The 252986-nt window shown below is 38.3% G+C and overlaps 10 protein-coding genes across 20 annotated transcripts; 5 read left to right on the forward strand and 5 right to left on the reverse strand.

Annotated features, from left to right (window-relative positions):
* Positions 1-9663: 9663 nt before the first annotated feature.
* LOC119648018 (WD repeat domain phosphoinositide-interacting protein 2) lies at positions 9664-25377 on the reverse strand. 6 transcript variants are annotated; one of them, XR_005249003.1, is made up of 7 exons: positions 23936-24019; positions 18606-18777; positions 17775-18358; positions 17566-17718; positions 17380-17507; positions 17194-17312; positions 9664-10051 (listed from the first exon to the last, which is right to left on the reverse strand). XR_005249003.1 is itself a non-coding variant. In XM_038049423.1 (7 exons), the coding sequence occupies exons 1-6, from the start codon at positions 23971-23973 to the stop codon at positions 10914-10916; spliced, it is 1143 nt and encodes a 380-aa protein (XP_037905351.1). In that variant the 5' UTR covers positions 23974-24019; the 3' UTR covers positions 10150-10797; positions 10893-10913. The 6 variants fall into 6 exon arrangements, 4 of the variants coding, with proteins under 4 accessions (XP_037905352.1, XP_037905355.1, XP_037905351.1 ...); XR_005249002.1 differs by lacking the exons at positions 9664-10051; positions 17194-17312 and adding exons at positions 10150-10797; positions 10850-10981 and having other exon boundaries at positions 23936-24020; XM_038049423.1 differs by lacking the exons at positions 9664-10051; positions 17194-17312 and adding exons at positions 10150-10797; positions 10893-10981.
* A 3420-nt stretch (positions 25378-28797) lies between these two features.
* Positions 28798-43680, forward strand: LOC119648389 (mediator of RNA polymerase II transcription subunit 24). Its single transcript, XM_038050126.1, has 12 exons — positions 28798-29071; positions 36479-36565; positions 36636-36793; positions 36861-36976; positions 37069-37783; positions 37882-38248; positions 38308-38477; positions 41856-42045; positions 42105-42449; positions 42507-42619; positions 42689-43222; positions 43467-43680. The coding sequence occupies exons 1-12, from the start codon at positions 28949-28951 to the stop codon at positions 43564-43566; spliced, it is 3018 nt and encodes a 1005-aa protein (XP_037906054.1). The 5' UTR covers positions 28798-28948; the 3' UTR covers positions 43567-43680.
* Positions 31192-33850, reverse strand: LOC119648390 (protein tumorous imaginal discs, mitochondrial). Its single transcript, XM_038050128.1, has 2 exons — positions 33146-33850; positions 31192-32330 (listed from the first exon to the last, which is right to left on the reverse strand). The coding sequence occupies exons 1-2, from the start codon at positions 33687-33689 to the stop codon at positions 31468-31470; spliced, it is 1407 nt and encodes a 468-aa protein (XP_037906056.1). The 5' UTR covers positions 33690-33850; the 3' UTR covers positions 31192-31467.
* A 3960-nt stretch (positions 43681-47640) lies between the features above and the next one.
* On the reverse strand, positions 47641-54248 carry LOC119649529 (NEDD8-conjugating enzyme Ubc12). The gene is made up of 3 exons (XM_038051715.1): positions 53980-54248; positions 48666-48967; positions 47641-48524 (listed from the first exon to the last, which is right to left on the reverse strand). The coding sequence occupies exons 1-3, from the start codon at positions 54083-54085 to the stop codon at positions 48384-48386; spliced, it is 549 nt and encodes a 182-aa protein (XP_037907643.1). The 5' UTR covers positions 54086-54248; the 3' UTR covers positions 47641-48383.
* A 487-nt stretch (positions 54249-54735) lies between these two features.
* On the forward strand, positions 54736-65155 carry LOC119649601 (ATP-dependent DNA helicase Q4). The gene is made up of 9 exons (XM_038051815.1): positions 54736-55012; positions 59570-62421; positions 62485-62572; positions 62797-63215; positions 63335-63616; positions 63682-63857; positions 63921-64078; positions 64652-64810; positions 64867-65155. The coding sequence occupies exons 1-9, from the start codon at positions 54911-54913 to the stop codon at positions 65098-65100; spliced, it is 4470 nt and encodes a 1489-aa protein (XP_037907743.1). The 5' UTR covers positions 54736-54910; the 3' UTR covers positions 65101-65155.
* Positions 65156-72102: 6947 nt separating this feature from the next.
* LOC119648090 (zinc transporter 1) lies at positions 72103-125427 on the forward strand. 3 transcript variants are annotated; one of them, XM_038049584.1, is made up of 12 exons: positions 72103-72867; positions 105724-105825; positions 112087-112273; positions 115826-115950; positions 116016-116113; positions 116177-116280; positions 116632-116751; positions 116809-116955; positions 117042-117154; positions 122727-122961; positions 123031-123115; positions 123486-125427. In XM_038049584.1, exons 3-12 carry the CDS (start codon positions 112097-112099, stop codon positions 123560-123562), a joined length of 1281 nt encoding a protein of 426 aa, XP_037905512.1. In that variant the 5' UTR covers positions 72103-72867; positions 105724-105825; positions 112087-112096; the 3' UTR covers positions 123563-125427. The 3 variants fall into 3 exon arrangements, with proteins under 3 accessions (XP_037905512.1, XP_037905511.1, XP_037905510.1); XM_038049583.1 differs by lacking the exon at positions 105724-105825 and having other exon boundaries at positions 72104-72867; XM_038049582.1 differs by lacking the exons at positions 72103-72867; positions 105724-105825 and adding an exon at positions 111601-111739.
* A 5413-nt stretch (positions 125428-130840) lies between these two features.
* LOC119647457 (phosphatidylinositol N-acetylglucosaminyltransferase subunit C) lies at positions 130841-131960 on the reverse strand. The gene is made up of 2 exons (XM_038048388.1): positions 131805-131960; positions 130841-131742 (listed from the first exon to the last, which is right to left on the reverse strand). Exon 2 carries the CDS (start codon positions 131736-131738, stop codon positions 130899-130901), a length of 840 nt encoding a protein of 279 aa, XP_037904316.1. The 5' UTR covers positions 131739-131742; positions 131805-131960; the 3' UTR covers positions 130841-130898.
* On the forward strand, positions 131959-137568 carry LOC119647456 (DNA-directed RNA polymerase III subunit RPC5). Its single transcript, XM_038048387.1, has 6 exons — positions 131959-132117; positions 132173-132388; positions 136214-136814; positions 136878-136948; positions 137006-137146; positions 137212-137568. Exons 1-6 carry the CDS (start codon positions 132085-132087, stop codon positions 137509-137511), a joined length of 1362 nt encoding a protein of 453 aa, XP_037904315.1. The 5' UTR covers positions 131959-132084; the 3' UTR covers positions 137512-137568.
* On the reverse strand, positions 137566-143255 carry LOC119647458 (cancer-related nucleoside-triphosphatase). Its single transcript, XM_038048390.1, has 3 exons — positions 143080-143255; positions 142855-143020; positions 137566-137969 (listed from the first exon to the last, which is right to left on the reverse strand). The coding sequence occupies exons 1-3, from the start codon at positions 143108-143110 to the stop codon at positions 137585-137587; spliced, it is 582 nt and encodes a 193-aa protein (XP_037904318.1). The 5' UTR covers positions 143111-143255; the 3' UTR covers positions 137566-137584.
* A 157-nt stretch (positions 143256-143412) lies between these two features.
* LOC119647454 (calcium-binding mitochondrial carrier protein SCaMC-2) lies at positions 143413-218338 on the forward strand. 4 transcript variants are annotated; one of them, XM_038048386.1, is made up of 9 exons: positions 143413-143687; positions 150638-151127; positions 158161-158333; positions 172594-172720; positions 172780-172867; positions 172930-173041; positions 215522-215680; positions 216019-216586; positions 216703-218338. In XM_038048386.1, the coding sequence occupies exons 1-9, from the start codon at positions 143628-143630 to the stop codon at positions 216894-216896; spliced, it is 1971 nt and encodes a 656-aa protein (XP_037904314.1). In that variant the 5' UTR covers positions 143413-143627; the 3' UTR covers positions 216897-218338. The 4 variants fall into 4 exon arrangements, with proteins under 4 accessions (XP_037904314.1, XP_037904311.1, XP_037904313.1 ...); XM_038048383.1 differs by lacking the exons at positions 143413-143687; positions 150638-151127 and adding an exon at positions 173201-173218 and having other exon boundaries at positions 157260-158333; XM_038048385.1 differs by lacking the exons at positions 143413-143687; positions 150638-151127; positions 158161-158333; ... (1 more) ...; positions 172780-172867; positions 172930-173041 and adding an exon at positions 206021-206866.
* The last annotated feature ends 34648 nt before the right edge of the window (positions 218339-252986 follow it).

A 252986-nucleotide genomic window follows, 5' to 3' on the forward strand; every position in this document is an offset into this window, starting at 1 on the left:
GTCCAAATATTCGCGAAGTGACTTTCGACGGTCAGTATTTCATCAGTCCGCCGTCAGTCTGAATGACAAAATTATGGCAAACTGATGATTTTTATGGCAATGATTGATGAAGTGATGAAAAATTAAATTTGTAAATAAAAACTATCAAACTGGCTGGACTGATGATAAGTTAAATGTAGTGCAGTTGTCATTGTGTTGCTAATCGAAATATTCCGGACGATTCGTATCTTTAAATACATGCAATAAACGTGGTTTTTTGTCGTCTTGTTTATACTAAACACGTCAGCCCTTTTTTGATGGATTGGCTTATGACAGACTCATGAAATACTGATCACGTAAGGTCAGCTTATATGGTCGAACTTCATCCTGCATCAAAATCGCCTCCCTCTGTTCATAAATCAGCAGACATTCAATAGACAACGTTTAGTGCAGTGCAATTAATTTATCTTCTGTCACACGATTGTTATCACGACTAGCAAAGAACTAGTCCCTAAGATCCTTTGTATTGTGCCGAATTTTTATTGTGAATGCGATTAAAAAATAAAATAATAAGAGTGTCCAGCTCAGTGGTTAGAGGACTAGGCTGCCGTAGCAGACGGTCACGGTTCAAATCTCACTAATGACGGAGAGATTTGCATCGTGATTGGATGTCAGATACCAGTCAACAGAACTGTGAATCAGTACCTGAGTCAAATCACATGCTGACCTATTTTGCTTTTGAAAGAAATATTTGTAAAAAATAAGATTTAAAATGGGTGTTATGCAGTCGAAAATATATGATGTCTATGGATATTTCTAATTTTCAACAAGAATATATATATATAAAACTTTATGTTGATTTGCATAATTTTATACTGGTACTTTTAGCAGAAACACTTGGCTTACACCAATGTTAAGCTATTAAATAAATAAAATCAGCGAAACAGGATAACAATATGAAGTAACGTTGCACATTATAATCATATATGGTACATGTGCATACATAATACCGAGCTTATGCGTGAATAGTATTTAGAGGTTGATAAGAAAACAAATAACTGAGTAAAAAAAACTACTCAGTATAGGAAACTGCCTTGTACACCGAAGCCAAGCATCCATTTCGACAAAATGACTCCGAAGTTTTTGATGCATCACCCACCACCGTCATCATCACCTAAAAGTAAAAGAATTTATTAGGTTGAAATTGTAAGTAAAACCAACAAATATATTTCAATTATTTGCCGTGATTAATCTTGAACATACCTAGAGGATTTAACGGATATGATGAATACTTTTAGGAATCTGTGTAACTCAAAGTAGAAACGCAAACAAGAAACCAGTAGCTAAAAGAAATTAAAGTGATGAATTTGTTTTCACCACTTTGTTCTGATTATGTATATATAAATAATAAATTACGGTTAAGAACCGATAACGTGGCAATATGTTTTGTACAATCGAAAAAGTGAAACTGAAGCCTACCGGTTTAATATTATGGATAATAGTTGAAAGTTCTTGCATACCAAGAAAGTTGTGTCGATTTGTTGATAAAGAAAGAAAATCTTATGCTTTTGTAATCTTATAAACGTGAATTTGAAATACCACCACTAATAAAAATTGGAATTTTACCTAACTACATACAAAGTATATCGTTTTTAAGTTGCGAATATTGTGCATTTTTAAATTTAAATAAAATTATATTGAATATGAATGGTTTAAGATGTCTCATTTAGTTGTAAAGACAAATTTTTTGGCACAATAAATTCAGGGATGGCTTTCTGTAAATACAGTAGAATCGCAATGATTGGCATGGTCAAGTTAACGTCCGGTTAGCTCAGTGGTTAGAGCACTAGGCTGTCGTTCGGAAGGTGCCGGTTCAAATGTCACTGGTGACAGTAGAATTTGTATCGTGACTCCACGGATACCAGTCGACCCAGCTGTGAATGAATTTCTGAGTCAAATTAGGGTTATAATCTCAGTATTGTTATCCTGTAGTGCACCGTTACGGTCTTGAATGAAGTGCTCCAAAACACTTCAAGGCACCAATCGAAATGGATTGTTGCGCCATCGATGATTATTATTAAGAGACTAATAATTTGGTATGAATTATCGGGAGCATATGTCAGTTTGCCAGTGGCCATAGAGTTTATGATTTATGGTTTTTGTTTGGAGGCATGATAATATGTCACTACGATAACCAAAATGGGACTGCATTGCAGAAAAGGAGGAAAATTTAACATCAGATTTCAATGATAATCAGCGGTGGTGCAAAGTTCATATTGGGTGGCCGAAGTCAACCTAGAGGGGAGAGCTATCCCAAAAACTTGAAAAGTTGGCGAAATTGACCCTGAGATTTCACCCACGCTTGCACACTTCAATCCTTCACATCAATTATACAAAGTGTTACGTGTCCTTAAACCGTCCGCGTGGGTGCGCACCGGAACCTGAAAAACCAACAAAGGAATATCGCACAAACCTATCGGAAGAAAACAGGCGAGCTAAAATTGGAAACTGGAGGATTAGGCCATAAAAATCGAGGATACCCTTGTATATAGGATCCGAAGTGCACCCAAGATATCTTTTCTGGCTATTCTCTCAATGTGCTCGCTTTTCATCAGTTTTATTATTTTTTTTTAATACGATTTATCGAATGACAGATTGATGAAATCTCTCATTAAATTTGAAGAAATTACAAAAGATTACGGGAGCCTAATTGCAATGACAGTGGATTAATCAAATTAGCTCGTTTGAAAATAATAATAATCGTTGGTGCAACAACCAATTGGAGCAGAGCCTTGAAGTGTGTTAGAGCACTTCATTTTAAACTGGAACCGGACACTGCAGTACACTATAGGAGGCAATGTGGTCAGAATTCCGCTCGCCCGAGATTATTACCCTGATATGACTCAGTTACAGCTGAGTCGACTGGTATCCGACGTCGAATCACGATACAAATCTCAGTGCACTTTAGCGTTCATATACATAACTTCTTAAAAAAGTTAATTTCTAAAAATTGTCGTTGGCGACGGGTTGGCTGTCCATCTTCTGCTAGTGAAGACTCCTTTCACAGATACCAAAAGAATTGCCTTGATTTGGGAACCAATTTTAAACAGATATCACTTTATTTCCTTCATTTTCAGATTTTGAAGACCGGCTCGAATAAACTTTCTTGCCCAGAATTTCTCAATTATTGATTAATTATTAAAAATCCGCAAAATTACACAAATTTCCAAGAAAATATAACTATCTTAACTTTAGTTAGAAGCAATTTTCAGACAAGAAACACTTTCTTTACTTTAATTTCCGATTTCCCAAAAACTTCCAAATCACAAATGCCATCTTACACCGGCAACGAACCTTATCAAAATCTTTTTTCCTCCACTTCTCAATGAGCTGCAAACCAAGAACACTAGCATCAGCAGCGCTTTCAATAAACCGGCTCTACCCACACCACAAAGATCCCCACAGCATCACCTGTCCTCAGCATCATTTGCATGTTCATTTCGCTTTAACCAGAAACAAACGCTAGAGACAACAATAAAATCATTTTAGAAATATTTGAAAATTTGTTTGTTGTTATTATAAATATTTGAATAAATTTTATACTTTCGAGAAGTTCAAAAGGTAAGAGTGTTCTTGTGAAAGAAAATTAAAAAGTTCACTTATGAATTAATATTTTCAAATAAGTGAATGTCGGGATGGGATTGAAAGCAGGGTAATGAAGATGCTAAGGCTCTGTAGGAAGTATCTGATACTCTTTCTTTTCTTTGTACAGTACGAATTAACGAGGTTTTTAAGTTGGAAATATGAATTATAAGACGTTTTGAGTAACCTCCCGCATAAAAATGATACAAACTATGGAGGGGTCTGATTGCTTTGTTTTTATACCACTTTTTGGGATTTTTTCTGGGGACCTGTATATTTTTTCTAATTTTACTGTAACAGGAGAAATATTTCAACTTTTGCATCTTCAGTTTTATTTGATTTCGAAAGTTGTCTAGTCTGTTATAAGTAGCTTAAGGCATCATTTCAATTTGTTCTGCTGAATGAGAGCTCTCAGATCCTTATCACCAGCACGCATGCGTTGCGTAGTTACTTAAGTGGCAAATACTGGATATAGTCATTCCTTACGTTAATAATTAAGTTTATTTACAACCACTATGAAACAGTGGTAGTCAGTTAACATTATCCTCGCCCGGGAATCGACCCAGGTACTTATTCAAAGCTAAGTTAACTGATATTCGACATCCAGCCTTCCGTTGCATTTGTTAGAATAAAAGGTGTTTATTATTTGTGTTGTATTAAATCGCTCAGTCTGGATAGGCCACTGCCACCAGTAATAGTGGCTTTTTCATGGGTATCGGTCGTCAAAAATTCAGTTTTATTCAGATTCAATCTGAGACCGTATTGCATGAGGCTATCATTCCCTTTTTGGTCACGTTGCTGGAGATCATCTTAGACGCTAGGAAAACATCATCTGTATAAAGTAGTGTATAGTGTGCTGGACGTTGAATGTCCCATGTGGTACAGTGCTCATAACAAGAACAAATAGGAGCGGTGAGAAGGCATTTCCTTGATGAACATCACTGAAGACACCAAGCGATTTTAATATACCCGCCACACTTCCAAATTTACTTTTCGGATTGCGGCAGAGCAATTGTACCCAGCGCACAAGTTCCTCTGGTACTAGGTGTATCGTAGAGCACATCAGATGAATTCGTGTGGTACACGGTCACGGTTTCTCCGAATAGTCGAGTAATCCCACAACGTGTATTGCGTCAGTAATTCCGCAGTTTTTGACGAATCCGGCTTGATTCACGGCTATTTGAATGATTTCGCGAATACGTTTGCCAATAATGCAACCGGATCGGATGATAACATTCTGCTGAACTGCCTTTCTCTTTCCATATTCGAACTTTCTTGCCAATCAGAGGGTGTTCTAACTTCACCAATAACCCAATTGAAGAATTCACTGAGCCCCAGTGTTGGATCCCAGCTCCCAGAGCTGAGATGTGATGTGGTCAGGTCCTGTGGCTTTCCCCAATTTCATCTGTTTTATTGCTTCCTCCATTTCAGTGACGCTGACATGTGGAATTGCCCCAAACGTCGGCAATACTTGTGGATATGGAAAATGAACAAATTCTTCAGTTGAAGTCTGCTCGAAGTATTCTCGCCATCTAACCGTCGCGGCTTGTCGGTCTGTAAGGAAAGTACCATTCTTTTCATTAACGTAACATAAGTGTTCGACATCCTGTGCGCGTAGTTGTCGGCTTTTGACAAGTCGATACAGACCTCTCTCGCCATCCCGAGTGTCCAATTTTTCGTAAAGATTTTTGTAATGCACTGTTCGGGTGCTCGCTTTCTTTTCTTCCTGTTTCTTTTCACGAACCTTTATTCTAAAGCTAAGTATCTCGGTTGGTGCCTCGCTTACCTGGCTTAGTGACTCCGAGGGTTCCGTGAGTCGCTTTGTGAATCGTGTCTTTAACTTGGTTCCACAATTCTTCGACATTTGTAATGTTTGGTAATCGGGTGAGATCATTTTGTTCTTTCTTCTCACGAAATCGCCACCATTTAATGCGCGGCAGGTCAGTGCGTTCCACACGTTGTTTTATCGGTGACTTGATTCGCAAGACTGTAATCAACGGTCGATGTTGAGCTGCGATGCTCTCATTGGGAACGGTGCCTTATGAGAATATAGTCGATTTGCGTTTTATTGTTTCCGCTATAAAATGTTATTTCGTGAAAAACAAGTTTAAAGGCAATTTTTGCTTACCGCCTAACTCGCTTTTCATCAACGCAATTAGCATAACACTTCAGTACTGACTTTCAATAAACACGGACAGGATTCAGACTTTCTGTAACCCGCAGAAGGAATTGTATATGGTACTGATTAGCTGTAAATATTTAAAATTTGTTAAATCTTCAAAAAAATTTAAACTCATTTTCTCGAAATCACGTTTTCATCATGTTATAGAAAAAAAAAAAAAAATTCAACCGAATCACCTGAAATTTGAATATTTTTCACAACATGAATGGCTGTGTTGTCCGGAACTAGAACCATTTTTTTATTCCAATAATTTCATATTTTTTGTATTAAATAACTGTTAAAAAACCCTGATTTTTAGAAATTCTTTTTCAAAATCAGGCCAGTTTGTCAATTTTTCTTTTTCTAGTCCCGAACATAACTGCACTCATATTAAATTATAATTTTTTCAGTTTTTATTTTTCAGATAAATAATAATAATATTTTTATCGGTCCGAATGACTTCGTTGAAAGAACAAGAATTGAAGCCAAGGCTGTTCATGTGTTTCTTGAAGAAACCTAAGGTTTATGGACTAGGTATAGCAGATTAATGGTCAGTTAAGATTTTATGGCTAAAAATCACATTCTACTTTTTAAATGAGTTTTTCTCGAAACTGCATATCGAAAATCTGCTATCACCATAGCCCAAAATCTATCCAACGAAATTCTTTGAAATTTTCACGACTTATTCAGAATTATTCATAACATACGGTCCCCAAACTAGGATAATTACGATTCATTCAGTAGTTTTGTTTTATTCATTAAACCAAAATTCACAAAAAAAAAGTTTAACACGACAACAAAAATTTAGCTTTTGATATTTGTTAATAATCCTAGTTTACGGACTGTAATTAAGTCCGCACGTTAAAATGCCGTTTACTTTTTTCTTTAAAATAATCGCAGCGCCCTCTATCGTGGCAGCAGAAAAACACTTTTTTGGAAACGGGTGTATAAATTGCTCTGTATTTCAATAATGAACTATGCTATCCGGCTGGAAAAATGATTACGCATGCTCTGGATATTAGTAAATATATGGTAAACAATTCATATTAGTATCTTTATCCTGTTCTTCACAAAAAATTTCTAAACAAGTCGGGAAACCGGAAGCTTGACGCTTCAGGTATAAAAGGTTTCGTGTTTCCCTAAGTGAGGAGTATAACGTAGTTCTCCATTGGCTTATAGCATTGACCCGAGATATTGAAATCGCTCAGTTCTGGGCAGGTTACTGCCATTGCCAGAACTGAGCGATTTAAATATATCGAAGGGGCAGGTTACTGCCATTGCCAGAACTCAGCGATATAAATATGTCGAGTCAATGCTATCTGCCAATGGAGAACTGCGTAATGAAATTGTTTCACACATTAATGCAACCTGGATGAAGTGGCATTCCCCAACTGGTGTTCTTTGTTATCGACGTATCAGAGCTTGTCCCAAATCTAAAATTTACTGCAATGTCGTCCGTCTGCCGCTCTCTATAGTTCTGAGTGTTGGCCGACTATAAACGACAATGAACGGCGCCTTGCGGTAATGGGGACGAAGATGTTGCATTGCACTGGTGGCATGACACGTTTTGATTACGTCTGAAATGAGAATATCCGCGATCGATATGGGTTTGCATCGATCGTGGAAAAACTGCAAGAGAGGCGTTTTCGATGGTGTGGTCACGTAATTAACGAAAATTCAACAATCAGTATTGGTCAGAACATCGAAAGCAATGGCAAGCAACCAAAAAGCCGGCCAAAAAAAATGGTGGCTTGATACGCTGGATGGGGATTTAAAGGTCTCGCGATTACATCCTGATGAGGCATTTGATAAAATAAAATGACGAAACCGATCACCACGAGCCGACCCCGCTTGTGAACTGAAGGCCGAAGAAAAAGATGTGAGGAGCGACGAGTGCACGACAGCTCCGTGTAATATAGCTAAAAATTCCATTGCCCTCTATTTTCTAGAAAGCGATTTAAATAAATCTTTTGATGGAAAGCCCTGTGTTGATAATGGTCAACCTCATACGCTTCACGCTCTCAGTTTAATATTATTAGCAACAATTTAACCAACATCAAATATAAAAAAGGGCTAGGGAGAATTAGATTCTTCTTGAATGTAATTTTAATATTTCACTCGAATTTCAATTATTCTCGTTAATTATGACGTCAGCATCTTATTTGTATGGCTTAGGGTGTTGTTAATTAGCACGAAATTGATAAGTTTGAACTTCTATAACTTTGACACTAATAGTTGGATTTTCATGGAACTTGGCATGTGTATGCACGAGACTGTCCTCTATGTCGGTGGTATACCTAGGATGAACTTAAGGGGAGCTTTTTAGTCAATTTCTAAAAGTGGATAGTATACTATTAGTAAATTTATTTGAGCAGATACCGGAATGGGACATCTCTCGAAGATTAGATTTCACATAAGTGTTTTACACAAAAAAGGGCTGCAGATAAATAGATTTTTCATAAATGCGACTTTAATATTCTACGCGAATGTCAATTATTCCGGGTAATTATGACGTCAGCATCTGATTTGCATGGCTTTGGCAGCGGTAAATTCGCCCGAAATTGCTAAGTTTGACCTGCTATAACTTTGGCATTAATTGCCAGATTTCCACGAAATTTACCACGTATATACGAAATATTGTCCTCTATGCTGGTACAAAATTCGGAAGTCCTAGGATGAATTTAAGGGGGGTTTTTCAGTAAATTTCTAAAAAGTAGTAATATACTATTAGTAAGTTTATTTGAGCAGATACCGGGATGGGACATATTTTAAGGCCTAGATTTCATCTAGGCGCACCACCCTGATTTTTTTTCGGATTTGAAAGTTAGGTAGTTTCCGAAAATGAGTTCTGTCTCACTTCAAGTGCGTACATTTTGACTCCTTACTCACGCACTTTGCAATTAATGCCAAAACTAATGTCAGTTTCGGAAAGTACCAATCGAGACCTTTCATTTGACATCCTACACCTATATTCGGTGGAAAAAATTTTTGAATCCCCCCTTTGCATGTATGGGGAGCCGCCCTTTAAACTCCATCTAAATTTATGCCACTCACTGTATGCGTGGGATTTCATAGTTCCCATCTGTCCACCAAATTTCGTTCGGATCGGTTTAGCCGTTTTGGAGAAAAATGCGTGTGACAGACAGCAAGACAGACATTGAATCGATTTTAATAAGGTTTTGTTTTACACAAAACCTTAAAAAAAGCGGGAAAAAACGGCCGTCATGCGGGATGACCCCCTTAAACAGGTCAGCACCAAAGACAATAAGGACCCGAATTGAGAGGTCTTTTAGTGATAAACTCCAAATTCTCAAATAAAAGTTTTCATTGGCATTCTCAGTGCAGAGCACGTCCTTTTTAAGGTTTTATATAAAAGCAAAACTTTATTAGAATTTTACTGTTTGTGTTTACTGTCTGCCATATGAACTTTTCTCGAAAACAATTGGGATGAAAGTTGGGGGCTCATGACTATAAAATGTGACGCATGCAGTTAAAGGTATTTTAGATCACATTAGAAAATCAGAAGGAATGCTTTTCTCTACTCGTTTCAGGATTTTAAAAATTAAAAAAAATTTATTTTTTTAAATAAGTTTTATTAAGATAATAGTTAATATATACTATACAAAGAATATATCATCAAGAAAGATCTACGAGTTCGAAATGTTGATAAATGTGAAATAACAAAAATAGTTATGTCATTCATTTACAATTTAATCACCATCACAATTTAAAAGTATTGCGAAAAAATTCTAAAATTTCCTCTCCTTTACGACGTCCATTACTCCAAAAATAATTTCATGTTTTTGATCAGATATGAAACTATACCAATAATATTGTAGGTATATCTAAACTTCAATAAAAATAGAATTCTGCCTCTTTTCTGATTAGGTAGGTGAGAATATGTTTGCATTTTATATTCTTAATTTAGACCAAAAGTCGATTGATGTCTATGAGTGTCTTTTCAGTGAAATGTACTGGATATCGTAAATTTATTATTGAATTGTTTTTCGATACTTTTAGCTTATAATGAACAATTAAATATTTTTTACTATTTTTTATGAAATTTGTTTGCGTGTTAGAAAATCTGATGATATTGTTTTGGAAATTGAAATAGAAAACAAACGAATATGTAGACACTATTTATTATGCAACAGACTCTATCGTTGCTCTATGATGAATATTATGGACTATCGTCGCCTTTCAGTACCGGCCCATCATTTTGACCAGAAGAAGGAGGTGACGGCGTCTTTGGACCACCACTATGTGGATCTACAGAGAAATAGATTATAAAATATTGAATATCAATTACAATGCAAGCTTCAAATATGACGCACATATTCAAAAAGCACTTAAATAAATTGTACATATTCCGTTTTAATAACTTTATTGGACGATCGAAATTTTGTACTATAAATTAGATTGAGCCAATTATCATCAATTTTAACAACGTCTCAATCAAGAAAACATCAGTCTCAAAAGCGAAATATGTTCAAAAGCGTATAAAAAACTTATCATATAATTACATCTAAACTTGTTTTTCAGGTTTCTCTTATGGCAAACAATTTGTTTTCTTGTATCAGAGCCTCGAGATTCAGATGAAATACCTCACCTAAACCCCCACAAGTCATACAACAGTATCTTAAAAATATAATGCACAATCGAGAATAAAAAAAATGTCATTCAAGCGAACTTAAACATAAAAAGCTAATTAATACACATTTAGGTTTCAGTCTGTTTTGCTGCAAAAGGAAAAGGTCAAAGAGATTGTGATGGCGGTGACAGGTGAATACAGAAACTCGTCAGAATCGATGAAAACTCCTTCTACATAGCTTATGGTATCGTGGCATGATTGTAACAAACCGCAATGATCCCATTGCAGATTTATGTTACCAATGTATTTGACTCGGAAAATGATCGTTGAAGCTCTTCGCTACGCCAATTTCGGCGTCTTCAACAGATTTTTTAGTTCTGTCGATTTTGACGGAGCTGTTTCAGTGTACTTCTCTTACAAACATCTAAAAATATGTGATTATAGAAAACATGTGGCGAATTTAGTTATATACGAACGACAAAAGCTAATATGTTTAGATATTTATATGATGGTGTTTACTTTAGCAAACTGATGCAATCACTAGATTACTATCCACGAATCTGTTAAAGAAGTTCCTTCAAAAATTACTTCTTCTGTGTATATTCCAGCTGAAAATGTTGAATAAATTTTCAATTGAACAGTATGCCAAATTTTAAATTGACATAGAAACAATTGAATTGAACGATACATCTGACACACAATAGGAAATTATTAGACTGAAAGAAAGTGGAATTATGGAAAGCATTAGGTTTGCTTCTTACACATTGGGAGAATCGTGAAAAATAATCTGACTACACTTTCATAGTTTCTACTTCGATGCTAAATGTTACTTGAAAATAGGGCAATTTCAATAGACTGCTACGAAGAACATATGCCCACTACTTTGACGTCAAAATTTTTAATTTGAGGAGAATCGTACCCTGCTGGATAATGATCAAGATAATTCACAAAAACACGACACTGGTGATATAATATATGCTTCGCATCTCGCCTCCATGGTTGACAAACATTAGAATGCACTCAGATGTAGGGACATAAATACTTTTCCTATGGTCCTTCACCACTACATCATCTTCCTATTCGGCAGAATTTTGATATGGTTATGGTATATTCTGCCTTACCATATAACAAGCATAAATTTCACTTCTCAAACTCTCCTAAAATATTCATTTCTTTGTGGAGCATAGAACCCCTTCTTTATAAGTCAATATGGATGTTAGTAAATAAAAACCAATAGAAGACTATTCCGTTATTGACTAAAATTTATTTTTTTAACTCTCTTCTCTGTTACTGTAATTTTTTTTTAATGCGATCGTACTTGTTTCGTTATCATCATACTTATACTGTAGCGTGCAAAAAAATCCAATCCAATCCAAAGAGGGGATTAAAATCTATAACTATTTCTCAATGTAATAAATTAGTTCTTGGCAAATAAGGAAATACATTCTATGAAAAACATGTCGGCCAAAGTGTTTTATTTTATTCTATCATTTTCAACTTTTGAACCAACTGAAATGTAGCATTTTAGTTCCCCAGTCCAGGTGAAAATTTCAAATTTAATGGAGTTGCCTTCCGTTTCCGAAGTTGTGGAAGTATTTTTAAGAGAATCACGACAATCATTAGGTAGATTAATAGATGCTACGTTAGGATTTTCGCAATTCAGCTGGCACTCAATATGTTAAATATGCGAAGCTCGAAAAATTGCCCACAAGATAGCTTCATAAATTAAGGTTGTCCATACGCTAATCGTTAGGGTCTTTAAAGAATATGAAAGAATTAATTCCTTGTAAAGGACACCAGGAACTTCTGAAGAAACAATTCCAGAAAAACTGTAACAGGCGTTTAGATTATCGCTCAATATTCAATTCAAACAAGGATACAATACGCAAAATGGTTTCTGACAAAAATTGCACTAACAGATTATCGAAAAAATGGATAGCAAGGAGATTTCTGTTGCGTGTCTGGTTTTCGTATATGAATGTGCATCATGGAAGCAGACGGATCCGTTGAAAGTGCTTCGGTCGGGCGAAATTTAAGTTCATTTATTTATTTGCTTCTGATAACATCAAATATGTCCGCTTACCCTTGTGCTATTTTAATCATATTCTCAACCACGGTAGTGCTAACGTAATGATTTGAAGCCAACCTTTTTTCTCAATCGAATTGATAATTATCCTTTCTCTACTTATTTTTTTGATGCGAGAAGCGATACCGTGACTAATATTACTTCTATACCTAGGAATTAAATACAGGAAGATTGTACATTCCAATACGAACCAAGTGATTTGCACTTTAAAATAACCCAGGATATCGCACGACTAAAATTAAACCGAACATCTATGGGAGAAAATGTGGTCAATATTGTAAAAAAAATCAGAAGATCTGGCTACCGAGTTGCTAACGTCGATTCATATAAAATGAGGACAAGCGACTTGTATGGCGCTTTACAGTCCAATAAATCCACATGAAATACAGAATATTGACCTGATATTGTTAATAATAGTTGGATTTCCTTCAAATTTGTGTATTATAACTTATAACACCGCTAAATTTTGTACTTGTAGAATAAAGTTAAGGGGGGTTTCCGAGTAAATTTCTAAAATACATTAATATGCTATTTTTAACTTTATTTGAGCAGATATCGGAATGGGGTGTATTTTGTGCCCTAGACTCCGAATCGGTACACCATTGTCAACTTTTCAATTTTTTTTCGTGGATTTTATCTGAGAATGAGTCCTGTTGCACTTTTCGGGACACACATTTTGAGCTCTCACTCTCCTATGTTTCACGCACTATCAGAAATAAAACCATTTTCAGGAAGCACTGATCGAGCTCTTTCATTCAAAACTCCCCAAATTTTACATCCTCCTTTCGCATGTATGCAGAGCTCCCCTTAAACGGAATGCAAAATGATGACGCTATTTGGATGTAAAGGGATCCGCAGTTTACATGTTCTCACCAAACTTCGTGAGAATAGGTTTATCCATTTCTGAGTAAATCGACTGCGACACATAGATGGACAGACAGATATTGAAACGATTCTAGTAAGGTTTTGTTTCACACAAAATCCTAACATAAAAGGCCTCGGTACGTTTCTCTTATCACCATCAATGGCACAACAACTTATGTCCGGGATGTCTCTACCGCAATCGCATGTTGCAGATGCTTCCTGTTCGCATCAAAGTCGTGCAGTTTGTTACTCCCAAAAAAGCGACGTACCGAAGTCAGGGCCTACCTCCTGTCTGCTGCCATCAATATTTCTTGTTTCCTCATCAATTAGGGCCAAATGATCCCCTAAATTCAAGAAGTAATTTTTAAATGGTGCAAGCAGAAATTGACCGGGCCAATCGTTCATTAACCCTCAAATACTTGCCCATATTGCATATTATTGAATGCAGGTAGGCAATTGATGAATCTGCGCTGCTGAGCCGACGTGGATTTGAAAGTTCAGAGGAATCAGGATTAGCGGGACAGCTGATAAGCTGACTGAAATAGATCGTTGGTATCTTTAAAAGTGAGTGGAGCTCAATTATCTCGACTGGAGGAAGAATATTTTGTTTGAGATTGAGAGTTTTGTATTTGGTTCAGTGGGAGAATATTTTGGGAAGAAAAGAATTGTGCTTCGATGGTGGAGCAGAAGAAGTGATTTGTTGGAGACGGACGTGTAAACTATTCCGAGTGCTTCTCTTCATCGCAGAATATTTTTTCGCTTTCGAGGACACTTCTAGTCCAAGGCTTGTGTTAGTCTTTAAACATGATAGATTTTCAGCCCAATAGTCAGCAGTGTCCCATGTGCCGGAAAAATTGGATAGTCTAAAATTCAACATACTTTCCAAAAACTGGACAAAATTGATATGGTTGTGAAATGTTTATATCATATCCACACAGAGAAGCTGACTGAAAGTTTAAACAATTTTGAAACTGGGGAATTTGTTATGAATTCTTAATTTTTTTTCTTTAAATTCCTAACAAAAGTAAATAGTACCTATCTTTGTGTTTATTTAGAAGATGAGAAAACAGAGGTGTAAAATGAATTCATCGGACATCAAAGAGAACACTGGATGTGGTTACCGAATGTCATTTTATTTTACTAAATTTCATTTTGATTTCTTTTTTATTCTTTTTAGTTTCATTGTATTGTTAGTTGATTATTAAATTTATTGTCTCCTACATTATTTTTACCTATATGATTTCATTTATTCTATATCCACAATACATTCCAGCCAGGAGAAACATCGGTTGAGGATGTGATCCATCGTGGATCTTCCTTTTCGATCGCGGCACTCGGGAACTCAGGACCGGAGTTTTACGGCGCCACAAGCGCGGTCGAACCGTTATATTTTTATCTTCATACACGCGTGTTTCAGTTTCAGCTCGCGTATTGGCCATTCGTTAGGCTCCCGAGAATCCCCGTATTTGTAAATTTTCAGGATCTGGTGCGCACCCACGCATCGGAAAGGACACGTGGATTTTTGTAAAATGACACTTGAAAGATCGAAGTGCTAGAAGGAAGCTCCCACATTCCCGAGCCTGGCTAGCACAACACTTCGATGGACCTTCACGGTCAATTTCACCATCTTTTTAGGTTTTTGGGATAGCTTCCCTCTTGGTCGTCTCTCGCCACTCAACATGGTCTTTTGACTATCGCAATCTCATAATTGATCATTACTCTTTTATGTTCCGAAGTAAGCATGAGTTAGACAGTAGGTGTACGGTTGTGTTTCCGTTGTTTTCGAATAGATGCCTTCAATGGCACTATTTCTGCTGCATTATAAAGTTACTGATTGAAACTGTCAGCTTATGAGCCAAATTTTCTCATTAGCGAGAGGTTTGAATTACCTTCTTTAATAGAAAAAATCATTACAGAAAGAACATACAGTAAATGGTTCCAATAATTTTGATATCGAAAACCGACAAAGGGATGAAAGAAAATGCAAAGAGGCAGAGTAGATATTTCAAAACGCCCCAGAGCCACTGGACTGATTCGGAATTAAAAGATTGGATAACATACGAGTTGAAGTCGAAAAATATTGAACAAAGTTTTTTTGTTTCTGAAAAGTTACTACAAGGCCAAAGACAAAAGAGATTTCGGCATCGCATTGTGACTGGGGATGAAAATCATGACGATCTCCTGATTATGCTTCCGCGTCGACGACGAAGTTAGGCTCAGTACAGCACCAGGCACTCTGGAGTAATGAAAATTGGCGCAGACACCAAAATTATATAACAGCAAAGCGAATATTTAGTTACAAAACTTGATAACAGGACTCGAGTGCCAGGAAGCAGTTCCTACCGAAGTAATTCTCTAACGAACCTTTCTAGAAAATTCAGCGAGATATTAAAGGAGTGGAGATCCGCCTTATGTGAAGGTTATGCAAGAAATCTCAAAACCTCAGAAGGTATGGGAAGCGATGGATAACTAGCGATGGAAAAGGAGAGGCTTTAAAAAAGCTAGACTACCTGAAATTCACCACAGCTCCACAGTGCAAATAGCGGTGTTAAATCAAATTAATTTAAGTTTACATTATCATTGAAAAGGACGCAAACACATTTGGTCCCAGTTTCAAAAAAATTTGCAACGACTAGCACGGTGATGAATGTAAGCTAGGAATAGAACGGAAGAATGCTGCGTTCTCAAAGAACGCGGGCACTCGCAAAGACCTCCGCTTACAAAAACTTTTTCGCTTGAAACTCCTCACCATAGAGTCAAAAATCTTACTGTACCAAACAAGCAGTAGCTAGCAAGAAAAATTGTGAACTCTTAAGAGGAATCTTCCGAACAATTTTTGACCTCCTAAATGTGGATGGATGATTCCATAGCCTATATAACGATGCAATTTATGAGCGATATCATGATAAAATCCGACTCAATAAGTTGTGGTGCGCGGGTCACTTAATCCTTATGGGTGAAGACTATCCAACCCGGAAAGTATATAAGGGCAATATCCATGGAAGAAAGAGAAGACGTTGCAGACGCTGCCTCAAATGACGATAGCTTAGATAAGGACATCTTTTAGGGATTTCGAATTGGTCAACACAAAAACGGGATGTCTGGGGTTTCTTACTAAGGCATGGCTAGACCGGATACCGGTTGTTACCTCGTTGATAATGATTTAGTTCAAAAGTTTCTGTTAGAAACAATTAATCAGATTCGCACTGATCATTTTCAGTATCCTCTTTCTGTTTGCTTACCGCGATAAATAGTCGGGGCTTCAGACTTTTACTTGTATGGTATTAAGTGTGATGATAACGAAACTGAAGCCAGCATTGGAAATGAAATGGAGAAAAATAACAAGAACAAAAAAGAGGCTCTGAGTATGTTGAGTGAATAAGGGACATACAAATTGCATAAACAATAAGATCCTATGTCACACCTTGCAAACTCAGTCACAAAGCATCATGTTAAAAGTCTGACTGCGAAGTTAAGACAGATAGTTAACAACATCGCAGAATACTTTTTCAGTAACTGTTAGGGAAGCAAATAACATAATTGGGTTCCATTAATTCCCCATTAATTGTAAGAAATACCGCTAAAGATAACCTAGTCATGAACTGATATGGGGGACTTGCGACGCAACCCTAGTATCAAGTAAAGTAACAAACAAACATTATATCTGCATCCTAAGCACAAATACCAACACCGACAACCAAATAATATTAATCCCGTACAAGAGATTAATATTCTGAAAGAAATACTTTCGCTTCAAATCATAATGAGTAGCACTGAACTGAAATTAAGCGGAACACTTCCATATTTTTCTTTGTGTATTACAAATATTGTAGATATGCATGTGTAGGAAGATAAAATATTTTACCCTACCGATGTATGGTTTTGTTCCAATAGAAACAGGATGATGACAACAAAGAGTGTAATGGTCATCGTCAAAAAATGCTTGAAGCGCTCACAAAGTTTTCTTTCTTACAATACTTAGGAAAAATCTGCACAAAAAACGATTACAGATTTTAATACAAAACAAATTTACAAATATCCACAAGGAATACTCACCGCGAACTGAAATTGGTAATGATTCGGCAGTTCGCAGATTATGCTTCTTTACTAGTTGGCATTCACCACCTTCGACTGGTGCTATTGAGTAAACATATAGGTGTCCATCCATTGATGCAATTAAAAGTCTGAAATGAAGTATACTTTAGATCTATGGTCAAATGTTTCTTGATCGTGGCACATTACCTTAATGATTTTTGAATGGTTGTTATTGCACAAATTCGCTTAACATTTGCCTCGGGAAGAACCACCGAAGCAAAAGCACGCCCTTGAGTGAAAACGTCTGTTACTTGTGTTGGCAAATAGCTTCTGGCAGTTTGCGAAATTAAACTAAAGTACCTATTTAAGCAAGCAAATTATTGTTCGCACCTAACAGAGAAAAACGATACACTTACCCACTCCAATCGTCCGGAGATTTGCTAGTCTCTGGTTCCATACTGGCTTTATCTAGCTTAAATATGTGAACCGTTTCAGTATTTGAACTGCAAACTAAATAATCTGAGCATGTACTAAATGACAGTGATGCGATCTTAACGCAACGCTTCATGCCTCGCCTAAATTCATATAATTTCTTTCCGTCTATCGTTGAAAATACACGAATCACTGTTCCCTTCTCACTAGCCGTAGCTATTTGTGTTCCAGACGAATTGAATGCAATCGCATATAGTGATGAATTGTGTGCTTCAATCATCGTTTTCGCTTGCAAGTTGATTGCATCAAAAATTTGTACTTCTCCAGATGCCACACTTCCAGGATACGCTAAATAACAATGATCGGATGAAGAAGACAGAGCGCAAAGACCAGAGGGGTTTGTTGGGGTATCACGAATTGTGTGTACAACTTTCATATCTTGAATATTATGAATGTAAAGGCTCTCTTCTAAACATACTACTAGGCGATCACGATTCAATTTGATCGCTAATATTGTATTTGAGTACGAGTAATTGCATATCTCACTTTGTCGTTTGAAATGGCACACCTGAAAGCAAAGATAATGACTAGTTATAATTGAAACTTTAATTGAAAATTTCAGTCGTACTGTTTATTAAATTTATTGAACAGTAACATTTAGGCTCAATTCAGAACCTTTTTCGAATGAGATCATTCACTTTGAATAGAATTCAGATTAAGCTAAAACGAAATATTCAATAAATCAAATAAACAGAATTTTCAGTCGAACATTAAACAAGGCACTGTGAAACCTTATAAAATGATCAAATTATTACCTTCAGTTTTCGCGGAGATGTCGCCGTAACAACTGCTACTAATGAGCTTTCAAATAATCTTTCTATCAATTTAATTGGTTCGCCATCATTTGTGTAAATCCTTTCGAGACTAGTATCAATATTTCCTAAGCTATATAAACTATATCCGGTTGTCAATCCAACGGCAAGTGATCTGAAATGGAAAACCAATTGTGAAATAATTGCTAAAAGCGTTTAAAAATGCACAAAAAATTATGAAAAAAGACACTAGACTCATCAACCAAAAACCATAAAAAAATAATCTTTAAAAAAATGCACCTAGAAGAATCATTGTTTTTTTTTGAGAATTTCCTGACGTTTTTATCAATTCCCTCCCTTCACTTCCTTTTTTAAAAGTGCTAGATTTCCAGAAATGCAAGGCCTAGACATTGCAAAAGTTATACTAAACTAAACCCGTGGTTTTCGTAATTATAGCAGAAATCCGAGGCTTGTACATTTTTAGTGTCACAATAACTTTACTATAGGAAAGTATTTTTTATTCCATTATTTGACTTTTACGAACAGGAGGATTTTATGAATATGAAGCTATGATAAAAATGCCGGCTAATGTCCCTTTGATTCCTTATTACAGTATCAGAAAGCTTTCTATCAAATGGATAGTTAAGTCCTTGAGGGTTTTACGTGAGCACCTGTCTGGAAGAATTAATCCCATGGTCTTCTTAGGACACGGATTGATTTTGTGACCACAATCAAAGCCCCGCTGAGACAAGCAACAACGGTACCAGTCTATACCAAGTGCATGGCTTAGCATTCATACTGGTGGATGCAAACCTACATAAATCTCTACCGAACTAAGGAGTACGGCACCCGTGTTGAAACGCAACACCACGCCGAGGCCCGAACGTCTCTTCTCGCTTGAGCATAACCACAACCCCCATGAAACTGCCACAAGGGGGCCTACCGGAAATAACCGACTCACATACAACGGGAATTCACCCGAAGTATGAGAGTCCAGGAGCTATCCCGGTTCCCATGGTACCAGTATACCCCTGGTAAGGTTTCGTGACCAATTTGCCACTTCAGATGAGTCCCCCTGCAGACTCGGGTCTGATCGCCCTGATTAGGCCTTTGGAGCATTCGCCTACTGCATCACGGCCGGCAAGACAAAGTGAGTACAGCGCCTCCCGATGCCATCACTATGGAGGTTCTCTTCGGCCACTTGGTTTTGGTTTGGTCGACACGGTTGCCGCCCCATCTTCCTCACCGCCACCTCTGAGCACCCCTATCAAATGGATTCGTTTCTTCTCAGCACGTCACAAATGATGCTGATCAGTAATACCAGTTGTTGATGGAAAATGAATATAGCTGGGTCAAACCGCCGTTAATTTTATCTGAAAAAAATGTTGAAATAACTTTTATTTCACACAAAACCTTGAAAAGAATAACCACCATATAGTTGCCAAGGTCTCGCTGCCTCGCTTTGCCCAGGACGAAGATGAGACGGTATCTGGAACTTCGTCTTTTTTTTTTAACGAAACCACAATTTATGTTCTCTCAACTTATCACACAATCAGGAGAACAATGTCTTGATAACCCAACTGAAACTGCTCATACAGTGTGTTTTGTTAAATATGATGCTAAACCATGCGTAGATTTCTCCATAATTCACATAGGTTATGCTCGCTCTGCATTTTTTATCCTTTCAAACGCCTATAAATTGCAACGTAAAGATTTTTATACACGTATTACCGCGCTTATATGAAGGTTTCTTTTTACTTGGATTCCCTTTACTCTCAGAATTGGCGATAATAAGCCAACGCAAACAGCTGATAATAATAACATACCAGAGGATTCATACTCAAAATTTCACCTATGTACCCGTTTCAAATATATAAGAGGTCTTTTCCTATGAAAATCTTCTAACCCTGCTGGACAGTATATCTTAACAGGCAGATGGACCCGACTTGCGAATCTGTACACTTCATAAGCCGTCAACATCTAACAGTATCTACATGTGGTTTAGTGCCTATGATGTGTACGGATAATCTTCCACAATACATTCGCAAGTTCGATCCATTAAGTGTGGGTACTACTTATAAGATGTACTGTGCCCTGAAAATGAGAAAAACAGGTAGTTTACTTGATATTTTCTTAACCAGTTTAACAGAAGAAACGATTTACAACTACCTGCTTTGCATTCGCTGTTTAGTTGATTTATTGTTAGAGCTGGCCGCTCACTCCCAATTGCGAAACGGTCAATTTGAAAGTCCACTATTCGTACGCTACAGTATCTGCAAGCAAAGCGTCCAGGCGGTATGGCCATAGTGTCATCATAGAACCATAAGAGTCAATTATGGCTTCATGTGTAAACGACCGGTCCCGTGAATTTTCATTGTGAGCAATTGTATTGAGTTTTTATTTCAATTTTATGATATAGGATTTTATTGCCCTTAGTAATTATCAGTTTTGTTTTATACAAATTTAGGACTTTAAATGATTTACCCTTTGGTATTTGTTTTGCGGATATTTTTTTCAGGTAGGTAGCCATCTCTACAGTAATCTCCAACCTGGAGGGTCAGTTGTATAAGCCTAGGCTGGCCACTTATTATTGCTTCGTTAATGGTGGCGAATGAATTATGCATGATCGCGAATATGGAGTTTTTTTTAATGTTTATATGCTTTTTGTCTTTTCACAATGAACTTGTAAATTCTTTTTCTTTGAGGCAAGTTTTGCACTTGGACAATTAGTCCATTGTAAATGTGAAAATTTGATATTTCCATCAGAATGTTTGCAGCTATTTCACGATTCGATCATTCGATTTAGAGCCAACACACAGGTCTGAAATCACACCGAATACACGTTTTGCATCTAAATGATATATTTCTGGTGTAGTATTTTCTAACTGTTACCGCTTTTCAGCACTTATACTTTAGATATAGATATTGTTATATCTTCTGATTAGCGCATTCTATATATCCGTTTTGATATCTAAGGTTAGAAGATGAAGTGATGAAAACTCGTCATATATTTGACTGCCATGGGTTTGTCTAGAAAATTGGAAGTCTCAAAGGTGAGATCTCTAATTCGACTAAGATTATGGATCATTCGAAAAAGCAAAATATTGAAGGAGGTTAATACATCACTGCTTCTGAAGATGGGAGATAGCAATAGCCATGGAGAATTAAAATTGTATATACCAACAGAGGAAAAGCACAACTTTGTAAAAGGCAAAATTTACAGCTATCTCGAAACAATATGCGACTCGATACATTCTAACGACATGAAAATTGTTTCAGGTGACTGCGAAGAATTAACCTGCAGAAGGAAATGGCACTCATGGTTTAACAAATAATTAAAGACACTGGTTAGTCAAGTTTACATACAGTAGGAATTTGATAGTCGCATGAACACGATTCCCACATCTAAAAATACGTAAATCTTCCTCAAATGGAATACAAATAAATCGACAATGTTCTCATTGAAACACATTCAACATGGTGAGATCATTATCTCGTCGGAGAGATATATGGATGCCGAATCAGATCACCATGGCAGCCACAGACACCCCACACCCACAATAAATATGCCATGGTGAATTTAATTTCAGCGAAGTTACCAGAACAGCAAACAGGAATAGTAGTAATACAAACGTTTTTAATGACATCTGTACACATGATTTTGTCCAAAATACGAAAAATTATTTGAAAGAGCTGGAGTTTTACACCAAAACATGATTGACGAAATGGAATCCAACTAGTCAATGACCGACCAGATAATCTCAGAGTTAGACATCTCGCCTAAATGGATCGGTCTCATTAGATTGAACATGAAAATAAAAGTTCAAGGAGCGAAGCTGGAGGGCAGATTCTGAGCTTGACCAAGGCTTCTTCAAAAATTGTTCGCTCTCAGCGCGGAAAATGCTGGCTATTTAAGAGGCACCCTACTCAGAAACACTTCAGATATTAACCTAAACAAACAATATAAACGTTTTGGCATGGTTCAAATTTTACAATACGGAGAGAATAGGCAAAATACTACATGGATAAAACTACAAACAAGCAAATTGCATTGTCTATCTAAGATCACTGTTAACAACGATCACAATTATCAAATGAAGGCAATTTGGTAGATCATGCTTGCGATAAAGCCTATTGCCGTGTTTTATTTATAAGTTAATTGAGAAAAGATATACAGGAAAACGAAATCGGTGATATAAAAACATTAATTCTGCCTGTTCTGTGTTACGGCAGCGAAGTTTGAGCTAGAGGACAAATTCGAGGTAGATCAAGGCATTGAGACGAATATTGGGTCCAAAGAGAGTGGATAGCAGATGGCGATTAAGATACGAAACGTTGTATAACATATACGGTGAGCTCCACCTTAATATTCATCCAGAAGCTATCATCATCATTATCTACGGCACAATAACCGATATCCTAGACCGGATATCGGTCCGGATATCATCATCATCATCAACGGCACAACACCGGTATCCGGTCTAGGCCTGCCTTAATAAGGCACTCCAGACACCCCGGTTTTGCGTCGAGGTCCGCCAATTCGATATCCCTAAAAGCTGTCGTCATCGCTCCATCTCAGGCAGGGTCTGCCAGAAGCTATGAGCAAGCTAAATGAAACTATTTACGATTTCATAGACAATTTTAATAACCCAATATCATAAAGATTGGTATTTGTTTTTGGTGCAAAAATAGGGATTATATAATTTCAATATAAAAGTAAAACTAAATATAATTTTCCATTTTATAAGTGAATAAAAAACCACCGGACCTACTGCATTTATTTTTGATTTTATCACAACGTTTCAGTCCAAACCCTAGTTTGTCCTTTCCAATTATATTTTAAGCCATATTGTTAGGATAAAATAAAAAATTTTCAGTAGACCTCAATTCGTATCAAAAATTTTACATGAAGCCTCTTATAAAATCATGGTTTATTTCCCGCTATTTGCGCTATACTATCAAAACGTAAATCTCCACCGAACAAGTCTTTATAGAAAGTTTCAATTTTGTCTACTCTCTACTCTACTATCTCTTAAATTATGGATTTTATATTAGTTAATAAAAGAGTGCTGCTTCAAAAACTGTTGTTTTTGAATATGCCATTATCATAAAAATAGGTATGGATGCCGTTTAACTAAATTATTGTAAGGCGTTCACATTTTAAATGAATATATCCTGCTAACTGCTAGTGTCTTGCACATGTGTGAGAATCATTCAAATCGGAGGATTGACTTTCGTCAACAGTTACCAAATTTCAAAATAAAAATCCCAGAAAAATTAAACCTGCCTCGACATAGTACACGGAAGAAAACTGACGGACAATACAAACTCACTGAGAGTTGCCACATTTCAGGTCGTTCTTGCGTCCCATGCGAAGTCGAAAGAACCCGTTTTCGCTAGGTTTGGCCGCTTTGTAGTGACAGTGGACAGCCGGCCTAAAAAGAAACCCATGATATGCCTTTTGGGAAAAACCAAATTAGCAGATGGCAATACATGCATTGCTTTCCAGATTTATACGATTTTGCTCCTCAGCACAACTCAGGACTATGCGGAAAGGTTTAGGATAGCTGAGAAATATTTACTATGATATTCAACGTTTAATATATTAATCGAAGTAAATATTTGCATATAAAAATAAGGTATGGCAAATACCTCGGTTAATGATTGAATTCCTTAACTTGATTTTGAATAGCAAATAAAGCATAAAGCGTATATCAGGAAATTACGAAACTAATCGAATGAAACAGTATAGGCTCCTTCTGTGCATCTTACACTATTGGTTCAGATTCCTAATTCACTTTATTTACTTGATGGCATCGAACTTAGAAGGAAAATCCTTCTTTGGGGGAGATTTAACCTATGAAATCAAATGTGTCCACTGGCTGCGTTAGACAACAAATAAACCAGAAAAGGTTTAACGTAACTGTTTGAAGCAAAAACCACACTGGGGTGGCCGGCACCGTATTAATCGTGTGCACCGTTAATTTGAACGTTACCCGTAAATTTTAGACCGAATTCCACTTTTTCCACAAATCGATTGCAAATTAATGCGCAAATAAAATAGCAATGTGCGTTCAATATCAGAACCTTTAAATCAAAATATACTCACGTGAAGTTTTGATTAAAATTAATAACGATTTTATCTGAATCGTCGGCTTCCGCCCGCCCCAGCAGACTCATCTTGCTTTGTTTTCACTTGCACTACTTCTATATGGAAAGCGTTCTTCAATGTTGTTTCCTTGAACCTAACTTGCTCACATGCATTCGCCAAGCCACTGAGCAAAACAGCAAAAATCAGCGAGGGGATTGCACGTCGTCGACCCGCAGGCTCCTACTCAAATTACACGCGAAATCTTTATTGTTTTCCAGACTGATAGCAGGAATGCGGAAAGCCAACAAACACCGAACTTAAACGCCAAAAATATGTAAGCAGACGGCGTTTCAATTCTTTTCTTTCGATCCCGTCCCTGACGTCGTGTTGACAGTTTATCAGTTCAACCAATAAACGTCAAAACAAACTTGACTTGCGTCCAGAGAGGTTCTCTTTTTGTCTTCACTTTTTCAAAGCCGAGAAGCAGGTGATTTGCGTTATCCCAGCAATAAGCAGAAACACACGGTTGGTTAGCGCTTCAATATCAGTACCGCGAAGCAAATATTATAAATTAAGAAACTTGTGCACGGAGAACTCACGAAACTGCGACTATTCGAACGCTGTGTCCATGCAAAACAAAGCGTAGGCAGAGACCAGAGACAGACCTGGTAGTGGTCAGCACACACTCACCGCGTGCCTGTTTAGTCGCTAGTCAAAAGGCATTGACTCTTCTGAAATAATGGGATTGACGAGAACATTGAAAATTACCAGTATTTTATGAACAATAAAATTCTAAAATTTCCACGGTTATCATTATTAGAATTTTAACGTTTGCAAGAGAATGTAAATATAATTTAATTGAAGAATTGTCTCAGAAAATTAATTAATAATAATTAATTGCACATACGAATGGGACTATACACAATATAAGCATATTGACCATGACTATATTAGAGATTGAAAAAAATCTTGGCGACCATAGAAGATAGGTCATGCTGTTTGATATATTTTCTTAGATAAGGTAGGAGAAAAGTCTTATGCACTAACAACTAGACCATCTTAGCGGCGTTAGTATCGGACTCAAACTATGATTAACAACTAACATATCTTCTCTCCATGAACGGTCTTAGACGGCATCAATCAGTCTGATAGTGTAAACACAATGGCTGATGGACTTGATGAAAATTATCTAAATTCTCAAATAAACTAACTGATAGTAGGTTGGGCTGATGGAAAGGTGACATTTTGGAAACGTTTACACATTAGAAGGAAACTGCTCTCATTTCAACTCTCGTCTGGATTTTTGCCCTATCTTTACACGTTTACCTTCTAGTTCCGTCTTTTTTGTATTAATCTATGTTCTGCATATAGTGAGATTGGGTTCCAATTTTTCTAGAATTTCAGTATTATGGGTTGCTATTTGCAGCAGGCTGACTCGTCTTCTTTTCTCTTTTTATTGATAATTTTACGCAGTTATAAAAGGGGCTATTTTCTCTTGAAATTCTTCTCTGTTGTTACTTTATCAACTAACAATTCATTGGTGTGTAATTTGCTGTATATTTTGTATTTTGCTATTAATTAGGAATTTCTGTTTTCTATTGTATCTCTCCTTGCACTGACCACTGATGATAGAGTTCGTCGGTCGTTTTACTTCTTTGCAGGTATGTTTGTAGGAAACCTTATTAGGCTGAAACCTGCCTGATCTCTCTTGGTGATACACCAACCAAGAAAACGCATTAAATGTCGTTAAAGACAAAAACGACCGTGTTGAGGGTCTCGGAGAAATGATACTGTGTTCACCTCAGTCGGCGCGGCAGCACGGACCACGGTCCTGTCGAGAAATGAGCAAGAGTTCTTCAAATCAGTCCGAGCAAAACAAATACCTGCCTGTACGCAAAATAATGGCACCCTCACTGGGAAGACGGAGAAACCCTCAACAACTCTTCAAAAAAGGCGCATTAACATTAATAACACGATAGAAATGGCTATAAACTTCTCTATTTTGGTAATGGAAGGAATGCCATTAAAGCAATGGAACGATTTGATGACCGACTCATAAAGCACTATTATATCAGCCAACTGCACTATTCACTTCTTTACCATATATGCATCAAAAACAGGTCGTTTCGATGCCGAGAAAGATGTCTTCTGGTAACTTCTCGATGTAAAGACCTGTAACATGCCTGCTAATGACTATATTGTCATAGCAGTCAACTTTATTGGTCTCGTCAATTTTGAGGACACTTATGACATACATGGTTCATCAGGCGGGGGGAAAGTGGGAACAGTAAAACACAAATCGACCATATCCTCATAAGATGCCAACATTTTACCACCGTCACTGACCACAGAGCCGTTCCCTATGAGCGCATCTCGCGAATTAAATGATGGCGATTTCGTGAGATTTCGAATGTCCAAGAATTGTCGAACCAAGTTAAAGACAATCCATAAAGCCGTCTATGAAACTCTCGGGGTTACCAATCCTGGTAAGCGGTTCATCAGCCGAGCTCCCAACATTTTCGATATATTATTATCTGATAATACATTATTACTGTTTTGCAAGATTCGGAACATATGAATTTCGTTTTAAGTATCTCATTTGGCTAATCCTGACCTTGGCCCTTTGTGTTGGCTGATTTGATTTGTTTCGGTTTGTCTAAAATTTAAAACTGATTTTTCATTTGCTTCCACATACTAATGTGCGGAAAATTTTGCTTTTGAGGAGAAACGTTTATGCTATTTCATTATACGGTCTACGGTCTTGTAAAATGTTTGCCAACCAATTAGTAAATATCAAACAACAACAAACATTCATCGGGAGATTCCTACAGATCAAAATCTAAGAACTTAATGATGTTGCTAGTTAAGTTGCATGGCCTGTTGCAAATGAACTTGGTGGGCAACCAAGTTGCTTTGTGTGCAAGGAGTTTTATGGATTAACCTTTTTACTATTTATGAAACGAGGTGTTGGAAACGCCATTTTAAAGTATGTTGGGCAGCGTGTAGAAAGAAAACTGATAAGAATTCACATTCAGGTCTAAACCCTAATTTACATTTATGCTGCCAAAAATCTGGCTGGTGGAGAGAGTGAATCTTTGAATAACTTGGCCACAGCTAGATACTAGCCAGCTACCACACTCTCCCTTGCCTCCCAAAAAAATCAAATCAGAAGGGGTACGCATGATTTCAAATTGTTTTGCCCTTGAGCTTGAGCGAGATATAACGAAAATCCGATCAGTTGTGTTTGACATACCGCCCGGACCTGCCAATGGGTTGGTGAGATCGGAAAGTTTTTGTCTATTTATAAATAAATACGTGCAACTACTTTTTGCTATATGTGGGAGCACGGCAGTAGTACCGCAATAGCAAAAGCTCAGCGATCTCTCTCTTACCAATACGATTTGAGGAAGATTATGCCTTGTCCTTGTTTAGCGTCTTTGATATGTACAGAAAAGCTTCTGCAACACATTTGCAAGTCAGGGCATTTTAGTGTGGGTACTGCCTATTAGATATACTGTGAACTTGGCAGCCCAAAGGCATGAATGTGAATACATCGCTGTAAATATACGACAGTAATGAATATTATTGCAAACATAAATGCTTACTTTTCAACAGTTTTTGCAAAATTCTCAAAAATTTGTTCCTGCAGTATTTATGCTGAACACTTTATTCGTTTCGACTTCTATTTTTCAAGTTAAGTCGGTATCGCGCACACCAATCAAGCAGCTGAACCATTGGCAGATCGACTTTAATAAGAATATCGACTTTCCGTTAACAAGAATATTCTCATTCAATAGTTTATCGTACTTACGTACGTACGTACTTAATATGTGATGTACCTGACGATGGAGACCAGAATCGGAAATTTTTTTCTGCTTTTATATGTTCTTAAAACAGCTTTCGGAATTTGCAGTATCATTTTTTTTACCCAAAGCTAATTTATTTATATTGAACCTTACTGTTATATTAACTAAAAGAACGAATCGCGTTTAAATGGTAACAAAAAAAAGTCCCCACTCTATTGTGAATTGTTATGTTTCCCATCTGTTCTTAAAAGTTCGATTACTATAAACGCTTCACGGGTACTAAAAGTAAGAAGAAGAAATGAATTGTTTTCAAAAAGATTCGGATTGACAGTGATCCTTGTTATTTAGATTTTGTCTTTGCGGTGGAAACATGGTTTATAGGAAATAAGTGAAGCAAACGTGGTAGTTGACGTGAATAAAGTATTCGGTTAAGTTGATTTGGTTATAAAATGAAAGATATAGCAATGGATACCCAAAAAACGACGAGTCGAACAAGCTTGCTGAATCTTATGTTATTGAAAGCCTGGCGTGAACGCTGGACAGATTCGCAATGGGGAATCAATATAAAAACAGTAAGATTAGCTTTAAAATTAGTGCAGTAAATTAGTAATAGAGAGTATAGTAATAAAGAAATTAATTGCATTTTGAAGGAGAAAGTTTTAAGGAAACAGTGCATTTACAGTTTTGCAAAATGTTGATTGCCGGGAGCTGTCAAAACAGTTTAGCTGGAAGTTATAATTGGAAATTTGGTTTCACAGTGGCTTAAGTTAACTTCATTCATTATCCAGCACTCATACTTTAGGACGTAGAATGGGAATTCGCATTTATGCATTGCCCGCATTTTATTTTATAAATTGTGTTGAGTGAGGTTTTGGGGGATTTTCCAGCAGTCCGCATATTTCCGCGGTATTTATGGGTCTTAAGTATATCTAAATGTATCTAAATGAGATCCTAGATTGCTAAACATGAATTGAGGGTTAAGAAGAACCATATCACCGGCCGAGTATGGTTCTTTGGTTGTAAACAGTCGTGGTTCATTTCATCCTAAAGTAGAGTTTTATTGTGAGGTAACTGGGCGCTTAATGGGAAATACAATCGGAACGCCTTCTATCATATCCGAAGAACATCATCTGCAGGTACTACTGGGGCTCTGTAGTTCTGCTTTTGATGTATTCATATTAAATCTGTCGGATTATACAGTGCTGTCAGATTCCGTGAGTCTGGATGCCGGAGAACGAAGGCCTACAGCTTTAGTGACATCCTACACGCAAGCCAAACTTGAAGAGGAATTTTGCTCTGGACTTTCCAGCCAGAGCAACATGGAAGACCTAAAGTGCTTTTTTATTTGGATCAGCAAAGTTTCTGAGGGTTTGGTCGATCGGACTTTACAGGGTCAGAATGTGAATTCTTATCATTCCGTTGTGTGCCAATGGAATGATAATTTTTCTAGAAAGATATTTGTCCTCAAACACTTTCGTGGCATCCTCCAATGGTGTCGAACACTTCATTTACATGCTTGACTTCATGAGCAAAAACAGGATAAGGAGAATTCAAAGAAACGCTTTATCATTGAGACTTTGGAAATTCACTTAGTTATGTCTAGGGCTAATTTTCTGTTTGGTTTTCGTTTGCCAATTCCACATGAGGTGGTGGTTTGGTTGAAGCTGAAATGGCAAGCAACATATTTAAATTTGAGATTAGGTAAAGGTTAATTTTCTCCATCGTCACTCTGAGTCTTTCGAGTTGATGTCGAGGTAGACGTTATTGGCTCGGCCAAATGTTTATCATCTGCTTTTAATTTTTTTTTCATAGCAGAGCTATGATCTGTTCGATAAATTCGGTATTGTTCATAGAATCTTTCAATACCTTACTATATATTTGTAGTAATTTGAAGCTCGAAAACGAAACATCAGTACAAAACATCGACATCAATCAAACCGTTATTTCCCGAGATCTATGGATGAACCTCGGTCGGATTATTATTGCAATATTTTTGGAACAACAGAAAATATTCAGCAATATCTCTCAAAAAGCAGAGAACGAGCTCATAAACGGCAATAACGGCGATGGTCGACCGTCAGGTTTTCGGTATTTTGTGCACCTATGGGTGCTAATCAATCGTTGTTATGCAACCTTTTCCATTTGGCCGATTTTATCAAAATGATCACAAAGCAGAATCGATTTCTAGACATGAGATAATAAAGAAATTTGAAAGGAGCAGAAAAAGTTACCAAAACGCAAGATTCCGTAGCCTACACAATGACGAAATCTATGAGCAATACCATGACCGTCCGGTTGTGGATAAAATCCGGTTCAATAGGTTACGGTGGGCGGGTCACTTAATCCAAATGGATGAGGATGATCCCACCCGGAAAGTCTATAAGGGCAATATCTATGGTAGAACAAGAAGACGAGGCAGACCCTGCCTAAGATGGAGCGATGGCGTAGGTCAGGACGCCAGACAGCTTTTAGGGATATCGAATTGGTGGACCTCGGCGGCAAAACCGGAATGTCTGGCGTTCCTTATTAAGGCAGGCCTAGACCGGATACCAGTTGTTGTGCCGTTGATGATGATGATGAAAATGCATGACTATTAGACCTAAGGGTGTATTCGAAAGTTCTCAATTTCACTTTGTGGAATGCCTAATTGAGCCAGCTAAAAAATGTTCAAATAAAATCTCCCAAAACAGTATTAGCTTAAAATCATGATGTATTCGTTATTAACACATAATGGAAAAAAACATTGTCCATTTATGCCAACATTAGGAATAATTTCAAGAATGGTATTTCTATAAATAAAGATTGATTGCTTGTTTTAAATTAAACACAATCGAACTCAACTTTCTATAACTTACATACGTAAGTACAATACACATACACTTCAAGACTTTGTTCATCCCAATTCAATCAAGACATATTCTATATAAAGTGCACACTTAACAACAAATTAAATAGTTACTACATAGTCTTAGACTTTACACGAAAGCATTTTAATTTGCGAACGTTGAAAAGGTTCTGGGTTGGAGCCCTTTTGAATGGTGCGTGATGCTGGTGATTGCGGTCTATTTAAACGATGCAAGGTGGCCAATTCATCTTTAATTTTAGACCTCCGAAGCCGAGCCTTTTGATCAGGTTGATCTGCTTCTATTTCAGCGAAAGCGGTCATTAGTGCCCTCTGCTTCGTGGTGAGTGTTTTTGGGATTTTCACGCGCACAGTTAGAACGTGGTCGCCAACACCTGAATGGGTTCTCACACCTTTACCAACTAACCGAACCCTCGTTCCACTCTCCGTTCCTGGTTCTAAGAAGATTTCATGATCATCGAATATACCTTTCACCTTAGCAACTCCACCAAGGACAGCTTGTGATAATGATATTGACAAATTACTAAATACGTCATTATCTACTCGATCGAACTGATCACTCTTTGCAACCTGAACACGAATAGCAATCTGCTGATTTTTTCCTGGATGCGGTACTTTAATAACATCTCCCGAATTCACACCAGGTGGTATGCTCACATCGATAAGCTTATTAACAAGCACGATTCCACGGCCACCACATTCGGCACAAGTGTGCTGCGCAAGATAATGGCTACCGGGATATGCTTTGCACGGTGCTCGATGCGTATTTGTTGTAGACTGAATATCCGTTCCATTGCATGTTTGGTTCGTTTCTGAATTCTTTCTCATTGAAGATTTGACGATTCCTGCACATTCTGGACAACGTTGAATTACCTTTACATTTAATTCTTTTGTCATGCCGCGAATGGATTGCAGAAATGTTAGTCGCACTGTTGTTTCTCCTGGCACTTTTATTGAGTGCGGTGGATCTATAAATAAAAAACTATGGTCAATATGGTATGGTATTAGGTTATTTTTTTCCGAAATAGTTTATAATTTCTTCTTTAGTGCGAGGTCGATGATAGAAGACCTCGCACTGAATACCAACCAAAGTTGCCTAAAAACAATATATGTAATGATATAAAAATAACTATTTTTTCTCCAGAGACGATATTTTCTCTATTAACTTACATCTAGAAATTTGTAAATAAACACCTAGTTTTTTTGTGTATTTATGAAAGTCGAAGGCAGGCGAAGCATATAATCTTTAACACGATGCTGAATTCGTGCCAGTTTAATGATATGAGTTTCCGCAGTTTATTCCGTTTTCTTATTTTATTCGAAGAAACGAATATAGGGAACGCAAAATATAGTATATTTCTATAACCACGCAATCCTGTCAATTTCAATTTAATTTCTTTCATTTTTTGCTCATTGAATATATTCTATTATGGTTCGATTTGGTTGAATTGAACATTCGAATATCCCTAGAAAAATAATGGCATAAATTCCTCATTTTGCGACTACTTTCAATACAAGAGCCGGCTAAAGGTGTTTCTAGTTGGTTTTGAATTTGTAGGATATATATTTTTCAGAATCAACGAAACTTGTAAGATAAAATTTTTTCAATAAGAAATTAGTAACTTATTGACAATTGCTAAATGTTCAGAACTTTAGGTGAATAATGGTTATCGAAAACTAATAATGTCTATCATTCTCAGAAAAAGTTTGAAAACAATGAAGGACAAAAAAATAAAATTACGCAAACCCCTCAACAAATGCATTTTAATTTAATTTATTTTACCAATATCTATGCCCCGTTTGAATCCAACTTCGTCGAACACTTTGCGTAAGCTTTGCTCGCCGTAATCCCTGCGTGCAGCTTCCGTGATTTTTTTCTTATCATGCTTTACAACACCATATAAGTCATATTCAAGACGCTTATTATCATCACTCAATATTCTGTAAGCTTCAGCAATTTCTTGAAATGGTTTACCACTTTCTGGAGATGTAAATACACTAGATGCATCAGGATGATGTTTTCTAGCCAACACATAGTACGCCTTCTTAATGTCTCGAAGGGTGGCATCTTTCTTCAATCCCAATATGCTATAATAACTTTTTCGTTCGGCAGCTCCAGTTGAAAGACTTTCACTATTCAAATTCATTTGTTCCAATAGACTTTGTTTCGTGCAAACTGGTTTTAGAGTTTCTCTTTTCGGGTATTTGACCACAGTATTCAATTTAAACTGATGCATTGTATTCATTAATCTGAATGAGCCCAAAATATGAGACGAGCCCTGAAGAAGCCTTTTCGTCACATTAAAATAAATTTGGAATGCGCACATGATTGCTGTTTGGTCAAATTGAGCCTAGACTATTAACGGAACTAGAGGTGAAGTGTAATATAGAATTTAGAGTTGAATAAAAATAATTTATTTTTAACTAAGACTTTTCCTATTCAAGAAAATATTCCAAATTATGATTAAAATTGCTATGTTTACTACATAACAACTGATCAATATTTGTTTTATTTTGTCTGCCATTAAGTAAGGTAATGTTTAAATTTCCCTTTTAATTTCAAAATTTACTAAGATTTTGAACCAGCCCCACTTTAATGTCGAGATTTCCTTTTTAAAAAAGTAAGAAAGAATCTTAGGAAAATTATGTTGTAGAGGTTCGGGTATCATGTCGCGAGCAATCATTTTTTAAATCAGTTTCACTTATGAATGGATACACTGATTTGTTCTTCACTACTTCGCCAATAAAAAACTACTATCTATACCTTGACCCTCTGTGATATCACCTCTCCCTAGGTTTATTTTTGTTTATATACTTAAAAAGAATTAATGGTCTTACTATAAAATATGCCTTTTGGAAGTGTAGATTAATAGCATCGACATATTGTCCCCATTTTATCTATATTTATTTCTATTATACTCAATACAAAGAATTCTACACCCGATTGAAAACGATAAAGTGAATTTCACTAATGTCGGAATGACCGAGGCGATCCAAACAATGATCGGACCACCGTAGATGCAAATGAACGACACATAATTGTTACTTAACTTCATAAGTAAAGCTAACCATTCTGATTAAAAAAAAGTTCATGCAGAGATAAATCGCTTGACATATTAGTAAATAAAAAGGATAAGAACGTATAGTCCCCATTTCAGAAGCAGATTATTTTTAATGTTTTGTGTAAAACAAAACCTTATTAAAATCGATTTACTGTCTGTCTGTCCGTCACACGCATTTTTCTCAGAAACGATTATAGCGATTTACACCAGATTTGGTAGAAGTACAGGCATACAATGTGACATTCTACGTCGAATTTAAGGGAGGTAACCATACATGCAAACTGGGGTGTACATTTTTTTAATGAATGGTCTCAGTTAGTACCCTCCGAAACCGGTCTTAGTTTTGTCATTTGTTGGAAAGGTAGGCAGTCCGGGGGATCGAACGTGATCATTTATTTCACGGACCCATTCTCAGAAACTACCTAACTCAGAAATCTCAAATCAATAGACTGCCAATATGTGCCTAGGCTCCGAAATATCCTCCATACCGATCTCTATCCAGATAAAGTTAATAATAGTATATTACTATAATTTACTGTAAAACTCCCCTTAAGATCATCCTAGAATCATAATATTGCAGTAATATAAGCAATAACAGAGCTGGATCCCATCAAGTTTGGTGGGAATCGCACTATTACGGAGTTATAATAGGTCAAAGTTGTCGTTTCTATGCAAATTCAAGACTTTGAATGTCAGTGCTACGCGATAGTGGATATAGTCACTCATATATGCTTACATAACGTGGTTCTAATGGGGCAACTGTCAACTAAAATGTTTCTAGAAAAGAAAAACATGAAACCTTTCCTATCTGAAGCGTCCAGCTTAAACTTAAAAATTATTTTCTGAAATGTGCTGCAAAAATTTTTTCATCTAAATGAAATTTTGGAGCAATACTGTTTTGACGTTTTGGTGTCAACGAGTGGACTTACCATTCCATGGCATAATGATGAGGCTGAGTGATCGCTACTTCTCAGTGAATCCTCAAATGTTAAGGGTTAACACGACTGTAAACGTATAAAATAGGGCGATTTTTCGCGGTTTTTTGGTTGGAAGGGAAGGTTGAAAGGATGTGGATGTTAAAGCAAACCAAAATCTGCATTAAAAAATAGTACAAAATGGTTTCGCTGGAAACATTCTCCCCAAGAAAAAGCTGCATTTGCAAAAAAAATCTTACATGAGAGACAAACATATTCCGTAAAAATTTCTGTTATTTTTTACGATATTTTGCGAGCAGGCCCATACATGATTCTAGTAAGCAGAATTGCGATCAATTGTTTGGATCACTGTTTATACTAATTTGCAGACTTTTTTCTCCCCTAAACTAGATATCATGAATTTCGCTCTTTTCTAAAAAATACTAATATGAAGAGAATAATTGGTTTTTAAAGTTTTTTGTAAGATTCCTCCTTTCCAACCTTTTCCACCGTTTTTGTGGAAAACAAAAAAGTTTATTGTCTATCTCTGTGCCTCTATGTCTGTATATGAAATGCACTTTACTTGGAAAGGTACATATACATACATTTGTTGTGTTTGTTTGTTCGAAACCAATACGAACTTTTGTCTGTCTGATGCTTGAAATTGACGCAGACCTTCATCTATCTGTGGCTGCTACAGAAGATAACATCCTATCCTATATCATTCTAATTTCATCAAATATTTTTTCCTGAAATTGAGTACCTTGTCATTCAGTCATGCCACGTTTAAGTCATGTTAGAATTTTTAAATGTGTACTATTTGCTACCGTGCTTGCGTTCGCTGTAGGACCTCGATCTATGAGATACTAGTACTTTACTTTCCCATAACTGAATTCTCTATAAATGAAGAAAAGGAGGATCAGTAGATTAGCTGTCTTGTGGATATAAAATCATAACAGTGTCTTTGATTAGAGCCATCGAAAAAGCGCTCAGTACAAATCTCCAACAAGAAGGGACTGAAGTATGAACGTTAAAAAAACATTTCGATCATCTTTTCCAAGCTTGGTTTTCAATAGTTTACAGCTTATACCTGCAGCAATATAGCTAACTTATTCCGTTTTATTATTGTCCTTGTTGCAGGTTCTACCTCGAGGAGTTAGTGGTGATGTGTATAATCTTGCTGATTGCATCCTTCAACAGGCACTCATTGGATCTTGTGCTAATCCGGTAAAGAATATTTAAAAAAATCAACTTTTAACTTTCAACATTGACTAATATTTATTTTTTAAACTTTCAGCTTGTTCTATCATATCTCCGGCATTCGCTATGTGCCCATCTAATATCCCACGCAGCTGTGTTGAAACGGATTTCAAAATACGAATCCTACGAAAAAGTGTATTGTGTTACAGCCCTTCTTGATTTCCTCGATGCAATTATGGATGGCGTGACTTGCCGGTATGATTGAATGTTAAATTCTGTTTTTGTAAATATTTAAAGAGAAATTTCAATAACTAATTTTCAGTGGGAAACCAGAAGAGAGTGTTCTACCGAACGCTATTGTTTCACTAGTTTACTGGTTGATTAATATTTTCTCCACGACACTTCAGAAATATGAAATTAATGGGCAATTGAATACAGGTGAGTAATTTTCTTGGTGGCATTAATTGCATAACTAGTTTCGCAATATGCCTTATAAATTAAAATTATTTATGCTCTTTCTATGAATGCAGAACAACAACACATGCTTGACAAAATGGCGGAAGTCGTTGAGAAAATCGCGAAAAATGATTTTCTCCTCGGAATTTTGTATATTGGAAAACAGGAAGATCCTGAATTATGTAAACAGATAACTACGAAATATTGTGAAGTTAAGAATACTTTGGCCAATACAAATTACGTGCCAAAGAGCAGCACTATCTGTGACTTACTGCAATATTTGGCCTATATCAACATTGATCAGCTAGAAATGGTGGAGCTGGACTCAAATAACGTAGAAACTACCACATTCTGCATACAACCTTTATTGGCTGTTGAAGTAATACTAAACCCAATAAATGAAACACAAAACTATGTGTCGGAATTGTTGACAGTTCAAAGGCTGAAACACTATTCCAATGTGAGGCTTTATTTTGAAATAATGCGAGCCGGGTTGCTATCCTTGACTGATGTGATCGAAATTACTTATGATACTATGTGGGTGACATTCACATTTATCAAAGTCCCGCATATTTTCAAGCAAATACATGCGATGACGCAAGGAGAGAAGGATCTCTCCCACGAAATTCCAGATGTTATATCAGCCCTTGAGATGCTTTTGGAAGATTCATCGATTTTGGACTTTGTTGATGCTAAATGTGCATGCAATACTGTTGAGTATATGTTGAATGATTGGGCTAAACAAAATATAGTAGATGAGAAACATGTGAAGAAATACGCAGCTGTAAGGTCAGTATATAAATATACAATTGTTTCTGGCATAATACTTCCATACATAATTTTTATATTGACCCATAAATTAAATTCAAATATTTTACACTTCACAGAGAACCCATATCGCAACTATTGCAAAAACAGGAAGCAGTTAATCAATTCTCAATTATAAATTTCGTTATAAGAGCCGAAGTTCCGATGTCAGGAATACTGAAGACTTTGAGCTCTGAATATAGTAAAGTACAAGATCACCTCATCAAAATGTTATGCCAAGTTTTAGTTGGAAATAGCTTCGATTTGATTTTATCCGTTGCTGCAGTAGAAGGAAAGTTGGGAACATTCGTATCTCAATTAATACAATGTAACGAAAAATCACAACAAGTTCCAGGGGAAGTAGGATTGCCTGCAATGAGTCGTCAAATCTTGTTTGATGTCTCATTCCTCATGTTAGTGTATATTGTTCAGACATATGGCTCAGAGGTAAGGTTATATTTCTATGTTGATAATATGTCTTACTAATCAACCAAATGGGGGCGTAGGTTGTGCTTTCAGAAAACGGCGATACTTTCATCGAAAAATGGATTCGCGATTGCATGTTCCAGAAGAATAAGAGAAAATCTCCAAAGAGTATAGTCCAGTCGTGCGATGAAAGTATTGTGGATGAACTGCTCATGACTTTGAGTAAACCGGATGGACAAATGAAATCTAGGTGAGTACTTCTTTATGGTGTGCAATAGGAAAGTAAGGATATTTTGAGACGTAAAAGTTGAATGAACATTAAAACCTTTTTACTTTGAAAGTGCACCGAAGAAGGTCACAACTGGAGCTCGCAATGCGCATATATTAAAAATAAATTCAATCAATTAATACAAAATTGTTAGTTTGCCACCACCTATTGCTAGGCGACTAAGAAATGGATACTTTAAACGCATAATAATGTCGAAAGCTACCAGTTAAATCCGAGTTGCTCATTGTAATATGAGACCTTTTATTAGTCCATTATTCCGCTAAATAATAATAATGATCGTTGGGGCCATACTCCAATCTGGATCCAGGCACTGTTGGAGCCCAAAAAACAAACGGTTCAACAATAACTCCAATCTGTATCTTGTTTGAAAATCCTTGAGCGAGGGCAACACCTATTATATTTAAATATTCATTTTTGAGACCCAATCACTCTTCTATGCAAAGACGTGATTTGCTATTTCAGTAGAATAATCAGCTGCCAAGAGCAATGTTTGTTGTCCTCGACTTGTGTAGTAGGTTTGTCATTTTTCGCCATGAGAAATATTTCTTTGCCAGTGTTTACTTTCTAGAAATTAATCTAACTATACTTAAATACTTGTATGTGAATCCTCTTTTTATGTCAGAATGACCACTTCGGGTTTACCTCCAGATCTATGAAAATTCCGTGCTCAATCCGATTTAAATGATCGTCAGCCTTTCGATCTCGTTGCCTCAGGTTTGAATCTCGCTTGGTCTCGTTGTCGTAAGTTTGTCAGTTGTACCGCATTAAGTGTGATGATAATGAGTTTCATTGAAAATCAAACAGGAAAAAATGCCAATAAACAAAGAAACTGTGTGGATGGTTTATACTTTAAAAGAAGTAAAGAGGTGGCATACAAATACGAATTTGTTTGCTATTGTGTAAATGCAGACTGGTCTATTTAGTTCAAAATTTCGTTGTTTAGCACTGTGTCGTCTGTCGAATTACCTTTTCATCTTCATTTGACATTCGGAAAATTTGCTTCGTTTCATTCGGGATGCCATGTTCTTTCGACCAACCCATTTGACCCGCAATTGGGTTACGATAAAAAAATTGCAGAGCTCAGTGAATTCCATAGGGCTAAATTGTGTACGAGTTCACTAACGAGTGTCTTGGGTGGATTGTATTAATGGAGCAGTTTGCAAAAACAAGTCGTCGTGTCTTTCACTGTGCATCAACTATTTTGCGTTGCAAAACAAGAAATTATTGATAAATAGAGAATTTCACATTTAAAGAATATCGAACCTAACGGAAACCTTGACAGCTAACTAGTTCTAAGGTTATGCATAAGGCGCTTAAGCTAATAAAATTTCATAACAGACCATGTCAATCATGTGTCGTACTTGAAGGAAAGATTAAAGAATCATCATTTCTAAAACCTCCAACCTTTAAAATCAGTTGCAGTGGTCAAAGGGGGAGGATTGCGGTGTAGAATGGGAATGGAGTGGAATTAGGAGTGGCGTTGGTGGTTATGTCTGGGTGGAGAGGCGTATCGAGCATTGGAATGGTGACCTGATTACTCTTCATCACATCACACGTAGGGATTTAGCCACGTATCCATGCATTGACTGCTTAATGCAACGTCGGTGATGGTACCAAAATAAGGAATGAAATACATATGGAACGAATATAACTATGAGTCCTTTGTCCTGTTTAGCTCAATTTTGACCCATGATTAATATGTTGTCTATTATGGTAAAATTTTAATCGATCTGCAATTAATTATATATATACAAATTCTTGTACGAAATGATTGTTGTTTCGTTAAATTGTCTAGTTCTTATTGAAAATACCCGAATACCCGAATTTGTTTGAGTTTCTGCTTAAAATCGGAAATAATACGTTAAAATAAATAACAAGAATGTAATTTCTTTTATGTTCAGCATCAAGTATTCATTTGACACTAGGTTAGTATTAAGTCCTATCGAAGAGGATAAACCCACATGCTTTTTTACGGCCACGACTGGTGGCGACCATTATGTTTGCTAGTTGCAAGATCTCAGCTTTGACGAGGTGTTGAATTCCTCCACTTTCTGCTGCCTCCATTGTGATTGCGATTGGACGACGCGGCAGGCGAACCGGCTGGGCTTTATTTTAGAATGTCACCTTCGCCATGATTTTCAAAAATATCATTTCATCCATTGTATTTCGGAACGAATTGGCGAACAATGGCGCCAGGGACCTTGCACTGTATCGCGATAAGTGGATCCGGATGTAGGATCTCAACTCTCGAGTAAAAATTCGGGCAGAGCTAGCCCAAGTTTTTGCCTGAAATATGGAGGGATTTACGTTCAATATAAATCGCACTCGCATAGTGTTTTGCGAATTATATACAGAATCGTTTTATACAGCAAACTGCTTCGGCCGTGCTGCTCCCAAGGCAACGTCCGTATTCGGACCTGAGTGCCTTAATGACCGCATGCCTGTTGATGAGAATATCACTGTTCTGCCCTTTATAGTTCCTTTCGGAGTTGAAGGAGGCATATCTATATATGACATAAATTTCCGCCTAAAATATACTAATGTGCTCAAGTACGTTTTCCTTCGACCAATGATCTTAGCGCCCGCTGCCTCTCCTATGAGCGATGCATCAGTGTAAGAAGTAATCAGTTGCTGGTTTAAGCCGTAGGTGCCGCGCCTTTTCTGTTCGTTCAGTTTGTCTAACTCGTTTCAAATCGAGAACCTACAATTTCATCCACGATTACTAACAAAAACCTGCGTTTAGCGCGCTTAAGTGAAGTTTTGTAATTGTAAATAAAAAATACAAACCGTTTCCGTTTACTGTATTAACTATCTTTTATTTTTTGCAAATATGAATATTTCGGCGATTACTTGTTGCTTTCCTCAGTGCTTGGGTTCAAACCCATTAAATATTTGCCAAAAATAAAAGATTGTTAATAAAGTAAGCGGAAATGATTTGGATTTTGGATATTGTTTAGAATTTCGTCCAATTCATCGCCTGGAGTTTGATGGCAATCGATTCGTCAATCGTTGGAATTGTTGGAATCGATCTGCACTGGTTCGGCACGGGATTCTACTTAGCTCTGTTGTGTCTTCGCTGAGTTTTTTAATTTTTCTGTTCCGATTGTTAAATCCGAACTATTCCTTGTATAAGACCTTCTGTTACTTCCTCAAAAACGACCAGTTCTATTTGTTATCTCTCTTGAGAACCGCCAAACAATATTCGTTTTTGAATCATAACATTACCTTTCGACATTTTCTTTCCAAAAATTTTGTAAGGGAAATTCGAAATCGTCACATCTAGAAAAAATAGATCCGTTCTTTGCAATCATTTGTGAATTGAAAATTCTTTTTTTGCAGCTCACTCACGTGGCAAGCCATTTGCATGAACTTGCCAGGCGTGCTATACCAAGTGCTTATAGCATGGGAGAACGATACAATCTCAGCAACGGATGTTAAAATAATTCTTGAAAACATCAAACGGCGACCATTCTCTTTCTCTGTGTGTGCAGCTTCATATCTCTGTGCGTATATGCAAACAGTACGGGAGGTAATATTTGAAACACAATTCACCTATTATTTCTTTTTCTAAATTGAACTTGATTTCAGGATGAACTACTAAAACCGTTGAATATGATTCAACAGTTCTTAACTACATTGAATCCTGATGAAATGACACCTCAAGAGCATGTAAAAGAGCGATATGTACTCTCAATTCAAATTATCAGAAAAATGCAGCAAAACGCAGGCAAATCACAGATTCGCAATGCACATAATTTAGTATCACATTCACCACTCGAGGATCAGTTTCGAGAAGTTTGGAAAAAAGTGACGGAATGTGGTTTTCTGCCAATTAAAGGTGCACAGGTTCTGTATAGTCTGTTACAAGGATGTGGTTCGGTATGGCTGGTCCAGAAACTCGTTGATGAAGTTTTGAAGCCGAAATATACAAAGGTTGTACAAATTCTTCTGGATGATTATCTTTGATTTTAACCAAAATATATTTTAAAGGATATGGAGAAAGCAATGGATATTATTTTCGGTGTGATGCATTTAGACATCGAGAAAAATACAATTGCCTTGTTGGATTTTGTTTTGCCGATGTTGCTTTTCAATAAACAGCAGTAAGTATTCTATATTCTTAAAATTTTAGTTTTATCCATCTGATGTCGTATTAACCATTTTCCTTTCAGGAAAAAACACATTACTGACCCTCAATCGCTAATACTAGCTCGATTATGTGTCTATTGTGTGATTGCCTGCATAGATAGTCCAGGTTGCACTACAAAAAAGCGACATCGCTCAGATAATGATATGGAAGATGTTGATATGTGCAACCTTTCGAAAATTCGTAAATTAAATGGAGACAATGATACCTGCATAACTGATTGCGTTCCGGATGAAGTAATGAACGAGGAGCCATCCATATCAATAGCACAGCCATCGCTCTCGTTAGGTGAATCGACTACCTCAAACAAAGAACCAGCAATAACTATACGAGAGCCTCTTCAATCAAGTCTGAAAAACACCTTTAAAACGTTCTCCCACTTCGTTACCACAGATGAGTTGTCGCCGCGGGTCTATTTCATATTTCAATTCATATCTCTGCTTGTGCAAAATGGAAAAGACAGGATAACCCCCATTTTGCAATTGATACCAAATACACTAATGCAAAATTTACTGAAAGTGATGATGACTGACGATATTACCATAGGGTTAATTTGCAGGTAAGGGTAATTAAATGCATTGAATCATTCACATATAAAGGCGTCATTTCTGTGAAATATTATTTCATTGTTTTTGATGAAAACGATTTTGTTTTGAAAATATCTTTAGAATGAGACGAAACTTAGTAATTAGAACAGTAATACAGGGAATTAGTTTAAATGAAGAAAATGTATTGTGAAGTTTCTTACAAAATTAGTATTTGAAATTATTTATTATTAACTTAGATCAAATTTTCCATTTCAGAGTTTATGATCTGCATACATCAAGCGGCAGACAGGCAGCAATCACAGATCTATGTTTGTTACGAAATATTCGATTAAGAAAAAGAAGCGTTAAATTATAATTGAAGCAATTAAATGTTTTCAAAAGCACAATATTGCTATAGTTTAATTATGTACTAATCTATTATGTATAGAACTTATGCTCATTTAATAAATATTATTTAGTAAAATGTAAATGTCTTTTTCAAATCTTTTGGGACAGTGAATTTTATATTTACTCATAAATGCGAGTTTAATCTTTTTCCACAAAGCTCATTTTATAGAGGTATGGTCTTTTGGCAATTATCTTCTAACTGAAACTTGTTACCTGCAAATAATTAAATACAGCCATGTACAAAATTCGTAGTATGCCATTAATAATGCACCACCTGTAAAATGCCTTAATGAAATGTTTAATTACTGACATCCAGGCTTAAAATTTCTGCATGTGGCACAAAACGTGAAGAAGAATTACAAACTTCTCAGACGACTCTGCGGTTGATCCCCATATTCCATTCACCGCTTGGTGGAGCATAGCGCATCAACCACACCTACGTGCCATCCTTACCAATTCTCCAGAATGCGCTTCAATTCCTTTCAAGACTTCCAGAGACGATCCCATTCATCCTCTATTGTGTTGCACCTAGTGAAGCGACCAACTTGTCGGCAATCTTGGCAGAGTGGTTTCCACTGCATGGCGTAGCCAGTAATGAGATTTTGCCCCTCCTTAATATGTGACCTAACGATTGCCACTTTCGCCTTCTGATTACAGCGCCCAAGGGTAATTGGTCTGTGTGCCGACCATGTTGTTTGTTCGAAATAGTACCAGGTCAGCGTACTCCGATGGTACGCCTTCAAGAGACAGTGGGAATTGGTTTCCATGTGCTACCCTCATATAGCAACACAGAAAGGACACTAGCACAGAACAGTCTCACCTGATCTTGGTGTTGAAAAGGTATTTCCAGATTATAGACAGTTCCATGTCATCCTCGGCAGAAATCCCGTTTCCTAAATATACAAATTAACCGACATCTTCAATACTTTGTTCATTAATACAGATAGGAAATCCGCGATGACCCATGGGACTGAGAACATTGGTCTTGTTGTTTATCTTCAATCCTGCCTGGCATGTGGCGTGAGATAGCAAACAGATGTCATCAGCATAATCAAGATATCATGGCCCTTTGAACTTCTTCACGTCCTCCGAACAAAGATGCATCAGAAACATCGATAACTAGAATAAATAATACCAGTTGTAAGATGCAACCCTGGCAGACTCCGCTCCAGACCTCAAAATCCTTTAAGATTTTACCTCGATGTAGCCAGCACGTGACATATTCCGAAATGCACCTCCTACGTAAATCACGTTAGCTGTATAGAACCTGCAGGTGCAGCGATGAATAACTGTGGGAAGATCGTCAAGCGGCTTTACTCCGTTTGAATGCAATGCGGGGATGTTTCAATTCTGTTTGGAGGGAGTTCGCGCACCTTACGGTAACTAGTCCTTTCATCCACAAGAGCCGGAAATTCATCAGATGTGATACGGTTAAGAATCGTGGTAAAGTGTTCTTTGCACCTCTTCAGCTACTCTAAATCGTCGATGAGGACTCAACCGCTGACGTCCCTTGTAGGGCCATCGAAAGATTTACAACCACATGAAAATTCTTTCATGATGCGGTATACACTTCTGAACACTTAATGTTGGTGAGCCGAACCTCCAACTGGGCGAGAAGTCGCCCACTTTCGAGGCCAATGTCAACACCTCTCTTGTTAAGCACATCTAGGAGAACAACTCCTAAATCTAGTGCTGATCGCGAAATGGTCAATCGGATTGTTCGTATGGTGTTAGTTGAAACCCAACTGACCTTATGGCAGGTTCTGTGATCGAATAATGTACCACCAATGACGAGGTGGAAAAAGTTGCTGTAATCCATAAACCTCCCCCTATTATCATTACGGTCGCCGAAGTCATGCTTTCCCATCACATGTGCGAGCAAGGTGTTGTCAGATCACACCTTGGCATAGAGATCACCCATCATGATTACAACGTCACTTTTTGGAAGCCTCTCCTGAACTGCATGCTTCTTCTCTATACCGAAAGTCTCTGTTGGTGCATCGCACTGTACAATTGTAATGCTCCCTAACCTAGACCGGAATCTTCAGTTAGAATTCTGTCTCCACAGGGCGCGTTGCGGTAGCCGTCGGAAATAATTCGACAATGGATTCGCGTCTACTACCGCTCGACCAAAGTATATCTAATAGGTAGTATCCACATTCAAAAGTCTCGAATCTGCGAATGTATCGGTGATTCTTATCCGTCCGCATCATAGGTACTAAGCTACAGATAAATACTGCTAGTTGTTAGGGCATATGATGTGTACGTATAAGCTTCCCGAATACATTCACAAGACCGAGACCATTAAGTGTGAATACTGCCCATTAGATTTACTGTGCACAAGGCTTTCTAGTGTACAAAAGCAGAATGCTGCACGACGGAGAGGAGTACTCTCCAGAGTTCCAGCATCTTACTTTGCTTAGGTCCAGAATGTGCAGCTTATATTATATATTGGAATTCTCGCTTGAGTTGAAAAAAGAAAGCATTCTTAAGACCCTCGCCACCGTTGTTGAGGAACAGGAGTACATTCCAGAAACCAATCATATTCTTTTTTTTGTATGGAATATGAAGGATCCTACTTGATGTTGGACCGGACCTGTCCCGGACGAAACCGTTAGTCATCTTTTTTCTATTTTTTGAATACTTGGGAGCTGAAAGTAATCGCTCTCCACCGGGCCCGGTCCAACATTAAGTACATGTGGACTTAGGATCCCTCATATCCCAAACAAAAAGTTTAGCTCTAACCTGACTTAGGCTTAAAGTCCTGACTGATTTAAGTTGGATATAATTCACACCTTGTCGTGTTTACAAGTATACAGTCGGGGAACCGCGAGTTGGACATTTCAGGTGTCACCGGTTTTGTGTATGTGTTTTATAAAAACATTTGAGTAGACATTTGTCCCAATAAAACTTAGTACGCAATATATTGCGTGCTGCAACATTTCGTGACTCTAGGACGATCCTAAGGGGGGTTTGCAGTCAATTATTAAAAATTATAGCAATATACTATTATTAACTTTGTTTGAGCAGATATTGGTATGCGGGGTATTTCGAAGCCTAGGCATCATATAGTGCGTATTGATTCTTTTCAGATTTTTCGATTGAATAGTTTCTGAGAATGGGTCCGTGAATAAAATGATCCCTTTCGACCCCCTGCACTCCCCACATTTCCAATAAATGTCAAAACTAGACTTCGGAAAGCACTCACCGAGACCTTTCATTTTTTTCTTCATTTTTTGCTGAAAAAAATGTACACCCTCGTTTTGCACCTATGGCGACTCCCTCCTTAAATTCGACGTAGAAAGATGTGACTCTGCATGTGTGAGCGTTCGCGGTTCTCACCACCACACATCTTTATCTCATTCAGTCGCCTCTTACGAGAGACTCCCCAACTCACAGGGCGGACATTGAGGCATCAATGACCAAAATATTGTCATTTTCATTGACCGGTTGAAATCGCTTGTTGTAAAGACTATTTAGTAAACAATGGATGCAAGTCCACCGATGTTCCTGTTCATCGAACTGCCTCTACATCCCTAAAATATTTGTCGACGAAGAAGAAATACCTATTAAACTTAGAAGTTATTGCCCTGAATTTGTTGTGCTCAAAACAATGAAGTGCTGACAGTAAACAACGATGCAACCAGGAGCTTAACTTCAATGAATGAATATGAAAGTTCAGTGTTCGATTCTATGGCTGAAAGGAAAACTATAGAAGGGAACCGCGACTTGTTAGTTAGTTAGCTGTCCTTTTGGCCGTATCAAACTAATGACGAGTTTCTCACTAATTTAATGCGTTAAACATAACTAGATGGAATTTTTTAATCAAAGGCGAAAATACTTCCAAAGTGTCTTCAAGAAGGCAGTCGCAGACTCGAAGATGCAAGAGAAGTAAACCACGTGCCAAAGCTCCGAAATAATTAACAAAAGAGTAAGCTTAGCGGACTTTCCGCATGAATTCAATTTTAACAGGATTTCATAAGAACTCGTACCAAACTTCTCAATATCACGTCACACCTCGACCAAGCAAATATGTAAACGATTTGTTTAAATGGATTAAACACTGTTTTATTTATGTAAGATCAGTACTGACATTATTTTATACTTAAATACATACAAAGTATCATGTGTGTTTACATTGAACATTATTTATTTCCTTAATCTTTACAAAGTGGGTTTCGGGGAAAGGACTGCGAAAACGATTCTATTTAGTAAATTAAATAAAAAAAGAAACATTGGACAAGAGAAGTTCTTATTACATTTTTCATATCACCTTAATGACTTTTTTTTAGAAAAAGTACATTTCCACGATAAAATAAACCCTTTTCGTGATCATCTCACATGACTCATGGAAACGATCTGATAGGGACATTTTTGGATCGAAATTCTCACTTTTAAACGTTATGTACAATTTCGCACTAGTGATACATATTAAGCTCAAGAAAAAATTACCTTTAATTACTTGAAATATTACTTATATTTATAATATGCTTCCTTCAATTAGTTTCATCCATTTATTTTATGCAACCTGAAGCTTCTTTCAAATTCTAACCGTTCGTTTTTCTTCGTGGATTATTTCAATTTTAAACTCTGTTTATCTCAAATATAATTTTAACTTTTTCAAAATTTCTAAAACTGAATTTGTTTTATTATCGACTTGTTTCGCTTGCAATTGTTGAGAAAAGAAAATTTTCAGTTATATATTAAATTAATGTAGATACGCCCACCCAACGTCAAAATGATAAGGTAGACGCAATACCTAAGAGTTAATTTTGATTTTATATATCACTTGAGGCAACGTTCAAAAAATGTCGAGCCAATATAATTGCCACGCATCGCTTTAGCCACATTGTGTTCAAATAATCGTCGATTTGACTGTAAGACATCTGCTGCTTCTTTGTTGAGTGGATCTTCAGGGTTGGGTTCCTGCAGACAAAACATTAATATTAGATTGGTTCCCATTTGATTGTAAAGCAATTGTGCATAAAACACAGGCACGGGCTATGTGTTGCAACCTGTTAATACCAAATTAACTCCCACATTGGAAAAACGGACATTGGTACTCACCAGAAACAGATATTGCAATCCATACACAATTGAATTTATTGTCAAAACTGGTTTCCAATCTTCTCGTAAGATGTTAAGACACACGTTGCCTTCGAGATCAATGTTGGGGTGATATACTTGAGTTTCGCATTTGACTTTTGGTGGTTCATGCGGGTAGTTTGGACCTACGCGGAAATTAAATACGAATCTGCCACCTTTGTAGAATCCCTCGTCGGGACAAATGATCAATTTGAAATTGAGTAAATCATCTGGATCGGGAAAATCAGTCGTACATGTTTTTGGTAAATTTAATTCATTTATGTCTGAAAGTGGAAAAAAGGGTAATCATATTAAAATAAATTGTAGAAAGTTTCTCTTTTGTTTACATAATTCAGACAAGAAAATTTCCCTATAGTTTGCAGTAGGAAATGACTTTATATCGGTAAACAAAGAAATATTTAGAAATTTTCGACAACAAATGGTTTGTCGAGATTCACTGGAGCTTCTTTGGGATGCACATGACACTCTTGGAAAAGCGCGTGCGTGGTTTTCATGCCGAAAGCAGGCAGGCGCGACCATGAACCCGCGAAGGGCTTTCACTCAATCAGCCTCACCTTTTTAGACCCTATAGCGCGTCCTGGACGATTAAAGAGAAAACACTTTTCTACAAGTCTCAGCACACCTACCTCAATGGCAAATCTCGAGAGACCGCTCTTTATGAGGTAGCTCGGTTGAGGAGTCACTAAAATCCAAGTAATATGCTGTAGCTGCCTTCCTAAGTATGGAAGGAGCATTCACCAATGTTCTCAGTGAACATAGTCCAGCTAGCGATTGTCAGAAGCAGAGTTTACTAGCTTACAACTTAGCAGCCGTTCACTTCTTGCGCCAAGCCAAGGAGTGTTTTGCCCACTTATAACAAAATCCTGTCATAAGAGTTTTTGTGCCAGACGTATGGAAATGAATGAATATTATTGTTATAGGAGACTATGGCGCAAAACTGGGCATTCCCTACAATTGTTTTTATTTATTTCGATTTTACGGCGAGGAGGGAAAACTCTCAGACACTTCGTATGCGATTGCCCAGTGCTAAGGACACTTGCTAAACGATTCTCTGAGGAGCTAAAAGTTGCAGGGTGGGAGAGTTTTTGTATTTCGTGAATGCTACGGACTAAATGGTCTGGAATCTGCCCCCTTGACTTTACCACAGTAGTTATGGGCTTAAATAGTTTTTGGCACACCAAGTGCTAATAGGGCTCTTCGAAGCGACTACTGAAACCTACCTACCTACCCAGAAAACAGTGGCAGATTCTGTGTTCGAACAGGGTGAAAGTTGCAAAACTTCACAAAGCCACCACCGTTTTTGTAACAGTCACCAAGACCATACTTCTATCACAAGTCTGAGTACCCATCAATGGACCACTAGGTTCTGACTGCTCAGAAACTTTCCATCTCTCCCACCTCATACACATATCCATCACGGTCACATGTTATCTTTGGGAAGCCTTTCCTAAACTAAGTGAAATTGCTTATAGGTCCTCCATTATATCATAAATCTACCTTGGTGCTAACGAGTGCATGATTATGATGCTACTTAACCTGGGCCGGAAACTTGTAGTCAAGAATATGCCAGCAAACGGGTCTCAAGTCAAGGGAGCGCGCTTTGCGAGAGTCATCAGCAGCAATCCGGCAGCGAATTTGCATCTGTTACTGCCAGGCTTTCCGGAGTATAAAAGCTCAGTGCTGCAAGAGAGAGAGGGTACTTCCCAACTCAACTCACCTCGCGTAGGTCTAGAATTTCTAGCAAACCAATAAAGGATATTCTTCGAAATTATTACAGAAAAGCCAAAATATATAGACATTTCATTATGATAAAAAATCATTCAAAATGACTGTCCTCCTCATCAATATAAGCTTGATGTCTCTGAGGCCAAGCGTCGATAGTTTCATGGACAGTACGGAACGATATTTCTCGCACTGCTTTCACTACACTCGCCTTCAAACCACTCAAAGTGGCATGTCGAAGTCCGCAAGCAACCTCCTCAAGCTTGTTCCACAGTTAATAGTCCAGTTGGTTTAAATCGGAACTACCGGAGGATCATTCAATTGCGGAGATGAAATCGGGAACATGCTTTGTCACCCACTGTTGGATTCGCAGTTCGAATAAGGTATCGTTTAGGGGTTTAATAAGCTCCAATATGATTTGATATGGTGTTTACGCCAGCTTCACAGAAGTGAAGATCGGTAACCCCATGGTAAGAAACTCCCCGCCAAATTATTATTATTTTGATGTGGTGACCAATTTGCTTTGTTTGCTAACCTTTTTCCTCGATTGTGAAGATTTTCTCGTTGGTAAAAAGAATATCGCGATGTTTCCGCGGAAGCATTTGGGCAGTGCAGCACATCGAATTAATTGCCAACCTAAAAATCTTCGCGTAAAATACGACTGATACTGGGCGTAGACGCCCCTATTTCGGCTGCTAGTCGCTTCTGGTGACATAAAAGATTGCAACGAATATATTCACGAACAGTAAGGGCGCCCCTCTCGCGGCCTGTCTTCTACGTCATTTGTTTATTTGTGTTTCGCTAATGTATGGAGCACGAATCGTTCGGTCACCGGTAATTTCTTTAACAATTTACAGATATTTTTCGGGCACGGACAACAGATGTGCAGTGCATTAATTGCAATTCTTTTACACGATTTCCGAACACGATTTCCGCGGAACCTGAAGCTCGGCTGGCAGTGGGATATGTGTAGATAATCTCATTTCACAATGTTACCATTACCTTTCATTTCTCTCGACATGAAAAGACTGACAGAACTTACAGCTATACTACGTAGTTTGGACAACGTGATCAGGGTGTTTGCCTGGACCAACTTATGCAGGGGGGAAGCATTCTGGAGGAACTAACAGCTATTACCAGAACGACAAATCATCTTGTCACCTATATATTATGCCTGTCCTGTCCCCGATATATTATTCCTTCTTGTTATTGGTCATTTTTTCAATACTGCCCTGCCCAGAAGGGAACGAATCCTTAAATTCCTCGATAGTAGATGAGATTTACTTGCTCTTTAATCGAGTTATGGATCTTGAGCTAATGATTCTGTGTTGGAGAAGGCAGCAGGCAAAATCTTCGCAATATTTCTATTATATTAATGGGCGAACCATCCATCAATTTGTTTATCCTGTTTTTTGCTGCTGGTTTGGCTGTTTAGTCCAAAATATGGGAATACGGATATCACAACAGCAAAACATAATCTTAAAGTTGTTTTAACAATAACGTTCTTTTTGTGCTGGCTTTATTGGGGCAACAATGGAAGGTGGCTGATAGACGTGTTGATTAGCAGGTGGAAGTGGCAGAGAATATATCAAATTTTAAGAAGGGGCAGCACCTCATTGCCGTATATGTCATGCAATGGAATCCACTATCCCAGAGTAGACAACTACTGAGCCACCCTGGGGATTTACCGATCACTTTGTAGGATCTTATTTTCTCCTTAGGAGCTTCCAGCAATGGCTTTGGAAACTTCTTCCTGCCTCTCATCTTGACGAAGAAATTGTGTCGATGTTCAACAAGCAGAATTCCGGTGCATCCACAATTGTTCGGTAATCAAGGCTTCTCGTGCATCGTTATCCAGATTGGACTCCGATATTGGTCAGTTGATAAAGTAGAAATATTAGATTTGTATCCGATTACATAGAAAGTGTGATTCGGATGGCTAAGTGGTTGATAGCGCTGGGCTATCACAATGGAAGGCCACGATTCAAATCTCACTGGCTGCAGAGGGATCTTTTTCGTGCCTGCTTATTGGATACCAGTCGACTCCGATGGGAATGAGTATCTAAGTCAAATAAAGCTCATAATCTCGGGCGAGCGCAACGTTGATCACATTATCACCTGGGGTAGTTAGAGCCTTGAATGAAATGCATTATTAGATTGGAAGGGATTTTTCAACTCTTGGCCGCTCTTAGGAAAAAAACAGTCATCTAACCCATTTGATTTGATCAAGCTCTTATAACGGACAGCATCGTAGTGTGTATGTTTCGGGATCTGCCATATGAAGCGGGCGATTCCATAGACTGTGCATTTCCAGTTGGGATTCTACCTGGAATCAAACTTAAAATTATATCTGAATGTGATGGAGATGCAGTTAATAATTGCAATTCTCTTATGAAGAAACATTTTCCAGGGAGATTTATCAGCACTGTGTTACACCTATTTGAATCGACTGTACACAAGAGAATTAACATCATTACTTATATATCCTGCCGATATAAATACAGTTTCATAAAAACGCCCAGAAAAGCAAAATCTAATATCCTGCTGTACCGTTAATACCTTTTCTACTCGCTATCAATGGACACATTACTCTCCCTTAAGGACACGAGCAATATCACAGACAAAATTGCTAATCAATGTTACTTCTCAACTCGTCTGAAAATAGCTTCATATCGCGGAAGAAGCCAATTATATGGCACGACCATTCCACAAAGGCTAAATTAGTGGTATCCCCGCCACTAACTTTTGCACTTTCCTTATATCCGTTTTATGCTTTAAAGGACATTCATCGCAGGTTGTCGTTGCACATTATGTTGCGAACCCGAATTAACTCAAAATGTGGTGATAAGTTTCTCTTATTTCAGCCAAATAAATCACAGAGACGCATTTTCCTTTTCTGTTGTCATAAATAGACAATTGTCATACAACAGAAATGTCAATTGTAGGAGCCAAGGATAATGTATACAAGGCCACGAATATGCCAATCTCGTAAACAAAATTAAATCAATATCTGAAAAGTAAAAGGCATAGGCGAGTAATACAGGAGCCAAAGGATATAATCTGCATAGTTGCGAAAGTAGCTGTGCTTTCCGCAAACAGGGGCTCAGAGGAAAAGTCCGGCTACATCCGTCCAACAGTAACTTTCCCCAGTTATTGTAACCTGAAATTTCACCAAAATTTAATGGAAATGGGGCCTACACCGATTTCTGAAAACAAATGCGAATTTCTAGACACATCGACAAACCCATGTGTTCACTCGCGCCAAGTCACGTCTACAACGTTTCTTTCACCAAATTTTCCGAAGAGTTATTTTTGATAAAGCGCAGCTGATCAAAAAAATGCAGACACAGTAGAATTTTATGATCCATGGCAGCCTCTTTTTTGCAGAAGGCATTCCCGTACAATGTCAACTTCATTACTCACTCCTCCACTTCACCAAATTTACATAAGATTTCGACAGAATTGTGCGGAGCCTCGAAGCAAAAACTTTCTAACATGTTTGTTTACAGTAGAAATCAAAGCAATTGGAGTAATCGTGTTGGGGAAAAATTACCTCTCTGTATTCTGAGCTGGGCTGCAGAGGCCTTTTTCTGTGGACCTGATTTAGAATTTGTATCGCCGTCCTTTTTCTGCTGCTTTAACGAAAACAGTTTTATCATTTTTGCTGGAAATCACTTTAACCAGAACACGAAAACTAGTAGTTTCTCTAATTCGATTCCAATCGTTGAGGATTTTGCGTGAAACACAAAGGAGTTCACGACTCTAGAAAATGTTCCGTGCCTCTTTTGACTGCTGCCTGACTACACAGCTAGATTTTTGACAGTTCGATATTTTGCGTAAAAAGCATTGCGTTCAGTGGACGAAGTACGGACATGATTGAATTGAAGTTCAAGTTTGGCGGCAGATATACGATTTATGTATCTCTCCTATTGGAAACTAGAGAAGATGGTATCTTAAGCAAATGCTTTACATTTCTTACTTTGGTTAGGTAGTGCATTCAGAATTGTTAACTCAGGAGAAATCTATTTGATTTCATGGAAAGATCAGTATTTGCGCACCGTGTTCGCTGTACGCAAGTTCACACTGCTCGCTTCATTTATTTACCTTTAATAAGTAAAAAATGAACTTGTCTATATTAAACTTAGTTTTTATGAAATGGATAACGATCTCTATCAAAAGCTAGTGAACTATAGGAATTTGGAGCGAGCGCAGAAATTCCCCTTGACGTTACCCCCTTCTCCCGTAACAATGCGATATTCTTAAATAAAATTCTTACATGGTAATGATGCTGATGGGACGTCGTTTTGACAAGTAAACAAAGTGAACCCGTAAATTCGAGCGCCAAATAATCAGGTCTTTCTTCATTTTGCAAGAAATTTCAACTACGCGTATTGTTTGTATGCATTCGATTTTACTCTAAGTTAAAATTACAAGATCTTTTAACTACAGCTTAGTATATAGGTGTTTTTTAAAGTATAATCAAAATGGATGATCCTGAAATGCGACGTAAATATAAAAAGTGCAAGTATGTGGTGAAAATGTGGGAAAAAGATTTTCAGAGGAAACACGGGACAATACCATCAAAAGTAAGTGGCTGGTAATGTTAAGCAATTCAGTTTTTAGTAATACAGAAAGTTAAGAAAAGGCTTTTTTATACAGCGTGGTAATAAGTCTTCTACAGGCGGCATAATGCATAACTTGCAAGATGCACATTTCGACCTATGAAAAATTGAACTTTCTAATTGCAGATCGTCAGCTTAAATTATACTTTACTTTGCAGATAGTCTACCCTTGCATTTTTAGCATAAAGTAAACGTTTTTTACATCTAAGCAAATAGAAAATGCGAATGTTATCTTCATAAAATTGTTCGAAGTTTGTTTCCTTCATTTTTCCATTAAACTTCTTTCGGCTTATTCAAAACGAAAACATGTTCCCTATTTTCCCCTAATTCCCTATAATTTGGGGTGTAAAGTGGCTTGACAATAACCGCCCATAAAATCTGGTGTTAAAGCTCGTCGTTCTCGTTCAATATTCAGTCTCAGTGGGTTTTTCAATTGCAGAAATTGCATGAGCATCCTGAAAGGTAGTTCATGGATAGCAAACACTATTGATTGAAGCGAATGAAAATTTGACCGGGACTCAGTGCTGTCTTTTTGTTACCAAAGGTATCACATTTTCTTGAAGATCATTAGTTCCTCATTACTTTTACCTCATGGCAATTATAGGAGTAAATAGATCCGTATCTATTGATATGTTGCACATTAGTTTATGACACAGCGCTACCACTTTGGGCATAAAATAAACGTTTGAATTCCCAATAGACAACGACATCGAATACACAAATACAAATCCTGTTTAGAACGACAATAGTGTCTGATGTGGTCGCACTTCAGTTTCATTAATGTTGTGCAAGGGATGCGCTCATAGCAGCGAGGCAAACACAAGTCAAAGACATCTATGGGGATTGGTATTCGAACCCAGTGCCAGAGTATATCTCATAGGCAGTACCCACACTAAAATGCCCCGACTTGCAAATGTGTTGCAGAAGCTTATCTGTACACATCAGAGACGCTAAACAAGGACAAGGCATAGTCTTTGTCAAATCGTATTGGTAAGAGAGAGAGAGATCGGTGAGCTTTTGCTATTCTAGTACTACTACTATGCTCACATATAGCAAAAATTAGTTTCCCGTATTCACTTATGCATAGGCAAAAACTTGCCGACCTCACCAATACATTGGGCGGTATGTCAAGCACAGCTTATCGAATTTTTGTTATATCTCGCTCATGCTCAAGGGTAAAACAATTTGAAATCGTGGAGACCAGTTCTGATTTCATTTCTGTGGGTGGCAAGGGGGAGTCTGGAGGCTGTCTAGTATCTACCTGTTCCCAGTGCAACGATATTGAAAGACTTACGCTCTATCCTCTCTGTAGGGTTGTGCCATTGCTACGCCATCTGAAATCACTTCGCCCCACCATCGGTCAGAATGACTATGTTACGCTTTGAGATCAGATCATGCCCCAGCTATCGACAGCATTGGTCTTTTCTTTGCTTCCCTTGCGCTGAAATAAATAATAATAATAATGTCCATTATTAGTGAAAACGTCAATACGCACCTCGAGTTGGACTCCGTAGTTGTAGGACAGGCAACTAGAAATCAAAGAATTCTCTTTTGTTGCTATATCGATTATGACAAGGCTTCTGACAACGTCCCACAAACTTGTCTAATCGATGTTCTACATAATTAATAACATCATCCATCCCCCTTTGTGACATCAGGGGCAGGGGTGTGGTTGACATGTGGCACCAACACGCTTATTTTTACAACAAAAAGCGGTCGAGTCTTTTGGATGCGGCAAATTACGCGCTGATTTCACATAACCTGAAAGATCAATCTTTTAATTTTCTGAGTGGGGTGAAGTCAGACCAAGAAAGCATCATGGATGGAGATCGAAAGCAATACACGGCAGTCATTTTTCGATCCGCATTGGTCGAACAGATGACTGTGTGTTGAAGATGGCGCGCCGTCCTAAATCGTCGCCACCCTAGCTTATAAAAAGCTCTTAATGAAAGAGCGGGTGGAGAACGACCAGCGCATAATGTGTGGTTCTACGTTAGAGACGCTAGACCGTCCCATTTCTGGCTGTACTGTTATGGCAGCGGTGCAATACACGAACGGCACAACGTTGTAGGTAAAGTGATCAACCAATGAAGTTTATTGCTTATGACCTAAATCGCCCAACAGCTAGGCCTTGTTGTCTTCGCGTCTCGAATAAACATATATTTCCTGTTCACTTTTTAGTGAAACGTATCTCTTGTTGTTTTATTTTGTGAGGATGTACTCATGTTGAACTTACATCAACAGGCGATATGGATATTGATGCAACCAGAATTCAAGCCGCCAGTGCAAGATCGGGAGATTGATCCTCAAACTACTCGGCCATTGCATTGAATTTCTCATAACATGAGTGCCATGACATCAGTTGCGAAATTCCGGGTGGGGTTAGGTTCAAGTACAAGCCCTAGAAAAGTTTGCCATAGAACAGAGTAGGATGAGTGTAAGCTTCTCGGAATTCATTTGGAGGAACTGAAGCCCATAGCTAGTAATCAACAGTGACGACGCGTTGGCATTGTTGATATTATGCCCTCCATAACCCGATTTATGGTAAACAGTAGAACTACGTAGAACAGGTAGTGAGCGAAATTCAGCGTCCAAGAATTTTGCAATATTTAACAAGACGGCAGACTTCTTACTAGCAGTGATACTGTAAACGGGAGGGAAGCATCGAGAAAAATTTGCGATATATCTGGTGAAGTTTCGATAGTCGACAAGTATCAGAAAATTTACTGATAAGATATCGATCTGTGAAGTGCGATAATAACGCTTTACAATTGCTAATCGAAACTGAGTCGACAGAAGATGTACAACAGCAGCAGCGTGGAAGCATTAAGTCTTCCGGATCGCGGTAACAACGAGACCATCAAACAGCAGATGTTTATGAACAAGACTATTACAGATTATCCACATCAGCTCTTGGAAGGGAAACAGGGTCAACGTCCAGCAATTTGCGCTTTTTCCTTATGAACAGACTCCATCCATATGTATTTTTTTCAACATGGTCGTCACGAACGATGAGTAATAAATCCTTGACAGTATGAGACGAAGGAATTTGTTTCTATTTCGAGAAGCCTTCTCTAAATCAGCGAATACGGTGGTTGGGGGACGATATGCATCTAATTTTTGGCTGAAAGGTCACCAAGGACGAGTATTCTTTTTCAAAGGAATTGAGTTGTTTTGGCACTAGCCGAGACTTCACAATTTTCAGGCCCAAAATATCCTTTAAAATGGTATTGACAAATCCTTTTGGTCTCTAACAGTTATTCGACATTTGTCAAGCACAAGCTCTTCGATTTTCTTAATGTGTTGTTCAACGTTCTTCGTCTTCAACACCTTCACGATGTTCTTTGAACTGTTTACGCCACGTATAAACATTTTTTTGCAACAAAGCATGACCCTCGAAGTCTTTCGGTCTGAGCGTTTCTGAATCCGAATTTTCATTCCACAGACACAATTTATACATTGCAAAAATTGCCGAATGCACTTTTAGCGTCTTACAAAAGCAAGCGCAAAACGAAAAGTAATGCATACTTTGACATGAAACCGTTATAGTCCCAATGCTGTCATTTAAAAACGGGTTTTTGATGTGTGGGTTACCAGCACGAGACAGAAGGCGTCCGTTATCGAAAAAAAATTTTCAGCACTTTCTAACATATCGATGGTTTGACGGTAGTCTGATGAATGTTGCTCATCAGGTGACACTCGTAAACAATTAATTTAAGGTAGTTCTATATTAACAAGTAGCAAAAGTCTAAATCAGCGGATCGTGCAGACCATTGCAGTTCTCCCTTCAAGAAGATGAGCGATGGGCAATGTTTTCATGAAACAATTAAAACTTACACTTCTTATCCTGTACTTTCCGCCGTTGTGCTAGGATCATCCACTTTCCACATCCATCTCGTTGAGTTTAGGCAGGGAAAATTCTGAATAATCTGGATATAACGGTCAAGATTCACGTAAACGTTTTCTTTAAAAGACCATGGACAATTTATCCCAGCTCGCTATAGCGCATACCAACCAGCAAGATCTTATGAATGTATGGGTCGGTCGTATTTATACGGATGAAACTTAAGTTTACCAAAAACAGCTGCAAGGACAACAAATGTCTTACTATGCTATTCGCATGGATCTGACTATTCATTAAAGCCATGTTTCTGCAATGGCCGGCCAAGAATACAAACATGGGACGTAATATTGAGATTGGTACGAAATGAACGACTAAGTGAACAAGTGCTCTTGTTTCTTCCACTCCATACACCGCACTCTCGACTCTGTCAACCTCCATCACCAACTCTCGGAGCACTTTCACTTTACAGCGCGAAATTGAAATCAACAAATTCCTCTACTCCACTCTGTATATATATTACGGCCATCAGAAATAGCAAAATGGAAAAAACACACCGGCTCTTTCAAAATAAACTACAAATACTTTTAAGTGCTATAATCATATATTCCGCCGTGAAATTTGGATAGGACGATGGAATGAAATTTTAAAGTAACTCCCGTTCTTTTTCTATTTTCCAGTATGACATACATGATGCGCCGCGGAAAATTCGTGATGCCTACAAGTTATATTTTCAACTAAAAAAGACTTTGTTCGAAGAAACGGCAAGCGACATATTTTCAGAAGATGGTTTCGATCCTTCGTTAGAGATTTCTCAAGATACGTCCAACGCTTCACAACATTTGCCAGAACTCCCTGATATGACACAGCCTCTTAATGTATGGGGTGATGAAGTTAGCAATAAAACTGTAAAGACGGAAGAGCGAAGAAAGGTCTCTCCACCTACGCTGTCTCTTAAAACTAATTTAAGTGCCAAACTTTTTTCAACTGGCTCGTTTTCAAAAAGGAACCCACGGAAGTCTTTATCAAGAACCACGTCACTTCCTGGAAAAACAATTAGTAATCTATCATTTAGTAGTGATGCTGGAAAGACCGTTCTACCTGATTTGGAAACAATATTGAATGAAAAATCTGCACAAAAAGCAACTGATCCGATCTCTACCCCAAAGTCAATTAAAGATAAAACTATTACCAACAACTTGGACAGGGGATGGCTGAATCGGCATCTATCTGATTCTAGTTTATGCGGTTTCAATACAGTGGAGACTCCTACCACCAGTGCTTCGAAGTTTGGGCTTTCAAATATAAGTGCGGAGTTATTTAGACATGCGAGCAGTCCGGCCCCAGTATCGGATTTATCACCTGTAAATGAAGTAAAAACAGTTTCACTCTGCAATCTTTCCAGCAACACCCAATCCCCAAATTCAGTGACCGAAAGCAAACCATCTTCCGTAGTTACATCTCCAAATGGAGTCTTGACGAGTACTGAGAACCTGAAGGTACCTCCACCAGACAATAACAATGACTCAGATTCAGTTATAGAGAATAGTGAGGATGAATCTCCAAAACGAAGATTTGAAATAATTAGACCAGCTTTGAAACGTCGCAAAGTCGAAATTGAAAATGAGGATTCTTGCACTCCAATAGTGAAATCAGTGCCAACGAAAGTAGCAACTGTAGAAGAAGACGCAAGACCCGAGGATTCACCTGAAAGTCCCCCAAAAATAAAACAAAAAAGGAAGACAGTTCGAAAAGCTAAAACAAACAAAGAAGTTTCAGATGACACCGAAGACGAAACTTATGAGTTGAAACCCAAAGCAAAGAAGAAAGCTAGTCAAAAAGCCAACGCTCGAAAGTCTAAAAAAACAGTGAAGACTGACAGTAAACCGAAGACTGCAAAAACGGGGAATTTGCGCAAAACCCCAAAACGAGTCGCGAAGAGTATGACTATTTTACCCGAAGAACCATCTGAGGATATTGCTCCGGACTGTATTGCTTTCGCTGTGGATACCAAGCAATTAACCTGTTTGCCAAGTGTGAATATAAAAGAATTGGATGAAGCAGAGCAAGTTGTGAAACGATATATAAGTGATATTAAAGAACCTAGCGACTCGAAGATGGCCATAAAAAAGGACCTCAATCCCCAACTGCGAGAAATATCCGCCCGAGATAATCTTGCTGCCAAAGTGGCATCCGGTCGAGCAAACGAGAATTTTGTCCGGATTAATCTGAAAAAGAAAGTTTACGCTCGTGGAAAGAAACATATGACTTATAGCAAGTACAAGAAAAATATTTGGAAGCAAAAGAAAGCTGCAGCTCTTTGTGGTCCTGAAATGGATATGCGAGGATGTGATGGTGGAATATTATCGTGTTTCAAATGTGGATTACCGGGACATTTTGCACAGAGGTGTCCCAATAAAGGAGACAATTTATTGTCATTGGAATCTGTTGAGGTAGACGAAAGCCCGTTTCCTACTTTGGACGAAGCGGAAGAAATGGCTAAAGAAAAAGCATTGGCCGTCCATAGTAAGAATATTGAAAACTTGCCACCTAGTTCAAATAAAATGATCTACAGATTCTCATCTGAAAAAGAAAATATAAATAAGGAAGTTAGTGACACCGAAACTGTAGATAATGACATGGATGATGAGGTCATGGAACCTGAAGTGCCTAATCCACCTGAAAATCATCAAGTGCCAACATATATTGGACATAAAATTCCTCAAGAATTTCTGGAAAAGGCAGGACTTCTGGAAAATTCTAATAGCAACTTCGAAAAAGGGCCATTGTATCAGTTGAAACCAAATGGTGAAGTAATTGAACCTACTAAAGAAGTCTATGATGTTCTGAAAATGTTCGGTCATAAGAGCTTCAGGAAAGGGCAAGAGAAGGCCATAATGAGGATACTGTCAGGGGTATCGACCTTAGTTACGTTAAGTACCGGAAGTGGAAAATCGCTCTGTTATCAATTACCCGCGTATCTTTACAGTAAAAAACGAAAGTGTATCACATTAGTTGTATCGCCTCTTGTGTCGCTTATGGAAGATCAAGTACATGGGGTTCCTGCGTTTTTAAATGCACAATGTCTACACACAAATCAAACTCCCACTCAACGACAAAATGTGTTAGAAATGATCCATCGAAATGAAGTTGACGTTCTGCTTGTTTCCCCTGAAGCAATTGTTGCTGGTGAAAGATCTACTGGCTTTGGGTCGATTCTACGCAGCTTACCGCCTGTTGCATTCGCTTGCATCGATGAAGTCCATTGTGTCTCGCAGTGGAGTCATAACTTTCGCCCAAGTTATTTAATGATTTGTAAGGTATTGAAAACGAAGCTTGGTGTGCGTACAATCTTAGGGCTAACTGCTACTGCCACATTTCAAACAAGGGAGAGCATCATTCAACATTTAAACATACCAGATGGAGTGGATGGAATCATTACTGATATACCGCTTCCTGACAATCTATTCCTTTCTGCTTCAAAGGACGAGCAGCGAGACTATGCCCTAGTTGAATTATTAAGAAGTCCTAGGTAGGTTGAAAATTGAATGTACGCAAAAGACCAAGTAGCAAAATGATAATGAGTAAATTACAGGTTCGCAGAGTTGCAGTCGATCATTGTTTACTGTACGAGGAGAGAGGAATGCGAGCGAGTGGCTGGATTCATTCGAACGTGTTTTCAGGTAGTTTGTCTTTCTTAATTAAGGATTGGATGTTTAGTGAACTAATTTCAAAGTTCGAGGATGAGTCAAAGAAGATTATTTCTTTACTAAGGATCTTTCTTTACGAAGTACGGTATATGCTAATAAACGTAATAAAACCTTTGGCCAAAAAGGAAATATTCACACCAAAATATTACGTTGCTTCATGCTTGCATTATAAATGGATTGATTTCTTTCCAATGTAGGACACTAGATCAACCAATTCCAATACCGGTAAAAGAAAACGCATAAATTGGTGTGCCGAACCCTATCATGCTGGAATGGCGGCCTCTCGTAGGCGAACTATTCAAAAGGCGTTCATGCAAAATGACTTAAGGATAGTAGTAGCAACTGTTGCATTTGGTATGGGTATAAATAAAGCCGACATACGCGCTGTGATCCATTACAATATGCCAAAAACGTTTGAAAGTTACGTCCAAGAAGTAGGAAGAGCTGGTCGTGATGGCTTGCCTTCACATTGTCATTTGTTCCTCGATTCGAAAGGTTCCGACCAAAATGAACTCAGACGCCATATTTACGCGAATTCCATTGACCGACATGTGATACGGAAATTGTTACAGAAGGTGTTCGTGTCATGCTCGTGTAGCAAAAACATCGAAAAGAAGTAAGTGGAGCAAATTCCTTTTGACGGTCATTTTATGCTTAAGATTTGTTTTGCAGCATGCGTATGTTGTGGTGGTTTTATTGGATTTGGATCCTTATTTAGATTTCATTCATTTTCAGAGAGTTCGTTGATGAATATGCCAAAGAAATTGAAGCTGTTCAAATGATTGACTGGGATGATGATTTTTCTCGGGCAACGAAAACAGTAAGACAGCGTATATGCCCGGGTCACGAAATTGGTATTCCTGTTGAGAAAACTGTTGAATTGCTAGATATTCCCCAAGAAAATATAAGCACTCTGCTCTGCTATCTCGAATTAGACGGGCGTTGGTCCTTAAGAACTTTGAGCAACGCTTACATCATGTGCAAAATTATTTCCTATGGAGGACCAACACAAATAAAGTAAGTTTCCAATAGACAGGTGAACATTAATTATTGTTCTAATTACTATTGTTTAAAAATTATAGAAAGGCAGCAAAAGAATGTCCTCCCTTAGCCATGGCTATTGCTCTTGAAATCAAGAAAGGAAAGTTTGATGAAACAGCAAACATATTTGAATTTTCCGTAATAGAAATTGCGTCAGCAATTGGCTGGAATAGTGGAGTAGTGAAGTATCAACTGAAGAACTTAGAATGGACGACAGGTAATAAATGTACACCTACTTTGAAAGAAGGACATATATTCATAAATACACTAATGTTTACAGTGAATGACCTACCCAAACGATCAACGCTGACTGTTAACTTCTATGAAGTTGGATTTAGAATTCAATCTCCCGGCGACTTTACCGATGATGAATTAGATGAAGCTTTAGATGTTCTCTATAATAGATCTGTACATCAAGAAAAAACCCAACTAGCACAGGTAAATTTACTACAAGTTTTTTTTGCTTAAGGGGATGTGAGGAAAAAGACATATTTTGATGAAATTTTGCACATATATTATCAAGATGTTAAAGGATTTATGAAATTTTTCAGGCTGCTTTTGGTTCGCTACCGATTTTTTGATAAAATCTCAAAAATTGACGGCGTGGGTGATTTCGGGTCACTGTAGCGCCTAAGAAAAAACAAAAAATGGGGTTTTAATTTGCATGACATTCTCTATAGAATGAACTTCAAGTTCTTTTCTGGTTGCTGTAATGCTACGCCTGGTCTGTTTGCCATAATGAAAAATGCGGGTTTAGTGGCTTGAATTCTGTTTTCTTCTTAGCAGTTTTTCAGGATAAACCACTTTTGGAAATATTTCTAAATAGTTTTTATATAAAAATGTTTTTGATTATGAATCTAGTGATATTTTAGAGTATTTTAAGCCAATATAAAAAGTGGAGAAATTTACAAACACACAACCCCTTGAGATGGAGTGTAGTTCTTAATGTTCCCTCACATTTGCAATATACTCGTATAGCGATCATTGATATTGTTTATTGCATCTTTGCAGCTACAACATGTTTTCGAAGGCTTATCCTCTGTTGCATACAATAGTTATGCGCAATGCGCACAAAGCGGATGGTCTGGTGAGCCTTCTGAACGATTGAAGAATATAATTAGAGATTATTTCAAACAAGACATTGCATTATCTGTTAAACCAGCAGAGAAGGTAAGCGAATACGATTATTCATATATTGAATTTTTCATGCAATGCTCCTTTCACAGATCGATACCTCCCATGATGACTTAATAATTCATAATGTCCGCGATATGATTAATATGTATCCCGAAAATAATTTTACTGGACGGTCATTGGCAAGAATATTTCATGGAATACAAAGTCCCAATTATCCAGCACTTATGTGGAGCAGATGTAAATATTGGCGAGCCCATTTCAAAATCGACTTTAATCATATTGTAAGTTTGGCTAATGCAGTTATAGTTCAAATGCGGAGGTAGTGTAAGAAAAGAACTGACAATTGTATGAATGTATTTATAATATATGAAGAATGTATGAGTCAATCCCGGATTTTCTTTTGATATGTCCCTGCCTTCTCTTTTTTCTGTTAGTGGGTCATTATTTTCCTTTTGATTTTTCGTGACACCGCACGATTCCTTTAGTTGCCGTAAAAGTGAATTTTAATGTGTTATATTATCAGAAATGAAAGCAACAGAACGACCCGAGATGTATAAATTACCTTCATCCAGATCGAGCAAGCGGCGCGAGATCTTGGGCTGTACATCAATGAAGACAAGACAAAGTATATGGTGGCAACTTCAACAACGAAAATCAACCAACCAACAACATAAAACCGTACTGGTCAAACGGGAAGATTAAAGATAGGATAGGAGGATACAACTTTGAGACCGCTAATAATTTTTCCTATCTAGGGTCGAAGATCACAACCGATAACAGCTACGACGATGAAATCCGCGCCCGGTTGTTGGCGGCCAAGAGAGCCTATTTCAGCTCACAAAAACTGTTCCGTTCGAAACGTCTCACCATAGGGTCAAAGCTCTTACTGTACAAGACTATGATCTTGCCAGTCCTCATGTATTCCTCGGAAACTTGGGTTCTTAGCAAGAAAAATTGCGAACTCTTGGCGGCGTTCGAGAGAAGAATCCTCTGAAGAATTTTTGGCCCCCTACATGAGGATGGACGATTCCGTAGCCTACACAATGACGAAATCTATGAGCGATACCATGACCGTCCGGTTGTGGATAAAATCCGGCTCAATAGGTTACGGTGGGCGGGTCACTTAATCCGTATGGATGAGGATGATCCCACCCGGAAAGCCTATAAGGGCAATATCTATGGTAGAAAAAGAAGACGAGGCAGACCCTGCCTAAGATGGAACGATGGCGTAGGTCAGGACGCCAGACAGCTTTTAGGGATATCGAATTGGCGGACCTCGGCGCAAAACCGGGATGTCTGGAATTCCTTATTAAGGCAGGCCTAGACCGGATACCGGTTGTTGCGCCGTTGATGATGATGATGATGAAAGCAACATCACCCGTTAATGCGTGTCTTGTTCACTGCATCCTCTCCGTTTCAAAATGAGGTGGAAATCTTTAATGCTATCCGTCGGTTGGTGATTGATTTATCTAGTAACTCTTACTCAACAAACTCAAAGCTAAACTACATTTTGTTCGGTGAACTGATCGAAAGATGTATAAAGAACAAAGAGTCAATATTAAATTTTGGTCTAAAATTGGTGAAAATACTACGAGACTTTTAAATTACTGAAAAAAAAGTTATGTCTTTAGTTGTTTATGTAAAACTCAAATGCTTGAATAAATTCGACGATCCAAGGAAAATAAGAAAAATGCGCTTGACTAGAGAAACCAGAACGTCCATCTCATCTGATTATCCAAGGAAACGTCGATAAATTACGTAATTTCGTGAAAGTTTCCAAAACATCTTCAGTGGAATTCATGAAAACGAAGCCTAACAATAATTCGTCACATTTTAACTGGAAAACTTTCTCTAAAGAAATTGAATCTAAAGTTTGTTTCACATCAACTGGCTGATGACCAAAGATTATACTGAATGGACATTGCAAAGACATCCGTTAAACACATTCGAAATGACGAAAACTTCTTGCAAAATATTGTAACTAGTGATGGAAGATCGTGTTTTCAATACGAACCAAAAACAAAGCGTGAGAGTTCTCAATAGAAGAATTCATTCCAAAAGAGACAACCGTTAATCCTGTACATTGTCTTCAAATATTGTAGGGTCTGCACCCTTTCCCTCCAAAATGTTTGGAAGATACGTGATTGGGGGTAGCACAGGGCTTCATCTTCGACCCATTTCTGTTTTTATTTTTAATGTTTTGTGTGAAACAAAACCTTGTTATTCAAATCAATTTACTGTCTGTTTGCCCGTCTGCCTTTTTTTCACATCCATTTTCTCAGAAACGGTTGCATGTATTGATACGAAATTGAAATTGGAAAGGTGGGAATTGTGAATCCCCTTGCATGTAGTGTAGTAACATTGTTCTACGTTGAGTTTAATGGGGGTTGTGTACATGCCAAGGGAGGGGAGCTGTAATTTTTTTTCATTGAATACAATCGAGATATCAAATGAACCGTCTCAATTAGTACTTTCCAATGCTAGTATCATTTAGTGCAAGAAGGGTAGGCCGGGACTGGTAATTGATAATTTGTTTCACGGGCCCGATCTCAGAAATTGCTCATCTGAAAAGTCTGAAAAAAAATCAAAAAGCTGCTATATGTTGTCTAGGCTTTAAAATATCCGCCATATCCATATTTCTTATTAAGTTAATGAGGCAGCAAAAAGGGAAATGTTACTCGATAAAGAACACTGGAGTGGTTACTATCAATGAAAAAGGAGAAAGATTTATTCGACACTAAATTATCTTCCGTTGATGATACCCTTCATTTTCTCAAGGTTTCTTTATCGGGTAAAGTTCCTCTACTTGCGACTTCATAAAACGTAAGAATATATAGATAAGCATACAAACCAGCGAAATTCCGGAAAGAGGGCGGAAAAAGAATCGAGGAAAAAGCGAATTGCCAAAACACGGCCTCTTCAGCCTCACGGGAAATGATAAGGCAATTCCTCCACTAACGGTGATTTTGTGCAAATAATGTAGCAAGATGAGATCCATGAGGTGCTGACCAAACGGATCGAGCTGCATCGAAAAGGTGAAGATGATCTTATCATGAAAAAATTGTAGTCAACCGCCATAACAATTGCTTCGCCCAAGAAAAAAAAAGAAGTGAACCTCGATTATATGCTTTGTTCAGCAAGTCGGACGAAGGAGCCCTTTCCTAAATGTTACGAGCCTACGGTACATCCAAGCGTTGCACGTCGGAATAGTGCTATGCTCTCTGTAAGGACTACGGTGTGCAGAAGACTTCAGCACTTTTCTGATATGGATCGATGCAAAATTTTCGAAAACGGGAAAAATTTACTGCAAAGAGGGAAAAGTAATTCTGCAAGCGAATATCGAACTACTCATGAATTGATGGAGTACATAATACGAGAAAGAAGAGCTGACTTCCTGTTATTTGGCGAGCAGCGTAGAGGCCCACTATAATGGTATGGGATATTTAACACTGCTACTAAATGGGTTTGACCTCCTCAACTGACCATGGTGAAGCCAAATACGGAAGAAAGACTCCTAGTTTACGGTAATCTTAACGTCGAGCCGACATGGTTCAACTAAACTCTCGTGACATATCAGTTTCAGAAATGGCCGCAAGAACGGGACTCATTGCTCTCAATATGTATATCATGCCGACAATCTGATGCATTGGTTGAAACAACATTAACCTTAATGTAACAATAGCTTCGAACAGAATTCCAGCTCTAGTAGGACAAGAGTGCGGATACTGGACGGTTGCTGCACAACTGATCACCAGGACATTTTTTTAGCTGACGAATGGCTCTTCTTAATTTCCTGAATCTCGGTGTATATTTACTAGACGGAACATAGACGCAAGACGCGATCGCAGATAGAAGAGCCGTTCCTTTGGATTGTATAGCGCGGGAGAAGCGAAGACGAGGTAACCTTTCGATCTACGTCGTGCAAGCCCTATCAAAGCCGATGTTATCTACGAAAAGGATCTTACTGGAGACTTCCTATTCTTCGCTGTAAACGAACTAAAGGGAATGATGTTGATTATGAAAAATAAAACTTCCGCGACCGCATGATATTCCCAGCTAAGTGTTGAAGATTGTGTTTGACACAAGCCGGATGCAGCACGATCAACTGATGTTTGGTAGCGGGTGTTTTCTCTTCCACTGGTCAAATAGAACCCTGCATTTTCAGCATTATATCCTCTCAGTATGTTGAGCACAGTGGGAAGCTGCACAAGAAGCTCATCGAGCAAACGCTGGCTGATACGATGCGCGCTGCGGGTTGCGTGTCGCCGAAACAACATGGACTTAGAGGGGGAATCCACAAGTAATGCGACTAAGGAAGTAATCCAAGCGGTCAGACTAGCTGAGGCATACAGCCTTCACTACCAACGGTAGTTCTCCTCGTAACGGTAAATTTAATGATCATCCCCACTTCTGCAATGATTGAGCACAGGATTTGTCCTATACTGAAATTTCTTATGATCATGGTAGTGGGAAAAACTTGCCTACAGCTAGTTGGGTCTTACATAACAGTGCGAGATGGACGATGTCGATATATTTTTAAATTAATAAATAAAAAAATATAATTCATCTTTTACTATTCAGATTTATTTCCACACTTGGCATCATGTAAAAATATTTTTTCAATTAATGGTGAAGGATGAGTACATGCCGACCAGTAATCAGTGAGATTCAGATCATTTTCCATTTTATTCAGAAGATTGGATGATCGTGCTGTGAAATTGAAGCGCTACCAATCTAGTTTTCAGACATTGCATGTAAGAAGTTGGCTTACTGCTGCTATTATGTCCTAATGTTAACTACGCTCTCCAGTGCATTGAAATAAATTCTGCTTCATAGCTACAACGTTAATGTGTCGTAGTTTTGGAAGCAACCGGCAAACCAAGTTTTCTCGCATTATTCCAAATGAATACGCAAAACAAACAACAAAAAACCGCATATTTATATAATTAGCCCAAATGCCTTCTTATCTCCATTAAAAAATTGGCTAAACTAAAACTAAGACCAAGAAATTGGCTAAATCAAGGCTAAGAAATTAGCCATGAACTGCAAGGGCTATAAGGGCTTCGCTTGGAAATATTATATCAAAACTAAAAATTATGAAAATAAATGAATAAAATGAGCTAAGAAACTTGATAAAAAATTAGTTTAGAGGCAAATCATCAGACACTGCCTCACCTCTGCCCTGGAAATAGCGTGACCGGAAGTGGCAACAGATGCAAATCACTCCTTTTTATATAATAGCAAACACGAGTTATCCAATTTAAAACCACCAATACTTTAAGCTAAACCTATCTCAAATAAAAATTTGGTTTCACGTATTTTTTAAATCCAGCTCTAACATTTCATAGTCAATTTTAACTCCATTTCTTTTCCAATTAAAAAAAAAAAAATAGTTGTATAATTTCTTATCCCTAATTTAGCCATTTTTTTCAATTTTTAGAAAATGTTAGCTAATTTTTAATCAATTTCTTGGCGATTTTTTCCATAATTATTTGAGATACAAGGTAAAGTTATGACCATTGTAATAATTATTTTCTGTTTAGTCGTTTGTATGGTTTGGGGTATCTCCACAATCTTAGTTTTTAATGAGGTTGTAGTTCACCTTTATGATTATCACATTTTATGCTAAATGTGGTCTCTCGGGAACAATAATAGTTGGTCAAATGTAAGACATATACCGATGTTTCGGGAACAATTTATTCAGTCAAAAACGTTATCGGTATATGCGAACTCATTTAAAAATCACTAGCGAATAGGAAATAAAGTCGTCTGATTATTTATATTCAATTTCAACTCGGATGATCTGTTCTCGTCTAGTATGTACGTCGAAATTATCCGCCTCTATGATATAAAGGTTTAGCTTCTGTGTTATTCTTCCGATGGCGACTTTTTTGGTATTCATTTCCCGTTCACTATTGAAAAGGGGGCTCCCATAAAGATTTCTATTTTAAAGGTAGCCCCAAAATTTAGACCGCCTGAAATGTTGCATATTATTCTGAAAGCTCGTTAAGCCCGTGTGCGTCCCAAATCAACGTCGGTTCAGTCTCTGAAACCCCTAGGTTTCATCTGGGGGCGGAGTGATGTGGCGCAGCAGGGTTAACAGCATTCGAAATTTATTTAGAATGTCGTAAATTCGACTGTCAGATGCAACCACCGGTGTTCTCCGGGGCGGAGTAGGCTTGGAAATGAAATGTGAAAAATAATTAAAGTTTAAAAAGTGGAGTTGACAATGAATTTTGAGTCAAGCTAGACGAATTATTGAAAAATTGTAAAATTTTTCGACTGAGAGAGTCTCGCTAATTATTCCTTAACTTTGAGAAAATCTTGCTAATTATTTCTTAACTTTATATTCAATAAAATTATTTAAGCTGTGATTTCTAAGTTTATTTTAAAATGTCAAGGCTCCGAATCGAAAGCAGTTGCTAGCGATATCCACATCCAATATCCTGAAGAATCTAAAACAATCAAGTCGTATCAAGACCAAAGGTTCTCAGTTGCTAGTAAAGTGTTGCGTCAACTTCGATATCGTTGCGTCTATAGCATCGAATAATCCACTTTATTGGGTTGGTTCAGGTGGCAATGCTATTTCAAACCATATAATGTCTTTCGCTGTATAGTATGCAGATTCCAGTTAATGTGTCAGTTTATATACTTTTTCCTTTGTGATTATATCGGCAGACATCTCTAGTGAACGAAATCTATGCGTTCTTTTTTCGTATTGATCTTTTTTCTTACCACAAAATAGAACAGAGTATTTTTGTTGTATCGAACATATGTGTTACTTCTGAACTGCATTTTAGAAAAGATGCAAAAGGATGAAAAAAACAAAAAATAAATTAAATAAGTTAACATGAAAAAATACATGTTTTGCTCATTTTAAATTATACTTAAAGTCATGAAAATCAGTTTCGCTATTTTGATCGACATGCTCTTTACTTTTTCGAGCACTCAATATAGAAACAAATTGTTTGCCATTTTGAGTAGCATTGTTCTGCGAATTTTCTGTATTATAATTCAAAGTTAGTAGACAGTTAGATATTCGGCGAAATTACAATTTATTATCGATAATAATCCTTTTATGAACTTTAGTGTCTATTACCCGCAAATATGTTTTTAATCTGTTTTTATTCTACAATGAGAAGAATATTTAAGTCTCACTATGAGGTGTAATATGAAAAATGTATAAGATTATGTGGGCATCGTTTATTTTCAAATACACAAATTTCCCAACCAAAGCCTTAACAGTAGCCACTGTAACTAAGCTTTATCAGAAGATGTGCCAAGTGCTACCAAGCTTCAAAATGTCACACGGCCCACTACCGACTGCATTCGCTCATATGTCAGCGACTGTGTACGAGAAACGTCATTCATCAAAAGACGGTCGGGAGTCGTGGAATTGTTCTCTGGTAGTCGAGTGCGTTTTTCCCCAGTTACTTGCATTAGAAAAGCAGTGATTTCCTGCAAAATTCACTTCCGGTTGAAAGATCTAAAAGGGATTCCGAATGCTCGACTGAAGTACTGAAGGCATGCTATTTTACAAGCACTTTTTCGGGGCTCAAATTACGAAGGTAATAAACGATTAATTACGTGCGATACGTGTAGATATCCTCAAGATTTGTGCCAAGTAAGTTCCCTCGATGCGGCTGGCCGTCGCAATTCTTTTGAATCGCGTTCTTGGCAGAATCGGTGACTACGAGCACGTCTAGAATTTGCACTCAGAACCACTACGGCAGCAGCTTCTACGAGTTTTCGCTTACATCATAAAGATTTTCCGATAAATTCGCGTACAGAGTGTTTTGAAAAGCAAATTACTTGACGGTGTGGAGGTGGTGAATGTGCTGATTGGCGAGTAAAAGTGATGCGCCGGAAAGTTAGTTGTTCGTTTCATGATTCAATGAAAGTTGGTTCCGAACAAAGTGTTGGTCGAAAAGTGATAACTTGATTGCGCCACGCCGAGTTTAGAAATTCCTGACGAAATAGTATAAACAAAACAGCCCTCGAGCAGGAAGTGATCATAAGTGGGTCGAATAGTGCACTTCTGCGGATAACGCGAACAACTGGAGTAATTTCTTCTCATCAACAGACGAAAGGTACGTCATTAAGATCTTTTTCTAGTCTACTTGGTGAAAATCGCCGTTGTACGACTATATGGATCCATTGATATCCGCGATTTGTAATTTTTTTCAATTATTGGATGAATTCCGGGAATATAAATGACTACACACCGGTTGACTGGGTCTGAGAATGATTCTCAGAAACTGTTGGAATTTTCTTTGTGTTGATAAATATACAATAATTGACCTCTGAATTGTTTTATTCTTGCTTGAATTACTTTACTCTTTGTAAGATCATTTTTCGATAGTGAGGTGAGATTTGCAATTGGTAGGTAGCCTGCCGTTCAAATTTCGCGTTCCGGAATATTCGCTTGAACTTATGAAAATGCGGAATGTGGGGGAATATTGCTGTTTATTAGTGATTAGTCAGATAACATTCATTTAATACAAATCTAGGAAAAACCTGGGAAGCGGATATTTTAAATCAGAGTCTTAGCCCAAATGAGTGTTTAAGGTCGGAAGTTTATGGACATGGGCAATGGTTTTAGTGGATACAAGTTCTTGCAAATATTACAATTGAAATAATTCTCATTTAGACGTGTGCTCCAAAAAGACAAATCGCCTAGGAAAACTTATCCGTGCCAAATTTTTGATGTTGGGTTTTAGCCATGAGAAGTCACCTTGTTGGAATTTTGAAAACCTAGCAGCGGTTAAAGGAATAGTAGCTTACTCCAAAATACAATTTTATTTTATTATGTATATATATTTCGAGAGCAAATTACTCCCTTCATCGATACAACGCTTTGTACTAGCTACTGGTCTATCAATTTTAGATTCAACTACAAATAGAAGACAATATCTAACCTCTCGGTTAAAGGAAGTTTCAATCAAGTTCTTTCACCTGGTTCGAAACTTCCAGCGAATCCTCTGTTTTCATTAGGCGTCTACAGTACTCCTGTCCATCTGCTCTATATGGCGCTTCGCTGAAACGCTTATGGCTTGAGCTTATGAATTTTGGTTTGTTATAAATGCCTGTTGGTTTTATCGACCAAAATGCTTCAATGGGTCGTAAATTTGCCCGATGACTCCAAAGATTGGAAGACATAGATAACACAGGATTAGCCGAAGCAAAATGTTCCAGATTGTTAGCTTTTTTCCTTGTAGCCAACTTAAAGAAGAGGATGATACGGCCCTGCATTTTATATTTATCTGCCTAGTCTTCTCAGATTTTAGACGAAGATACCTCGGCCTGAGTGCTTGGAGTTGCCGAAGGTGAGACGCCACTGTTGAGACTGCCTTTTGGTTGTAAAGGGTAACCCAAATTGTGTCTTCATTGGCAACGGAGTCGACAAAGTCATCGCATTCGAGTTTGTTGTGCTTCAAAAACTCTTTGGGCATCTTCACCCGATTGAATTAGCTAGTTTTGCCAGCTGGGACCCGTCTCGTAGACACTTCGATACCCGAGAATTTCTGTAATTGTTTTCTGGGCCGAAATTTTTGCGAAAGATGCTCCTGAGACAAGAATTTTCAACATACTAACCTTGAATTGTTCTCTCTTGACGGGAAAGAGCCAAAGTACGCGGTTTATTATCCATCTCGACATGCTCAAATCAAATAAAGTTAATTGAAATAAATTACTATATTCATTAAATTAACTGCAAAGCATCTTTTACTTTCATTCTAGAATCAATAATATCGGGTAATCTAGTAAGAGTTCCCGGAAATTTTTTTAAGGGAGTCATCCCGTGTGTCGGATCCGCGGAATCGATTTTTTTTTTGCATCAAATTGTATCTGGATATAGTGTAGCAAAGTGACTTTTTGATATTCGGAGTTGTTCGGAAATTATAGTATTAAATACGTAATAAGTCACATACCAGATTTATGTCGACCGCGGTAATAAAGCGCGTATTTATCAGTCCGAATGACTTCACTAAAAGGACAAAAATTGAAACCAAGGCTGTACATGTGTTTCTTGAAGAAACCTATGGTTTGTGGACTAGGTATAACAGATTAATGATCAGTTAAGATTTTATGGCTAAAAATCACATTCTACTTTTTAAACGCGTTTTTCTCGAAACAGCATATTGAAAATCGGCTGCCACCATAGCTCAAAATCTATCCAACGAAATTCTTTGAAATTTTCACGACTTACTCAGAATATATTTCTCTAGTCCGCAAACTAGGATAATTCCGATTCATTCAGTATTTTTTTTTATTCATTAAGAAAATTCATAAAAAAAAGTTTAAAACGCCGCCTAAAATTTAGCTTTTTATATTTGTTAATAATCCTAGTTTGCGGACTGTAGTCAAGTCTGCACGTTAAAATGCCGTTTACTTTTTTCGTTAAAATGATCACAGCGCCCTCTAGCGTGGCAACAGAAAAATACCTGTTTTTGGAGATGGGTGTACAAATTTCTCTGTATTTCAATAATGAATTATGCTATCGGGCTGGAAAAATTACTACGAATGCTCAAGATATCAACAAATATATGGTGAAATTCGTATTTGTATCTTTGTCCAGTTCTTCACAAAAAAAATCCAAAAAAGCGCAAAAAACGTCCTTCACACGGGATGACCCCCATAAAAGAAAAACATCTAGGAATCAATTTAATAGTAAAACTTAAATAAAAATAAACGTTCTATTTTAGAGGTTATTGGCTTAGTGATTAGGGCGCTAGGCTGTCATAGTTCGCACTGGTGGCAGTGGTATTTGCATCTTACTTGCATCTCAGATACCATTCGACTCAAATTAGGGTAGTAATCACGGGCGCTTCATTATCAGTTGAATTATCATCGACGTTTTCCCGATGTAGCCCTTCAAGAGCTTTAATGGTCCGAATGGTCTTGGCCAAGGCGTTATTTTTGCGATGAACACACAGTAAATATTTTAAAAAAACATGGAATACACCTAAATGCATTGAAAATTGTTCAACTGTACATAATTGTACATACCAGTACATTTTAGTGCATAAAATGCTTGGAAATAGATGCAACGGCACCAGACTTTGATACAACTTCCTTTTTGAACTCTCCTTTGGCACCGATGTTTCACTTTTGGCAATTCCTAATTTTTATACATGATGATTTTTGTTACCGATCATCGACTTTTGGGTTACGCTAACTCAATCGTACAGACTGTTGAGGATTAATATTTGAAAATAATTTTCTTTAAATGTTGTCCATCAGTTGCTCTTACATGATCCATTCTGCGAGTCTAGTTTTCCAGCACTCTCTCAGGCATATCGGCCGATATTCCATTAATAATGCGTGTTATGTTTGTTTCCAATCGTCCTCATTAATCGACTATGGTTTATCAATATAATCAATATGTTAATGCGATTTGTGCATGAAAATTGTAAAATAAGTCAAACAGTTCAGTTTCCGGTTGCATTCTTAACTTCTGGATCGATTTTGGTTGCGCATTAGCCCAGATACGATAATTTTCCTTGTTAAGGGGGTCATCCCGTGTGAAGGCCGTTTTTTTGCCTTTTTTTGAAAAATTATTTTGAAGGACTGGATAAAGATAGAAACGTGATTTTTTCACCATATGTTTACTAATATCTCTAGTATATGTGATAAATTTTTCAGCTTGATTTCTTAGCTAATTTTTGAAATAGGTGTTAATTTATGCACCCATCTGCAAAAAAAGGTGTTTTTCTGCTGCCACGCTGGAGGGCGCTGTGTTCATCTGAGGGAAAAAAACTAAACGGTATTTTAATGTGGACAATATTCCACGGTCCGTAAACTAGGATAATTAGAAAATATTAAAAGGTAAATTTTTTGTGGGCTTTTAAACTTAATTTTTTGGATTTTGGTGTTTTTTTACGGCTTTTTTTATGAATAAAAAAAAAAACTACCCATCCGATTGCAATTATCCTAGTTTGCGGACCGTAGAAATATGTATTCAAGAAGTCGTGAAAATTTGAAAGAATTTGGTTGGATAGATTTTGAGCTATGGTTGCAGCCGATTTTCAAAATGCAGTTTCGAGTAAAACGCATTTGAAAATTTAAATGTGATTATCAACAGTAAAATTTTAGCTCACTATTAATCTGGTATACCTGTTCCATAGAGAGGACCCTCCGTTTCTTCAGAAAAGTCTTGCAAGGCCGATTGTTGCTCTCTGGTTTCAATTCTGGCTCTTTTAGTGAGGTCAGTCGATCGTCGTTCGGACCGCCGAATTCGCGCTTCATTACGGCGGTCGACATAAACCTGACATATGTAACCAACTTGACATCCCATTGTCACTAGAATTTTGAAAATGCCATTGAATCCTTCATTGAAAATAATTACAGCCAGAAAAGTGGCTATTTCTACGACCTTGGTCCCAGAATGAAGGTGTTTAGGACCGAAAGTTCAGATTAATGCATTTAACGACTCATTGTTATTCTGGGTCTCTGCTCCTAAGCATCTGTTCAAGAGATCATCTCGTGACAAATCTCCGTAGATTGCTTTGATGGCTGTTTGAACTTCTTCAGTCAAAGGTGCCTTCTCGTGGTGAAAACTATCCAGTTTTCCTTTAGCTTCCGCTTTGCGCCATTTACACCAACTGTCGTCGCCTGCTGGACAATTTTGATGTTGAGGATTTTGGTCTGTAAAACATTTATGGAAGAAAGTTTCCCAAATTTCTTGCTTCATTCCTTCTATCGAATTTACGTGTCGACGAATAGCCAACCCAGGAAATGTAGTGAGGTCCTTATCAGTAAGTTTTCCAGCCCCTTTTCCACCAATGCCTTTATGATTCTTCTTTGCATTTCTAAGCCACGTTCCCATTCTTTTCTCGACATGTCCTACGTATTCCTTTTTTACTACTACGTATATTTTATTATTTGCAGATATTTGCAGAAATACCGGAGAAAACTCCAGCAAAATCCAATATACAATGTACAAAACTTGTCGCAATTGGAACATCCATGTTCATGCTTGCTAAAAGTTTCTTTGCTGGTGTTGATGCGAAGTCCGTTTTCTTCTCTGATAACTATCTTCTCAATACTCGTTTTTTAGTGCGAGCATGACGTTGAACGGTAAAACGATCTCCCTTCGTACGATCCATTTAAAAAAATCACTGAACACACAAACAGCACAATACTTACAACAAAATATAACTGAGTATAGCTGAAAGGCGTTCAGTGCTCACTCTAGACTGGATTATCCTTTCTATTCCAAACAGCAAATAAGTTTAGACAATTGATTGGTTTTCCATCTTTTTCTATTTATACCTGTGTTCGAATTTATAAGGCTCAGGTAAAAAACTAACAGGTAAAAAAAGATTCGATGCTCTTTCTCATCGAGTACTCTAGCCGCGGCTGCAAACTCCTTACCTGTTTAACCCTGTTATTTTTGAAGGACTCGAATTATCGGAAAATCCCTTTGCCCACATATTCTCCACTATATATAGATTCAATTCATGCAAAAAAAAAAAAAAAATCGATTTCACCAACCCGACACACGGGATGACCCCCTTAAGCTATCCGTTCAGCCACAATGGACTTGATCTTTGAAGACAATTTTTCGATAAAAAGTACAATATAACAGTTCATTGTGACATTTTCCCTAACTGGTGTCTTTTTTTCTTGTTTTACGTTATGGTGATAGTTATATCCTTGTTCATTGTTAGTCCGATCTTTTTCTTTCGTGCAAAGTTTTACCAGAGATACCTCTGGTCTCAGTTTTTAATATACGTCCACCTAATTTTTTCGAAATTTTTTAATTAATTTTGATTTTTTGAGGAATTTATTTATTTTACTAGTGAATTAGGAAGATTTAATTTATTATTGTTGAAGATACTCCATATTGATTTGCAGAGACAAGGCCTTTTTTAAAAATGACCTTCACAATATTATACGTCCACTATTGTTTTTCGTGTTTAAGGGGCAGGGTCAAATTTGACAGCTCCCTGTAACGAAATTAATGCGAATTCAGAACTCGATATGCTGTCTGAGACTGTAAGACAAACGAATTGTTAAAGCAAGTTTATTAAGAGAATGTTAAAAGCACCTGCATTAACTAATGAAAACAAAGCCTACAGATTAGAATTGCGCATAACAGTTTACATGCAAATTTGCTCAGTGTAATTAATTTCAATCTTGAGGGTTACTAGGGTTTGTATTTTTTATTGTTTAGATCATTTAGGTAGGTGATAACAAATAGATTCTGGAAGGGAAAAATGGATTTAAAAATTTGTTGCCGTGAATTGCGGAAGGAATCTAGAATATTTGGTGTCTCCCTTATGATTTGGTCTGTTGTTAGTGTGCATGTTAAAGTTCGCTAGCCCGAAGAAATGTATCAAACGGTTCCAGATTAGTTCTCTGATGACAGAGAGGTGTTTAGTTGGTAGTCCGCCAGCATGCTGCTGCGGGAGTCCAACACTCTCTGCGTAAACACATTCACCTACCCTACTCCCAAAAAAAGTTCGATTGGCTTTCTTCCGGCTCGAATAGACAAGTACGCATACTAGGACCTTTTCAATGCTTGCCAATGCTGCCACTTTTAGGGGAACAGAATGATTTATAATTTGTCTTTGAGCACAATAATGACACCATCTATTTACCAAATGCTACTAACCATTAGTTTCAAGTTGTTCAGTTTTCTCTACTAAATTGACCAGTGTAGTTTTCTGAACTAAATCTCATTGAGAAAAATTCGACAATCCTTGTTAAACGTATCGTGCTTTTTCCAATCTGTAGTGGTATTTATATAGTAGCACTTTGTTCCCAAAATTATTGCTCAATCTGAAGATATCATTTCTATGCTTGACTTTTTTCATTCTGATAATTTTTCTCATTACGCTCCTACAGATTATTCCTGGTATTCTTTGTATGTAGTATTTTTTAAATTCACTACTTGTCGAAGTTTCGCATGATAATTTTGTAGGTTTGTAGCTCACTTTCTCTTGGTGTTATAATGTTTTGGTATAGTTGGAAGTCATCTGCTCATTCTGGAACTTTTCGACCGCAAATCTGATAACGAAGGTAAGGCTTCCTATTGACCCATACGTCCAAGGTGCCAATATATTTTCCGATTGAAACGTGGTATATCTACAGATTGAACCTCTTCCTTGTGAGTTTGTGAGGAACACCGCTCCATGGGTACATACGATGCGAACATTGACGAAGTCTATCACAATTGTCAGTGGTTAGGTCGTGAAGACTGTTGGAAATCGGTTCCACGCTCCAACGGTTCCTTTCCGAGCTTAGCGGTAAAAACATTTTCAGGTCATTTGGGGGAAGCGAATTAAACACAATTTAAGGCGACTGTATAATTCGACTTTTGCTGAATCGTCTCTGTTTTCCCTCGGTACATATGTTATATATATTTAACAACCGAACGTCGCCGCTACTGTAAATCCAACTTCTACGAACATCTCTCATTTGCTTTTATCAGGGGTTACCAACATGGAGATAAGGGCATAATTTGAAAGATGCTGAATCAACATGCATGACTCATGAGACACATACTATAGCCTTTGATCACCAGCGGTTGGAATTGTGCCGTTTTTATCTTTGAAGGAATATCGAACAGGTTTCCCAGTTGTCATGCACCACACGGTTGCTTATTGGAGTAACAATCGAGGTAGAAAATGTTAATTTCTTTAATAATATTGAAAGTTGATCAGTCATTTCGATGAAATCCTCAAGTAGCAACGCTGTTTTATCTCTATCAGGGTTGCTATAAAGATTAACTTTGCTTCATCTATTTTTTGTGATATAGAGTACTTTCAAAGTAATCATTGATATACAAAAATATTGCAAATGCCGAAGTTGCAAATGTGTTGACGCTCCATAAGCTTACTACTCTAATTATTTTACATTGTTCAATAAAGGAAAGCGTTTGATCACATTGTGAACATTGACCAGAGAAATCTACATTTATGGAAGTCTTTTCAGATTTTATTTTGGCAAATACGCAAGTGATTGAAGTATTATACAGAAAACGAAGGAGAGAAAAGGAGAAGGATTTATAGTCAATTTTTAGAGAGAATTATTGCTTCGTATTCTAGCAATATATTGGAAACATTCATTTTTCGCATTTAAAGCTAATTAAGTTAAGGAGTATGTAGAGTGGAAGCAAAGCGACCTTATTTTCATTAAATTTATTTATTCACAACATTTGACATCCCTGCTTCCATGTTTTTGCCACTTCTTCTGATACCTGTGTTTCTCACAAACTCGACCGTTCCCTAAATAAAATAAGTAACGATATTTCGTGGAATTACTCTTTTTCCCGAACAGGAAGTTTACCAATTCAATACTAATGCCAGTTATGCCCCGAATATTTCAGTAATCTTTGTGATACTATAGTTTTCTCGCAGAAGTATTGAATAGCCACTTTAGCTGCTGTACAAATATTCTAATTGTGTAAGAGAAAGAATTTTAGGTGCATTTATAACTATTAAGAATAGTTGTCAATCTGCTGGATGGAGTCGTAACCAGTTGAAAAGGACACTGATACTAGTAGGTGAGGTTTTGGTTTAGGAAAGGTTCTTTTCCTCGGGAATCTTATCAGAACCCCTTGAATATCAGGTACAATTTTTTCATTCTTTGAATTGGATTGTGCCGTTTTTCTTTTGTCCAGTCACAAGCATTTCCATAAAACAAACAAAATAAGAGACCCGATGCTCTTTCTATGCAGTTTACTTTATGTTGGTTACAATTGTTTTTCTGGTTGCTGCTATAACTTTCAACATCCTTGTTGAGTTTCGTCTAAATGTCAATGAATTGGACGATTAGTTTTGCGATGAATAGATGGTGTATTTCATTGCTTGGCTTTGATGATGTGATAGCTGAATTGGTTGAGCACCAGACTTTTAATTTCGCCCTTCGGATTCGAATCCTATTTGGTTATAGACGATTGTGTTTGACTTTCACCTATTGCAATACTGCAGGCTTACCACTTGTAAAATGTTAAGTATGATGATAATGAAACCGATACACAGCTCATTGAATAAAAAATGTTTAAAGAATGAAATTTAAAATTATGCGAAGAAAGAGTTTGTGCCGACGCCCTGCACAAAGATATGAATATATGATATGACACAATATATTGCTTGTTTTCTCAATCGATGAAATCCACGTTTTCCTGTGAAACTTTTTGTGAGGAAACAGGTAGACTTATTGAGTCCAAGTCAGGTCAGGTTATTCCTTTGTTAAACCAATACTAATTACGAGCATAAGCTTGAAACCATCGAGATTGAAGAATAATTGCAACCTTAAAATTGTCTTTTTCTTAACTTGAGGCCAATATATTTATTAATTCGTTGCCTAAGCCTAGTTGTAATAGACAAAATTCGATTTTCGTGAATAAGCCCTGTTTCCACCTCCATTGGGGATAGTTTTTTTCAGAATTTCGTCTTCAAATGTACCATTAACGTTATATACATAATATTTAATATTGATGGTCCTACTTTCCACGAGGTAGTGTACAAAAACCGTACCCATCGCAAAATGGGAAAGTTGAAGTCCTTTAAGAATTTTGACGCTGTCAAGTGAAAAACGAATTATTGCTTTTTAGTTCGTTGTGAAGCAACGTGGTGCCAGCTACGGACAATGCTTCTTTATGCACAAATGTTCATTTAGAATTGCGAATACACCGCTTTCAGATAACTTCAAGTTGTGAGCACTCATGAAATTATAATTTATGATCGAACAAAACCATTTTATCAACTTTTTTATATGTTCTTCGTCAATAACTGCCGAATTTGGGTGATCAGAGAGCTCAGCATCGGCGGTGCTTATTATGCGGCCGCGTTCAAAATCAGTGAACCGTTTCTCTACCGTTTGTCTAAGTGGAATAGAGTGCAAATAATACTTGTTAAGCATTGCTATGCTTACGTAGTATTTTTTTCATTAAAAAACTATGTTTTATAAACCATTCTTTGGAAAATCAAGCAGTAGCAGTAAAAAAATTGGGATTTATAGATTAAACGTTAGATTGTCATGAAATTTAGATACGTATCGGTTGAAGGTAGTACTTTCTAAATTCATGGATTTGTGGAATCCCATTATATTAAATTAACCACCGATCATCGGGTGAAACCATATTTATTCGAAATGATTGTAACTTAATATCTCGAACGTAGAGTATACTGCTCGCTATTCGGCTCACTGTCATTTATCTCTTCTGGTAAAAGTTACGTCATCTCGCGATGAAATGCCAAAGTTGCCTGGACAGGGGTGCCACAGATTTGTCAATAGCACCGCCTGTGTATAATTCTATGAACTTAATGGTCACCTATAAGGTCTTCGTTTTATTGTTGAGTAACGTTTTGTCTGGCGATCATATAGATTTCAGTAGACCATGTCTTTTTTACTCTGAGTCGCCTATTGTGCGAACAACTTTAGCTTGCTGCATTCTGTCCAATTTTTAAAATTTGTTTGTATTACAATTTTGCTAATTCATATTAATTAACTAATTGCAATACAAGAACATTCTTAATAGATAAGACTCAAATATTCAGCACCAATATTTTTTTATTTTGTCTACAATCCTATTAAGTGCTGATAATAGCTTGTTATGAAAGGTCGATCAATTTCACAGTCCATTGGCATCCATGTCATAAATAAAAAATCTTACCAATATTGACGCGGTATTGTGGGGACGTGCTGTGATAAAGATTTTGATAATTTATGCGTGCCCCTATATATTACGTTTTCTTTCTTAGCTTTTATCAAACGAAAATTCTTTCACACGTTACTTCCCATTGTATCTGATTAATCTGAAAACGTCGAAATTCAGTTTATGGTTATTACTAAGACAAATTGTTATCTGTTGCTTGGGGGGAATTTTAACATTGTAAGTACAGTGTGCAAATCGTTTGCGGTTTCTTTTGTACTATTTTTATTTTTTGGTTGATGAAGCATTTAATTTTTGTAGTAGGCATTACACATTTTCTTGTGATGAAACAGTAAACTCTGTTTGGATATAGATGCATACTTTCCATTTATTCATTCTTGTTTTCCATTTTTATATATTTCCCAAGTACAGCGATTTGAGCAAGCTACAATTCTCTTTTGTCTTTTCTTACACCCAATAAAATTGATTGGGTGGTCGGCTACATTGTTCACTTGTGGGGCATTGTGCGAAAACTACTTTTTTTAAACATAAAATATTTTTTGTTAACAATAAATATCGATATTCTGGGTACTACTTTCATCTTTCTTTCACATTTTCTGACGACTGTCATTGAAGGATATCTATTTGTACGTTTAGAGATTATCTATCTTTTTCAAATAAGGGGGATAATCTAAAAGAGAAAACGACTTACTATAACCAAATGGTGCAAGTAGTATCTGAAATATTACTGTTTAAAAAAAAATAAAAATAAAAAAAATCTTTCATATTGTTCAAGGTCTACAAAATAACTTAATTCCATTTCGGACTGAGTGTGGATCAGGTTGTGGTTTACTAGAGGGAAAGGGATGAAAATTTCTCAAGTGAGAGTTATTATTTTGGAGCTAACTAGCTCCTAGCTAACATAACAGTGCGGCCGCTCAGTTTGATTAGGCTTGACCTTTACGATTTTTACCCTGAGTTAGAATCCCGAGCCGTCAAAGATTTTTGTGTTCTAAATATTTTACAAATTTTACGTCCACTTGCAAAATGGTGTGGTTCACCAAGATGATGTGCTTAACCACCTGTGAAGTGCAGGGAAATTTTGCGTATTGCAGATTTGATGACTTGGTCGATTAGAACTTCAGTTGATCTTAAAAAAGTTTTCAGCTGGGTATTCTTCCTACTGAAAAGGATGTCCAAACCATATTTTTACAGTTTTCACTTCAGTGGAAGGGAGATTTGATTAAACTCAGTGCAATTCTATTCTGGGCTGTTGATCTGAAATCTTACTGTAGTAAGCTTGTTGAATAGACATTGAAAAACCGCTAACGTTGGTCGATCAAACTGTTGACAGTTAGGTTTGGCGGCTTCGAGAATATATTTTGTGTCTTTCATTGGGGATGGCAAGCTTAGTATCCGTTGGTTTTCTGTAAATCTCTGGTTCTAATATTTTCTGTTTCCTCCTAGCTATCCTCCCTTTTTCGTCTCATGCCCAACAAAGCTCCTTTCAGTTGATTATAACATTCATTTCTAAAGGAGAAAAAGTTTTTTCTATGCTGATTCTGACCAGTCTCATTTATTGCTTTAGCTTACGTTTTTATTGAGTTTGTTACTGATGTAGCGAATGTTCTATTGGAGCGAGCACTTCTTTGACTGGTTCACGTTTTTTTGCTAATATTCCAATATGTTAGCAGGAAGTTCTTACATAAAACCATCTTTCAAGTTGGTAAGTATCACTTGAGTTGAATGAAAACAAGTCGGTAACCGGAAACTCAGCTTCAAGTATAAAAGATTATGTGTTTTTTTCGTGAAAAAATATTTGGGTGTACGATGGTTCCGTTTATGTACATATAACTCGGAGCATATATACCTTGAATATACCCAATACTCAATTCGATAATATATTATTATTAAAATGTTAATGTTAAAAAATGTTAAAATTTTAATGTTTGAGTAAATATCATAACGAGAGTATTTCAGAGCCTAGACATCATCTGCATGCACCAACATTATTTTCTTCAGTTTCTTAGGTTTGGTAGTTTCTTTTTGAGACCCCCACACTCCTATCTTTTGCAACCGACGTGAAAACAAATATTTGCTGCACTAGTGAAGATCTTTTATTTAATACTCCACATGACTATACTCAGTAAAAAAACTGTTGCATTCCTCTTTTAAGTTCAATGTACAACAGTGTAATTCAATGAATGGGTGGGGGTTCACAGTTAGAAATTTTCTACCGAATTTTGTGTCCATAGGTGTAACCGTTTCAGAGAAAAGTGCGTATGATAGTAAATCGATTTTAATAAGGTTTTGTTTTCAACTAAACATTAAAAATGTGCGGTTCTATCCATAATAATAATAATCGTTGGCGTAACAATCCATATTGGATCAGAGCCTTGAAGTGTGTTAGAACACTTCATTCAAGACGTACACTACTGTACACTGTAGGAGGCAATGTGGTCAGCATTGCGTTTGCCCGGGATTATTACCCTGATTTGACTCAGGTACTCATTCAAAGTTGAATCGACTAGTATCCGACATCCAATCACGATAGCAAATTCCTCTGCCACCAGTAAGATTTGAACGGCGGTCCAGCGGCCCAGCGTTCTAACCACTTGAACCATCTGGACGACACGGTTCCATCCATGTTAGAGGAAGTCCATCCGACCCTGCCTGTCCTGAGTCCACCATCCACTTGATAACCGGGAATGGGGAGAAATATTCATTCATCTTTTTCGTTCCAAAGGAGCTTTTTTTGGATAAGCACTCAACTTTGAAAAAAAACAGCCAATTTGTAGCTTTCATTCAGGACAGAGTTAACGCATTAGATGCTGCCTCATTTAGTCCAGAACGGAACGTAATGGAAAACGGTTGCCAGGGCTGAGTGAGGCCCCGTCTGTTAACTTGTCCCTGCCGTTGACAAAATCGCACGTCAACTCTTTTTTGGCTGGCACATGTATTTGACAGGATTATTCAACTCGGGTATTTCCTCGAAAGCTGGAAGACCTCAGATATAACTATTCTCAAACCTAGTAAAAACACGCGACCTCATACAGATCCATTTGCCTGTTTGTGTCAAAATTGTTTGAGATGTCTCCCCTGACAGGAATTTTATCCCATTTAGCTAACAAAAAAGTGATTTGTGAATTTATATATACATATATATAGAAAACCTTCATCTGCAGTATGCGGGATGCCCATGAGCCACCATGAGTCATAGCCCTAGTTCTATAATGCTCTTCAGTTTCAGGTCGATATTATTCCGATACTGAGCCTGCATTTTTCACAATATCTAAGTGGACTTCCGTAAAACCTCATTAAAACTCATAATATTTTACCGATATTGCTTTTGCTAAAGTACTGGAAAAAGGGAGTAAGCAGCTGCCGAAATATGTATTTATATAAATGTGAAATTAATAGATGGAATAACAATTTTGTACGAGGAAAACCTTTTTTGTTTCCGAAAATACTCTCTCCATTTTTTCTTTTGTTTTTGAAACAACAGAAATTCAAGTCATTAGGTTAACTCGATGAAATGGTTGATTTTCCGCAGTGATGGCAAACACCACCTAAACCGTCCTTTTTTTCCGATTTACTAACACATGCTGAAAACTTCTGATAAGCAAGTTCTAGTATGTCATTTAGCAGTTATCATATGACCATATATTAAAGGCGCTAGATAAACCTACCCTGCTGTAATAAATTAATATTATGATATTTGTCGCTTTGTTTCCAACTTCTGACTGCTTATCATGCGAACTTCGCTTGCGAACGACTTAATCGGTTACACAAGTATGCAGTGAACGACTTTTTGCAATACGGTTAAAGCGGCTTCCCTTGCAAAGGCAAAAGGTGAGTGTTAATTTTTATCTTCCTTCGAGTGCCGCATTATTTATCCCAATACTATTTTCTGAAATTGGTTTTTATTTTGGTATCATTATCATATATGGGAGTGTAAATCCCAGATCTTTGGCTTCAAATAGAATTACACCTGTTTCTTCGGGAAAGTATTTTAGCCGGGCATGACGAGATTCGACGTTATCGATTTGCCTCTGCAAATTCTGCTGTAATTTCATACGGTTGACTCTGGGACCAAAATTATGTAGAAAACATAACGAGCCCCTTTCTGTTTAATGCTGGTATGTCGTTATTGTAGGGCGAAAAATCTAGGTTGCTCAATCAGACAAATTATTTCGAGCTTATTTTCTGATCAAGTAGGAAAGTACTTTGACGTGAGAAAGCGAAACAACCATAGGTATTTTAACAGATCGGTGAAACGTGTATGATTTGAACAAGGCGAGAAACCCTTTTGGACTTAAGATACCTGTAAAGTTGTCGCTCATTTGTCTTAAGGGGGTCATCCCGTGTGAAGGCCGTTTTTTTTGCCTTTTTTTGAAAAATTATTTTGGCGGACTGGATAAAGGTAGAAACGTACGTACGTCACCATATGTTTATTGATATCTCTAGTATATGTGATAAATTTTTCAGCTTGATATCGTAGCTAGTTTTTGGAATACGTGTCAATTTATACACCCATCTCCAAAAAAAGGTGTTTTTCTGCTGCCACGCTGGAGGGCGCTGTGTTTATCTGAAGAAAAAAAACTAAACGGCGTTTTAATGTGGACAATATTCTACGGTCCGCAAACTAGGGTAATTAGAAAATATTAAAAGGTAAATTTTTAGTGGGCTTTTAAACTTAATTTTTTGGATTTTGGTGTTTTTTTACGACTTTTTTTATGAATAAAAAAAAAACGACCCGTCCGATTGCAATTATCCTAGTTTGCGGACCGTAGAAATATGTATTAAAGAAGTCGTGAAAATTTGAAAGAATTTGGTTGGATAGATTTTGAGCTATGGTGGCAGCCGATTTTCAAGATGCAGTTTCGAGAAAAACGCATTTGAAAATTTAAATGTGATTATCAAGAGTAAAATTTTAACTCAGCATTAATCTGCTATATCTGGTCCACAGAGAGTACCCTCCGTTTCTTCAAATAAGTCTTGTAAGGCCGATTGTTGCTCTCTGGTTTGAATTCTGGCTCTTTTAGAGAGGTCAGTCGATCGTCGTTCGCACCGCCAAATTCGCGCTTTTTTACGGCGGTCGACATAAACTTGACATATATGACCAACTTGACATCCCATTGTCACTAGGATTTTGAGAATGCCATGGAGTCCTTCATTGAAAATAATTACAGCCAGAAAAGTGACTATTTCTACATCCTTGGCCCCAGAATGAGGGCGTTTAGGAGCGAAAGTCCAGATCAATGCGTTTAACGACTCATTGTTCCCATTCTTTTCTCGACATGTCCTACCCATTCCTTTTTTACTACTACGTATATTTTATTATTTGCAGAAATTTGCAGAATTACCGGAGAAAACTCCAGCAAAATTCAATATACAATATACAAAACTTGTCGCAATTCGAACATCCATGTTCATGCTTGCTAAAAGTTACTTTGCTAATGTTGATGCGAAGTCCTTTTTCTTCTCTGATAAGTATCGATTCCCATGAAATACTCGTTTTTTAGTGCGAGCATGACGTTGAACGTTAAAGCGATCTCCCTTCACACGATCCCTTTAAAAAAATCACTGAACACACAAACAGCACAATACTTACAACAAAATATAACTGAGTCTAGCTTGAAAGCCTTTCAGTGCTCACTCTAGACTGGATTATCCTTTTTATTCCACACAGCAAATAAGTTTAGACAATTGATTGGTTTTCCATCTTTTCATATTCATACCTGTGTTCGAATTTATAAGGCTCAGGTAAAAAACTAACCGGTAAAAAAAGATTCGATGCTCTATCTCATCGAGTACTCTAGCCGCGGCTGGAAACTCCTTACCTGTTTAACCCTGTAATTTCTGAAGGACTCAGAATATCGGAAAATCCCTTTGCCCACATATTCTCCACTATATATAGATACAATTCATGCAAAAAAAAAATCGATTTCTCCAACCCGACACACGGGATGACCCCCTTAAGATGGTTAAATTTGCTGTCAAAACTTGACTGGCAGCTTGTTAACTATGCAGACTTAAGAGGTTTTCAATAACGTCCATAGATATCCCTGCTTTGTTTTGAAATTATTGTTCTGACTGTTATGATGCAGTTATACCAATTTGGTGTTCTGTAAGCCCTTCGAACACTGCCATCAGTGGGACATCAGTGTACATCTACCGACTCTTTTCTTAGAGCAATATGTTTCACCGGTTGTTGCGCCGTTGATGATGATGATGAATATGTTTCAAATGATTGCTCACTGAAGTTGATAGTTTTCAGTATATACTTTGGGAAAAGCCTAAAATACCACAGCGGAATGAAGTTCATTACACGGACTTGTATAAGGCAATATACAACAAGTCCGATGTGCACAACGGCACACAAAAAAGTTCGGAAAATTGAACTTTTGCAATGCGTGACAAAGTCTTATCATTCATAAAAAGAATGCACATACCTCCGGCTTAAATTCAATTTTTATGAATGGAAGCGGCGGGACTAATGCAAGTTACATTAATAATTAGTACTTGGAACGCAAATAGTGCCTTCTGGAGCTATCAAAACAAATTTATTCAAAATAATTACATTCAAAAGTAGCAATCGAAAATGAAAAGCGCCGCCAAATTTCAAATGGCGTAATCTGTCATCACAACGAACCTTACCGACGTGGAGCGAACTTTGCCGACCTGAAATCTTCATTGTATATTGAAACTGCGTGTGGTCCACAGCTTCTCCCGTCGTAATTGTGTTTCCCGCTAAAGTTTAGAAATCTTGAGAGAAGAGGCGACGTGATTATTAAACATGGATTTAGGTAATGGTCCCTCGAAACTAATAGGACCCAGAAGAGGGACGAAGACGGCTACGGTTTCGTACTAGGGCAGAGGCAACTCATCAGACGCTGCCTCATCTCTGCCTTGTGACCAGCGTGACCGAAGAGACCCAAAAGGGCAGCATCTAATGAATTGCCTATGCCCTGGTACAAAACCGTAGCCGTCTTCGTCCCTCTTTTGATTTTTGAACTTTGGATGTTAAAGGAGTCCGTGGACCATAAAGAGTAGGAGTAAGTTGGTCTCCAGTTGGTCCGGTTCGACATCCCCAATCCCTAAACAAAAATTGTGCAGCTCCGGCAAGGCTTTGGTCCGAATTGTGGGCGGATTTACGTTGGATATAATTTGCAACCTCTTCGTGTTTTGCGAATTATAAAAGGGAGCGTATAATACCTGCGACCTGCTTCGGTCACGCTAATCCCAGGGCAGAGATGATGCAGCGTCTGATGAGTTGCTTCTGCCCTGATGCGAAACCTTTGTCCCTCTTTTGATTTTTGAGCTTTGGGTATTAAACCCAAAAAGAGGATCATCAAGAGTGGGCTCTCCATTTGGTCCGGTCCGACATCAAGGACTTAGGACTCCTCAATCCCTAAACAATAATTAATAAGACTTGCCGAGATAATTAGCAGGAAATTAGATTGAAAGTTTAAAAGTAATTAGTTCTTAAAAAAATGGTACAGACATGAATGACGTAAAAGATTGTGCGGTAATCGAGATAATTGGGAGGAGTGCTTTGCTTGACTTGAATTATTGTATACAATTTTTTTTAAATAGACTCAATTCTTACACGGGAATCGGGGAATACTGAGGCCAAGTTTGGCATCCCAGTAAAACTAGTTCCTCTGACAAAAGCAAGCATGGCCGACACTCTGATCTATTTCCATCAAATAACGTCGTCAAGTATGATGTCCAGTTAGTTTCTGCGCTCTTTAAATTTGGGTCTAAAGTCCGCCCGAGTAAATCGGGTTTAACAGGCAGACATGAATCGATTTTAATAATGTTTTGTTTCACATAAACTTTAAAAAAAAAAGTCAAGTCGGCTCAGTAAGAGCACCTTGAGCTTATCGCTGGCATAGCATGAGGTGTGATGCCAATGGAACTGAAGCACATTCGTTCTGAAAATAAAAATGCTGGAAGAAATAACAAAGATGTGAAGAGGAGGCGATAAAATTACCGCGTTCAACGAATGGACGATTCAAGTATACTCAAAAAGGTTTTTAAGGGATGAATCGACGGCTCCAGTCCGGCCAGAAAGTCGAGAAAAGATGGACGACTCAGTGGGCGCAGACAGCGCTTCATTATTACATACAGTGACCTGACAGACGTGGTCATTGAGCCAATACAATTGAAGACAATGCCTTCGAGAAGCGAAATCGGTTGTAACGCTTTGAACTAGAAAAACTTATCATAAATATATTAGAATTTCCAAATCTTATAACTAGGAATTCACTAAAGATTCACATATTTTCGTCTTTGTTCAAATTATCACAGATACTACATTTTATCTCTCTAATTGCATTCAAATTTATATTTGGTTAAAAATTGTGTAAAATATTTTTAGCCTTATTATATATCTGCATTGTGTAACAATTGTTTACCTATTTGATATCTTCGCTTTGATCTATGATTTCCCATTGCTAATTTGCATGGATATATGAGAATATGACATTCGAAGCGAAAAGGAAATTTTATTAGCTCTCACATGTTACACATTCCACAGTATTGACGTATTCCGCAAAAAATACAATTTATTCGAACATAAAACGTAAATAGCTGGTGAAAGGTTACTCGTGATTTATACTAAATATTTTACAAAATTTTCTGTCCTTTAGACGTAATGCTAGTCGTTGCAATTTTTCATTGGAAGATTTGTTTTGTCTTATGATATTATTGATTGTATAAAATATGAACCAAACTTATGTTAGATATTGGTCCGCTTGGTGTAGTTATGCCAGTAAATCAGCGCAAACGAAGAACTTCTTGACGTGAACTATCAGGCCAAGCCTTGTTGGGATGCAGTGGCCATTCTTAAAATTCGGTATAGTCGTTTTTCAATAAAAGATCACGTTGAGATTCAGACTTGATTCTTAAGTTTTTAACTGAAACTTTGCGCAAATAAATATTTCCAGAACTTATTCAAGAAAACTGTTCAATATAAGATTATCGAGCATCGTATGTATATTTTCCCTCAGGTCAGCAATCTTCATTGTTGAATTTAAGCCGATTTCGAACATTTACTAAAAATCAACGATTCAACCTATTGGTATGCAGCTACAATATATTTATGGAATTATATAAATCACGTACAATCCACTATCAGTTGGGAATTGATTGGCTTTTGCATTTTTTATATTGATATTAAATTGAAGAGCTACTTATAATTGATTGATTTAAGTGGTCTCAATTTGAATGCCGTTACTGAATGTAAAACCATTTTTTCTGTTATGCAGTGATGTAAATTTTTTTAGATGATTGAAAATGAGATATAATCCGTGAAGTATGGGTAATATAATACAACCATAAATTGCCGCTCATGTAAGTTAACTAGTTGCTGGATGGCGCATTCTCTTTATAAAATCTTGAAACAGCATTAAAGAACTATCGGTATATAATATATTCACCATCTCAAGACTTCATTGTAAGTCAGATTATGGAAGGCATTGCAACTAGATAACCTATATCTGTAAAATTCGAATCATGGTTAAAATCTTCCATTTCAAAGACTCCTTATCAAATCCATGTGAGCAATGGCGCTACAAAAAATGGTGAATGGGTAGGTGACATCAAGATACATTTTGCATTTAAGTCTAACTCATCTCAGCCTGCTTTATGAGAAATATGAACAGATGCTATCTTGTTGACAGAACGCTACTGATAATGGGTAATTTGTAACTAATTTCAACGATAGTATTTTACTATCAGTATTTTTTGTGGCAGGTAGTGAGTATCTAACCCCATTATCGTGCAGAAGCAAGTAATTAATATATGTATATGTCTAGATATTTTAGAATGAGATTAAGGGAGATATAACTAGGATTTTTTTAACAGATAATATTTGTGGTCCCGTGTGGATTGAGTTTATCTTGATGACTAAAGCGCGTTTAGATTTGTTCACGTTATTCAAGGTTTTTGTTAATAGGTCATTTCGAACCTGAAAAGTACCCGATTTGCAATAAAAAACAAGAAGTAATGGGTACGATTGCTAATAATGGTTGAATAATGGTGAAAGCTAAAGCGTGATTGTGTTAGTCAAGCTTAGTCACTCTTTTTGACAACTGTTAGTTGTTTGCTTTATGTAGTTTAAGTGTTCACATTTCGTAGTGTATTTTGCACTTTTGTTATCCAACATACTGGCCAATTTCGATAAAAAAAATGTATTCCATTGCATGCGGTTTTTTTCAGTAAACTCAGCCTCATCCAGTTACTTAAATATATATAATATAAATATAGTGTGCATATCGTGCATGTAATTTGTTGTTGTGGTAATTGTTCAGCCCATTACATCCTCTCGATCTATTTTGTCCCGCTTCGTTCTTTTGTAGAAAGGTCCAAGGTGAAAATTAGATGGGATTCTTATTATTCTTTTTTTTTTTCATTTAAATTTCTATTTCGGGCTCCCGAGAAAACTCCCTCAAGCCAGGCCTGTTTGTATTACTTGTCAACAATATCTCCGTTTCAACGTTATCTCGTTTTTGCCAGCCAGGTTTTTAGGTCTTGGTGGCATTCCTTTGCCAGATTGGGATTGGTTTGGAATGATATGTTGATTATTAATGCCGCCTAGCCGTCAGAAAAAATATAGATTTTCTTATGTGCTGGCACCGTAAATTATCCTTGACACACAGGCTTATCATTTACATGTCTGCCTGAAAAACCATGGTTTGGTATAGATACATTTGTATACATACAACGGTATGGGAACCAAATGTATAGTTGCGGTGTATCTAGTGATGGAGTGCTTGTACTACCTTTTGGGAACCCTTACCCCTGAAGGGAAAAGTGGTCCACGAATTACTATGTCTTCAAATTTCAATTAAAGAAAACACTATTGAAATGTAGAAACACGTCTTTTGTTCATTTTATATATTTATGTGGTTCCTCAGATGACTATTATTCCAATGATTCTAATTCTGCCGAATTATTGTCGGCTCAATTTTGAAATAAAAGCAGTATTTGACTGAGTTAACATTACTACCCAGATCTAAATTTGCTTTCGGCTGCTGACACTATTAATCCAAAGGTGTTATCAAAAGCACTTGTTATATGCATCAAGACTTTCCGTTTCTTTTTTGTTTATTGATACTGATATATAAATAGAATTTCTTCTCCAAGAGCATGGATTAGAACTGGGGATCTTAGCGTTATTGCGATGGAGTCATGCATTCTAGTTTCTACTTTGTCTATGTTATTTCGCGCGTTTTCGAAAACCTTTAGCATTAATACCCTCATCAGGCAGCGTGCCTATATTGTATTATAAAAGCTAATCTTGATCTATCTATAGTCTATCTATCTATAGTCGTGGACCGAAATCGGAAGATCAATTGATTATACAAATTTACAGATTGCTTGCCATTCTACTCTGCTATCTTCTGGAGGGATTCTTCACGACTCCTTTTTCAAATGGTCTTCGGAGTGACTTACTATTACATTACATATTATTAATTACATTGACATTAAGTAACAAAATTCTGGGTGTGACTCATTCATTGTCGTGTATCTGTACACTGGTTATCGGTTCTAGCAGAGCAGACCAATGATAGATCATGATTAACGAAGATGAAAACAATGCGGTGACCTTCAAAAATGATTACTTCCCCATATCAGTTAGATTTATTATCCCTTTGCTGCGTTCGACCTATTTGTAAAACATCTATGGGTTGGTAGAAGAGGAAACTTTTCAGATTATTGCCGTTTTTGGAGAAATATATTATTGAACATTGAACATCTTAGTTTTTGCACTTTCCACTTTTTTCCTTTCTTTCATCCTAGTCTGCGTAAATACCCTGTTCTTCTTGTAGAAGTCTGTGATGCCCTTTGGTCGAAATATCAATCTCGGTTGAAATTCCGGTATTGATGAAGATTGAGATAACTTTATAGCCTACGTTCAACTACGAAAATGAGCAGTTGTTTATGTAATATTTGATGAGCTTCGAAGCCTCGGGTTGGTAGGTAGGTAGAAGTTGTTTTAAAGAAAAAAGAGAAAAATTTGGTGATCTCTAAATCTTAGAGGAAGTTCTCTGTTGAGTTGCTAAAGAACGTTTTACCTAGTGTTCGTTGTTTGGCTCTCACTAGAGCCAGGCAATCGTGACGAATGTAATGTTGCTTCCGTCTTCCTCAAAATTCGAAATCTGTTTTTTGTCCGGAATTACCCGTGGGGGAGCCAAATCTTTCTCGGTTTAGCATCGCAGCCGACTTAAGGTTGATTTCAATCGCAGCCAGATGATCGGTAGTGAGGCATCTATGTCGAGTATACCTACAAGTCCTTTGTATTCACCGGTTCCAGTTTGAGTGCCGTTGGAACTTAGGTCAGCACGTTGCTAAACATATAAGCCCTTCTTGGTAAGGATACACGCTCTTGGCCTCTCCAAGTCAACATATTTTGGCAACAGAATATGTTTGATATTTATCCAGGAATCTTTTTATTGTAATTTCTCTTCTAATTTAAAACTCCTGTTTTAAGGCGATGTTGATATCTCTCTCCATGAGGAAAATTAACACGATAGCTATTGTGCACTTTGTGACTGGTATGGATTAATCTGCACTAACTTCAATGTTGCTTGCTTATGTGATGACGAGCGCCCCTTATAAAGCATCGATTTGTATTTCCCCTAATATCTCGTTAATGGTGTCGAGTGGATGCAGGTCACCGGTTGGTTTCGAAGATCAGAACACGTTGACTGTAGCCTTCCTAATCCCAAATATATAATAGCTTTTAGTTGATTTTTCCAGTGCATCGAGGCACTCTCCCTTAGTTATCGACTTACATTTTTATGTTCTCCGAGACGTTCGTGATTTTAACGATACATGAGATAAAACAATCTCAAAAGGAGTAATGCTCGCATGTTACAATAAAAGAACTAAGAACGGAGGAAGAAAAAAGCGCGGGACTCTGCTGGTCTGACGCAGTTTGGTGCTAGTGAAATTATCATCTAACAGTGCTACCTGACGTCCTAACGTCCTTTTCTATGTTGGTTTTGTCGCTTGATTTGCGACTCATTCTTCGATAATGCATTCGGTATTGCCTCTTCTCCATCTAAGGTCTTTTGTTCGTTTTTGAGATTTTAAAATAGATTTCATGCCTGATCCTATGAGTATTCCAAGTATAAAGGTCCACTCTAGCTAGCGCTGCCACCAAGATAAAGATCTTATTTGAAACAGAATGTGTGAGAATTAGTCTGTTAAATCGCTATGCCATATACCAAGCCGCAACTTAATATTAAATGCCGGAACGTCCATGTGTAGTACAATAGTTCGTGTTTCCAGCGAATAAAGAAGAATCTCTCGATGTAGAATGAAAAAATGAAAATGAAAAGAAATCCCCCACAACACTAGGTCAAGGTCAAAATTTACGAGAAGGCTTATAGCTTGGATATCTGACCGGAAGTTTGTGGTTTCTACAAATATGACCATAAAAAGTTTACATCGGTAGTACTGTGGGCCATTGACGTTAGGTTAAGAAACTTGCATTCTTAAATCTGATGAAAAGGCAAACAGATAAAAAAGTATGTTCATGTTCACAAGAGATTAATTTATGCATATCGAAAGCGATTGTTGAACCCTTTGAATATAAGCATCCTTCGGTTATATTTATTCACATTCACTTCTGTATATTTATATGCATACTCCCGTAGAAAGAAAGTAAATCAAACACTTTCATTTTAGCGTCAGATATGCAGGTTCACTGAACATCTTGAATGACATCTTAGTATTCCTACATTGCAAAGTAAAACGTAATAATTATCTATCTTATTATCTCATCCACCGTATCTAAAATATTTACTTGACTTATTTGTTATAAATTAATTTAAGAACTTCCAAACAAATTGTTAATGACCGAGTGTCAAGCATGGATCAGGGACTTGAAACTTGTAAGAGCACTTCAAAAATATTAGACGATGACGGCTTCTTATCAGAGCAGAGGCAAATCGTCAGACGTTGCCTTCCCTCTGCCCTGGGAGCAGCGTGACCGAAGCGACTTGTAGATGTTAAGTGCTCTTTTATATAATTCGGAGACCACAACACGCCGTAAAGGCGTCATAGCCTAATATTTTGGATGCTAAGTCCTAAACGAAAAGTCCGTGGACCAAAAAAAGAGGGAGTAAGTTGCTCCCCATTTGGTCCCCTTAGGACCCCTCAATTCTTAAAAAAATATAGCGCACTTCATTCAAGACCGTAACCATACACTACACGCTAGGCAGCTTCGATTTCAGTTAAGACTTTTATCTTGGTGGCCAGGTTAACTAGGGTAGATTTCTTTGCCGGGATATTCGTGAATTCGACTTTAAGGATTATGAAATGGCTAATGGGCTTTAGATGAAAAGTTCATGCCTCATGCCAAGATTAGTGATGCCTGAGAGAATCCAAGTTCAAGCTAATTCCATATGACGGGAAAACTGGTGCTCGCAAATCAATAAGAACAAGTTTGTCTAATGATTCCTCTTTCACAACCCGGTGATATTGGATGGTGTGAAAGACGGAAGAACTTCCAAAGGACAGTAGAACAGAAAAGTATCTGTAGAGATCGGAAAACGCGTATTTGATATTATAATTTGAAATTAGAATTGGAAAGGTTTCCCGCTCCTCGAAACATCGTCAATAGAACAAAGGAGTTGAAAATTAATATTGTAACGGTCACGTCTGCCACTATGTAGACAAGCTGTGCTGAGAGTAGTGAAGATCAACCTGTCCCCTTCAAGTGTTACCATCAGGACGAAAGGAGTCTACATCGCATTAATATAGGAGCCGTGGAGGTCTAAGATAAGCAGTACAAAATACTCTACAAACTAAACGGTATTGACCAAGAGTTTGCGTTCGTACCAGAAAAAGCTGTAATGGTCATATGCTCTGAGGTCCAGAAAAAGCTTACATGTTTTTTATGCCTTGATTCAGTTAAACTGGGGTCGGTGAGGGTAAAGGACTTACTGCAGTATCTTGGGTTCATTGTAATACCGAAAAAACCAAACTTAATAAGCTGTGATGCACAAGCAAAGCACACACTTTGAGGCGGCTCGGAAATTAATGATCGAGATGGAAGATGTTATGCGAAAGCTGGGATTCAGCAAAAATGATACTATCAGGTTCTTAACAGAACGATATGCTGCAAAGTTATAGCACTGTATTCCTTAACGACAGACAGTTTAAAAATGAGCCGTGGGTTTGAAGCTGGAGTTTCCTAAGATGCACTTAACATAGTTGAAATGTACAATTTTCAAGAGTATGCCAGCATTTTCTAGATGGAGATATTACTAGCTTTTTGGCATATGATGTGTGGTGCGACTTTCAAAGAAAATATATCTATATTGACTAGCAACCAAGCTGCCATCAAAACTTAAAAGTCAATGGTGACATTTTCCAAGCTGATGAGTTAGGTATGCACAAACTGAAGGGAACGGCCAATGATCCGATCAGAAAGGCCCCTGTTGCCGGGAGATACAGTCGACTACAACCACTCTCGTACTCGGAGCCCTGCGGCAAAGAGTGAAGAAGATTTCTACGATCAAACCCGGACAGCGTGTTGGTTAACGGGGTCGAGAGCCAGCCTCTCATTTTCGCTACTTTTCGATTGTATTCCTGCCTTCATGGATGTCTGTATTCATCTTGTGTTAGTCTCGTTGTTGGCACCTTTTCACTTGCATAGTGTTTTAACTGTAATGAAGCACAGTCTGACTGAGTGGATGCCCTGTACTCCACTAAGGGATGAACAAGTAACACTAAACCCGGGAGCTTTTAAGCCAGAAATGCAGGATGACAGCCGTCTACATGGGGCATCGGCTTATCGGAGCCACCCTACATGATCAGTTTCCCACCAGTCTGGCAACAGTCTCAGCCGGCCATTAGTCAATCTCACCACACCAGACTAACAAATTTGACTTGCAAATTCGGATAATTTCGGTCAGTCTGGTTCTTCAGTCCAGTTCAGTTACTCTATGGAACGATACCGCCAGACTCACCTAGTGGTTCAAATAATTCCAGGTCTAGATTGAAAATTGACTTAAATAACATCTATTTTTTTTTGTCCGGGTAGCTGAGTGGTTAGAGCACTAGGCTACCGTACGGAAGGTCGCGGTTCAAATCTCACTGGTGACAGTGGAATTTGTATCGTGATTTGACGTCGGATATCAGTCGACTCAGCTGTGAATGAGTACCTGAGTCAAATCAGGGTAATAATCTCGGGCGAGCGCAATGCTGACCACATTGCCTCCTACAGTCTACTGTAGTGTGCCGTTACGGTCTTGAATGAAGTGCTCTAACACACTTCAAGGCCTAGATCCAATATGGATTGTTGCGCCAACGATTATTATAACATCTATTTTGGGCGTCTAACTGCATCAACGTTCCAGAAAATGAATAATTGAATCCTCTCCTTTCTATTTTTTGTATTGAAACTCAGGAAAACTTTATCTAACTCAATATTTTATTTTCAGATAAATTTTCCCACCAGCTAGCAAGTCACAATGAATGCGCAATTAGCATATAGATAGATTGATTGCTATTTCCATATTCAAGTAGTGACAATATAATTGAGTTCATATTTGAAATTTACTATATGGTTTCGTAGCAGACAAACTAATAAAGCAGACATTTATTAGTCAACTTTTAATTGGTTTTGGGGACTCGTACAACTCCTCTTAATATGATACATAACACTTGAATAGTAATGAAACAAATTGTTTCAATTGCAGCTTGAAAATTTGATCGTCTAGTTGTACATTATAAATAGCGCATTGCCTTAAGAAATTATGAATTGAATTTTCAAGGGTGCAGGGATGGTTGACGAAGTTATGAATTGAAAAGTAAAGTAAGTGGATTTCAAAGAAATTATAAGTTTTGATGCTTATAAATTCCTAATTAAGTTGCTTACTCTCCCTTTTCTTAGTTTGTCAATTTTTCGAAAATATTTTATTATATAAAAAAAGTTTTTCAATTCTTCTTCTCTTTGAGAATAGCTAAAAGCGGGCGGTCCTGAATGGTGATACTTCGGAAGTGTTTATAGTGCAGTATCGCTCTTGGTTGACAGTAGTCAACTCGGATTGATCTGTTGATCATCCCCTAGAACTCTCGATTTGATGTATATCATTCACTGGCCAACTATTCTGTATGTCCACGGTATGCTTGAACGTGGCTAATTGAACAATTGCACAATAAAGATAACAACTGTATTAACAATATAGTTTACCAGTATCGTTTTCTATCAAAGCAGCGCTCGCTAGGAAACGCCAGCGGTACTTTCATATTTCAAAAAGTCTTCATACAGTTCAAAACGAAGTTTCCTGTCATGAATGTAGATTATACATTTTTCATGTTCAAGATTAATGTTGTGTATACTTCTGCGAAATGAGACATGCTAAAAACGATCACCACATAATGGTGGTGTGACGTGAAAATAGCGATTATTTTGACCCTGTTCAATATGTTAAATTACTTATACCATTTCATAAAAATAGTTTGCAATTTTGATTTATATTCTTCTTTAACATTTGTAAACAGTTGGTAATATTTGAACCCATTTTGTATCTGAAAGTTTTTTCAAGGATTCAAAACAAGCAGAAACTGGAATTTTTGGTGCTACTTCAAGGGATCAAAACATTGTTTTGGTGGATTTATAGTTTCTTTTGGTCACAGGATGAAACACTAAACTTGGGAAACACCTGTTGAACCAGCACCAAAGAAATTTGCAGGCGAAAAAGCATGGAGTATGAAGACAAGTTTTCGCATCGCCTCCAGGTTGAGAGTTGGGTAAGGTTGGTAACCTACCCGGAAAAAACTACCTGATACGAAACAGCGGAAAAAGCCTCGAACCGGACTGACAGCACCCGGAAAAAGGAAGGAAAAAAACAAACGATTTAAGTATTTTTTCATGAAACGTGCGGATCGAAGGCTGGTCAACAGACAATTGTGCCAATATAAAGCTGACGTCACCGTATTGGAAGAGAAATGTTGGGCAGGTACTAATTTCTTGGAGAAGAGCAAGCTTACCATATATTATACCGGCCGTTCAGTATACCAAGTGCTTGGAGTTCTCAGCCAAGAAATGGGATCTGCTGTTATCGTCTGTGAAAACATATGCGAACGGTTATGCACTCTGCATTTGCGAGGGACATTTCGAAGCATCAGTCTCAACGTCCATGCGTCTACAGAAGAGACTGCAGAGTCGGAGAATGATACCTTTTACGAGACAACGGGGCGAACCCTCGAAGGCTGTCCCCAATGTCTCAAGTAGGGACGAAGCTCATATCTAAGCGACACATCGGCCCACATAGCTTGCATAACGTCACACGAAATCGCCCAAGCCGAAAAAAAAGTCAGAACATATAATGCGATGATGGTTGTAAGCTAGCAACGGGACTCAACAGATAAAAAAAGAAGATTGTGAAGGTCTGTGAATTCAACCTCACCAAGTGCACAAGTTTTATCAACAAGTTAGCAGAATATCAGGATGTTCACCCTGTTGACCGTACAGGCACTAAGCATGGAAGAATCCCTCAGCTTAACAATCATAAGTCCTCAGCAAGCAATGGAATTATAGCCGAAATGATTAAATATGGAGGCGAACAACTGGCTCATACATAAAAAAACAGATAACACTTAGTGCAACAAATATATAGGTATCATGTTGCTGAATACCATCTACAAGATGTTCTCTGTTCCCTTGCTTGGCCACAGAGAAAACGCAGATCCGATTACTTAATGGAATTTAAGTACTTTTGTCAAAAAATCCTTCCTGCATTGATTTAGAAAGGTAGAGGGTGGGAAACTATTATAGATAATGTTGAAGCTCTCTTCCTTTTTCCAAAATGAGTTTGTTTTATTCAGAACCACTCGACCTGAAAGATATCGGGATCTCTTGTTTGTTTGTCTTTCAAAGAAAATAGCTTTTGCGAGAAAAAGTTGCGATTTTAGAAAATAAATAGAAACCCTTTCCTTCAAGTATTTGGTAGCAGCAGTAATAATGAAAATAAACTAATAAATTCCTATCTATTACGGTTGTTTATAAGGATCCGTAATCAACTTTAAAAAATTTTGTTGAAAAGATAATTGAGCACTCTCTTCCAGATGACTGATTCTACCAGTGCAAGATCTCAGCTATAAATATCGTATAAATCCATAGAATTGTATAGTAAATTTAGGGTGTCCTTGTGAAAACATGTTGATTCAAAAGTTCAAATAAACTACTGTACATTGTACGAGTTTTACTTTGAATATACTACATCTGAGGTAATTGAAAATTTACAAAAGTTTAGACGATATAAAACGAGTTTAATCTCTCGCTTATGATTGGGAGAGGAAAAAGAAGATGATCACTAAAATTGTGAAGGAAGGCGGGATATCCCTGCTGTACCAACAAATACTAGCTAAAGTAAGCCTGTAATGACTTGGAAATCATACCAAATGCCATATTGGCAAAAATCAGACTTTGCGTTTTCAGTAATGGTTTAGTTCAATTCAGCTGGGTACACAGTTCAGATACCCTCTAAGTATGTTCTTCATTCATTTTAAGAACGCTCTTAATAACATCACTCACTAACAATCCCGTGCTGCCCCGCGATCGAATCTCAGAGGAATCTATTCAGATATATAACCCAAAAGCGTTACATTCTATCATCGATAGTATTCCTTTGCATTATTTGGTAACGTTCTTCGTGACTGGAGTCTGGGTCTATTTGAATCCATCGGGAGTGGGTCTTGCAATTTTTCTTCACTCTGCTGATAACGTCTATTTACTTTTTCACCAAGTCATGAACCAGCCAAACGGTAAATGCACCCTTCCTATCCACAAACATGGGCGAAGCATTAGAGGGGTCAATCAAATCTTACGGGTGCCACATTTTCTTTCTCTACCAAAGATATTGCCTGTATAGATTTGCCGGGCTGGATCATCCTGACGGAGTAAGTGACTCATCGACCACAACCTATTGAGATCGTCGTGATATTGCTCATAAATTTCGTGGTTATGCAGGCTAGGTAAGGATAGGAATATCGAATTGATGAACCCCGGCGCAAAACTGGGATGCTTGTAGTTCCTTATTAATACAGGTCTAGACCGGGCATTGGTCGTTACACCGTTGATGAATTACATATGTTTGTTTTCCATTTAATACGCAAGTAGCCTCCTCAAATTTTCATTGCATAGTATTCTCTCCTAAGAAAGAATTGAACCACGATTTCTAATTTTATCATACTTTCACTTTCATTTCAAATGCTTGTAGGTAAGTAACAGCCAAATAATAGGCTAGTGATTAAATAACTTGTGCCCACAGTATTGCCAACTTCTTCTACTTATCTGGGCCCCACATTACCTTACGCATATTGCTTATTAATCTGGATAACTGTTACCTACCTTTTGACGAGTAGAATTCACTTTATTTAATCTGGCATTGCCATGATAATAAATTTGGCAATCAAGAAGAAATGGTTTGGTCTGGCCGTTTCTCATACAGTACAATCAAAGATCGAATTACTTCTATCTTACAACCACAGTCTACATAATACGTAATCCGCTTTCATCTAAATTATATTTAATTCTGAATAATGAATAATAAAATACAATACTTATGATATGGGTATATTGTTGTAATTGTGGTCGAATTTTTAAAATTTTCTTAGCCATTTAGAAAATGGTGTCTGTTTGATTTGAATCTCTGTCTGATAATTGTTTCTGGCATTAAATTTACAATTTGATCAACACTATGTGTTGTGATATATTGCAATAATTTGTCCACTTTGATTTTGATATTTCATGCCTGATAAATTGAACCTAGAAATTATTACTTGAGCCAAATGAAGTGACGACATACGAATAAGAAAACCAATGACAAACGCGCTATTCGATTACAAAACAACTTGACGATATGGTTACGATTTCGTAGGTACAAATACGTGTATCGACTAACGATGTAAGCGAACTTCTCCAATTAGTATAGTATCTGCATATCTGATGAAAAGCGATAAAGTACTTATCGAATGTTCATAAGGTTCGTAAGTACATATGTATCCCTGATCTATTCGGATAGTTTTTGTAACGTTTTATATCTAATCGCAGCCTTCAATTGATCCACTGTGCGTAAATGTATTTTCATTGGAATGCGACAGATATAATTTTCAAACAGAAGTCGCTGATGCGATTATAACAACGTTGCTAGCAATGAGAAGTTGTAATTCAATATGTTCATGAATAGAATATGTTAAACACGTGCTTTGCAATTTTGCATGCTTTATTGCTATTTAATCTAGCCAATTGAAAAATTCCTGGTTTTTGTTAGATGAGCTGACTGCATTCGATGTTAATTTTATAGATAGAATGCAATCAAGCTTATTCGGACCCTTAAACTCACTCGGAATTAATTGCACTCTAATGTTTGTGTATTGCGCATAATTGTGATATGTCGTGCAGTATATGGGGTGCTTTTAGATATTATCATAGTACAAAGAACTGGTGCGGAGTGAGCAAGTTGCGCACGCAAATGCGAATCGCGGTAGCCATGGGTATGGTAGGTATCAGTGGCCGCTCCGAGGAGCCCAATTAGCGCTTTGGTGCTCCGTTTTGATGCCACAAACTCCTAAGACCGTGACTATTGTTATGGGAGCAGGGAAGCAGAGTACAGCCGGCTCGGATCTTCATAGCCAGCCCGTAGCATTCACGAAGGAAAGCAGCTCTCCGACCCTGCAGCTAGAAATCTCTCTGAGGTCCCCAAAGAATGGTTTACCCAGTGTCCGCAGCCTGATTCCAGCCAGAACTGGGCAATCGCAGAGAAAGTGCATGAGGGTTTCCCTTCCTTCTCAGCAGCTTCGGCAATGCGAGTTGTAAAGCATGCCGAGCCTAGCGGCATGGTCCCCTTTGGGCCAGTGCCCCGTGTAGATCGCCGTAATCTTGAATGCATTTGCACGAGTCTGGCACAGGAGCTCTCGTGATCGGGCTATGTTGTAAGCGGGCCAAATTCTCCTTGAATTGGCAGAGCTTATAAGCCTTCGCCATCTCAGGCCCGGTAGCCATGACATGGAAAAAAAATTTTTGACAGCGAAAATTGTTTTTCCATGTCAGTGTACAAATAAAGGAGGAGTGGACATTCTCGAAGTGGGAATAGTTAGTTAAGATTTTAAAAAGGTTTTTTTTTTTCAAAATGTAATATTTGTCGGTTTGTTCAACATATTGTTCTTATTGTCGTTTCTACAACATTTATCGTTTTGATTAACATTTATGTACTAAGATACTTTGGTCGGATGAATAATTATTTGAACTAAGAAACAAGTTTAAAAATGAGTAATTAAAAATAACCTAACCAACAGAACTTTACTAAACTAGGCTGAGTGCGGAAACATGGGGACGGATAGATGATTGATGGACACAAGAAGCTGATAGTTCTATTGATGACTGCGATCGGGGGAAGAGTACGAAAAATACAAGGTAGTGTGCGGAATTCCACTTTGGCGGCGATAATTACATTCAACAAAGTCCAGAACCGCCTTAAATACTCTAATTGCTTGAACTAAAATTAAAAAACCCAAAATCGTTCCCTCCTTTACTAAATTGTTTATTCTTGGCAAATTATTTAGTAAAGGAGCAAACAGTTTTGGGTTTTTTGTTTTTAGTTATAGAATTTTACTAGAACGCTCTGAACTTTCCTACCGAAGTAATCCTTCCCCCAAAAGTTCCTTAATTGTTAGAAGGTTAAGTAGATCAGTCGCTCAGTAGAAAATGTAAGTCTACTCTGAACTCATATCGTGAGCATTACAATTTTTTGTTACGACAAAAAAACCGTAGAAACGTCGAAAAATGACTTTTATACGTTTAAGCATTGACTCATATAATTTCATGATTTTTTCTTGTCTTGCTCCATTATACCACACTTTCAAAATAGTTTCATACAGATTTTTTAAAGTTACAGGCTCTTTTTCTAGACTTTTGTGCCTATAACGTGCAAAAAATTCTCAATTTGATTGAGATCTGGGCTAATCTCGGGCCAATGAAGAGACTTTGTAATTTTGAGCCGAGAGGATAGGAATTGAAACATTCTTTTAAATTAAAGGAACTAAATTTGAAAGCTTTGTGAGAAGTTTTTCTAACCCTGGCTCGATGGCAATGGACAGAATCGTCCTGAAATATGTTATCTTCCTAGTCTCGCAGAACCTCCTCTGTTGTAGACTCAGACAAATCTGCATTAATGATATCAGGGTATTTTATGGCATTCACGGAATACCTCAAGAAAGTTATCGACCCAACTTCCGTCGGTTTGATGCATCCCATATGTGATTATAATCACATATGGCGAATATTTAATAGCGCAGAGTGGCCTACCAGCACTGTATCATTCGCCATCTTTCCGTCTTACCCGCATGCCATCCGGGCTAAAAAAGTTATATGAGAAGATGACTCTTTTCCTATCATATACTGTCCAATTAGCGTGCTACTAACACCATGATAGTTAACTAGACGTTATGTAAAACAAAACCTTATTAAAATCGGTTTACTGTATGTCTGCCTATATGTCCATCTGCCAGTCTATTTGTCACACGCACCTTTCTTAGCAACGGTTATACCGATTGACCCCAAATTTGGTCAGAAGGTGGGAAGTGTGAACGCCCACGCATGCAGTGAGTTACGCCGTTCTATGTGCAACATGTAAAAGAGAGGTGTATTATTTTTTTTCCTCCAAATATAGTCATGTGTACAAATAAAGTTAATAGTATATATTTTTGTATCGTGTTTGACGTCGGATACCAGTCGACTCAGTTGTGATTGATTACCTGAGTCAAATCAGATTATCTATCTGGGGCGAGCGCAATGCTGACCACATTGCCTCCTGCAGGGTATTCTAATCATGAATGAAGTGCTTTAATACATTTCAAGGCCCTGATCCAATTGGATTGTTGCGCTAACGATTATTATTATTATTATCCTGCAGTCTCTGCAAAGCTGCTACTTCCACAGATCCGTAAATCTTGGGAATCAGATATTTCTGAGTGAATGATAGAAAAAGAATGAGAAGAAAAAGAAGACCCTCCTTATGTGCGATAATTGGAGGGAAATTTGTACAGAACGACATACACACATACTTTCACACAAGAAATGTCTTTTTAAGGTTTTGTGTAAACACAAAACCTTATTAAAATCGGTTTACTGTCTGTCTGTCTGTCTGTCCATCACACGCATTTTTCTCGGAGACGGTTATAGCGATTGACACCAAATTTGGTAGAAAGGTGGGAACTGTGAACGCTACGCATATAGTGAGTTACATCCTTTTACGATGAATAAAAGGGGGGGTCCCCATACATGCAAAAGGGGGGTGTAAATTTTTTTTTCATTAAATATAGTCATGTGGGGTATCAAATTAAAGGTCTCGGTTAGTACTTTTCAAAGCCTTGACTTTTGTTGAAAAGGTGGGGAGTGCGGGGGGTTGAAAGTGGTCATTTTTTCAACGAACCCATTCTCAGGAACTACCAAACCGAAAAATTTGAAAAAAATCAGGGAGCTGCCAGTATATGGTGCCTAGGCTCCGAAATACCCTCCATACCGATAGCTGTTGAAATAAAGTTCATAATAGTACATTACTATAATTTTCAGTAATTGACAGGAAAACCCCCTTAGGTTCACCCTACAATCACAGAATTTTGCAGCAATGTAGGCTACAGTATAGAGCATGATCCTGCCAAATTTGGTGAAAATCACACTATTACTAACAAAGTTATACTACACTAATGATCAAAAAAAAAGTGGCCACCTACCTGGTGTCGAAAGAGTGTCAAATATTACCGCCGCATGTAATATTTCGGGGTTTTTCGTAATTTTGCAATGAAGCAGGTATAAAAAGGGACATCAGAACATCAAAGGACATCAGTTCCTAACAAACAGACGAAGTGCAAGGATACAAAATTTAGAAATAGTGAAAAATCATTCAAAGGTGGAAATAGTGCTTGAAATACATTTTTAATAATTTGTCGAATTAAAATGTCTCCAAAACAGCGGTAAGTAATTATTATCATTAACTTAGTAGAAAAGGATAGTAAGAAAAAACTCATCAAAAATTAGGCTTGCCTCAAGGACTTTTCACAAGGATAATCCTGGTAGAGTCCTGGAAGCAAGCGGAGAAATCAGTTTGAAGATTAAAAATTCATATATTTGAATTATTTTCAAAAAATCATTTTGTTTGAAAAGAAACTCAAGAAAAGTGTATGCATTTTTTCTACAGGCAATTAACGGAGGAAGAAAAAGGACGCATCGTAGGACTAAGCGAGTCTGGCAAATCACAACGCGAAATCGTGAGAATTTTTAAAAAATCGGATGTCGAAGTTTCGAGAAGCGGCGTGCAGCAAGTTTTGCGACGTAAACAAGCAAGCGGCAGTGTAGCACGTAAGAAAGGCTCCGGAAGACCACGAAAAATGAATAGCAGAGACACGAGAGCGTTGGAACAACACGCGCTGAGGAATCGGAAATCGTCGATCGCACAAATATCTAAAGATTTTGTGGCAGCCAGCGGAAACTTAGTAAGTCGCCACACGATTTCACGCCGTTTGAAAGATGTTGGCATTCGCAGTCGGCGCTGTCGAAAAGTTCCGGCTCTTAAACCGAGGCACAAAGCTGCAAGATTGGTTTGGGCCAAAGACCATCGAAACACCGACTGGACTAAAATCATTTGGTCGGACGAATCAAGATTTTGCCTTCGATCGGACAGGCCGCAACGCTGTCTTCGTAGGTCAGGCGAGGAATACAGTGAGGATTGCATCCAGGAAACGCAGAAAGGCAACCCTGGAATAATGGTATGGGGCTGTTTTTCCTCAAAAACAGTAGGTGTACTGCACCGGGTACCAGTGAATACAAAAATCAACTCAGCTGAATATAAAAATATTTTAGAAACATCACTGGTACCAAGTCTAGCGAGGTTCAGAACACCTCGCCTATTAACTATCCAACAAGATAATGCACCATGCCATAAGACAAGGCTCATATCCGATTGGTTGGCCCAAAAACATATAAGGACTCTTGATTGGCCTGCTCAAAGCCCTGATTTAAATCCCATCGAAAATATATGGGACCATATTGATCGTGAGATTCACGACAAGACAATTAACAACTTAAACGAGCTATGGGAAGCTGTTTTGGGTGCCTGGAATAGAATCTCCGAGGAGTATTTAGAAGTACTAATTAATTCTATGCCAAACAGAATTGATAATGTTATTAAAAATAAAGGAGGACATACCTCTTATTAATAATAAAAAAATTGTTTTTTATTTATAAATAGCCTTTACACTTTCTACCATAGTATTTGTAAAACAGATATTTGAAATTGTTATCAATTGGGGAGAAACTAGGGTTCAAGTTTGGATTTTCGGAAAAAGTTTGGGTGGCCACTTTTTTTTATCATTAGTGTAGGTCAAAACTGTCGCTCCTCTGCAAATTCAAGACTATGAATGTCAATACCACTTGAAAGTGGCTATTTTCACATAATATATGCATATTTTACGTGCTACATGCTAATGGGACAAATCGACACCCAAATCTTTTTATAAAAGAAATACACAAAACCTTTCATACCTGAAGCGTCTAGCTTCCGGTTTCCCGACTTGTTATTATCTGAAATTACTTTTTGAAAAATATACCGAAGAAGGGTCATCAAAATCATGATTGTTCTTCTTACCGTATTTCTTTTACCTTTTGCAATTTTTTCAAGGGGTTAAATTCGCTAATAAAGATCCGATAAAGATTCTGATAAAACGAATGAATTTTAGCAAAAAAAGCTATGCTCGTAAAGACTATTCGACCTCGTAGCAATCTCTGATTTTTACTCCATATCATCATCCTCATACTTCGCCGATATATATGTATGTGCCTTACACATAGCATACCTTGTTCTTACCAAATTCGTGAATCTCGTCCGATAACAAAGTTATATATACTATACTTTCTGTAAGCCTTGTATTGTCACTTAGGTCGGTGCAAATGGAATTTAGTAGGTGCAATCAATGAGATAGGCCTCTTCAGGATTATACTGAAAATTATAAATATTGTGGTATTTAGCTAGTCCGATTTTGTAGCGCTTATCGAATAGGTAATTATTGATTACCTTGGGGCTTAGAGGGTCAAATTATTTTGGGTTGCAATTTCACAAAATTCAGATTCCACCACCACGTTGCAGATCAAGCGCTGACTCAAAAAGAGTTAATTTTTTATCTCGTGTCTTACTTCATTGAAAAGACAAACAAAAGATGTGCTTATCTGCAACTCGAAACTTCATATCTAGAAGAGCTGTAAAGGTAAACTCAGTTCTCGTTGAAAGTGTGTATACGCTAATGTAAACCTGCCATACGTATTAAACCATGCACATGGAAATTTGAAGATTAATTACTTCATAAAAAGGGGTAAGCGCTTTCACATACACCCACACAGTCCTCATAATATCTAGCCAAAAGAAACGGACCCTCTCCCCCAAAAAAGTGCAGCTTCAATATCTAAGTGTCCTTGAACGAAGCGCATCTCTGCACAAAGGCAATTAAGAGGCTAGTTAACTCACATAAAATATATCCATCAAATTTTATTAATAGCTACTCCAAACGTAGCGGAGGAGGATGTTTTCAATAAATTGAAAGATAGAATTTATTCATTGCATTGGGAATATGAATGAGCGAAATTTGTTTGAAAGTATGAATGAATTTTTCGGTTTTCCTCGGACACAATGAAATTCTTATAATTAGACTACATATGTGTTCAGGGTGTTATTTCTCGGTCTCGAAGTCTTTCTTTTGTTGACAGTAAAGTATTTTCCTTTTTTATTGGATAAATTATCGACTGTCTGATTACTACACGCTCCCTAACATGACCCACTGTTAATCTTTTTCTGCATAGATTTTAAAACTCAGCTTAGTAGATACAATTTTTACGCTTCTTTTAAAAATGAGCAACTCATTGATATCGGCAACATATAAACTTGAAACAATTTGTCCCTTATCAAGTCTTAATTTGAAAGGGGTTCGCAGTCATATTTCTATTGATGTTATGGAAACATAGAAATGGAAGTTGTTAGGTTATTTCAACAATTGTGTTTGTTAGGCGGAGTCACAGAAATTATTTCCGTAAACTGTATTTTTGGTTCTCGCTTTTTTTCTCGAAAGTTTCGAAAATTTATTGTAATTGAATTTATTTGTGAAAAGGATGTCATCTCTAAAGTGTCAATGATTTTTATTTTATATGGAACTATAAATAAAAGTTAATAATCTCCCCTTCGACTTTTTTACGAATTTTCTCGTCATCATTGTGCTAATTTGTAAAGGAATAAAGTGCAGTTCCGAAGATAATTGATTGGCTACAATTAAAATTCGAATATGATGTAAGTGGCTATTGACATTGTAACGATCTTAACGAGCACATTTCTTCCAAAGTCGGTTAGTGGGTCATCTAGTACTTCGTATTGTTTGAATTCATATTCATTGTCATTTCTACTCTGTTGGAAAGTCAACATTAGTATTTATTGAATACATATGGTAGTTGATAATATTGATTACACAAAGCAACGTAAATATCCAGAATTGATTGTTTATTACGATAGGAATCTATGTAAGAAGAAAGCTTAGCCAATTGATTCGATACTACAACGAATTATATCCTTATGACCTTAGTAAATGTATTTCAATGGTGGTATCAAGTAAACTTATGGTTTTTATATTCTATTTTCAGATTCGAGAAAATGGGGAAATATACAGGGAAAAAATGCCGACTGCTATCGATGATGTGGTTAACCATTTTCTTCTTCTTTGTGGAGATAGTTGTTGGATATGTTACAAATTCAATGGCATTAGTAGCTGATAGTTTTCACATGTTAGGGGATATAGCTGCATTAATTATATCATTTTTATCTATTAAGGTAAGTTTAAATGTCATATTTTTTTTTAAACAAATTTCTGATTTTTAAATTTACTTTGTTGGCGATAAAGTTTGGTTGACTCTGCGGTTTTATTAAGTTTCGTTTTATTAAGTTTGATTATTCAAATCCATTATAATGAAATATAAGACTTAGAGTGGTATCCATGACGTGGTAATTTGTGCTTTTGAATTGTTCACAAGTACTATGATGAGGATTTCACTTGAAGGTTTAATCGGCGTAATAGTTGGGTAGATTGAGCATCAGCCTCTCAGTTTTGTTGTCGCTGGTTGACAATGCTACCTGTCATTATGAAAAGCTCATTCTCAGTTTTTGAAAGCAGAATTAGCCAATGCTACTGACATTCCAATTGCTGGCTCCGGTCTGGGCTAAGTCATCTGAGATTTCATTTCCCAGATACCTAGAATAGTTGAATTTAGATATACGAGTAGTTTAATCGGTTTCTACATTCTGAACGAAATTCTAAGTGATCAATGGTTTGCCCAACGCCCACAGCTTGACTAACGCTGCAGACTGCTCGTCGATCGCCCACGGTGCTGCCCTTAGGATCGCATGAACTTCAGCCTGAAATTCCATTGCATATAGTCGCACGGGAAAATTTCACTTCTCGTTTTTATTCGAGAAGTACACCTGTACTCCAGAACGCTGTTCAGTATTTAAGCCATCAGTATAGAAGACCTCAGTATATTCCGCCATAAATTCTTCTGGGTTGTTCCAGTTTTCTATATATTTCATACTTTCTACCAAACGAATAGGTAAAGATTCGAGTATCAGAAGCCATAGCGAAAACTGAAATAACTTCTTCCAATGTTCTGTGCCCCTTACTTCCATTATTTCCCCATAAATCTAAACAAATTAGTCTACCTATGAACTGTTCTCATTGCAGTGCTCTGTATAAATTATTCCTAGAGCTACAAATTGACTAATGCATTTAAAGCTGCGCCGTATGTCGCGTTCACGGCACTCAGATATATATTGTTTGTAGTGAGGCCAGCTTAGAGTCAGGCCTTTGGTTTCACCTTAACTAGAAGTCGAATTCGTTTTCCTAGGATTGCGCCTGTGTATTGCAGGCGACGCATCTGATAGTGGAACTTCGTCTAGCAGCCGCCAATCTCTAATCAATTCGTAACAACCTGGAAATACAGATTTTTTGTTCAATTACCTCACTTTTTCCTGGCCACATGAAAGTAAGACGCACTTACGTTCACGATCATCAGACCAGCTGAAGTGATTAAATCCAATAACTCCTCTCTAGGAGTGCAATTACTACTGTTCCAACAAGTATGCTGGCCGTTCGCATCAGAACCTTTTAAGAATTCAAGGCCACTTAATTCTGCATACAGAATTGGCTTGGTATGGCTGCCCCTAACAATTGATATCAGGACGCAGGCTCTCGGTCTCGTGGATCTCATTTCGAAGAAGATCCTTGCCCTCTATATTGATCCAATGCCACAAATTTTATTAAAACGTACCCATGGCTCTTTTTCCAGAAATATATAAGGGTAATCCTGCAACTTAGCCAGCTTTGCTGCCAGTATATAGTAAATTGGCCAATCTTTATGTTTGTAGGCATACGTGTAGGCTAATATGAAATACAACGCTAATTGAAGAGAGTGCTGCGTCTAGTGTGAATCTCATCGGGGTTACCACCTGTCACCGCTTTCTTGCGTCCGATTTCTCTGAATATTGCCACATTTGGTAGTGCAGCAACGCCCATGTTCTCATTCCCAAGAAGCTACTTCGCCTACTTTCATAGTACCGCCCGCTGCCGTCGGTTAGGTTTCTTCCTAGGTTCACGGTGTCCGGGCTGCATGGATCCGTTTCCACTTACCGGTATTAGGCCAGTTGAGTTCACATCACCAGCTTCACTTCCGTTTTTCCTCGTAGTGGCTTAAGAGAAGGTTCAGAAATGGGAAGGATTCTCTCATTATTGCTGTACTCTCCTTTCTAGTTGACCGCGCCGTAGAAACTGGGAGCAGGCTTCCACTGAAGTGGAGAGTATCTCTTCCACAGTTTTCTCCGTGGGAAAACATTAATCTGGAGAGGAAAATTCGTGCCTCGGCCACTACTTGATTGCTCAAAGTCGCGGGTGGATTCGCAGTCTGTGGTTCTTTACCACTTGCAGAGTTACAATCCGTTGTTTCCATCTTCATGTGTTGTGGACACCCTTAGTATAGTAATACACTACTATAGGTTCCCCCATGTTCGAGGGGAGCTGATGATAAGGTACTCAAGCAGTCTCATTGAAAATAAAGGATTGAATAGGAAAAAAAACAAACAAAAAATGGCGGATTTTCATTTCAATCTTTTGTGAAAGCTAGTCATCATTTCAACTCAGATACAGTGAATCCCGATAATTCCTACATTGATCATTCGTATTTTCGGTCAATTCGTTTTCTTTAGTTTTTTCTCCCAATAATTGGTAATTTCGATATTTCGAACCAAATCGCCAGTCCCTTAATCATACGAGTTGTCGGGATTCTATTGTATAAGATTAAGGGACCTACTAATCGATAGAATCACTTTTTTCGACAATTTATCGGCAGATGTGTGATATTGGCCTTGAGTAGTTTTAAACAAATTAGCAAAGGCCGGTTCAGTGCTGAATGACCTTCAGTTGAATGCCTCCGTCAACAGAGACATCGCTACCCAGCCGTGCAAACAACGTATTCAATATTTTATCTATGAATGCAGATAAAAGGAATGCGATAAGATTCTTTCATTATCTTATCCATTTGGATAGGAGTCTGAGGAAAATGAGAGCATGTAGTTCTGAGAACTTGACTTTGAACTTTCGGCTTTCAATTCTTTTCTTTAAATTATCCTGAAACTACCGCTTTTGATGACATTATTGCTCAGTCATACTATACAGGGTGTCCCATTTATGATGGTACAAATTTTAATGGTGGGTAGTGCCACTTGTTTGAGGGATATCTGTCCATGGAATGGGCCCTCTATCTTTTACGGTTACAGAGGTATATCGTTTTTCGTTACTAGTGTCAAAAAGCTGGACCTTCCCAAAAAAATCACAATTTTACACTACGTCAATCATTTAATCCAAGATTTCATCATTTTCCAAAACTACATAAAATCTCTTATAAATGGATATTTTTCAATTACAAAGGTCATCATCACTTCGAAGACATAACTGTTTAAGAAATTTCAAAATCGATTTTTTTCCTTAATTTTCAATACACATTGCAGTTGTTAAAAATTTCTTCATTATGTTAGCTTTCAAATGGCATGTAAAGATGATGGGCTTAATTATTGAAAATTTGGGAACATTAAGCATTAAATGGGAGAAAACCTGGTCTTGATATGGAGCAAATTCACTTAAGTATATCAATGGAGTATAACTTTAATATTTTCGATTTTTTAATAATGACTGTACTTTGCCTTGTATACCAGTTCCATTTGGTTAGGTGATATTGTTAATCCCCTCTTTAGATGCTTTTTATACCGATTTTTTTTTCCCTTGATTTGAGGAATTATGTATGAATAATATTTAAACTATATATCGAATTTTCATTCCAGATGTCACCAAAGAAATGGTCAAAGAATACATTTGGCTGGGCGAGAGCCGAAGTGCTTGGGGCACTTGTTAATGCTGTGTTTCTAGTAGCTTTATGCTTTAGTATTACGATAGAAGCTTGTAAAAGGTAACCTTTTAACGAACATTTAATATATAATATAACAATTTCATTCTTCTGCATAAACCCCATAGGTTTATTGAAGAAGAAAGCATACACGAACCAAAACTGCTGCTCATCGTCGGTTCGATCGGTCTTCTAGTCAATGTTATTGGGTTATTGCTACTTTATGGTAAATCAATTTTTATTCAACGATTAATGAAAAAAAATGTAATTGTGTATATTCCCCATATAGAGCACGGCGGTCATTACGGTCATTCACACGGAATGAGAAAGCTATCACAGTTACCAAATACAGACGATAACGAAAATAATTCGTTTATGTTCCGAAATGATGAAGTAAGGAAAAGCATTGATGAATATTTAAGTTGAATAGCCTGAAATTGACAATTAGTACCTCGTAATTGAGTGATACCAATTAGGAATTGTCTGATAACAAAATGTATATTCCAGCGTTCCTACTCATCAAGATAATTAGAAAAATAAAACGGTGTGCCGTTTCCTCCGCTAGTAAAATGTTCATTTTTCCGCAAATAACGATGCGAACAACTAATTTGCTTCATCTTTGCTTGGCTCAGCGAATAGATATTTTGCTAACGAAGGACACTACGCCACTATTTTATTTTTCTGGCCGTCGTTCAATCTAACATAAAATTTAAATGTTTTCACTTTAATCTTTTCAATTCTTAGCCCCCATTGAAAAAGGCACATGGACACAGTCATGACTCCTCGCAAATGAATATGCGAGGAGCGTTCCTACATGTTTTAAGTGATGCCCTGGGAAGTGTGATTGTCATAATAAGTGCATTGGTAATTTGTTTTTGTTCGAGTATAAGATAAAATTATTAATAGCTGCTTCCACTCTAGATTGTCTGGAAAACTGAATGGAAATATCGTTTTTATATGGATCCTGCTTTGTCGATAGTCCTTGTGGCTTTAATATTACATTCAGTCTGGCCTCTGTTGAGAGAATCGGCACTTATCCTACTTCAAACAGTTCCAACACATATACAGGTATGTAAATCAAATAAACGAGATAGAAGGATTAAATATCAAATTGAGCTGCTGTGGAAATGAACATATCAATTTGTTTTATGAAGGTTGACGCTATTCAACGGAGATTACTGGAGAAAGTTGATGGCGTTTTAGCTGTTCATGAATTTCATGTTTGGCAACTGGCTGGTGATAGGATAATTGCGTCTGCACACATTAGGTATGTGGATATAGTTTAATATAAAAATATATCTATATCATAAGAATTACGGAATAACTCAAACAGAATCAAATTTTGGATATTTAAAGATTATACAATAGTCATAGTTTCAATTAACTCTAAATTTCCCTGAACTATGGCCAGATAAAGTTGAAGAATACCAATTGCAGATCTTTCTTTGTATATTTCGTGGTATATAAGCTTTGCTCATGACAGTTCCCGACCGATAAATTACTATTTCTCCTCATGGACGACAGGGCCAGAGAGCTAAGTTGAGTCAGTCGTTCTAAATATTAATCCCCAGCGCATTGCTTGAATTTTTTTGATGAAAGAAAAATATTGCGCACGTGTCGTGTATGCTATGGAAAATATACACAAGAAAACATTTAGCTTTCATCGATACACGCGCCGCTTAGCCACCTCGTACCTAACCCGCGCATTTGCAAGACATTCCGTCTTTCCTACAAACTCGAGTTGCTTTTCCTTCAAAATGAATAAAAGGTAGAAATCAACATCTGGCTACCACTTTCAGTCATGCTGCTGCCAGGGCGGAAGTGAGGCGTCGTTGGATGAGTTGCCTCTACCTTAGACGAAACTCTCAATATACTTTACTTAGAAAAGAAGGCATGCAAGGAGCATTAGAAATTGTGGTGGGCAGTTTTCTACAATCGTTGTCGTCCTTCATCAAGTTGATGCCAACCTAGGGCTCGCTGTTTCCTTAAAAATAAAAATAAATATAGGATATTCCTAATTTCTAATTCTTTCCTTATTTTCATCAATTTTACTTTCTGCGCTGGCAATTGGGAATTTGTATTGGGAATTTACTTTTTACTTTTTGATAGAATCGATAGGATATGGCTGGCTTTGAGGGTCGCAAAACCTATTGTAGAATAGTTATCGCTCCGATGCTTGTAGTTCTTCTAAATAAAAATAAAACTAGGTAGCTTTCTCCTACTACAGGTAGCTTAAGTACTGAGGAAGAGAGTAAGTAGCTCCGAAATACGTATTTACTAACTATTAAAATATATTGTAGTAGGAGAAAGCTATCTAGTTTTATTTTTATCTATTGTAGAATTTCGGTAGCTTTCTTTCGACGGTCTGAAAATTTATTCAGCTCTAATATTCACAATTAGCATATCTACTAATTCTCTTTATTTACTTATCCTATAATGTGGAAGTAATACCCCTCCCCTCATTGACTGAATTGACTCAATTTTACACCAAACCAAAAACTGTTCTTAAATTTGTATAGTCATTGTTCGAGCACATGCTAAGCTATACAACACTATTTAGCTAGCTCTTAATAATAATCGTTGGCACAACAATCCATATTGGATCAGGGCCTTGAAGTGTGTTAGAGCACTTCATTCAAGACCGTAACGCTACATTACAGTAGACTGTAGGAGACAATGTGGTCAGCATTGCGCTCGCCCGAGATTATTACCCTGATTTGACTCAGGTACTCATTCACAGCTGAGTCGACTGGTATCCGACGTCAAATCACGATACACCAGCGCCACCAGCGAGATTTGAACCGCGACCTTGCGTACGACAGCCTTGTGCTCTAACCACTCAGCTATCCGGACTAGCTCTTAGCATTGCAATAAAAATCGATGTTGTTTCTGGTGCCAACGGAAGTTAATTAACCCGACACAGTAAACAATTATTCCGGATTTGCCAAAAATCTGTAATGGAAATTATTAATAATTTAAATCCGATTAAATTTGCATGCCCAAAACGGGAGCTTAAAAAAGATTACGCCAGCTGACGCACGCGGTCTCACGCATTACGTATATTTGAGTGGTTGTTCGTTTTTGGTAGGCTAAGAGGGGCTCTCGCTTTACGGTTTCTTACCAGGGCAAAGGCAAATCGTCAGACGCTGCTTCACCTCTGTCCTGGGAGCAGCGTGAAAGTAGCGGCCCGCAAATGTTGAGTGCTCCTTTATATAATTCGTAGAACACGACATGACTATGAATTATATTGAGCGCAAATCCGCCTTATTGACCAGAGCTTGGCCAGAGCTGAAAATATATATATATATATATATATAAATATAATATAGGGTGCGGCAACATAACTTCCTTTTTTAAAATGCGCGCCACTCAGTTGATGTCATAGCGGAGCGCTAGTGGTCTCGTTCAAGAGGGGATAGTGTAAAGTTTTGTCCCGACACGGTTCAGTTGCCATCATGCGTTGGAATAGTGAGGAGCGTGCCTTTGCCGTTGAGGTTTACTTTTCAAGCGGATGTTCGGTTATTGCAACTCAGCGTGCATTTCGGAATCGCCCCGTTGGCTCCCGTCCCAGACCGCAAATCAATTGTTACATGGGTCACTACATTCAGACAAACTGCAAATGCGACAAAAGGAAGAACTGGAGTCCCTCGGCCCGTTAGATCACCTGAGAACATTGAAGCAGTGAGAGCGTCAATGTTGCGATCGCCACGGCGTTCTGCGGGGAAACACGCATCTGCCCTTGGACTATCCGATCGTTCTGTGAGAAGAATTCTTCGTGATGATCTTCATTTTCATCCCTATAAGATGGCGATAGTGCAGGAACTTTCAGAATGTGACTTCAATTCTCGGATGAACGCGTGTGAGCTTCTTCTTGATGTCGTTCCCGAGGGTGCTATTGTTTTTTTTAGCGATGAAGCCCATTTTCATTTGTGTGGGTCGGTTAACAAACAAAACATGCGCTACTGGGCTGACATCAACCCTCGAGAATTGCATCAAAAGCCTTTGCATTCACCCAAAGTCACAGTGTGGTGTGCAATTTCCTCAGCTGGAATTATTGGTCCCTGGTTTTTTGATGAAAATGAGGTTACAGTGACAGTGAATTCGGACCGGTATGTAAATATGCTACAGATTTTTTTTTCCCACGGCTAGAAAATTTGGATTTGGGGGATACTTGGTTCCAACAAGACGGTGCAACAGCACACACTTCAAGAGCATCGATGGCTGTTTTGAGGGAACACTTTCCAGAGCGCCTTATCTCAATTAGAGGCGATTTGGAATGGCCGGCACACTCTCCCGATCTGTTCCCTTGTGATTTTTTTCTATGGGGTTTTTTGAAATCCCGTGTTTATGTGAATCATCCAAGAACCCTACAAGATTTGAAGACCAACATCCAAGAAGAGATTGCCAACATAACACCTGCTATGCTAGCAAGAGTCATGACAAACGCCAGAAATCGGTTTACGCAATGTATGGAGAATGGGGGACGTCACCTAACAGATTTGATCTTCAAAACAATGTAAATAAAAACTTTAGAATGTACCTACATTATAAAAAATAAATAAATATTTTCCGATGCATACAATAGTTTTTATTGAGTTTTGAAAAAAGGAAGTTATGCTGCCGCATCCTGTATATACATGCTAGGTACTAGCAGGCACGTGGTCTCCGAAACAATTGTATGCGGGGGAAAAAGTAAAAATATTTACAGGATGAGGAGAAACACCTAGTTCTTTTCTTAACTTGCATATTTAATGTTCTCTTAATTTAAGTACTTTTTAAGGTTTTGTCTAAAACAAAATATTAACATCGATCCATTCAGAGTGAAATTATGCGGTGTTTCCAACGATTAATTAATTGAAATAATAAAAACTTGTTGTTTCTTTTTCGTTGGTGTGGGTATTTATTCTTGCAAATACCGATATTATAATATAAACTTGTTTGCACTGATGAAGGGAACAAGTGGTTCCCGAAATATCGGTATTTGCAAGAATAAATACCCACACCAACGAAAAAGAAACAACAAGTTTTTATTATTTCAATCGATCCATTGTCTGCCGCACGCACTTTTTCCAAAACGGCTACACCGATTTGAACGAAATTTGGTGGACAAATAAAATTTATGTCAACTTTAAAGAGGTGATCCCCATATTTGCAAAGGGTGGATGTAATTTTTTTCACCGAATATAGTCATGTTGGGTATCAATCTCGAGCAGTACTTTCCGAAACTGATATTAGTTTTGACGTGAATTGTAAAATGTACCAGGAGCCAGGAGTCAAAATGGGAACACTTAAAGTGAGACAGGACTCATTTTCGGAAATTACCCAACTCAAAATCCTGAAACAAAATCAGGGCGATGCGCTTTTATAAAATCTAATCCTCAAAATTATGTGCAAAACAAAACCTTATTAAAATCGGGTTACTGTCAGTTTGTCTCTCCGTCCCTCTGTCTGTTTGTCTGTCTTATCTTTTATCTCAGAAATGATTACTCCTATTGATACGAAATTTGTAGAGAGTAACATAATTCCACATTGATTTTAAGGGAGGGTCTCCATAGATGTAAAGAGATGTAAATTGTTTTTCACCAATTGTAGTTGTGCGAGGTATCAAGGTCTCTAGGCCTCAAAATACTCACTATACCAAATTTCGTGCATTTTAAGACTTTAAAAGTCGTTATCATGGTGAAGTGAACGGTCTGACAAACTTAATGCATAAACGTTACAAGTTAGGTACAAATGGGACGAATGGCCGCTCAAATGTGCTTATGTAAGCAATACACAAAACCTTTCATATCTGAAGCGTTCAGCTTCCGATTTCCCGACTTCCCTGTTCACACTTTTTCACATTTGCTAATAATTTTGAACTCATAGTGTGAAGCATATCAGTTTGACTATTATGAATACAGTATTTTCCAGATCAAATTATTTGTATAAATAACTTTTTAAAAAATAGAGGGCAATGGGAGTTTTTTCTATGTCCACACGGAGCTGTCCATGCACTCGTCATTCCTCATATAGGGGAACAGAGAACTTTTTATACCTGAAACGTCTAGCTTCCAGTTTCTCGACTCAAATTGCCTTCAAAATCGATTGTGCTATGTCGGCGAATTATTTTCGTGAATTTAGATTCAAATTAATTAAAAAAAATATTTCTGGATATTTGAAATTCGAGAAATTTTATATGTTAATGTGTTTATTATTATGTACGATTCCCTCCCTCTGTCTCGAAGAATGTTTAAAAGCATAGCTCTAGGTGAGAACTACCACCCTACCTCACTTCTCTTGTTCTGAAATCCTCGAGAGATACGTCAACGATTATTTGACAAAGCACTTCGATCACCTCATAGTGAAAGAGTAACATTGTTAAACATCGATCTACTGCTTATAATTTTCTCGACTTTCCAAACTACTATTTCTCTAAAGACTTGATTTCGTCAGTGACAATTTACTCTGCTCTTGAAGTTGTGAGTACCTTACGGATAGCTCTGCCTCCGCGGGTATTATCTTGCTCATTGCTTTCACTCGTACGGACATTGAAGTTCTGTTCACGGAGCTCGACAGCTACTTTCACCCTCCGATCTGGAAATTATGGCCTACCACTTGATTGCTATGGCTCTAATTAGTTTAAAGCGTAAAGTAAGTTTCTTACTTGCTCGTGTCTCTGAAGGCAATATGTAATTACAATCTCACCTTTCTCTGTATTGTTCGTTAAATTAAATAAATTTTTAACACTTGAAAAGCGGGATTGGTTCTTTCTATATTTAAAAAAATCAAATTTTGGTTCGGTTTGAGAAACCTTCTTTACCACCTTCAAATTGACATAATTATTCACCTTTCAACAGATGTAGAAATTTATCAGAATATATGAAAATCGCGGAAAAAGTGAAGGAATTCTTCCATAATGAAGGTATTCATTCCACAACAATTCAGCCAGAATTTGTTGAGTTGGAAGGAATGAACATGTCTGACGGTATATCAAGTTTGAATGCTAGCGGCTCACAAGATTGTTGTGCACTGGATTGCCCAACCACCGACGAGGGATGCGTGAAAGCCACATGTTGTCAGAATAATAATAAGGTAGTTTGTTGTTTGGATTGTTGAAAAGTGTGGATATTGAATTGTTTGTTTGGAACTAATTTATTTTAGACTCAAATGCAATCACCCTCATCATCTCCATATTTATGTCGCCAAAGAAATCCAAACGGCCGGAATGGTGATGATCTTGAATCAGGTAAATACATCATAACGATTTTTTGTACTAATATAAAATGGACACAAGACTCATAATAGCCTGGGGAACTTTTATATTTGATTTTTTAATTGAATGTTGAAATTGTTTAAATTAGAATCATTGGTGTAGATGTCGTGGAATGTTGTTGAGTAGCGTATTTTTCTGCCATGCAAGGTCTTAGACGCCTTCAAGGTAATGTTCAACTATTCTTCATGACATCCTCAACAATGCCAGTAGAATTGATTGCATACTTTTGGTTTCTGTATGTTTGCTTTCAAAACTTGAATATAGCATTTAAAACCCATTAACAGAAAAACTTTCACAACTTGAATGGCACTAAGAATCTATTCAAAATTATTTTATTTTACAGGTTCCCTGTTAGAAACTACAGTAACATCTGTAGATCCTAAAACACAGACTGATGACAAAGTCAAAGTTTCTGTTTGACAAACAAATTGTAAAAATAGTGTAAACAATTTAAATAGGCAACAGTCGCATCAACAAAATCAACAACAACCCCAAGATGGAAGCTGTGAAAATCGCCGAGCCCTGGGCGTATTACATAACGTTATGAAAGTAAATTCGAAACTTGACAATTTAGTATCAAATGAAATGTTCAGTAAGTCGAGTATAAAGCATGTAAAGAATAATTCGAAGGACTTATCCTTCAATAGTTTTTATTGTCAATGCAAACATCATACTACAAAATAAGACGGAAGGGCAAATCACAATTTTTATACATTTTTTTGAGAGTCTATGTGGACTTAACGTTTTTACGTAAAGATAAACAATAACCGTTAAAATCAGCAAAAGGCATGAAAAATCGTTCAGTTAGATTTAGAGTCGTTTACATCGTTCAGCACATGAAATATCCCAGCAACTAAAATTTTTTCTACCGTTACATAATGCACACTAACACTAATCGCGGAAATCATATAGCTAAGGAAATTTTAAGAAAATATGGCGTAGAGTAAATGTGTCTTATTGAAGTTGTCACATACAAGAAAGTTTCGACATGCATGCATGAAGGAATCACTCATTTATCACTAGTAGAATTGCTTATGGTTACGAAGCCTCCGTTGAATCACTATGTCCAACAAATAAGGTCATTTGATAAATCCAAATCGATGTTTGTGGGATTTCATAAAAAATGTCACATATGCCTTCCATTCGTAATCATCTTATTTACCTAGTCATGTGAAGAGTGATCGAGTTCTGAAGGTAGGAAAGAGTTTTATTAACCATTAAGCGAGGCAATTTTCTGACTACAACAAGTCGACTTTTGTAACGAGCGCAGAACTGAACAAAACTGTGCCGTAAATTTTAGAAACAAAAACAGACTTACTGGGTGAGGTTATAAAATATGTATATATATCAACGCTCACTCTTTTCATTAATCTTCATGTAAAATAGCATTTATACATATATATCCTGAACTTCTATGACGAACAGCAGTTTGATGTTTGCATTTTAGCCCGGTTAGCTCTTCTGAAGAACTAAGAAAATATTAGCTAGAAATGCAATCCGTTTTACGACGCTGTGGCGAACAGTACTAATACACAATCATTACTAAATTTTGGAAATACATAAGCAAAATTAAAAGTTTCAGTCAAACTGAATAATCATGGCACCTTATCCAACGAGTTCCCGAAGAAAACGTACTTAGAAAAATCAGTTGCATTCAAATAAACTGAAAGTGTTTCGCTGAGCATCCAGTATTTATTGCGGAAAGAAAAACTGCCTAAAATTTTTAAAGGAAATGATTTTGCATTCGTAGAATTTTATAGATATATTGGAAAATAATCGATAACCAATAGTATTCGACATTTTATTGGACACCGACTTGTCTTCATAAATATGCTGAGTTAACTTGAAAATGGGCAAACATGCGTGTGACATGTTTTATAAATCGACTATTATGTAATATACATGCGTTGCAAGCGTATACTTCCTAAAAGTATTGATCCAAATGTAACGTTAATTTTATAATTGTAGAACATATTGAAATGCTTTATGGATGTGTGATCTTGTTAATATATGTAAATGATTGGAGGTATATATGTATATGAATAAATATCAGCACATCTTGTATACTAGTTAATTTGAGAGTAAAATAATAGAAGTTAGACATGCGACTATTAAGTTTTATTGTTTTTATTCTTATTAGAGACTATTGTATTTAAGTACATACAAAGCAAGAAAGTATATGAAAAACGTTTTTAGTAAGATTTATTGCGAACCGCATTTTATACAGATAAATTATGTATTGTATTTTATTAAATACGTATTCAGTAAATAAGCTAAATTATGGAGATGATTTGTTTTAATTTTTGCTAAGCTCCCATATGATCCTATATATGGTTGCCATGGACACTTTGGGGTATACCATTTAAATTACGCCCACACGTCACGATTCATTCACTGCCAGTCATCTTCTGCCCTTTGTCTGCTTTCCTAGAATTATCAGCTATACGCTCACGTAGTTTTTTGTTCCTAATTGTTTCACGCCAGAGTCACTTGTAGGGTTTACGGTAAGTTGGGATAAGTGGAATGATCCTCCGACTATTATCAACTAACAGGGGAAAACTATTCAACAAACCGAAAAAATTTTATTTTATTTTATCCTTTTCTTTTTTTTCAGCCTATGTCCCGTTCAGAAACGGGGTCAGCTCGTTCATTATTGACATATGCTAGCACCTAAATGCAGCCTGAACTAAGCACATACCCACAAGCGTATTGCTTGATTTTTTATTAGCCGATTTCGGAAGGTTGGTCACTTATTTGGTGTTTCATCTGTATACCCAAAAGGGTCAACCCGAGGCGGGCGAAAATAATTTTCTGAATCGAAGTAGGTGCGTTGCTAGCAGCATCAGCGCAGAACTAATATGCATGGTTTATCAACGTGTACACATATCTATTGTATTCTTGTGTACGGTTTATTTATTGTTATTACCCATGCAAGCAATCGATTGAGAACTGCACCTCGACTCGATGCTCAAAATATCGAGGTGAGACAGTAAACATCCAAAGGGCCCTAAAGAATAAACCGGTCGATCACGCATTTGGAACGAACATTTCGTAATCCGAATGCCACAATCAAAGGACGGAATATTCATGACATATTATTTCAGGTAAGGACCTGATACTTATTTTTTGCTGCTAATGTAATGAGGCGCGCCCTGCAGGATGCTAACCCCGTTTCAGCATCTCTTGTCCTGGATAATAACAATGCCAGTACCATTCTGTAACTAATTAAAATTCATGTTCATCTGGTCGTAACGGGGCTGTGAACTGTCTCATATTCTCTCTCTACTCTAATCTCATACGAGGACATTTATGGATGTTCAACAGAAATGCATTTTCGTTCAAAAATTTTTTTTATAAGTCGTACCAGCATATTCTACACTAATTTTTTTTCTCTAGCCTTTGTCCCGTTCACAAGTGGGATTGGCTCGTCGTGATCGGTTATGCCATTTTGTTTTATCAGAGGCCTGATCTGGATGCAGTCGCGAGGTTTTCAAATTTCCATCGAACGTATCAAGTCAACGTTGTTTAGGCCTGCCTTTGGTCGCTTACCATCTTTCGATGTTCAGGCCAATCTTGGCAAGTGAATTCTCGTTAGCGCGAATTACACGACACAAAGCCACATGTCCAAAGTATACAATGTAGATACCAATCTGTTCAATGTATACAATGTTGTTATTGTTATGAAAAGAACACAATAGTCTACCGCATACCATTCGTATTCCATTCCCATTGGAGTATGGAATGTGGAATATGAATCCGTAATTGCAATTGCATAATAGAAATGCACAATAGCCTAACGCGACAATGCCATCAACTCAGCAGTTTAGGCAATAAGAGCAATTCTAATGAAGTAAGAATTTAACTTAGTAATCATATGCGGTCAAATGACCGTTTTTGAAATTTCATTGAAAATGCTCGTACACAATCGTATCAATACACAATACACAATCGTATCAACATATAGCTTATTGACTTTTCCTATAATATACACACAACCCATTTTTTAATATTTACAAATTTTTCTATTATTTACTTTCCGCAGAAAATTTACAACATGTCTCGTCTACCACGAACGGTCATTGGACCGTTTGAAAAATTTATCTTATTTACGACTATGTTCTTCGAAAAGTGCACTCCTAAAATTGTTTTACGAGTATACATTGTAATTGCGATCTACAGTCTAAACGAAGGCTCGATTAAAACATGTATAGTGTCCTTTGTACGATAGTATGGTCTTTCGATCCGAACAGAAAGCATTAAAATTTCACAGTGTATGATATAAACTATTACGTGGTTTAAATGATAGTCTCGACAAAGGCAACAGAACCAACAATATTTTGTGGTATGGTTTGAATTAGGAGGTTGTTTGTTAGCCGAAGTCTTAAAATGAAAGATTGCCTTGGAAGATATTTTTGTAGAGGATAAAACAGAAGATAAAACACTGAAGAAGGGAGCAGTTGGTCCCCGAAATACGAATTTGTTTAAATTAGATACTTTTAGCCAATAAAACGGAAACATATCTTCCAAGGCAATTTTTCATTTTGTGGTATGATTTACAATTTTTTTTTTATTTCTTGTTTCAATGTTTGCTGTTCCGTTTGGTTTACATTTTTATATTTTAGTTGTTTTTTATCATTTGCATATTCATCCCCAAAAACGTCAAGAGATTCTAGGAATATCAATATTTTACAGAAAATAAATAATATCGACGAGGTAATTGTTTAGGATATGGAGGATCCTAAGCCCACATCAACATGCTGTTGGACCGCACCAAATGGAGAGCAACTTACTTCCATGTTTGTTGGTCCACGGATCCCCCGTTTGGGGCATAGCACCCAAGCATTCAAAAAAACAAAAAGGAATAACGGTTTCGCCCAGGGCAGAGGTAACTCTTCAGATGCTGCCTCACCTCTGCTCTGGGGGCAGCGTGACCGAAGGTGACTTATCTGTTAGCGATACCGACGAAGAGAATATTTTGAATACCCGAACAGGTAGTAAGTTCCGAAAGTGTTAATAAGAACAAGAGTGGAACTGTTTGGCAAAAAATAAAAGAAGGTTCTAATTACGGAAGAGTACCGATTTATAATATTTTCAAGGAAATATCAGGACCGACAGGATACGCTAAACGAAATATTTTAAAGAGCACAGTTGAGTCATCACTACTGATAATAACATGATTGAACGTGTAAAAAATATACGGAATTAGAGGCATTTCGAGTGTTGAAAACGAAATGGAGTGTATCTGCTGCAAAATTATATGCATTTATTGGACTACTATATGCGTATGAGGCTAAAAATATGAATGTATCATATTTATGGAACACGAAATGGAGTCCGTCGTTTTTTTCGACAACTATGAGCTGAAATGACTTCGCAAAAATCATGAGATTTATTCGGTTTGGCAACAAAAATCGACAAACCCAACGCTAACGAAACGATAAGTTTGGATCTCTGCAGTTTGGTACAAATTTCTCGAAAACTCTCAAAAGTGATATAAACTAGGAGCATATCTTACTATAGATGAACAATTGTTTCCTGCAGCACGTCGTAGATCTACTCAATACATGTTCAACAAACCGGACAAATTTTGAATAACATTCTGGTTAGCTTCCGATATAAGTAGCAAATATATAGTAAACGGTTTGCCATATTTTGGAAAAAATGAAGGGAGAGAATCATCGATTCCACTTGGAGAGTTTTGAAATTAGCAGAACTATATACGGCCATAGGAGAAATATAACAGCTAACATATTTTTACAAGGGCATCATTAGCGAAATAAAAGAGAGCTACCAAAATTAGCAAGATAGGCAAAGGATAGTATGACACGCTTCTCAACAAAATTATACAAATCGAATGATTTTATTCTTTCAATTTATAGAGCTAAACCAAATAAAAAAGGATTGATACTTAGTTCAACACATTTACCCGTTGAAATTGAAAAAATTGTTCCCCGTATACTAGAGACAATCATGTAGATTTTATAATAGCACAAAATTCTATGTAGATGTAACCGATCAAATGGTAAGAAAATATAGTGTAAAATCGAAACTTCAAAGATGACATTTTTAAAATTAATTAGTGAATATGTACTGATGAAGGGGGTAAGTTGCTCCCGAAAAATATATTTACATTTAACACTAAAAATTGTAGCTTGGAGGAAGCTACCTCTTGTTTATCAATTTATAGGTATTTTCCAATATCTTAGATTTAGCCGGGGGATCCAAGCATTTAGGATTTTATATGAAGAAGGATGGATGAAGAAATATAGATGCAAGAATTTTTATTTCAATTGGTAGAAGCGCTTACGACAAAATATAAGAAGGAGAGACATAATAAACATTGCTACAAATGCTTCTAGACGGAAATCTTGTCAAATAAGATATTAAACTGCTCATAGGAGGATTAGATACATATGAAATGTCGGTATGTTTTGTATTGAATCAGAGCGCCATTAAATAAATTGTTATTTTTCCACCTGGGCCACTGCGTTTCACTGCAGCTTCTCCACAGCTGCTCTAACTGCTCAATCATGAAGCAACGTTTCTTTGTCTCACCAGACCAGAACCATAACTCTCCTCGCTACTCTGGGAACTACTCTCTATAGTTGTCCTAGCTGGTCGCTCTTAGTACTTGCACGGTCTCCACCATGGATAAGAGGTCCACAGTTTCTTAATATCTTTCCTTGTGGCGTTGAGGTTACCACAACACAGCATATAAGCAAATTACCTTTTCGTCAGCTCGTTACAGGACAAAGCGAACAAAATGATGCATATGCTGCGAATCTGCAGAGGCAGCTGAGTTTCTGGGACCCGCTCGAGGAAAGATAACGGAGGATCAAAATGTAAATGAAAGGTAAGAAAGGTGGCCAGTAGTCGCCATGATACGCATATGCATATGCAAACGGTTTGGAGTAGTATGATATTATATTCACCATGATAACGCTAGCTTTCCCATTGCTGCACTTACTTAAGGGGGGATATGGCATTAAGAGGCTTCCAGAATCGACTCTTTTTATTGCATAGGTCGTTAGCCTAGTTATCCCAGAATAAGTTGCTCAAAGCGAAATTCGTGGCCCTTTAGATTTCAGACGTAGAAGGGAGCGATTGTCGCGTTCAAGCTCAGCGGCTACCGCCCAGGAAGTTGTCGTTTTCTGCCCTTACGAAATCTGGTAGCGTTATGTAGATAGTGTATGTATTTAGGAGTACTTGGCGTCAGTCCTTTGTACGAAGAGTGAAAAATATATTCATATCCTGAAAGCAATTTTTCAAACAATTTTTTTTGGGAACGCGTTTTTCACATTCCAGCAAAACATTGTGGTGTAAAATAGTTATCGTTCCGATGCTTGTAGTTCTTCTAAATAAAACTAGGTAGCTTGCTCCTAGTAGGACCAAGCTACATAGTTTTATTGTGGTGTAACTCTTTCATTTTTAGCTTAAACTTTTTGAAAAAAGTTTCAAAGTTGTTCGGGTTGTGACTAATACAATGTCCAAATACAATTTGGTTGAATTCCAATTAATTCTTAAAGGAAAATCACGGAGGTAAATTGGCATCCATTGGTCCAATCTCTATAATCTCCTGACTGTAAAACTTGATATGTTCCATTGCCATTGGTTATAATTAGGAAACTAAATTTAAGTGAGAAATTCATGATTCCAACACACTTTCTTGGTTTTCTATTAAAAGAATCAAATGATGAATATTTCTTTATGATTATATTATTTCTCATAAACCTACATATTGACTATATAATAGTGTTCAATTTATTAAATCACAGTTAGTTTCTTTAACGATTGCTTCGTCCCAGGGCCCATTAATATTATTTTTGTGTTTCTGCTTCACTACAAAAATATATGGGCACACTAGATTCACGAAAATCAAAATAACGACATAAGTTGTTACGACAGGGATTGAAATATGATAGAGACAAAAAGAGCAAATACTCACTAGCGGAATAATCATAATTGGGTTCCAAAACTTATTAGTAAATATCGGAAACAAGACAAAAAATCCTGCAGACACGACCAATAACACAAAAGCATGATATGACGAAGCCAATCTGGATGCTAAACAAACTGAACCAAATATTGCAGCATTCAAGGAAATTGCTTTTGAGACGATAGCGGCTTTCAATCCGTAGTCAAAGTAGATTAGATGCAGAAACATCACAAAGAATGTCATTGAGAAAATCGTGTCAGTGCTAATTGCATCGGTGAGCGTATGTAGAAGCGGAGAAAGCATATATCCAAACACTAAAACAGTCAGCAAAGTCTTTGAGTCTTCAAGGAGCACATTGAGACGGAAGTTGCGCCCAGTATAGAGAAAGTATCCGATAAGAACGGTGAGACTTGTGGCCAGAAGGAACTTAGTGGGTGTCACGTTTTCCGTGTACATGTAGTAGAAGACAATAAGAAAGGCGCAAATGCAAGATATTTGATTCGTTAATCTAGTTGCTCCCCGGACAGCTTCCTTGAATGTGAAGATTTTCACATTTTTATTTTTCTGCAAGTCCTTTAGGAAGAGGGAGGGGTCCGTGTAGTTGTCACCAAAGTCATGCTGTTCGTATAAATTCTTTCTCCACTGCCTTTCATGTGTCATTTTGCTGGAACAATTAAGAAGGTTTCATCAATGAAATATATTGATTACCTACAAATGAGCACTTACTGTGTTCAATACATGGGAAATAATCCCCGGAACGAAAACTTCCTCACCAGCCTCCAACATAAACAGAATTGGATCAGCTGATTGTCAAAAGGTCGTTGTCTGTTTTGATTCCGCTGTTCGTTGGTCACATGCGAACAGCTGACAAGCGGCGAATGAACTGGAGAAACGTCAAAGTTGAAAGTGACATTAGACATGTAAGCACGATCCGTCTCGGCGTAAAGTGGTAAGTGTTCAAATCTCGAGCACGAGTTTAATCTAGTGCTATATCAACGGTCGAATAATGGAGGACGAAGAGGATTGTGTCGTCGAAGAGGTAAAATTATCAAATTCTAAACACTGTGGGATACTCATTACATTATTCAATGCAGATTCCAGTGTTCCTGGCAAAAGGGTTGCAGGACAACGTGTGCATTTTTCAGTACCCTAGCAAGACAAACCAAACGAATTTCGATACGGCCCGGGTATTGAATTGTTGTGTGAAACCGATGAACCAGGAAGTGAAAATAGATTTCGCCTTGGACACAGATTCGAAATTCTATGACAGCTTCAAAGGAGAGCAGCTTGCAATGGCAGCAGATGGAAAGGTTGGTGTACTCGTTTTCACTTTTTCGTATCTTTTTAGCTTCTGTAAGTTACAATTTTAATATATTTTTTACTTAACTTTTCCGAAATTAAGTTGAAAGGCGTTATAAATCCGTTGTTCACTAGGAATGCTCCCCGGGACTTGACAAAAAGCCCATGTTCTCCGACTCTTCCGTACCAATATTTCTAAGATTAAGGTACTTGTTAGGAAAACGGGCTTTATTGCATGGAATATCCAGCATAATGTTCGTTTTCTTAATGTGTAATCTATCCATTGAAGCTTGTAAGATCGAATCAATATGTGCAATTTTCTTTAATGAGCAAGCATACATGGAAAATTTATGATGGGGAGAAGACTCTGTAATAAAAGAGCGTCTCGCATCAGCGATTTGTGCTTGTAAGTTTTTTTTAGCTTAGTTAGATACAGGGGCACCCTAATATAACATTAGAGCAGAAGAATACAATTTTGGTGTTGAGATAAATGGATTACATGGAGAAGAATTGATGTCTATTGAAATCTTTCCTATTAAAAAGTATATCACCACAAGGTAAAGCTAGCTTAGATTAGCTAAGTTTCCTTTCTTTCGACACCGGTTCCCTTAGTTTATGTTAGATGTCGCAATACAAGCATTCCCTGTGCCAATTTTTCTGGAAACATCAGTTCCCCTAGAGCTTCTTCGGGTTTTCCATGATTTCGGGTCACTGAGCCACCCAAGAAAAAAAAAATCGGGGTTTCAATCAGCATAAAATCCTGTTTAGAATGAACCACAATCAAAAAATTTTTGGTTTTTTTGCCGCTAACAAAACGATGCTGTGTAACATATCCATATAAAGCAGACGTTTTGAAGAGAAAGGCGCGATGTAAAAAGTAAAAGACTCGAAATGCGGCTTGGACCCGTCGCGGTATATACACTGGCTACTCATTTTTAGAATCGAATATGACTTTCATATTCTTACCATATATTTTCAGATGTATTTTCAACCAAAAGGAATCTTCTTTTTTTTCTCCAGCCTTTGTCCCGTTCACCAGCGGGGTCGGCTCGTCGTGATCGATTTCGCCATTTGCCTCTATCAAATGCCTGATCTGGATGCAACCGCCAGGCTGGTAAATCTCTATCCAGCGTATCAAGCCACCGTTGTTTCGGCCGGCCTTTTGGTCGTTGATCATCAACGCCGATGTTCAGACCAATCTTGGCGAGAGAATTCTCGTTGGCGCGAATTACGTGGCCATGCCATCGAAGACGCCTCTCTTGCAGTTTTTTTCACGATCGGTGTAACCCCATATCGATCGCGGATATCCTCATCTCGGATGTGATCAAAATGTGCCACACCACTGGTCTAACTTAACATCTTCGTCTCCATTACAGCAAGACGCGGTTGATTGTCTTTAATAGTCGGCCAACACTCAGAACCATAGAGAACGACATTGTGGTAAATTTTAGATTTTAGACGTTCGTTGGTACGTCGATCACAAAGAACACTAGTTGTGGAACGCCACTTCATCGGTGCGTTAGTGCGTGAAGCAATTTCATATTATTTTTATTTAAATCGTTCAGTTCTGGACAGGTCATTGCCGCTGACAGTGATTGTGCCTGTTTCGGGGGGAATCGGTCGTTAAAAATTCAGTTTTATTCAGATTCAATCTGAGACCTTGTTTCATGAGGCGATCATTCCGTTTTTGAACAAGTTGCTCGAGATCATTTTTGCTATTAGACGTAGGAATACATCATCTGCATAAAGCAGTGTATAGGGCACTGGACGTTGGATATTCCTTGTGACAGTATCCATAACAAGCACAAAGAGGAGTGGTGAGAAGGTGCTTCCTTGATGAACACCAACAGAGATACGAAGCAATCTTGATACACCCGCCACACTTCTTTACTTTTCGTATCGTGGTAGAGCAATTGAACTCAGCGCACAAGTTCTTCTGGCACTAAGTTTTGTCATAGTGAATATCAGATGAGTTGGTGTGGCACAGGATCAAACGCTTTCTCCAGATCTAGAAATGCAATGTACAGAGGGCGATGCTTCTCCCGGTGTTTCGGTACTTCTCCGGCTTGATTTACGGTTATTTCAATGACGTTGCGAATACCGTTGTCAAGAATGCGTTCAAAAATCTTCATGGTATGGGAAAGCAACCGGATTGGACGGTAATTTGAAAATTCTGCTGGACTTCCTTTCTTTTTCCATATTGGAACTGTGGTACTTTCTTGCCAGTCAGATGGCGTTCTACCTTCCTGAATAACTCGATTAAAGAATTCACTCAGCCACAGTGGTGGGTGCCAGCTCTTCACTTTCCAGAGCGCAGATGCGATGTCGTCGATTTCATTCCTCCTAGACTTCAGTTGCACTGATAGGCGGAACTGCTCTTAATGCCGGCAATGATTTTGGAAGTGGAGGATGAGCAAATTCTTCAGTTGAAATCTGCTCAAAATATTCTCGTCATCTATCCATCGCGGCTTGACGGTTGGTAAGCAAAGTACCGTTCTTGTTATCAACGCAACAGAAGTGTTCGATATCCTGTGTGCGTTCGTTTTGGCTCTTGGATACAGATCGCTCTCGTTATCCCGAGTGTTCAGTTTACCGTAAAGATTTTTCTCATGGTCCGCTCGGGTGACAGCGACCGCTTTCTTTGCTTACCGGTTGGCATTCTTATAAATTTGAAAAATTTGCGAGCGTTTTATCATCGAGAAACTTGTGATAGAGGCGTTTCTTTTCACGGACCTTCATTTCAACATCGTCATTCCAAAGCCAAGTATCCCGGTTAGTGTACCTGGCTTGGTGACCTCGAGGGTTGCAGAGTCCGCTTTGTGGATTGTGTCTTTCATTTGATTCCACGACTCTTCCGCATTCGTACTGGTTGGTAATCGCGTGAATTCATTTCTTCTTTTTTCTCACGAAATCGCCACCATTTAATGCGCGGCGGGCCAGTGCATTCCTCACGCTGTTTTATCGGTGGCTTAATTCGCAGGACGGCAGGCCGATGTTGATTCGCGATGGTCTCATTGGGAAGGCTTTGCAATCAGTGACGATGGTAAAATGTTGGCGTCTTGTGAGAATACATTTTTTTCGAGCATCGTTTTCACTGTGTGAATCTTTAGCTCGGGGTGCGGAAGTACTTTTCTTGCCAGGCAAACCGTCCCAGCAACAGTTTCTGTCTTTTCCTTGCGAACACCTGAATGTCGGCTCCTATCATGATTTTCACGACGTGATGCAAGTTATTCAATCATTTTCGTTGTCTGTCTGTTCTCTTTGAAAGTTGACCGGATTGATCTTTATACCTACCTCTTCATCTGTTACGGTATGCAGGGAACTCTCCTGAACTTAATGCCTATAGTATAGGCTTAGATTTCAAAATTCATAAATTTTTCTTGAATGGTTTAATCTCTTCTTCTCCATAAGGAAGAACCACCATTGCTGATTGCTAAGTCGCTTTAGTAGACAATTTGAATCAGAAAATTGAAAAAAACACCACTGGTATTTCTCCGCGACAATGCACCGGCACATTCATTGCCAGTGACCAAATTTGAAAACATTCCTCTGAAAAAGGAAATTCACATGGAATGCTTAGATTATCGTCAAAACAGAGTCCTATTCCAAACTACGACAAATACTTTTTTTTTCAAACGGCATCGAAATGCTTGGAAACTGTTTGGTTGCTTTACGTAGAAATTATACCAAAAAAATCGTTCTTAAGATAAAAATTACTTTTTTCCTTATCAGATCCGGGGCTTTTTATTAATTCCAAGAGCATTCGGATTTGGAAAAGCTTTATTCAATTGGAAAATATTGTAATTAACTTAACACAGTCTTAATTTCTTTCCCAGGGGACAAGCAAAGCAGACCGACCAAGCTTCCGAAGTGGTATTATGGATAAATTGTCTTACGTTAGTTCGAAATCCTTGGACGACGTGAACAAGTATGTAGTGGGCATTCTGCAGGATGGCGAAGTTCACATGACTACTCTGAAATCAGTGCTACAACTGCGACCGAATTTTTCATACTTTGACAAAGAGGACAAACGCACCAAGGCAGAACAAAAAGCTGCTAATGATGAAATGGACGACGAAGAAGTTCAGCAAGTGACAGTGAAATTCTCACGCAACGATAACGATCGAGTGAAGAAGGCTCGCGAGAAGACGTATGACTATTTCATAAAAAAATCAGCCGAAGAGCCTTGGTGCGAAACACTTTGGTGTTCGAAAGACTCCACTACAGCTGAACTCGAGAAACAAAAACTATTCGCATCACGCACTGAATCAACAGGTCATGCGCTGGGACTCAACTCTGAACAATATCTGGATAAATTACTTTCACATGAAAGATCGGAGGCAGATATTGAAAGTATATTGCCCAGTAAAGTAATCAGTAAATCTAAACTTAAGACCCTGGCGTTAACGGATCAGATCCAGACTATACTCAAAGACAGTGAGTTCTTATTTTATCCTATTTTCCCCCAATCTTTGAGTAAATTTAAAATTTTATTTGCAGCAAAAATGATCACATTTGCTGGTTTGATGTCTATTTTGGAATCGTGCGATAAAAACATTACGGCTGAAAAGGTAGACATCTTTAAATTAAATTATTTTGCTGGTACATTATTTACTCAATTATTTCAGGTACTTCGTACCTTACCACTAGTTGGTGTTCTACTCCACGGCAATTGGGTAGCACAATCAGAGGTGTTATATCCTCCAAAAAGCGTATCTAACACGAATGGCGTGCCTGATGAGCTGATGGTTCGCGCTAGGGATTACATAGTAAGCTCATCATTAAATTGCAATTAGTGTCATTTTCTAATATTGTCTGACTTTTTCCATTGTAGTTATACAAATTCAGTAAACAGGACTATTTGAATCGTCGGAAAGTCATAATTTCGACGCAATTGCCATATGAAGAGGTCTCAGAAATACTTCAGTCTGTAGCTCGTCTCAATGTGGAGAAAAAGTGGGAGTTGCTCCTACCACCTGACCACACGTTTGAAGCACGGTACCCGGATTTGGTACAGCGACAGGAGATGATGTGGCGAGCGAGAGAGAACGCCTTTAATGAAATGGATTACGAGAAATCACCGAAGCGAGTGCGGAAGCGATCTCTACGTGAGCCGAAAATTGAAAAACCGTAGAATTGTTTTTATGTTTTTGATAGACGCTACGACAAAAATAAATCGAAATTTTTTTATTAAAATATGTCTTTATTCATTTCTTATTATTTGGTTTCGGGGAGACCATATTCTTAACTGCTCGCAAGATCGTGTCGTAAATATTCGTTCTGTTCTGTTTGGTGACGATAAATGTTTTTGTTCCCTTTATCGATTTTAATTTCTCCACTACTGGAAATTGGCCGCGGCTAGGTATGGTTGCCACTAAATACGATTCATTGTTTTTGTCCTCTTGTTTTTTTATAAAATCCTTTATGGCACTTTCAAAATTATTGCTGAGAAGTTCCATCTTACCGATTTCATCAATGATTAAGGTGCTGGACGATTTAGTGAAAATAGGCAGTGCCAACGTTTCAAAGTTACTAATGAACACTGAATATCTCCCCACCTTCGGCATTTTTGATGTATCTGGACCAAGACCGCTGTAAAGGAAGGAAAAGTAGTTATTTTTTGAACTACCAAGTGAGAAACGTACAACGTTTTCAATATTGACTTTTAATGGAGGTCAACAACAATTGACTTACAAAAGGAAGGAATCATGTATTGATCAATTTTCACTTTTTTTGTATAGGCTATTTCTTGTTGAGTGGCATAGCCCCACATTTGTAAAAGTGTCGTCATGTTAAAGTACAATAGTTCAGTCTGAATGCGAGTTTCCGACTCTCTAAAGCTTTAAAAATGAAATTGGATTTGTATAAACGAGTTTTTATTAAATTTCGCATTAAAAAATCTCGTCCGACATTCGTTAAAAGCGTCATTATTGGATTCGAGATGTGGAATTATTCAGGCAAGTCAATGAATGACCCGAAACCGGCCAAAAATGTAACAAATATCATCCTTTATGTTTTGTGCTTGACTACACACTATTCTAATTCGATAATTTCATAAACGGGGACAATTGACAAATCTTCTTTCGTTTCAATATTTTTTTTTTTAGCCTCTCCTGTTCACAAGCGGGGTCGACTCATCGTGATCGATTGCGCCATTTTGTTCTATCAAAGGCCTGATCTGAATGTAGTCGCGAGTCTTCCAAATCCCCATCCAGTGTATCAAGCAGGAGGCGATCATTCCATTTTTGGACAAGTTGCTCGAGATCAGCGCCTAGTCGCTAGGAAAACACCATCTGCATAAAGCAGTGCATAGAACGCTGGACATTGGATGTCCCGTGTGGCAGTGTCCATAACAAGAACAAAAAGAAGTGGTGAGAAGGCGCTTCCTTGATGAACGCTGACAGAGACACGAAGTGGTTTTGATACATCCGCCACACCTCGAACTTTACTCTTCGAATCGTGGTAGAGCAATTGAGCCCAGTGCACAAGTTCCTCCGGTACTAGGTGTGGTAGAGCATACGGGATGAGTCATGTGGCACACGGTCAAACGCTTTCTCCAAATCCAGAAATGCAATGTAAAGGGGGCGATATTTCTTGCGGTGTTTCCCCATGAGTAACCGCGCAGCATGTATTGCGTCAGTAGCTCCGCAGTTCCTGACAAACCCACCTTGATTTACGGTTATTTAAACGATGTCGCGAATATGGTTGTCAAGAATGCGAATACGGATCGGACAGTAGTTTGAACATTCTACTGGACTACTTCTCTTTTCTCATAATGGAATTGTGGTACTTTGTTGCCAGTCAGATGGTGTTCTACCTTCCTCAAAAACCCGATTGAAAAATTCACTGAGGCGCAATGTTGGGTCCCAGTTCTTTGCTTTCCAGAACTCAGATGCGATGTCGTCAGGTTTTGTTGCTTTCCAAAATTACATTCGTTTTATTGCTTCCTCCAAATATCGTGAAGTGTTCGACATCCTATGTGCTCTCGTGCCGGCATTTGACAAATCGATATAGATCTCTCTCTCCATCCCGAGTGCCTCGTTTATCGTAAAGATCTTTGTAATGGACCGTTCGGGTGAAAGCAATCGTTTTATATACTTCCCGGTTGAAATTCTTGTAAATTTGCCAATTGGCCAGTGTTTTATCGTTGACAAACTTGTGATAGTGGCGTTTCTTTTCAGGAACCTTTGTTTCAACATCGTTATTCCAAAGCCAGGTATCTCGGCTGATGAACCGCATACCTGGCTTGGTGATCGCATATTTCTCGGCATCATGTCGACCTTTCGTCTGGTGCGTACGCGATGAAGAAGTGAATAGTGTGATCAGTTGATATAATGATGAGCTTCTTGAGTCTTGTCCGGATAGCTGAGTGGTTAGAGCACAAAGCTGTCGTACGGAAGGTCGCGGTTCGAATCTCATTGGTGGCAGTGAGATTTGTATCGTGATTCGACGTCGTTTACCAGCCGACTCAGCTATGAATGAGTACCTGAGTCAAATCAGAGTAATAATCTCGGGCGAGCACAATGCTGACCACATTGCCTCCTACAGTGTACTGTAGTGTACCGTCACGGTCTTGAATGAAGTGCTCTACCACACTTCAAAGCCCTGATCCAATATGGATTGTTGCGCCAACGATTATTATTATTATTATTCATGAGCCAGGCATCACGGAAACCTTCTGGAACTACCAAAATAGAAAAGTTTACAACCATTTTTACTGCTTTCGAGTTCTATGTCGCAGCTTTTGGCACCAGACCACCGGGTTTCTTGCAGATATCAATGAACTTTCTCCAAAGGGCTCTTTCGAGTTCATCGGTCTTTTCAGTTAGGGTTCCAGTATTTAGCGTGCATACAGGTATTTTATTTGTTCAGACTAATTTACTTACCTCATCACGCTGTCCTACCATGTGGACTGACCAGCATGCTATGTAAATAACATGGCGTTTCAATGCGAGGAATCTGCGATCACTCGACTCGGTAACAGGTAGGTCGGAGAAATTTCCATTTCATAACAAGGACACGGTGCAGGACCTCGTAGACACAATACAGATTACTTACTTACCCCCTCTTAACAAATTCATAACGTCCACTATCAGTGAAAGGGACAATGCGCACCTTGAGACCAATAATATTCTTTCCGAAGAGCAAAAGGATTGCCGAGTCGGGTCAAGGGGTTGCAAAGAGCAACTCATTATCGACTCGGTAGTTGTAGGCCAAGCAACTAATAGTTTTTGGACGGCAGTCATGGACCACTTTATCAGTGCATTCATCTGAGGGTATTAACACACCAGAGCTCATCCGTTTACGGAGGAGCATTTTTTCAGGAGAATTCGTTGTGTCCCCTTTAGTTTTGCATGGTACTGAACCCCGTTTCATGGCTACTGAATGAGAGAGAGAACATGGATTCGCAATAAGTGCAAGCTGATATACTTGATATACTTAGATGATCTCAAGCTGTATGCTGGTACGGACGTCTGTTACGAAGAGTAGATATATTTAGAAGTGATATTCGGATGGAATTTGAATTAGACAAGTGTCGAATTCAAGCCATCCGCAAAGATCATCGCGATCAAGCCGGACATAGCTATGACCGAGACAGATATCTACAAGTACCTAGAAATTCTGTAAGTAACCCATGCTCGCATTGGGGATCTGAAGCATACTGTGCTGTCCGAATTCCTGCGACGTGTAAAGCTGGTGCTGAAATGGCATCTCTCGGGGAAGATGCACTCGGAATTTTGCCGTGGATGAAAAACGATTTGGAAAACGTCCAGCCGCGGATACGGACTACTATGTACAAATTCCGAATGTATCATCCAAATTCTGCCGTGGAGCGGATGAATCTGCCCCGTGATATCGGAGTTGACGTGGCGACACAATACCACCGCCAAGTCGAATCGTTACGAGCTTATTTTTAAATGCGGAGAGTCCCTTGCATGCGGCTGTTTGTTAGGTAAACTTAACCTTTAAAGATCGATCTTTCAATCCTCTGAGTGGGGCGAAGTCAGACAAAGAGTGGATCGATGAATGGAAGTCGAAAGAAATGAATGTGAAACAGGTTAATTGCTTTTGGTAGCCGATTTGTATTTGTCGAACAGATGGCAGTGTGGCGGTCTTTGCTGAAACGAAGGAATTTATGTTTGTCATTCATGTCGGCGTAGAAGCCACCAGAGCTTATAAAAAGCTGCTAGTGAAAGAACCGGTGAAGAACGATCAGTACAGAATGTGTGGTTTGACGTTAGAAACGTTGTCATCTCATTTCTCGCTGCACTGTTTGGCCCCGGTGCAATACACGAACAGGCACGATGCTGTATGTAAGATGGTTCACCAAAACCTGGCACACAAGCATGAGCTGATTATGGAAACATGTTTGGATTAACGCTATGAGCCGCAGGCAATGCTTACAGCACGTATTGGGCCTGGCAAGTTCTAATTGATCGCCACATACCACACAAGCCTGACGGCTTAGTTGACAAGACGGATCGCTCCGCTTATATTATCGATGTTGCCATCCCCCATAATAACAACATTGAACCTAAATACGTGGAGAAGAAGGTGAACTATGAGTCATTGGCTCGAGAAATCAAAGAAATTTGGCGTCTCGAGAAGGTGCGTTGTAGTTTCTAAAATATTGTCAGCTACAGGTATTGTATCTAATCCCTAGATGCCCTGGGACCCTCACACAGCTTGATATACCATTCTGCATACGTTTTCGATATTGCCCGGAATTCTCGACGTACCACCGGCCACCACCACCAAAACCCCTTTACCTTATGAGTAGGTAGGATCGTCCGAGCCTAAATGTCTGGACCTTAGTGCTAGTATTAGGAAAAATCGGGCGTCTGCCGAGATTGTGACAACTCGGATAATAATTGGCGATACACGAAATGTTAGTTTAGCCTGTCTTGTGCTTTGACAACGAAATGTGTTGTAAACGTCTTCGAACGACAAGTTCTCAAGCCAATATGGGGTCAGTGTGAGAGGATAACAGGTGGCGAATACGATGCCCTTAGAGTTGGAAGCCTCTGCTTTTATGTTACTCCAGAAACATGTAGAAGGTCCCCAGATGCCTTCTGGAAGCAAGAATGCAAATAAAAATTGGACAATTTGGGAAGTCTCGAAACTGTTGCTGTTAAGTTGTTCAAATTGGAGGATGCTATCGCACAATCGTGACGAATAAAAGCGAATTCTTCTTAAGGCCTATGGCCAAACTCGATCTATAGCTCCTAAAAAGAGAGGGAGGTGTATTCTATATTGTATTTATTGCAATATTAATAAAAGTAACGAGTAGAGTTAGATTTGCACCTTTTATTACTCTAATTTTTCATCGATTTTTTTATTCTATTTCATTTCAAGGAAAGTGAGTATTACGTCGTGGCTAGAAAACTAAGTTCCGAGTGAAATTGTTGGACATTTCAGTAATTATATTGATTTTTGCGTGGTGATAAAGATTCTAAACAAAACTGAGTTTACTTACCCCACTCTTGCCAGTGGACTCCTTTGGCCGTCGAATGTCATAATGTCGAATCCCGACCTGCAACCCATCCCATCTCGAACCTCTTCAGTATAAAAGCCATCATATGCGATTGGAATTTTCTGCAAGTCTTCGCAGAGACGTTTTACAATCGTTGTCTTCCCGACGCCTATGTAGTAATTTTGAGTTTCACATATAATTTACGGAAGTGGAAAACCACATACATACCTGGCAATCCGGTTATTAGAATAACGCTCATTCTAATGCAACTTCAAAGGTCGTCTAAAGAAACGTCACTAAAGTTGATTATAAACGGTTTTTGCTGCATCCGCTTCCGTTGATGATTGTTTAAATCTTCTTGGAGGCGACAGCGTCAATTTGCTAATTTTGACAGATTGCTTACATTCGCTATGGTTACCCTTTCGATGTTTTCCGTGCTGGCCATGCTGGTTAGCAAGTGCCCTTGGCATCGTTTCAGAAGCACCATCTATGAGTTCAACATTAAAGTATACAACCCTTTACACGTCCTCAAAACGCGGGTGACAATTGAACGAGTGTCGAGTGTCATCGCTGCCAGCGAGCAGCAGTTCGGAGGTTGTTCAGTTTCAATCTTCCGGGAATTCCAACTAGAATTCGACATTGTTATGAATATCCAGTTAGTGAGCCGCTGCTCGAACATTCCCTGAGGATTACCCGGAAGAGTGTACAACGTATATTCCCGACAAATCGCTTAGAAAACAGCATTTACATTCTGAAAAGTATCTCCGTGAGCAGCGATGGCGAGTCCAAGAACTAGACGTGTCCTTCAAGAATTAAAACCAATTGATGACAATAACGTAAGTGGAATTTCTTGCGAGTGAGGAATCAATGGAAGTAGTGTGCAGAATTTCGGGGATTAATGTTATAATTAGGACCGTGAAGTGTATGAATTTGCGTCATAGAAAGACAAACACCCACATATCTCCTTAGACGTGCGCTTCTGGAGGTAACCAAACAAAAACTTTCTCCAGCAAATGACAAAACGCGAGTTTGGCAATAGCAATTTTTTTCATAATATTCACGTGGACTTGATGATGCAGTAATATAACATTCTGTTCGGTTGAGTGTGGTTGTTATCGACCCCGAGATCCAACCAGCTCCAAGGTTGTGATAGGTTCCTCTTCAGCACTTTGTCGTGTTTTTGCAGCTTTACAATCGCAACCACATTTGAAATCACTGCGTTTTGTATGTTTTGTGTATTGGAGCGTTATGGGGAAAATAGTTGGCTTGTAATGGTCTTTTGTTAAAAATTCAAGCTTTTGTCTCGTTTTGGTTCCATGGATTTTTTTATCGCGAAAGTTTTAACCCGAATTAATTACAATATTTCCGCAATATTCGACGTCGATTTTCGACTTGAATGATTTTTTATGATAAATTACTCGTGATAATAGAGACAATTTGTAACTGATGCAGATTTTTGTGTATTTGGCTAAAATGTGACCGATTATTTGGGGACTTAGTCATATTGTATTTTATCGAGTGCATGCTTTGCAGATCTTACCAATGCTATGTTCATGCTTATCCATTTTGCGCACGGCTGGTCTCCATCATTCTATCTAAAATGCAATAATCAACGTAGAAATATTATCTGTACATGGTTGCAACAGAACCTTATGTAGGCCATGATGTCAATCCTGTATACGTGCTATCGTTATTCGTTTCTCGAATCTTACTTCTACTGTCCGGAATGCGTTCCACCTACCTGTTCTCGTCTGTTCTGCGCAATGTAGCGCCCACTTGTTTGCTTCATTGCTTAGCAATTCCAGAATAGAATTATCACCCTCCATGAGTTGTTTCTCCATTGTCACATCTACAATTACCTGCCCTGTATGTCTGCATCTTTCAAAACGGTTAGAACTTACATCCTTTTTGTTATATGGGATACAGAAAATTGCAGATGTTGAACAAAATTGCAAAATTGGGTTACGGCTTTAATTTTTTGTCCTTTGGTGCTGTTACACATAAATCTTCAGTTTGGCTCCTGTTTCCTGTTTTCCCGAATTAAGAGCCATATCTGACTATTTTTTCGGAGTTTTTCGCTGAGGGTCGGAGTAGTGCTTCAATTTTTTTAGATTTGCAATTAAGTTCTCGTTTTTTTTTTTATGAAAATGCTATTTATTGTGAAAGAATGGTTATAAATGAACCATTCAAGGCATTGCTCGTCGCTAACTGTGACTTTTTCGCATCTTTATGGCAGAGTGCGGATAGTTCGAATGCCGTTACGATAAAATTGTCCATCTTTTGAGGGTATTCAAGCTATTTTTTGTGTCTTGATATGTGCCGATCAGCCAGACCATCTGCCACAGAATCAATCAAGTAATGATCGAACTTATTATCTGGGGAATATTAAGGAATCCAAGTGGTTCGTTTTTTAATCTTTCCAAACGCATGCAGATAGATCATAATGCTGAAACAAGCTCTTTTTGCGTTTGATATGAATCCTCGTCGAGCAATGTCTCCAATTCAGTCTCTTCGAAGGTTTTAGGCCTTCCTTCCCGCTGACAATCGTCAACATTGAAATCACTGCATTTGAAGCGACGGACCTAATCACGGCACGTTGTTTCATTTACAGCAGCATATCTGTAAACTTTTCGAAGCCCTCGATGCGTTTTAGCCGGTGTTTTCTTCAAATAAACCAACCATACCACCACCAACAACAGCCTTTCCAGCATATAACGATTATTTGGCGAAAAATCATCTTTTTACGCATCCAAAAGCATATGACGCCAAAACAAAATCACTAATGTATCAAAACGGGTCGTTAACCATATGTCTAAACTTGATTCATGACGTTTTGGATATGTCGAAATCGAAATCGACCAGCGCTTGTTGCTAGGAGCATCTATTTACAAACAGCGGGAACTTTATTATTATTCTGTTAAGGGAAAGTCGCACCGCGTCCTTGAAGAACTATTGTGCCCCTTTTACTGGTTATAGTGTACCTGTTGATCATAGTATCTCAAGCAGGCCTGTAACCGTTAGGAACTTTAATATGTTCCCCACTTCCAGATGTTTCAGCTTTGCATCTGGTATTAAGTGTTCTCTCAGATGTATCGACCTACTTTGCACAAGTGCCGGACACTGTCCCAGGACGTGTATAGAGGTTTCGTCCTCCTCCTGACAAAACCTGCAGGCAGTGTCCGTAGATATCCCTAACTTCCCTAGGTGATAGTTCAGCCGACAATGACCAGTGAGAATTCCCACTATGATTCGGAGGTTCTTTTTGGTGAGGTTTAAGCAATTGTTTGTACGCATGGGTTCGTATTCCCCAATAAGCACCCTGGACTGCTCCATCCCTGGTAGGCCCGCCCAATATAGTTCCCTCAACCGTTTCTCTTCGTTTCTTAGATTCATAGCCATGAAACCGTTTCCGATTCCACAGAAGGGTTCTGGCCCGTGTAAAGGCATCCCTGCTCCCTTCTTGGCTAGTTGGCCTCATTGCCTTCCAACCCAGCATGGCCTGGAACCCAAAGTATCCAGACCTTGTTGGACGAGCCGAGTGTATTCAGTCTCTCAAGGCATTCCCATACCAGTTTAGAGTTCACCTGGTTGGACCTAAGTGCCTTGATCGCTGTTTGGCTATCGGTGAGAATAGCTATGTTCTGCCCCCTGTAGTTCCTTTGCAGATTAAAGGGGGCACATTTGTCTATGCCGTAAATTTCCGCCTGGAATATGCTAGTGCACCTGCCCATTGGCTCAAAGTACATTTTCCTTGGACCAATGACACCGGCACCCGCTCCCTCTGCTGTGAGGGATCCGTCAGTGTACCAAGTAATCAGTTGCTGGTTTAAGCCGTATGTCGCAGTCACGCTCTCCCAGTTTGCCTTGTTACTCCAACGTGTTTCAAACTTCTTATCGAAGTGAAACCTCGTTGTCATGTCCCTCGGTATCAGTAATTCGGGATACCGTCTAGAAAGGATATTAATCTTCCTTCGATTTAGGCAGCTCCCTGCCTCACTCATACTACCGACCATGCTGAATATTGATCTCCTTGCCTGCATCTGTATGTACAGATGAAGAGGGGTTAATCCCAGAAGGACCTCCAGGGATGCCGTTGGGCATATCCTCATTGCCCCACTGATACACACGCAAGCCAGCCTTTGGAGCTTATGTAATTCCCTGGCTTGTGTGCTGAGTTGGGTTCTTTCTGCCCAGATTACGGCTCCATAGGTAATCATTGGCCTTACTATTGCAGTATATATCCAAAGTAGTATCTTCGGGCTGCAACCTCATTTTTTTCCTGCTATGGATCTGCAAGTCATCAGAGCCCTCGTGGCTTTTCGACAAGTGTTTCCGACATGACACATGACACATTCCAGAGTAATTTTTGGTCTAGCGTGATTCCCAAATATTTGACCTCTGTTTCTCATTTCACCTCCATATCATGTAATGTTATGGCGGGGAACAGCGGGAACTTAGTTGCACACCTAATACTAATACATACGTGAATGTGTTTCTGATTGACTTCCCTAATCGCTGCAATATTCCGAGATCCAAAAGCGATCCAAACAACAAACACACCTTTATTTTGGATAATGCACTGGATACAGGGCATTAATATTTGACCAATGCTTCCTCTCAAATCCGTTGTTCACATAATAATAAAAATCCATATTGTTTCAAAAACATGGGGTTTCTATTAAATCTTGTAATTCTTGACGGTCCTTGACTTTTCTTCTATGCTGATTCAAAGTTCTACCCGTCGCGTCGTATATATCCGGCATTGTTACTGTTCTGCCGCAATGTGTCTCAGATCATTCCAGACCTTTGCTAGAGGCCTCCTTTCCCCTACCATTTAGCGTCATGTGTTTCTAGAGCGTTTCACTTGGTATAATTATCTGCAGAAACAACGCTAGCATGATAAGACAAATTCATCAATCCCCTCAATTTTCTATTCATTCATGCCGTTGGGGAGTGCCGTCCCCACGTACTCGTGGAGGGCGATCAGACACCGGACGTTATTTAGTGTCCATGGGAACCAAGAAGGCCTTCTAAGAGTATATCCTCCAGTTGGTATTCCAGGAGAATGTCCTTCCGCCCGGTTATTTGTGCTTGACCCCCTTGTAGGAGTTTCATGGTGGTTACAGTTGCGCCCATATCACGAGCAGATTTCTTTATGGGCTCAATATGTGGTTTTGCTCCAAGAGTTTCTAGGCGGAAGGGGATGCAATGTACTTACGCCTGGGTCACAAATTTTACATAGAGTGGGATCTGCACATGTTTGCATGATTCAGCTTACTCGAAGTCAATGGCACCTTCTTGTGTATTTTAACACATATGGCAAATCGTATACAGCTTTACAATTTGTCAAAGTGATTGATATTGTTACGATGAATTTAGGAATTGCTGACTGTAACCTAAGCCTATGCTGACGATATCGTCATAATGGGAAGAACCACCCGAGACGTACAAACTGCCTTCATCCAGATCGAGCAGGCGGTGATTGGTGCGAGATTTTGGGCTGCACATCAATGAAGGCAAGACAAAGTATATGATGGCAACGTCAGCACCGAAAACCAACCAATCAACAACATCAAACCGCACTAGTCAAACAGGAAGAATAGGGATAGGAGAATACAACTTTCAGACCATTGGTAATTTCTCCTATCTAGGGTCGAAAATCACAACCGATAACAGCTACGATGAGGAAATCCGCGCACGGTTGTTGTCAGCCAACAGAGCCTACTTCAGCTTACAAAAACTGTTCCGCTCGAAACGTTAAAGCTCTTACTGTACAAGACAATGATCTTGCCAGTCCTCATGTATTCCTCGGAGACTTGGGTTCTTAGCAAGAAGAATTACGAACTCTTGGCCGCGTTCGAGAGAAGAATCCTCCGAAGAATTGGCCCCCTACGTGAGGATGGACGATTCCGTGGCCTACATAACGACGAAATCTATGAGCGACACCACCGGTTACGGTGGGCGGGTCACTTAATGGATGAGGATGATTCCACCCGAAAGGTCTATAAGGGCAATATCCTGCCTGAGATGGAGCGATGGCGTAGGCCAGGACCCCAGACAGCTTTTAGGGATATCGAAACCGGGATGTCTGGAGTTCCTTATTAAGGCAGGCCTAGACCAGATACCGGTTGTTGCTCCGTGGATAATGGCGATGGTGCATCTTTCCAAAGTTTAGACCTCAAAGTACAACCTGTCCCAATATCTCCACAAATATAGTTAATGATAGTATATGACCATATTATGGAAATTTACCCGTTTATCCTAGAAGTACGCAATTTTGCATTAGTTTAGGCGATAATATAGGATATAACTCTAGAAAGTTTGAACGCAAAAAACGGGAAAGTCAAAGTATTGCATTTCACGTAAATTTATTGCATTCTAGGTCGTGTATGTCGTCATCATCATATGTGTAAAGTGAACTTATATGAACGACGATGCCATAGAGGCACTTTCGCTTTTCGTTTTTTTACCTTTTTCCGTTATTTATTTATATCAGTATCAATGACTGGAGGCATGCATGCGTGTGTATACGTATACGCTAATGAAATTTGCAGGTAGTGTTCAATAAGATGGGCGTGTATGTATGTATAATTTCATGCACAGGGTAAAGTGGAAATGCCTGAATATGCGTTAGATCACACAATATTTATGCCTTTAATTTGTACGTACATACACATATATTGTTTGGCAATATATGACGGAATTTTTTAGATCTTAGCTACGTTCGAGTGGAAAACGTGCATAGAGAGTTGCTCACATAAGATGAATACAAAACCTGAAGCGCCGAACTTCCGGTGTTCCGACTTGTTTTAATATTAATAAACATTCCCTGACGTGTAATGAATTATATATAAGGTGGCAAACAATACCCAGTAACCACCGGTCAACAACAGTTACAATTGAGCAATTTGAATAGTTCACTACTTGAACAGAATACTAAAAGAGGGAACACAAGGTCATTTTCCTTCTTGGCAATGCTCCTTCACATAGGGCAAAACCTGTAACACGTAAGAAGCGCTCAACTGGGAGGTTCTACCTGATCCTGCTTACTAACCAGACTAAACTCCCTCCGATTAAAATCGATTGGTCACGCACTCGCTGTGCAGGGAGAAAGATATGAAAGAACTCAATGAATGGTGAATGGTTCACGCCGACGGCGGAGGATTTTTACCGGCTGGTATCCGCAAATTGCCCGAAAGGTTGGGGGGAATGTGTAACTAGTAATGGAAGATACTTCGAATATAACTTTTAGCATTCTTTCGAAATGAAAAAATTTTATTTCATAGTTTTACACCTGCATGTATTCGGGAAAAGTTTGTAATTTTCGGTCTGTGCGCTGCAGCCTCCATCAGCACCCTAGGAAAGAATAACTTCTACATTCAAATAACATGAGAAGCATCATCGAAAATCTCAATATTTAGAATTAGTTTCCTATTACTGTATATGGGCACGGTATTATTTTCAAAAGGGAGTTGTAGTTATTCAGTTTGTGTTATTAGATCTGACGGGTTAACACCAATCGAGGAGCAGCATTGACGATTAAACGCACTTCAATCGGTTGACTCATCAAAGCGCTGATCCCGCGAGAATATAAAAAATAATTATAATTAATATAACATTAAATTATATGGGAATTCACAATTAGCTGAATGCTAGTTTCTTAAGTGATCGTAACAAATCATTTTCGAACTTTAGACTTTATTGGAGTAGTAAAAACATTAGGTGTTTCGAGTTTATTTTTCTAATGAGACATATTTCGTAAACTCATTACCTTGCATTATTGCAGAAATGCTTCGAATGCGGCGCTCATAATCCACAATGGGTCTCCGTGACATACGGGATATGGATTTGTCTCGAGTGTTCAGGGCAACATCGCAGTCTTGGAGTGCATTTATCCTTTGTCCGATCCGTAACGATGGATAAATGGAAAGATATCGAACTAGAGAAAATGAAAGTTGGAGGTAATAAAAATGCTCGTGATTTCCTGGAAGACCAGCCCGACTGGAACGATCGATTACCAATTCAACAAAGATATAATACGAAAGCGGCTGCCCTTTATCGAGACAAAATATCATGTCTAGCACAAGGTAAGCCATGGGATCGCAAAGAAGCTGAGAAAAGAAGTTCATCTTCATCGACAACCTCAACATACTCGTCCAACAACACAAGTACTGGCGGCGCCTCCCATATGTCGCACTCGAAAAGCACAGGGGCGATGCCAAACTATTCATCTGGCGGAGGATATCAGAGCGGTGGATCTGGTTACGGCGATAGTGGTGGATATCAGAAATTTGATACCCCGAGTTTTAAAGATCAAAAAGAGGCTTTCTTCTCGAAACGCCAGGAGCAAAATGCTATGAGACCTGAGTAAGATTAGAATTGAAATATACCTTTCTTTTTACTAATTATTCGTGTTTATGATTTCAGCAATTTACCACCCAGCCAAGGGGGAAAGTACTCTGGATTTGGATATACGAGAGAGGCGCCACCCAAAACTCAATCACAAGAAATTTTAGATTCGACACTGTCATCGTTAGCTAGTGTAGGTTTTTCAATCATTATGGTTTTTTTAATTTATTGAGATATTGGTCCTTGGTAGGGATGGAGTATGTTGTCGCTGGGTGCGTCGAAAGTGGCATCAGTAGCAAAAGAAAAAGCAGTTACTTATGGAAATATTGCATCATCAAAGGTATATTGAACAAGTATTGCTTTCATAACGAAATCAGTCGAGCTCACACTTTTATTTTATTTTATCTTAAATCATTTTTGTTTCTTTTATTTGGAAGGTGAAAGAAGGTAATTTATTAGAGTCGCTTGGGGAGCAAGTTACAAACGTAGCTTCAAAGGTTTGTTTTCCTTTTGAGTTTGTTATTTATTCTAATTTTTAACTTGATGCCTACATTATAAACTTGTTGTCTTGGTAGTTTTTCATTATTTTGATTATTTTTCGAGGCCAAAGTTCGCTGTTGTAAGATGAAATAAGATTTTGATTGAATATAACTGAGTAATCCACCAAAACGTTCTGCTGTAAACATTATTCTAATTTACTCCAGGTTGGTGATATCGGCAAAAAAGGATGGAACAGTTTGGCTGGCAGTAATATTTCCTCACCTCAAGGTGGCTATTCCGGATTCTCAGAGAATTACAACAGCTCTTCGGATGGCTATCAACGCTCACAATCGGTTAATGGTGGAAACGGCGCTCATGATTGGGGTTGGACCGACGAAAAATCTGCAACACCTTCTTATCAAAATAGTGGAAACGACGATTGGAACGGTTTCGATACAAGCTACCACATTTCAACTGGTTATCAACAACACTCTTCAGTTTCCCAAAACAATGGTAGCAACGATATCCGAACGGAAAGTAAATCACAATCGAAGAAAACAATGAAACTTCCTAACACAAACACTGAAAACTTAGAATCATTAGATGTAAAAACTGCGAAAGCGAAAACTGCTACTGCTACAAAAACTAATAAATTAGAGGATGATGCATGGAATTTATTGAATGATTGAAATGAGAAGACTATAACTGCGATCTGTGTTTAATGAAATTATTTTATGCATTCATATGATTATTTGTATTAATGTTAAGTTTTAAAATTGTATACTTGTATAAACTAAATGAAAAATGTAAAGCTGTGTCAGTAAAATACAACGGAAGCTTCATTGTCAAATCAATTTTCACGTGTTTTATTTATTTGACTTTTACTTTTTGAGTGTGTCGTGCAGATATGGGATTGGATGTAGGAGATGCGTCGAAGCTTTGAGTGCTGCACTTTACGCAGTTGTTAATGGCCTTTATGAAGCGATTAAGGATTTTTTTTTATCGTTCGATTTTTTATTTTTCATGCAAATTCAAAGTGCTAATTTTGACCTCTTTCCTTATTCACGAATCGGATCGTGATGTGAGCGTAGCAAATAGAAATTGACCACTATTGTTGCTCGAAAACTCATAACTTTCACCAACTTATGTCATCGTCGTGTCTCCAGAGTACTCTCGACTAAGCCAATATCAAACGAAGAACTACGCTAAATTACGGAATGTGATAAACTTATTGCTGGCTATGCCATGCAATGGAATCCACTATCCCAGGATGGCCCGCGAGTGGGTCGCAAAGAGTAACTTGAATCAGAAGGCTGGTTTTCATGAAGAGTTGTACCAATGTGTGTTCTTTAAAATCTTACCAGCGTGTTCTTAGGTGTAAAGATTTGTTCCTCGTGAAAGGATGGGAAAGGTTTCTGTTTGCAGGGTCTCAAATTTTGACATTTTTTCATTTAATACAAGTCAGTGGTATCTTTTAGTGTCCAAAGTGATTTTGATTGTTGAAACTCCACTCACAATATTGCCTCCATGCCTAATTGTGGATTTTGTGTAACATGGATTATAAGCCTGCCCTGATGGATGACGCACGTGTTTCACGTCCCTCTCGAAAAGGTTTGTTTTTCGTCTTATTGCTTCGCAGGATATTTCTCCATTGTTTTGGGTTCAGATTGGGGACTTCGAGTATTTTTCGATATACTTACTTTTAAGTGAAATTTTACTAGGAGGCTTGATGACCATTGTATAACAGAGTCAAACAGTTGTGGCGCTTACTTGAGATTAAACATCTTTGCCGACAAAATGGGTCGGTCTTAGCTTTTAAAAACAGTCCACGGTTGTCTGGCTTTGATAGTTTCGACGGCCGTTCTTTTATTTTAGCTTCGGTTTTGGCGGTTGCTCATTATTTTCTACGACAAAAACAATTTTTGAAAGTAAATATTTCACCTTAACTATTATACTGATTTTGAATAAATTTATCTCCTAAATTAGTTAATCAAAGACACTTATTTGAAGAGTAAAATGACTACAGATTTTGGTGTTGCTATTGTTATTAATAGCCTTACATTTTGTAATAAAATATATGAAAGGAAATGCGTTTTTGTTCAGCATTCTCGCACAATATGAGACGGTTAAAAGCCGCACTGCGATCAGATTGCCTGAATATGAAATCTCTTAGAAAAATACGGGATTTATGTAGATCCAATTAATTTAACGAAGTGATCTTCCTCCCAAAAGTTACTTAATTTTTAGGGGGCTAAAATTAGTATGGAAAATTCTGGATTTGGTTGAGAAAATTCCGAATCTGATTAGCGAAATCTGTATATGTCGAAAGTTACTGGGACTGATTTTACAAACAACTAAAATAGCTAAGAAAATAAAAATAAGACCTTCCCAAACGATCCCCTTTTTATATGGCCCGTTGTTATATTGTTGTTGACTTGTGCAGAAAATAACTGTACGGGGGTTGTTATGTCAGTAAGGAATGGTTTTTTGATATTATTTATTCCTGCCGTTCAAAATAAGACCATTTCGAAACTAGTAAATTGAAAACTTCTGACCCATCAAAATCTCTTGCGAAAAATGTTAGTCCGTTTTCCCGTCAAGTACTGAGTGTACGCCGTCACGCGTTACTTTATTGTGAAGGGCGAAACTCAAATTGAGATTTTTAACAAAATAAAACTGTATATGAAATAGTGTAGTAGGCGGCCACTTTACACCTGAAACAAAAAGACAATCTTAACAGTGGCGTCATACCTTTTCACCTTCCGCAAAAAAAGTTCAAAATCACAATTTGAGCAAAAAAGATCATGTCATCCGAAGTTAAAGACCATTTTGAGTGAGGAGGCGAGGCGCATATTGACAAAGGGAATCTGTTTGCTGCACAACAATTCCAGACCTCAAACGGCCAACGCCATAGAGCAACTCCGTCTGAATGAGGCCTTTTATATCATCCCCACGGTGCCCTGGTTTGGCATCTTCATATTACCATCAGTTTACTTCTCTAAAGGTGCACATGGGTGGAAAAAGGTTGAAAGAAGGGAAGGGACTGGTGGAGAATTGGGTGACGGATTTGGCGGGAGGCTTTTTTGAGGAGATATCAAAAAATTGATCCCCTGCTTCACCACCTACATCGAAATGAACGACGATTATGTTCTGAAATAATAAAAAATTTGTTGTTTTTTTTTCGTTGGTGTAGATATTTATTCTTGCAAATACCGATAATTCGGGAACCACTTGTTCCCTTCATTAGTGCTAACAAGTTTGCTCATCAGTAGGCTTATTGTGCGTGTAGCTTACCAGCCTGAAATGCAAACTATTACAAAGGCCGGTTAAACTATGCTTGGCCCGGATCCAAGGACCCGCCCCCCGTTTCTACGTGTCGGACCGCAGCACCGCAACTCGTTCCCTTGTAGAATCCGACTCCATGCTGTCTATTATTCCGAAGCGACTGATCGCCACGCTACTTACCAATCAAAGGCTCATCATCACCACTTTCGGCACTTAGTGTCTCGCCTTGGAGCTCGGTCTGCGTCAGCCATTTAACTAGTCATTCGTTATTACAGATGCTCAAACATCAATCCTGGGAGCCGACACACTCAATCACCATGGATTAATAATTGACTTACGATACCGTGGCCTCTTCGACAGCCTCAGCAGCCTTCCCACGATCTGCGCGTTCGGCCCATTTCATAAATTGACAGGACCAATGCCGTTTCATCTCAGTCGACACTTCGCGACAAATATAGGCAAATTATCTTCAAGTTCTCAAAGACTATTTTTTTGTCGAGAGATCTGCTAATTCACCATCCGATCGACACCAATGGACCACCGATTTACGCTTGGCCTCGACTCCTCGCGAGAGAACGTCCTATCGCAGCGAAGCAGGATTTGGACCTTCTGTTGGAACGTGGTGTCATTTGACCCTCTTCGAGTCAGTAGGCCAGCCCTTTGCGTATGGTGACCCAGCCTGGCGGCAAGTGGCGCGTTAAGGGTGACTATCGAAAATCAAATTCGAGCCCTGCCCCGGATTGGTACCCGTTGTCCATAAAAGAGGATTTACTACAGGAAACTAGCGGCCCGGTATTCTCCAAAACCAGTTCGTGCCATACGCCGATCATTGTCCGCTCACTTTCATGCCGACGCAGTGCTCCAACAAGGCCTCATTATGTCAGGCCAGGTAAATCGACTTCATCGGTGACCAGAAACATTGTGGTAGACGTTTGGCCTCAGCGAGCCGCAGACGGAAGAAAGCAGGAAAAACGAACAACTGCGGCACCTCATCGCCAGCTCTTGTCTCATAATTTCACTATTAGAAGTTCAACGGGAACACTTTACCGTCAGGCTTTAGACACCATTCACCAAATTGCTAAAGCTTATCGATCGATATACACGGTGGTCGTAAGCAGTTCGAGTCCAGGACACGACGCGGTGCGCCCCTTATATCATCGCTTATAAACGTCGCTAATATGAGGCTGACCTGCTCATCCGCCTCGCGGGAGCGAATCACGTCCACACAACACCTCACCACCCCAGGCCAACGGAATGATTGAACAGATTCATTGTAATCTCACGGCCGCCTTAATGTGCATCTCCGGGATTCCATGGCTCTGAGCGCTTCCAACTCCTTCTTTTCATTTTCAAAGAGGATCTGCTAGACTTTTCGACTGAAATGGCATTCGGGTCATCGCTCCGCATTTCGGGCGATCCTCAAGATAAACCAAGCAGCAGCCCCACATAATCCGTCATCGACCTGCGCAGCTTCTTTCCAGCTATTCGCCCTGCGCCAGCGTTTAGGTATTCATCAGGCCACCGTCTTTTCGTCTTCAAGGATTTTGCTGTCTGCAAATACGTTTCCTATCGCATCGATTCCATGAAGAAGTCGCTGGACCAACACCGCATCGAGTGATAAAACGCTTCTTGTAGACGTTAACAGAGTCGCAAAGATCCTCTCTGTAGACCACCTAAAACCTGCTTATTTTAAGTGGATAGACGCCCCATTCTTGCAAGTTCCACCATCTCAGCCATCGCATATCCAGTCACCACAGCAGCCAAAACCTTTCCTTACTAATTTGCAATTATCGGATTTATATTTGGCTCCATCGGCTCTTCCATAAAACCATCACAGCATCGAGACCCTTAAAAGGATAATCATATTTTTACTCATGGGGGAGCGAATAGCTGTGGCACCGACAATGCCCCCGCCGCCAGCTCACCACGCTCGACGCAAGAAAGCATTGGTTCCGAGCCAGATTTTCGGAGAGAAAAAATTATTTCCGAAATATTGATATTTGCTGAATAATAAATTACTACTAGCGACGGAGACGATGTTGAGTTTTTATTCCTAAGGACGAAATACCCATAAGAACGTAACGAACTTATCAAATTTTGAACTACCTTCCAGCAATGACGGGCAGAGGTCTCCATAAACAGAACAACCGATTCATTGAACTGAATCATGAGTAACTTGACCTGTTTTCCCCCACACAAACGAAACAAAGAGCGCCATCCGTAAGTACATCTGCTGCTGCACGTGTGTTGGCCGTGAAACGTCGTTTTTTGCGCGAATCACTGCCGCAGTTGTCAAAAAATCGCCGAAGAGTTCGTTCTTTCTCGGTTTGGTGGCATCGCTTCAATTTGTCATTTTCGGCGCCACGGATTCGTAGTTCCGTCACAGCGAGTCAAAAAAATCGTTTCAACTTTGGATTAAGAGCTTTTGGTTTGTTAGGGACGTTTTCACCACGTACCGTCTGTGGTTGGTAAACTGTGAAAATTTCGCGTGTGGGAATACGTTCTCGAAAAGCTGTCGTGGAATTGGTGAGGAATCGAGAAGAATAATAAATCACCGACACTTCCCTCCGACTGCGCCTCCTCCAGCACCACCTGAAAGTCTGAGAAATTTCTAATGTGGCGTGCGGCGGCTTTCTATACACGGAAGACTTAAAAATTTCGCTATTCAAAATGCCAACAAGTGCTCGCTAGACGTGTCATCGCTTCGTCGCTTTAACAGGCTTGGAACCAGCCATAGCCACACGAATTCAGGTTGACCCTGATTTCACGTAGTTTATACGCTTGTCGAGAAGCCCAGCCGAAAATAGTTAGTCATCTCCCCCCATGTGTGCTCCGTGAAGTGTTCACGCGGTCTCCGGTTGTATGCCCAGTGCATCTTGCCCTGAAATAGATTGAAGCTCGGACTCAAATTAAATTATAGCGACTGCATTGATATAAATTCCGGAAAATTATTGTGGGTGTTAAAGAACTACTGAAGTAGAATGGTTAACAAAATCGATAAGGGACAAATAGTAATTAACCATTCGCAGGATTCCGAATCGATCACATCATCATCAGCAGGCAGTCCACCTGTCGACGGGGCCGGATCTCAGTCAGCTGCGAATTACATCGTGACAACAGCTGCAGGTCAATTTCATCACCATACCAACGGACAATTCCATCACCACAACGCCGCATCGCCACAAACCATTTCCCATAATCACAACAACTATCTGCCGGTCCACTATCTCCATGAGTTGCCTCAAGCAGATGAAGAACGCTTAGAGAGACTGTTCAAGAAACTAGACCGCGACGGAAATGGGCGAATTGATATTCACGATCTGTCCAGCGCACTCAAGGAATTCGGAATCTCTAGCGCTTACGCTGAGGTGAGTGGCTTTCTTTGCACAGGTTTTCGGTAGAGGCAACTTAGTTGACGCTGGCAGGGGTTGGTTGTTACTCTCTTGAAACAACCAACGTTCCGGCGTGTTTCTTTAAATGCTATTTGGAATTTGATCTTTCACCTTCAGTCGTAAGCATGTGAAAAAATTCACTGCAATTGTAGGAAAATGATGCAAGACTCATTTTTCTACTCCAATCGATTTTTGGCACGACACATTCCAATTGTGACACGTAAATTATTTCGCAGAAAATTTGCTTGCAGAAATCTTCTGTCGAGAATTTGCATTTCGGAGTTCATTTATTTTCCCAAATTTCAAGCTTGTACAAACATATTTGTTTTAAACAATTGCAAATAAGCTTAAAATAAATACAAGTTGGGGAAAACAAATTGAGAAGTGCCGTTTTTTCCCCGTGGCGATGAAATAGTCAGATGACTGCGGTTTTTTTCTATCATTAACCATTAACTGTTTAAAATTAATTATGTTTATTTGAAGAAATTCTCTCTTAAGTTTCCACAATCAGAAATTGCACAACTGTAAACTTATTGGAAAACAGGAAGTATGGTGCTTCAGATATAAAATTACTTTTAGCTTTCTTATGAAGGAAATGGGGCGTAAACTTGGTTGACGTTAAGTAGATCCTTAGGGAAAACGAAGCTTTTTCTAATTTAAAGTATTTATTTTCTTTTAATTTGAAGATAACATATATACATATAAATTTATCAATCAAAACATGTTTCGGGCTAGCAGCCTTCAAGCAACATTATGGTAAAACTGGGGTGTCATATTGGAAAAACTCTACGCTAGGCCCAAATTTTCACTTTTTCGTGGGAAAGCAAAACCGGTAGTTATCAGAAAAGATGGACAGAGACATGGGGTTGGGTAAGATCCACCCTACACGATCAGTATTTTATCAATTTGGCGTCAGTCAGAATGACAAAATTATGGCAAACTGATCGTTTATGGCAATGACTGATGCATTGATGAACTTTAAAATTTTTAAATAAAATCAGTCAGTTCGACTGGCTGAGTTTATTGCAGTTGTCACTGGGCTCTTAATTAAAATATGATTTTCGAATGGTTTCGATGTTTGAATGCATGCAACAAATATTGTTTTTTGTCGTTTTGTCATGTCCGAGTTCATGGAGGAAAAGGGGAGAGGTTCCTCTTCTTCAATCCCGGTGAAAACTCATAGGTGTTAAAGTACGGAATTCAAGGGAGATGACCTCTCGCTCCTCCCTCCTTACATTCTTACAACCCGCGGGTATGGCGTTCCAAATTAAACCCAACCTTCGATGCGAAAATAGTGCTACTTTGCGGCGGCATCACTTCTTACGGGTAATTCTGTAACGAGGTTTGAGAGGGACGAATTTCCCTTTCTCTTACATACTCTTCTTATTCACCTCTGGGTTTTTTCCATTGAGTTGTTCATTGGCTGATTATTTTCTTTTTAGATGAGCGTAAGCTTACTCCTAAGATTTTGTGTGAAATAAAACCTTATTAGAATTGGTTCAACGTCTGTATGTCCGACTGTATGGCTGTCTGTCACATTTGATTTCCTGCTCATACATACAGGGGGGTGTACGTTTTTTTTACAGAATATGGTCATCAAATGAAAGGGCTCGATTAGTATTTGAAATTGATTTCATTTCTGATATTGGGTGAAACATAGGAAGATAGAGAATGAAGGATCGAAATGTATGCCCCGAAAAGTGTAATAGGTCTCATTCTCAGAATCTAACCATCCGAAAAATTTGAAAAGATTGAAGATGTATCAATACGAAATCTATGCTTCAAAATACATCCCATTCTGATATCTGCTGAAATAAAGTTAATAATAGTATATTATCGAATTTTACCCAAAAACCCCGCTTAAGTTTATGTTAGAAGTACAAAATCGGCACTGTTATAAGTAACAGTATAGCACACAATTCTGCAAAGTTTGAAGCAAATCCAACTATTATTGCATTTCATTTAAATTTATTGCACTCTGAAACGTGTATGACGTCATCATCACAGGTGTATAAAATGAACCGTATGAACGGCGGAGTTAAAGTGTGGAAATATATAGATGTGAATATATCCGAAGTGCCTAGCTCCTGGTATTCCGACCTTTTTAGTTATGTTGAGTGTAGACGTATTTCATTTTTTTATGGTTTTGTGTAAAGGGGCTCTCAATATATGTAATATATGTGATGTAAAAAAGGTCTCAATTATTATTTAAGTAGATTTTAGTTTCGACAAAAATTGCTAAATGGGGGAGTAGGAGGTCAAGATGCGCGGTCTACACTCGTGGCCAGATAAATTTTATAGATGAGCTTATACTAATTTTTCTATTATAACTTAAAAACCACGCAGATATAAGATGTTTAATTTAATAATGAAGTAAGCGCATTAAAAATTATTATTATTATTTGCTTATATATATAAATATTAACATTTATATTCGCTGGGCCCACACTCTTCTTCGAACATTGCCTTGATTCTATGTGGCATTAAATCAATCAATGTTCTGGAGTAATTGAGTAATTCCATGATTCTTTTATTTGTTCTAAGGCATTTTTGTTTTAAATAACACAGCAGTTCTCAACTCCATTTAAATCTTTCCTGGCCCAATTTAAAGTCGTAAGCTGCATTCGTTGCAAATATGCCTTTACCTCGTAAAGAAGGGAGGTAGTCATTTTAATATGAGTGCATAATTTTCTTGCGATAATGATAAATGATCATTTCTTTCACGGCCCATTCTCAGGACCTACCTAACCGAAAAATCTGAAGAAATCACGAAGCAGCTTCCATACAGTGCCCATACCTCAAAATAGCCTCCATTCCGATATCTACTCAAATCAAGTTAATAATAGTATATTACTCATAGAGTCATAAAAATTAGTAGTAATGTATACCATAGCATGGAGCATTAGTTTGGTGAAAATCATAGCAGCAGTTAATCCTGGGTCCCTTTTTCCATGCGGCCATATATTGCGTAAACTGTGCGCGTCAATGGTTGCGAGTGATTGATGTTTGGCCCGCCTGCTGTTGTCCGTGCACTTTCGGGGGCTTATGGGAGCAGTCCCGTGTGGAGCTAAATGAAAGTGAGGGTTTTTTTACCACTGTACAACAGAGTACAACCGATTTTGCCGGTTATTCAGCGATCTCTCTATTATCTCTATCATCGCAAACCTTGTTGGCCCATATCGACAACCTGGTGCATGACTGGCTGCAAGAAGAATTGGATAAGTTACATTTCTGCTATGTTTTTGGAGTCAGGCATTGCTTGTGGTGCGACGGCTATCACTCCCACAGTTCAGTGGTCGGATATACTTATTTTCTTTTCCACTTCGATATTAAAAGGGTTGATTTAGAAAAAAAAACTAATTGCGACTTTTCATTTGATATATCTCTTATACTGAATATTAAATCACTCTGAGTTTAAGAGTACACAATAAGTATTGCTATTTCGGAGTAAATTGTGTGCAATAGATGGATATACAGTGCATCGATTTGAATGAGGTTTTGTGTTATTTGTTGTTTTAGATTTATTATGAAATGTTAAAACCTCAAAATCACTAAATGCAAAATTATAATTGTCCTGTGGTGATCAATTATGTCACATGATTTGTGGTGCTCACATTTGTGCTATCCCGCTACTGTAGCCTTATCATTTGCACAGCATTGCAGGCGATGTTAGTGAAACTTGAGCACAGTCTGAGAAAATCAAAGAGGAAAAAAAGAATACAAAATAAGCGATGTGGATGCCCTGCTCCAGAAAGGTGTGATGCGAAGCGAGTAGGCAGCATTGTGTGTCTCAGAATATTCGACTTTTGAAACTCATCTATTCTGTCGTTTAAACCTCTCGGATGGGCCTAAGCCTATCTATGACGCTAATAGGCAATTGTTTTATCATCTTTGTCCTATAAAACTTACGGCGCTTTACTGCTTAAGCGGATCCTACTGGTTAAAATAGTTAGCAATACAATAATTGCTCTTATGCCAACCCAACCCCATTGTTCAATTGAGAATTTTGCTTTGTTAAGGTCTTGAGGATTTCTGTAAAACAAAAAAAAAACGTATCTGTTACACGGATTTTCTCAGAAATGGTTACTCTTATTGATAAATCCCCTCGCATGCAATGAGGGATATCGTTCTGCATTGAGTTTAATTGTGGAATATAATTTTTTTACACATATAATCATGTGGAGTACCAAATTAAAAGTCTGGAGTAGTACTTTCCAAAGCTTTATTTAGGCTTTTTTCAGGAGGGAGGGGGGCTGCAGTAACTGGAAAGTGATAATTTTTTCCAGGGGCCCATTCTCAAAAATTACCATACGTAAAAATATGAGAAAATTCACGGAGATTCCACTATACGATCCACAGGCCTCAAAATATCTTCCATACCGATACCTGTTTAAATAACGTTAATAATAGTATATATCCAAATTTTTTAGATATTAATTAGAAATCTTCCTTAAGTTTATCCTAGAATTATGAAGGCAATGTAGGCTGTAACATGGAGCATGATATACCAAATTTGGTCGAAGTTGTGGTGTTAACTACAAAGTTATAATAGGTCAAAGTTGTTTCTTCACAAATTTACTGTCATTTTAAGACGCGGCCACAATCTGAACTGCCTGCCCCTTTATATGATTTTATAAGCAGTAATACAGCAATACATCTGAGTTGCCTATAATGAACTCATTTGACTGCTATGAATTTTCAGTTTTGGTTTATGTCCACCACCTCCTTGCATGTTGAGATAATAGGCAAAGGGCCCCTGTATAATAAACGTTTTTGCCTGGAAAATATCACTGTCCATTCAATTGCATCAATTTTTTGAGGCAGGACACGATGAATGTCACCTCGACACTGATGGAGCATGAAATAATATCGAAATCTATGTTTTTATTTTTGACTGATATTATTTCAGACTTCATTCTCGGTTAGACTTGGTTTTCACGCAAAATGTTTTTTATACTGTTATAATGCGTATGTGCTTTTTCCAACTGTGAAGAGTGTGGTTTGTAGCGTTGTACTTTTTTGTTGCCCTGTGTTTCAATGAAACGAAAAGATTGTTTTTTGATTAGGGACAACCCTATTGTATTTATTTGTAAATATCGATATCCTAGAATGTAAGCCCTAAGGAAGGGAACAACTGGTTCCCGAAATATCAATATCTGCAAATAAATGCAATCTTGTCGTCTCACTGTAAAGAGTGCTTCAGATGCACTTTGTGATAACATTCTCGAAAAACTTCCTTGAAATCAATGAGAGTTATGCAAGCTATTGATGTGGTCGATACTGGAAAATTTCTAATGGAGAGCCGCTCTTCTTCTCCACCAAACTTTAAAAATGTTTCTATATTCTCTCGGTGTTTATTTTAGATATCATATTTACACTTGTGTAAAGAAAGCAAACAATACGCAAATTTTTTCGTGACATAATATACGAACGTGAAGCCATTGTTTTTGCTACACATGCCGTGCTTATCGATTTGCTCCGGTGACAGCTAGATTGATATCTACCGTGTTGAACTTAACCGATGTGACTTGTCCCGCCAAACAGTCTAACTCTAAGTGAACTACTGTCAAGTTCTGCATTCAAAGCATGCTTGATAGATAGTCAGGTGATCAAAATCCAAGCGAAAATAAATATTTTTTATCGTTTGTACGGTAATTAAGACTTGTTTTCTGATTAAATGGCTCAGGGACAGGTTGACAGTATATAACTTGTCAATTAGATCTCTTTGTTCGCGTTGTGTGCACAATATTATATTTCTGTAATGCTTCTTAGTAACCCGAATCATGAGCACCTTGACCTCAGATTTAGGATTTTCCCTGAAACTTACTCCAACGCCATCAGGTATCAGCGTTGAGTTAATGTCGAACTCACTTTGAGTTATAGGATGGTGGTTTTCAGGAACGATTTAGAAAACTGAATTTGTGTTCCACAATACTGGTCACAAAATATCAATAATTTTAATATATATTCAATTAGTTATTACATTATGTCATTAGTAGATTCACGACCTACAATAAGCTTTCAACAAAAGTTTTCGGTCAAACTAAACGTCACAGGCAGGGGATTCTTTATGGATTACAAAGTCGGTTGAATCTTTCTTTACAAAACAGTAATCACTTGTGCTTAAACCGAAATTAGTTTTGTTTTAATTTTGATTTAATTTTATTAAACTAGCGGAATGTGTCAATTAGGAAAGAGGGGGTCATGGTGTCATTTGACGTAAAAAGCCTGTTGACCCTTGCTTCCTACCACAATGTCTCGTAAAAATGGGCAATCTTGCAAAAGTAGTCCAAACTTTTCAACATTTTCGATTTCCACATTCACGGCTATTAGTAGATGTTGGGATATTCAGCCCGCTTTCAACTATTCTGTTAGACAACTCACTAAAACGACAAGATTTTACTTCTAGGACGCTATTACTATTTTGAAATTCACCTCGTAACACCAGAGGTTTCGCATCACTGTGGAGACCGTTTCCAACAGTAAATTACCTTACACACCACATTACATAGTTGGAAAAGGTCCAATTGATTAAATTGATGTCGTAAAGAAACTGCATCCGGACATATTATTATCCTCTTCCGTTCCTTCAACCTCAATAAATACAAGCTGAACGTGTTGTCAAAACCCATTTATGAAGCATTGATGGTGAGTGCCGAGGAATTGGCAAGAAACGGAATAGATATTATTATAGATATTTTGCAATTATGTCCTAGGGGTGGCAGAAAGAATGAGAAGGCTTGTAAATATCAAATTTCAGAACTCGACACATCCTAGGATGATTGCTTTCAAAATCAAAGGATCCAACATCTATCCTTAATTAGTTTACTGCAGTCTAAAAGATCCCGTGGGGAGAAGATACACACGAGCAACGTGAGTCATTGTTCTCTTAAAAATAAACAAGTCGGGAAACCAGAAGTTGGAAGCTTCAGGTAGGAAAGGTTTTGTGTATTTCCTACATCAAAACATTTGAGTGGACATTTATAGTCAATTACTAAAAATTATAATAACATACTATTACTAATTTTATTTGAACAGGGCATGGAAGGTATTCCGAAACCTAGGCACCGTAGAGTGGCAGTTTCGTGATTTTTTCAGACTTTTATGTTGGGTAGGCTCTGAAATCGCTACTTTTCAATCCATTTTGCACTAAATGTCAGAACTAAGAATGTGAGAAAAGTACTAATCGAAGCCTTCGATACTTCACATGGCTATATTCAGTGAAGAAAATGGACACCTCCTTTTCGCATGTTCGGAGACCCTCCCTTAAGTTCCACATAGAATGATGCAGCCCACTGTATGCGTTTCCGAAGAAGGGTTTGCTTTGTATTTAAGGGGATGTTCCTATGTGACACAATCTTTTTTTAGATTTTTTTTTGCAATAAAAATAAATATATTCTTTTCTTTTCATACAAATAATTATAATACAAAATTTTCAATTAACGGATTTGATAATCGTTTGTATTTAATTTTTACGGTCAAATGTCAACATGGCGGGCACTCTTGTATTTGCTGATATTTTGATTTCCTGTCTGAAATTTATGCAGTATGCTTCCAACATATTCTGCTTACAAAATATGTATAAAAGAAGGAAAATGATTTCTGGAAACCGTCACAGAAGAAAACCTCTTAAATGGAGTTTTACTCTCTTCTCGTCTCCGACACTGATTGTGTCATGTTTGGCTATGCGCGTGTCCTATTTAGCTTATCTTTTGCATAGCATTAAGTGTGATGATAATAGAGTTGAAGCACACTCCGATGGAAAATGGAATATCATACTATAATATATGTGTGGATGCACTATACTCTACAAAGGAGTAAATAGGAGACAAAAAACCGCGATGGTATCTGATTTTTTTTCGCTGGATCTTTGATAAGAGACGTTGTTCTGGTCTGCTGCACGACTTGGAATACATATCCAGGCATTTGCAACATTCACAAAGTCTAATCGGATACCGAATCGACACTATAAAAACTTTTCATATAAACTTTGGAGTTCTACAATAATACAGGCTGCTAATACTGTTCCAACTCTGCTTTGCGAATATAAGGTACCATCATCTGTTCCTCGTAGGATTATTCCTGCTCATTATCCCAACTAGAGTTCTCTTGATTAACGTAACCCTATTTCTGTTTTGTTAGCCATTCACGGGAAATGATAATAAAGTGCACATCTCATTTTGCAATTTAATCTCGGTTGGCTCTCAAAAAAGTTGCAAATAGAACGCACATGAATACATGAATAATAAGTAAACCTTGAAAAAATCCGGGAAGTGCTTCTTGATCTCATTAAACGTGTATTTAGTATTTGGTTACTTGCATATTTTAATTAATGCTGTTAAGTTTTCACGTAGAAAGTTGTAATCCCAATCAATACCTTGGACTAGAAAATAGAGCGTCAGTCATGTGGCTGTCGTATTGCATATTTTCCACTTTGTTTGATGACATAATCGCGGTTCAGAATTTATTCCCTCTACTTCCTGAACAAGTCCATGGTTCGTTTTTGTATAAACCGGTTATGTGCACTTGGATCGAAATGCGAATGGGAAGTTGGCCCAATCCGAATATACTAGATTTTATCTGCATTGCCCTAAATAATCAGCTCCTTGCAATATTCCCTTGAATACAATGGCACATTAGGGCAAATCCATAATTCATGTTCGCTCTGAATGCGATATTTTGGTGGCCAAATTGTCTGGTGCGAAATCCTAATATGCTTTTCACAATTCACAATTTTCGCGATAAGTTGAGGATTCATTTGATTGAATCATTCAATTCATGGTCCCCGCTTAGACGTGTGGAAAAGTTTCATCTGCTCTTTAGCATTCGCTAGCTCGTGTCGTTCGCCTCTCAATTGATGTATGTTTAATTGGGGTGAAACGAAGATAGTCGCTTCTGATGATTACGTAAGTTTTCAGAGTGTTGAGAAAAAATATGCTGCTTTGAGGAAGGAACGTGGAACGTATATACTATATCTGTCATTATATGGAAAGGCTGTATTTATTCCCGCTAAAGGATGCCGGGGGCTAGACATTGGAGTCATTGAACTTCTGAAGCCATAGTTTGTACGGTTTGTAGTTCAAAATCGATTTTGCGTACGTTTGTCCTGGTTTCAGTCTGTTCCATAAATGGGTTGATTTCAAGTGTGTAAGCACTGTTCTAATGGTTTAATATTTGTACAATTTAAACTTTGGATCGGATTTAGCGCTTCGCACAGTACGATTTCCTCAAATTTGGCAGAGTCGAGAGTTTGTCGATATTCATAATTTTTTTCAATCTGTTATCGCCGTAAATGTATTCAACGTACAATAATGCGGGGGTGGAACAAAAGGAATTGGTGTTAATGTGTACACTTATTGAACAACTAAAATTTTGCAAAACTAATTAATAACAATCATATGCAGTGAACAAAATTGAAATCCGGACACCGTCGTACGAAATACATAAGTGTTCAGAAAGGGGAGTTGCATATATTTTATTGAATACAATGCAAAGAAGTTCAACGAAAAAGGATAAAATAAAGCCCTTGCTGAGGGTGAATATCAAAAGAAGCTCTATTTTGATAGGCAAAAGAGAAATCCAGATAGAGCTAAGCACTCGTAATAATATAAAAAAAAAGCTTAAAAAACGATTAGTTAATACTCCGTATGGAGACTTCTTTGTATCATATGCGTCCTTTACTGGCTAGTGGAATGGATTCGACCGAAGAAAAAATAATTGATGGAACGTCTTCTCGAATAATGGAGAAACGTTCCAGCCGAATATGTCCAAAGTTCGGTTGAATCCATGCCTCTGGCCAATGAAGCATGCATATGATGTTGAAAGTCCCCATATGGAGTGTTAACTAGCCATTTTTAAGGTTTCGTGTAAAACAAAGCCTTATTAAAATCGGTTTATTGTCTGTCTGTCACACGCATTTTTCTCGGAAACGATTATAGCGATTGACCCCAAATTTGGTGAAAAGGTGGCAACTGTGAACGCTGAATACATTGATCATTCTACGCCGAATTTAAGGGTGGTCCCCATGCATGCAAAAGGATGGTGTACATTTTTCTCATCAAATATAGTCAATTGAGATCTTGGTTCTGACATTTGTTGGAAAGATGAGGAAGGCGGGGGTTCGAAAGTAATCACGGACTCATTCGCAGAAACTACCCAACCGAAAAATCTGAAAAAAAATTGGGAGGCTACCACTATATGGTGCTTAGGTTCAGAAATGTCCTCCATACCGATATCTGTTCAAATAAAGTTCATAATAGTATATTACTATAATTTTTAGTAATTGTCTGCGAGGGAGGTCCTTAAGGTCATCCTAGAATCAGCAGCATAGGCCATTATATAAAGCAAGATCCCACTATTACTAAAAAAGTTATAGACAACTTTGTCGCTTCTGTGCAAATTTAAAACTTTGAAGGTCACGTATATAATATATGCATATGCATATTATTAGGATTTTTTGGCTCTGTGCGGATTTTGATTTTACTTACGAAAATGGAGCTTCTTTTGTTAATCACCCTCAGCAAGGGTTCTATTTTCTTTTTCGTGGATTTTCTTTGCATTGTGTCGTTACATAAAAAACAACACATACAGCTCACTTTATCCCCTTTCTGAACACTTATGTCCGGATTTCAATTTTGCTCACTCTAGGTATATTGGGCAGTAACGTATTCAGCGCTTCGCCATAATGGATACGAAGATGTTGTGTTGGAGCTTTCTTATAACACACTATAATCACATCCGAAATAAGGACATTCGTGATCGATATGAGGTTTGCGCTTATCGATATAATTCACGCTAACGAGAATGCAAATTTTTGGAAAAAAGCCGGGGTTTTAGTCCAAAACAGAAAGGTTTCTGGCCAGACACTGAGGAAGGAAGTTTCTTTTCAATTTTCCTGGTCCGTCATTAAGTATGCCGTGTTATGTCGCAGAAATCCAGGTAGAATCTTTTACTGCTATCCGCTTAATTTTTCGGCTATTATTCTGAATTTATGAGGTTATACATTGTCATAAAGAAGTATCACTTCATTTCGTATGAGCAATCTAGATTGTTAAATATGTAATTTTCCATGTTAAATCGATTTATCTTGTTGAAAAAAAATTTGCATAACTCCAGCTACAGATCACCAAAAAGTCACCATTGTCTTTTTCGGATGTAGGCTGGGTTTTGGAATATTTTCTGCTCATCTGCGACGATTGTCGTATAATATTCACTCTTCATTACATATAATTATTCTGTGTAGAAAGGAATCCTTTCTGTTGCGCTTTGCAGGGTTGTCTGGCCTCACCGAAGTTTTTCGAGCCGCTGCGATGTGGTGCGTTGACTTACTGTGTCGAACGCCCTGCGAATGTTTCTAGTTGTGTCCATTGCATTGTGACCAAGTTTAAGTTCATAGACGAAAAGTAGGCCTTTTTGACTCACTTCCACGCTTTATTCTTTTTTTTTGCATCAACAACCACTAGAACGGTCAAATGTAGGATTATTTATACTCCATTATCCAATACCACCAGTGTCGCTTAGCTGCAATTTGAGTTTGGGATATGAGGGGTCCTAAGTCCACATCTACTTGATGTTGGACCTGACCAAATGGAGACCAACTTATTCTCACTTTTTTTGGTCGGTTCGTTTTGGGCATAGCACCCAAGTATACAAATGAAAGACTGACTAATGGTTTCGTTCAGGGCAGAGGAAACTCATCAGACACTGCTCATCTCTGCCTTGGGAGAAATTGGGAATTTGAGATATTAAAGTTTCGGATAATTTCACAACGTTGTGAAATCCGATCCACATTTTTCATTATTTTACAAGAGACGTCTTATCATTTTGTATGCCAGTATTTTACAGAAATGGTAGTATTGGTATTGTGTAAAACTAAACTTTATTGAAATCGATCCGAACGAAATTTGGTGGACAAATGGGAACTATGAAAACCAACGCATACATACATGCAAAGGGGGGATGTAAAATATTTTTTCATCGAATATAGTCATATTGGATATCAAATGAGAGGTATCGATTAGTATTTTTCGAAGCTTTAGTTTTGACGTGGATTGTAAAGTGCGCGAGTAAGGAGTTAAAATGTGCACATTTAAAGTGAGATAGGATTCATTTTCCGAAACTACCCAACCAAAAAATCTGAAAAAGAACACGGTGGTGCCGTTATATGAAATTTAAGTCTTAAAATATGTCTTATTCTGATATCTTGTCAAGTAAACTTACTAGTATTATATTATCAACTTTTAGAAATTGACTGGCAAATTCCCCTTAAGTATATCCTAGGAGTGCTAAATTTTGCACCGGCGAAGAGGACATACGTCTGCCAAATTTCATGAAAATACAGGTATTAGTGTCAAGATTACAGCAGTTCAAACATTTCAGTTTCGCCCGAATTCACTGCATCATATGCGACGCAAATAAGATACTGACGTCATAATTAATAAAAATAATCGACATTCGAGTGAAATATTAAAATTCCATTCAAGAAGAATCCACTTCTCCCCAGCCCTTTTTAAGGTCTTGTGTGAAACAAAATCTTACTAAAATCGATTCAATTTCTGTCCGTGTGTCCGTCTGTCTTTCTGCCTTTCACACCCGATTTACCCCGAAACGGTTGAACCGATTGCAACGAAGTTTGGTGAGAGCATGTGGTCTGTGTGCCTCTTTACATGCAGCGAGTGGCGCCATTCTGTGGGGGGGGGGGGGTTTATTCTTTTTATTTTTTCTGTTGACGGCAGACTGTTTCTATCAGGTTGCTCCGCCGGCCAACAAGTAGACGAGCCACTCAGACGGGTGAATTTCGAGTAGTGTGCTACTTTGTTGTGGAGCCCGGACTAATCTCCGCTAAGCGGCTCCACACTACAGCGCCTCCACAAGGCATCCCCATACATGCGAAAGGGAGGTGTATATACAAAGAATATGGTCATGTGAGATATTAAATGAAAGAGCTTGGTTAGTACTTTACTGATCACATTTCTGATATTAGGTGAACCATAGGGGAGTGGGGGCTCAAAATGTGCGCCCCAGAAGTGAAACAGGTCTCGTTCTCAGAACCAGCTCAACCGAAAAATTACAGTGATCCACCTATAGGGAATCTAGGCTTCAAAATACAATCGATATCTGCACAAACAAAGTTAATAGTAGTATGTTACCATATGTGATAAATTTACCTGAAAATTTCATCCTACAAGTACAAAATTTTACATCAGTTTAGGCGTTTTGTTTCACACAAAACCTTAAAAGCAGGCTATGTGGTGCTTTTATTCCACAAAAGAGTGCGTGGTGGACACCTTCTATACTGCATCGAGCTATCTTCGTACCGGGAGGCGTTGTTGATGCAAAAAATGTGATTTAGCAGTTAGAATCCTATTTGACAAATGAACTGCTGAAATCCCTTGCTTCAGGCAACGCTGACAATCAAGAGCACATTGCGTATTGTTTTATTCTGTAAATATCAAAATTCCAATAATAAAACTAAACTCTCTGTACAACTTTCATCCGGAAACAAGATCCGGTCAATGAACCCGGTTTCTGTACCAGAAACTTTTGATGGAAAATTTCAGGTTTTACAGTGATGTTGTCCTGAAAAAATGTTTAATTATTTTATTGTTTTTAGACGGTTGATTTCCTGGAAGCATTGTTGACAAGTTTTATTGATTTTTTTATTGGTTTATTGGTTTGACATTTTTATCAGCAGAATTCCGAGACACTATGTCAAAAATATAATCAATTTTGTTCTATGTTTTGAATCTTGTAAGATTTCATGATATTGGGCCCAATCTCCAAATATATTGCAAAGCTGAATTTTTTGACCAGATAATGGGTAAAAAACACACCGTAACTTCGTGGTAGTGACGGTTGTGCCTTCCAACAAATGTTCCTGTATTCTCTATTATCCGATATTGGCTCAAGAGCTCACAGTATATTCAGTTATATTTTCTAATGTGCGTTTTTTGATTGCCAATATTTTCGATGCTAAATGAGTGAAAATTGACGATGAAAGAAAAATATTCAAACTTTAGATCATTCAGCTTGAAAGAAACAAGATGACAAAATTGTTTTTTTTATTTATATGTGGATGATGGTTTATAGTGTATCGAAGTGCTGTCTGTGGGTAGTCAAATGGGTGGATTTGTTGGATTATGTCAAATAATAGAATAAAGAATTACATAGCATAATGCAGTTTAAATATTCCCATTAGCTACAAAATAGACATTCATTGGATAACATTTCTTTTCAGACATTTTTACAACAATCGGATAAAACACAAAGTGGTGATGTTGGGCTTGCAGAATTTATCTATTACGTTCGCGAACATGAAAAAAATTTGCGGTTACAATTTTCTCATCTGGACAAAAATAGAGATGGTAAGATGAATTTCTCTACTACTTACATAATTACCTATCCTTTTGTCTAAATTTTCTAGGAAAAGTCGACTTGGAAGAGCTGATATCGGCTTTTAAAGATTTAGGAATTGAAATGGATCTAGGAGAAGCAAAAAAATTGCTTCAAAGGTTTGTGCACTGAAAAATAATTGATATAATTAGAGGACATCGAGAATCTTTTAATATTTCAGGATGGATCAAGATGGTAGCCTTAATATTAGCTTCGATGAATGGCGAGACTTTCTATTACTCGCACCTTCAACAGATATTCATGATTTAATCAAATTTTGGCGGCATTCTACTGTAAGTATATATTTTTATGCTACAATAGTATCACTATTCGATAGTATAGATCAGAATCTGAATACCTCTTTTCTTAAAAATAAACGAATATTGAAAATGGGGGGACGACAGTTAGGCTGAGGATAGAATGGTTCAAAAACTAAACATATATCATTGAAGGGAAATCAATTCAAGCAGGTATTTGGGAATTAAAATAATTCATGTTAACTTGTTGAAAATGTTGTATAGTTCTGCAAGTTGATGATCATACACAGTTTATTCCGAATCGGCCAAAACATAATAAATGTTCAAAATTAAACAGGTGTTAGTCTAAATTTGTCATTTTCCATTTAGAATTGTTTCAATCATTATAGATCACAGTCACCACAACCATCTGTTAAAGTCTGCTAATTTTGGTAAATCGGCGTTGTAAGAAGTTTTGAATCGGCAGAAATATTGATTTTCAAACAAATTAGATTTAGTTATCTTAACTTGCTTCTGTCCATACCCAGTGAGGAACAAAGGAGTTTTTCGATAGTACTTGAAATTTCATTTAATCTAAAGCCATTGTTAAATGAGCTTAAATATAGCATATGCAATCGGTCAGTCAGAATATGACATTTTAATTTCAAAATTTCAAATGGACGTTATCGAGTTCGATAGCATTATTCTATTATTAATAAAAGTTATGCTCAGCGTAGTGGTCGTCCTATAAATAACTTAATTAAAATTTCAATTCGAAAAAAACTTTCAGCTGTACTATTTTTAATTTATTCAATTTATAGCGTTTCCGAAACATTATAAGTAATATAAATTAAAAAGTAATTCAGCCAAAGGTTTTATCACAAATTCAAATTCACTGCCCTTTATAAAATCAATGTCAATGTGGTTTATTTGCACTGATTAAATTAGGAAAATTAGGCAGTAACAAATTTACACATTTATATTTTGTGAGGAGCATATCTAGAAAGGGATTCAGTTTAGGTACAAGAATATCAATATACACAGCCAGTGTATTTTAAGTTGCAAATGATGGCATTAACTTTTCCATTTCCACATTTTCTAAGGTGCTAAAAAAACTAGTTGATGTTTGGAAATCACGTTAAACTTCATGTCATTCACATTATTAGTTAGTTAATCACCACTTGCAGATAATCGAAACTTTATTATTGTGTATGATCATAGGTATGCCTATCACAAAATGGCACTGCGCTGCTTACGTTAAATTTTCACTGTGGCACTGAATAGATACAAATATGTACGTTGGAATGAGCTGTCTTATAAAAATTTATCAGGATGAATTTAAAAAAAAATATTATTAATATAAAGAGTTACCCCCAAAGCCAAATGGATTTGAAACAAGCCTAGGAAATACATAGTTGGGCTACTTCAATACTTATAATTATCTCGTACATTGTTGGGAGTAAGGCTGGATTGTTATTTTTCTTCATTTCTTGTCTCCTTTTTTTGAAAGGTGAAAGAGAACAAAAGGTGTTGTGTTCGTTTTTGACGCTGCTAAGCAGACAATAGAAGCGTGTGTTGAACTAGTCTGATCTTTGTTCTGAAATATCGTATACAAAAGTATTATAAGAATTGCATTAGAGTTGGGTAAAATGTAGTTTCATTTACAGCAACAACTAGGAAAGTTTCATCGCGTGTAGTGCTGGATTACAAAACGGAACCACTTCGAAATTTTCATGTTAGAATTGTAGATGTAGATTTGTTATTGTAAATGGGACTAGATTTTGCTCAACTTTGATTTTTATCGTGGCTCATTTGAAATTTTTCTAAATCGCTTTACATATTATATATTTCTATATCGTTGAGAAAGAATAAAACTTTAAAATGGTCCCACCTTTGCAGGAAACGATTTTTTTCCAGAAGATACTTCTGTTGTTTGTTCATCTTGAAATACGTAATCACATTTGAAATACTTAAACACATTTTGGGAGATTCAGACAAAGTATCTTTGTTTAGTTTATTATATGCCATGATGACCAAATCAAAATTTTTGTCTAGGTTGAGGTGGAACTAGTGAACGCTATGTACGATGTGTAATGTGACATCTCGAAAATATTGTGCCACGTACTACTCAGTACTTAAAACGAGAAATTCAATAGTCTGAAGAACTGTATTGGTTTGGAAAATGGTTATCTGATTTACCAAAATTCGAGATGTTCTGTTGATACTCAAAGAAAATTTCGTGCAAAATATGGACAACATTCGGCTCCATCCAAGCTTCCCGTACATCGTATGACCGATAAGTTGGAAAGTTTCTTTAAATGAAACAACGAAAGTCACCAAAATGGCATTGTAGTACGCATAGTTCCGATATTATCGGAACTGTTCAGACGAGTGTAGCTGATGATGTGATAATGTGTCGATTCTGCGCCAGTCACAAGAGTTAGGCCTGTCTATGTACGATGACTACTTGGCGTAGTTTGCGCTTGAATCTTGGATTCCGTCCATGTGAAGTGGTATTGGCACAAGAACTGAAGCCAAATCATCATCTTTTACTACATGAGCTGGTAGATTGGGTTCTAGGGATGCTGGAAATTGATTGAAATTTTCATCGAAAAACCATCTTCTCTGGTGAAACATATTTATGGCTGAACGGTTTTGTTAATAAGTAAAATTGTCGTTATTGGTGTCTGTGAAACTCGTAAGTGATTCTTCATTACACCCGGGGAAATTCACTACTTGGTACAGTTTGTTTTATGGTGGCATACTTTTTCAAAAATGAAGAAGTACGAGCGGTAACTGCGTTCGATGTCAACCGACTTTTTCTTCCGATCCTAACAATGGATTTATTGCGTAAAAAGTTCAGTGTGTCATCGGGCGCAAAGATTATGTGATTCAACACCATTGGGTCATTTTCTGTGGGGCCATGTTAAATCACAGGTTTCTATCATCTAATCCAAGACTCCTGTTGCACTTGAAGCGAACGTTGAAGCCATACCACCCAAGATATTTGGAAAAAAATACACTTTTTATTTAATAAATAACAACATTTTTGTTGCATTCGTAACCTATCCAGAACAGAATTCTAATACCCATGTTATATCGAAAGCTGTAAGGTCGACATCGTCTTTTAAACTAGAAGTTCATAGCTTTTTATCACAAAAATCAGCCAGTATATTTCTGCATTGAAATTTATCTTCTTCTCAGAAAAGGCAGAGAAAACGGTAACAATAAGTTTAAATCACTCAATTTTTATTCAAACCCTTCGCAAACTGCTTCATTGAGCCTATTCAATGTGAAGAGGTTCGGAAGCAATCCTTTGTATATACATTCATCTCTACTTCCAGAGCTCTACCTTTGTAGGTTTACCCTGATCCATTTATGCTTCTGATAACTCACAATGCCGAAGATAATAATTTTTACCACTTCAATCTTCAAATAGTTACCTCTCCACTCTACACTCCACTTTTTAGGCCTCGTTTAGAACTAGCATGAAATATGTTAGACTGTAAGTCGTACCACCTAGGTGGTTTAGAAGACAAACGATATTATAACAGTAAAGCAAGTATTTATTTTTCTGGTTTTCTGAAATGGGATACTTGAGTTAACCAGTGAAGTACAATCTTGAAAGTGGCTAACTATTCAGCTGCCTTCTTCGATCGGTCCAAATTCCTTCTTAAGTTTGTTTAATTCGGATAGGATTGCATCAAAGAGGATCACACAGATTTTTCTACCATGTCCTCATTCATTCTATTATAATTTCCATGATCACCCTGTTCACGTTTTTTGCCCACAGAACAGTATGTGACAGTCGCTATTACTGCAGTAATATTAGCATATGTGATCATATGCGGTTTTCTTGCCAATCTTCATTATATTGATCAGTTAAATTTTTGAGAAAAAGTTTCAGAGCGAATTGTCTGGTTTTCCGGCTTGCTTAGTTTTTCAATTGAATAATTGATAGTTAGAAAAAAATAGACATTTTGGGTTCCATAAAATGCTTCATATATCCGTTTATAGCTGAGGTATTTGTAAAAAAATTAAAATCTGAATATTCCAAAAACAATCAATTATCTTCGAATAAAGCCTCGTGATCATAGAGCGGTTGAGTTAGTTATAGACGAACATACTTTATTTGCCAATTGTATCTTTCCCTCACATCGAAATAGTCAAAACTGGAGTTCAAACATTAATTGCACAAGCACACCACCCTACCCGAATGGCATTTGCTGACTGGGAAGAGAATTTCGTGGCAGTGGTAGTTGTTATTCGCGGCATCTATTTCGCCCAATGAAGCTCTTATGATTTCCATTGGAAAACTTGCTAGTTATTGCTTTAATTCAGTTATACTGGATTCTAAATTGGGTCAGTTCATTTATCGTTTATTGCAATTAGATTTTTGTTTAACTCGAATTCATAAAAGAAAAAATAGAATTAAGTTAATTTAATTTAAAAGCATAATTTTGTTCTAATTCTAATCGTTTGACAATTGTAAGAATATAGACTTTTGTTGTCCTTTCGTACCCGCAGTTTATGAACTAGTGAAAAAATGGGGGTATGAGCCTGCCACAAGCTCGAGCAAAAATCAAAATATAAATTCATTTTCTAATTTTCCACAAGTAATGCGCAATACAGTTACAGCCTCGCACTTAATGTGAAATATCACTTTTTAAAAGACCCATTATGATTAATCATCATATTTCGTATCTAACTCTCAAAACCACTTTTCAAATAAATAAGTAACGTCGAGGAGAATTATATTGCAATTTATCATGATCATCGTTTTACTGTAAATTGAATGAAATTATAATTTAATTCTTAGACAGGGTTGTAAAATTCTCTTGTCAAGTCTGAATTGAATGGAGGCAATAAATTAATTTAAGGGGGAAAAACTTAGTACGAGATTGTTAAAACATGTATCACCCTATCAATATATGGTTTCAGGGCTAAATTGCACCTCAATTTATGAAATTGCGATGATACCTAAAATTATAGGTAATTTTTATTTGAAGAGATAATGCTTGTTATTTTCCAATTGATGAATTGAATCTACATATAATAGAGCACTGTTTTTTATGTTTTAATCAATTTGCCCTCACTTCAATAAACGTAGAAAATATCCACTTTCACGTAGCTGATTTCATAAGACTGCCTAACTGGTACGTAGAAACAGGGGATTCTCTTTCGCCGAGGTTTTTAATAGAGGAGAAAGTAGGCTTAGGTTAGATCAGTCTTACGTTAATCATATAGAATAAATATTACTCGGCTCTGTCGTTAATTATCGATTCGATAAAGATAATGAGATTATTGAAATTAAAATTGCTTTTCATGGTATAGTAGACGCGGTGGTCATTATTTTGCTAATGTGAATACTTTTTTGGAAGTATGAATGCTGCGTAGCCGTTCCTTTCCCATCAGTCATGAAGAAATTGTAGAATCATTCATGCTAGGAATATTTTATTATTTTGTAGTTTTAGAAAGAATTGTAGGACTTTGTCAAGAAGCTTATAGATTTTGTGTACTTTACACATATATTTGATTTAAACATAAGAAGTGCACATTAGTCTTCAAACGTCTTGAAACGTAAATACGTGCCGTATCATAAGTAGACAGTTGACATCGGGGTAAAATCCTAGAGGAATTCGAAATCCACAGTGGAGTCTGTCCGGTTGCATTTTGACATCGATACTTTTTCATCTCGCTATCGGTGCGTTTTTCATGATGCCTTGACTGAAGGATTTGTAGGGGATCAATGTATTTGTCGAAGAAAAAAACGGAGTTGGAGTGAAAGTAAATATCAACAAACCCAAGGTTCTCAGTCTGATAGGTTATCTTCCATTTGTATCAATGGACACATCGAAAACATAGAATAGTTTGTAAATCTAGGAAGAGTTTTTTTTGCCGCGACGCGGCACCGAGCTTGATGTTACTTGGCGACTAAATCCGCTTCTGTTGTCTTGTTTTCTCCACGTTGCCATATGCGATTGGAATGTGATAGGTGATCACTACTGTTTCTCGAAATTGTCAAGCTTTTATGAACTCATGTCTGCATCATATCATCAGGGCAATTTTTATTGAGACAGTAACTAGTGGAAGTGGCTGTGGACAGGTCGCATATTAAGAAAGGGCAAATAAGGCTCTAGAGTTTCGCGGCGTAGAACGATGGGGGAGGAGTACAAGCTTCTCGGAAAGTCGTAAGGAGTGCTGAAACCCCTGCTTATGATTTCCCGTGATTTATGGCAACCATATATAGCGGCGGTAAAAAAATAGCAGTGCCGACTTCATGAACTGTGAAAGGGCAAGAAATGAGCCTCCAAAAGCTTTTGACTCCTTTCATTGCCTTTCAGTATCCCAGTTCAACGGTTGTTGTTATTTTTCAGTTTTTGACGTCCACCTAAAAATTTTCCATCGGATTGCGGTCAGGCGATTTAGTAAGCCATTCCATTATGGTGCTTTCATTATTCAAAAATCATTTTTTAGATTTTCTGCTCGTATGTTTTGCGTTATTGTCCTGCTGGAGGACCCATTTAAGATGCATTTCTTGGTTAACATACCGGAGGATATCTCCCTGTAAAATATCTGTATATATATTGATGGCGCTCTTAAATCAGTATATGGGACCAACACCATAGTAGGAAAAGCAGGCCCATATCATGATTTTAGATATGGGCTCGTCCTGAGTGTTTAATCGTTTTCGTTGTCAAGCAAGAATCGTATTCATAATTCGGCGGACCTCAAACATACTGCCTTGCTGATTCGGCATGAGAAATAACGATTTTACTTTCGTCTGTTCATAAACTCTTTATCCATTTCTGAATGGACCACTCCGCATATTGTTTTGTAAAACGAATTCTTTTTGCAATATGTGTTGCTTTCAAAAGTAGCTCGTTTCTTGGAGTTCGGTTGTTCAAATTATGATCACTCAATGGGTTTTGAACTGTTTTAACTCATGACTCTTCTTCGAAAACTTGACGAAACCATTTACATCCGAAAGCAATAGACCTCGTTTTTGAAGCATGTTTCAATTGTTTTCAATATTTGATTGTATTTGCAATCATTTTAGCTGAACAGGAATATTTTTGATGTTGTATCTTCCTTGTTACTTCCTTATCAAATTTCGCTTCTCGGGAATATAATACGGCACACGTCTCACTTTTTCAAATAAAAAAATAGATTTTATTTCCTCTATTATAAAAAAATGTAGTTGAAAAGTCGGTCTTTTAAAAGGAAAAACAAAAATAAAAAGATGCGAAAAAACTCGCGACTGGTATTATTTTACCGCGCTGAATTATCATTTCTTAATAGAAATTAATTTTGGCAAAAGTTCCGTTATAGTGAGTTTTAAGTAACATTTAGCAACAGTCAAAATCCCTAAAAATTTAAATTTAAGAAATTATACTAAGAGGAATGTAATGTGTGATGTCACACTGCTATTTTTTTTATCGCCACTGTATATAAATTGCAATTCACTTCCATTGGTACCAAGTTGCTTTACATAGTGATACGTCTTACCTTTTGATTTACACAATATTTATCGTACAACTCATAAGAGGAGCGAGGAACTGTTGGTAGTCTTCAGTTAAAGTTAAGAAGATCTTCAGAGACGATGGAGATGGATTGAGTATTGAAGTTGTATCCATCCCCACTTGATGGTGGGCAGGACGAATTGGAGAGAAACTTTTCCCTACTTTTTTGGTCAACGGTCCGTGATCTCCAATTGTCAACATGATTGGTATCCAGGTGGTGTTCGCGGAGCGAATAAAACTTCAAGTGAATTGAATTCCTTGAGCCTAAAAAATAAAAAAGTTACCCGAAAAATGCTATCTGTATGTCATAAAAGATGACGCATGTAATTACCTTATGATCAAAAAGTACCGGGAATTTTTAGTTTAGAAGCATCGCGCATGGCAGAATTGGTTATTTTCTATTTTTGTTTCAAGTTGGTGCCATCTCAACTGAGATGTTAATGTTTTAGCGCCATCATTAGTATTACTCTGGCGTCTGTTTACATCAATTCACTTTTATGGCCATCTGGGGTATCAAATGAATGAATGATATCAGGTGAAGCGTATGATAGTGACGGCTCAAAATATGACACCCAAAAAATGTAACAGGTCACGTTCTCAGAACCTATCCAACCGAAAAATCCGATAAAAATCACAGTGGTGTATCTAATCTAGGCCTCAAAATATATTCCTTTCCGATATCTGCATAAATAAAGTTAATAATAGTATATTAGCATATTTTTGAAATTTAGCCGGAAACTCCCCTTAAGTTCATGCTATAACTAAAAAACTGGCACTTGCAATAAGAGGTAACTTTGGGAAGTTTGAAGAAAATCCAATCCATTTTAAAACGTGTATGACGTCATCATAACATATCAATTCGTTGAAACCACAACAAAATGAGCTTATGTGAATGGGAGGTCGCAGGGAAACATTTCCTTTTAGTTTAATCATTTATATATCTATAAATTACTCCAGACAGATATATGTATGTCTTTATAATATATGGTATGTATATGTAAATGAAACTTGGAGGTAGTGCCTATTCAGATAGATATACAATCTTTGTTTGTTTAGGGTGAGCATAATATCTACGTGTGTAATATGTCCTTTCTCGCATAAGATGAACACAAAACCTCTATACCTGAAGCGCCAGGTTCCGGTATTCCGACTCGTTCATTGGCAGCTGACATTCACTTAAAAAACGGATCATTTTTGTTACATTTCAACAAAAACTCGGCGGCATCATTTCGGCCCAAAAGGTTCTTTTGTGTCGATTCGTGCGGCACCAATAGTGTATTGTAGAACCCGGTGATGGCTAAGAATGGCGAAATTGCCTATTATCTTTCTGTACTAGTTAGAAACTTCGGTGGACTTTCATTTCTTTTGTGTTTCTTGTTAATAATAGCTAACTCCCGAAGTTCTCTTCAAATTTCCTGTTGCTGAGGTTTATTGGTTTGTTTGTTTCTCATTAATGAGCACTTTCAGCTGATTTATTCCCATATATTTCAATTGGGCACTGTAAGTACTTCATCATTGAATCGTTCTTTGACTCTCTCCAAAATGCAGTGCAAAAGTTGTAAAACACTTTATCCACACCCCCTAAAACTGATCTGATCTGTTTGAAATAAATTTCATGTGACAACAATTTGTAGCATCACATGATCTCTGTTGCCATTAATCTCATCAGCATTAAATAATCGTCTTCTTGTTGTTAATGTTGGACACACGCCTCTTCCCACTTCCTGAAATTAAATGTTGTTTTTGTGTTAGATATCATCAATTCCGTTGGTGTAGTAACCAGCGGAAAAAAACTTTAGTGATGCTATATGTGACCTCTATTCTTGAATGATATTGCCGTATCAGTAAAAAGAAACTAATGATGGGAATGTACGACCCACTGATTGGGTACCAAAAAATGAATTAAGTCACACGTTCATAATTTCTGTAACATTTGAACGTCTGTAGGAACGTTCTGCTATAGCAAGCGTTGATAAGATTAGAAATGCTAAGGGGGTGAGCGGACATTCTTTTCGCAAATTTAAAAGGTAGATTCTAAATTCGGCTTGATGGCGATTTTTCTAGTAAATGTAATTTTAGTAATTTTTCTAGTAAAAGTTCAAGGTTTGTTTGTGGGTATCGACGGCATTCCTTTGATATAACTTCAAATTCATTTAGACATTTCCGTTGATTACATTCAAACGCGTAATAAGGCAATAATATTTGTTCCATTTGCCTGTTGTGGAACGAAGGTTTTATAAAAAGAAGTTGCAAATCTTGTTGCTAGAAGAAGTTATCAAAATATCTTAGTGGGGTTATCACTGAGATTATTTCAACAAATCAGAATTATTGTCTCGATTCACAATATCCCCTTAGTTGCTGAGTGAAAAACTGCTTTCAATCTTTGCCCTGAACTTAATCCCAGCAACGAGGCATACATTGAAGCTTGCTGCAGCCTGTCAAATGGAAAAGGGGCAAAGTCGAACAACCGACCAATCGGAGAACGAGATTGGAAACGAGCCCACAATTATCTGAATAGTAAGTGGAAAGCGACAACTGCTTTGTTGTGCTGCAATTTGAGATGTGATTGCGTCAATTTTAAAATGTTGTGGTCATACGCTAATGATCCTCGACAACAGACAACATACGTATGCAAATTTGGGGTGTGTATTTCATTGGGGTCTTTAATATGTTGTTTGCTCCAAATTTAATTTTATGGTCATGGTCATTTAAGGAGGGAGATAATATTAATGGTTAGATTCATCTCGATTTATTATTATATGGATGTTTTCGAAGTTGGTTCTATTTCTAATGTCCTAATTGCTGGCTTTTCTGATATTGACATACCACCAATTTTCTAGCACATAAAATCACCAATTTTCAAACACCTAAAATTAACCAAATAATATTACTTGTAGAAGAAATCCGGTTTTTTCCACTTTTTGTATAATTTTGCGTGGGAATGGACAATTTGGCTAAATGCCATTTTATCACATGCTTCAGACATCTTTATTTTTATAACCTTGTGGAAGTCATGACGTTTGTATGAAGAATAAGAGAGTTGGGTTCATTGTTGATTTTTGAAATATATACGACGACAATGTCTGTTAGCTACGTATACGCATGAAGATTTTTCGTAAAATTGCGAATAGTAGATACCATTTAGCCTTCAATATACAAATATCTAATTTTAAAATTTTCTTTTGTCAACATCAGAAGATTTGTAGACTTTACTCTTGAATATAGAAATGGCCTTACTTTGAAAATATTAAGAATGGTGATATAGTGAATGAACTCGTCTATTTGCTAACAAAATATGTATCTTACTGACGTTAATTACTTCCGAAGAACTTGATTTAAACAATGAAAAAGGAAATGTACGTACATCGATGTTTGCATTTAGGTAATTGGCTTTTGTAAGTCTTATTATATTGTAAATCACTTTAATTCTCTTGCACAATTTGAATGAAAGTGAACTTACACTTACGTTCATTGAAATTTAGTTATGGCGCACATTTAACATTACATCCACGACACAATAATCCAAATCGAATTGTGTAATAAGCATTAGCGTCTGATTGTTACTTACGTAAAATTGATTTAATAAATCCTTTCTATCAGGACCTATCCTGCGCTATCGTTGGGGTTTCTGCCCAACTCTCTTATGTTCCACATGGTGCGCGGTCTATTCATCCGGGCTCCGATTGCTTTGTTGGTTGGTTTGTGTGAAACAAAACCTTATTAATTCAATGTCTGTCTCTCCGTCTGTCGTCTGTTACACCCAATTTACTCGGAAACGGCTGAACGGACTGCCACGAAATTTGGTGAGAAGATGTGGTCTGCGTGTCCCTTTACATGCACCGAGTCGCATATTTTTCGTTGAGTTTGAAGGGGGCCTCCTATATATGCGAATGGGAAGTGTGCATTTTTTTAACGCCAAATGTAGTCATGCGGGGTATCAAATGAAAGGCTCGATTAGTACTTTCCGAGACTGATCCTATTTCTGATATTGGGTGAAACATAGGGGCAATAAGGCTCAAAATAGATGCCCCAAAAAGTGAAACAGATCTCGTTCACAGAATCTACCCAGCCGAAAAATCTAAAAAAATCACAGTGAAGGAACTATATGAATTCAAAATACATCCTATTTCGACATCTGTACAAATGAAACTAATAATAGTATATAACTATGTTTTTGGGATTTACCGTTCATCCGTATAGGCGATAATATAGGACACAATCCTGAAACGTTTGAAACCGATCCGACTATTATTAACAAAGTTATAGAAGGTCAACAGTACGTCAGGCTTGTTGTGTGGAATGTGGCAATCAGTTAGCATATGCTGGTCCCAGTGCATGCTATAAACGAAACTATCAAGTATTGATTGTCTCATATCGGTAAATCGGATATGTTCACGTGGTCAGCTCACCCTTGTATGCAAGCTTTTGTTAGATGATTACATACAGTATTATGCCTTTTCGTGTATTCCACCGGTGCTATAACAGTGCAATCAGAAATGATATGGTCCAATGTCTCTAATGCCGAACTACACATTCTATACTGGTCGTTCTCCACCCGCTCTTTCATTATGAGCCACGCCGCCTTGAATGGCATACATGAATCCCTCCGTCTCAGCAAAGAACTCTTCAGCACACAGCCATCTGCGACAAATGCAAATTAACAAATGGCTGCCAAAGACAATTCACGTGTTGACTGTGCATTGCATTCGAATTTCATTCATCGAGCCGCTCTTGGTACGACTTCACTCCACTCAGGGGATTGAAAGATCGATCCTTCAAGTGGAGTCAGTCCACAGTCTGCCTTACCGACAGCCGCATGCAAGGAACCTGCCTGCTCTTTTCTGTAGAAATAAGCGCGTAGCGAGTCGACTTGGCGATGATGTTGTGCCGTTATGTCAACCACGCCTGTACCTCCGATGTCACGAAGCAGGTTCATCCGCTCCACGGTGCATTGATGCATTGGGAATTTGGACATAATTGTCCGTATCCGGCACTGGACGTTTTCCAGATCGGTTTTCGTCCATGGCAATATTTCGAATGCAGTGAAGGGATAGCGAATGTATTCAACGCGGTTATTTTATTCTTCCCCGAGAGATACGATTTCAGCACCAGCTTTACACGTCGCAGGAATCCGGACAGCAGAGCATCCTTCAGATGGGTTCCTTGCAGTATTCCTAGGTACTTGTCAAAGTCTATCTCAATCATAGCTTGGAGCAAAGCTGCGTCCGGCATGCGGCTCGTGATGACCTTTGCGGATGGTTTGGTTTCGACACTTGTCTAATCCAAATTCCATCCGAATTGCACGGCTGAACATGTCTACTATTCGCAACAAACTTCTAGGCTGGTCGTCAGTACCAGTATACAACTTGATGTCATCTAAGTACATCAAATGTGCCAGAGGACATTTAGCACGTTGTGGGCGAAAACGAACCGAACCGAATGGAAACATAAACATGTGAAACTAATTGAAATAATAAAACTTGTTGTTTCTTTTTCGTTGGTGTTGGTTTGTATTCTTGCAAATACCGATATTTCGGGAACCACTTGTTCCCTTCATCAGTGCAAGAAGAGAAACTTGTTTGCACTGATGAAGGGAACAAGTGGTTCCCGAAATATCGGTATTTGCAAGAATACAAACCAACACCAACGAAAAAGAAACAACAAGTTTTATTATTTCAATTAATTAATCGTTGAAAACACCGCATAATTTCACTCTGATGTGAAACTATCCTAAGAGTCCCATGCTATTTATGAAAACTCCGACTTATATAAAGTAATTGCCAGCGTTTCGGGTCATTCTAACATGATTTTTTCCTACTAAAAGTTTGATGTCAATATAATATATGCTGCTCTTCTTGATAAATTTTCCTTTGAAGCAAAGGAGTTGCAGCCTTTATTGGCTGACCAATGACAATATGTTTATTGTTAATTTTCGAACTGTTCTTCCTATTTACACCTAAAAATTTATGATACTTGCATCATATACTTTATTTATTCGAGAATAAGTTTTTGCTATGCTTTGTTGATTCCAACAAATAAATAAAATTTTTTGTTTAATGCAATAAATAACTAGAAGTTTATCATTGCTCATCACACTGATGCCAGCCTAGAGTCCAAACTTTTCTTATCAATGTTTTTTTTTCTCAATCTCAAACTGTTTCTTTGAATATTAAATTAAGATCCTCCTTTGCAGCACTGAGTTGCCATATAACCAGCTTATAAACTTATTAATAACTCTACGAGTTTACCTGAAATTTTATTCCAAAAAGTACCTACAATATATACAAAGTATGGAATTCCGACTCTCAGTTTAAGTTTAGGCCGAAGGAAACGCCTTTAAGCCTTCAAACGACAGTCCCTAAACATATGAAATCATACTCATACCGTACGTCGTACAACTTTCCGTTTTCCAAACCTCATAGGACTGATTATGGTCCATTCACAACCATTTATCGTCTCGTTCATTGTACTCGTACTAAGTGTGAAAAGCTTGAAATTCGGAATTGTGCGAATGTACAGTGTCCAAAGTCTTGATTTGATTGTAAATATAATAAATATGTATATACATATTCCAAGATTTTATTGGAAAACTTTCCCATAATTTCTGTTATGGAAGTTTTCTGCATTATCACTTTTGATATAAGTGGGGCGAAATTAGCGAAAGATTTTAGATAATTTGAAGTGTAGATAAATATAATCGTCTGGCTCCATATAGAAATAATTTTCATTGTGCCTCAGTGAATTTATTGATACAATCAAGATTTCTAACTTTTCTTGGAAAATTCCACTGTAATTCCCTTTCCGAATGAGTTACCGGAAACGATCAAACTTATCGCTTTTTCCAATTAAATTTTATAAATCGAAGAAATCCAATTCAAGATTATTAGGTGTTTGGTCACTTGTTTATTTAAACTAGATTATTCACTGTGAATTGGCTAAAACCTGTTTCAAAAATATAAACAAGTAGGAAACCGGAAGCTCAGCGCTTCAGGTATATTATTATTCTGTTAAGGGAAAGTCGCACCGCGTCCTTGAAGAACTATTGTGCCCCTTTTACTGGTTATGGTGTACCTATTGATCATAGTATCTCAAGCAGGCCTATAACCGTTTGGATCTTTAGTATGATCCCTACTTCTAGATCTTTCAGCTTTGCATCTGCTTCAGGTATAAAAGGTTCCCTTGATTTTCGCATAAAAATACTTAGGTATAACATGATTACGCTTATATTCATGCGTAGTATATACATATACGTTGAATATACTCGATATTTAATTCTATGTAGCGCTGAGATTTGATCTCTTAGAAAGTAGTAATTTAATGCGAAAGAAGCAACTTTGACCTACTATAACTTTGTTAATAATAGTAGGATTTCCACCAAACTTTCCAGAATGTTGCTTCATATTAAAGTCTATATTATTATTAAATTTATAACATTAACTATAATATAAAGTAGACGCGCTTCTCCGGGATTATTGATTGCATTTTAGATGACATTTCAAGGACAAAGTGTTTGCAAAACCAGTAAGCAGTTTGTAAGTGCTTAGAATTCCCAGAGTTCGTCAAATAAGATGTGCCCCAAGACGGTGTCCCATTAGCGCTTACTCTGCCAATCAGAGCCCCCACATACAATCAAGTTCAACTTGCAGTAAAACCTTGTGAGCTTGTGTTATTGACTAGTTTTATATTGGCACATCGTCGATAATGAAAGATAAAATATGATCTTTCAATGGTAACTGGTTTTCTACACAGCTAAGATACTAAATAATTTAATTAGGTAAGAGTATTTAATTGCTCTGTGGGAATCATTTACCGCTGTAGAATTCCATGTGACGATATGTATATTTACCTGTTCCTAACAAAATGTGTGTACACTACTTTTTGGCTTTGGAATAGGAGTGACCTCTTTGCCTCTAGTCAAAAGCTCCTGATCGTTATTATTTCATTTTCTCGTATCATGAACTCAATATTGACAATTCAGAAATCATATGACTTTTCTGTTTGCTTTCACGTATATTGTAAAAATGAGTAAAAATTTAATGTGAAACACAGGTAAACGTATGACCATATCTGAAGAAGATTAAACAATCAAATAATATAAAATAATTCACACCTCTGTAGAATGACATTGCATTTTTCTTTTACGTCAGTCATTTAATTTAAAATATGTCTTTCATTTCTTGCGGTATTTTCAATTGAATAAAGTTTGTATTGGTTCATGTTCATGGAATTTGTGTTTTCATTTAGTATTGAATAATTTGTTTTAATAATTTCCTTGCTTATTGTGAGATTGTAAATAATGTTTACTATTTCGATTACGTTTTACAAACAAATGCTTATAAATCTACTCTCTATTTTCTTTATCTTTCAATCTTTGTTAGAAAACATTACGATCTGTTTTCAGTTGTTTTGCTTGCTAAAGATTAAAATTACATAAAAAGTTTTTGTGAGGTTTTTCATTTGAATGATTTCAAAGATTTTTCATAATTCCTAAGGAATATTCGAACACAAATTTAAAATTTTTTTCTGGGCTGTTATAAAATACTTCCCTGCACGATATGTATTCTGGTATGCTAATTCAGAATTTCGTAGGTACATTCCAGTTTGATGCATCCTACATTTTATAGTAGGAACAATAAAATGCAAATCCACTATATACTCTTAAGATGCTCACTTTTTATCATTGTCATTGACTGCAAAGCGGCTTCTTATGAGACCATCGCACCTCAAACATTGACCAATCAACCAAAACCGAATGAAGAATGTCAGGCTTGGTAAGTGGTTCATCAATCGAGAAACCTGGCTCCAAATGAAGGCCTGTGAGAAGAAACGAATCTACCGTAAGTTTCTCATTGATAAAACACCGCCTAATTGGCAAACTTACAAGCAACCGGACTTGGCGATATCGCATCTGAGCTCTGGAAAGTGAAGAGTTGGGATCCAACACTTTGGCTCAGTGATCTCTTCAATTGGGTTATTGAGTAAGGTAGAAAACCATCTTACTGACAAGGAAGCACCATCGTTCCAATATGGGAAACGAAAGGCAGTTTCTCAATATGTTCAAATTACCATCCAATTCAATTGTTCTCTCATATTATGAAGATTTTAGAATGCACTTTTGACAATCGTATGTTCAACATCATTGAAATGATCATGAATCACGTTGGACTTGTAAAGAGCTGCGGCAGTACTGACGCAATAGACGCTGCACCCTACTCATGCTGATACACCCTAAGAAACATCGTCCTCTTTACATTGCATTTGTGATCTAAATAAGGCGGTTGACCATGTGCCCCATAAACTCATCTGGCATACTCTGCGGCAGCATCTAGTGCCAGAAGAACTGTGCGCGGGGTTTGATTGCTCTATTGCGATCTGAAGACTAAAGTTCAAAGTGTGGAGGATATATCAAAATCGCTTGGTATCTTTGCCGGTGTTAATCAAGAAAGCAACCTCTCGCCTTGTCCTTATAGGTGCGGTCATAAAGGACATGCAACGTCCAGCGCTCTTTGCAGATAAGCAACTTTTCCAAAAGTGGAATGATCCCCTCATGCAATACGATCTGAGGCAAAATCAGAATAAAACAGAATTTTTGACGATTGATCACAGTGAAACAAGCATTATCATTTTCAGTGTCAATGACCTGCCCAGAACTGAGCGGTTTAAATATTTCGGATCAATGCTACTAGCCAATGGTCAAGTGCGTTATGAAGTTATTTCACCCATCAACGTAACTTGGGTGAAGTGGAGTTTTACAATTGCAATTGACACAGTAACGAACGTCTGCAATCCAAAATTTACTGCAGTGCCGTCCGCCCTGTTCTGATCTGGTTCTGGTCATAAAAGACACTGAACAGCGTCTCGCAGAAATGAAGACCAAAATGTTGCGTTGGACCAGTGATGTAACAATCGGCGAAAAATTTCGAGAGAGGCGTGTTTTATGGTAGGGACATACGGTCGGTGCTGCCGATAACATACTTGTCAAGATTGGTCCGAACATCTTAGTCGATGGGAAACGACCAAAAGGCCGGCCGAAACAATGATGGTTTGATACGTTGAATGGTGAATGGTTTTCCAGCCTGGAATTGCTGGGCCTGCTATCACAGATGAATCCAAGGAATTGTTCCCATAAAAATTGGGATCGAAAACGTATGTGCGAATTACTGGTAATAATCAACGCATCAACTGAAAATGACGTGAATCAGACAATCCTAATCGACTCCTTCATACCAGCTGTTTCCTTCGCGGTTTCCCTCTTCAAAGCACTGAACCCGAATCCTCATGTCCAGCTGATCATCCAATCAGCCGGTCCCGGCCCCGCTAATGATCATTTCACTGAACATGGCCTTAAACTTAGAAGTCAATAGCCAAGCGACAACAACTGCACACTGCTGTGTTGTAGTGTGCGGTATCCAATTCCTTCCAATCACGATCAATCGCCTGTCTGTATCTAAAAATGAGTAATATGGGCAAGTTTAGCAGGGTCAACGAACTATTGGCCCGGTGAATTTTTGCTTGCACCATCTGAAAATTATAAAAATATACAATTTAAAATTCCTAAAATGAAATTGGGTTCTTGAATTTAAAGGAAAGCGACCAGTAATTGTTTTAAAAATAAGTAAAATTTATTATTTGAAATGTCAAATATTGTATGTAAATGAAGGACGGGATGGGAATTATGATATTGAGAGGGATAATTAGGAAAGCTATTGGGTGTAGAAAAAAATGTGAGGATTGAGGAAATATTACACATTATTGATGCGTTCTTTGGGAAAATTGACCCCGAAAAAGGCGGATGAAATATCGTTCATGTCGCTTAGCCGCGGACACTGCAAAGGTTTTATGTATGAGTATAACACAACTTTATTAAAATCGGCTCATTGTCTCTCTGTCCGCTTGTCAAGAAGACACTCTTTTTTGTTTGTCGTTTGAAGATGGAAAGGTACAAAAGCTATCGTTAGTTACATGAGATTTACTAAAACCCCGCGGGACCGCCATTTCGATCAGGTACGAACTGCTATTCATGTTATTTTCCGCTTTCCGCCGAAGCTGCTCCTCCTTCAGCAGGTTGTGGATCGCCTTCATTAACTTTTCGACCGCCCTCTCATGTTGTTTCAGAAGCTAGCATATGATAGTCTCGGGGGACATACATAAGGAGGGGTTACGAAATGCCATCACAAGATGGCTGGCGCAGAACAGTAGAGGAATGTGGGCATTTCGGAAAGTCGTGGTGCTGAAGTGCATTTCAGCGAACCACTGGCGATGACTCGTAGGTGTGGTTCACTCGCTAAGGGGGTGGATAACAACTATATATAATTATTCCTTTTTTTGTAGGGAATCACAAAAGTAATGCAATAAACAAGACTATCATAAACGACTCTGGTCTAAAACACTTAGCGCTTGTAGAGTATAAATCTTTTTTAAAAAGTCTCGCTTAATTTCTAAGCGAATTACTATAGAATGGACTTTGACGTGGAGAGTGATCAGTCTCATGTTTATAGTAACGAACAAGTAATTAATCGCCATAGCGGGAGCTACAAATGCGTCAATTACTTTACAAAGTACAAATAACCACCACATAAATTCCGTAAATATGTGCTTGTTGTTGTTGTTCTTGATTAGATATCGACAGCAAATTATAATTTTATTATTCCTTTTGGTATATTTCTATGCATTTTATTATTCGCATAATTGTGTATTTTCACACAGACAGCTCATGCTTTGTTGTTCTAGTATTAATAAATGACTCGGTTTTTTTACATTCTTTAATTGAAGATGTATTCAACATTTCTCCTGAAACAACAATTAAAATGAGGTGACTCGGGGTTGTTTTCAACAATTGTGAAGTCATATTTTCAACGAAGTCATATAGTCGTCTAGGGTCGAAAGCGGGATCAATATTTTTATTCAAAATAATGACTCTCAAATATTCATGTAGTATGCAGAAAGTACCCCAAATCAGAATATTCTTTAATTTTTTTTAATAATATTTGAGATGATAACGACTAGAAATCATAAATACAAATAAGGACTTAGAAACTATATCTTGAAAGAATTAGTGATGATCGTCTTTACTGTTGTTTACAATTCATAAATTTTCATAAAATTTCCGAAAAACCAAGACTTCTCTGTGAGAATCATAGAATGATGTCGAAGCGTGTATGACCTTTCTACACCGTCTGAAATTCTTATCATTTAATGCCAAAATTGTTGTTTTCATCAAAATTCTGGGGCATTCACTAGATGATGGTAACAGTTTCCGAAATTACGTTATTTTTCTAAATTAACGAAAGCGGTGTTCTTCCATTTCTAAGCTTTTTCATTGTGTTCCATTCTAGAAATTGGGCGTTACTTTCTTATGGTAGCATGTTCAACATTTAGGCCACCATTTCTAAGTATGTATCAGGTTGTCCACAAAGTTTTCGCACAAATCAAAGACAGAATTCAGCAGATAAGTTTATAAAAACCTTTAATTATTTAATCTAATATATAATTGCCTCCATTAGATACGACTTCCCTCCATCTATCGGGCAACTTCAAAATCCCCCCTCTATAAAACTCTTCCCCCTTCCCCTCAAAGTACGTGCGAAGTGCACTTTGGAGGTCAGCTTCAGAAGTCATTTTTTTACCATCCAGAAAATGTTGGAGGGACCTGAACAAATGGTAATCAGAAGGAGCAAGGTCGGGACTATACGCAGGATGACTCAAAACTTCCCAGCCAAGCTCACTCAATTTTCGCTGAGTAGTTAAAGATGTATGCGGCCGGGCGTTATCATGATGAAAGACAATATTTCGCCTGTTGACCAATGCTGGTCGTTTCGAACGTAGCTGGGTGTTTAATCTGTCGAGCTGCTCGCAGTACTTATCGGCGGTAATGGTCTCGTTTGGTCCCAAAAGCTCGTAGTGTATGGGGCCACGAACGTCCCACCATATACTGAGCATTCGCTTCTGCTGATGAATAGACGGCTTTGCTACCGATGGACCCGGTTGATCTCGATGAGTGTAGGCTCGTTTCTTCGCTACGTTTTCGTACACAATCCATTTCTCATCGCCAGTTACCAATCGATTCAAAAAAGGGTCGTTTTCGTTCCGTAAAAGGTTAGCGGAGCAAATTCTCACTCTATCGGCCAGATTTCGCTCAGTCAGTTCGTGCGGTACCCACTTTGTGCTCTTCAAAACATATCCAAGACGCGTAATGGCTACTGCTACTCCTGATTTTGATACACCGAGATCCTCTGCAAGCACACGTGTCGAAAGAAAAGGATTCGCTTCCAGTTTGTTGCGCAGGATATCGTCGTCAATCGTATAGGGTCTTCCTGAGCGAGGTTCATCTTCAAGTGTCAGGTCTCCGCTGTAGAATTTTTCGAACCAATCGTAAACTGTCCTGCGCTTTACCTTTCCTTCACCGAATACCTTCGACAAATTTTCAATCGCCTTCGGCACCTTCGTCCCCATTTGAAACTCGTACAAAATGCAATGACGAAAATGTACTTTGTCGAATTCCATGTTTATCCTTGAATATCCTTCACAACACTGATCCTTCAAGGATAATTTACCATGCATTTTATAGTTAGGACTCTGACCTTTCCATTGGGATATCACATGTTGTACCTGCTGTTTTGGTTTGTCTGCTAATTGCTTTTTAATTGTCACATTAATATTTGTGCGAAAACTTTGTGGACAACCTGATATATTCAAGGCGTGATTATGGCATGTTCAAATAGATGAGTGCAACGCTAAGCGCTATATCTCAAATAATAAAGTTGGTAAACAATGATAACATTCTAGTGAAGGATACTATATAACGGTCGATTTGAATTGATATTACTCACGCTATTTTTGCTCCTTTTGACCCACCGCTTCTTGTCATTTGATGTTTGTAGTGATTTTGATTTCGGTTGACGAAGGATTATAAAATATCAGAAAATGATAGAAAATTTTGCAACAATATTTTATTTTGATAAATAAGAAAAATCTCAAACTACTACTAACTAGATTTGATCATAATGTATAGCATATACCCATTATTCTGAATTACCTATGGTAAGCAGTCAATAGTCAAATCCAAGTCGACTTCTGTTTCTGGCAAGCACGGTATTAGTACCGTACCTATATTAGTATCTGTGTTCGATATAGAGCAAATCCTTGCTTTGTCGACTAAAGATCCAGACCTCTTATAGGCGGCTGCATTTTCCTGGGGCAAACATTGGTTTGCGGGTTTTCCAACTTTGGCAAGTAGTGTATAGTTCAAAGGCCTACAGCAATATAGTTCAAATGGCTTTTAAATTCTTGTACTTTTAAATACAAAGGGAGTCATAAGAGATAGAAATTTGGCACCAGTTTCATGCCGTTTGCTAGGGTTGAGTGCATAAATGCATCAGGAAGTAACGTCCTGCAATATGCATTTAGCCGGTTGCAATTAGGACTCATGGACGTAATGGCATACGTTTGGATTCAACATTAATTGGTTCTGGATATTCTTTCGGTTTAACATAATATGAAACAACGAAATGCTTAACGATGATTTATCCCATGTTTCGAGCTCAGAGTCCATAGTTTCTCATTTGGTGTTGAAATGAGTTAAAAATTAATCGTGTGGCAAATGACGCCGATGACCCAGATTGTGACTAAGAACGACCATTCGTCACTCCACTCTTGAGTGCTGTGTCCTGGTATATTTGGGCATCATGAATATACAATCTAGATTGTATTTTACAAAATAAATATGTAGAGTGCTTATAAGCTCCTCTAATCTACAAAAGCGCGATTTTTTATCCGTACTTTCGTCTGACAAAATTCCCATCTGGGCTTAAAAATTCCTCTGATGTTATGGAAAAATTCATGAATTCATCCAAATTAACTAGCACGTCGAAATCAGCAGGGGAAACGCTAACATTAGCTGATGTATAGAGTACATTCCATTTTGAAGACGCCCAAATCAGTTACGCTTAATCGCTAGGACCACATACAATGGTGGACATGATTCATTCATGGGGGTGATAAGTTTAGCGTTAGCGTGGATAATTCTTAACCGAATTGCACTACATTAAATAAATCGAATAATCCTCATAATTGTCAAATCGTTACTCTGCATTATAAAACAAGTATGAAAGATTTTGTGGATTTTTGTAAGAATATTTAGGTACAAGTTGGTTGGTCAGAACTATCGCGTCAGAGTGTCACAGTTGTCGCCCTTAGATAAGTCCGTGAAAATAATGTGTACTTCTTACCGATAATTGGACGAAGTTCGCAAAGTCTAGTAGCTTGCTAGCAGTGGGCCAGCGTTTCACAAGAAATGCTGTATTTCAGCTATAATGTTGCCTCAGTAGGTGGTCAATCATGTGTTGACATATTTCTTCAAAATTTTAGGGTAGGAGAAAAGGAGCAAATTTAGAATCGCAAGAGTGTGATCGTGATTTTTGTGATAGGGATAATAAGCTTCTTTCTACAGGTGAGAAATATAAAATTATTTCGTTACAAATTATTAAAGAAGGGAGGTACTGGGGCCGACATTAGCCTTAATGTTGCTAATGAGGTACTCAACTAAGAAAGAGGTAAGGAGGGGTACTGGAGAAGATGCGGGACATGCAGCATGTAGTTGAGGGAGAGACGGAAGAGAAACCTTATACACCAAAGAAAAGTAATTTTAGAGTAACTCACATGATAATTGAGGCGAGTCTGCGGAGTAGCTTACGACGGGAGAATGTTGGCCGGGGTTGCGAATGTTGTGGATGGTATCGGACCAGAGGAACTTGAAGTCTCTGAATATCAAGTACAGACAGTAGCCTGATATTTTTCCCTGGACAAGGTTTTTATAACTTTAGATAAGTGTTTTCTTGCTGGGAGATTCAGACGAAGCTTTCTATAAGTCCCCGTTTTAAAGGGTAGGGACCTGGAGGAGGAAGGGTTGTAACAAGGAAGCAGATGCACGACGCTACTATTGTCGGTGGAGGTCTTGTACCATTAATAAAGTACAGATATTATCCGAAGTTTAGTGGGATCGTTAGATTGACATCAGCATTTGAGGTCTCGATCCGTATGGGAACTGAAAGTGTTAAAAAAGAAATTTATACGAAGAGACAACAGAAAGAATTCAATGAGTGTCATTTTTAGTAAGTAAAGTAAACAGCTTTAGGATTTCTTGATTTCGTTAAATAGGGCATTATGATAATTTTTTTATTATGTTCCGAATATTTCTGGATTAAAATGAATTTATTTTTCAACAAAACTATAAATGGGAGTAGACATTCTTGGAAAAATCCAGCAGGTATACATATATTTGGTATGGAAAGTACAGGTATGCTGTGCGTTGATCCCTAAAATATTTTGTGAATTTTAATTATTGAGAATTTCTTTAATTCATTTTACTCTACGCCTTAAATATATTTTAAGGAGTTTATTATCTAGCTTCAAATAACTCAGTGATTATATTTGTCAGTGATTTTATAGAGAGAGACAAAATCAGTCTGAATTGAAAAGTATATCCTTTAGAGAGATAGGTCGACTGGGAAGTTTGTGTGGGAACCTAAATAAGACCAGAAAAAAATTCTCCGAAGTACCATCGGTATAAGTTCGAAATGTCTTGGAGGATCTTTGGGAATAATAATTTATCTGGCTTGATTTGTAGAATGAGAATATGATTGGTCCATTTTGGAGGTGCCTATAACGTTACGGCGAGTAGAGAGTTCTACAAAGCTATAAGGAAAACTTCAAATAACTTCAATAAATTTTTATGGGTAAAATTGAAAAGCGGCTTGGACTCTGATTTGAATAAGATATTGTATACGAAATGAATATTTTCTTTAGTTACTGATACAATTCCCATATGTTCTATCTTATTTTCTTAACGCTTTCCGTAATCTAAATTTATATTTTGGACACATAAGCCACAGTGCGTATTGTCATGGTGAAAAATAGTCCGGCCCATTAGTAATTTCTTCGTTTTCAAATACTTCGCCAAATAAGAGGTCATCTGTCACTAAGGAATGGTGGTTGCACTTCCCGCTAGAGGCGCATGTTGAGATTGTTTCGGAATATCAACACCATCGACTGTTATTAGTTTTCAGACTCATACGTTTAGTTCCGTTGAGACCCTTTAGTTTATATTGAATTTTGTTTGTTGTAACAATTATTCGGGGAAGAATAAAGATAAGAGACTACAACTTTGAGACCGTCGAAAATTTCTCCTATCTAGGGTCGAAAATCATAACCGCTAAGAGCTACGATGACGAAATCCGCGCACGGTTGTTTGCAGCCAACAGAGCCTATTTCAGTTTACAAAAACTATTCCGCTCGAAACTTCTCACAATAGGGTTAAAGCTCTTACTGTACAAGACAATGATATTGCCCGTCCTCATGTATTTCTTGGAGACTTGGGTTCTTGGCAAGAAAAATTGCGAACTCTTGGCCGCGTTCGAGAGAAGAATCTTCCAAAGAATTGTTGGTTCCCTACATGCGAATGGACGATTCCATGATCGTCAGGTTGTGAATAAAATCTGGCTCAATAGGTTACAGTGGGCAGGTCACTTTATCCACATGGATGAGGATGATACAGCACGAAAAGTCAATAAGGGCAATATCTACGGTACAAAAAGAAAAGAAAACCAGACCATATCCCACAAAAAAAAAAACATTGTTGGTGGCTACCAGTTTTTAATCGTCCAAACAGAACATATTAAAAAGATATTAATATATATTCCACCTATAACCCATTAGGTACAAAGAGAAAAAAAGTAACAAAAATAAAATTGCAGACAGCTTTTAGGGATCTTTTAAGGATATTGAATTGGTAGACCTCTGCGAAAAACCGAGATATCTAGAGTTCCTTATTAAGGCAGGCCTAGACTGGATATCGGTTGTTTATGATGATGATGATGATAACATTTATTCCTGGTACAGCAATCCATTTTGGCAGATATTCAATTTTAATTGAATACCGACCTTCTTTGAAAATTTACAACATATTTTTTTAACAATTTTAACTAAACATAGAAACTTTTTGTTGTGTATGTAAATAACAAACATGCCATTGCTAGGAATTTATCCTTCATTTACGTTTAAGTCATTTAATTTAATTTTAAATTTTAATTAAAAAAAGGGGTTATAATTTTTATTAAAGTTATGTAAATATTGTATGTCGGAAATCAATCGCCTTCAGTGTGTTCACTTCCGGAGCAGGAGAGGGATTGTCCTCATTTTTTTTAAATAAGTAGTTAGCGAATATGCTCCGAAACCCCAACTATGGAGAGTTGTTATGTTGTATAGTAACTATCTCACATGTTTAAGAGCTCGAATCACTCGTTTGTAGACAAGACTTCGTCTTTCCTCCCTTAAAGTAGTACATTGAAATATTGTCCTAAGGGATTTTTGCATCTTTTGACTCTTCATGTATTGAAATAGATTCATTATTATTGCTCGGCGTTTCTTTCCTTCTTTTGGGGTCTATACATGGGTATTTCCACACATTCATTTTTTTAATCGCAAGTATGGGGACACCTAAATGACTACAATTATCTCCATTTTATTTACTGTCGTTTATTACTGGGCTGTGATTATTCCGTATATTTTTGACAGAATTTCCTAGACATGTCCTCATCAACTTTATTTTATTTTGACGATTAGTTTTAATACTTTTGTTTATTTGAAGCAATTAGGAAATGCAGTCAACCCAAGTACTACGAGCCGCACAACCACAAGCATTCATCATTTTCAGCGCCTCTACAATGACATTTGAACTGTGCATATGATAATAAATTTTTGCTCTTGACGGAGCAGATTCTGCACATCATTTCTTGAGGCCCGTGCCTTTCTTTCAGCCAAAACAAATTATCGATAAGTAGTCAAAACGTTGATACATACTTCAAATATAAATAAGTGAAAGAAATTTCACACTTGGCCTAATAAGGGCTGCAATTTTCCACAAATGGTATGCGGATCTGTTTGCCTTCCGGGAATTGTTGAGGTCATATGGTATAATGGTTACTAATGGTGCGTTACCGTGAGTTGATCGATGCATTATTGACGGGACATTCCAGGTGAAACTCTTAGTGGCTGGGCAAAAAGTTTTATAGGTTAATTTCATTGAACTGACGAGATAGTTAACAGAAACTATTGAAAAATATTTTTAAGAATGATATGGTCGGCATACTTTTTTCGACAAAGTAAAATCCTTTCATAGGTACTGATAATATGATTTTCATAATCTCATTTCCTTTTCATTTCTGTGGCATCAGTCCAATCTGCATCTAGATATCGGGCTCGGGTTCGAATCCGAATATAAAGATTTATAATACACTGGCATATGTTTATATTTGCCTTTGGCTTATTCCATTGCTATACGCTAATTGTGTGCAGGAGAAAAGTTTTCACGTATTTGGGGTAGCAGGGGGCGCGTTTTTCCTTGAGTGATTGATCCACTCTCATTAATTGTGTTCAATAGAGAGCCCTGGTTGTGGCTTCATTCGGTATAAGTGATTCGTAACACACAGCACCAAGCTGATTCCAAATAATATACAACGTTTTCTACTAATCCGTGTCCGAATCACTTAAGTTGTTAGAGCGCTGTCATAGTAGAAGTTCGCGGTTCAAGTCTCACTGGCGGCAGAGGGATTTGTTATCGTGACTTAATGTTGGATACCAGTCGAATCAGCTGTGAATGAGCACCTGAGTCAAATCAGGGTTGCAATCTCAGGCGATCACAATGCTAACCACATTACCTTCTACAATGTGCTGAAGCGTGCCGTTACGGTCTTGAAAGGCTCTAACAGAGTTTAAGGTTCTGATCCAATTGGATTGTTGCGCCAAGGATAAGATAAAGTGATAGGCATATATGTAAGACGGGGGTGTAAAAATTCTTTTCACTGAATATAGTCATGTGGGATATCAAATGAAAGGTCTCGATTATTACTTTTCGAAAGCACAGTGAGATTTGTTAGAAAGGCGGGGAGTGGGAGGGGTGGAAATCGATGATTTCTTTAACGGATCCATTCTCAGAAATTACCCAATCTGAAAAAAATTATGAAGCTGATTCTATATGGCGCCCAGGCCTCAAAATACTTTCCATATCGATATCCGTTCAAATTAAGTTAATAATAGTATATTACCATATTTTTGCGGAAATTGAGTAAAACCCCCCTTAAGTTTATCTCACAGTAGTAGTATAAAATATAATATGAAGCATATTATTTTCAAGTTTGATCAAAATCATACTATTAGTAACACAGTTACAGCAGCTCAAAGTTGACTTTACGTGTAAATTTACTGCAACTAAATATCAATATCACACTAAAGTGGGTAGTCAGATATGCTAAATGTATATATATAACGGGCTACATACAAATGGGATAGTTCCACACTCAAATATACTCACAGAAGAAGCAAATCAGTCCTTGAATTATTGGGTGGAGTAAAAAGTCATTGCATTTTTGTTTGTGTTCTAAAGCCACTAATTTCTATGAAAAACAGGTCAATCAATGATATATTTTACGTTTTGTTCGACGACCTTTCGCCGCCTTTCAATGTTCTTAATAATCCTCCGTTCGTAAAAGGACCTGTCTCCATTGAACTCATCTGATTGCCTATTCGATTCTGGTGGGTAATGGTGCATCCAGGTTTCGTCCATTGTTACATATCGCAATAACACTTTATTGCTTTTGATACAATGTCAGCACGCGTGGCATCCGCTTTGGAAAAACCTTTTTCACGGACGAGTATTCATGTACAATAACAAACGCACTGCCTTTCGATATGTTTGAAGAGTCCACTATATTCTGAAATTCCAGTTTTCCATTAACAAAAATTATTTTGTGCACTTTTTCTATTTTCCTGTATGATCATCTTATTTGCGAAACCACTTTCCAACCGTTGAATATGACGGGGCAGAGTCCGGATAAAACTGCTTAAGCCGTTGCAGCGGTTGAACGGTCAATCAAAACACGAAATTGCTTCGAGACCATTTGTTTACTAATAAGAAAAGTAGGGTCCCAAAAACAGTTCCCAGTCAAGTATAAGTGAATGGAATGATGTGAAATTTTCGCAGCAATCTTTTGAAGATTAACACTTCGAAAATGAGATGCTTTATGTTATAGTGGTAATATCTATGTGTTATTGACTAATGTGCTACAAAAGGTTCCATTGGCCATTCGTTGTAAAAAACGCAGCTTCTCAATTCAAAAAGTATATTAAAAAAATAATATATATATGATATAAAGTAGCAATTTCAACCATTACTTGTAGATGGAGTCAGTTTTTGTTAAATGATGGAGTTTTTTTTTTACCGTGAATAGTTATCAATCAAAAAAAAATTCGTGCACTTTTCTATTTGCATATTTCTTGCATTTTACGACATATTTAACGGAAACCAAAGAAAATTATGGATATATAGTGCTGGAAAATATTATCTACTATGATAGGGGAAAAAATACCTCACTTGTCGTGAAAATTTTCATTTTGAATTAAAAAAATAAATGTCAATAAAGGACATTGTTTGTATTGTACACATTTTACAGAAAAGTTGATTTAGAAATCCATGTAGAAATTGTATTTAAAAATCACCATCTGTGAAAAGTAGAATAGTTAATAGTATATTATTCTTAATCAATCAAGAAAATAGTTGTAGAGGTTGAATCATCTTGAAAAATGGTATTATCGACCTCTTCACTTAACGCTTCAATAGGGGAACCAAACCGTCTTGCAGAATTTCCTTGTATGACACATTTACAGTATTCAATGTATTCAATGTTAGTATTTTCTCATTTCCATGTCCTGTTATTCATCTCCAGACCATGTCATACGGTTGATGTAATGCATTCCCGCTATATCGCTTTTCCCTGGACCCACCTCTACATCATTTAGACCAATCAAATTAAATTTGGACTCATCGGAAAAAAATACTTTTTGCCGGTCGTCCCTGCTTCAGTTTCGCTAAGTTTATTTTTCTTCATGACTTTTGTCAGAGGGGCTTTTTGGCAGGCTTTCGAGCACGAAGTACAACAAGCTCCTTCAGGTGACGTGGTTTGCAATGCTCGATTCCTCTAGCTCTCTTTAATTTCTGGAGCCGTTTTAAATCTATTTCTGAGGTATTTTTCCACTTTTTTTCTCCCGCTTCTATCCTATCTAATCTCTAATCTCCCTCGTCTCTTCATAAATGTTAGGGAAACATTGCACAGTCGACTTCCTTTTCTCTTCCTTGTGGTTGGTGTACATCAAAGCTAAAATGCATATTGTAAAGCCAGGAAAAAAAACGGTAAAAATTATATTATTTTATAATGTAGCCATTAGTCAGTCAAACAAATCTTTATTTCTCACGCAGTAATAAACCAAATCAATCGAAAAGTATACCATTAGAGAAGGGAAACATAGAGATTTTAAATGAAAAAATTATTCAAAATGGCCTGCCGCTAGCAGCTATACAGGCCCGAAGTCTGTGAGGTCATAAATCGATCGCTTCACGCACGGTATGCAGTGGAATTTCTCGAGCTGCACGCACGATGCTGGCCTTCAAACTCTCCAAATCGGTGGTAGTTCGATTGCAGGCAGTCTCCTTTAACTTAGCCCAAAGGCTGTAGTCCAGAGGATTCAAATATGGACTGCCTGAGGCTCACTCATCTGCGGTTATGAAGTCAGGAACATGCGCCGCTAACCACTGCTGAATTATCTTGGCTTTGTGAGCGGGGGTCTGGGTCCTGCTGGAAGCACCACGGCTTTCCAGCGAGTAGAGATTCACTCAATGGCTCGACTATATCCTCTAACATCTTTTCATACACGCTCGCATTGGTTTTGACGCCGGCCTCACAGAAATGAATATTAGTTATTCTGTGATATGAGACGCCCCACCTCTGTCATGGACAGAAGTCAGATGGTGACGACATTGGACTCGCGGAGCATTTTCTTTGACTCCATAACAATTGTGAGAATATACTCGATCATTTTATCGGTTGAATTTTTCCTCGATGGTAAAAATTTGTTCATTAGAAAATAGAATTTTGCGATATTTTTTTTACCGGGAAATCGTTGCAGAAGAGCAGCACACCGTTTGCCGAGTTTGCCGTATGACCTTCAGTTTTGGTTTTAACATATGGCTAAGGCACCACCGGTACGCACTGAAACTGAGCTCTTCTCGTAAAATGCGACTCATTCGTTTCTGCTTGCGAAGACGACTGCGACGAACACGCTCACGCACAACATGCGCGATATTCGGATGACGTACGGAGCGCGGGCGCCCCTCCCAAGGCCTGTCAACTACCTCAGCTGTTTCACGGTATCGAGCGACTGTCTTAAAAACGAATCGTTCGTTTACCGGCAGCTTTTTTAACAAACTATGAATCTTTTTCGGCGTATTCGCACATTGGTGGAACGCAGTAATCACGATTTTTTTAAAGTTTTGTGTAAAACAAAACCTTAATTAAATCGGTTTACTGTCTGTCCGTCTGTCTTCCTGTTCTGTTTTCTCAGAGATTGTCGTAGATATTGACACCAAATTTGGTGGAAAGGTGGGAACTGTGAACGCTCACGCATACAATCAGTTACATCCTTTTACGTCGAATTTGAGGAGAGGTCCCCATACATGCAAAAGGGGGATGTAAATGCACCAAATATAGTCGTGTGGGGTATCAAATGAAAGGTGTCGATTAGTACTTTTCAAAGTTAAAGCTTCACATCTGAAGCGTCCAGTTTAAGGTTTCCCGACATGTTTTGTAGTTACTGAACTTCATTGGGATGTCCTTCACGTGCTACTAACCTTCGGAACCTGAAAGTCTGACGGAAGTGGGGTATGGTTAGGTACTCTCCGTGCGCAGTGTTACCAGTTTCGGCAGCCTAACATTTCTCACTATACGCGTCGACTGATAGAACTTATGCCTATACTATGTATATATAATTCAATAATAAACTTAAATCAAAATAATTCTTTGGCATTAAATATTTACAATAAATCAATATGTTATTGTGCCCTTTATTCTTAATAGAACCATCCAAAGCTCGTCGTTTTTGTTTTATGTCTGTTGAAAGATATCCTATTTCTATCATCGGGTGATTGATCACATCCCCCTCCCTATATCAATTTCACTGTCCATAAAGAATTGTTTAGTTTTTCTGTTCGTTATTTAAAGGACATTTAATACTCAGAATAACTTGCTGCAAAATATTTGGTTTATGTTCCCCTTGATTCAATTCAATAGTAGGGGTAACACGCTCATATCACGATGATACAACATCCTTCATGTTTAATTGTTTACATGTTTTAATCCTTTGCCATTACCGTTTCTTTTTACAATATTTCTCCGTTCTTGATTGGGTCATTCAAAATTGATTCCTCAGCCTGTTTTGGGCTGTTAATTTGAATCCTTCTTCTATGTAAATTACAAGCACTGGTGACTTTTTCTTCGATAACCTCTTAATCGGTTTTATAAGACGATAAAATCATTTTACCGTTTTTTTCTTCAAACCATTTTATTGCATTTGTATCCATTTAACTGACCAAGATTAGCTTTGTTACCAATTCTCAATTTTTGGTTTCACTTTTTTTAAATAAAAAGTGAAATTTTATTTACTAAATTATCAGAAATGATCAAACTTATTGTTTGAGTTACGAACACGATTTATTACAGAGACAAAAAAAAAATTAGGCAAAAGTACTAATAACAGTGAGCTGTTGTAAATTGTATGCATTTTTGGGAAGTGACATTTAGTAACAGCCAAATTCATGAAGTTATATGTATGTAATAAATTGTATTGAAAAGAAGATAATGTATGATGTTACACTGCTTTACCGCCATTGTATTAGATAAAAAACCAAATCTGTCATATCTGAAGTGTCTAGTTTCCGGTTTCAGTCTTATTTGTTTCATAGGTAACATTATCAAATGACGATGGAAGCAATTGATGAAAATAACTAAAAACAATTAGATTTTTTTGAGCGGTTTTCAAAAAAAATATTTTACCAAAGTGGAAAGGCTGGGCAAGCAATGCCTGAATGCTTAAGGTTCCCTAAAATCAAAACCCCTCTCTGTTAACCAGAATATTATATGGAAATTAAACTAGTTTCCTATCAGTTCCTTTTTTGTTGTTAATTCTTTTCCATACATGGTTGTTTTTTTGTAAAATAGGGATTACATTTTCCTATGCTCTTTATTTATTTCATCAAAAAACCTCTCCACTTTTTTTATTTTGTTTTTCCAAATATTAGTATTTATTTTTTTCTTAACTCAATTTAAAAAAAATAGTGCTCGTGGGCTCTTCCGTTTATTTATTGTCATTTGAGTGTCATATTTTCTTTGACTAGCCTCCCTCATTTTATAAACAATATTATCAATTATCAAAAATCTACATTTACGGATTGAGTTGATTGATGTTGCCAGGGGCAGGGAAAATTCTGGCATTTTCGGTGTGCCCTAGAGCCTGCGCAGAGTGCAAAATCCAAAATATATGTTCCTACAGCCATCACATCAAAAGTGATAAAACTTGCAATCTAAAAGTTGACTTGGCACTCGTTAGTTGACAAGGCGCGTGTTGCGAAGTGTGGCCTAGGTCTTGTGAAAGAAACTTTCTTATCAATCGTCTTATCACTGAATTGTTGGCATTTCACGAAAAGTTCAGTGGAAGTTCTTCGAAGAGATTACCCAGCAAAGTTCATTACTGATTTCGCTAGCAGCCGGAACGGACCGTGGCTAGGTTGGTTAGCAGCCAACAAACGAGTTTTAAGATTTCGACTTGAAATGTGGCGGTAGAGCCGATCGAGAAGTCAGTTGTGTCTGGGAACGCGGTGTGCTTGGTTGCGTTTTCCCCCACACTGTATACTCTGTGGGAAAATTCATGCGAGGAAGTCAGCTGTGTGAGAGTTTAATACTGGAAGCTGTGCATATATAAGAAAGTCAAATAATTAAATTAACTTCTAATAGTTCTCGTGATCGTGTGAATTAAATAAAAAGAAATTTAATTGAAATATTTTTAATAAAAGTTGAAGATTTGACGTCGCTTTATCTGGAAGTGAAAGTCTAAATTCATAGTTTCCTAACTCGTGGTGCAATTAAGCTCAATTATATTTTATAATCAGTTCACGGCCGTTTTTCTCACCTAAACGCGCTTGTGAAATTAATAGGTTTATTTAATTTGTCCTGTGGACATAAAATCGTGTACCTAAATTTTAAGAAAAAAGACTGTCGACTGTGATTATAAATATTGAAGTTGAATCAAAGAAAGCCTGAGGGGCTATTTGCTAAGTACTTTGTTTAAAATAAAATTTTGATAGTTTGTGAAATTTTGAAACAAAAATAGTGATAAAATGGAGCAACATTCAAATCAAGTGGCTATTGCCGGTGATATATTGGAGGATCTCGTTATTGTATTCCGACAGATTTTTAAAAGGGTAATTATTCTGATTTTTTAAGGCTTTTGTCCATTTTTTTTTTAAGAAGGCTGCAACTATCTCAAATTACTGGTATATATTTCATTGTCCCTCATATATTGATCTGCGAAAGTGTGTAGTGCTAACTTCGTTATCTCGATTCTGAGTACCCAATTTCCGGCTTTGAATGCTGACTAACGCTTTATTCCAACTAAAAGAACCGCCGTGTGTGTAACTAGAGTTGCCGCTCAGAAAGATGCATTCAGCAAAGATGAAGTTGGTTTTATGGAATTAGGTTTTTGATTGAAAATGATAGGATGGGGATTCACCAGTCCCCACGCTTTTTACTTTTCTCATCGACTCTCTCTTTCATTGAGTTCTTTATTATGATGAATTTTAATTGATATGAGATGCACATTCTACCTTTGTTGCCACGTTTTTTTGAAAATGATATGGTGTCAATTCATGAGAATAACTTTTATCAATCCAGTATGACTGGTTCAATGCGCCAAGGAAGTCAGCAGCATTACTCACCGCGGGGCTTTTGCAAAAATGCGGCAATTTTATTATTGAGCAACTGGAGAATATTAAAACGTCTCACGATGTGGGTAAAAACCCGCCTCTGACTTTCAATAGATAATTATAAAAAGCGCTCGTGAAGGCAGCTGAGTCGATCGACTCGCGTGTGAGGCAACAACCACTGACATGCTTAGCCGCATAGCAACAGTGAGTGTTATTTCGGTTTTTTGAGATGTGGTGACGTAGTGTTGCCAAGTCGATTTGTTCGTTGGCCTGATAAAAAAGACCAGTCCAAATAATGCATTCTGGCCCCCGATTGTTACATAACCACGCAAATTGTACGTTTTCTCACTACTGTTGCTTGGAGACTGCTTTTTGATTGACTAAAATGAGAGAATGGATGAATCGCATTGTAGTTTTGGAAGCGTAAATTGTTGTAAACTTGTCCGGTGCACGAGGTCATCTAATTTAGGATTTAGAGCCGAATTCACAATGTGTTGCAAAATTTGACTTGTATCTTAATGGTGTGGAATTTAAACGAGGTCGACGTACTTATTAGGGAGTCATAGTTATGCAAATTTTGCCGTGGAATTTCAGAGTAAATCAACTGGTTATTTGCCCCTCTAATTCCAAACGGCACATGTGGACTTGGAGGGTCGAATACTGGGAACCGTACCTTGAAAATTTCAGGAGATTAACATACATCTAGCCAAAAGTATTACTCGAAAGCAGGTAGTCTACTTGAAAGTTAAAGAAGTTATCTGCTCTATCTAGTTAAAGAAGTTATCTGCTCTACTTATCTACCTGGCTTACCTTTTTTTTTTAAATTTGACCTGAATGAACCAACCAACAACCTTGCCATTGTTGGGTTAGTTACATATTCAGTTTTGAGTTGAATTTGCAACTACAAAAGCATTTGAGCTCATCTATTTTTGGATATTTGAAACGCTATTCACAAATTCGATGTGTTTATGCATTTATGAAGCTCTGGGTAGATACTCATTGGCTAGTAGGTATCTTAAATGCTTGCTTGCATAAGGCGTTTCTTCATGAATAAACTATAATTAGATTCCTTTATTTTTGGCGCGACGGTTGAATATTGTTTCCGCGTCTCGTGAGTATGAAGTCAATGATGGCTTTTTTAGCGTTTGATAGCCTCGGAAGTTGATGATGTATTCAATCCATTCAGTATAAGCCTTATGAACATTTTTGGATATCTCCGAAATTTTCAGAATTCAGAATAATTTGAAATGATTGTCAGATAATATTTGAAAGTAGTATATGCAATTTTTAGGTGAGTTTGGCATACGAATTTGAAATTTTTGGCATTCGAATGTGAACATTTGTATTATTCAAATGTCAATGTCATGAGTACACCAGGTTTGGTATTTTTAGAATTTTTCGCCATTCTCTGTTGCAAAATTGAGACGAATGTGGTGTCGTGTGCTCGTTATGCGGTTTAAAACGACTTGGAAGGTGTATATTCTTCTAAAATCAATTTGAAAATACGTTTTTGGTCAAATCTAATATTTTTGAATAAGCATTGATTAATATTTAGACATTTCAATCTTTGTCCCTCTGTCTGCATCCTCTTGTTTCATTTAACAGTAAAAATAATTTATGGAGCTAATTTTCATTATGGAAATCTTCTTTCAAAGCAAACCGAACAAATATAGTGTTGCACAATAGTTGTAGGCCAATTTTCCTTGTATCCTTCACTGATTTTCAATAGATATTCCTTAAACGGACATAGCTAAAAATTAACAAAGCATGGATCCATTCTAGAGACTATACTTCATTATTTTCCATGGGGCAGATATAACCAAAAATTTTATAAGCGAATTTTGACGGCAAAATTTTGTACATTTGTCCTTATTACTTTTATTTTAACATATTAACGTTCATGTTTTGATCTAACTCCGTTGGCATGTCCATTTTGAGGAAGCTAAAAAAGAGCTTATTTACATATAGGACATAAACAGTAGTTGCATAATTGCAAACACAGTTCTAATATATCGTAGAGGGGGGCTTTTGTATAATTCTTTGTTGTTTATAGATAACAAAGCTATTGAAAGGGTATAGTGGTTGTCAAAATTGAGAAAATGTCAAAAATTGACCGAAAAGGTCCATCCGGTTATGTAATTTTGCTTCAGACGTAGCCACTTGTAAATCGTCCAAATTTCGCTTTGATCGTTTGAAGTCGCGATTTCATGAGTTTCATCTGCATGATGATTTGGGAATTTTAGCCTGATCAACCGCTGATACCAAAGCGACCACGCCTTTGGTTCCGATAGGAATTATAGCAAACACATTATGGTTGATAACTTGGAGGTGACCCTTGCAAGTTGGGGCAATGTGAAAATGCTAATCTATGAGACGCCATATCTATCTGGAAGGCAAATCATAAAAATCTAACGGCAAAATATTTTGAAATTGGCTTAATTGAATAATAAAAGAAAATGAGGCATTTTCTAAGAAAATAATGAGATAAAAAACAGATTTTAAGTCTAGAGATAAATTTAAACCGTTGCTGATAGTCAGACGCATTGTTTGAAGGTGGAATTATAGTTAGATGACACGACACATCCAAAATTTTCTTTTTATTTTATAATATGCCATAAAAGCTTTTCCATTGTTCTTTAAACGAATTCATAATGACAATTTCACACTCTTGAGACAAGGATAATTTTATACAAAGTATGGAGAAAGGCTGCTGGGTGGATTTTTCGTAATTTTCCTATTTATTTTTTTGTTTAATAACTTGTAATAAAAAGAAATTAGTTCCAGTTTAATGAACAAGTAAAGTTGATTGTGATGAAGGCAACAATCGATTATGAACAATGAAAATTCTTGACCCTATGATAAGCTCATTTACTGTAAATATTCTCTAAGAGGATAGCATGGTTGGGCGTGCATATGTATATATAAGTATAATACAGTTAAGTGGGATATTACTGATACAGCTCGAACCCAAGTTGTAGAACTCGAAAGTCTGCCATTTTGAATTTCATTTCTTTTTTTGCAAAACAGATAAGTAAAAGGGGATCAGTACCAGCGCTTCTATTTTATTCTCCAATGACGGGGGTTTTTAGTAAAATTTCCTAGTGCTTATAAATGCTTATTTTACGAAGACGAACATTTAGTAAATTAAATTTGAACGGTTTTTTGTCAATACAATTCTAATTTCATTTTCAAAATATTATTTTGTATTTCTTAAGTCCACCAAAATCAAAAGTTCATCACGATTGATGGGTGTGATGTTCACTTATTTGAATTATATTCATTCAACTTGATTGGAAGTTCTTAAATTGGTGCTATATTTAGTTCGTCATATGATTTCGATAACCGTGCATATAAATATCTATCTATTGTCATCGAAGCCTATCTACAGAATTTTCTGCCGATAAAGGCTGCTTTCGTAAATGAAAGCTAATTGACTTTTTACGCTATTTTTCTAATAATATCGGTGACAAAGCAATTATTTTGTCTACCCCATGTCCTTTTTATCGGAAGTATAGATAATTTCATCAAAATTTGGTTGGTGTTTAATGCAAAGTCATTTTTATATTTGAGATATAATGAAACTATAAACAATATTCTGGGTAAATCCGCTTGCGTACTTTATACTACAATTTATTAACCAAAAAATTAAATTAATTATTTTTCTTATTTGCGAAAAAAAAAATGAGTATAAAATCATGAGACCCATGCCAAATTTTAATCTTTTTCGTTCCAATTTCATGGAAATTATACAAATTGATGCTCACTCGTTCAACGATTGCATCAGAAATTCAAAAACTCGAAAAAACGCAAAGTCATTGAAAAGTAATCATTGTTTATATAAGAATCAGTCTCGCCTCACGCTTCAACCGACAAGAATATGATAAAAACCGCACAGTGCTACGCATTGAACTTTTGTCAAATAAAAACAGTCGAGACTAGAGAAAGAGTAAAATTTCATAAGAATCGTAAAATGAACTTTATTCCAATTTCTACACATTATTTTGCCAGAAGAATGCATTTTAAATTGCATCAAAGAACATGTATTATATGAGTCTATTATATAATAGACCATTACTGTTGGATATTGTAATTTTAACGAGCTCAGATTGTCTTGTTTGTTTAGTTACCATGAATTTTATTATTATATGCATGATTGTGATGATGTTGCATTTGCGTTGTTATCATTTATACGTTTGAGATCACGAATGATAAGTTCGAGGTTGTTGGAAGTGTTACCACTTGTTGGTTCAGATGATCCCGTACCTATTAGCATAGTAGAGCTGCCGTTGAACCAACCAGAAAATTTTCCCATTACTGTTGAAGCAGTTGTCTGGTAGATTGGTGAAAATTAAATTAAAGTCAGTTCAAACAGGAATAGATTTATGGAAGGAGAAGCATGTTCTAAAGCGATTTGATGCTGACCTAATACTGCAATAGTTTCCTTTAATTATAGCGCGGTCTTCATCTCGTATCCAATCACCTATTAAATGAGCCTTGGCTGCGAATCTGTGTAGCTAATTTACTATTCACGTTTGATTTCAAATCATGGAAAGTTGCAACATCACGTCTCACGTGTAACCACTTCCATGATTTCCCCTTTATAGTGAACCTATTTACGTTTGTTATTCATTGCGTCTTTTCAAAGCGCAAGGAAAAACTTCCATAAATTGCTGACGTATCCCACAATTGTATATAAACTACGCGCAAATTAGAATTGGCTCAAACTACTAACTGTCGGTTATCGTACTATTAGCCACTAAGTGTATCACTGAGATAGGCTAAAGTATCGCATCCAACAGCGAATGTATGCGGACTTTAGACTCTTCCAAGTTCACTGGTTTGTAGCACGCTTATTATCACTTATAATTCATTTGCCCATATTACAGCGAGTGTATGCCAGTCAGACATGTTTCTGATAATCTGGTATGTCCCGGCTTTGATCGGAAATTTGGAGTGCACACGTTTCTAAGATAAGGTCATTGGGTCCGAATGCGGAGGAGGATTTTAGTCCAGAAATCACATGATTTCACTTTTTAATCCATGAAGTGTGTCTTGTTTATTTGGCATTGGGACGCTTGTGCGTGAAGACGTAAGCAGCATCTTCATAAAAAAGAACCTAAATTGTCTCCCGTGACTAAAAATTTTACGTAATCAGATTCAGACGCAAACAAAAGCTTTGGTCCACTTTTGTGACGCATAAAAGATGATGGCTCAAAATGATTCATAACAATGGGACTTTACACTTGGCGTAAAATACCTAAATATTATTTAGATTCCCTGACCGTGTTGTCTGGTATTTCTGTTGACCATTTGATAACTCAAATTATTCGCTCTATTTGTTTTGAAATCTTCATGATGTTTATGTTCCGGAAGTCACACTTGTGAATAATAAATAGTTTTGAAAACTCCAGAAAGCTCATGAGACAATATCAACAAGTTCTTATGGATTTTTTTTTCGAGCTGATGATCTGAACGTATACATAAACACATCAACAATTGTCAATATGCAGATGACCTTTGGGAGCATATTCTGATAATGGCCTCATTTCCTTTATTAAAGTTCACCAACTCCTTTGAAAATAAATAAAAATGTATTATCTGACTTGTTTATCCATTGATAAGCATTTATGAACGATAAGAGGTGTTTTGCTCATGTTTAACGTTAATAATTTAATTTAAAGAGTCTAGTACTTGACGCAACTTCAATTGACGTCAAACCGATAAAATTTGAATAGTGATTGATGTGGGCGGTTATGGGAGTAGACGTGGCTATCTGAAAGGAAAATGTAGAGCAGATAACGTGGGAAAAAATATTTAATGATGATTTAAACAATTATAAGAAACTTATTGTGGATTATTTAACTGCATTTGCAATTGTATGTGTCTTAATAATATAAGCTCGATAGAATAAATCTTGTTTTACTGTTAGGTTTTGCATATCATATTTCACATTTAAGTTAGATTGGTCAGAGATTTCCTGGTCTAGGTGTTCTCTGCTTAGAAACAACAATCTTTGGGTTGTTTGAATTTCTGATGCAAGCAACTATCGACTCAAATTGCCATTTTCATTAAGTAAGTGAAGAAACGCTTCGTATTACATTGAGGACCTTACCTAAACATGTTATGTGACTCAACTGCAAATAAATACAACTTTCATTAATTATTTGTTAATGAGTTGGATGGGTTGAAATTGAAGTGTCAGTTGGTCTGACTACCCGGAAAGCATTTAATGTCTGTAACATGCTTTTATATCTCATTGGGTTGTAAATCTTGTAAAATTTATGTGACATTTTGATCTGGCGCCAGATTTTTAGAACGTTTGGTCATATTTGGCTAAGAATCCTGACACGTTCATATGTTAAAATATTTACAACGTAAAACCAAAAAATAGAAATGGTTGGCAAGTTTAGTTGTGGTATTTTGATTGCTTAATTGAATGGGGGATTATTTTTGATACGCAATCGGTACCGATGGTTGAGTTGGGAAGAGCATTTTTTTCTCGTGAACAGTCGCGTATGGTCAATAGGTTGTATGGTTATTTTGATTCAAATCTTCTCTTTGAGCGTACTTTGTTGCTCACGAGAACGATGAGAGAAGCTCAGAGTTTGATTTCATATGGTTGGAATTCACTGTCTAAGCAAGAACGACTAGTTGTCTTAGAGTTTAAAGTGCATAAACTTTTTAAGAAGTCCTCCCGAAATCCGAATTACATGAGCAACAATTTTTCCGAGGTAACCTCGATTTTCTTGTGCTGTTTTATTTTAACAAACGAAGCATTTCAGTAATCAGTGACAATTAAAATAACTGGTTACAAGCTGTTAGCATATAATCTTTCAGTTGCGATAATCGTCGACTTTAAGCATGCTTATTGGGAGTCCGAAACATGCTATTGACTTGATATTTTTTCCTTATGGCCAGATACTTTGACCTCGTGAAATTGATATAAGTCAGTCACGCGACGAAAATTGGAATATAATGATTATTGATTGAAATATCCTTGAGTGGGTAATAGCTTCCAATATTGGTATTGTGCTTACTTCCTTAAATTGAATTTTACCTGTAGGCGTATCAATTATTTATGCTGAAGTGTAAGAAAGTTCATTAGAATTAAGTCACTTAAGTGAAAGTATTTCTTATATTGCTTTGGATCCGAAAATCGTTATGGTTGGGCCCCTAAATGCCTATGTATTTTATCCAAGTATATAAATTATCATGGAATTTAAAATAAGGAACCCTCAAATCGGCTAGGTATGATTTTAATCTATATTCTGAGAATAGCAGAAGGTTGACGCTTGAACCCCCCTGATAGCAGAAAAATTTGTGTCGTAGCTTGTATGTTGGATATCAATGAACTTAGCTTCCAATGTCAAGGTCCAAACTGAACTATGGCACTATTAAATATTATAAAAGTATTGGACAAAAAGCCCCTCCAACAGTATGTACTCTCGTAAAATGCAATCAAACTCTCGTGGATATTTCAAAATTCACCTAATGTCACCATTGACTTATCAATTAAGCCATCAGTCAAAATCTAAATAGTAATCATTTTCAATAAAAGATTCTTAATATAAATTGATTCTCCGAGCAGTTCTATATTTTAATAAAACATAATAAAATTTAAAAATCAGCACCGGGGAAGGCACTTAGCGATTAATTAAACGCACCCACGAAAAATGTTCGTTTTCCCATCAATCCCTTTAGTGATTAGAAGTATAAGAGCCTTTTCAATTGAGTTTTTAAATTGTTTATCATTTTTAAAATAATGCAAGAAGTTCATAAGCCTAAAATATCAAATGCAAAACGGAAACGTATATTTCAACCACGGCGAACAGTTCAATTAGCTACTGGATATGGGGATCCACAAAATTCTTCTAATGCAGAACTTGTTGATGTAAGAGAGCTCTATTTATTGTAAATTAATAGCATTGGATAAATTTGTGTATCGAAAGAAATATACTTGGTGTGCTGTTATTTATTATGGATAAAAACAAGGATATTTTATATTCTAATCGTGCGAGGAGCTCGAAAGCATGTGGAGGTCTTTAGGGATTTTTTTCTGCTTCCTAGTGCAAGGCTTGTCGTGAAATTGCAATCAATTTAGAATGAAAATATTGAGATGGTCAATTTATTCATTGGTGTTTTTTTCTATTCTAGTACCTCGATATTGGAGAAGACTTGAACGTACCTGATGACTTCACCCAAAGTGAAATGCAGACAGGGATGTGGTGGAGACATTTGGCTGCTGGAGGAATTGCTGGTGCAGTATCCCGAACATGTACAGCTCCTTTAGATAGGATAAAAGTATTTTTACAGGTAAGATATATTTTGTAATTTATTTATTCAATTCTAAATCGGAATTAGAGTCATTTTTTGTCAGTAATCGCTAACATATAATTTCTAGCTGATATGAGTTGAGTAGCTTTTCCAATAGAAAAATATAAATATAAATATATTTTCATCTTTAAATTATGTTTTTAAAAAAGTTCAAACCAGTTGTGTCTGAATATGACCGGTTTGAATTAAAATTTTCACGTTTTCTCTTGATATTTCGATATATTTAACACATAAACCTTTAAAATGATGATTCCTACTTCATTAAAGCTGAAAAACTCTCCGGACACCATTTAATAATCGAATTCTATTTGTTACAGGTGCAATCGACAAAGACAAGAATCTCAGATAGTTTTAAATATATGCTAAATGAGGGTGGTATTAGAAGCTTTTGGAGAGGCAACGGTATTAATGTTTTGAAAATTGCACCAGAATCGGCTATTAAATTTGCTGCATATGAACAATTCAAGCGTTTCTTGCGAGGAAATGATAAACGCCAGATGTCGATATATGAGCGCTTTGTAGCGGGAGCAGTCGCAGGCGGCGTTAGCCAGACGGTTATATATCCCCTAGAAGTGCTTAAAACCAGATTAGCTCTACGAAAGACAGGTCAATACAAAGGCATTCTTGATGCAATGGTTAAGATTTACCGCTATGAGGGCATGCGAAGCTTCTATCGCGGCTACATTCCAAATATGTTGGGTATAGTACCGTATGCTGGTATCGATTTGGCTGTCTATGAAACGCTTAAACGAAAATATCTGAGTACGCATAATACGACGCAACCGAACATTCTAGTATTGCTGGCGTGCGGAAGTGCATCGAGCACTTTGGGACAAGTGTGTTCTTATCCTTTGGCATTAGTTCGGACGCGACTACAAGCACAAGGTAATTATGTTTTTTCTGAATTAGATTTCGAATTTTACACTAAAAAACCCCAGCATTATCTCCAATGGGTATTATTCAAATACATAATAAAAATTCGAAATTTCTTCTCATTACAGTTGTCGTCAATGGCCTAGCCATGCAATCTCACAATACAATGCGTGGTATATTTTCACACATTCTACGAACGGAAGGTATCAGTGGCCTCTACCGCGGTATTACACCAAACTTCATAAAAGTCCTGCCAGCTGTTTCGATAAGCTATGTTGTCTATGAGTATTCAAGTCGAGGCCTTGGTGTTAATATGACGTGATGGAAATGCTCTCTAGTTCTAAGAGTACCATTAAGAAATATTTATTTTATTTTTATATAATTCTATTGAAAGAAGGAAATTTTAACTTAATTGCCAGTATATGAAGAATTTTCAAAAAATAGAAAAATTATAAAAATGAAAACTATAAAAATCCACACCAGATATACACAATGTAATACTATTAACAAATTTGTGGTACATGATGTCCAACCAAAATGGAATCGTTATAAATATCATCAATACATTTTACAGTCGCATAAAAAAAAACTTGCGTTTACAAAATGGTATTCAAAATCTGTTTAAAATGTTCACTCAATGGGGAAGAGTTTAGATATTCATTCTTAAAGAAAACCATCCCCTTCAATACAACATATGAGTGAACGATGAATAAAAATGGGTGTCTTCTTTAAAATTCGATATATCAAAGCAAAATCTAAACCTATAAAACTGGCTTTGAGTTATTGCAGCAATTACTGCCTACGTCCTGTCGATTCCGGATCAAAACACAGATGTCGGCAGGCAATGGTCGTGCTCATGTTACAAGTATAATATCGAGTTTCAGCCTTACTTTCTGCTAAGAACAGAGTCAAAGATGCAATTCCATGCCTTTCAAGTGATTTTCCCCTCGTATTTATTTTCCTTTATTCCTATAAAAATTGAATATTTATATTAGTTTAAATGGAACGTGTATAATTTAACAATATACTACGAACTATAGGTATTAAAAATAATGCAAAATGCGAATCTAGTGGTGACTATTAAAAAATTTCTGAATTTAAAACTTAATTACTAAAAAACATTCATAAAATTGAGTTTTGTTTCAAATGCTAAAAGAAACATAAAAAGTATACAACTTAAACCATTTTGAAATTTAATAACATCGATTTAAAAATACGCGATTTATTTCTTTGCTTATTTCAAGGAAAATTCGCGATTGTATTGCCTTTATGTTTGCATTTATATTGAAGATATAGATATGTTTTTACGTGCATACGATCAGAAATATCGGATTTCTTATAAGACTAGCATAAGACAAGAAGTAGAGTGAAAGATCAAAATAATTCACAAAACATTACAATATATCCATATTGTTATTGCTGAGGCTGTTAACGAAACGTTTGTCTTATATATTGTAAAGACAATCGATGATAGACGTTCATAAATAAGAATAACTGAAAATATATAATTACATTTAATTTTTTAAGTGTATGGTGTGCACAGTAATAATTTATTTCATATTATTTTGATTTTTTGTTTCCTAGTTTTCTACTTTCATTTCTCTTGAAAGAAAGTTATGCCACATGAAATCACACTGCTGCTTAATTTTTTGATACCTATTGCGTTAGAATATGATCTAAATTATTTTTCTATTTGCTCTGCCTGTTAGTGATAATTTATCACTTCTGATTTTTTCTTCAATAAAAATACTAATTGGAAATTTATTTTTGTTTGTTTTATTTTGATGATGTAGTCGTTGGTCGTTTTTATTTCGATTATTTGAATCAAAGTTCGCTATGGAAGCAGTATTATACACTATTACATCTCTTCTCAAATTGTTAGCTGCTCATACGGGTTCATTAGAGCAATACCTTATTTAATTAATCTTTTGGTTAACTGGCACTACTTTTACTCATTTGGAGAATTATCTGAGGAAATTTTCTTCCAATATAAGGTTGTTTCACTAATGTAACTCCGTCATTCCCTCAATATGAACTTCTCGTATTACGTGCTAAATTTCCTGTGGGGTTTGATTGTTTTGTTTGGTTTTTGACCAGATATAGATAGATAATTTTATTATCAGTATCTTTCAACTCTATAGTTCTGTTGGCTTTTCAGATTTTTCAATGATGTTATCTTTCTCTTTTCATGCACTATCAATATAACATAACATGCGTATACCATGCAATGTTTTTGTGTTTTGGATGATAGATATCGGCGAGATATTATAATTTTGGTAAAGGCAGCAATATTTTTACCAATGAAAATAAATGCTTGTGGCAGCTATAGGGTTAAGAAATTTACATAACATTTTTTGCTGAGAGTTGCATGCGGAATCGCCTGGCATACAATTTATCCGGTAGTTTTGAAACGTTTGCCATAAAATTCTATCCATGGTGTATTCCGCCAAAATCATCTACACGCCATCATTCTCTGTTCCAGGCAATATGCATGATTTTCCGAGAAGCTTGCACTCCTGCGCTGGTTTACGGCATATAATTCCAGGGCGATCCAATCGCCGGTCATTCTGGAATAGTGGGTTCCACTGAATGATTTAAACCACAACACAATGGGGCGATGAATGTTTGATCTATTGAAAGGTTTACATTTAAGGACTCTCCGCATATATAGTAGATCTACTGCTTTTGCTGCCTCAACTTTCAGCTTCAGGTTTAAAATTGCTGCCTTTGATTTTGGGGTTCAGACCTCATATTCGCAACCAACACATTAAGCATTCATTCCCTCACATCGTCGCGTTCAGCAGCTGTAAATGGCAGCTATTGTTACCCTGACTAATTCGACTTCCGGGAACTTTATTCTTTCTTAAATAGTTTGATTTCCACACGTCTATATTGCCGCCCTGCCAGTTATTTTTTGGGCTACATCTCATTGCTGTTGTTGCGATAAAGCTCGCTGATTTTTATCACTTCGATTTCCTTCCCATAGACTGGCTGTAGGAGTAGGTTATTCACTGCCTCTCAATGCTTGGGGTTGATTTGTATCACTCTTTTGGTCCGTACTTGAGTCTGTTCTCCTAAGGATTTTCTGCCTTGCAGAGGAAATTTTCACCCATTTTGCCGACAGACTTCTTCAATTTTAGCAGAAAATCACCCTTTCCCAGCCCCGATTCGGAGCTGATCAATTTGGGTCGTATTCGGCTTTGACGTGTATTCTCCTTTGTCTTCCTCCAAAAAGAAATAAAATAGTGCGCGAAACTAAAATCTAGGTGTCAAATGTTGTTAATAATAGCACATTATTACGTTAAGAAATAGTTTCCTTCAGGTTTTGGACGCCGTTTTTCTTGACATTTAACAGTTTATCGTGAAAACTGGTTAAAAATTTCTGTTTCAAAATTTGTCTGATACTGACCACTACTTCTCGTCGTCTTTTGAGGCAATGCACGAGTCACCCATTTTTGATTATAAGAATTGAGGTGCTACCTGGGCAGCCAGAAACAAGTGGTAATTCTAGAGAGTAACATTTGGAGAAAAGAGCATATGTGATATTCCTTTTCTATGGAGCTACCATCCGAGGACGGTCCTTGGCCTCCCGAAGTCTACTTTTCTCGATGAAGTGGCCGCGTCCTCTAATTTCGGAAACAGGGTATAACTTGCGTTGTCCAATAAGTTCTCCCGTCTGTTTCTCATTCGTTATCCGCCGTCCACACTCAGGGGTCTAAAATTCTCTTAAGGATTCGACGTTTCTTTTGTCGCCTATTCCGGGCAGGCTCTTCGGCCACGTTGCGCTGCCGAAACACAGGACCGGCCGAGTCATATTGTGAACTTTGTTTTTCTGCGTATATTTTTATTTTTTCTTTTTCAAATTGGCAGTACGAGTTAAAATGGTTTGTTGCCAAACATGATACGTCTGTTGATTTTGTCTAATTCGTTGTTGGTTTTTGTGAAAGTTGTGGCTAAGTATACAAAACTGTCGACTTGTTCGTAGTTATAATCGTTTAGTGTCATGTTTTGCCTGATTGGCTTCTTTCTTCGGGGTTGCGTAATGAATTTCGCCTACTCTTCATTTATTTTTAGACCAACTTCCTTCGTTACTTCGTCAAGCTATACCACGGTCTCCTTCGTAATCTTTCTCAATCGTGCCAGGATATTCATATCACCCGTATCTTTACTTCTTTACTTGTCGCTAGCTTTATTTATTGCCACTCTGGTGAGCCTAATCGGACAATATTTTGTAAAGTACGGAGCGATCTATACTATCGCATGTCTGTCTGAAGTCAAGGACATTAACGTTATATTCCCAGTGTTTCTCTAGTATCTGCTTCACTGAGAATATAAGATGAATTGTTGAATCCTCCCGGTACTCGCCAATAGTATTTTTTAAGAAGGGGTTGACTCATCTCTCGATTACTTTTGACAGCACTTTGCAATATGTACACAATAACAATATCCCGCGATGGTTCTCGTAAAAGAGTTTGACACCTTTTTTATAAATAGGTAAATTGAGACTTTTGTTTGTTTTGTCAGTCTAAATGGTGCCTCTGAGTTCATGAAGCCTGGTTGCCATCCTCACACACCTTGTCTTTAGTAGTTACGATAGGTAATCCGCATATGGGGTGGGACTTCCCACTTTACTGGTTCCAAGAAAGTTCTGATCATTTTCGCAATGCTCCAAATTAATTTTATCATATTTCTCGTTGCATTGCGGACGCTTTTCTTTTAATGCCCTCCTCAAACAATCAACCGAATTCGACGATTGCCTATAATTGTCTCACTTGGTTCCATCAGTTCATAGTAAATTAGGTGGATTTGGTCCTACCAAATACAGGACATTACCATGGAGTGGTGAATATTAGTCATGGAAGGGGCGGGACCTCTTCAAGATTTTCTGCTATTGGGGTTAACGTAATGATTCTTATTATGTCTCCAATCACAATCCCATGTAGAAGTCCCCTCCGTATTTCCGTAGCAGACATAGGACGGGCAAAAGTATGCATACTGCAGGATCGAAATGTCTACCTTCTCTCTTTATACCTTTTTATGTGATAAACGGGTTGCTTAGCCCCTAGGTATTGAATTCATTATTCACTTCTACTTAAAAACTCTGAGTTCATACTTTCTTAGTTCCTTATTTTAGTTCTTAAAGTTTTAAATATAATAACCTGTCCTCAGACACTTGCCATTTGAGTTGTTGCAAGTAGAATATTCCTGGAACGGCTTTGGTTCTCTTGCTTGGAATTATTTGTAATGGCTTTTCAGTTATTGGTAGACGAAGGTATTCTAATTTGATACCTTGTTAAGGGAACATCCCTTCTGGCGGTTGTCGATACTATAAGCAACCAATAAACCTTATATAAACGTCCAGGCAAGAATTGCTTTTTTTCAATCAGTAGAAACAATTTATTTTCTAGTTTTTTTCTTCGGCTGATAGTTATTTACGATAGGTTTCTAGTTTTAGTTTAAGGTTTTCTTTTATAATTCACTATAGTATAGATCAAAATTTTGTAAAATGTAACTATATTTTTTGGATATACATTTTTTACTGCTCTAATGCGTTCGGCTAGAAATTAATGTAGTTAGATTCAAGTTGCTATATAAAATTTTTACAGTTTAAATTTCAAAATGTACTAAGCCGGAAGTATTTATTACTGATACTCTACTAAACAATATATACTATACACTTTTGACTTCATACTTTCAACATTTCCTTAAAAAGCCATAGTTCAGAAAAAGGTTAAAAAATATTCAACTCTCAAACTATTTAAGGTTTTACAATTAATTTTTCCTAATACTGTCTTCTACTATTTTTGATGTTCTGAAAGTTTAATGTTTAACAAGTAAAATACTGGTTTAAAAAGTTAAAGAATTGAACAACAAGATAAATTGCTTTAACCTTCTTCCAAACGTTGCCGATCTATGGTGAAGAATAAATAAAATCATCTATATGGTTTGTGTTTCCTTTCTTTTTTTTTTGTCATCCGCAAGTCCTTTTTGAATTAACTATTAATTTTTCAACGAACGAGTTTCTTAACTGGAAGTGGATAAAATAGATTTCAGAGCGCATCGTTTACAAATGAAACTAAAACAAGTTTGGTAACAACTGTGGTATTGCTAACTGAGTTCGCGTCCCGAAAGGACCTGACAACATCGAAGATGATCCTTCTTAAGACTGGAACTCAATGCCCTGACTTAGTGATTCTTTAACCGCATTATTGAGGAGAATAGAAACAATCTACCTATCATCCTATTCTTCTTTTGACGAGCCTAGACACTCTCTTCTGGGATGATTACTGCCCAGTGCTCTACTGCGGCACTTTACGAACGACACGTCAATGGATACATCATACCTAAAATTGACTATAGCCGTACTCCCATTGTTCTGATTGCTGAGCAGTCCTCTAAGGCAATGAATGTTGTCTACAGGTTATGGCAGCAAAAATGTTGCGTAAATCTTCCTATGATTACGTTTAAAATGAGGACATTGTCGATTGTTATGGCGTTGTACCCACCATGAAGAAGATGATTAGATGATGATGTGAGAATTTTTCGACTTCGAAAAAGGTGGGCATCCCTATCAAGATGAACCAACCTAGCGGAACAAGGTAAGGCTAAAGAAGGAGAATATTAAAGGGCATTCGAAAGCAAGAATGGAAGAATATCATGGAGCATTAAATTGAAGGTAAAATATAGATAATCTATCAAGAAAGAGTTGAGCAGGTTTTGAACGATAAAATAGACACAAGCCTTTTAATATTATTTTCGCAAAGCAAGTATCGGTGGGCATTAAAAGAGAAAACCTTCAAACGTTTCGGTTCGTCTCTGTCTTTGTCCTGCTGCTGTAAGCTTATCACTTACATAGGGAATATGGAATTGTAGCAGTAGTAGAGTCAGTAACAACACTGATGATTGAGTATACAATTTTGAATTTAAAAAAAAATATGTCGTTTGTATCGGTTCAATTTTGCCGGTCGTGGATGTTTGTATTCGCTCTTGCTATAAGCGTGCCTGTTTGGTCCGATTGAAAAGAAAATTAAAAAAAATTAGAAGGAAGAGATTGTATAGATGGAATATTTCTGAAGTAGTGAACAGAGAATTTGAAAAAATATAAAAAGAATAAATTAATTTCTATTTTTGGTTTAAATGTCTTTTTTTATTTCACTAGAACCGCATTTATCTTCGGAATACGTTCATCAAAGTACGTTTAACCCTAAAAAATATCTAGCAATGGATTTTTTTCACTTCCAATCCGACGGAGAGAAAGGATAGGTTCAAGGCAATATCCGAAAGATCCGAGACCAAATCAATGACAAAATGCTCTTAAATTGAATGTAATGCAAATTGAAAATGAAAACCTTAGGTCGAAGTGTCTCAAAGGTTACGGTTCTTACGGCTTATCAATGTATAGCCTGACCCGGGAAATGGAGCAAAATTTGAGATCACTGGTTTCGGAAAGCAACATACTGAAAAATGGTGAATGTGCGGTCGGACCTAGAAAGCCAGGAAAAGGTGATGCATGGGAAAATAAGATGAAACATAAACCCCAGTATTTTGTTAAATGCTTAGAATCTGGGGAGCAGAAAAGTCCTTGACCACAGGTTTCGAAGTTGGGGGCGCCTACAGAGCTGTTACTAGGAAGGACTGAGTTATTTTGTAAGAATATACAAATTACTGTCCGATTCGACTGTTATCCTATACCACGCCGACTTGCAAGTAATCCTTAACGCACCTGTATGCGGCATCACTTAAATTACCAAGTAGCCAAAATTGTGTTATTCCTAGCCTTTCCACTACCTTGCAGTGCCCCTGTCCTGGAAGTAAGCTCAGTGAGAAACGCTAGTCCTGAGCAGATGGATTTGGGCACAAATCGAGTGGAAATGCATTCGACCGTCCTCGCTAGAGCCGAAGAGGAAAGGCTCATCCGAAAGTGCGCAGCAGTGGTGAAGCGTATGCGGTCGGCAACGTTCCTTCAGAGAAACGTCAGCAAAGGCGTCAAAAACGGGCTGATGGAACTGGAGGAACTACTGGACCGCGTTTCCTTTTATAGACGCACGTGGAGAGCAGCGGAAGACGATTGTAGAGCAGAAACAGTCGCACTCCCCGCTGAGAATGCTGCTTGCGTCAAACGGACCGCAGATAGCCCTCTGCAAAGTGAACAGGGGAAAAAGCGGAAAGAGGACGACGTGCCTGAAGGAGACTTTATCGAAGTAGCCTCCAAGGCCCAAAAAAAAAGGCGAAAAAGGATAAAAAGAAACAACGGACTCCAGCGCCAGAGACACGTCTGTCCAAAAACAAGGAGGCTGCCAACCCAAAGCCAGTAGCGGAAAAAACGACGAAACGAAGAAGGACTAGACCGTCGGCTCTGCTCATTAAGCCGACGGAAGGCAAGACATTTGCGGAAGTCCTTAGTGAAATCCGAGGAGAACGGAGCAGAGGTGTCCTCGATACGGAAAACGAGGAGTGGTGGAGTTCTCGTCGAACTGGGCCCAAAGACGACCAACAAGAGCACGTTCTGCGAAGCGGTCAAGGGGCTATTGGGGGAGAAGGCCCTTGTTTCCAGCCTAGAACCCATGTGCTCTCTGGAAATACGGGATCTTGACTGCCTCACAGAAAAGGTCGAAGTAGAGGAGGCGCTAAAGCGTGAATGTCCAGAGGTAACCAATGCCCGGGTAGCTATTACCTCTGTAAATGCTCGAGGCCAAAAACTTGCCGTGGTGGATGTCCCCGAGCAATATGCGAGGAAACTCCTTAACAGCGGGAGAATCAAAATCGGATGGGTAGTATGCAGGGTACGAATGCGGATAGTCCCCACCAAGTGCTACAGGTGTCTGGACTATGGACACACGTCAGCAGCTTGCAAGGGTCCGGACAGGAGGACAGTTTAATTAATCTTCACTGTTGGAATCGAACATTGTCCGTTCGCACGACAAGCTCGCTCTTGTGAGATGCCCGGGGAATTTTCGTAGTAACTTTTGGGTGTCGAGGGCAGTAAATAGAAAAGTCGAGATCGGATCGAAAGCAAAGAAAAGGTTGGACTTGTAATGATTTGACTTGATTTACTTTAACTATTTAACTCTTATTTTTTTTTATTATAATATTTTGACTTTACGAGGAAAACGCGAGTCGAAGTGTTCCGCGCCACGGTTGGATAAAGAAGAGACCGACTTATTTCCATGCGGTCCTTACTGTCCCAACCAACGGCATTTTTACCGCTGGCTCTCCACTCCCCCGGTGCGTTCTGAAAACGAGTGAGTGGAGAGTTTCCGCGTTCAGCGCCATCTACCCGTCCGCATCCGCAACATCCGAAATAAATTTCGAATGCTGCAGATCCTGCCGCGCCACATCACTCCGCCCCCAGACGAAACCTAGGGGGTTTCGGCAACGGATCCCCGAACTTCGTTCGCCGTTAATCCACAAAGCGGACACGACGTTGCTTCGGGGCGCACACGGGTTTCAGCCTGGACAAAGAGACCGCCTTTTTGTGACCACCGATCTCGAGCTGGAAGAAATGTTCTCCCCTCTCGAGAACGCGGTACGGGCCCTCATATGGAGGCTGCAGCGGCTTCCGGACGGCATCCGTCCTGATCAGCACGTGCGTGCACGTGTCCAGTTCCTTGGGCGAACAAGCAGGTATGGACGAGTGTCGAATGGGTGGTGGCGCTTTGATGCGTCGGAGATTGTCCCTCAGCAGACGCACCAACCCCGACTCCGTGAGACCCGATCTCTTGTCGAAGACCGGATCGCTTGGGAGTCTTGGGTTCTCCCCGTAAACCAGCTCCGCGGGGCTGGCAGCAAATTCCTCTCGGCGGGTTGTTCGAAGGCCGAGTAGGACGAGAGGCAAGACTTGAGTCCAGGACGGGTCGTCGCGTGCCATAATGGCGGCTTTCAGTGTCCGGTGCCAACGTTCTAGCATCCCATTGGACTGCGGGTGGTATGCAGTAGTCCGCTGGCGTTTAAAACCCAGGAGTTTGCCTAACTCGGAGAAAAGGGTGGACTTAAATTGCATTCCCTGGTCAGTGATGATCACTGCAGGGACGCCAAAGCGAGGTATCCACTCTCGGCAGAGGGCTTCGGCACAAGATTGCGCCGTAATGTCCTTCAGAGGTATTGCCTCAGGCCACCGCGTGAACCTGTCGATGATTGTGAGGCAATACTTGTAACCGTGCGAGTCTCGCAAAGGCCCTATTATGTCGAGGTGTATGGTGTGGAAACGCTTGGTAGTGCGGGGGAATGAGCCCACTTCTTTCCTTACATGCCTGGAGACTTTACACTTCTGGCATGCGATGCACTCTCTGGCCCAGGAATTGATATCCTTGTTCATGGAGGGCCAGAAGTATTTTCCGGTGACTAACCGGTTTGTTGTCCTGATGCCGGGATGCGCCAATTCGTGAACTGCGTGGAACACTTCCTTGCGAAATGTGGCCGGAATGTATGGCCGAGGTCCCTTTTCCGAGTCTTCGCAGCAGAGCGAGAGGTTTGAGCCGAAGATGGGCAACTCCCGAAATTTGTATTTGGGGTTGGACTTGAGGCTCTGAAGTGCTGCGTCATCCTCTTGCGCCTTGGCAATAGCCGAGAAATCGAGTGAGGCGGGGATGTTGACTTCGGAGACACGAGACAAAGCGTCAGCAACAATGTTGTCCTTCCCGGACACGTGCTGGATGTCTGACGTGAACTGGCTTATGAAGCTCAGGTGTCGAAGCTGACTAGGGGACGCTTTGTCGGGCTTCTGTTTCAAAGCGAACGTGAGAGGCTTATGGTCCGTGAACACTGTGAACGGCCTGCCTTCTAGGGAGAAACGGAAGTATTTGATGGACAGGTATGCGGCGAGCAGTTCGCGATCGTAGGTGCTGTAGTTCCGTTGAGCGGGATTCAACTGCTTCGAGAAGAAGCTCAACGGCTGCCAAACTTGGTCCACCTTTTGGTGAAGGGCAGCACCTACTGCGATGTCAGAGGCATCAACAAAAACGGCTAGGGGTGCATCTTGATGAGGAAATGCCAAAAGTGTAGCATCAGCCAGTTGCTGTCTGGATTTATTGAACGCGCAGACAGCCTCTTCAGACCACACAATCTCTCGCGTGTCTTTTGTTTTGGGGCCAGACAAGTACGCGTTCAAAACGGACTGGTGATGGGCGGCCTTGGGCAGGAAACGACGGTAAAAGTTTAGCATGCCCAAGAACCTCCTCAACTCCCTCACTGTTTTTGGACGCGGGAAGCTTGTGATTGCTTGCACCTTGTCTGGGTCGGGCTGTATTCCTTCAGAGGAAATGGAGTGGCCGAGGAATCTCACCTGTTTTTGAAGGAATTTGCACTTCTCAACGTTTAAGACTAAACCGGCCTCAAGGAGACGTTGAAAAATGCACTCGAGATGGGCTAAGTGCTCAGACTCAGTAGAAGAAGCGACCAAAACATCATCCAAATAGACGAAACAGAAATCGAGGTTTCGCAGGACTGAGTGAATGAACCTTTGAAAGGTTTGCGCCGCATTGCACAATCCGAAAGTCATTCGGGTGAACTCGAAGAGTCCAAAGGGTGTGCATATTGCCGTCTTTGGAATGTCTTCAGGAGCTACTGGGATTTGGTGGTATGCCTTGGCTAAGTCCAAGGTCGAAAAGATGCGGCAATTCGCGAGGTGATGCGCAAAGTCGTGGATGAGTGGAATCGGATATCGGTCAGGAACAGTCTGTGCGTTTAGCCTTCTGTAATCCCCACAGGGACGCCATTCGCCATTTGGCTTAGGAACCATATGTAAAGGGGAAGACCAACAGCTGTTTGAGGGCCTGCAGATACCCTGTTGAACAAGTTGTTCAAATTCTTTCCGCGCGATAGCCAGTTTCTGGGGTGGTAGAGGACGCACCTTTGAGAAAATCGGGGAACCAGTAGTATTTATGTGGTGCTGCACATTGTGCTTTACTGGTTTCGAGAGACTACACTCGGTAGTTATCTGGCTGAACTTTTGGAGGAGTGTCCGAACACGAGAGTCGGAGATGTCTTCCAAAAGAACGGAAAGGTTATTGTCAGCGTGAGATACCATTTGGCCCGACGAATTTAGTTTGGTTGTGGGGTCTATAAGGGACTTATGTTGCAAGTCCACCAGCAACCCATAGTGACACAAGAAGTCTGCGCCTAATATGGGGAAGCTGACATCCGCCAGGATGAAACGCCACGGAAACGTCCTACGCAAGCCAAGACTCACGTCCACTTGCCTGTACCCGTATGTATTGATGCGGGAGGAATTTGCTGCCGCCAGTTTGAGGGGTTGTGGGTATAGTCGATGATGCTGGGGTACGGGAAGAACCGAAACCTCCGCACCCGTGTCGACGAGGTAGTTGCGCCTGCTGAGGGGGTCGAAAATAGTTAGGCGACGTGGCGCTGCGCTCTGGGTGGCCGTCGCCAAGACCCCCCGCGGACCTAGTTTTTTGTGGTAGGCGCGAATTTGCAAGGTAGCGTGCATCTTGTCGCTTTATCTCCGAAGTTACGATGATACCAGCAAATACCCTGGTCCGCAGGCTGTCTTGACGACCTGCTACCCGAACGCCCTTTTCGTGTGGCAGACCGTGAGCGAGCTCGCGGCCTGGCACTCGAACGCTGAGCGTCCAACGTCGCCCGCATCTCGGCCACGCTGGCAGTTAAGGCCGCGATCTCGCGCCGTAAGTCGCTGACCTCATCCGACGGTGGTTGAACGGCCGCTATGGTTGGGCGAACGTACACCTCCTGTACCTGATCGGCCGTTGCTGCCAGTTCCTCCAAGGAACCGGAGACGCAGGCTAGGATCGCCTGGGTGCCCTCCGGGAGCCGACGCAGCCAGAGCGACTTGATCAGGTCGTCGCCGATCTTGCTCCCACCCAATTGCCTCATTTCACGAAGCAATTGGCTGGGAGTTCGATCACCCAACGTTAAACCCGCCAGCAAGTGGTCTAATTTTGCCGACTCGCTTGCCGACAGGCGCCTGATCAACTCGCTCTTGAGCTGAGCGTACGATGCCGACTTCACTACGTCGGACACCAGAAGTATGGACTCTTCGTCCAGGCCGACCACCGCGTAGTTGAAACGGGTCGCGTCCGATGTGATGCCGGACATTTGGAACTGTGCTTCCAAATGCACGAACCACAGCTCGGGGTTCCGACGCCAAAACGGAGGAACGCGTACGGCGAGGGCGGTCACTTGTGGGTCCGATGGGCCTGCCGCGTCATTACTGTCAAACGACATTTTTCCTACCGAGAAGTACGAGATTGTGATGCAGACGCGGTGAGTTTATACTGAAACGCGGTGAAATTTACACCCACACGGCAGGCCGTACCCACAAATGCACGCACGAACCGAGAAAAACGACGACCGAAGCGGACGCTCTCCAGCGCAGACCAAAAACACCGGGAAAACAGAGAACTCGCGATTCGAAACACCTCAACGCCGTCTCTTGCAGCGGCTTTAATTTTATTAACACTTTTTAATATAATGAATAATTCGTGTAAATATTGCACAACTAATGCTACAATTGAATATAAAATGAATATAGAGATGAGATAAATATATTTAATAATTTCCAGTCGAGCTGGGGTCCTCCTCGACGGCGGCGCTGGATCAAATTCGCCGGGCTGTAGCTGCGGCGTTGGCGGTGCTGGGGACGTCCGTTTGCTGCAAAATGACGACGGCAATGACGCGGCCACTGACTGCGAGGAGACCGGGCGGTTGTTCAACTTATCCTTTCCGAACGCTGCAGCGCCCAATTGCTCTGAACCTGATCGCGGGCTGGACTCTGCCCAATTCTGATTTTCCTTTTGTCCACGAGCCGTTGTCCAAGATGAAAAGAAAATGCCGAAAGAGCGGCGCGAGCTGGGCACGGACTCGGAACAGTTGCGAGCGACACAGCCACAATTCAAAGCGATTACCAAGAATGTCCGCTACTCTGGCGTTTACAGGAATGCAATATGGAGATCTCGTAGACACTTTCTTTTTGTTGACGAACGTCGTCAGACTTTTACGCCATTAATCCGCCCACACACCTTGGGAACACTTCTGAAGCGCGGATAGTATTTCCTGCAAAGATTGTCGGAAGGTCGTGGCAATGATGGCTGGTCCGGTGTGTGAAAGGTGTTTGGAAGTTCTATTTCTGCCGTGTTGCTCGGACGAATTTTGTCGTCAATAGAACTTCACCAATGGCGGCGATGGCGGATAATTTGTCACTTTTTCCTATCGGGGTCACCACTTTAATTAATCTTCACTGTTGGAATCGAACATTGTCCGTTCGCACGACAAGCTCGCTCTTGTGAGATGCCCGGGGAATTTTCGTAGTAACTTTTGGGTGTCGAGGGCAGTAAATAGAAAAGTCGAGATCGGATCGAAAGCAAAGAAAAGGTTGGACTTGTAATGATTTGACTTGATTTACTTTAACTATTTAACTCTTATTTTTTTTGATTATAATATTTTGACTTTACGAGGAAAACGCGAGTCGAAGTGTTCCGCGCCACGGTTGGATAAAGAAGAGACCGACTTATTTCCATGCGGTCCTTACTGTCCCAACCAACGGCATTTTTTACCGCTGGCTCTCCACTCCCCCGGTGCGTTCTGAAAACGAGTGAGTGGAGAGTTTCCGCGTTCAGCGCCATCTACCCGTCCGCATCCGCAACATCCGAAATAAATTTCGAATGCTGCAGATCCTGCCGCGCCACAACAGCATGCCGGAGATGCGGCCAAGCGGGTCATCAAGCGAAGACTTGCAAGGAAAGCGAGAGTTGTGTTCTCTGCAGGGATCGTGGTGCGTCTGGCGAAAGCGTCGCACACACTGCGGGCTCGGGACGGTGTCCGATCTTCAGGGCGGAATTGGAGAGGGCTAGGGTGCGAACGCCATGATCCGCATTTTGCAAATTAACATGCACCGGAGTGCAACCGCTCACCAGTTGCTAGCGCAGTTCGCTGCGGAAGTAAATGCTGATCTAGTGCTGATTAGCGAACAATACCGAAACAAGGACCCGTCCTCATGGTATCTCGACTTATCGGGCACCGCTGCCATCTGGGTTCGGGACGACGTTCGACTTCGTGTTCTTGCCGAAGGCCGGGGGGACGGATTTGCCTGGATCCGGTGTTTAGGGATAACGTTTTTTAGCGTTTACCTGACGCCGAATGAGTCGATTCCGGACTTTCAACGCCGGCTTGATGCTCTGGAGGACGCCGTTTCGAGCACGTAGGGACGAATCCTGGTTGGCGGTGATTTTAATGCCAGGGCTCTTGAATGGGGCATGCCTCAATCAGACTCCAGAGGGAAACGGATTCTGGAAATGGCGGCGAGAACCGGACTCGTAATTTTAAACACCGGATCCACGCCAACGTTTCGGCGCTCAGGTTGTGAAGGAAGCATTCCCGACATCACTTTTGCGTCGGAATCTCTGGCATCATCGGTGGACGGGTGGCGAGTCCTAGAAGACTTCTCGGCAAGTGATCATCAGTACATTGCGTTCGAAGTGTTTGACGCTACTTGCCGGCGAGCACCAACACGACGTTCCCCCTGCGTGTGGAATGTCGCGAAGGTGAACATCGGAAGGTTCGTCGAAGCTCTTGGAGCAGGTAGGGCCGCACTGGGGGGCACTCCGGGGGGTGGTGGTGTCGCAGCTGACACCGTCGTAAATTCAGTGATGCATCTGATAACGACGGCGTGTGAGGCTTCCATGCCCCGGAGAGGCCCCAGGCGCGACAAGCCTTCTATGTACTGGTGGACGGCGGAAATTGCCGACCTACGGAAGGAGTGTCATAAGCTCCGCCGTTTGGCACAACGTTTGTACGCCAACGAGGAGGCATGTGCCATAAAGGCACAATATAGATCAGCAAAAAGGAGACTCCGCAGCGCTATAAATAAAAGCAAAGCTCGCGGCTGGCAAAATCTCGTTAATGAGGTGAATGATGACCCGTGGGGACTTGGCTATAAGCTTGTCACTCGGAAAATCGGGGCTCTGCGGAAGCCCTGCATACTGAGCACCGACCAGATGGACCGCATTGTGCGGGCATTGTTCCCCAGACACCCTGTACGGGATGATGTAAACAGCGCGGAAAGCCTCGTGGATTGCCCCCTTTTCACAATGGGAGAACTCGAAGAAGCGGTTCTCACTATGAAAAACAGGAAGGCGCCAGGCCCTGATGGCATCCCGGCGGAAGTTTACAAACTGGTGTTCCGTCAACGGCCAGAATTGCTGCTCGAAGCGTTCAACGCGTGCTTGAAGGAGGGCATTTTTCATTCTCGCTGGAAAGTGGCCAGGCTCGCGTTAATCCGTAAGGGTAAAGGAGATCCGGAGCTCCCGTCTGCATACCGACCGCTGTGTATGCTTGACACGGCCGGAAAAGTGCTCGAGAAGCTCATCAGGGGTAGACTCGCTGAAGCGATCCGTGCTGCCGGGGACTTATCCGCAAGGCAGTTCGGGTTTAGAACAGGGAAATCTACAGTGGATGCTGTTATGGAGGTCGTAGATGCGTTTAATCGAGCCGGGGCGCACAGCCGCCGATCTCGACGGATAGTGCTCCTCATAACGCTTGACGTCAGAAATGCCTTCAATTCCGTAAGATGGACAGATATGCTGGGCACACTGGAGAACTCCTTTCACGTGCCAAGCTATCTCTTGCGGATATTGAGGGATTATCTGAAAGACCGCTCCCTGTTCTATGAGACGCTAGAGGGCCAGAGGAGGATGGAAATCACGTCGGGAGTAGCGCAGGGATCCATCCTAGGGCCGGACCTCTGGAACGCTTCCTACGATAGTCTGCTGAGACTCGATATGCCTGAAGAGTCGCGCCTGGTCGGTTATGCAGACGACGTTGCGGCACTTGTTGCCGGACGCACTGTTGAACAGGCGCAAAGCAGACTTGGCATATTGATGCGACGGGTAAGCGGATGGATGACTGCTCACGGTTTCAACCTTGCGCTGGAGAAAACCGAAGTAGTCATCCTGTCCAGAAGGAGAATCCCGACCTTGCGTCCCATATCGATCGGCGAGTTGACTATAGAGTCAAAACCAGCGGTTAAATACCTTGGTTTAATGCTCGACTCGAAGATGAGCTTCTTCGAGCAAATCAAAGCAGCCGCGGACAGGGCTGCAGCAGGAGTCGCGGCTTTGAGTCGGCTAATGGCGAATGTGGGCGGCCCTATATCAACTAGGAGACGTCTCCTCATGGGAGCAACGCAGTCCGTCCTTCTCTATGGTGCGGAGGTATGGGCTGATGCCCTTGACAAGGAGGTGCATCGTAAACGCCTAGCTCAAGTGCAGAGGCGGGGAGCTTTGCGAGTGGCGTCTGCTTATCGCACTGTCTCCGAACCGGCTGTGATGGTGATTGCGGGAGTGATCCCCGTTGCCCTCCTTGCCAAGGAGCGCAAAGCTATCTATCGCCGTAAGGGCGAAAACTTAAGAGAAGTGGTTGCCCGTGAAGAACGTCAACGCACCCTTAATGAGTGGCAAGTTTCTTGGCAAAATGAGCCAAGGGGCAAGTGGACTGCGCGGCTCATCGACAAATTAGACCCATGGTTGAACAGAAAGCACGGTGAGATTGATTACTTCCTTACCCAACTTCTAAGTGGGCATGGAGGTTTTCAGTCTTACCTGCACAGGGTTGGGAAGGCGCGATCTCCTGATTGTGTGTTCTGCAATAGAGTGCCGGATGACGCTGAACACACCTTTTTCTCTTGCGAGAGGTGGGATGGCCTCCGCCAGCAGCTTTATGCAGACACAGGGGAGCTCTCTCCAGACAACATTGTCAGAGAGATGCTGAAGAGCGCTGGCAGCTGGAATCGTATTGCGCATTATGTTCGGGCTCTTCTTACAACGAAGAAGATTGAACTCGACCGGCAGAGGGATCGGACGGTAAGGGGTTCCCTGAACTAACAACTCCCTTCCTCCCCTCCCCTCCCGTTGGTGAAAGGAATTCCCTGACTTGAAGGCTCCCAAAGCCGGGAGAGCGGGAGGGCTAGCCCGAAGTAATGTGTCAAACGGTTCCAGGCTAGTTCTCTGATGACAGGGAGGTGTTTAGTTGGTAGTCCGCCAGCGTGCTTTTGCGGGAGTCCAACACTCTGTGCGTAAACGCATTCACCTACCCTACTCCAAAAAAAAACTAGGAAGGACTGAGTTATTTTGTGAGAATATACAAATTACTGTCCGATTCGACTGTTATCCTATACCACGCCGACTTGCAAGTAATCCTTAACGCACCTGTATGCGGCATCACTTAAATTACCAAGTAGCCAAAATTGTGTTATTCCTAGCCTTTTCAAGTCGTTTGGTACTTCATGCAAAAACATTGAGAGAAACATCCCACTTTTTACATTAAATCCATCGATTTTCAAAAAGCATTTGACTAAGTAACACACAAACTCATGCATTGTGGCTCCAATCAATATGCAGATTATAAGCGTGAGCAAAGGCAACTCTTCAGATGCAGTCCCACTTCTACTCCGCGAAGCAACTCCGTTGAAAACGGTTACAGGTCTGAATTGAAGGTGGTCCACAAGAGGTCAATTACTTCAAGGACCTCTTCTTAGAAACCACCTTACCGAAAAATTTGAAAAAAAATATGGTGGTCAATGCACATGGTACTTAGCCTTCGAAATACTCTCCATTACGATATCTGCCCAAACAAGGTCAATAATAGTATATTATTATATTTTGAAAGTTTACTGCTTTACCCTTACTCCATAAGAGAAAAATGTCAGTCCACATCGAATTGAATATCGGGTGTATTCAACATAAACCCACCACTATATATGTATAAATGGAGCCATTACGTATCCAAATATTCCTACACAAAAAATCAACAAAACCTTTCATACTTGAAGAGCCGAGCTTCTGGTTTCCGACTTGTTTCAATTATTCCGAATATGTTTTCCACTCTATAAGGTTCTCTCAGTTGCGATTGTAACTTCACCATCGGGGCCGAATCTGTTTTCTTGGAGCTTACTTATGTGGTCTGCGAACATTTAGAAGTCAGATGAATATGAATAATTCGAATCGTATTTCGTTCAATTTCCCTCTTGTTTTCATCGACTTGGAACAGCGGTTTTTTCTTCGTCATGTGAGAACTTTCTGCTTAATTGCGTTAACTAATCGATCTAATAATTCAATATAGTGGTCGCTGTTGATCGTCTGGCCCTTCGAAAAATTTCAAAAGTAAGATTCCGTGGATGTGCCAAAACACAGAGGCCATTATCTTGTCTGCTGACTGTTATGTCTTCGTCCTTTCGTCTCCATTCGGTTGACGTTCTTTTTGACTCCGGAGAATAACAATGAGTTCACGTTTCCATCGGTACAAAAAAGACAACACTGGGTATGAGTTAAAACTTAAATTTGTCAAATCTTAATGCTTAATGTTTTCTAAGTCGAAGAAATTTAACTTATCTAATGTCCGCAGCTAAGTTAGGCTATACTTACAGTTTATCTGATCTATTACAATTGTTCTATAAAAAGGCATGTGCCTGTGATTAGGATCATTTTTTTAGAAAACCGTTCTTAAAGAGAGGTTCTAGCAAAGTTTGAAAATTGTTTATGGTGAATGAAATTTAGTTAATCGGTGAGATATTTGTAAAGGTTAACGATGTAAGTTTTGTTAGCATCGAAGTACTGCTTTTTGAAAGGTATTCATTGTGGTAACAACTAAATTTAAAAAATATGGATCAATTTCAATAATTTCAGAAATACGCAAGGAAACGGCATTGCTCCGATCAGTCCCCAACTTGAAGTTTCGTGGAAGCCATAGAACTATGGACCACAAGACCCGCAGAACAGCTCGAGGAACTCCGCAAAAGTGGTAAATCCTCTGTCCTACTATCGGTGGATAAAAAAAAATCAAATCGCTTGTCTAGGGTAAAGTCGGAGTTGGAACTAGGTCTGTGATAAGAATTTTGAATCAATAATAAGAATTTTAACGTCATTGGAAAACAGCTAGTGGGCAACTGTCAAGGACTATATTAGAAGTCATCCAAGGGGAAAAAAAAGTTATGTAAGACCAATGAAATCAATTTTGACTCAAAAAAATATTGAAGATCCAAAAATGTTCTTACAGAACTGATGAAGAGATTAGATTTTAGTCTGCTACTTGTAGTCTAGCCTAAAATTAATAGAAAAGGTTTGGTTTTAAATGTAAATACATATTCCGGGAGTAACCTACCCCTTTCATCAGTGCGAAGCTACTAAAAACAATTGCCATTAGAAGGTTCTTTCTTCTAATTTTTTTTATTAATTTCGAGGGGCAGTTACCTGAATTTGTATTTAATAATCAGGTCGCGTCTTCTCTTAACATTTCTAAACTTTCCCAAGGGTCCAAGGTTGTCGTTCGGTTTTCATGACGCAAGAGCTCAAGATTTTCCCGTTGAATGGTGTGGCTATGTGCGCTGCAACTGATGATCTTATGCACGACTTTTGTTTCCGAACACTATTTACCGCTTCCTTATTGTGCTCATTAAATCGCTGCACATTGTTTAGTAGGTCCCGTTTTTTTCTCTGCTGCCAAAGGATCCTTGACGCTTCCCAGCGAGAGGAGGTTCGCTATCCCCGAAGTTGTTTTGTATGTAGTCCCTGGCCAGGTTTGCATAGATTCGAACTTTTCTTCTCCATTCCGGGCCAGATCAAAACTGGCTCAGCCATCTCTCGAGTCCGAAAATTGACTCTTTCACTGCGGTGTTGGGAAACAATGCCTTCACGTCGAACGACACCATCACCTCGTCCTCGTGCATCTTCTCAATACGTTGCAGCTTCTGTATTAGTTCATGGGAGTTAGCCACTGAATACTTACTATTCGTCGCCCCAAGGGCCTGGCACTCATTGATCACCCACTTGGCAATGTTGTACGTCGGTGAGTTCGAGTCGGCAATGATTTCTCGCATCGCAATTTTTAAGGTTTTGTTTGTAAAACAAAACCTTATTAAAATCGGTTTACTGTCTGTCTGTCTGTCCGTCACACGCATTTTTCTCGGAGACGGTTGTAGCGATTGGCACCAAATTTGGTAGAAAGGTGGAAACTGTGAACGCTCACGCATATAGTGAGTTACATCCTTTTACGACGAATTTAAGGGGGGGTCCCCATACATGCAAAGGGAGGGTGTACATTTTTTTTTCATCAAATATAGTCATGTGGGATGTCAAATTAAAGGTCTCGGTTAGTACTTTTCGAAGCCGGTCTTAGTTTTGACTTTTGTTGAAAAGGTGGGGAGTGCGGGGGGTTGAAAGTGGTCATTTTTTTAACGAACCCATTCTCAGGAACTACCCAACCGAAAAATCTAGAAAAAATCAGGGGGCTGCCACTATATGGTGCCTAGGCTCCGAAATACCCTCCATATCGATATCTGTTCAAATAAAGTTAATAATAGTATATTACTATAATTTTTAGTAATTGACAGGAAAACCCCCCTTAAGTTTACCCTAGAATCACAAAATTTTGCAGCAATGTAGGCTACAGTATAGATCATGATCCTGCCAAACTTGGTGAAAATCGCACTATTACTGACAAAGTTATACTAGGTCAAATCTGTCGCTCCTCTGCAAATTCAAGACTATGAATGTCAATATCACTTGAAAGTGGATATTTTCACATAATATATGCATATTTTACGTGCTACATGCTAATGGGACAAATGTACCCTCAAATCTCCTTATAAAAGAAATACACAAAACCTTTCATACCCGAAGCGTCTAGCTTCCGGTTTCCCGACTTGTTAAAAGTAATTTGAGTAATTAGTGAATAAGTATAAAAGAACCTTATAATCGCAATTGTTTTTAGCAGCTTTGTACTGATGAAAGGGGAAGCCAAACAATATAGTTTGGAGGAAGCTACCCCCCGTCTATTAACTGATGAAGGTTTTACACTAGATAATGCAAGGGGCAAGCGACAATGATGAATCCTTTTTACCGGCGAATGCCCAATTGAAGCCAAAACCGAAGCGGCAAAACATGCGAGGGCGGACATTACATCCAAATTTGGTAAAACAGTACAACGACCTAAACAAGGGCTTAAAATTATGGTGGCCGGAGACATCAGTTTATAGGGGAAATCTGAAATTGCATTGTTAACGACGAGTATTATCGAAATCGAATTTTGCCAATTAATGAGAAGTGTACCAAAGTCCTATAACAGTATTTTGAAGCAATATCTTCGAAATTTATGCATTAAACAAAAATTGAGTGACGGGTTCGTCCAGGTGAGGTTGCGTCTTATGAGGTGCCTCTGCGCTGGACGAAACCGTTAATCACTTTTTAAGGTTTTGTGTAAAACAAAACTTTACCAAAATCGCATTTTTCTTGAAGACGGTTATAGCGATTAACACCAAATTTGGTGGAAAGATGGGAATTGTGTACGCTACGCATACAGTCAGTTACATCCTTTTATGCCGAATTTAAGGGTGGGTCTCCATACATGCAAAAGGGGAGTGTAAATAGTCATGTGGGATATCAAATGAAAGGTCTCGATTAGTACTTTTCGAAGCTGACATTTGTTGGAAAAGTGGGGAGTGTGGGAGGGCCAAAGTGATCATTTCTTTAACGGGCACATTCTTAGAAACTAACCAGCCGAAAAAGTCCGAAAAAAATCAAGAAGCTTTCCCTATATGGTGCCTAGGGTTCAAAATACCCTCCATACCGATATCCTTTCAAATAAAGTTAATAATAGTATATTATTAGAATTTTTCTGTAATTGGCAGCAGCAACCCCCGTTAAGTTCATCCTAGCACCACGAAATTTTACAATAGAAATCGCAATTTTACAATGGAAATCGCACTATTACTAACAAGGTTATAATAGGTCAAGGTTGTCGCTACTTTGCAAATTCAGGACTTTGAATATCAACATCACCCGAAAGTGGATATTCTCACGTAATATATGCATATATTACGTGCTACGTACTAATGGGGCAAATGCCTTTTGCCTTTTTGAAAGATCGAGGTTGTGGAAATGACAACTTCACGATACCACGATTGTAGGTCAATACTACCATACAAGGACAAATAGAATTCGAGAACTAACCCGTGCCATATTAAGAAGACCGACTCATGTATCAATAAAATTTTTATATTTTTATTTTAATATGCACCTATGGGTATGGATATACAAATAGCTGAAAAGGTCCAACATTTTAGAGTATTAGCTCTCAACATGGATTAAAGAATTGCAACAACAGAAAGTTCCTCAGTAATTTAGCAGAGCGGATACTTTGCAGAAGCAAAACATTACATGGTAACATACCTGTTTGACGATATACGGATATGAATTTATTTTTAGCTTTCCATGTTTACAATATCGCCTATCGCCGGAATGTTAATGAGGTAGACTGTGTTCCACCACCATAATTTTGTAAAATATATACAACATATTGAAGAATGCAGTCACAAGAGGCGCGTGTCAATGAATTTCTGGAAATAATGAATATCCAAGATATCTCGCTGCAATAACAACGCGATCAATTATTGGAACGCTAATTCATTGTATGGTCGCTGACTTTTAAATATGAGTTTTTATTTAAATATTATCTAGATTGATTAATACACGTAACAATTGATTGTTAACGAATGATCGTAGACACGACGCAATCGAGGTTAACTTTATTACTTGATTCAATTATCTAAGTTAGCATTTCATGTTTGGGAAATTGATATACTTCCATTTACAATCGAGATGTGGTAGTTACGCAGATCTACATGCCAAATATTGATTCTTCTTTTCAATAAAGTGCGCTGTTTCTGGACATGTGACAGATTTTAGACCAAAAGCCAAACCCTACTTAAAACACAAGCGACTAGGCCTGGGTATTTTGCTATTATCATAGTTAAGTATAATTCGCTAACCCCAATCTCGGAAGGGGAGGGGTGAAGAGGAAGAAAAAGGTCCCTCATTTCTATGCCTGCTGAAAACACTTAGCGGACAAGACCCCTTAAAAAAATTAAGGCGCCTGGAAAAGAAACCACTAATCTTATTGGTAGGGTCATTGTTGGCAGGGTTGGTAGGGGGAGGAGGGGAAACGGTTCGACTCTCCTCTGTAACTCGCCTCTGGATGATGATTGCCTTTGCAATAAGTTTATTAATGATACGAGCTTTTTCATGGTGCAACCATCTTTTAATGGGGACATCCGTCATAATTGTTCAACAGTTTCAGAGAGAAAAGACCTTCCTCTTGCTTGTATCATACATACCTTCTGTATCCCCTCCGTCTCCTGAGGTAATTATGTAATTTAGTTAAACCACAGCGTAATGACATGAAAATTATCCTCTTTAAGCCGTCGTAATTTTTTAAGGGGGATAGCCGTTAAGGGGTTGGAGAGGGAGAAGGTTCACTATTCCTCATACATGCCCTCCCCATTCTCTCCTCCGGGGCATTCAATGTCTGTCTGTTCGCCTACCCGTCTGGCTGTCTGTCCGTTTGTCTCTCTGTCCGTCTTTTTTTAAGGAGATGGAGTCCACCACCCTGGCTATGAACAGCCTGCAGGTATGCCTCCTACCTTCGGCACCATCTTTGCGGAGCATGGCGGATGCTGTTTCGCAAATATGCTTTGTATGCTGCGTTCATCATCACTCCCAAATATTTGATGGTTGGCTTGGAAGAGATGATACGATGCAAGCGTAATTTCTCTTCCGGCGCTTAGTCATGAGGATCGCTTCCGTCTTTTTCTCCGCGAGCGCTAGTCTAGAACTCTCTAACCAAACCTTAACAGCGCTGATACATGTCTAACCGCACTTGCATGAATGTTTGTTCACCCATCGCTTTTGCAGACCATCCTGGTGTTCTTTTGGATGTCGGTTTCCGGGTTGCGGGTCTTCTGCCCTGTGACTCCGCCCTTAGTGCCTGGTGGTCGTTGTACATGAAGTCCACGTTAACTTGCTAGGGAAGGGCTGACAAAAGTCAGATCTACCATTGAATCAGATCCCCCTTTCCGATAAGTGTTTACATCACATTCGCTGGCCAGAATTATATCCACTTAGGTGAATGCTTCTAATAAGCACCGCCCCCTTTGCGTTAGTCTCTTTGCTAGATGGCCCACGCATTAAAGTCACCGGTTATTACCTTTGGATTTCGTCCTCTTGCGTCGCGAACAAGATTGTCTAATAGGTCTTGAAACTCAGGTAGTATGAGACTCGGTGGGGCGTAGCAGCCGCATATGAATATATCGCTTATTGTTGCCCACACAAAGCCACTAGCCACACCCATACACCACCGTCAAGGTTTCTGTATGGTTCACTAATGATAACAATCTCTATCGCGGATTCGTAAGTGCTATGCGCAAGCAAATCCCGTGCGACCCTGCAACGATTGAGGTTTATTTGTATTATTCTCATTTTTTCACAGCCGGATGGATGGCTCTTACCATGTTCTTAATGGCTTGGTGCACGTTGTGCTTGTCCTTGTTGAATTCAGACAGCTTTCTGGGTCACGGCTCTGTTCTCGGTGAGTCTTGGCCAGTTTGACTCTTTTACCTTTTTCAATTGCTAAGCTCTCATGAGCTTTCTCTTTTGCCGTCTTTGGTATTGGAATAGATCGTAAAATTGATGAGCTTCTTCTGAATGGATCTTTTCCTGCTGCTGGAGTACCTTTTGATCAGATCCGATGGCGAGCTTTCTCCTTTCAGCCCATCATTCTTTGTCTTTGCAATTGGTGTTCTTTGCAGAGTTGTGCTTCGTTGGAACATCTCCTTCTCCAAATGTAAAACACTTGTAGCATTAGATGCCACGGTGGCCAAGTTGTCCACCACCAAGACACTGCGGTCCGAGCCCCTGCACCATAACTTTACTCTTTCTCAATTCGTCCATGTTGGTCTGAGTGTAATTAGGCGTTTTGTTTTTCTTATTCGCTAGTGTTGATATTTTTATTTTTGCAACCACACAAGTCTACTTGTTAGCACTGATGAAGGGAACAAGTGGTTCCCGAAATGTCAATGTTTGCAAAAATAAAAATATTAACACTAGCGAATAAGAAAAAACAAGTTTTTAATTAAACTTAAAAAGTCCCTGCTGGTTTTATTTTCTGGGTATCCTTTCCATAGCCATTTTGGTCCACGCATCGGAAATGAGCAAGTACTAGCTCATGCATGCAATCAGGAAAAAAAGTGCATGAACATATATTTACACATCAATAAGTATGCCCTTATCCGCCACCTGGGGCCACTCCTGATGGGACATCTGGCGACTCCTCATAGGTCTGTCTCACCCGATTTACTCGGAAACGGCTGAACCGATTGTCATAAAATTTGGTGAGAACATGTGGTCCGTGTGTTCTTCTACATTCAGTGAGTGGTGAAAGGGAGGTGGACGTTATTTTTCATCAAATCAAAAGTCATAGTATCAAATGAAAGGGTTCGATGAGTGCTTTTCGAAACTGATTTTATTTTTAATATCGAGGGCAGTGGGGACTCAAAATGTGTGGACCAAAGAGTGAAATGCTGACCACATTGCCTCCTAGTGTACCGTTACGGTCTTGAATGAAGTGCTCTAACACACTTCAAGGCCCTGATCCAACATGGATTGTTGCGCCAACGATTATTATTATTAAAGAGTGAAACAGGATTGCTAACAAATACACAATATTAAAAGAAAGGGACAGATTTCTATTTACAAACATCATGACTAAAGATATGCCATTTATGACTTTATTTGAATAGATCTTAAACTTAAAATCTGCTTGCAGTGGAGCATCGTTAGTGCGGATTTTGTATGTTAAAAGCATGCCATTACCTGCTCCACCAAATGAAAATCAAATTGAAATCAAAAACAAACAGACAAGCAGACAGATATATTTATCTAATTTTATTAATGTTGTAAGCTTAATAAAATTGACAACATTTGATAATAAAGAAAAACAGATATTCCCTAGTTTTCGAGAAATTAAAGTCAAAATGCATGGTTCCGGTCAGAAACATTAAAACAGTCCAGGTTCCTTTAAGAATTAAGAATTCATAAAAATAATGTAGAATTCATCGAAATTATGTATGTGATAAATAATGTTATCTGATTCTGAACAGTAAATAACTGAAAATAATTTTTTTGGTTTAATAACTTTTATTTTCAGTGTTCTTGTAAGCTGTTGTCATCTAGTGGTATTTTCTGATCAAAATTATGTTATTTTCCGTTTTGTAATTTGAATACCTATCAATAGAGGTCTCTATGATTATATGCTAAAATATGTTGCCACGGTTGTAGTCTTTGTTTAGGCGTTTATTTCTTATCCAAATTCAGGGCTGGGTATTTTACATTCTACTCTATTTTACAATGTAGTTTTTCTTGTGTCCACGGTGGGTTTCGTTATTTGATAGGATGGGATTATGGTCAGTTTTTAGTGTCTATGGTAATTTCCACGGTTATTAATTCAACCCGTATGGTATACCATTTTTCCGACGATTTTCTGATAATATTTTTTAACAGCGTTCACCTGAACATTTTTCTTAAGGGGTTATACCGTGAGTCAGATCCGAGGAATCTATTTTCTTGCAATCAATTGTATCTAGATATAGTGTGCATATGCATAGGCATAGGGCTATATATGTAGATCAACGCGATTTTTTGATATTCCGGGTCATTCAATTTCATGGAAATCTGGTCACTAATGCGAAAGCTATAGCAGTTTAAACTTTCGCGCGAATTGCTTCTAAAGCCATGCAAATAAGATCCTGAAATATTAAAATCGCATTTATGAACAATCTACTTCTCCCCAGCCGTTTTTAAGGGTTTGTGAAAACACTTACGTTCACGTAGATTTCAATCTAAGTCTCGAAAGATGCCCCATTGCGATATCTACACAAATAAACTTACTAATTAGTATATTACTAACTTTAAGAAATTTACTCCCCTTAAGTTCATCCTAGGAGTACTCAATTTTGCACCGGCATAGGGGACAGTATCGTATATCATACGCATGCCAAGTTTCATGAAAATCCGACTATGAGTGTTAAAGTTATAGCAGTTCAAACTTATCAATTTCGTCCGAATTTACTGCATCTTAAACCATACAAATAAGATGCTGACGTCATAATTATCAAGACACTTCGAGTGAAAAATTAAAATTCCATTCATGAACAATCTAATTCTCCCCAGCCCATTTTAAGGTTTTGTGTAAAACAAAAGCTTATTAGAATCGGTTTGTCTGTCCGTCAGAGGCATTTGTCCCGGAGATGATTGAAGCGATTACACCGAATTTGGTGAAAAGGTGGATCGTTCGTTTCGGGAAGCCTTCGGGTTTCTTTCCCGTCGACTTGGACGTTCAGACCAACTTTAGAATAGCGAGAAATTACTTCCTTGGCGAACACAGAGACACCAAACGATTTTGACATACCCAGGATCGCAGATTTTAATCACAATCGACAGAGAGCGCAAACAACTGACGTTAAATTCTTTGTACACACAAAGAAACGAAAGCTAACTAGCTAACATGCGCTCCCTAGGTAAATAAAATAAATTGGCAATAGTTAGTGTAACTGTTGCAAAATAGTTGCTAATCTGAAACTTTTGACTTTTGATAACTTGCCCGATTTGCTTCTTCAAGGTCTGTTCAAAGTAAAGGTTAAGGTTGCTAGTATCTGGTCCTTCGATGTCATTGCTTTGGGTTCGAATCCCAGTTGTCATGAATGTCTGACTTCGTCTTGTGATTGTCTTGCTGCTGTGAGCTTATCACTTGCACACGTTAAGTCATCACACTTAATGTTTGCAAGTGATAATGAAACTGAAAAAAAGATGGTTAAGGTAGTGTGCGGATGACCGATACTCCACTAAGGAGCGCCTAAACAATGCGTAATCATTCTGGAGATATTGCAGATTCGAGACTCCATCCAATGGTATTGCCCTCATCCTGGAATTAAGCGCATTAATTAACTTGGCAGGATCCAGGAATTATATCGAGAATATTGTCCAATCATGTAAGCATTTTGGTTAATCCTGCAGCAAGAGGAGAACATGCATGAGAAGCAAATCAAGTGTCTTACAGGCACGGCACGGCACGGCACACGGTAACTTCCGTGTAGAATACACATGGGATTTAGCTAAGCTAAATTTAAAGTGCATACTTCGGCGTTCAGTAGATTTCGTTCAAAATACCGCAATAAGTTGCTAACTATTACATGAACAGTCCGGTCCTAAATCCTTGGTATTCTCCATGATTTTGTCAGTTAGAGGTCTAAATCAGCCTGATTTCTGACAAGACCTCTCGGGGGCTTTATTTGATTTTTCTAGTGGGCAACATTGAGGATTATTATCATCAACGGCGCAACAACTTCCCTTAATAAGGAACTCCAGACATCCGGGTTTTACCCCAATTCAATATACTTAAAAGCTATCTGTCGTACGCCATCGCTCCATCTGAGGCAGGGTCTGCCTCGTGTTCTTTTTAATGTATGTTATTATTGCTCTTATAGACCGGTCATGGTATCGCTCACAGATTTCGTCGTTATATAGGTTACGGAATCTTCCATCTTCGTTTAGGGGGCCAAAAATTCTTTGGAGGATTCCTCTTTCCAACGCGGCCAAGGGTTTGCAATTTTTCTTGCTAAGAACCCAAGCCTCCGAGAAATACATGAGGACTTGTAAGATCATTGCCTTTTACAGTAAGAGCGTTGACTCTATGGTGAGACGTTTCGAGCGGAACAGTTTTGTAAGCTGAAAGAAACTCTATTGGCTGCCAATAACAGTGCGTTGGTTGTGACTTTAAAACCCAGATAGGAGAAATTACTAACACCCTCAAAGTTGTAGTCCCCTATCTTTATTATTTTTTCTTTTTTTTTTGCTGCTGAAGTTGTTACCATGTACTTTGTTTTGCCTTGATTAATGTGCAGCCCAAGATCTCGCCCCACCTGCCCGACCTGGATGAAAGTAGATTGTACATCTCGGTTTGTTCGTCCCATGGTGTCCATGCATCAAGCAGTTCATCAAAATACTCAACCCATCGCTTCAATATGCCTATTCTGTCTGAAATCAGATTTCCCTCTTTGCTCGGCAGGATGAAAATCGAGGTGAATAAGTCTTTACCCTGCTTTACCCTTCCACACCTGGTGCGGTTCCTCCATGTAAGTTCATAGACTTGTTGGTTCTCCAGACTTCCTTTTTCCGTCTATGAAGCCGCTTCTCTGCTCAACAAAGTTTATGATAAGTCTCGGTGCGTGCCGGCGTTCTTTGAGAATACAGCATTACTCGGTATGCAGTATTCCTCCGTTCAGTTGCTAGTTTACATTCATCATCGATTCAGCCGAGTTTTTTTTGCAAAAATGGTAACGTTCTTCAGGAGGTTGTGAAGATTATTTGTTCTATGTTTAATCTCCAGGTAATCTGTTGATTGCGGTTATTGCGGCATCCACTTCCCCCTTATAGGTGTTCTGGACGGTTTCAGTGATCAGAGGGGATTCTGGCGGTGTTGTTATTCGAGCCCGGAGAACAATGCCATCAAGATGGGGATCCGTGTCTAGATTGATCCCTTGTATGTACTGACACTCATCATGATAGAAAGGTTACTGCATTCAATCAATACGTGGTCAATTTGGTTGAAAGTGGTCCCATCTGGAAAGGCTCAGTTTGTGAACCGCTTTCCGAGTAAACAAGATATTTCCAATAACCAATGCGATACTGCTAATTGAATAATCCCCAGTTCGTTATTATTGACATCCTTATGTAAGCTATGTTAGCTGACATATCGCCTGAATACGGGCTCTGTTCCTACTTGTCTGTTAACATCTCCAAGTATGAGTTTGATATAATACCTGGAACAGACTTCGAGGGTTCGTTCTACTGCCTTATAGAAGGTATCCGCCTCCGACTCTACAGTCTGCTCTGTAGAATTTGCCTTGCAAGTGCAGAGTGCATACTCTTTCGCTTATGTTTTCAAAGCCGATAACAGCAGGTCTAATTTTTTTGCTGACTAAGAAACCTATTCCGAGTATGTGGTCTACTGGATGGCCACTATAATATATGGTGGAAACCGGTTTTTGTTCAGCGCATTTCTTGTAACTCAGCCTTATATTGGGACAGGGTATTGGCTAGCTGCTTGCCAGAATTCAATCTATACAGGGAGTGCATCTACCATGAGAAAATGCGTAAATCGTTTGCCCGTTTTTGTTGCCGGTTTCGTCGTTGTAAAATCCATCTAGTCCGAGGCTACTCCGTAACAAGTTGTTTTCCGTGAATGGTTCCCAGCGTTACTTAATGCCCAACCTGGAGGACTCATTAGCACAATTCGTACCGTTTGGTAGTCGAACTGTAGGTGTTGGTTCACGTTTTATGCTCCATCGTGGATACAAATCCATGTTTCGCCTTGGGACCTATATTACTTTTTGATTGCCCACTTCAACTAATCTTGACAGAGGGGAATGATTTGCCGCATCCGTAGGCGCACGCGCATGTTGCTGCAACATGAACTCAACAGAGTTCAAGGCGAGCATAGCGACATGGGGAGCGGTTCTTGGTTACACAGCTGGACTGGCGGGTGTGGTAGAAAAAGTTTTGGAGTGGCACCGGAGACAGCCGTAAATACGGACACGTAAACCTGCAAGGACTCGATGTGATTGGATCAACACCAATGCTGGTATCGTTCGCGATTTGACTTCTGCCATTGCGGACAATTGGCTTTAAGGGGGTCATCCCGTGTGAAAGCCGTTAGGTTTTTTTAGAAATTGTTTTATAAAATTCAAATTTTTCTCTCCACGCGCGCGGTCGAGCCGTTTATTTCTTATTTTTTAGTTCGTGTTCTGGTTTTTTTTTTCGTTAGGCCGTCGCGAATTTCTTCGTTTGTTGTCTGTTTTGAAATCCGCTGCGGACCCACGCATCGGTATAAACACATTGATTTTGTATTAATGACACGTGAGGGATCAAAGCCCTCAAACGACAGCGCAGAGGCGTGCAAAAACGTGCCGACCAAGCACTTTGATCTTCAGTCTTTGTAGGTGTACCTTCACGGACAATTTCGCTAACTTTTTAGGTTTCTGGGATAGCTCTTCCCTCTAGGTCGTTCTCGGCCACTTAGGATGATCGTCTGATCCCTACTTCCCTATAACTTCATTACAGGTCCTTTGGCTCCCCCGTTAGTTTAAAGTCGAGTGCATGGTAATCGCTGTTGGATGTAGCCCTCGCTAACGTGCCAGCCCGTCAGTGCAGGGCTGACCACAATTCTATAAACGAGCCAATCTCCGTCCTTTCTGAAAGGGAGTTATGTTACATCATCTTCGTTGGTCAGAATTGTATCCAATTGCGCAAACGCTTTTAAAAGACTGCGTCCCCTTACATTTGCTTCTGTACTATTCCACTCAAGGATCGAAGCGCTGTAATGACCAGCAATCACCTTTGGACTTCGTCCTCTTGTGTTGAGAGCAAGATTATCAAGTAGTTTGAGGAATTCTGATAGTATTAGACTTGGTGGGGCGTAGCAGCTGTATTAATACACACCACTTATTTACGCCTACGCAAAGCCATGTATCCTGGTATTGTTGTTCCACTGTCCGAAATTGTGACCCCTACATAACGGCGACGGTTTCTGTGGGGCTCAATTATAATGGCAATTTCTTTCTGATATGGTTTCCTCTGATAAATCTTGAGCGAAGAATGATTGAGATTTATTTAAGTAAACTTCTTTCTCTCATTGCAGTTAACGTTTTCCTAAATTCGGGGAATTCACCACCTCCGGCATTATGCCGGTTATCCCGTCCCTCCTTTCCTTCCCTCAATAGCCAGTTGGGGCCCCTATTGCAATCCCTCATAATATTTCTCGTGCTCCATTGTTAACGACATGAATCCAAAATGGGACATTTCGTGGGCTTATGGTGCAATATGAAAATATTTTGCAATGCGAGTAATCGTTTTCCTGGAAATTCGGAGGAAACTGAAGTTCATTTCTGGAAGTACGTAGGAGTATTTGACGTATTACGTCTATTTAAGGGGCACTGGCAACCATCTATTTCTCATTTGTCACAACATAATTGTACAGACCAACATTTGGGGTGAGCACCTTTCGCTTTCTGGCTAGTTCATGTCAGTATTTTGCTCCTATTGAAAAGTACAGCCAATCAAAAAATCTCAATTATTCACCAAAGATTGAAGACAATAAATCAATCTTAAGTCAAGTCCAATCAAAGACATTCTTACTTTCCAGCGTTCATTTACACCTGCCAATTTCGTTTTATTTTAAATTCTCGGTGAAGAAAAGCATTTCAAAAAGTTTCACGGCCACCTGAATAAAATAGAAGAGGATAAACAATGGAAGTGACGCAAATCAGCAAAGACGAAAAAGGAGCAAATCCGATCAAGTAGAAATAATTTGGCAAACAGAAGCTAAAATTATTTCCGATTCAGAGGTACTGAAAGCCTTGATTGTAGCATCTTCAGAGTGCCACCCCCTCGCAACGACAGAAAGCATGCAGAAGACAAAGCCAAGGGAATTTTTATTGCGAAACTTATTTTGGTGCCTTCTCTGAATGGAGGCGTTCACAAAACAAATCCTTGAGGTGGAAAATGTTTGCGGGAATTCCGGTGAAGTACTTTCTAAATGCGTTATGGTATAGGAGGATAGTCCTTGCTGGTCCGCCAAGCACAGTTGCTAGTGTTGTGACCGTGGTGGTCCCACTATGGGAGCTACTCGAATGGGGATGGCATAAAAGTTTAAACTTTGCATACATCCCCCTCTCCCCGCATCCTTGTTTCCAACAATATAAATATCAATTGGTTTGCAAAGAGTTTCCTTTTCTTCCCAAATTAAAATTTCCTGGCAATTCCGTTAACGCGAAATTTTTTTAGTTTGTCGGGGGTACAATGGAGCTTCGTGTCTTTTTCTAGTTTCAGAGACTTTTAAAGTTTCCTTCCGCAGGAATTTGTCCTACATCTCCGTCATAGAACAGCAGATAAAGTTGCAAAATAAATTAAGTGAGATAACGGGATTGGCTACAGAAGGAAACGGCATTACTGGATTGTTTAAACATCATAAAATGTAAGCCAGCACAGGGAAAATGTCGGAACTGACGTCAATTACTTGAAGGCAAGTTTCAATTAAAAGTTTTGCTTTGTTTCAGCGCGTCCAGCGTCCTGCGGACATTGATGTGTTGTAATCGCAACGTGAAGGATACCTCGTTCGGCGGGAATACTGTCACGATGCAATTTACAAAGAAGGAGCAGATAATGGAACGTGGTGCAAACTGCGTTTATATGGGAGCTGTTGTGCAACAAGTTTGTTTCTTGCTTCTTGCAGACTTGGACAGGAAACCTAGTTAGTTTCGTCAAGGCCAGATTGAGAAAAGGCGCAAGCAATTCTTATTTTGGAAATAATCCAAAGGCATTGAAAGTCGACTTGCTACCAAAAACTGTTATAAGGAGTTGAGCAGAAGGGGACATCTTAGTTACTAAAAGCCGATTTTTTTAGGGGTTGAGGTGGACATACTAAAAAATCACATTACCTCACATTCGTGAGAAGGACTCTGATTGAGATCAATGCGTCTACCTCGCTTTCGGGAGCCATCTAATTTCTGAAGTTCGCTTTTAATCGCTACTCTTGTGAAGTTTACCGAGGTTCAGCTGAATATTAACATATCTTTCGACCTAAAGTCCGGAGTCCCTCTTCGGTGACTCCAGAGCGGGAAAATGACAAAAGGGTTAGACGTTCCTTATGTTGGTGAAAAGGTGTTACTACTATTTTGAATAAGGTCCGTAGGCAGGTACAGCTTTGAAGCAACATATTTTGGACATTTGGACAGAGCATCGAAGGAGTCGATCAATTTGTATATCTAAGAAGCGCGGTTTCTGCTGACGGTCGTACCGAACTTGGAATTTGTCAACGCTTGTATGCTACGTATCATCGGAGTACGCTGCCCTGATACAATCTCAAATGAAGAACTTCGTGGGATCACTGGCCTGACACCTAACCGCGGACGTCTAGCAGGTCAGAGCTGGTAGTTCCCCCCCCCCCCCCCCCCCGCCCCCCTTGCAAGCAGAGATCTCTTTGAAGTGGAGGGTTTCTTCTTTCTTTCCCTTCTCCGACAATGCGAATTGCAGGGTATGCCAAGTTTGGTGGCATGGTCCCTGATAGGCCAGGGGCCCATACAAGCCGCCACAATCCAGTACGTATACGGTCGGGTCTTGTTCAGAAACTCTGGCGGTCGGTTTTTAAGGTTTTGTGTGAAACAAAACCTTATTAGAATCGAGACGGTGTCTGTCTGTCCGTCTGTCCGTCTGTCTGTCTGTCTGTCTGTCTGTCTGTCTGTCTGTCATTCTGTCACAGCCGATTTATTCGGAAACGGCTAGACCGATTGTCACGGAAATTGGTGAGAGTATGTAATCTGGTGTTCCCTTTACATGCAGTAAGTGGCACCATCTTGTGTTAAGTTTAAGGGGGGCTCCCCGTACATGTGAATGGAGGGTGCAAATTTTTTTTTTACAGAAAGTAGCCATGTAGGGTATCAAATGAAAGGTCTCAATTAGTACTTTTCGAATCTGGTTCAATATTTGATATTAGATGAAACATAGGGGAGTGAGGGTTCAAAATATAACCCACAAAAAGTGTAACAGGTCTCGTTCTCAGAACCTATCCAACTGAAAAATCTGAAAAAAATCACAGTGGTGCATCTCTACGGAATCTAGGCCTCAAAATATATCCGGTTCCGATATCAGCACAAATAAAGTTAATAATAGTATATTTCCACATTTTAGAAATTTACCCGGCACCCCCCTTATGTTCATCCCAGAAGTACAAAATTTAGCATGTGTCTAATGAAGAATATAATGCACAGTTTGGTCCAGTTTGAAGAAAATCCAACTATTATTAACAAAGTTATAGGGGGTGAAACTTTACAATTTTTTGTGAATTTCGTGCACTCTACAACCTGCATGACGTCATCATCACATATCAATTCGTCAATACCACAACGAAATGAGTTCTTATGAATTGGGTCGCAAAGAATTATTTTGTTTTAGTTTTTTAGTTATTTGTCAACCAGACATGTGTGTATGTAGGTATATAATATATGCGTGCTAATGAACTTTGCGGGTAGTGCCTAATTCAAATAGATATAAGAAGTAAATCCGAAATATGGGTACGATCAATTCATATACGTGCATATATGTGTACAGTATTCGGTAATAGGCAGTTTGTTTGTTTAGGGTGAGCGTGATATCTATGGCTGTATGTACGTATGTCTCGTAGTTTGGTAAAATATGAAGGATTATGTTGGATTTGTAGCTATATACGGACAGAAAAATGTGTGCTGAAGTTTCTTACATAAGATGAACACAAAACCTTTATACCCGAAGCGCGAGCTCCCGGTATTCCGACTTGTTTCTATAGGTGGTGAGCCCTCGCCATCTGTAGTCAGCAGCTAAGTAGTGTAATTAGAATCCACACTTTACAGCCACCAGCATGTCCCTGCCCTACCCCACTAGTCTGAAGGAAGACGGCACTCACTATAAAGTCTTAATGGCCCCAGCTGACGACAAGCCTCCAGTATCACCAGTACCTTCGCTCGGAA

This window comes from Hermetia illucens, chromosome 2 (assembly GCF_905115235.1).
Source record: "Hermetia illucens chromosome 2, iHerIll2.2.curated.20191125, whole genome shotgun sequence".
Taxonomy (NCBI): domain Eukaryota; kingdom Metazoa; phylum Arthropoda; class Insecta; order Diptera; family Stratiomyidae; genus Hermetia; species Hermetia illucens.

Excerpts from the sequence above, each read along its gene's own strand:
- LOC119648018 (XM_038049424.1), bottom strand. The coding sequence starts at position 24,782 with ATGAGTCTGCTGGGGCGGGCGGAAGCCGACGATTCAGATAAAATCGTT. Across the intron at positions 17,719-17,774 it reads TCTCCGGACGATTGGAGTGG|GTACTTTAGTTTAATTTCGC; the intron begins GTAAGTGTATCG and ends TTGCTTAAATAG. Across the intron at positions 10,052-17,379 it reads ATTACCAATTTCAGTTCGCG|ATCCACATAGTGGTGGTCCA; the intron begins GTGAGTATTCCT and ends ATTTCTCTGTAG.
- LOC119648389 (XM_038050126.1), top strand. The coding sequence starts at position 28,949 with ATGAAAGATATAGCAATGGATACCCAAAAAACGACGAGTCGAACAAGC. Across the intron at positions 36,566-36,635 it reads TTGGATCTTGTGCTAATCCG|CTTGTTCTATCATATCTCCG; the intron begins GTAAAGAATATT and ends TTAAACTTTCAG. Across the intron at positions 43,223-43,466 it reads ACCATAGGGTTAATTTGCAG|AGTTTATGATCTGCATACAT; the intron begins GTAAGGGTAATT and ends TTTCCATTTCAG.
- LOC119648390 (XM_038050128.1), bottom strand. The coding sequence starts at position 33,689 with ATGTGCGCATTCCAAATTTATTTTAATGTGACGAAAAGGCTTCTTCAG. Across the intron at positions 32,331-33,145 it reads CAAACGGGGCATAGATATTG|ATCCACCGCACTCAATAAAA; the intron begins GTAAAATAAATT and ends TTTTATTTATAG.
- LOC119649529 (XM_038051715.1), bottom strand. The coding sequence starts at position 54,085 with ATGATAAAACTGTTTTCGTTAAAGCAGCAGAAAAAGGACGGCGATACA. Across the intron at positions 48,968-53,979 it reads CCAGCTCAGAATACAGAGAG|ACATAAATGAATTAAATTTA; the intron begins GTAATTTTTCCC and ends TTCCACTTTCAG. Across the intron at positions 48,525-48,665 it reads GATTGCAATATCTGTTTCTG|GAACCCAACCCTGAAGATCC; the intron begins GTGAGTACCAAT and ends TTTTGTCTGCAG.
- LOC119649601 (XM_038051815.1), top strand. The coding sequence starts at position 54,911 with ATGGATGATCCTGAAATGCGACGTAAATATAAAAAGTGCAAGTATGTG. Across the intron at positions 62,573-62,796 it reads TCATTCGAACGTGTTTTCAG|GACACTAGATCAACCAATTC; the intron begins GTAGTTTGTCTT and ends TTTCCAATGTAG. Across the intron at positions 63,617-63,681 it reads GGAGGACCAACACAAATAAA|AAAGGCAGCAAAAGAATGTC; the intron begins GTAAGTTTCCAA and ends TAAAAATTATAG.
- LOC119648090 (XM_038049582.1), top strand. Across the intron at positions 116,114-116,176 it reads TGGGTTATTGCTACTTTATG|AGCACGGCGGTCATTACGGT; the intron begins GTAAATCAATTT and ends TTCCCCATATAG. Across the intron at positions 116,956-117,041 it reads CAGTTCCAACACATATACAG|GTTGACGCTATTCAACGGAG; the intron begins GTATGTAAATCA and ends TGTTTTATGAAG.
- LOC119647457 (XM_038048388.1), bottom strand. The coding sequence starts at position 131,738 with ATGACACATGAAAGGCAGTGGAGAAAGAATTTATACGAACAGCATGAC.
- LOC119647456 (XM_038048387.1), top strand. The coding sequence starts at position 132,085 with ATGGAGGACGAAGAGGATTGTGTCGTCGAAGAG. Across the intron at positions 132,118-132,172 it reads AGGATTGTGTCGTCGAAGAG|ATTCCAGTGTTCCTGGCAAA; the intron begins GTAAAATTATCA and ends TATTCAATGCAG. Across the intron at positions 136,949-137,005 it reads AAAACATTACGGCTGAAAAG|GTACTTCGTACCTTACCACT; the intron begins GTAGACATCTTT and ends CAATTATTTCAG.
- LOC119647458 (XM_038048390.1), bottom strand. The coding sequence starts at position 143,110 with ATGAGCGTTATTCTAATAACCGGATTGCCAG. Across the intron at positions 143,021-143,079 it reads TCTAATAACCGGATTGCCAG|GCGTCGGGAAGACAACGATT; the intron begins GTATGTATGTGG and ends ATTACTACATAG. Across the intron at positions 137,970-142,854 it reads AGTCCACTGGCAAGAGTGGG|CGGTCTTGGTCCAGATACAT; the intron begins GTAAGTAAACTC and ends CTTCCTTTACAG.
- LOC119647454 (XM_038048386.1), top strand. The coding sequence starts at position 143,628 with ATGGCGAGTCCAAGAACTAGACGTGTCCTTCAAGAATTAAAACCAATT. Across the intron at positions 151,128-158,160 it reads ATCTGGTTACGGCGATAGTG|ATAATCACAACAACTATCTG; the intron begins GTGGATATCAGA and ends AAACCATTTCCC. Across the intron at positions 158,334-172,593 it reads TCTCTAGCGCTTACGCTGAG|ACATTTTTACAACAATCGGA; the intron begins GTGAGTGGCTTT and ends ATTTCTTTTCAG.